At 40.8% G+C, this 288358-nt stretch overlaps 2 protein-coding genes and 1 pseudogene across 3 annotated transcripts; 2 read left to right on the top strand and 1 right to left on the bottom strand.

Moving 5' to 3' along the window:
- Positions 1–46366: 46366 nt before the first annotated feature.
- On the bottom strand, positions 46367–47452 carry HTR1E (5-hydroxytryptamine receptor 1E; the record flags this gene model as incomplete). Its single annotated transcript, XM_081250866.1, has 1 exon — positions 46367–47452. One exon carries the CDS (start codon positions 47450–47452, stop codon positions 46367–46369), a length of 1086 nt encoding a protein of 361 aa, XP_081106992.1.
- Positions 47453–96827: 49375 nt separating this feature from the next.
- On the top strand, positions 96828–100691 carry LOC308625875 (cell division cycle-associated protein 7-like; annotated as a pseudogene). The gene is made up of 2 exons: positions 96828–96922; positions 99248–100691. The product of its transcript is annotated as a cell division cycle-associated protein 7-like (transcript).
- Positions 100692–118019: 17328 nt separating this feature from the next.
- Positions 118020–270848, top strand: LOC308625874 (uncharacterized protein; the record flags this gene model as incomplete). The annotated part of the gene is made up of 6 exons (XM_081250483.1): positions 118020–118044; positions 124258–124715; positions 145372–145491; positions 229633–229709; positions 267331–267411; positions 270168–270848. 3 exons carry the CDS (start codon positions 118020–118022, stop codon positions 145444–145446), a joined length of 558 nt encoding a protein of 185 aa, XP_081106609.1. The 3' UTR covers positions 145447–145491; positions 229633–229709; positions 267331–267411; positions 270168–270848.
- Between the last annotated feature and the right edge of the window lie 17510 nt (positions 270849–288358).

Raw genomic sequence — 288358 nt, 5'->3', positions numbered from 1 at the left:
ATCAAGATGATGCTGACCACACCACCACATGACCAATTTCAAGAGACTGTCAGAGCTGACTGTGCTATTCTGCATGTAGCCCCCTCCTTTTACCTATGCACCCCTGAAACTCCCGTTTAAAAGCTCCTGTCCACTGATCAACAGGAGAGAGTTTGCTTTCGGACATGAGTCCACCTTCTCCTCTGGTTGCCAATCTTCTGAATAAAGCAAACTTTCCTTTCTGCCAACACTTGCCTCTCCAGTGTTGGCCTCTAGTGGCAAGCAGCCGGACCTGAGTTCAGGAACATTCCCTGAGGCTGTTATGGAAATAGAGATTTTAGTAGCTTAAAAATTGCATTGAGATCAATTAAATCCACATCTGCACATTCCCACCACCACTTCCTGAGGGTCTTTGAGATGGTAATGAGACTCTAATGAGGAGAGAACTAGCTGCCTTTCCTGCCTACTGCAGCTGGGGCCTGCCATGTCATTCTTCTCTGCTGCTTTTTGTCAAGTCACCTGAATTCCCATTGGTGATAGGGCTCTCACACACTGTTAGCTCATATCAAACTCAAAGCCACCTGGGTCATTTAGACATGGCTCACTGCTCATGTAGTATCAACTCCAAATGTCAGGAAGATCAAGCCTGGACCTTTCTTTAAGTCACATCAAATTTCCTCTTGTTGGTTTTGGTCCCAGTGTTGTTGGGGTCCACTGAAGTGTTTTAGCCATCTGGTCTAGTTTTGTGCCATGTAGTCATTTCATCTATGTCTCAAGCTATTGATAAACATGGTGAATAGCACAGGGCCAACAAAGGCCATGGCAGCACTCCAGGATCCTTCATCAACATTTTGGGGGTTGGTTTCAGGAATTTAGCTGGCTATCATGAAATTAAGAAAATAATCATAACTACACCATTTTGGACCATCTTTTATATCTAGGCCTTGAGCTAGGCCATTGACATGTGTTGTTTTGAAGTTTCATGACATTTCTGCAAAGTAGGCATTATTATCCTCATTTTTTAAGATATCAAACAGAAGAATGAAGGGATTAAGCAATATGCCTGAGGTCATACCCAACTTGGAAGCGACTGACTTGGATTTGAACATACACCTGAATGACTTCAAGTTCTACACTCTTTTCACTATACAGCTGGCCTCAATGTCTCATCTTCTGAAGGCATGGATCTCTAAAAGGTGACCCGTGATCAAAAGAAGCAGAGAAATAGAATTGCAAGTCCATGAAATTTAGTTCAGAACAATTGGTAGTGGTGGCACAGTTAATTCATTATTATGAGAAGTTGGGACTGCATATTCGTAATTGTTCCTGGGAATATGACAAAGTCACACTGTAATGAGAATGTGAGTCTAGCTCTTGTCAATAGGATACATGGAGTAAGTACCAACTACTCATTAGTGAGTTAAGTAATTTCAAATTCACAAAACAAGTATGCCTCTCATACAGGATGAAGACTAGCAATGACAGTGCATCCTTGACCCCTCCTGACACTAATGGGGATGCTTTTAATGCTCTGCTTTTGTTTATTTTAATTTTTAAATTTTTATTTATTTTTTTATTCTTTGGCCAAAACTGCACGGCATGTGGGATTGAACCCACACCCCCTGCATTGGAAGGGCGGAGTCTTAACCACTGGACTGCCAGGGAAGTCCCTCTACTCTTACTTGTGATGCTTCATGCAGGTTTCTGTTTGATAGCTTTCACTGAGATGAAGAAGTTTCTTTCTACATCTAGCTTGCTGAAAAGATTTTTTAAGAAACAAATATTTTTTACATATCCAATGAAAGAGTCACATTAAACATTAAATTGTAAAATATATCATACATTTGGGAAAAGTCTATAAGACATATATGTGCTGTCCAAAGAACAATATTAAAATAAATACCCTTGCATGAACCCATTTGTCAGGTAAAGAAATACAGTGTTGTCAGTCCCTTAGAAGCCCACTGAGATTCCTCTTCCTTCTCCCCAGAGGTAAATATTATCCTTACACTTGTGTTAATGGTTGCTTTTCTTTACGGTTTTACCATCCATGTACATATCATTAAGAATATTTCATTTAATTTTACTTGAACCTGATAAATGGAAATACTGTATTCCATTTTTCCTCTGACTTCCTTTTTTTGGTCCAACGTTGTTTGTGAGATGCATCCTTGTGGATGTCCTGTAGCTGTAGTCCACTCATGGCTGAATAGCTTCCACTGTATGCCTGTGACACTGTGTATTCATCCACCCTCCTGTGGATGGACATCTGAGTTGTTTCCATTTGGGGGTTATTATAAATACTGTGCTACAAATATTCTTGTACTTATCTCTGAGAACACATACACCGTCTCTTCTCCACGGAGGCCATGGAAGTGCTCTGTTCAGAAGTCCTTCAAGAGAATTTGCCTGGACAAGTGTGGCTGATTGACAGTCCCTACGATTACACCTTTGGGTCAACCACACCAGGCCATGCCAGTGGCCCCAGTCAATGACTGAGTGCAGTGTAGGAATCATAACTGTCCCACAAAGAAATGCTCTGAGGAAGAATTTCAGCTCAGGGCCTTACCATCAGCCTGGCTGAGATTTCTCAAAATTGCATTGCAGTCCAAGGCTCTTCCTATCCAATCTTCCCCACATCCACCACCCTGCACGCAATTAGAACCTCGGCGAGTAAGTTAAGAGATATCACGGGAAAGGCAGAGGGAAACATCTGGAACTGCTCCCCTGCCTCACTCCAGCCACTAGTCAAGATAGTAAGACAAAAATCATATTGAATCCCAGGAGCTGGAACCATCGGTATAGAAAGGATCCAGGGATGGTGGTCCCTATGTCCATTTGATTTGCGGGTGTTTTTACATGTGTGCAAGCCAAAAACAGACAACAGCTGCGTTAGGGATGGCCTTGAAAAATCTTCCCAATGGGCACTTCTTTCCTTTTGCATCTTAGATCTTTCATCTGAGGTAGTTTTCCTTCTCAGTAAAGTACAAACTCTAGAATTTTCTTTAATGAGCATCTGTTGGTGGCAGTTTCTCAGCTTTTGTTTGTCTGAAATGTCTTATTTTGCCCTAATTCTTAGAAGTTTTTCCTTTCTTCTCCCTCTCCCCTCCCTCCCTCCCTCCCTTCCTTTCCACCTTCCTTTTATTCTTGGATTGGATATTCTAGGTTACTTCTCAGTTTTGATCTACATATTTCAAGAAATTATTTCACTGATTCTTGGCTTCCACGGTTGTGTCGAGAAGTTAGTTTTTAAAATTCTAGCTCCTTAGGCTGCTTTTAAGATCTGTAATTTCAGTGTGGTATATCCGTGAGTAGTTTTTATCTATTTTTTAAATTCTTGGGATTTGCTGGTTTCTTAAATTTGTGGATTGCTGTATTCCATCAGTTCTGAAATCTTCTTGGCAATTAATCTCTTCAAATATTACTTGTGCTCCATATGTCTTTCCTTTTGACAACTTGGGGGAATAAATCAGCATAGACAACCAGTGTTCAGATTTGAGAGAAATGACTTCTCTAAGAAATATTTTTATTTTGATAGAAATATGAATAAATTGTTAAATATATCTCTCAGTTTTTAATTACAAGGCGTGGACAACCATGTAACCATTACTTGCAGTGGGGAGTGGGAGCTGGCTTTTAAAAACATAGGAGAGCTGAAGTCTGTTAAATATTCAGAAATTCTGCAAGCCAATTGTTAAACTATTAGTAGCTTGAAATCAGCCATTTACACTAGGATTCAGCAAATGCTAAAAATGAAAGTTTATTGTTTTGGGTTGGTTTGGGTTTAAAAAAATTTTTTTTAAAATTTATCCCAGAAAAACAAATATTTTTTATTTCCAGCTTATTTATTTATTTAAAAAATTAATTAGTTAATTAATTTTTGGCTGAGTTGGGTATTTGTTGCTGTGCACGGGCTTTCTCTAGTTGTGGTGAGAGGGTTCTACTCTTCATTGTGGTGCGCGAACTTCTCACTGCGGTGGCTTCTCTTGTTGTGGAGCACGGGCTCTAGGTGTGTGGGCTTCAGGAGTTGAGGCATGCAGGCTCAGTAGTTGTGGCTCGCGGGCTCTAGAGCACAGGCTCAGTAGTCACGGTGCACAGGCTTAGTTGCTCTGCAGCATGTGGTATCTTCCCAGACCAGGGCTCGAACCCGCATCCCCTGCATTGGCAGGTGGATTCTTAACCACTGCGCCACCAGGGAAGCCCTCTAGCTTCTTTAAATTCCACAAAAATGTATTCTTTTGCCAAAGAGGATGATTTTCCACATAGAAGGCTAAGGCTCTGTGTGTGTGTCTGTATACATAGTATGTATCCCTTATCTTGTGACTGGATGCTTCTTTGTTTTTTGAGAACCAGCTTACCAGCACCCCACTGGCTGTCATGCTTTTAGTACATCCTCCACACTGAACGATCTTTCTTTAATGATCCATCTGTTGGGTTGTTTCTCTTCCATGACTCTCCTTTACCCCTAGCTGGGGCTCTACGTTTTTTAGCCTGACGTGGCAGCACCAGGAGTGGCTTTTGGCAGGGCCTTACCTCCTCTAGAATCTCTGCCAGTCTCTCTCCATTATTTGAGTCTGAAAATCGATATTTCCTCATTGATACACAAAGCCACTCTACTCACTTACAACCAGATGGCCAGATGGTTTTTCCTGACTCAAGTCCCTCCCTCCTCCCTTCGCACCTTCCACAGATATGATACATTGTATTCCTCCAATTCTGAACTTTTTACGTCACACAAACTTTTTATGCTGTCATACAGCATGCTACATAATTTGCTGGACGCAGTATAAAATGAAAATATGGGATCCTTATTTTCAAAAAGCAGGAAAAAAAATAAAGCATTTCTCTTTCTCCCAGTCTCTCTCTCCAGTTGTTATAGTAGCTGTTTTTTTTTAATTTGCTACTTAATGTCATTCTAAGTAAAGAAACATTAAAAATTTAAATCATCATGGATGTTATTGTTCATCTTTATATTGCGCGATGCCAGTCTTTAAATATGAGAGCACTTATTTTGTATGCTGAATCACTGAAATTACACAATTTGTATTTCAGAGCTTGTACATCCATATGTATTTGTTTCTCTTCAGTACAGTGGAAAACATTTCACAAAACTAACTCAACTGTTTCTCTTTCACTTTTTGATACACTCACATTCTACCAACAATTACTCATCAGTAAGGAACGACTGAAACGAAAAAGAACTAAGAGTTATTCTTTTTGCCCCCCCTTCCTTTCTAAGTTATCATTTCCAGTGTAAGTGGTTGACTAACACAGAGGAGCAACACTAAGAATATATACATCGTAGGGGTCTCTGGTCATGATGTTTCTTAGAACGCTATCTCCTCCTGTCTGCGTTTGAAGTAAGTTCTGGTGGGAATAGAAAACGAAGTGTCTTGGGGCTGTCAGAGCACGCTGATCTCACCCCATCAAAGATGCAACATGCTTATTTTGTACTTCTTCTGCATCTCCCTGAACTTTCACATATGGTGGATCGGCTGGAATTCCGTGTCAGATGAATGCTATAGGCAAAGACAGCAGCTAGGGGTGGTGGTGGTATGGGCTGTGAGTATCTCCTCTGCTCACACACATGCTCCACTGTCCTATTGGACTTCACTTACAAAAACACAGGTTCAAAGATTAAAATCATTTGGAATTTCAAGACAATGAGAGCAGAATATTATACAAGTCTGGTGTGTGGGGGATGGCTTCTGAGCATAGGGACCTGTGGACAGGTCTCATGCCCACAAAGCTGGCCCGGGGTTATTATTTAACTCTGGACCTTTGCACATACATTCTCGATTCTCGATGCTTGAAATATTCTCCCTCAAGCCTTCACTTTCCCTGCTAACTCCTACTTATCCCTCAGGCGCTGGTGTAGACCTCAGTTTCTCTGGAAAGCTTCTCGTGAGCTTCCTCTACTAGGTTCTGTGCCCTTCCTCTGTGACGCTATAGCATTCTTTGCCTTTATCATTCTATTGCAATCAACTGTATTGTATTAAAATGCTATGTGTCCTCATTTAGATGAAACCTTCCTGATGAAGGAACTTTGTCTCATTCATGGCTGTGTCTCAAACAACTAGCCCACCTCCTAACACATACTAGATGCTGAATGACTATTCTTGAGTATATAAATGAATAGATTAAGGAATTCTTCTTTGTCCTAATTTAATGATGTCATAGGGGCTATTGAGATGTGCAAGTTTTCTGCCTTTAGAGTGAATGTTTTCAGACAACTGTGCTTCTGGTTTTTATGCTTCTTCTCATGATATCAATCTGCTGACTGCTATTCCTGTGGAATTTAGTGTGTCAGCCTTTCTCCTGCTTCTAACCTGTTGAGGGCTTAAGAATGTAGATCTTACACTTGCTAGAGTTTTGCATAAGAGTAAGTGGATCCAGAAAAGAGAAGGAGCCTCTTCTCTGAGAGGGTGTATAAGCTATAGCAGACGATCAATGATATATGGATGTTGGCTGCTCAGTCACTTTTTTGTTTATTTCCTAGTTCTTAGCTATGTGTGGAGTATGTGATGCATTACTCTGTCCTGAATTGCTGTTTTCAATTCTGCTGTTCATGTTTAGCCCAGCCTGGAAAAGTGTCACTACAGGTTGAACCTGTCATTCCCTCTGCTGTATGACACTAACTTCCACAAGGAACAGCAGACAACAGTTTGACATCATGGGGAGAAACATAAAAATCGGAAGCCCGCTCGTCGGAAAACAGTAAGGTGCTCTGTTAAAAGCCAGGGCATTCAACTCAGCCTGCCGCGTTCTGACACTTACAGTCACCTAGTCACGTGCCTGCTGTAATCCCAGAGAGGCCTGGCAAATATGAGCCTGCTGGCCTGTGAACCACAGACAAGTTACGTTTTACTGAGATAAACCCAAAAGATACACTTCACGCAAACGACACCAGTGGACTTCAGGGACAGTCAGTGAGTCTTTCTAGTCAGGGTTAATATCAAAAACATCTCATGATAGAAAAGGCACAGGCACCAGCCCATTGGGGCGCCTTCTAGATATGCTGTGCCAATTGTGAATTCTTCAGTTTTTAGGTTTTGAGGTGATGGGAGGGGGACCAGAGGAAAGGGCTAGGGCAACGGCTACTTACGAAAAGACGTTATCAGCTCTGCTTTTAGTTACCTCAGTGAGAAGACTACCAGATTCACAGCAGCAAGGATTGTACAGGGTATGCACAAGGGGTGGGAGAGAAGGGCAGGGCCGGGGGTCCTGCTGGCCACCCCAGAATTGTGCCTACCCCACCGTTAGACTTGTTTTGAGGATGTGCTGAGTCAAGAGTATAAAGTACTTGGCACAGTGCCTGAAACAAATGTTATCTATTGTTATTTTATTAAGTTACTAATTTCTTTGAGCCTTAATTGTCTCATCTGTGAAATGGAGATAAAAATAACAGAGATATTATAAGAATTAAATGTAATAATGTAGGTGAATGTACTTTTTAAAGAGTAAAGAGTCTGGAAATTTTGTAAAGAGTTTGCATAACTGTAAAGAGTTATGCAAATTTAATTATATTAATCTTCATGCAGGGAGGAGGATGAGTGGAGGGGGAGACACAAGGCCTTCGAGGACTTTTAGGGGACCTGATATTTCTAGACAATATGAGTTTAACTTGCACTGAGTGGGTCCAGGTTAGGCAGAAGGGATGGGGGGAAGGGTTAGAAATGCCTCAGCTCACCTTTGAACCGACTGGGTGCCATGTACTAAATTTCAAAAGAGGGATTCTTGTACCTGGAGTCAAAGGGATGAGAATTAAAATTTATTCAGGGATGACTCAGTGCCAGGTATTATGTTAATAATAATCATAACAATTATTATAGTAATAATAATAGTATCAAAAATAAAGATAACTTAATATTTGAGTGCTTTGTAGCAGATATTTCATATATATCATGTATTATAATTTTCTCAAAATCCCTCTGGAGAAACAGAACACCTCACTTTGTTGTAGAGGAAACTAAGACTAAGATGGTTGTAGAATCTAGGTCTGTTTTCCTTTTCATTTGTTTCTATATTTAGTGCCTCTTATCCTCAGCACTCAGCCAGACAGCAAACCCAACCTCAAAAGTTCACAAAGCTTTTGTTTTTTGTGTTTGTTTAGTAAAATCTAGAAGTTGCAAACAAGCCAATTCACCCTGAATTCAGTCAGGTTGCTAGTAAGTATCTCTTTCTCTACAAAATGTTTCCATTTAACATCAATAGGACAGGAGCTTCCTGCAAGTGCTTCCTCACCACTAAAAACTTGATACGTTTATTTATTTACCAGCATTAATAGGAGTCAAAAATTAAAAAAAAAAAACTAATAGGAATCACCAAAGATAGTCATACATTGAGACACAAGCAATAAGCAATACAAATTTCAACTCTCCTCAGTCAAAGAGGATCAGCTTATAAGTACTGGCAACGTGAATTTCATTTAGACAGACTGCTAGCTATGATAGCAAGAAAAGAATAGCGCTGGCATGAGCAATCATGCCCAGCAAGACCTGAATGCTGCCTGCTACTTTCTTGTGCTCCCTGAAAATTTTAGATAAGATAGATTTGGACAATTATTATTTTTTTCAATGGTGGGTCTTTGGTAAACAGTTTGGAATTATGAACAGGCTGTATTCATTAATTTCCACTCAGTCTCATTTTAGGGAAATGCTTTTTGTTTATTTTTATTTATAAAATAGTTCTTTTTAGGATAATACATTTTGAATGAAGTAGATGAATTAGATGCCATCCAGCACGTATGCATGTTCTCTTTTCTAAAAGTGACCTGAGTGTCTCAGCCTCAATTTCTTTGTGATAGTATCTCAGTGGTGATGACAGATTGATGTTTTTCAGCCTCATTCCCTTTTTAGCTTATGGTCACCATCAGCATGCTTGTGCAACATACTCGGCTGGCAATGCGGTCCATGTGATGATAAAAGGCAGAGACGTAGAAAAGTATAGCTGGAAAACATTTTAGATATTATCTGTTCAGGGTTTCTCAAACTGTATTAAAGCACAGGCCTCCTTTAGAGGCAAAATTATTTGGGCTTTCAGTGTTGACTTAAACTGTATTATGGTAATAGTTAAATACATACATTTATAAAACCAAGGCAAGGACTAATTATCAATTTAGTGTGACATGCTATTTTGCTAAAACAAAATTTATAACATTGAATTTAATAAAAAATATAAAAATGTTTGGGTTTTATATGTCAGCTGTGGATTGGATTCTTTTGATCTTCAACACAGTGGATCATCATTGGGGTCCTTGTTATTATTGATATTGATTTTGCCTTTTAGAAAATGAATTCAGGAAATTCCCTGGTATCCAGTGGTTAGGACTTGCGCTTTCACTGCTGGGGGCCTGGGTTCAATCCCTGGTTAGGGAACTAAGATCCTGCAAGCCACAAGCCATGGCCAAAAAAAAAAAAAAAAAAAAAAAAATTCATATGAAAGCACCAATCTATTGAATAGACCTGTAAATTTATAGTATATTTCAATATCGGAGATTTAGAAAGTTTCTTTCAACCAAAAAAATTCTCTGAATTTTGGTTGCTGCATTTATCCTAATGGTTGATACATGTAAGCAATATGTTTGTTGGCAAAGTGCATTTGACTCTGACTGCCACGATATTATTTCTTTTTTTTTTTTTTTTTTTGCGGTATGCAGGCCTCTCACCACTGTGGCCTCTCCCGTTGCAGAGCACAGGCTCCGGATGTGCAGGCTCAGCAGCCATGGCTCACGGGCCCAGCCGCTCTGCGGCATGTGGGATCTTCCCAGACTGGGGCACGAACCCGTGTCCCCTGCATCGGCAGGCGGACTCTCAACCACTGTGCCACCAGGGAAGCCCGATATTATTTCTTTTTTTTTTGTTGTTTGTTTGTTTTATTTTTAGTTCAGTGTGTTCAATCTGCTTTGTGATACTTGAACTCTAGCACCTCTATTCTCTATTCAGACCACTCTAAACACTTCATTTTCCAGTGCCACTGGGGTACCATGTAACTTACCTTGGTATAAATAGAATCATTTATCTATTACTTTTATATCTATTTTATTCTCATTAGCCTGTGGCAAGGAACACATCATTCTGCTTTACTACATTGTTTTTATAATATTAAATCAATTTCAATTTAGTAAGTAAGTTAAGGAAATAAAGTCTTATTTTATAAAAATGTCTTGAAATTGTAAAGGAGAAAAATATTTTTATCTACCACTGGTAAACAAAAGCAAATGTAGTCATTTTCATGTTAGAATACGCCAACAGAATGGTGGTCACACTTGTTATCCAACATATGCGTAAGATAAATACCATGATTACAGGTGATCCTTGGGCATCGCAGGATGGTAAGGGCAAACACAAATGCAAGTATTAAATTATAGGGCAGTCTTGGTAATGAGACAGTTATCCAGATAACTCAAAATATACTTTTTAAAAAACATCATCACTAAAAGTGAAAGACCATGTTAACTTTCTCATAGCAAAATGGAGCAGGACTCTATGGCCCTTCCCCCCACCCCACCATGTCCTCTGCCTGCTTTTTGTCTGTAGAAAAATTTTAGCCAAAGAATATGTTTAATCAAAGAAGTGAGAAAATGCAGAAGCAAAGGAAAGCAGTCAAACAGGACAAAATAATAATACTTCAGTCATTAAGCAAAGTCAAGGATCTTTGGTTCCTCCTCAAGGCCTAGAGAGAATATTCTGAGCCGTATCCTTTGAGCTGTCTTGTAGATACTGAAACCCCACCAGGTGGAAGAACTATTGATACATGATGACCAGCCTGTAGCTGTGACAGAAGCTGCCACAATTCTGAGAACTGGCCTCAAAGGAATGGGAACGGACCCTGGAATTGAAGATTAACTGTACTTAAAACAAGATGATGTGATCAGACCACCACATGATCAATTTCAAGATGACTGTCAGAGCCGACTTGTGCTGTTTCTGCATGTAGCCCCTCCTTCCGCTGATAAAGGCTCTTGCCCACTGATTGTCAGTGGGAGGAAGTCAGCCTTTGGACAGGAGTCAAAGGAATTCAGCCTTGGACAGCCCTCCCCACTCCCCGCACAGCCCCGGTTGCCAGCATCCAAAATAAAGGAAACTTTCCTTTCTACCAACTTGCCGCTTCACTGGCTTTAGAGCAGCGAGCAGGCGGACCTCCACCTTCAGTAACAAGAGAACTTGTATATTCCCTTGAGAATACATCTGTAAATTCCAGTTTGAGAAACATTGACTCAATCCAGCCTATTTGCTGTAATTCTGGGAAAATGTCTGTTTCCATATGGAATGAGGAATATTAACCTTGGCTTGGTGTGTTAAACTTATCATTATTATCATTAGTTGTTTGAGAGACATTTTTAACAACACCTATCTGATACATTAGAGGCAAGAATGTACGACAGAGAAAAGACAGCCTCTTCAATAAGTAGTGCCGGGAAAACTGGACAGCTACATGTAAAAGAATGAAATTAGGGCTTCCCTGGTGGTGCAGTGGTTGAGAGTCCGCCTGCCGATGCAGGGGACATGGGTTCGTGCCCCAGTCTGGGAGGATTCAACATGCTGTGGAGCGGCTGGGCCCGTGAGCCATGGCCGCTGGGTCTGCGCGTCTGGAGCCTGTGCTCCGCAACGAGAGGGGCCACAGCAGTGAGAGGCCCGCGTACCCCGCAAAAAAAAAAAAAAAAAAAAAAAAGAATGAAATTAGAACACTCCCTAACACCATACACAAAAATAAACTCAAAATGGATTAAAGACCTAAATGTAAGGCCAGACACTATCAAACTCTTAGAGGAAAACATAGGCAGAACACTTTATGACATAAATCACAGTAAGATCCTTTTTGACCCACCTCCTAGAGAAATGGAAATAAAAACAAAAATAAACAAATGGGACCTAATGAAACTTAAAAGCTTTTGCACAGCAAAGGAAACCATAAACAAGACAAAAAGACAATCCTCAGAATGGGAGAAAATATTTGCAAATGAAGCAACTGACAAAGGATTAATCTCCAAAACATATAAGCAACTCATGTATCTCAATATCAAAAAAACAAACAACCCAATCCAAAAATGGGCAGAAGACCTAAATAGACATTTCTCCAAAGAAGATATACAGATTGCCAACAAACACATGAAATGCTCAACATCATTAATCATTAGAGAAATGCAGATCAAAACTACAATGAGATATCACCTCACACCAGTCAGAATGGCCATCATCAAAAAATCTAGGAACAATAAATGCTGGAGAGGGGGTGGAGAAAAGGGAACACTCTTGCACTGCTGGTGGGAATGTGAATTGGTACAGCCACCATGGAGAACAGTGTGGAGGTTCCTTAAAAAACTACAAACAGAACTACCATATGACCCAGCAATCCCTCTACTGGGCATATACCCTGAGAAAACCATAATTCAAAAAGAGATATGAACCAAAATGTTCATTGCAGCTCTATTTACAATAGCCCGGAGATGGAAACAACCTAAATGTCCATCATCGGATGAATGGATAAAGAAGATGTAGCACATATATACAATGGAATATTACTCAGCCATAAAAAGGAACGAAACTGAGTTATTTGTAGTGAGGTGGATGGACCTAGAATCTGTCATACAGAGTGAAGTAAGTCAGAAAGAGAAAAATAAATATCGTATGCTAACACATATATATGGAATCAAAAAACAAACAAAAAAGAAAATGGTCAGAAGAACCTAGGGACAAGGCAGGAATAAAGATGCAGACCTACTAGAGAATGGGCTTGAGGATACGGGGAGGGGGAAGGGTAAGCTGGGACAAAGTGAGAGAATGGCATGGACATATATACATTACCAAACATAAAATAGATAGCTAGTGGGAAGCAGCCGCATAGCACAAGGAGATCAGCTCCGTGCTTTGTGACCACCTAGAGGGGTGGTATAGGGAGGGTGGGAGGGAGGGAGATGTGGGAGGGAGGAGATGTGGGAGGGAGGAGATGTGGGGACATGTGTCTGTGTGTGGCTAATTCACTTTGTTATAGAGCAGAGGCTGAAACAACATTGTCGAGCAATTATACTCTAATAAAGATGTTAAAATAAATAAATAAATAAATAAATAATTTTAAAAAGTGTTAACATGGTGTAAATTGCACCTAGAATTACATTAAATAATTTATGCCAAGCAAACATGAGAGAAAAAAAAAAGAACACTACTTAACACCATACACAAAAATAAATTCCAAATGGATTAAAGACTTAAATGTAATACCAAACACTGTAAAACTTTTAGAGGAAAACATAGGAAAAACACTCTTTGACATAAATCTCAGGAAGATCTTTTTTGACCCACCTCCTAGAGCAACATAAATAAAAACAAAAATAAACAAATGGGACTTAATTAAACTTAAAAGCTTTTGCACAGCAAAGGAAACCATAAACAAGACAAAAAGACAACCCTCAGAATGGGAGAAAGTATTTGCAAATGAAACAACAAAGGATTAATCTCCAAAATATACAAACTGCTCATGGAACTCAATATCAAAAATACAAACGATCCAGTTAAAAAATGGGTGGAAAACCTACACAGACATTTTACCAAGGAAGACATACAGATGGCCAAGAGGCACGTGAAAAGATGCTCAACATCACTAATTATTAGAGAAATGCAAATTAGAATTACAATGAGACATCACCTCACGCCAGTCAGAATGGCCATCATCAAAAAATCTAGAAACTAGAAATGCTGGAGAGGGTGTGGAGAAAAGGGAACCCTCTTGCATTGTTGGTGGGAATGTAAATTGATACAGCCACTATGGAGAACAGTATGGAGGTTCCTTAAAAAACTAAAAATAGAACTACCATATGACCCAGCAATCCCACTACTGGGCATATACCCTGAAAAAACCATAATTCAAAAAGAGTCAGGTATACCCTGAGAAAACCATAATTCCAAAAGAGACATGTACCAAAATGTTCATTGCAGCTCTATTCACAATAGCCCGGAGCTGGAAACAACCTAAGTGTCCATCATCGGATGAATGGATAAAGAAGATGTGGCACATATATACAATGGAATATTACTCAGCCATAAAAAGAAACGAAACTGAGCTATTTGTAATGAGGTGGATAGACCTAGAGTCTGTCATACAGAGTGAAGTTAGTCAGAAAGAGAAAGACAAATACCGTATGCTAACACATATATACGGAATTTAAAAAAAAAATGTCATGAAGAACCTAGGGGCAAAACGAGAATAAAGACACAGACCTACTTGAGAATGGACTTGAGGATATGGGGAGGGGGAAGGGTAAGCTGTGACAAAGCGAAAGAGAGGCATGGACATATATACACTACCAAACGTAAGGTAGATAGATAGTGGGAAGCAGCCGCAGAGCACAGGGAGATCAGCTCGGTGCTTTGTGACCGCCTGGAGGGGTGGGATGGGAAGGGTGGGAGGGAGGGAGATGCATGAGGGAAGGGATGTGGGAACAGATGTATATGTATGACTGATTCACTTTGTTATAAAGCAGAAACTAATTAAAAAAAAAAAAAAAGAGAAATCTAGAAACAATAAATGCTGGAGAGGGTGTGGAGAAAAGGGAACACTCTTGCACTGCTGGTGGGAATGTGAATTGGTACAGCCACTATGGAGAACGGTATGGAGGTTCCTTAAAAAACTACAAATAGAACTACCATATGACCCAGCAATCCCACTACTGGGCATATACCCTGAGAAAACCATAATTCAAAAAGAGACATGTACCAAAATGTTCATTGCAGCTCTATTCACAATAGCCCGGAGCTGGAAACAACCTAAGTGTCCATCATCGGATGAATGGATAAAGAAGATGTGGCACATATATACAATGGAATATTACTCAGCCATAAAAAGAAACGAAACTGAGCTATTTGTAATGAGGTGGATAGACCTAGAGTCTGTCATACAGAGTGAAGTAAGTCAGAAAGAGAAAGACAAATACCGTATGCTAACACATATATACGGAATTTAAAAAAAAAATGTCATGAAGAACCTAGGGGCAAAACGGGAATGAAGACGCAGACCTACTTGAGAATGGACTTGAGGATATGGGGAGGGGGAAGGGTGGGCTGTGACAAGGCGAAAGAGAGGCATGGACGTGTATACACTACCAAACGTAAGGTAGATAGATAGTGGGAAGCAGCCGCAGAGCACAGGGAGATCAGCTCGGTGCTTTGTGACCGCCTGGAGGGGTGGGATGGGGAGGGTGGGAGGGAGGGAGATGCATGAGGGAAGGGATGTGGGAACAGATGTATATGTATGACTGATTCACTTTGTTATAAAGCAGAAACTAATTAAAAAAATAAATAAATAAACTTAAAAAAAAAAAAAAAAATTAATATTTTAACATCCCCCAAAGAAACAAACAAAAAAGCCTGGTACAAAAGGCCTGCTATGTTTCTCAAAACCAAGACACTGGGGAAATGGAGAAAGATTGATAGTTGAGAACTGAATGGGCTCAAAATCAACAACAGGGTGACCTGCAGGTCTCAGGCAGCCCCTCCCCCGACAGCAGCCCTTGGAGGCAGCTGGACCAGCAGGGCCAGCACAAAGCGTCCATCTATCAGCGGGCTCGCTGCCAGGTATCCAGGGAGCAGAAAGAGAGAACGTACACTGAACTCACCTTATGTGGGATTTTCGCTGGGGTCCCTTTCGGACACCTTTAGTGGGAGGCATCAGAAATCCATGATCTGTAAAAAAAAAAAAAGTTTACTTTAATAAACTTGTTTTGGTTTTTAAAGGAAAAAAACAAGAAATCCATGATCTAATACAGTAAATATTTATCATCCTGTGTCCTTTGAGAGACGGCAGGGATCAGAGGAAAATCTTTCCCACAATATGCTTCTGTCGCCCCGTGATTCTTGGAATGAGCCCTCCCATCCCCTCCCAGCCATTAAAATTCTCCCCCTTGCGTAAAATCCCCAGGGAGCCAGCAGGGTAGGGGCAAAGCTGGGCTTATTCCCGTGTAAAGCTGCAAGGCCACGTCCACTGCTGGCTGGTCAAGAGCAACGCACAGCGCAGGGCTGGGCCGGGGGAAGGAGGCCGTGTGTACAGGACCCTCCCCGCCCTGCACAGGTGGGAACGGGCGGGGTGTGGAGGAGGCGAGGCGGGGGGTGGTGGGGGGAGAAGCAGGAACAGCTCCCGGGAAATCTGCCAGCACGGGCGGCTCGAGTCAGGGCAGAGGGTGGGACGTGAGCAGACAGCGGTCAGAAGGACGGACAGGCCTCCTCGCGAGCAACCTCACGAAGGCAGAACCTTTGGGACACTCCCTAAAGCAGAGCTCAAGGTTGTCCAAGGGAAGGCGTTAGGTGCTTCTTCCTGGATAAGGATTTGGTCATTTTCTTCCCTGGAAGGGGAACAAGGGAAGAGATCGCCCTAGAGATCAGGGCGAGTTTAAACTCTCTCTATCCCACGAGAGGAGAGGAAGACCTTCTCCTGGCTCCCACCTGCTGCCACAGGTGATACCGGAGAGAAAAGCAGCTGTTTGGCCACTGAGAGGCGTTCCCGCTGCAGCCTGCGCTGCTGGCCACGGCAGTGGCACTGGTGGCTCTGTGTGGCAGCGAGGGGCCAGGCTGGGGAGTGCGGGCAGAGGGGCCCGCTGCTGGCTGGGGGCTCTCTAAGCAGGCGGGGGGATGGGCGGGGCGGTGGGGAGGAATACCCACCTTCAGAGAGCTATCAGCGCCAAGACAGGAGAGGAAACGGCACTAAATACGCCAGGAAAGAGGGGCCATTTTGGGGGAAGACGAGGGGCTCCCTGATGTTATTCTCCCCTTGAGAGTAAGAACTTGGGTATCTGGGGTGGCGTGAGAGGCAGAAGCAGAAAGAGTGGTGAGAGGTGACGGAGACGAGAAGGCAGAGCCTCCGGCTGTTTTCTATGAAAGAAAAACTCGAGTCACTGCCATGAGATCAAGAGATTAAGGTCAGGATGTAGCCAAGTCCAAAAGCCCGGAGAAGCCATAGTCCCCGTGGTAGGCCCCATTCACACCTGTTCCTGGTCCTCTCAGCCCCTCACTGGCAGCAATGGAGTGAGGGGGACAGTCTTCCTCCCAGAGTCGTCTGGTCCCCTGTCACAGCTCTGCTCTAACTGTGGATCCATAAAAGCACAGCCATAAGGAGCTCTCTCGCTTCTTTGTGTCGCGGCACCAAAGACCTTCCCAAGGTCTCCATCCGAGCATCCCATCCATGAAACGGGAGGCTTTCCGAAGCCTGTCTCCTACGCCCAAAAGCCCAAATCTACACCGAGTCCATTCCTCTTTGGGAAGCAGCCAGACCCTGACCCAGGGGTCCAGAACTTTCAGAAAGGTGGGTATAAACACTCCATTGTCCAACTGTGAGCGTGTGCTGGTGATGGCGGTACCGCTGGTCTTCTCAGGCATTCCGCTGGAGGAAAGTCGAGAAACGCTACGCGGAAGGGTTCTCACTCTCGCGAGAGCCGAGAGCTGAGTGAGCGGGCGGCCACTATGAGAGCATGCGCCTTGTACCCAGGCATCCGCCGGCTCTTCCCGCAGCATCCTGGTCCCTCTGCTCCGTCCTGGCCTCCTGCTCTTCCAGGAGAGAGCGGGAGGGGCAGCGTGGCCCTCTCCTCCCCAAGGTTCTGTGCTCTCAGGGTGCAGCCTAGCACGGGGAGGGCTGAGGAGGCCACAGCTCTGATGGCACCTGGTAAGCGGCGTGAGGCCAGGGAGAGGACAGGCGTGAGAGAAGCGTTCTGGCTTGGGAGTGCAGGGACAGCAGCCACCAGAGTGCCCGCCCGCGTGGGAGTGCTGGCTGTCCCCAAACTTCGTCCTCCGGCTCAGGACCCCATTGGAGCAGCATCTGGACACGCTTGGGGGAGAGTCGTCGATTTCACATAGCAGCGCTTCTCTGAAGAACCTGTAGGCGCCACGATGGCGCTTACATACAGCTAACATAACTCTCTTCCTCTGTGTGCTGCTGGCCGTGATCTGCTGGATTGTATGAGGAGCTTGCCCAGGCCTTTCCACCGCACCTTGCTCTCCACCTGGACTTCGTAGTGGTACAGGACTTCGTCCCTGCACTCCACGTCAAACCGGAAGAGAGGAAAGGCGACATGGACCGAACTGTTCTTCCCAAGCGATGAGAGGTAATCCATCATTTCCTTGTGTTTCTCTCGGTCCTTCCAGCCCCAGTCACGTCGCTCATACATGGTTTACATGTTGGTCAGGTTGAAGGCCCAAACAGTGACTGGCTCCAGGGCAGACACTCGCTTACATTCAATGAAGACATTTAACCCATTCCCATCATATTTCTTGAACACTGGGAAAGCCTCTAAAGGGTCTCCAAGCCTAGCCTCTTAAAGCTCTTTTGTCTTTTAATTCCCCCAAATGCAACAAGCATAAAAACGGCAGGAAAGAAAACTTAGAAATAACACCATCTGAAGATTTTACTCTGAAAATGTTAAAAGGATCCTCCCCCAGCCTGTTTGTTTGCAATGAGTCTCCACTTTAGTTGTCAGTGTTTTTAACATCCAAGAATCTTTTTTTGTTTAATTTTAACCTTTTTTTTTTTGGTTTTAACCAGTTTTTAAATTGAAGTATAATTTGTCAGTTGTCAGTTTTTGCCTCCTCACTGATTGATGAGAAAAATAATTCAGTACGAGTTTTGGTATGAAGGTGGATTTCAGTCTGGAAATTTATGGGGAAGTCTATCCAAATGTCCTAAAGTTAAGCAAGAATAGTCATTAAATATGCAAAAATAAAAATATCATGTGATAGGAATCAGAAAAAAATAGATGCCATAATAATTGTAGCTATAATAGCATTAAAACAATGATTTTTATCAGTGACATAAACCAACCGTTTATTTTGGATGGGCTACAACTTAGTTTTATGGTTCTCCCTTGTTCAATTTTGGAATCTCTAGTACAAAAACTACAGATATCTGGGGGCTTTGATCCATGGTGAAGCCAAATAACTGTCCAATTTCTGTTGAGATGGATTGAAATTTGAATACTATTTTTGTGGCTATAGCATGCTACCTGCTTGGTGTATTAAAAAAAAAAAAGAGGAAAACTCTTGTTCTGCTTGAAAGCTTTCATTGTTTCACTACATTTCAAGTAACTTTGCGAGTAAAAGATGCTGGACTTTGGTGCTTGTATTTCAGCCATCAGTGTATTTCAGCCATTTGGAATACACTGCAGAGATAGGACAGCTGAATATTAGTAAAACCCAGCTGGTGAAAATTATTGCACTCCCATTCTCCCATTTATGAGACAATCTCTTAAATCTCTGAATTGGTTTCCAGACTGCAATCCCATAATCCCATTGTGTTTAGGAAAAAATGAAAGATCTAGCAATGGCCAATTTAAAAAAGGGATCATTGGAGTTGAAGGCAAGGGGTGAGGAAAATGGTAGGCTATTATTTGAAATCTCACGGTGTGTCAGTTAGCTCTTACTGAATAAAAAATCACCCCAAAACTTAGTGGTTTAAGACAATAGCCATTTATTTGATTCTTGCTTCTTTGCATAGGGAGTTGGAAGGCACAGGGTGATTCTTCTGGTTTAGGCTGGCTCTCATTTACTGGAATATAAAAGACTGCAGTTAGCTGTTGGTCAGCTCTGCTTCCGGGGGTGAGGGTAGCTCTTGGCTTGGGTGGCAAGGCTGAGTGGACCACATGCCTTTTGTCATCGATAGGCTTGTTTGGGCTTCTTCATATGGTGGTGGTGGTGGTGGTGGTGGTGGTAGTGGTGGTCTGAGGGGAAGCTCCAAAGCACAAGTGTTTTTCATCCTTGCATCATGTTTGCTAGCATCCCATTGGTTAAACATGTCCCATGGCCAAGTTCAGAGTCAAGTTTGAGGGCGCTCAAACTTCCATGACAAAGGGGGTATGAATACAAAGAGATGAAGCATGTGTGGCCATTTTTCCAACCTACCGCATATGGTTTATTGAGTAAGATAAACCACTGAATTACGTGGGGAATCCTGACTGTATAATTTTGGCACAACTCAAAATCTGTCATGTAAAAAAATATTTTGGAGATTTGGTCAAAGACAGGATACGTTCAGCTAAAATTAACACTTTGTCTAAAAACTTTTGGGAACGTCGTTTGGCTGGTCAGACATCATGAAATTCAGTCCAAAGGGGTTATGAGCTCTCTCTGCTCAGTCACTGTAGTCTGTATTAGAAAATGCTGAGAATTGTTGCTTGGGCTCTAGAATGGCTATCTTAGATAATTCAGTGCAACCCATCCTATCCTTCTGTGTGTAGAATTTTAGTAAAAGTATGTATTTTTAGCTTATATGCTTAACGTGTGTATAATTATAGCACAGATGACTTTTTGTGAAGCGGTAGTCGTAAAGGCAAGTTAGAATACAATACTGCAGTCCTCAAGGGTTGAGAATTATTGATTCAGAGAGCTGAAAGAGGCATTTTTCCGTCACTGCCTAATATTAGGGTGAGGCCAGAGTGTGACCCCTATCACTCACTTTTGGAAAGGGGCAGAAACTGCTCCTAGGTGATAGGATTCATCTAAAAAATAAAATACAATTATATTCCCCACCCCATCTGTTCTAGCCCACTCTACCCAAAACTTTGCTGTAGTATTTCAGGAAGTTCAAGAGGTTTGAATTTATTTGGTTTTAAGAAAAGAAACTGAGAAAAGAAAAGAAACTGATTTAGTTCTTATCATCTAAATAATTAGCACCAATGTACATAAACTAAAGTTAAACTGTTTTCCCACTTAGTATGTCAAATAAGAGCTTTCTTTTCTGCATTAACACTTCCCTAAGTGACTCTCTGACTACAGCCCAGTGACTCTTTCCATCTCTTTTAAGGAATTTGTCCATTTTCAAGCCTCTTTTTATGTTTCTTTCTTGCTGTCACATACCTGTTGCTCCAGAACTGGTTTGTGATGTCAAGCATGACTAGAATGCTAGATGCAGCCCAGCCTCAGTAATTAGCATTACTTCGGAGGATTGGTTTGACGCAGTGAAAGGCTTGAACTCAAGCTACTCTGAAGAAAAAAAAAATTATCGAATGATGTTTCCACACTCTGTTGAACTCTTTGGATGTTTTAAAAAACAGTGAAAGTCAGCGGTACCTGACTTGAAGGAATTGGCGCTCCATTTCAAAACCTGCTTATGAAAAAAAAAGAGAGACTAGGAAGAAAAGCTGTACTGCATAGCTAGAGTGGGTGGAATGGATCTTGAAAGTCAGAGATGAGCAACTCCATAAAAATTACTAGGACAATGAGTCTTTCTTCAAGGAAGCGGGACTTGAGTGAAACTTATAGGAAGTGGAAATTCTCAAAATGAAAGTGACTGAGGAATTGAGACCCTAACTCATAGCTGTTGGAGCCCTAAGGTTGAGAAGCATCTCTGTTTCCTAGATTCTGCTTTTAGAATTCATTCCAAGGTCCTGAAGCACCAAGGACAGAAGGGGCAAGCCAGCCCTGCAAGCCAGGGTCAAGCTAGCATGAGATGTCCCAGGGCCAGAAGAAGAGTAGCCTGACTGAAGAAGAGGTTATACTAGGGAATAATTGGAGCCAGTGCTGGGTACATAAATAGAGCTGGATTAAGGAGGGCCTTGATTATCCAAATGAGGATCTTGAGTGTGATTTGTATACATCAGAGACTCACAAATGTTTGAAAAGAAATATATATATATATTTAATGTTAAATATATATTTAGTATTAAAGCACTGAACTTATAGTTATTTGACTGAAGATTGGCAAAGAGCACCTGCAGGGGGAGCCCACAAACTGCTTTTACTACCAGATAATGGTAATTAGTAACCAGCTCATTATTTATATAACAATGGCAGCAGCTGAAATTTTTTCTCTATTGGTTCCCCACTTCTGCAATCTTGTTAATACTTGCAATTGCCTCAGTAATACTTTTTGCATATATGGTACCACTGGAAGCTTCAGATTCCCCAGTTCAAACAACGCCAACTTCAAATTAGCGGTATCTAACTCAATAAAGCGTTACTTATGTTGAATGGTTATCTTAGAACTCTGAAGAGCTAGACAATAGAAATTATGCATTTTGATCTCAGGCTGTCTTAACATTAATCAATGTGCCGTTATTACCAAAAAGGTAGTGTTATAGACAGAATTGTGTTTTTCTCTCCCCCAAATTCATATGTTGAAGCCCTAACCCTTAAAGTGACTATTTTGGAGGGTTTTTTGGGAGATAATTAAAGTTAAAAGAGGTCATAGGGGTGGGGCCATGATCCGATAGGATCGATGTCTTTATAAGAAGAGAAAGAGACACCTAAGAACTCTCTCTGTGTGAGCAGAGAGGAAAGCCATTGAGGACATGGTGAGAAGGGGGCCGTCTACAGGTTGGGGAGGGAGAACTCACCAGAAACTGAATTTTCCAATGCCTGGTCTTGGACCTCTAGCCTCCAGAACTGTGGGAAAATAAATTTCTGTTGTTTAAGCCACCCAGTCTGTGGTTCTTTGTTATGGCACCCTGAGCAGACTAATACAGACAGTAACCCTCAAAATGAAGGACATTAGGCATGTGTGCTGGGGCTTACAGCTGCTTAATATGCCTTGTTGTCCATAACCAATTTCTAGGCATAGTAAGCATCTAGGGTTGCAGGTTTCCATTAGAATTACTTTAAAGAATGTGAGGTTCCAGATCTTGACTTTGTCATCCTCGTGTACATACAGCTCTCAAGTGTCAGGGGATCATTTCTTGACAAAACCTTAGCAAGGGCTATTTTAAATTTTGATCATGGGTGAGAAATTCATGAGAAAATTTCTCTGAGGAAGCCTGCACTTTTGTGCAGATGAGAGTAGTTATGTTTCCTAAAACAGAGTATTGATTCAAGGGTTCTAATTTAAGTTGGTGAGTGACTGATCTCTTGACATTACAGGACTGACACATCTATTTGTGTAGTGAGTAGATTGCCATTTGGCTGATGGGCGTTATTTGATACTATGCCAACAAGCCCTTTCTCCTAAACAGACCTGCGTTGCAATTTGCATTTTGTATAATAGTTGGTTTCTAGGGAGAATCAATATGATTTTGAAAGGTGATTCTCACCTACGTGTCCTAGCAGTCTTTCAGGTTTTCCATTCCCTTAAAAATCAATTTGTGCGATTCTAAGGTTAAAGCTTTTCTGCCAGAAACTATTTGTGCCACAGAAGGCATAATAATAATATCGCCTCCCCCCCTCCCTTTCAAAATGCTACCTGTTTTAGTCTCTTGGTAACAGAAAAAAATATTAATTCAAGCAGAACCTATTAAGATGTCTTGTTTTCAGTTTTTTAAAAAATGTTGTTTTAGGGGCTTCCCTGGTGGTGCAGTGGTTAAGAATCTGCCTGCCAGTGCAGGGGACACGGGTTCGAGCGCTGGTCTGGGAAGATTCTCACATGCTACGGAGCAACTAAGCCCATGTGCCACAACTACTGAGCCTTCGTGCCACAACTACTGAAGCCCGTGCGCCTAGAGCCCGTGCTCTGCAACAAGAGAAGCCAGTGCAATGAGAAGCCCGCGCACCACAATGAAGAGTAGCCCCCGCTCACCGCGACTAGAGAAAGCTTGCGCGCAGCAACGAAGACCCAACGCAGCCAAAAATAAATAAATAAAAAATGTTGTTTTAGTAGGATACTTACTGTAGTTTCAAGATCAGTTCTGGTCATTTAGAACCGAAGCAATTCTGCCTCACCCGGTGTGATTGCAGCCTGGAATTGGTGTTCTCTGTCATAACCAGATTATGCCTAAATGCTGGTTCTTTATCTCATGGCGCATTTTATGGATTTTTCAGACAGCCTTCCTGCTCCCTGGCCGAGAGGCTTCAACATTTCCTGAAGTTGGCTATGTGTGCCCTGGCTGACCCCTTTCAGCCTCTTTCTGCATGGCTCACCCCATCTCTCCAGCCATCGCCTGGGACAGGGTCCCTCAGAGGTCACTCAAGCCTATCTTCTGCTCTGCCCACTCTAGCCCTTAGGAAACATGTCCCCTCCACCCACTGTGGGTGCAAGCGCAGCTTTCTTCATCCCAGCCTTCTCTTCTTGCCCTGCAGTCCAAAGGCATTCCAGCCAGCTTCTCTTTGTAAGATCTTCCAGATAAGAGCAGGCCCCAGTGTCTGCACTCTCCATCCCCAGAGGACATGGGTTAAACTCTTTCCCAGGCGCCAGGCAGACTAACACACACCTGCCTCTCAGCAAACATCCCCCTGGGGCGCCCTCCTCTGAGGTCCACCCTTCATCCTCCATTCTGTCTGAGTAGTTCTCTGGAAGCCCTGTCCTTTGGCTGAGGGTGTGAGTGGGGACTCCTCTAACAGGTTGGGGTGGGAATATAACACTGACAGTTCTGTTCAAAGACCTCACCAATAACCTCAAGTAATTTCTTAGTTTCCTTTCCACTATCCTGGTGATTGGTGAGGTGTAAAGGATTATAGTTTTCAGTTTTTTGGATGCTTCTTAGCCAGTCCTGAATGTGTATTTGGCACTTCTCTTTAGAATGTAGGGACATATGACACCTATTCATTTCAGCTGAGATTAGGAAAAGTCCCATTTAACATTCTATTATAAGAAGAATGATTGGAATTGAGAAGGGGAGGGAATTGACATAAGACTAATCACGATGAAATCTAAATATAAGCCATCAGCAACTTATAATCAAGGTAGAAAAGCAGGACAGAAAAATATGTTTTATAATTGTGAGCATTGCAGTGCATGATACTAGGGACGGCTAAGCCCAGATAATAAATACACCGTATGCTACCTAGGCCCCTATTTTGAGAGCTTTTTATAGGACATGTACATGAAGTGCCAAACTACAGGGAACATATTAAAGAGTACAGCTTAGCAAAGCATTCACATCCATCAAGCAGCATTTGATTCTTAGGTTTATTGTGTCACATCTAAGATAATGAGATTGTTAATTGCGTTTGCCTTTAAATATGTATATATATAAGTGAGTGAAGGAAATGCACCAGAATTTTGTAAATAACAGTGAAAATTTGATAGAACTGTTAGCAGTTATTCTTTTTATTCTCTTAAAATAAACTTTTATTTTAGAGTAGCTTTAGATTCACAAAACAGTTGCAAAGATAATACAGTTAGTTCCCATGTATTCTGTACCAAATTTACAGGATTATCGTGAGAATTAAGCATGAGAAGTGCCTGGAACATGGCTAGAACTCAATAAATGTTTTAACTACTATTATTGTAAGTGGTGGCAGTAATATTCTGGCAACATGATATAGGTGAGGAGGTAGATGAACCTGTGATTCGTCTGAGACCCACACAGTAGTTTAGAGTAACTGAGGTAATGGTCAACATGAACTGTGGAGATGTTCCCGAGGTTGATTAGACTCCTTGGGTAGAGTGAAACAACAGTCCGAACCTTGGCTTCTGTGGGCAGATAGGAAGGGCTCAGTCTATGGGCAAAGCATCAGAGCTGGGGATCCTCAATCACACATGGGCATGAGATCTTGCTCCCTGTGGCTTATTAAGCATCCATCCGTGTTATGGGCTAAATAGTGTCCACCTCCAAGATTCATATATATATATATATATATATATATATATATATATATATATATTTTTTTTTTTTTTTTTTTTTTTTTTTTTGCGGTACGCGGGCCTCTCAATGTTGTGGCCTCTCCCGTTGCGGAGCACAGGCTTTGGACGTGCAGGCTCAGCGGCCATGGCTCACGGGCCCAGCTGCTCCGCGGCATGTGGGATCTTCCCAGACCGGGGCACGAACCCGTGTCCTCTGCATCGTCAGGCGGACTCTCAACCACTGCGCCACCAGGGAAGCCCAAGATTCATATTTAAAAAAAAAATTTTTATTGGAGTATAGTTGATTTACAATGTTGTGTTAGTTTCAGGTGTACAGCAAGGTGAATCAGTTATACATATACATATATTCACTCTTTTTTTAGACTCTCTTCCCATGTAGGCATTACAGAGTATTGAGTAGAGTTCCCTGTGCTATACAGTACATTGTTAATATCATATGATGAAGCCCTAACTCCCGGTACCCCAGAATGTGACTGTATTTGGTGATAGGGCCTTTGAAGAGAAGATTAACTTAAAATGAGGCAATTGGGATGGGCCCTAGTTCAACTTGACTTTGTCCTTACAAGAAGAGGAAATTTGAACACACACAGGGACACCAGGGGAAAGACCATGTGAGGACACAGCAATAAGGTGTCCATCTGCAAGCCAAGGTGTGGGGCTGCAGGAGAAACCAAGTCTGCTGACACCTTCATCTTGGACTTCCAGCCTCCAGAATTGTGAGAAGATAAGTTTCTGTAGTTTAAGCCACCCAGTCTTTGGCACTTTGCTATGGCAGCCCTGGAAACAAATACATTGAGCTGGGATAGGGGGACAGTAGAATAAGGTTGACAGGTAAGAACCAGAGAGGAGGCTGGGCTAGGAGTTGAGGTGCACAGGGGCAGGAAGAGCTGGGAGCATAGGCAGCAAAGATGACCCAGTGAGCAACACAGCCCCCCTTAGGATATGCAACAGGACTGGGGAGGGGTCAAAAATAGTTATTTAGGAGGTAGAAGTAGAGCCCAGTATGCCTCTATGTGGGAAATGTATTGATAGATTCACCTCTGAGGGACTGGAGAAGGAAGGCAGAGACCCTATAGATGATGAGGTGGTGAAGGTAGGAGTGGATCATCAGTGATTTAACTGCTTATGGCATAATTTGGTTTATTATTAGGGGTTGTGATTTTTCTTTGGGTCAAAGTATGATTTTATGCTGTGTGGAGTGTGCATGTTTGTGTGTAAAACTGTATATTTAAGGAATATATTTTAGTTAAGTTTATTGTAGTCTTAAGGCTATCTGAGTAGATAGGGCATTCACTCATGTTTTTCCTTTGCCTGCACTTCTTTTTTTTTAAACATCTTTATTGGAGTATAATTGCTTTACAATGGTGTGTTAGTTTCTGCTTTATAACAAAGTGAATCAGCTATACATATACATATATCCCCATATCTCTTTCCTCTTGCATCTCCCTCCCTCCACCCTCCCTATCCCACCCCTCTAGGTGGTCACAAAGCACCGAGCTGATCTCCCTGTGCTATGCGGCTGCTTCCCACTAGCTATCTATTTTACATTTGGTAGTGTATATATGTCCATGCCACTCTCTCACTTTGTTTTTCCCAGCTTACCCTTCCCCTCTCTATGTCCTCAAGTCCATTCTCTAGTAGGTCTGCGTCTTTATTCCCGTCTTGCCCCTAGGTTCTTCATGAGCTTTTTTTTTTTTTTCTTAGATTCCATATATATGTGTTAGCATAAGGTATTTGTTTTTCTCTTTCTGACTTACTTAACTCTGTATGACAGACTCTAGGTCCATCCACCTCACTACAAATAACTCAGTTTTGTTTCTTTTTATGGCTGAGTAATGTTCCATTGTATATATGTGCCACAGCTTCTTTATCCATTCACCTGTTGATGGACACTTAGGTTGCTTCCATGTCCTGGCTATTGTAAATAGAGCTGCAATGAACATTGTGGTACATGACTCTTTTTGAATTATGGTTTTCTCAGGGTATATGTTCAGTAGTGGGATTGCTGGGTCGTATGGTAGTTCTATTTTTAGTTTTTTAAGGAACCTCCATACTGTTCTCCATAGTGGCTGTATCAATTTACATTCCCACCAACAGTGCAGGAGGGTTCCCTTTTCTCCACACTCTCTCCAGCATTTATTGTTTCTAGATTTTTTGATGGTGGCCATTCTGACTGGTGTGAGATGATATCTCATTGTAGTTTTGATTTGCATTTCTCTAATGATTAATGATGTTGAGCATTCTTTCATGTGTTCGGTGGCAATCTGTATATCTTCTTTGGAGAAATGTCTATTTAGGTCTTCTGCCCATTATTGGATTGGGTTGTTTGTTTTTTTGATATTGAGCTGCATGAGCTGCTTGTATATTTTGGAGATTAATCCTTTGTCAGTTGCTTCATTTGCAAATATTTTCTCCCATTCTGAGGGTTGTCTTTTTGTCTTGTTTATGGTTTCCTTTGCTGTACAAAAGCTTTTAAGTTTCATTAGGTCCCATTTGTTTATTTTTGTTTTTATTTCCATTTCTCTAGGAGGTGGGTCAAAAAGGATCTTGCTGTGATTTATGTCATAGAGTGTTCTGCATGTGTTTTCCTTTAAGAGTTTGATAGTGTCTGGCCTTACATTTAGGTGTTTAATCCATTTTGAGTTTATTTTTGTGTATGGTGTTAGGGAGTGTTCTAATTTCATTCTTTTACATGTAGCTGTCCAGTTTTCCCAGCACTACTTATTGAAGAGGCTGTCCTTTCTCCATTGTATATTCTTGCCTCCTTTATCAAAGATAAGGTGACAATATGTGCGTGGGTTTATCTCTGGGCTTTCTATCCTGTTCCATTGATCTATGTTTCTGTTTTTGTGCCAGTACCATACTGTCTTTTTTTTTTTTTTTTCCATTTTTTTTTAAGTTTATTTATTTATTTTTTTAATTAGTTTCTGCTTTATAACAAAGTGAATCAGTCATACATATACATCTGTTCCCACATCCCTTCCCTCATGCATCTCCCTCCCTCCCACCCTCCCCATCCCACCCCTCCAGGCGGTCACAAAGCACCGAGCTGATCTCCCTGTGCTCTGCGGCTGCTTCCCACTATCTATCTACCTTACGTTTGGTAGTGTATACACGTCCATGCCTCTCTTTCGCCTTGTCACAGCCCACCCTTCCCCCTCCCCATATCCTCAAGTCCATTCTCAAGTAGGTCTGCGTCTTCATTCCCGTTTTGCCCCTAGGTTCTTCATGACATTTTTTTTTTAAATTCCGTATATATGTGTTAGCATACGGTATTTGTCTTTCTCTTTCTGACTAACTTCACTCTGTATGACAGACTCTAGGTCTATCCACCTCATTACAAATAGCTCAGTTTCGTTTCTTTTTATGGCTGAGTAATATTCCATTGTATATATGTGCCACATCTTCTTTATCCATTCATCCGATGATGGACACTTAGGTTGTTTCCATCTCCGGGCTATTGTGAATAGAGCTGCAATGAACATTTTGGTACATGTCTCTTTTTGAATTATGGTTTTCTCAGGGTATATGCCCAGTAGTGGGATTGCTGGGTCATATGGTAGTTCTATTTGTAGTTTTTTAAGGAACCTCCATACCGTTCTCCATAGTGGCTGTACCAATTCACATTCCCACCAGCAGTGCAAGAGTGTTCCCTTTTCTCCACACCCTCTCCAGCATTTATTGTTTCTAGATTTCTTTTTTTTTTTTTTTAATTAGTTTCTGCTTTATAACAAAGTGAATCAGTCATACATATACATCTGTTCCCACATCCCTTCCCTCATGCATCTCCCTCCCTCCCACCCTCCCCATCCCACCCCTCCAGGCGGTCACAAAGCACCGAGCTGATCTCCCTGTGCTCTGCGGCTGCTTCCCACTATCTATCTACCTTACGTTTGGTAGTGTATATATGTCCATGCCTCTCTTTCGCTTTGTCACAGCTTACCCTTCCCCCTCCCCATATCCTCAAGTCCATTCTCAAGTAGGTCTGTGTCTTTATTCTCGTTTTGCCCCTAGGTTCTTCCTGACATTTTTTTTTAAATTCCGTATATATGTGTTAGCATACGGTATTTGTCTTTCTCTTTCTGACTAACTTCACTCTGTATGACAGACTCTAGGTCTATCCACCTCATTACAAATAGCTCAGTTTTGTTTCTTTTTATGGCTGAGTAATGTTCCATTGTATATATGTGCCACAGCTTCTTTATCCATTCACCTGTTGATGGACACTTAGGTTGCTTCCATGTCCTGGCTATTGTAAATAGAGCTGCAATGAACATTGTGGTACATGACTCTTTTTGAATTATGGTTTTCTCAGGGTATATGTTCAGTAGTGGGATTGCTGGGTCGTATGGTAGTTCTATTTTTAGTTTTTTAAGGAACCTCCATACTGTTCTCCATAGTGGCTGTATCAATTTACATTCCCACCAACAGTGCAGGAGGGTTCCCTTTTCTCCACACTCTCTCCAGCATTTATTGTTTCTAGATTTTTTGATGGTGGCCATTCTGACTGGTGTGAGATGATATCTCATTGTAGTTTTGATTTGCATTTCTCTAATGATTAATGATGTTGAGCATTCTTTCATGTGTTCGGTGGCAATCTGTATATCTTCTTTGGAGAAATGTCTATTTAGGTCTTCTGCCCATTATTGGATTGGGTTGTTTGTTTTTTTGATATTGAGCTGCATGAGCTGCTTGTATATTTTGGAGATTAATCCTTTGTCAGTTGCTTCATTTGCAAATATTTTCTCCCATTCTGAGGGTTGTCTTTTTGTCTTGTTTATGGTTTCCTTTGCTGTACAAAAGCTTTTAAGTTTCATTAGGTCCCATTTGTTTATTTTTGTTTTTATTTCCATTTCTCTAGGAGGTGGGTCAAAAAGGATCTTGCTGTGATTTATGTCATAGAGTGTTCTGCATGTGTTTTCCTTTAAGAGTTTGATAGTGTCTGGCCTTACATTTAGGTGTTTAATCCATTTTGAGTTTATTTTTGTGTATGGTGTTAGGGAGTGTTCTAATTTCATTCTTTTACATGTAGCTGTCCAGTTTTCCCAGCACTACTTATTGAAGAGGCTGTCCTTTCTCCATTGTATATTCTTGCCTCCTTTATCAAAGATAAGGTGACAATATGTGCGTGGGTTTATCTCTGGGCTTTCTATCCTGTTCCATTGATCTATGTTTCTGTTTTTGTGCCAGTACCATACTGTCTTGATTACTGTAGCTTTGTAGTATAGTCTGAAGTCAGGGAGCCTGATTCCTCCAGCTCCATTTTTCTTTCTCCAGATTGCTTTAGCTATTCGGGGTCTTTTGTGTTTCCATACAAATTGTGAATTTTTTGGTTCTAGTTCTGTGAAAAATGCCAGTGGTAGTTTGATAGGGATTGCATTGAATCTGTAGATTGCTTTGGGTAGTATAGTCATTTTCACAATATTGATTCTTCCAATCCAAGAACATGGTATATCTATCTCTCCATCTATTTGTATCATCTTTAATTTCTTTCATCAGTGTCTTATAATTTTCTAAATACAGGTCTTTTTTCTCCTAAAGATGCTACCAGAAAACTACTAGAGCTAATCAATGAATTTGGTAAAGTAGCAGGATACAAAATTAATGCACAGAAATCTCTTGCTTTCCTATACACTAATGATGAAAATTCTGAAAGTGAAATTAAGAAAACACTCCCATTTATCATTGCAAGAAAAAGAATAAAATACCTAGGAATAAACCTACCTTAGGAGACAAAAGACCTGCCTGCACTTCTAAACATGGCATATCTCAACAGTTAACAACTGAATTTTAACAATTCTGTTGTTCTGTGTCAAATTCAGTAATAAATCGTTCAATAGAACATCCTTATAGAAAATGGCAGAATAGAAAAATTTTATACTGAGAACAAAATTGACAGCCCAGTTATATTTTGAGGCTTAAATATTAGGTGAAACTAGTTGATGTCATAATTGTTTAACATTCCAAAAATTTACTCCAGTAATGATTTGTTTTGGGTTTATTTCATTACCTATTTTTTTGATATATTCTTGTAATTTGTATATTCCCTTGTTCCTTTATTGTTTATCCCCAAAGTTAACTTTTCTAATGTTCTGGCATATTATGAAGTAGATTAGTAGAGCACACAGAAATAATTCGTATTGAACATTGGATAATAACATTATGGCCAGTAGAGGGCATCAAGTAATGGTCACAAGTACAGGTTTTGAAGACATAGAAATACTGGTGTTCTAATTGCAGGACAATTTCAGCCAAAGCATCTGTACGGAAATAATTCCATGATGTAAATGTGTTTAAAGTGCCATGGTTACATTACCCAGTGATCATTTTGTGTCTTGGTCACTATAGACATGCCTTAGGTATACATTTTGAAAATAAGAGTAGCTCTTATGCTGAAATGGAAATTGTTGAATTTTGACATTCCTTGGAAAAATATAAAGGGTTAAATATTTTTTAAAATGGTATGATTTCTAACTTTCGAAATATGTATATACAGCCTCCTAGCATCTCTGTCTCGTCATCTCAAATGTGGAAGACTGAGGAAATGCTCTCCAAGGTCTTTTCTAGTTACACAGTACCCTAATGTGACAATGAGTCTCTTCATCTGGGAACACCACCGCAAAGAGAATTTAGAGGCGTCCTATCTGTCAGCCACTGGAGGGCTCCCTCGATCAAACCGGAACTTGGATTGAATGTGCCATGCAGTTTCTGGACCTTGCATGACTGATTTCTTAGCGTTATTTATCAAAATAGAACCCTTATTTGCATTGCATTATCTTACACAGTTTTAGAGATTTTTCTAATTTCACTTCCTACCCACTCCAATCTCTTTCTCTCCCTGCCTTTGTAGTTTACCAAGGCAACTTTTTGAGTTTTATGTCATTTAAGTCTGACAACAACCTGGGGAGTAAATATATACATATTTTTTTAATGGATGAAGAAACTGAGGCTCTGAGAGACTAAGCAACTTTTCCCGATGTTGTACAATAATTTTGGAGTGGGAATTTAAATCTAGGTTGTTACTCCACATTCTCTTTTCAGTCCACCAGAGTAAGTCTTGACTCAGTTCCCGGTATGTTACTTGAGAGGAGTAATTTATTAAGCTGTAACTATTCATGGATATATTTTCAAGAATCATAAGCCTTTAGAGGTGGGAGGAATTAGCTGTTCTAATTCCCCATTAACGAAAACACTTAGGGCTTTTTCCATCTCTCCAGCTTTTATTTCATCTCATCTCCTGTGTTGGTCTCATTGGCTCAGGCTCCTTCAAATAGCAGAGCGTATGGTCACCAGGTTCCTCTTTTTACAGTCCCCAGGGACCCTGCATGAATCCCAGGGAAGGACTTTGGCCAGGCCTTGGTCACGTGCCTGCTCCTCTCTGGGGGTGGCATTACAGTGCTTGCTGTAGTTGAAAGCCTCCCTGGAGCCACAGGAGGTGGGTTCCAGGGGAAATTCTCCAGGCTATTGAGGGAACTGTTTCCAGAAGAAAAAAGAAGTAAAATGGTTTCTGAGCACGGGCTGCCGGCCGAGGGTGGGTGCCTCAGGGAAGGTCTGTGGGCAGCCCGGGAACAACAGGAGGACCTGGGTGTCTGATGGTTATCAAAGAAGTGTGGAACACAGAAAACAAACTTCACTTATCTGACTCCTTTCGTGGGGCCAGCCAATGAACGTAACCAAGAGCAAGTATAGGAAAGACCCAAAGAGTCTAGGAGTGTGAAGGGTAGAACTGTAGAAATATCCCATCAGATACTTTTTGGCTACCAATGTAACACAGCCAAGCAAAACTAAGATTCTTGGCTTTTCTTGACAGTGTAGGGCCAGTCCTCTCAGTGAGGAGGGATGATGTGCCTCCGCATCTGGGGCTTACTCCCTGTATTGAGGCTTTTACAGGACACACAGGGCTGGGAATCACAGCTTCCCAGAGGGTACCAAACTCACAGAACATGGTCTGGTGGTGCGCAGGGAGCCCCGTGAGCCGTTTCTCAGAATGATGACTTAGGCGCACATTTAAATCTCTTCTGTTAATGGTGGTGTCAGTTTTGGAACTTAAGCACATTTTGTAGATTAAAATGCAAAATAAAAAGCATTTCCTTGGGAAATCATCTTTTCTTAATGTCTCCTTATGGCCTGCTTTATGTTTCTGTGTCTTGCTGTTGGACTCTGGGTTTGCAATGTCCGATGCAGGCAGGTGGGAGAGAAGCTGACTAAATGAACAGGAGCAACTTTCTGCCTTTTCCCATTTCCTTTCCATTTCTCTTGTCCTTTTCATTTCCTTTAAAAAGACAAAGTGCCTGGACTTCCCCGGCCATCCAGTGGTTAACACTCTGCGATTCCAATGCGGGGGGCATGGGTTCGATCCCTGGTCAGGGAACTAAGATCCCACATGTCACACGGCCAAAAACAAAACAAAAAGAACAAACAAACAAGAAAAGACAAAGGGCCCAATCAATGGTTTACGTGGTCTCAGGATCCAGGTTAGTTAAATTCTTCATGCTCAGGTACTCTTTTTAATGTTGCCTGAGGAAGATCTCTAAGATCTACAGATTTTATTAGGACAACAAAAGGATTAGTTGAAAAGATATGAACCCATGGGATAAAGTGCATCTATTGATAGAACAGTTAACTCAAGCATAACTACACACAGAAAAATTATTTTGAAAATACTATTGTAACAATTTGGGGCCATCTAATCCCTCTACACTGTGCTGTGGGCAAAAAACAAAAACCAAACAAACAAAAAAGACAGAGAGAGCCTGAGAGATGAGGTGAGTGCTGTGTCCTGGCCCTTGTTCTCTAAACTTTCATGGCACTGGTTCCACATCTGCTTGAGGTCCCAAGTGTGGACACTCATCTCCACTGTCTTTCTATTCCAACTTGCTGGAGGATGAGCTCAGATATTCTGCTTCAGTGTCATCAGAGTTCTGCAAGTATGCTTGTACTGTGCTTGTTATTTCTTTTTTATGTTATCACTTGCTGTTGCTCAAAGTATGAAATGCAGGAGATTTCATCCTCCTGCCAGTATTTCTCTTCAAATGGTTTTGGTTGAGAATGTTCTGGACTGAGTTACATGATTCTGTATCATGCAAAGGGTGGTCCCTAGACCAGCGACATCAGTATCACCTGGGAATTTGTTAGCAATGCACAATCTCAGGACTCACTCCAGACCTACCAAATCAGAAATATGAGAAAAATGGCCTTTTACTGCATTTTAACACACGGTATTGAAAATGCTACTTAAAGTCTCTCTCTTCCATTATACTTAAATTTCAGTTAGGGAAGGAATCTGTGTCTAGCTCACTGCTAAATATCTAGGACCTAGCATAGTTCTTGGCAGATGATAGGTTCTCAGTAAATGTTTGCTGAATGATAAATGAATGGACATCTGCAGAGTAATGGTTGTTTGCTTAACCTAGTTGTTAAGTAACCAGTGTGTTTAGAAGGGCTCAATTGAGGAGTAATGCTAACAGTGCAGACAAATGAGGTGTGTAATTAGCACCTCTGATCCTATTGTTATTTCCCAGAAGAGATTTTCTGCCCAGTTGACTGTGATTAAGCGAAGGTAGACAACCTCCAAAGTGTGAAAAGGATTGGCCCATTTGGCAAAGAAGGTGACCCTTGTTCTCTCCTACTACTGTATCCTCAAATTGTGAGATTGATGATCTGCCCTTTGGCAGTCTGAAACTTTGCTCTCTTTTGATTGAAAAAGGTCATATTCCAGTTAAATCTACTGATTCGTCTGTCCTCCAATTTTATCTCTGAAATTGAAAATCTCCCCACCCTCTCTTCCCCCTCACTTTCTTTTCTTCTTTGGTACAGACTCCCCCTTACCACTCTCTGGCTATTCCAACACCTGTCTACCTAGTCTTCATTCTTCCAATCCCTTTCATTCAAAGATGCTTTGCAAACTGCAGGTCTGGTCATGTTCTCCTTTGGTTAAAGTCCTCAGGCATTTTTCTGCTGCTTGCAGGATGAGATCCAGGGTCCTCAGAGAGGGATTTGAGGCCCTTCATGGACCTGGCTGCCCGGCCAGCCTCCTCTCCTGTCACTCTCCTTCCTAACTCACACTCGGGCCACCACACACCACGTCTCATTCCCCAAACACCATCTGCATCTCTGCATCTCCATGCTTTTGTTCATGCTGCGTCTCTGAATAAATTGTCAGCCTAGTGAGCTCATATCATGTTCTGGTTCAAATCTGGAGGGAAGGCTCCCCTCCCCTATCTCCCACAGAACTGTTTATTTCTTTTTTTTTTTTTGCGGTACGCGGGCCTCGCACTGTCGTGGCCTCTCCCGTTGCGGAGCACAGGCTCCGGATGCGCAGGCCCAGCGGCCATGGCTCATGGGCCCAGCTGCTCCGCGGCATGCGGGATCCTCCCGGACCGGGGCACGAACCCGTGTCCCCTGCATCGGCAGGCAGACTCCCAACCACTGCGCCACCAGGGAAGCCCTGTTTATTTCTTTTCTCTGCTCACATACCACACTGTACATGTATCTATTATGCAACGCATCACACTCTGTTGTAATCACTTACTTGTTTACTTCACTTCCTCTTCCAATATATCATATTTTCCTTAATGGCTGGACTGTGTCTTGTTCACAACACAATGTGGTGCAAAGCTTGACACAGAGATGTTAATAAAAGTTAGTTGATTGCATAAACTTAATCTTCAAATTATTTTCTTTAGTAGACTAAATCCCTACCCACCCTTGCTGGACTTTAGTAATTTCTCCTGGTTATTTTTATTAAGAAAGGGCTCATCTCACTGGAAATATGCCCATTTGCTGGAGTATATTCAGACTTTCAACACTTTTTAAGTTGAAAGAAGCTGATTCTGTTCCCCTAGGATGGTTGTGACTGTTAGGCCTGGCTGAGTACATGGTGGTTGTTCATGTCATACCTCTGCTCCCCAAAGCCCTCAAAACACTTGGAGAAGATACAAGTGGAAGATACAGTGGAAGCCTGGTCCACAAACCCTTTAAAGATGCCTGTGAGTACTTGTCATGGACTGAATAGTGCATCTCCCCCGAATTCATATATCAAACCCCTCTCCCCCACAATGCAATGGTATTGGGAGGTGGGGCTTTGGGGAGGTAATTTGGATTAGATGAAGATCGGAGGGTGGATGGATCACACACCAATGGGATTAGCGCCATGATGAGAGTCATGAGAGAGCTTGCTTCCTGTCTCTCTCTCTGCTCTCTGCCATATGAAGATTCAAGGAAAAGTCTGCAGTCTGTAACTCAGAAGAGGGCTCTCATCAGAACTGACCATGCTGGCCGTCAGCTGATCCCAGACTTCCATCCTCCAGAACTGTACATTGCTGTGGTTTATAAGCCAACCATTTCTGTTGTTTCTATGGCATTTCTGTTGTAGCAGCCCCGATGAACTAAGACATTACTTTGATCACTCTGCCCACTGGCCCTCCCCCGCTGCCCTTCCTTACTACTCTCCATTCCCAAGACTAAGACTTAAGGAAATCAACATCACTTGCTCCTTGGGCAAAGAGTAGGTCACTTTATCCTAGGAACCAAAACAAAAGACAAGTAACAGCAACCATTGAAAGAAACCTATAATGGATAGAATTGAAATCCATGGAGTAAAAACTAATTTAGTTTCATGAGGGTAACTGAAGGGTATCAGGGAGTCATGGAAACGGTGTACATTTTCACCCTAGAAAGGTCACTGGAAAGAAAAGACTTGAACCTGGTCCAATGGCACTTACTGTCCAAATGGAGCCAGCGTGCCTGTTCCAAAAACTCTCGGCTCAGAGGCCTTGGAGCTCTGTGTGTCAGGGCTCCTGTGGTTGGAAGAGAGAACAGTGCAGGTTATGGCAGGTGGTGGTGATTGACTGTGATGGTAACTGCTGTTAAAAGAGAGACAGGAGTCTCTGGAACATTCTTACAGCTAAACCTCAAGGATCTGGAGCATAGTTTGGGGACCGGAAGGCTGTCAGGAATTGTAAGAGGCAGCTCTTGATGACAGGTGACACTGTTAGTTCCTTGGCAGCTTCATTCTACCCCTTTGCCATGGATGTGAGGTGGCTACTCTTTTTGTTTCAACTTCCCTTTGCTTATCTTTCTACTCCTGCTTCCCTTGACAGCGGAATGTCTCTTCATATATTTTTCATTCAAATTTTTGAGAGGTAAGAATGTCATCGTTGCAACTGATCACTTTCTGTCTGGGGGGAGCTTTTGTACCAGGCTACCCCATAGTACACAGCCAGCCTGTAGACAGAGTTGTTCTTGGGGCTGGTGCCTGCTGCCCTGACCAGTCAGCTGACGGATGATAGGGGAGAGGGTGTCACATGGTACCACATGGTGGACTGTGGTTCAAAAACCACCTAGAGCTGCTTTACTCAGCTGTGCCTGTGTCTCCTAACCCAGTTAGAAAGAGTTCGTGGGCAAGTCAGGTGTTCTAAGGCAAGATGTCTTGGGTATAGACATATTTTGGAAACTCTGATCATGATTTCTCCTAGGTATTACCAGTGAGGCTGAGATCCTTATAGGCTCCTGTTCCAGTTTGTACTGTATCCAACAATCATACATGAAATGACATGTGCATACATGGTACACCTGATGTTGCATTTCTAATTGGACTCATTCAATCAAGGACACTTGCCTGTATCAAACGTACCTTTGCTTTCCTTACTGTGCTTGAGGATACTGTTTTTGTTTCTACGGGTTTGTGTGTGTGTGATTAGAAAGGGAAGTCAGGCCTTAGTTCTTCATTAGTGAGAAACTGATAAGAAGTATTCAGATAAAGTTGTCAGGTAAGAAGACGCATGCTGCCTCAGAAGTTTTATAGTCTATGTCAACACCATTTACCTTATGGATGTTCTTTTTTAAAATAAATTTATTTATTTATTTATTTATTTTTTGGCTGCATTGGGTCTTTGTTGCTGCGCACGGGCTTTCTCTAGTTGCGGTGACCGGGGATTACTCTCTGTTGCAATGTGTGGGCTTCTCATTGCAGTGGCTTCTCTTGCTGTGGAGCACAGGCTCTAGGTGCACAGGCTTCAGTAGTTGTGGCATGCAGGCTCAGTAGTTGTGGCTTGTGGGCTCTAGAGTGCAGGCTCATTAGTTGTGGCACACGGGCTTAGTTGCTCCGTGGCATGTGGGATCTTCCCGGACCAGGGCTTGAACCCGTGTCCCCTGCATTGGCAGGTCGATTCTTAACCACTGTGCCACCAGGGAAGTCCCTGGATGTTCTTCTTGTTCTCTGTAAAACACCTCTTTTCCCCCCACCTGCAAAGTACAGCTAGAAAGGATGGCTGATGGTTCAGCTTGCAGCCTTAGCTTTTTTATATCACTGCTTCATGCCTCTGAATGTGTATTTTATCAGCATCCTTTTTTTTTTTTTACTGACCTGCATAAACACTTTTGTTATATTGCCCGACTTGTTCTCCTTTGTTATCCAAATTCCAACTCAGGCTTGATTGCTTAACTGAGTAATTGATTTATTCATTTGACAATTTCTTATTGAGTGCTTAACCATGAACCAGAAACACTTGGGGTCACTGGTCTGTTTATTATTAGACTGCTTACAAGTCTGAATTTTCCTCAGAGAACTGTTTCCATCACCATTCCTTTGGATGTCTTCATAAATTGGCATTTCCTAAATCATCCCTTGACATGTGACTATTTGATACCACATGAACTGGAAGAACATGTCCATATGACCTTGTTTCTTGTATCCATGTTGTTCATACATTTTCTTTGAAGAACCATTCATTCTCTTCCATTCTTCAGAGCTTCTGGTATCACCTTCACTTTCCCTAAGAATCAGATGAGCAAAATGCTCTCCTCTGCCTCATTTTCCCCTCATCCTCTTAGCAAAGGCAATGTTTTAAAATCCCTCTAAAATTCTATTTTATCCAAATAGAAAATAAATATAATCAGCTTTCTACAAATCTGCCCTGAAGACCAGGGTCTCATAGTCTTACACCTAGATTTTCTGCCCTCTTTTCCCTTTTATTTTCCCCTTACAGAGATCCCAGTGCTTAGGTAGATGTCAAACTCATGCCAGATTCTCACTTGGTGTTTGTGGACCCAAAACCATCACCAATATTATCTTCTGACCTCTACTCTTTCCAGTGCTGTATTCTTGCTTGCTTCATATCATTGCTGTTATACCTTTTTCTTTTTCAATTAAAAGTTTCCATAATCTACCCACACTCATGGCAGATGGTCAGTCAATATTCTTTGGGTACCTAAGACTTTGCTGATATTATTTTCCAGCTCCTCTTGTTGCTGTTTCTTTTGTATCATCACTGTCCTGATGCCTTCTTTTCTTTATAAATATTTGACAATTCTGCTTCTGCATGGAGAAGGGACCCTCCTTACCCAGGACATACTTCTGCTTCTGAATTTCTTAAAGTCTGTAATCAGTGTGTTCATTTCAATGAAATTCAACAGACATATAAATTATATAAATTGAAAGCTACTACGTACCACCCTCTGTGCTGGGTGCTGGGAGCTTCCAGGGAGCCAACAGATTACTTTCCTGAAGCAATTCTCCCCTCAGAGTGATTCCCTTCTATTAAGAAGGGAATAATTTCAACCCTTTTTTATGGCAAGGCTGAAGCCTGCTGTGAATTCCCCAGGGTTTATGGGGTGAAGGGAGGATAATTTAAGGATCCTGGATGATTTAAGGGTCCCAGGAACATCCAGTATCTTCCTTTCTACCATTTGAAATAGCTCTTCTTCCTACTGACAGGTATCTAAGATTGTCTTTAAATTCTATGCCTGAGGTGACTTAGGTGAGACTTCATTTTTCAAAAACATTTCCAGCAGGTAAGGATATGAGTTAGTTCTTTGAAGCATCAATATCTCCTCTTTGATGATAGACATTTTATTGGGTCCCTTTTCTTAATGATCTCTGCCAGTGTCACAGGAAACTCTTTAACCAATGTGGTGTCTGTATGTGTTGGCCTGACTCTCATTTTGATATTGGCAGATTCAAATTAGTCTCGAGCCTTTGAAACCCTCCATGGTTTACAATAAAAGTTCATAGGCAGCACTTTCACCATGCGTAGTCTTTAAGTTCTCAAATGTCCCCAAACCAACACCGGAATTAACATTAGACCCCTGAGCATCCCCACGCTGATGCTGATACACCTGGGGTTTTCAGCAGGTGGTGATAATGGTGGTAATGGTATTCTGGGTGGGGCAATTCTTTATTGAGTGGAACTGGCTTTTATTTTTTTATTTTTTATTTTTTTTTCTTTTTGCGGTATGCGGGCCTCTCACTGTTGTGGCCTCTCCCGTTGCGGAGCACAGGCTCCGGACGCGCAGGCCCAGAGGCCATGGCTCACGGGCCCAGCCGCTCCGCGGCATATGGGATCCTCCCAGACCGGGGCACGAACCCGTATCCCCTGCATCGGCAGGCGGACTCTCAACCACTGCGCCACCAGGGAGGCCCTATTTTTTTAAAAATATTTATTTATTTATTTGGCTGCGCCAGGTCTTAGTTGCAGCACACAGGATCTTTAGTTGCAGCATGCGGGATCTAGTTTCCTGACCAGGGATCGAACGGAGGCCCCCTGCACTGAGGGCGTGGAGACTTAACCGCTGGACCACCAGGGAAGTCCTGGCTTTTTCTTAAATTGCAGGATTTAGCCTCCTTGTCTCCTACTACAAAATGCCACTGGTGTTCTCTACTGAGATAACTAAATGTGCTCACAGACATTCCCAAATACCTCTTAGAACCACTGTGTGATGCTCAGACATGTTCCCATCTCATTAATCACTTTTCCTTATTTCCTGCTGATTATAGTTGATAATTTTAGGCACAGTGCCTTTTCACATGTTGCTCTTGGTAGCCCTTGTAAACTGAAAAGGATTTCACCCCATTCTCATATGCAATGGTTGTCACTGTCTCATCACTTTTAATTTAAAAATTACCTTTATTTGTATTTCTATTGTAGTCATATACTCCTTTTTGCTGTTTTTTCCTAATGTTCTCACTGTTTTTGTAAATACTGTACATAATGAAGTTATGTGTAGAAGGCCTTAAAAATTAAGCAAACACAGCAAATAAGCAAACACACATGAGTAGACTAAGACCAACGTGATGGTCAAAACTAAAATGACTTGTACAGGAAACCAGCAGAGTTAGTTGCTGGATGTTGCTCTGCATCTGACCTTGTACACAATTATCAGAGTTTGCAAACTGAAGTTCATAAGTGTGGAGGGCCTAATACAGTTATTCAAAGCAGATAGTAGTAGCAGTGCTACTAGGGGTACTTACTGACACCAGTTACAACCAAAGCTTCTACCAGGTCTCCAAGGGAGTGACATGTCCAAGAATTCTTTTACCAAGTACACAAACCAGGAAGTCCTAATTTATTAGTTAATGGAGGTGATTGAAATGTCACCCCTGGGTTTTACTTTTAATCTGCTAATGTTTAGCCTAGAAACACTGACCATATCAGAAGGTACTGTTACTTCACTCAAGCTTTAATTTAAAGGGGCAATAGTGGTCAATAGCAGTTAAATGAGTTAACTACCCTGTCAGTTAAATGAGTAAACCAAACAACAGAATTTTTTTCAACAGGTTTGATTTATACTAGGAAACATATACAGATTCTTTGCTAAGGGCAGAGGTGGGTAGGTATGAGAAAATATATTTAATTAGGATTTATCTAGTAAATTAGAAATGAAATTTATCTAGTTAGTGATAGTAAGTGAAAATAAGTTATGCTTCTGCTTCTTTGTTTTTTATTTCTTTAGACTCTTAAAATTTTTAAACTCTTATAATTGCCAAGAATTTTCAGTGATGACATATGGGGGGTGATAAGAAAGCAAGCGAGTTGCCTATATCGTTTTTAGGTATTATAGATATTACAGTCATGATAAATACTAGATTTTCAGCATAGGCACAATCTCAGTTAATTTAATTCTCAACATCCTGGTACATAGATCACCATTAGCTGGACAGCTATCTGACTTGCCTTGTAATATTTGAGCTGCACATACAGAAACCAATATCCCCTTGTGGAAAAGACTGCTCATTAGCCCCTTGTATCCATTCTCTCCTGCTTCCTTTTATTATAAAGTTCTCACTTTTAGCAAGACACATGGTTGCCCAACTAGAGATTCACCCTCTTATTCTCTTTAACAGCTTGGTGTGGCCACGTGACCAAGTTATTGTCAGTGAGCTATAAGGAGAGGTAAATGTGTACCGTTTCCACATGACTTCCTTAAAAGGAAATTGTTTGCTCTCCATTTCTCTCTCCTCCGTTCTATGGACTGGAACGTGGATGTGATGGTGAGTCAGCTTTGGCCATGCAGACGAGGACAAGCCTTGAGGGGACGGCAGAGCCACAAAATGGAAGGACCTGAGTCCCTGGAGGACATCGTGGAGCAGTCTCCTGCTCACTCTGGGCTGCCCTCCTACCTCTTGACTGTCATGTGAGAGAGAAAGAAACTATCTTGTTTGAACTACTATACTTGGGGCTCTCCTCTTTGAGAGCAGCTTAGCTTGAATCCTAACCAGTAAAGGACATTCATATATTCAGTGGAGAGAGAAATCCATTTTCTTTCCATGTGGAAGCATTCCTAGCAGTTTTTGAACAAAGATGGGAATGATAGGGTAAGTTTTAAAGAAAAAGGAACTGTGTTATTACATCATGGGATTTTAAAAGTTTGGTTTTCTCACTGAGAGAACATTGCACATTTACACTTCTTTTCTGGGGACATTTATTGAGTGCCTACTGTGTGTAAAACACTGTAGGAGGCCCTGGGGATACAGAGATGAAACAGACACAGTTCCTGCCCTCAAGGAGCTCACAATCTACTATAGCAGACAGAAGAAATATACAAACAAATGCACTATGAGATACGATGCATATGATAATAGAGATCCCAGTGAGGTTCTTCGGGAGCATAGAGCTGGGAGAGGACTTTCACATGACAGAGAAGGAAGGAGGACCTCAGGAAGGCTTCACAGAAGAGATTGCATTTGCACTCCATGATGAAGGACTGGGAGAAGAAAGATAGGAAGCTAGGGGGTCAGGTTTCTGGAGCAGTGGGGACAAATGTTAGGGGAGCTCAGAAAACACAGGAAATCTCCAGACGTTTCTGGAATATGAGGTGGGTGAGAAGAAGTGCTGAGACTTAATTCTGGAAATGTGGTTAGGAATTTTAATTTATTTTGTACTGGTGGGAAAATACTAAGGGATTTTGAGCACTGAAGTTAGAAATCAACAGGACATTCTAGGAGACTGAATCTCAGGCTTTAGCATGCACCAGAATCTCCTAGGGGGCTTGTTAAGATAGAGATGGATGGCCCCCGCCTTAGAATTTCTGACGTGGTGGGTCTTCAGTGGGGCCCTAGACTTTGCACTTCTAACAAGTTCCTAGGTGATACTGACGCTGCTGGTCTGGAGATGTTGCTTTGAGAACCACTGTTCTAGGAAAATGTATCTGGCAGGTGTGCAGGGGCGGAGTGGCAGGTGTGCAGGGGCGGAGTGGCAAGTGTGCAGGGGCACAGTTGCAGGTGAGGGGTCCAGAGGTAGGTGGATCAGATAAGAAGATTGGTCCAGGGGAGAGGACCAAGTTATTGGAGAAGAGGGGTGCATATACAGACATTGCTATAGAAGTAAATGGACAAGACTTTTATACTATCTGGATGTGAGATACAAGCCACAAAGAGAGAGAATCTCATTTACCTAATGTGAATGATAAAAAGCATGGTAATCCTATTATCTGAGATTGAGAAGGTGGAAAAGGAGAAGGTATGAGTGTGGGAAATGATCATGAGTTCAGTTTAGAAAGGCTGTGTTTGAGGCACCAATAGAGTGTCAGTAGGGAGATGTTCACCAGACATAATTCATGGGTCTAGGGTTTGAGAAAGAGAGAGATCAGAATTAAAGACACACATTTTAGAGCCTCAGGCATGGAACTATTTGTGGAAATGATGGAGGTTGGGATGGAATATGAATATACAGGAGGTGAGAGCTGAGGATAAACCCCTAGGATGAAGAAAAGGAGGCAAAGAATGAGAAGGTAGCTGGAGAACCAGGTTAGTAAAGGGATCCTGGAAGGCATGGGCTTAAACAAGAAAGGGGTGGTTAGCTGTTCTAATTGATGAGAGTGGGAAGTAGATAAGGACAGAGGAAAGCACACTGGATTTGCCCATTGGCAAGTCGCCGATATCCTTTGGGAGATCAGTTTTGGGGGAACTGGGTGGGGGGCATACCCAGATGGCAAAGGAGAGAAAAGTTAGTGGAAGGGGAGAAGTGGAGGTAGAACGAGCAGGTTGATGACTGGGGAGACTCAGATGGGAGTGTGGAGAGAGATGGAGCAGGGGCCGGAAGGGGAAGTAGGGCTGGAGGACATTGGTTCTAATGTCTAAGAGACTTGAGCAAACTGATGGGTGAAATTAAAGAAGAGTGGGGAGAGGAAGGGATGGTGGGAGGGAGGGAGGGGGAGGGAGAGAGAGAGAGAGAGAGAGAGAGAGAGGAAAGTAGCAAGATTACAGGAAATTTGAGAGGGGATAGAACTAAGGGGTAAAACATGGAGGTGGAGGTGGGCAGGGGGCAAAGCAATGTCTTCTCAACAAACAAACAAGAGACGTGATCTGGGGGGAGTGAAGAGGTGGGAGAGGCTGTGGATAAGAGGCGAGGAGCAGAGGTCTAGAACAGTCACCTACTGAGGAGTGTCCAAGAACTTACACCCTTTCAGTCCCTTCTGTCATCACTGTTGACTTAGTGATGAGCTCCACCATAGGACCAGAGCCATCAGTCCACGTTGGCCATGCACTGTGTGGCCTTGGGTCCCGCCTGCAGCCTCCTGGTCCCAGTCTGCAGTCCAGTATGGAAGCTATAGGGATTCCAGGAGACACAATTTCATACTCATTTGCTAGTGGGTGGCCTTTGCTGTAAACACAGATTTTCAATTTTTAATTTTTTTCCCAAGTGCACAGCTGGTAACTTAATGAGCAACAGTCTCCAGCAAAGTTCTTCAGGTAATATATTCTCTCATTTGATCCCTGCACCCCTTAATGGGTTCAGCAGCTTAATACTGCTTTAGAAGTTCTCCAAATTTGACTTGTACTCACACCTTAATCCTGCTAGAATGGGAGAGTGTACTCGAGGCTTAGCTGGGACACTTCTTAGAACTGGAGGAGGCCCAATATGTCTGTCAGGTTAAATAGCAACAAAATGACGAATTTCCATGATTGTCTTATAATATTATTTGCTTATGTTTCACATTCATAGTCAGAGACCTAGGAAAGTGCCAGTACATTCATTCCAAGTTCTTTTTAGAGAATGAGGATGCGTATTTAATCGTGAACTAAGAAGACATGCCAGCTGTACTATTTGTGTTGGAAAGGAGTGGGCCATGTAATCGTAAGTGGCTTTAGATCAGGTCTGCAAGCAGTAGATGGCAGCACACCACTGTTTTGTCTTTTACTGCTTTATGTGGTCCTGCAGTTTCCACTGGAATTGGGTAAGCATTCGGATCCATATGCTCAGAATTAATGCCACACACCAGGGCAAGTTATCAGATATTTGATTTATAAGTAATAAGAAATTCTCCAAATGAAGATTTATTTTGCTATTCTTTAATTGCAGGGTTAACTGAAATGGCTAAAAACGTAAAAAGTATTCACTATTTTACCTTATTTTTACTGCTGTGAAATTTCTGTTTTTGTGTGATAGTGTTTATTTGCAATTAGGTACCACAAATAAGACCAGAGGTAGAAAACAGCACACCCAATAACAAGCCTCAAACAAAACAGAAAACAAACAACCAAACAAAAACCAAGACCACACACACTTACAAACCTCCTGAACCAACTATGTTCAAGAATTAATAAGTTGCACCCCTTACCCCTCTGCACTCACGAGGCTGGTAAAAGTCATGCCTTCCAGCTTTTTACAATCTAAGTATGTTCTCAGCACCGAATAAGCTTTTTAAAAGCCAGCTTAAAGTCTTCATTAAAACTTGTGTAGAGCAGAGGGTTGATCAGAGAATTAACATAACCAAGCCATGTCAAAAAATCGGCCACTTCAGAGGACACGGTGTAGATGCTCAGACCTACAATCAGCTCTTTGATGAAGAATGGCAGCCAGGACAAGATGAATGCACCCAAAATCAGTCCGAGGATGCGTGCTGCCTTGCGCTCCCTGGTACTGGAGATTTGCTGGCGTTCTCCCGGGTTATCTAGGTCATGGGCAAAGGGAGGGATCCTGATGGAGGTGTGGATCTTTTCAAACCCTGTGGGAGGGTCTGAGGTGGAGAAGTCAGACACACAGAAAGTCTGTGTCAGTTTACAACTGGCAAACGAATTTTGGCTATCTGTGCTTCTGTTGCTTAAGTGCCGGCTTGATCCTCTTTTCTGGTAAAGGCTCTTGGCTGCATGGTAAATCCGGTAATAGAGAATCAGTATCAAAGTCAAGGGGATGTAAAATGCCCCAAGTGTGGAATAAATGGTGTAGATGATGTGGTCATGCTGGATGGTACACTGACTAGGGGGCAGGCTGAGTTGGCGGTGGCTCCTCCAGAACAGAGGGGGCATGGAGATGAAGACGGAGATGGTCCAGACCGTGAGGATCATCAGCCCGGCCCTCTTGGCGGTCCTCTTCCTGGCATACTCAATAGCGTTGGTGATGGCCCAGTACCTGTCCAGGGCAATCACACAGAGATGGAGGATGGAGCAGGTGCAGCAGGTCATGTCCACACTCAGCCACACCTCGCAGGTGAAGTACCCCAGCTTCCAGCTGTCCATGACGATGTACGTGATGCTCAAGGGCATGACGAGCACGGCCACCAGGAGGTCCGTCACAGCCAGAGAACAGATCAGGTAGTTGGCAGGCTGGTGGAGCTTCTTGGTGGTGCAGATGGCCATGATCACGGCCGAGTTTAGCAGCGTGGTCAGGGTGGTGATCATCACCAGAGTCATGGAAATGAGCATCTTCTCAGTGATGGTCTTGGGTCTCACAGCCACACTGGCTTCTGGGGTACAGTTAGTGATGTTCATTTTCCCCTGTTCTAATCTACACTGTGGAGAAGCTGATGGTTATTTTCCTGCAGTTGGAAACTATATAGACTTGAAAATCTCTCATTTGTAAGGAGGCGGCAATGTTTTCTTCAGCTGCGTAGTCTCTTGGGTTCCATTTCGTGTGGGTAAAGGGAAGCACCACAGCATTTCTTCTGAATGGAGGGTTCCTGGAAAATAGTGTGCTACTGGTTAATGAATGAAAAAGCCATATTCTTCATGGACATATATACACTACCAAATGTAAAATAGCTAGCTAGTGGGAAGCAGCCGCATAGCACAGGGAGATCAGCTCAGTGCTTTGTGACCACCTAGAGGGGTGGGATAGGGAGGGTGGGAGGGAGACACAAGAAGCAGGAGATATGGGGATATATGTATATGTATAGCTGATTCACTTTGTTATAAAGCAGAAACTAACACACCATTGTAAAGAAATTATACTCCAATACAGATATTGTAAAAAAAAGCCATATTCTTTTACCTGGAAGACAAAATGACAGTATTTTGGTATTCATAAAATCTTTACATATTTTTGATATAATTTTTTTCTTCTTTGAATGTAATCTTCATCTTTTTTAAAAATTGAAGTATAGTTATGTACAATATTATATAAGATAGAGGTGTACAATATAGTGATTCACAATTTTTTTTTTTTTTTGTCAGTGCGGCATGTGGGATCCTTTTTCCCTGACCAGGGATTGAACCCGTGCCCGTTGTAGTGGAAGCGTGGAGTCTTAACCACTGGACCTCCAGGGAAATCCAGTGAGTCACAATTTTTAAAGGTTATACTCTATTTATAGTTATTATAAAGTATTGGCTATAGTCCCTGTGCTGTATAATATATCTTTGTAGCTTATTTTATACATAATAGATTCTATACATGATACAATCTATTATGTATACTTCTTAATCCTCTACCCCTATACAGCCCCTCCTCCCTTCCCTCTCCCCACTGGTAACCACTAGTTTGTTCTCTATATCTGTGAGTCTGTTTCTTTTTTGTTATATTCACTAATAAACTTCATCTTTACATTATTATTCAAATGCTACTTTTTAAAAAAATTCCCAAACTCTTTATGAGGAAGACATTATCAAATTTTAATTCTATCTCGCCACCCAAATTACTGTATCATTTACATTTATAAGGCTTTTTACACTTGGAAACATATATTCACATAATATCATGCTTTAAAAATTCTGGGACCATTACATTAAAGGAAAAATTATATTGTTTACAATAAGAAGCCTTCAAACCAGATTTTAAAGTTTCACAGCAAATATTTAACTTCAGAGATATTTTAGTGTCACAATGGGATTGTGCAATTTCATCTAATTATTTCTGACATTTTACATATCCCACTGTGCATTCCTCTGGAGAAAAGAGAGAAAAAAGCATATAACGTCACTTTGATGTTTATGGCAAATCGTTCTCAGAGTAATACAGTAAATTGACTGTGAAACAGAATTATCACCAAGCTCAAAGATCTCTATATTTTTTAAAATGTGTTTAGTTTTGGTTAACATTTGTGTTTATCTATCCATCTATCTATCTATCATCTTTCTAACTACCTATCTGTCTTGTCACCTGTCTACTGGAACACTGTCATTAAGCTGGGCAGTCAATGAGATAGTCGGTGACATTTACTGAATGCATAGCTGTAAGGAATTTTTAAAAAGTAAAGTCAAATATAAATGTATATTCATGAGAATAGTCAATCAAAATCTGCATAGGAATATTCATGGCTAATGACTATTGGTTAGAACACAGATCAAATCCTCTGATTTGACTCTATGACATTAGGTCCAGGAAAACTTCAAAGAAATACTGGTGTTTCAGCAGTTTTAAGAAGGGACATAGATTGTCGTGGATTAGCCCCAACAGACATAATGACTTCAGCGGAGGATGAGGGCAAGAGCAGCTGAGACATGTGTGAAATGGGAGTGAAGGTTGTAGAGGTCTTTGGATGAAGTGGAAACTGGAAGGCAGTGGGCAGGAATCAAAATCTCCAGCCTGGATGAGATTTAGCTCTAAATTTAATTTCTCCTGTTTATAGGGCAAAAACCAAGAAGAGGGTAAATGAGGATCATTTATCTTTTAGACACAGAAAATGAAAGAAAATAATGATGATTTCCCTAAAGATCAGAAATGAGGCAATTATTTTTAAGATCGTCTGTATCTTTCTTCTGCCTCTCTGTTTCTATGATGTTTTACAGTGTTTCTGTGGATGTACCTACTTTTTTTCCTCCTTTTTTTGGCTGCATGGCACTGCATGTGGGATCTTAGTTTCCCCAACCAGGGATCGAATCCATGCCCCCTGCAGTGGGAGCACAGAGTCTTAACCACTGGACGGCCAGGGAAGTCCCTGGATGTACTTCAGAGGTCCACTTTTGAATGTCTTGTGTTTCTCTAGTTCTTTCAGGGGACTTGTGCCATCCACAATTCCTTCTTTCTTGTAAATGGAATATTTTTTTCTCTGCTGGTACCTTTCCCTCCTTTTATAATCAGTTTAAATGTGCACGTATATTTGAGACCAGGCTATAAAACTGAAAGAATATGGGCTCTGGAATCAGACAGACATGGGTTCAGATCCCAGCTAAGCCATCTACTAGCTGCTTGGGGCAACTTCTCTACATTTTTCCCAGTGTCTTATGTCTTTATCTCTCCATTTTGACCCCTTTCTGTTTAATAAAATGAAATAAAGTTGTTTTTTTCTCCAAATATTAATCCTTAGCTATGTGTTTCTCAGGTTCTTGAGGTTTGTGGGATAGAGTAGTTCTCAGTAAAAAGGCTTTTCCACTCCGATTGTAAGATTAAGAGCATACAGTAGCATGAATAAGGGACAGAAAACTTTAGAAATTTCAATTTGATTATAGAGGCAATTAGGAAATGCATTAATTTTGAAAGTGTGCAGTAAAAAAAAAATCAGAATAATTTCAGCTTCATAGAGCTTTTAAAAGCTGCTCTATTTAGCTGAGCTCCCATAACTCCTACTTGTCATTTCTCTGGTGACACCATTTTGCTCCTTATTTTGTAACTATTTATTTTTCATTCCCCTCAGCAGACTATACATTTCTGGAGGGTAGGATGTATGCCTGATTCATCTTTTTAGCTTTAAATTAAATTTAATTTCTAGTTAAATTAGTAAAAACATTACGGTTTGAGGGGCTGCATTAAAGAGCTGCATTGTCAGCTCTTTAATGTAACTTCCTGGTTTATTTGTGCCTGAGCCTTTCAGAGTAGAAGTTTTCTATCCTTGTATTGTCAGCCACCCTAAACTCCTGCACACATCCAACTTGCCATCTTTCATCTGTTTTCATTTAACAATATATCTTGAAGTTTGTTCCATAGCAACACATGTTACACATTCTTTCAGATGGCTGGGTAAGATCCCCTGTGGGGGTGATGATAAATTGAACAAGTGTGGAGAACTGGGCTTTGGAGCTCTTCACTGTTTAAAAAAATCAGGTAGGTAAGGAGGAACCTGCAGATTAGAGGACAAGAAAACCTCCTGAGGTGGAGGAGAACGAGGAGAGAGAATTCCACGCCACGACCATGTGAAGGAAGTGTATTAAGTAAGAGAGCGTGATCCACTGTGTAAACACTGCTGACAGACTGTGGATGGGATGGGCAATCCGGGTGACATCCATGACCTTGACAAGAGTCATCTGGTGCCGTGGTGGAGTTTACTGAAAAAGGGAGCAGAAAAATAAGGTGGTGGATGTGGAGGGAAATGTGGAGTCAGGGTTTTCTTTTTTAAGATGAGAGGTTGTCTTTTTAAACCAGGCTATTCATGGTTTTCTCTACTGCTACATTCAATATCCTTTGTATTGGGATGGGGAGCATTTGTGGAGTGAGTGAAATGTAAAAGAGGGAGCAGGAAAGCTGTAAGGAGGAGGCTCGAGTCAGTCAGTGGGGCCTCGGGACACCAGGTAAGTAGAATTCCCTGAGCAATTTAAGGGATCATGTTGGGGGCGGTGAAGGGGCCAGAGATACAGCCATACTCAGGAAATGACCCAACCTCAATTGTCTTGGCTTCCTTTTATAAGAAAATAACACAGTTGATAATCACTACCAACTCCTTAGGAGGTAGTATGATTTCTAATTAGAACAGAGCTTGTTACATAGCACCTGAAAATCTCTTAAGTATCTTTAGCTTCTCACGTAGTGCTGGGGGAGGGACTGTAATAACACTTCAGTCAAAACACATTCTGCAGAACCAAGGTAAATACTGATAGCAACACACCAAATTTCATTAGTCCCCTGGAATGGAACATTAACTGCAGTAATCGTAGCTAAAACCAGACATATCCTATCAGGAGTTGATGCAGGAACATCTTGGGGGGTTTGTAACTTTCAGTTTCTGCTCTAATTATGACATGGAAAATACCAGTGCAGTCCAAAGCCATATTTAAATAGTTTTTCATTAGAAATATGAATAGGAGAGAATCACTCTAAACCAAACAGCTCTGTATGCTGCTTCCATTTACCGAGATGCTTCAGAGCCTCTGATTTATATTATCCCAGTGATGGTCAGAGCACCAGTCACCAGAGTTATGAGCACACTCAACTCCTTTCTAATTTTACCTTCTTATCTAGTCTTCTATTGGTTTTAGATAACTTGCTATAAATATTCTTTCATCTCTTCTTTGTTTTCATTTTGCCCCAATTTCTTCAAATCATGAAAAAACCCTCAGTATGTGCCAATTTCTTTTTGTTATTTCAGGAGTGACAACGTGCCTTCATATTACTAATTTTATCTCCCTAATTGTTTGTTAAATCCACTTCCTCAGCCTTCGTAAAGACTTTTCTTTGCCTGTCCAGGGGAAAGGAAGGGTGGATAGTAGTACGTTTCTCCATTTGACCTTTTAGTGGGCGCAAAGGAAGAGGGAGAGGAGATTCCAGAGTGTGGTGTCCTTTATTCTCTTTTTCTTATTTATTTATTTTAATTACGACTGGGACATGACATGTGGTTATTATGAGGTTACTACACTCATAACAGGAAAACATTATCATTGTAAAAATTCAAGTGAAACAGAGTACATAGTTTCAGGAGATGTTTATATATTCTGGACACAATTTTGTCAGAACAATGTTTTGTGAAAATTTTCTTCCGCTCTGTGGTTTGCCTTTGTATTTTTCTATGTAGCCTTTTGATAAAGCAGAAAACTTTAATTTTGATGAAGTCTAAGTGGTCCATGTTTTCTTTATGATTAGAGCTTCCTGTGTCCAAAGAAGGTTTTTCTAACCTCAAAGTCACAAAGATCTTTTTTTTTTGTATTTTCTTTAGAAGCTTAATAGTTTTAGGTTTTATGTTCATCTTGGGAGAGGTCATCCAGAGGACATGACTGCCTGTGAGCTGGACCAGAGCAATGGGAGGCTCCTCACTCCATCCCCCATCCTTGGAATGCATGTTCTGCTCACAGTTCCCACAGTGGGAGCTGTTTTCAAGGATGCAGCCTTGAGCGATTAAGGTGTTATTGAGACCATCTGGACAGTATACGTGACTGCATCCAGTTAAGGCCTCCATATAAACTTTCAAGATTCTGGTAGACAGGTGTGGAGATCTATTCATCCCGTGAACACTTGAGACCAGCCTCATATGTAAGTTCCCTTGCTTAGTAAACCTCCCACCTACCCATCTGGAGTGGTCTGCCTCTATCTTTGGCCTCTCCTTGCCCTCTGTGTATGGGGGCCAGTTTCAGATTTCATTCCAGAAATTCCTGAATTTGCAAACCAACAATTGGTAAGCCAGTCAGGAGACTGGAGAAGTGGGTTTTGGGAAAGTGGCATCTGTGGGGGAAATCCCGAATTGGCCATTGACCTCTATGTGGGGAAGGGTGACCTGTATGTTAGATGCTTGTGGTCCTCCACGTGAATCCGGGGACACCCTGGAACCCTGGCTGGCTTAGTGAGCTTGTCTGAGGAACTCTGCATGGTGCACTGCAGCAAAGAGGGAAATGAAGGGCTGACAGTGGGCTAGTCTCTACTGTGGGCAGTTCACTGGCCACTATGCCCAGCTAGAGACGGAAGCTCAAGTAGAAGTTGGAAGAAGAGCTGAGGTTGGAGAAGCGTGTGCAGTGTCCACTAGTCTGCTAGCTTCCAGGCTGGCAGACAAAGTGGGAGAGCAGAGTAAGAAGTTAGAGACTTTAGTGTGCTGGTTTGCAAAGCTAGGAGGGCACAAGCTGCTTAGGATTAAGGTCTAAGCGTGGGACAAAGCCTGACTGGGATTCTAAGAGGTGGAATCCCTGGGAAAGGGATTTGAATGAAGAAGAGGATGTTACGGTGATTGACATTGAAATGGATGAAATGCCCCTGCTGTCTGATCCCACTGATGGTTACAGAGGGCAAACCATTATAGTCAGGAAGTTCCCTTTGACGTTGCAAATTGGGCGTTCTCCCCACATCAACAGAATGGGCCCATTACATTGATGATATAATGTTAACACATGAGGACTTGCCTTTGCTGCAGGACACTCTGCAGACTTTGCTGGAACCTCTGTGGAGGTGATGGACAATGAACCCACAGAAAATTCAAGATCCAGGCACTGCCACCAAGTTTTTGGGAGCCATTTGTTTGGGTAACATGTATATTGTCCCAGAAGCTTTGACCGATAATGTACAAACCTATCCAACCCCTAAGAACATGAAAGGAATTCAAGTTTTTATAGGGATTTGGGGGTTTTGGAGGTTTTTACTCCCCACCTGGACAGTGCCGCCATCCCTATACTGCCTGGTAAAGAAAGGGCGTGCATGGGACATGGATCAGAGCAGTAAGCCACCTTTGAGAAGGCAAAAATACTAGCAAAGCTGATTAAAGCCCTGGGCATCTCTCAAGCAGGGCTACCACTGGTGTTAGATCTGCCTGTAACCCTGGAAGGTATGGGTTGGGCACTGTGGCAAAGACAACAGAATACCCCTAAGATATTTGTCCTAGCTCTAAAAGGGGGCAGAAACCCGATATAGCCCCATAGAGCAAGAGCTTCTAGCAATGTACACATTCCTCCAGGTAGAACCTCTCAGCATACATGGTAAGAACTTCCCTTCTTTTCAAGGGGTAGGTTAGGATGTTGCTTTCCTTCTCCCACAATCCCTTGTGCCCTTCTTTTCCAACCCCAGACCAGCAGGATGGCTCCTGCAAAGAAGGGTGCCGAGAAGAAGGGTCGGTCCACCATCAACAAGGTGGTGACCAGAGAATACACTATTAACATTCACAAGGCATCCATGGGGTCGGTTTCAAGAAGTGTGCCCCTCGGGCACTCAAAGAAATCCTGAAATTTGCCATGAAGGAGGTGGGGACTCCAGGTATACACATTGACAGGAGCTATGCAACACACTATTTCTTTTTTCTTTTTTTTTATACATTTATTTTATTTATTTATTTTTGGCTGCATTGGGTCTTTGTTGCTGCACACGCGCTTTCTCTAGTTGCAGCGAGCGGGGGCAACTCTTCACTGCGTTGTGCGAGCTTCTTATTGCGGTGGCTTCTCTTGTTGTGGAGCACAGGCCCTAGGTGCACGGGCTTCAGTAGTTGTAGCACGTGGGCTCAGTAGTTGTGGCTCGCGGGCTTTAGAGTGCGGGCTCAGTATCTGTGGCTCGCAGGCTCTAGAGTGCGGGCTCAGTAGTTGTGGCGCACTGGCTTAGTTGCTCCACAGCATGTGGGATCTTCCTGGACCAGGGCTCGAACACGTGTCCCCTGCATTGGCAGGCCGATTCTTAACCACTGCACCATCAGGGAAGCCCCGCAACACACTATTTCTTGCTTCTCAACCTAAAGTAGGTTGAGTAAAAACCCCCCAAAATATATACCTGCAAACCTCCCTCTTATAAACATGCCCTTGGAGGCGGTTGGAGCGGAGCCAAGGGGTCTGAGACAGCAATACTTTCCAAGGTGGAAGCTCAGTAGGAAACCTTAGCTCTGCAGGCAGCTTAAATGCTCATTTCCTTGAGTCTGGTACAAAGGCACACTGCACTGCAGAAGATTTAAAAGAAAAATGTATGCACAGCACAGGAAGGAGCCCAGATCTTCTCTGATTAATTGAGTACTTCAGTTGTGTCATTAAGCTGGATCAAAAAAAGCCATTTCGGGGCTTCCCTGGTGGCTCAGTGGTTGAGAGTCCACCTGCCGATGCAGGGGACACGGGTTCGTGCCCCGGTTCGGGAAGATCCCACATGCCGCGGAGCGGCTGGGCCCGTGAGCCATGGCCGCTGGGCCTGCGCGTCCGGAGCCTGTGCTCCGCAACGGGAGAGGCCACAGCGGTGGGAGGCCTACGTACCACACACACACAAAAAAAGTCATTTCACTTAAAAAAAACTTGCTAATACAACTTCAAGCACCAGCTAGCTTAAATGACAGGCACTTTATAAAGTTCATTTTTATTATTCTCAGCTGAAAAGTAAATAACACTTCTGTGGGTGCCCTTCATATTAAAAGGCTTTATTTGCCCACAGTAGAGACTGTTTATTGACTAAAACCTTATCTATACTTCACAAGACAGATTGTATTTCCCCATCACCTTTCAAAGAGATGTATCCAGTCCATACAGGAGAAAGGAAAGCAGTCTGATAAAAGAGACGCTAACTGAAAGAGCTCCCAATGACAATGACTGCAAAAGCTGGGACAATCTGAGCAGTGAAACAAATAACATAGTATTGGATTCTAACCCAGAAAATAAAATAAATATCCATGAGTCCATACTGACATAAATAAATAATATAAATAAGCATCAGCAAAAATAAATACTGTATAATATCGCTTATATGTGGAATCTAGAAAAATGATACAGATGAACTTATTTGCAAAGCAGAAATACAGACACAGACATAGAGAACAAACTTATGGATACCAAGGGGGTAAGGGGGTGGGTGGGATGAATTGGGAGATTGGGATTGACATATATACACTACTATGTATAAAAGGGATAACTAATGAGAACCCCCTGCATAGCACAGGGAACTCTACTCAGTGCTCTGTGGTGACCTAAATGGGAAGGAAATCCAAAGAAGAGGGGGTATGTGTATATGTATAGTTGATTCATTTTGCTGTACAGCAGAAACTAACATAACATTGTAAAGCAACAATACTCCAATAAAAATTAATTTAAAAAAAAGCGTCAGCTGCACTTTTATAAAGGTAATTTCCCCAAAACAAGAGGCTACTATCCTCTCAGGACTGAGTCATAAGTGTATACACATATAAATTGTTGAATAAATAAGTGCTGAAGACACAAATCTTCCTTAAAGAAGAATTCCAAAAAATGTAAGTACATATTCCCCCCTCCAGGAATTGGAGCTTAATTCCCCACACTTGAGGGTAGGCTAGACTTAATGACTCACCATTGTAAAAAATAGAGTAGAGAAAGGAAAAAATAGTACCTTTGTAGACGAGAATCCTGGCAAGCACTACCTTAACCAAGTGATGAAGGTTTACATCCCCAGTGATGTCATGTGGATATGATATACTCTGATATGATGTAATGAGAAGGGCACTTCTCCATGGTATTCTTTCCAAAAACCCATAGCCCCAGTTTAAACATGAGAAAAGCACCAGACAAACCAAGATCAGGAGTCATTCTGCAGGATACCTGGCCAGCACTCCTCAAGACCATCAAGGTCATGAAAGAGAAGCAAAGAGTGAGAAATTGTCACAGGCCAGAGGAGATGGGAAATGCAACAACTAAATACAATGTATGTCCTGGATTGAAACAGAAAGAGGGCATTAATGGAAAAACTGGTCAGATCCAAATAAAGTCTGGAGTTTGGCAACAGAGATAAGACTGGGAATGACAACAAAGCCTCATCTCATGTACCAGTTGTATCACTGGCTGCATGGACTGCTGTGTTGGACTTTGTAAGGTTGCATCTGAGCTCAGAATGACAGTGCTGTGAATGGCAAGTGTTATTTGCTATGGGTGTGGGCAGGGGCTGGAGAGCATGCACCCTATATATTTGCCTTTCCTTGGTCCTATATTTGTTTGTTTACTTTGCATTTGACTGTCTTGCCTCAAAAAGTAAATGTGTTTTGATTTTCCCATAGTTATATTATCTGACTCCCAAACTCACAATATTTACTTTGTCAATTTTTGCCTCATTTCCTTTTTCCTTCATCAATATTATGCTTATTAAGGGGGCCAAGGGAACTCTGTATGTTTCTTATTACTCCTGATGAATCCTCTGAGTTGCTAAGCTATTAAGAGCCACAGCCCCTTCTAGAATACAGTTAATTAGATTTCACTGTTTTCCAGCAAAGTGTTGAAATTGTTTATAGGGATTAGTAGCACTGATCAGAACTTAAAAGGGCACTGATATCTCTGCAAATATTATAGGATAATATATTTTGCTTTTTAAACTGTTACAGGTGAGTTACTTCAGATATAACAGGAAAAGGAAATAGTTTCACCTCATATAAACCCCAACTCATGGGTCCTGGCTGCTGGAGTGCTGGACTGAGGATTCAGAGGTAGTAACCAGACTAAGCAAGAGTGTTATGACTGATTAGTGATCAATCACTAGTAACTAGTCTGGATTGGTATCTGAAAAGCTAAGATTTTTTTATTTCCCTAGAATTAAAAAAAAAAGTCAGTGTCCTTCCAAATGGCAGCAAATGTCTTAAGGACCGTCATTTTGATTCAATCTAATTTCAATCGAGTTCTACCTCGAGAAAAATAAATTCTTCTTCTTCTTTTTTTTTTTTCTTTTCTTTTGCGGTATGCGGGCCTCTCACTGTTGTGGCTTTTCCCGTTGCGGAGCACAGGCTCTGGACACACAGGCTCAGCGGCCATGGCTCACGGGCCTAGCCGCTCCGCGGCATATGGGATCTTCCCAGACCGGGGCACGAACCCGTGTCCCCTGAATCGGCAGGTGGACTCTCAACCACTGCGCCACCAGGGAAGCCCGAGAAAAATAAATTCTTCTAATCACCATGTTCATGAATTCCAGCTTTTATGAGAAAAGTGATAGAATTGTGACCCTCCATGCTACTTTTTTATTGTTTATAAGAAATACGGCAAGGTAGTAATATAGCTTTTTCCCCTTCTACAACTGCACAGATAGTAAATAACAGCCTTCTAGATGTTGGAAATAATAAACATTACCAGAATTTGTTCTACAACATGTGAAGGATGCCACCATGAATTTTTAATTAACATTTTTTCCAATACTTCAGATGTGTAGGACTATTAGAATAGATAATGGCAGTTTTCTGGGGTGAAGATTATGTGGAGAAACATATATTTACCACACAAAGTAAGAGGCAATGGCAGGAGGAGAAATGTACAGAGAAGAAAAGATTCCAGTAAATTTAATTTGTGATACAAGTGAGAAGCACTCCAATCCTAGACAGATAAGAGCATTCACCTTCTTCCCATCTCAGTCTGACAATACATGGTTTTCGAAGTCAAGATATGATTAAAAAGTTTTCCCTTGTTGTAATGTATACTGTAGATAGGTAAAGATATGTCACATATACTGTATACAAATGGATGCACACATTCAGTTTTATTCAATTCTCCAAACCTGGGTAGACACAATTGGACAGATACTATTGGAGCTAACGGTTGCCTATGGTTCTTGCCTTGAGGTGCTCACAGTTCACCAGGAAAGACAGACCTGGTTTCTCTAAAGGGGAAGGGGACCTCCCCTCCCCTCATGTTAATTGATCATTCTTAGTGATAATGGTACCTCACCGCTGTCTACTGACCAGCACTATTCAAGTTCCTTTGGCCTGGAACACCTTCCTTCATTTCCTCTGCTCATTTGAATCCTACTTTTTTCCAAGGACCCAGATCTCATTCCATTTATGAGGTCTTTTCTGACATTCCTAAAGTTATTTCTTTAAATATCCAAGACCAAGTTGAGATTTTAGAGGGCTCAGGCATAAAAATATTTTGATGTTCCTTCTACATCTAATTTTAAAATGCTAACCAATTTAAGTACAAGGGAAAACCACAAGTTCTTACTTTTGATGACCATTTTAATGCCTTTTAAGGAAATATCAAGGATGAAATTGTCTCAAAAGCTTTCTTTTAGAGAAAAAGGTAGCAGAGAAGTCTCTATTTTTGGTGCTCCTGCAATAGAACCTTAAAAATGTACTTGACTTCCTTTGGGGGTAATATAGCGCTATTCAGCCCTGGATTGAGAACACTGTTCTTGTTTCCTTAGTTCACAGCCTAGCAAGTGGCACAGAGTAGAAGTTCATTTTTCCCTTTTTTATGCTTTTATTTATTATATTTTTATTTTACTTTGGAGTATAGTTGATTTACAGTGTTGTGTTAGTTTCAGGTATACAGCAAATTGATACAGTTATACATATACATATATCTATTCTTTTTCAGATTCTTCTCCCATATAGGTTATTAGAGAGTATTGAGTAGACTTCCCTGTGCTATACAGTAGGTCCTTGTTGATTATCTGTTTTATATATAGTAGTGTATATATGTTAATCCCAACCTCCTAATTCATCCTCCTAAAAAAATGTAGAAGTTTAGTAAGTATCTGATGAATGACTGAGTGAATAAACTGTAGTTAATTATTGTCACTTCACATATGTTGATTATCAATGAGGTATCCAGAACAAAATAGGTGTTAGTAAATTGTTGTTTGATGATGTTTGTGGTGAGCTATACATCAGACTTGTGCTTCTTGTTCCTTACTTTAGGTCTATCACTGTCAAGTTGCCATCCAATCAAGAACTATATTTTCTACCCTCCTCTCCCCCTGCCCTTGCACCTGGGTTTGATTTTGTGATAATTTCTCATCAATGAAATGTGAGCAAAAGTGATGTGTATTATTTCTGGGCCATGCTCTAAAAAAGCAGGGGTGTTTCTCCATGCTTTCTTTTTTCATTGGGTGAATTCAGAAGATTATGAGGCCTTGAATGGCAGGACCAAAAGACAAAGGAGGCTGTCTGAAATCAGCCACGTAGAGGAGAGCTATCTTTCAATCAGGAGTTCCTGTGTTGGACCATTTTCTGAGCAAGAAAGCAATTTCTTCTGTGTCAAGGTACTGACATTTCAGGGATTATGTGCTATAATACTTGGGGTTACTCTAACCTATAGAGAATTGTAATTAAGTACTTAAAATTAGTGTCCCTGTCTTTTTTTCTTTTTTTTTTTGCTGTACGTGGGCCTCTCACTGTTGTGGCCTCTCCCATCGTGGAGCACAGGCTCCGGACGTGCAGGCTGAGCGGCCATGGCTCACAGGCCCAGCCGCTCCGCGACATGTGGGATCTTCCCGGACTGGGGCACGAACCCGTGTCCCCTGCATCGGCAGGTGGACTCTCAACCACTGCGCCACCACAGAAGCCCTCCCTGTCTTTTCCTTTTGGTGGTTTGCTCTTGCCATTGGTTAAGGGCACAGTATTCAAATCCAAGTCATGGATGGGCTCCTTGTAAAGGCCAGAGAGTTGCTCTAAACACTGAAGCTCAGAGGGCTGTGCTTTGGTTTTAAGGAAGGCTAATTGAGAGACTGTGGATTGATTAAATTCATTTATCCACTTTATGAAAAACATCTCAGAGTCCTGGACTTCCTAGTGAGAGCAGAATTATAGACCCTAGACCCCTAAATATAAATTTTATATTTAACACACATGTATATGAAACCACCACTGCTTTTGTTTCTTAAGTCTAAAGATGTGGCCTTTTGGGGCCTAAATACATGTGCCCAGACATAGAATGTATTAGGGAAGTGAGGCTTTACCTTAAATATCAAAGCCATTGCAGCAAAGGCCACAGCAACTAAGATCAAAATACCTCCAGGAAATGGATCATACTGGAATTTCTTGCAACAATAGGAAGGATGAACTATGTTAATCAGCCCATTTTGGAAAATTTTTTTTTTTTTTCATAAAGGCTTACGAGCGCTTTTTTTTTTTTTTTTTTTAAAGGTGTTGGGGGTAGGAGTTTTTACTAATTAATTTATTTATTTTTGCTGTGTTGCGTCTTCATTTCTGTGTGAGGGCTTTCTCTAGTTGCGGCAAGCGGGGGCCACTCTTCATCGCGGTGCGTGGGCCTCTCACTATCGCGGCCTCTTGTTGTGGAGCACAGGCTCCAGACGCGCAGGATCAGTAGTCGTGGCTCACGGGCCTAGTTGCTCCGCGGCATGTGGGATCCTCCCAGACCAGGGCTTGAACCCGTGTCCCCTGCATTAGCAGGCAGATTCTCAACCACTGCACCACCAGGGAAGCCCTGGAAAATTTTTTATAGTACTTCCAAAAAAATTTGAGTTATAGGCCAAAATAAAGTTGAATTTAATCAGGGGGATTGATCAGGAAAAACATTAGTTAAGTAAAAGTCAAATAACTCTAGAAGTATATACCTATTTAAATAACTATCGTATCATTGCAATTCAAGATATGATCTCTGAGTTTTTAAAAGTTTTATCTATTGGTTATTTTTGAAAGCTAATTTCCTAGTGAGATGAATAGCTTTATTCAATTAGAAATAGAGAAAAAATTTGATTTGAAACATTTTCAGACTACTGAAATGCATTTCTTTGATGATTTTTAAGCTTTTACTATACTCTGGTTATATTTTCATGGGCAATGAAATGATTCAGAACTATATGACTCCAATAATGGATACAACTCTAACACTAACCAAACTCACTGAAAAACAAAATTAAGATGGCTGAGCAGAAAGGATTCTTTGGCTCTAGAAGGGTTAGTGGCAACAACTTTTGTTGATTTTAAAACAAAATATTGAGAGGGCAGACAGCAGAAGCAAGAAGAACTACAACCCTGCAGCCTGTGGAATGAAAACCACATTCACAGAAAGACAGACAAAATGAAAAGGCAGAGGGCTATGTACCAGATGAAGGAACAAGATAAAACCCCAGAAAAACAACTAAACGAAGTGGAGATAGGCAACCTTCCAGAAAAAGAATTCAGAATAATGATAGTGAAGATGATCCAGGACCTCGGAAAAAGAATGCAGGCAAAGGTCGAGAAGATGCAAGAAATGTTTAACAAAGAGCTAGAAGAATTAAAGAACAAAGAGACAGAGATGAACAATACAATAACTGAAATGAAAAATACACTAGAAGGAATCAATAGCAGAATAACTGAGGGAGAAGACCAGATAAGTGACCTGGAGGACAGAAAGGTGGAATTCACTGCCACGGAACAGAATAAAGAAAAAAGAATGAAAAGAAATGAAGACAGCCTAACAGACCTCTGGGACAACATTAAATGCACCAACATTCGCATTATAGGGGTTCCAGAAGGAGAAGAGAGAGAGAGAAAGGACCTGAGAAAATATTTGAAGAGATTATAATTGAAAACTTCCCTAACATGGGAAAGGAAATAGCCAGCCAAGTCCAGGAAGCACAGAGAATCCCAGGTAGGATAAACCCAAGGAGAAACACGCTGTGACACATAGTAATCAAACTGACAAAAATTATTAAAAGCAACAAGGTAAAAATGACAAATAACATAAAAGGTAACTCCCATAAGGTTAACAGCTGATTTCTCAGCAGAAACTCTACAAGCTAGAAGGGAGTGGCACAGTATATTTAAAGTGATGAAAGGGAAGAACCTACAACCCAGATTACTCTATCCAGAAAGGATCTCATTAGATTCGATGGAGAAATCAAAAGCTTTACAGGCAAGCAAAAGCCAACAGAATTCAGTACCACCAAGTCAGCTCTACAACAAATGCTAAAGGAACTTCTCTAAGTGGGAAACAGAAGAGAAGAAAAGGACCTTCAAAAACAAACCCAAAACAATTAAGAAAATGGGAATAGGAACATACATATCGATAATTACCTTAAATGTGAATGGATTAAATGCTCCAACCAAAAAAACACAGGCTCGCTGAATGGATACAAAAACAAGACCCATATATATGCTGTCTACAAGAGACCCACTTCAGACCTAGGGACACATACACACTGAAAGTGAGGGGATGGAAAAATATACTCCATGCAAATGGAAATCAAAAGAAAGCTGGACTAGCAATACTCATATCAGAGAAAATAGACTTTAAAATAAAGAATGTTACAAGAGACAAGGAAGGACACTACATATTGATCAAGGGATCAATCCAAGCAGATATAACAATTATAAATATATATGCACCCAATGTAGGAGTACCTGAATACATAAAGCAAATGCTAATAGCTATAAAAGAGGAAATTGATAGTAACACAATAATAGTGGGGGACTTTAACACTTCACTTACACCAATGGACAGATTATCCAGACAGAAAATTAAGAAGGAAACACAAGCTTAAATGAAACACTAGACCAGATACATTTAATTGATATTTATAGGACATACCATCCGAAAACAGCAGATTACACTTTCTTCTCAAGTGCACATGGAACATTCTCCAGCATAGGTCACATCTTGGGTCACAGATCAAGCCTCGGTAAATTTAAGAAGATTGAAATCATATCAAGCATTTTTTCCAACCACAATGCTATGATATTAGAAATAAATTACAGGGGGAAAAAACAAACACATGGAGGTTAAACAATACGTAACTAAATAACTAAGAGATCACTGAAGAAATCAAAGAGGATATCAAAAAATACCTAGAGACAAATGACAATGAAACCACGATGATCCAAAACCTATGGGATGCCGCAAAAGCAGTTCTAAGAGGGAAGTTTATAGCAATACAATCCTACCTCAAGAAACAAGAAAAATCTCAAATAAACAATCTAACCTTACAACTAAAGGAACTAGAGAAAGGAGAACAAACAAAACCCAAAGTTAGTAGAAGGAAAGAAATCATAAAGATCAGAGCAGAAATAAATGAAATAGAAACAAAGAAAACAATAGCAAAGATCAATAAAACTAAAAGCTGGTTCTTTGAGAAGATAAACAAAATTGATAAACCTTTAGCCATACTCATCAAGAAAAAGAGGGAGAGGACTCAGATCAATAAAATTAAAAATGAAAAAGGAGAAGTTAAAACGGACACCGCAGAAATACAAAGCATCCTGAGACTACTACAAGCAACTCTATGCCAATAAAATGGACAACTTGGAAGAAATGGACAAATTCTTAAAAAGGTATAACCTTTCAAGACTAAACCAGGAAGAAATAGAAAATATGAACAGACCTATCACAAGTAATGAAATTGAAACTGTGATTAAAAATCTTCTAACAAACAAAAGCCCAGGACCAGATGGCTTCAGAGGTGAATTCTATCAAACATTTAGAGAAGAGCTAACACCTATCCTTCTCAAACTCTTCCAAAATATTGCAGAGGAAGGAACTCATTCTATGAGGCCACCATCACCTTGATACCAAAACCAGACAAAGATACTACAAAAAAAAATTATAGACTAATACCACTGATGAATATAGATGCAAAAATCCTCAACAAAATACTAGCAAACAGAATCCAACAGCACATTAAAAGGATCATACACTGTGATCAAGTGGGATTTATCCCAGGGATCCAAGGATTCTTCAATATGCACAAATCAATCAATGTGATTCACCATATTAACAAATTGAAGAATAAAAACCATATGATCATCTCAATAGATGCAGAAAACGTTTTTGACAAAATTCAACACCCACTTACGATAATAACTCTCCAGAAAGTGGGCACAGAGGGAACCTACCTCAACATGATAAAGGCCATATACGACAAACCCACAAGCAAGCATCATTCTCAATGGTGAAAAACTGAAAGCATTTCCTCTGAGATCAGGAACAAGACAAGGATCTCCACTCTTACCACTGTTATTCAACATAGTTTTGGAAGTCCTAGCCATGGCCATCAGAGAAGAAAAAGAAATAAAAGGAATACAAATCGGAAAAGAAGTAGAACTGTCACTGTTGGCAGATGACATGATACTATACATAGATAATCCTAAAGATGCCACCAGAAAACTACTACAGTTAATCAATGAATTTGGTAAAGTTGCAGGACACAAAATTAATGCACAGAAATCTCTTGCATTCCTATACACTATCAACAAAAGATCAGAAAGAGAAATTAAAGAAACAATCCCATTCACCATTGCAACCAAAAGAATAAAATACCTAGGAATAAACCTACTTAAGGAGGTAAAAGACCTGTACTCATAAAACTATAAGACACTGATGAAAGAAATCAAAGATGACACAAACAGATGGAGAGATATACCATGTTCCTGGATTGGAAGAAGCAATATTGTGAAAATGACTATACTACTCAAAGCAATCTACAGATTCAGTGCAATCCCTCTCAAATTACCAATGGCATTTTTTTTATAGAACTAGAACAAAAAAAATCTTAAAATTTGTGGGGAGACACAGAAGACCCCAAATAGCCAAAGCAATCTTGAGGGAAAAAAAACAAGCTGGAGGAGTTAGGCTCCCAGACTTCAGACTATACTACAAAGCTACAGTAATCAAGACAATATAGTACTGGCACAAAAACAGAAATATAGATCAATGGAACAGGATAGAAAGCCCAGAGACAAACACACGCACCTATGGTCAACTAATCTATGACAAAGGAGGCAAGGATATTTAATGCAGAAAAGACAGTCTCTTCAATAAGTGGTGCTGGGAAAACTGGACAGCTACATGTAAAAGAATGAAATTAGAACACTCCCTAACACCATACACAAAAATAAACTCAAAATGGATTCGAGACCTAAATGTAAGACTGGACACTATAAAACTCTTAGAGGAAAACATAGGAAGAACACTCTTTGACATAAATCACAGCAAGATCTTTTTTGACCCACCTCCTAGAGGAATGGAAATATAAACAAAAATAAACAAATGGGACCTAATGAAACTTAAAGGCTTTTGCACAGCAAAGGAAACTATAAACAAGATGAAAAGACAGTTCTCAGAATGGGAGAAAATATTTGCAAATGAATCAATGGACAAAGGATTAATTTCCAAAATATATAAACAACTCATGCAGCTCAATATTAAAAAATCAAACAACCCAATCGAAAAATGGGCAGAAGTCCTAAATAGACATTTCTCCAAAGAAGGCATACAGATGGCCAAGAGGCACATGTAAAGCTGCTCAACATCACTAATTATTAGAGAAATGCAAATCAGAACTACAGTGAGGTATCACCTCACACCGGTTAGAATGGGCATCATCAGAAAATCTACAAACAACAAATGCTGGAGAGGGTGTGGAGAAAAGGGAACCCTCTTGCACTGTTGGTGGGCATGTAAATTGATACAGCCACTATGGAGAACAGTATGGAGTTCCTTAAATAACTAAAAATAGAATTACTATATGACCCAGCAATCCCACTACTGGGCATGCACCCAGAGGAAGCTATAATTCAAAAAGACACATGCACCCCAATGTTCATTGCAGCACTATTTACAATAGCCAAGTCATGAAAACAACCTAAATTCCCACTGACAGACGAATGGATAAAGAAGATGTGGTACATATATACAATGGAATATTACTCAACCATAAAAGGAACGAAATTAGGTCATTTGTAGAGACGTGGATGGATCTAGAGACTGTCATACAGAGGAAGTAAGTCAGAAGGAGAAAAATATCATATATTAACACATATAGGCGGAATCTAGAAAAATGGTACAGATGAACCTGTTTGCAAGGCAGAAATAGAGACACAGATGTAGAGAACAAAGGTATGTACACCAAGGGGGAAAGCGGTGGGGGGGGATGGTGGAGGTGGGATGAATTGGGAGATTGGGATTGACACATATACACTAATATGAATAAAATAGATAACTAATAAGAACCTGCTGTATAAAAAATAAATAAAATTCAGTAAATAAATAGTAGAAAAAATAAAATAAAACCAAATATTACGTACTATATTGGGTGTCTGAACAATAACCTTAAAAACAAATGATCAAGCAAAAAAAATAGCATTTCAAATGGTGTCCAGGAAAATTTATCCATAGGAAGTACAAGACAGATGAGCTGGATGTCATTATCTGAAGTAATTACTGTTTTATTCAAAACTGAAATGATTTTTGTCATGATTTTATGAGGTCTTGAAGTTACTTAACCTTTTTAATTTTTTACTTGATCAGGAAGAATTACAGCAGAAACAAAAAGTACTCAGCTCCCATAGACACGCTAACAGGGTCCAAAATTGCCAGGACTTCTTGGGAAGAAGAATGGATCTTTATAATTCCCTTTCCACCCCACATCTCAAATTCTACTCTAATAAAGTTATAGAATCTGTTACTATAATTGCAATTGGAGAGCTTATCAGTGGAAGAATAGTTTAAGAGATCAGAGGCTAAATGAGAGATATTAAACTCTAAATTCCCATAGTGGAATTCTTAAAAAGAACTTTAGAAATACAATGAATCATTCAAACTGGTTATTAAAAAACCCCCCACAAAAAAAAATTAGAGGAAAGACCTTTGTTAATGACATTAGACTGTTAAGACTTTTTCTTGGTGGTAACATGTCAAATTTATTCATACTCTGCAGTTTAAGCATGTTAATAAACAGTAAGGTAAATACTACATGAACTAGCACATATTAATTATGTGTATGTATTCAGTGGAAAGTAAACTAACAAGCAGTTTCATATTGGGATACTTGTTGAATGAAGACTGACGAGTAAATACAAGTAACAGAATAGTGTAGCATCTGCTCCAGAATCTGATGTTCAACAAAGTGAACTATTATACTTTTGGCACAATTGATAACTCTCTAAACTGAAGATTTTTACTGTGTTATTCAATATAGTGAGTACTTATTGAGTAATGGAACTGTAGCAAGGTCAAAACTGAGTCAAGTTTTAAATATGCTGATGTGAGATAAAATTTACAGTGTCTTTCTCTTTTCTTTTTTGTTGTTCACTTCATCCCTTAACTTGGCTCAGATAAAATTTACAGTGTCTTTCTCTTTTCTTTTTTGTTGTTCACTTCATCCCTTAACTTGGCTCAGAAAGAAGTGGTTTGAATGGTATGTTTTCAGAGCATGTGGCAAAAAATTATGGGAAAAAGAGAATCTGGTAAAGGCATGAGAGCGTTTCTGGAAGAGTGTCCAGGAGTTTTGCCTTTCAGCTTTCATCAAACTTGTCTGAGTGGAAGGTCTCCAGTGTCGTGTAGAGTGAATATGACGTGGACAGCCCTCAGAGTGCTAGGACTCAAGACCTGGCTTTGCTACTTGCCAGTTCTTTGACTTGGAGGAAGCTCCTAAACCTGCCTGGTCCTCTGTTTTCCTCATTTGGCTGCTGGAGGTGCTGGGTATAGGATGGACTGGAACACTCCTTTTGTTCCCTGCAGTTTCCCGTGAAGGCCTGGGGGATATCTGCTTGACTTTGCAGGAGAGAGCAGAGAGAGCAGCAGCGTTTTCAGTAACCATTTTCCACCCACTGGAAAACCTTGTGAGAGACTGGTGAAACTGGGGAAAGCCTAAAGCTTACACATGCAGGCTCTGTCAGTAAAAAGACCCCCGGACACATGAACCTGTTGTATCCAGACCTCAGTTCTGTCTGTTTCAGCTGTACAGCAGGACACTGGGTGGAAAAGTCAGGGTGGTCATTCCCCGATTATCTTCAACTCAGGAGAGAGGGACAAACTGTAGTTTTTACATCAGGTGGAAACTGAATTTGCCAACTAACTTTAATATAGCAGATGCCATGGGCTTCTCTGATGGCGCAGTGGTTGAGAGTCCGCCTGCCGAGGCAGGGGACGCGGGTTCGTGCCCCGGTCCGGGAAGATCCCACATGCCGTGGAGCGGCTGGGCCCGTGAGCCATGGCCGCTGAGCCTGCGCGTCCGGAGCCTGTGCTCCACAACGGGAGAGGCCGCAACAGTGAGAGGCCCGCGTACTGCAAAAAAAAGAAAAAAAAAAAATAGAGAGAGAGAGCAGATGCCTTGATTCCTATTTGTAACATTATGCTTGCAGTGAGTTGACAGATGTAAAAGCACACGGATAGTACTTAGCACGTAAATAAACACTCTTTAGGTGTTAGCTATAATTATTATGATTGTTGTTACTATTATTATTTTCAATTGGTTAGATTGCAAAAAGTTGTAACTAGTACTCCCGAATTCCTGCATGATTCAGTACTATTACCTAATTCACAAAGTTGTCCTGAGCATCAATTTAGATCATAAATATCAAAGAGCTTTGGTAACTACAATGCACATTATATAATAGTGATGATAATGTAGCATTTAGGGTCTTTATGTGATTCCATGGGGTGCAATTCCTTGCCAAGTTCTCTTGCCTCTACTGAGTTTTTCAGGACCATTTCAATCTCTTGGTCAGATAACACAGTTAAGCATTACAACTGAATTAGTAATTTGTTCATCTCCCAGCATGAATAATTCATCTTAAAGATATTTCATCAATAGGCTTCCTCTTTTTTTTTTTTTTTTTTTTTTTTTTTTGTGGTACGCGGGCCTCTCACTGTTGTGGCCTCTCCCGTTGCGGAGCACAGGCTCCGGACGCTCAGGCTCAGCGGCCATGGCTCACGGACCCAGCCGCTCCACGGCATGTGGGATCTTCCTGGACCGGGGCACCAACCCATGTCCCCTGCATCAGCAGGCGGACTCTCAACCACTGCGCCACCAGGGAAGCCCAATAGGTCTCCTCTGAATTCTATATTGAAACAAAGCTGTCATGGTTCTGGGCTTATGCCTGTTGTGCTATTTTAAAAGATTTCAGAACATTTACGTAAAAATCCAAGATTGTGGAAAGAATTTGGACAGATGTCAATAGCGTGTTTTAGTGTTAATCCAAACTTGGATTGAACCCCTTTGCTTTAAATACCTGCTAGTTCTCTTTCTAAGACAAAGTATGGTCACTGAATGGCCAGGGCCGTTTCTTGTTCTTAGTATTGTCTTATAGTCCTCACTAAACTTGTCCTAATTTATTAATTCAACATGTATTTACTGAGCACCTACTCTATGTCAGTTACTCTTCCACTTGTTGGGGATATGGTGTAAATAAAACAGATAAAAAACTTTGCCTTCCACAAATTTAAATCCTATTCCTAGCCTAATTTATTTAAAATAAAATGTTAATTATGGCTCCTTTTGAAACAGACTTAAAAGTGCATTTAATATAATTCCTAGGACAATAAAAATTATGGAGAATGTTTTAACTGTATACACACATACATACATACCTCTATTCTTCATATGCAAACATTCCTCAAAACTTGAGAGTGGTTATTAAGTTATTAATGTATTTGATCAGATTAACCTAACAGCATTATTTGCATATTTACTATATTATCTCTTATTAGGACAAAAGTAAGTAATTGTCTTCAGCAAAGATAATACCACCAATGTGTTTGACTTGATACTTTTAAGTAAGAGCTTTACATTTTCCTCATCATCTTTCAGTCACTAAAAATTCCTGATCCCAGAACTTGAGGTATATATATATATTTTGAAAGCATATCTTTAAAGTTTGACCAGAAGAACCTAGCAATCATGAAATGTATGTTCCTAATACAGCAGCTCCTAAATCAACACTTTGTAGAAATTACTTATGTCTTAGGAAAGGATTTTCTTTCTGGGTTTTGCTAAATTCAGTTGAAACAACAGAGTTACATTTTAAGTTAGATCTAAAAAATGGTTCTCTGTTACAAACTGTAAATGACTCAAGTTCAGGAAAGATGAAAGGGAAGGATATTCTTACTAATAGTTTAAGATAAACCCTGCTTATTTATAGAAACCAAAACATGAATTTGCATCATTTCTTTTACATGTTAAAGATGTTTCTGAATTTGCAGTGCATTCTGCCATCCTTAACTAAGCTTTTTTACGTGCCCTGCCCTGCTCTCTCTCTCTCTCTCTCTCTCTTTAATCAGATAACGTGGACTTCACAGGGGAAGTTTCAGGGTGTGAAAATTGCATGGTAAATAGAATATAATTAAGCTATGTGGCCTGATAATGAATCAGTAATATGCTATGTTCCACAATGATTTGACTGGCTTTCATTCAAATTACCCAGTTTCATTCTATTATTTTTAGAACTTTCATATTTTATAATCTTTGTTCCATCTATTTTCCCAAGAGAGAACGCTCAGTATCTTTTAAATTCTGCACAGTTTCCAGACTGGTCTTTGGAACCTTAAAAACCCTTTGTTGGCAAGAAGAACAGGTAATTACACTGAAGACACAAATTCGATTCACCAGTCTGATGGGATGTAGCGTACACTGTGGAGCTCATCCCAGACCCCTCTCCAGGGCTGACCCACCCCTGGGTCCTCCGTGCATCAGTCCTTCTTTCTTCACTTCCTTGCATGTGAATCTCCTCAGAGGACTCCCCAACCAAACTTCTGCAAACAATTCTCCACCTCAGTCTGTTCTGAGGAGACCGAATCTAAGACAGAAGGGGAGTGGTCTAGGACAGTGTCTCCAATCTTTCTTTATTCCTCAAAGACCAGTAAAGGTGTAAAATTTTCTAAAGCAGTTCTCTAGAGAGAACTGAGGTAGGAAGTAGGTTATTTGGACACTTGGGTAACTATGGTAGAAGTACAGAGGAGGTAGATACTTATGGGAAAAAAGTGGTCTGTAATTAAGAAGAATGAAAAGAGATAGGGCTTTTTTTTTTTTTTTTTTCCTTGCGGTACGCGGGCCTCTCACTGTTGTGGCCTCTCCCGTTGCGGGGCACAGGCTCCGGACGTGCAGGCTCAGCGGCCATGGCTCACGGGCCCAGCCGCTCCGCGGCATGTGGGTTCTTCCCGGACTGGGGCACGAACCCGTGTCCCCTGCATCGGCAGGCGGACTCTCAACCACTGCGCCACCAGGGAAGCCCAAGAGATAGGGCTTTTAATGCCTAAAGACAAGCCTCCTGGATGTGTCAGTTGCCTCTGATACAGAGCTGGAGGGCACTGTAATTCGAGGCCAAGTTTGGGGCCTGGTTCTCATTCCTGAAGGAGTGATGGATATTGCTAGAGGGACATGTAGAGGGGCTCAGGGTGCAGAGGCATCCCTCAAGGGAGGAAGGAAAGCTTCATTGTCTATGAAAAACAAATGAAGTGTTGAGATATAGCGGATGTGTCTGACCAGCATTGCTGGAGACACTGGGGTAAAAGAATGAAGGCATCCGCTCTAGACTGTTAGGTTCAAATCCTGGCCCTATTGCTTACTAGGTTGTCTTTGGTTAAGTTACTTGACTTCTCTGAGACCAGCAAATTGGACTTAATATCAAAGGACAGTTGTGAGAATTAAATAATGTATGTAACACACATAATACACTGTGTAGTAGGTATTAAATATGAAGGTAATTACTTATTTACCTATATAAATAGTACCAGTTTGTAGGGAATACTTCAGCCTCAGCAGGGGCTGAATAGCTTTCTCCTCTGTTCTAGGACATTGAAGAAGATATAAAGGATAGTAAGGAGAGTTTCTTCGATGGAGCTGAATTACGAAGTATGGACCAACTCCAGGGCATAAATTATCCTGTCATTCCTCATAGCTTTGTGGAGTCATTACTCAGGCATGTAAATATTTACCTATGAAATGGTAAACATAATTTATGCAATTCAGGGAAATGCCAAGGTTCATAGGAGGCTAGAGCTGTTAGACTCTCAGAAACTCACTGAGGATTTTAATGTCGTCCACTGGTTTCTTTATCTAAATTTTAATTTAGAGTATTTAGCATTCTCTATATTAGTTTAAAAGCCTTTCAGAGCCCTCCTACACTGTTGGTAGGAATGTAAATTATGCAGCCATTATGGAAAACAGGATGGAGGTTCCTTGAAAAACTAAAAATAGAGTTACCATATGATCCAGCAATCCCTCTCCTGGGCATATATCTGGAAAAGATGAAAACTCTAATTTGAAAAGATATGTGCACCCCAGTGTTTATAGCAGCACTATTTACAATAGCCAAGACATGAAAGCAACCTAAATACCTGCTGACAGATGAATGGATAAAGAAGATGTGGTATACACAGACACATGCACACACACACACACACTCACACACTCAATGGAATATTACTCAGCCATAAAAAAGAATGAAATAATGACATTTGAAGCAACATGGATGGACCTAGAGATTATCATACTAAGCGAAGTATATGAGACAGAGAAAGACAAATATCATTTTATATCATTTATATGTGGAATCTAAAAAAGTGATACAGGGCTTCCCTGGTGGCGCAGTGGTTGAGAGTCCGCCTGCCGATGCAGGGGACACGGGTTCGTGCCCCGGTCCGGGAAGATCCCACATGCCGCGGAGTGGCTAGGCCCATGAGCCATGGCCGCTGAGCCTGCGCGTCCGGAGCCTGTGCTCCGCAACGGGAGAGGCCCACGTACCGCAAACAAAACAAAACAAATTTAAAAAAACATGGAAAAGTGATACAAATGAACTTATTTACAAAACAGAAATAGACTCACAGACATAGAGAATAAACTTATGGCTACCAAAGGGGAAAGCGGGGGGAGGGATAAATTAGGAGTTGGGGATTAACAAATACACACTACTATATATGAAATAGATAAACATCAGGGATCTACTGTATAGCACAGCAAAGTATATTCAATATCTTGTAATAACCTATAATGGAAAAGAATCTAAAAAAGAATATATATATGCATATATAACTGAATCACTCTGCTATACACCTGAAACTAACACATTGTAAATCAACTATACTTCAATTTAAAAAAAAGCCCGTTCAAACTAAAGCTACCAATAAGTAGCAAAACTGATGGTTCCTACTAGGTATGGTACTTAGAGTTAATGTTTGAAGTACAGAATTTTAAAGCTAGGCATGACATCAGAGCCTCTGCTGCCTTCCATATTTTTTTTATTAGTTTAACCCTTTTTAATTTTTTTAACATCTTTATTGGAGTATAATTTTATGGAAATAAAAGAGAAGCTGGAGGGGTAAAGGGACTTGCAGAGTCCTACAGCTTGTTAATGAAAAGACAGATCATAACCAGTGCCTCCAGACCCAAAGTCCAGAAGATTTTCCACTGCACCACACAACCTATACAATCAGTTCCTGAAAAGACAGACATGATGAGCTAGTGTGGGCGCTCAGGTCGTCTGGACACACGGCCTCTCCGTTGATGAGTTCAGTAAATTAACCGCATACACCTACCCACGCTCCCAGACACAATTTATACTCATAACGACTCTGAAGAGAAATATGAATTGAATGTGAATGAGTATAACTTGGAGGTGGAATCAAAGCAAATGATCTCAAGTTACATAAACACTTTGCTTTTGACAGTAATAAAGTACTGCCAAGATTATGGAACTAGGAGAGTGATGCTGCCTGACGGAAAAAGGATTGGATTTACTGTCAGAAAGTTAATGATTATGGAATACGTATTTGTTTATACTCAGAAAGTTGTCACCGTGAAGTGTGAAGACTAAAAACTAACATTAAGAAAATGGGAAGGATTCTAAAATATACACTTTCGCCCAAAATGTGTACCAATGCTGTTGTGGAACCAAGTATCTCCATTTCTTAATGAGTTCCTCCCATGCACTCATTCAGGCAGCATCTGTGTTGGGTGGTGTCTGCCCTGTCAGGTCCTTCTCCACCCTTGAACCTATTCGGGCTTTAGAAACTGACTTCTTCAGACAGGATGAGCCAGCTCCCCTACCCTCAGCTTTTGTGTGGATTTGGCCAGTCGGAGGATGGGGAGAGAGTGAGGTTGGTGCATGTATGATCCTGGCTCCTTCCTTGTTCGGCTGCAGTTTGGCAGTTTCTGCATCCCTCTTCCTAAGGTCAAAGTTCCTGCCAGGCATCTTGGTCGCCTAGCATTGACTCTCACAGGCTAGTTTCTGAGAAAATTCCCTCCTCACCCCTTTGGGCTTAGGAATGAGTGGTAATAGTTTTTCACTGCTGTCAGTCCTAGGCTCCCCCATCACCCCCGTGGCTTCCTTTAATCCTGTCCACTCTTTTGTAAATATTCCCTTCATTAAAATCTCTTCAAATACCCTTTTAGTTTGTGCCTTAAGTTTCCTGCTGGAACTTTCACTGATATAGGCATGCACCTAATTTATATATGCACTGCAGTGTACTGTCATTGAATATCTTAAAGGCTCCAGTGGCTTCTATGCACGTGCTGAGTTTCCCAACTACACCGTAACAAATTTGAATACATATGCAACCACTTTTCCATGTCCAGGAGGTAGTTTTCTTATATCTGCTCATGTCAAAACTCTTTAAATACATCTTATTTTATTCCTTCTGGTCCTTTCCCCTGTCATGGTAATTCTTCTGACCACCTACAATTATTATTCATTCTCCAGCAACAGTTTTAACTTTCTTGAGTCATGACTCATTTGCGAACCAGATGAAAACATAATTTTTCTCCCAAGAATAGTACATAAAACATATATATAACAAATTCACATATAATTTATTTTACTCAACTGGAAATTGATTTTGACCAGAATAATTTATTCATGGACAAAATCATGTAAAATCTAATAGTGCCTTTTTGGAAAAATTGAAATAAATCTAATTTGTGCAAAAAAACAAAACAAAAACAAAAACCACCCCTCCTAAAAAGTAAACACTAACTCTGTCCAAATTAAGACTTCTGATATTAAACTTGAAAAAGAGGTTGACATAGCAATGTGAAAGTTATCTTGGGCACTAAATTGATTTTGATATTTTTATTTTGATGGCAGCTGGTGCTAAAAACTGTGACTCAATGGTGGGTTGTTGTCAAAGAACATCAAAATTTCCCAAGATTCTTTTGGGTTGAATTTATATAGCGTTATTTCCTTTGTCCCCAAATCAGTGAGTTTAAACCTTGGCCAAGCTGGTATTATTGATTTTCTCTATGCCAGAAAAGAAAGAATTATGAATTCACATTGAAGTTTTAAAGTTGTCTAAACAGAAGGAATCTGCAAAAGGAGCCTCTTTCCAGCAACAGAATGTAATAAGCAGTGCTTTCCATGAAAAATATTAATAATTTGATTTTCCTTTGCCAACTTTCAATCCACAGAGGAATGAGTGAAAGTAAAGGAGACTCTCACGGTGAGTGAGTGAGTGTGTGTGACATTGAATAAGGAAAAGCTAATACATTTTCTCTTTTAAACCATCATTATGTTGATGAATGGTCTGTGGGGTAGAAAAGAAGGAATCACTTTTCCTTGAGTGTGTTTCAAGTATTCTAATAATAATTTCAGGGTTTGGTCAAGGGTGTCCCTAGAGTAAAAATTCTACCAGTATCTCTTTTCTCTTAACTTAAAGATTTTATTATTTATAAGCAGAGTGAAGAGGAGGTCCATGTATCAGGTGGCCTGGTGGAGTGAGGAGGGTACACATGTAGGATAGCCCGGAGTGGGGTATCAGAGCATAAGCAGGGTGACAAGGGCATCCACATGGGGGCCAGTGGCCTGGCATGGAAGTATAAGGACGAACTGGTTGAAGAGGGTATACATATGGAGTGGGGTTTCAGTGACTGAACACGGTACGGAGGACATCCATGTGTGGTCATATAAAGCCTTTGTGGATGAAGGAGGACATCTATGCAGGGGAGAAGTAGTAGATTCAAAGATGGGAAACTGGTTACATATAGGGGAAGTGTTTAAATAAGTAACTATAATAAGGTTAATGGAAGCCAGATTTCTCACTGTTGGAAAAAGGAATTGCAAATACGGAAAAGGAGAAAGCTTGAATAAGCTTTTAAATTAAAAGATTTAAGTGTGAACTCATGGTTTTCAGTATATACAGACAGACGTCTTAATAGCTGTAGATGTAAATGTGTGTGGATTTATATGCATTGCGCATTGCATATACATGTATTCCCAAGATTACTAATCTCTGTCCGCTGAGTGGCCCTGGGAGCAGTTACACTCTGAAAGCAATAAACACTCCTAAGATTCAGACTTTGGTTTCTAAATACCATTCTTAAGGGAACCAGGCATCTTTGTATTGGGTTGGGTCTCCGTAAGATCGCATGGAGAAACCAGAATGAACTTTTTGGCCAACCCAATAGAAATGGATGATTACAGGTCTGGAACAAGGAAGGTACAAATGAGCTTGGAACATACCACAAAGCAAGGAAATGCTCAAAGAATAATGAAAACATGTTAAAGGACAGAGAAGCCACTTTGAAGGGGCTCTCACTGGCCAAATCTGTGTCAATTTGAGCTTCAAAAGAAATTATGATAGTAATAGGTTATAGCCTATAGAATAAAATGAATGGTGAGTCCACACTGATAAGAAATAAATGAATGAATAAATTAAAAGTTTGAAAGTACATCCTTATAAAGTATTATTAATTACATAGGGGGATAGATTAACTTCAGAGTTGAGAAGACTGGCAGAAATCATCCTAATCAAGTGACCAAAGTGAACATAACCAATAATAGAACAAATTGCAATCATGTACCATTTAATAGGACTACAGTATAGCTTCTGTGTTATTTTTACTAAGATGTATAACCTGGATCTAGTCATAAGGAAATACCAGACAAACCCAAATTGATGGATATTCTACTGGTCTGTGATTTTCTACAGTGTAAAAGTCATGAAAGTTAAGACAGTGTTCCAGATTGAATGAAGTTAAAGAGACATCGATTCTGAACAGGATCCTTTTGCTATGAAAAAACATGACTGGAGTGAAAAATAGATGGCATTAGTGTTTCAATATTAATTTTCTGATTTTGATGGTTGTAATGTGGTTATGTAGAGAACGTCTTCTTTTTGGTAGGAAATACACACAGAAGTATTCAGGGGTAATGGAGCATTAGCTTGGCAACTTACTCTCAAATAGTTTAAGAAAAAGCTCTTTGTACTGTACCCGCAACTTTTCTGTAAGTGCGATTGTTTCAAAATATAAAATATGAAGGATTCTACGCAGGAGGCATTTGAATGGAAGCATGAAGAATGAGGATCTGGCTGAGCAAAGATGAAGATCATTCTAGGCTGAGGATACACGTGGGCTGGGTGGGCTAACTGAATCTCCCACTTAGCCCCCTCCCCCAGTTACCACTGCCTTGGCTTATATTTATCATTTCTGACCCAGACGATTGCAACAGCCTCCTAACAGGTCTTCCTGCCTCCAGACAAGGAGCACATAGATCTCATACTTATAAAAGCTGTATATGTTTATCACGGACATTTGTGATGAGGCAGCAAGTTGAAAATGAGAAGTAAAAATTATCCATCATCACACAACCCTAGTAGTACCTGGCAAATTCTCTACCACACTCCCCTACCACCCCTATACACTCATAGAGATATCCAGGATAATTTTCTCTGTGTGTGTATTTTGCTTAATAATTGTATTGCAATTATCTTGTCTGGCTATGAAATAATCTTTGAAAACATGATTTTTTAAATTACAGATATGTCATTATAGTTAGAAATTTAGACCTTTCACCCTATAATCAATAGGGCTGCAATGACATGGCTTTTGTGTCTTTAATTATTTTCTTAAGATAACTCCTCAAAGTGTAATTGAATCAAATGCTAAATATTTCAGGGACTTTTATACAAATTGGAAAACTGTACTACAGAAATAATATATCAATGTACACAGCTACCGGCCATAATGGGAAAGGTACCAGAGACTTCCTCGTAAAAGTGGGTCATTTCACTGAGTTTAGGTTATGTTGCTTTTTTTTTTTTTTAAAGAATGCCCAAAGCATATCTTCACATATCCTGCTTGCTCTTTAAACCCTGCATAACTAAGAATATGAAGGGTGCTTTCTTAATTTCTCTTTCTGCTTGTTCATTATTAGTGTATAGAAATGCAACAGATTTTCATGTATTTATTTTATATATTTATTTTGTACCCTGAAACTTTTCTGTGTTCATTTATTATTTCTAACAGGTTTTTTTTGGTGGAGTATATATTTATAATAGTTTTTTTTGGTGGAGTCTATATATAAAGTCATCCCATCTGCAAATAGTGACAGTTTACTTCTTCCTTTCCAGTTTGAATTCCTTTTATTTCTTTTTTGTGTTGTCCTTTTCTCATTTTGGTATCAGGGTAATATTAGTCTTGTAAAATGAGTTAGAAATCATTCTCATCTCTTTAATTTTTTTGAAGAGTTTGAGAAGGATCAGTATTAAGTTTTCTTTGAATGTTTGGTAAAATTCACCTGTGAAGCCATCTGTTCAGGACTTTTGCTTTTTGAGAGATTTTTATTACTGTTTCAAACCTCTTTACTAGTGATTGGTCTACTTAGATTTTCTATTTCTTCATGATTCAGTCTTGGAAAGTTGTATGATTGATCTGAATAATTAATCCATTTCTTCTAGACTGTCCAAATTGTTGCTGTATAGCTATTCAAAGTATTCCCTTACTAATAATCCTTTGTATTTATGTGGTAACTGTTGTAATTTCTCCTCTTTCTTTTTTTTTTTTTTGCAGTATGCGGGCCTCTCACTGTTGTGGCCTCTCCCATTGCGGAGCACAGGCTCCAGATGCGCAGGCTCAGTAGCCATGGCTCACGGGCCCAGCCGCTCCGCAGCATGTGGGACCCTCCCGGACCGGGGCACGAACCCGTGTCCCCCACATCGGCAGGTGGACTCTCAACCACTGCGCCACCAGGGAAGCCCTCCTCTTTCATTTTTGATTTTATTTATCTGAGCCTTCTCTCTTTTTTTTCTTAGTGAGTATAGCTAAAAATTTGTCAATTTTGTTTATTTTTTCAAAGAATCAGCTCCTAGTTTCATTGATCTTTTCTATTGTCTTTTTAGTTTGTATTTCATTTATTTCTGCTCTAATCCATATTATTTCCTCCTTCTACCACTTTGATCTTTGTTTAGTCTTTGTTTCCTACTTACTTTAGGTGTAAGTTTAGATTGTTTTTGAATTTTTTCTTGAAGTAGGCCTGTATTGCTGTAAAGTTTCCACTTAGTATTATTTTTGCTATATCCCATAGATTTTGGTTTGTTGTATTTTTATTTTCATTTGTCTTCAAGTATTTAAAAATTTCTCTTTTGATTTCTTCATTGGCCCAATAGTTCTTTGATAGCATGTTGTTTAGCCTCTACATATTTGTGATTTTCCCAGCTTGCTTCTTATAGTTGATTTCTAGCTTTATATTTTTGTGGTTGGAAAAGATGCTTGTTATTTTAATCTTTTAAAATTTATTGAGACTTGTTTTGTTTCCCATCATACGGTCTAACCCTGAGAATGTTCCATGAGCACTTGTATTCTGCTGCTTTTGAATAGAATGGTCTGTATATATCTGTTAAGTCTGTCTGTTCTAATGTTTCATTTAAGGCCAATGTTTCCTTGTTGGCTTCTGTCTGGATGATCTATCCATTGATGTAAGTGCAGTGTAAAATTTCCCTGCTATTGTTGTGTTGCTGTCAATTTCTCCCTTTAGGTGTGTTAGTAATTGTTTTATATATTTTGGTGCTCCTAAATTAGGTGCATATATGTTAATAAATTTGTTTCTTGGTGGATTGTCCCCTTTATTATTATATGCTGATAATTTTGATCTCTTGTTACTTTTTTAGCTTGAAGTCTGTTTTGTCTGATATCAGTGTGGCTACACCCACTTTCTTTTAGCTGTCATTTGCTTGGAGTATCATGTCCCAACCCTTCACTTTGAGCCTATGTTTGTCTTTAGAGCTGAGATGAGTGTCCTGGAGGCAGCATATAGTTGGGTCTTGTTTTTTATTCCAGCCAGCCACTCTGTGTCTTTTGATTGGTGAATTCAATCCATTTATATTTAGGGTGAATATTGATAAATGAGGACTTAGTACTGCTTTCTGGCTGCTCTATGTCTTCATTATTTCTTTTTCTTTGTGTTTCTGTCTTCTATTTTAGTTTGATGGTTTTCTATGATGTTTTTGTCAGTTTCATCTTTTTTATATTTTGTGTCTCTGCTCTAGATTTTTGTTTTGTGGTTACCATAAGGTTTGTATACATGCCTCATAGATAAAATGTCAGTTTTCTGCTGATAGCATCTTATCTTCATTTGCCTATATAAGTTCCATTCTTTTCCTCTTCCTTTTTTATGTTTTTATTGCCACAAGTTATCCCTTTTTATCTGTGGGTTCATTTCAAATTGAAGTAGCTATAGTTATTTTCAATGATTTTCCCCCCTTTAACCTTTATACTATAACTGTGTTTAACAACCTATTCAGATATAGAGTTGCAATTTTCTGATTGTCTGTTTATCACCTTACTCAAAGTTTTATTTACTTTTGCCTTGTGTTTCAGGTAGAAGAGTTCCTTTCAACATCTCTTGTACGGTAAGTTTAGTGGTGATGAACTCCCTTAGATTTTGTTTGTCTGGAAAGTCTTTATTTCTCCTTCATATTTGAATGGTAACTTTGCTGGATAGAGTATTCTTGGCAGACAGTTTTTATCTTTCAATATTTTGAGTACACCATTCCACTCTCTCCTGGCCTGTAGAGTTTCTGCTGAGAAATATACCGATAGCCTAATGGAAGTTCCTTTGTAGGTTACTGTCTTTGTATCCCCTGGCTGCCTTTAAAATTCTTTTTTTTTAATCATTGACTTTTGATAGTTTTAATATAATGTGTCTTGGAGAAGGTCTTTGTTTGCATTGAGATAATTAAGTGTTCTTTTAGCCTTGTGGACTGTATATCCAGTTCTTCCCCCAGGTTTGGGAAGTTCTCAGCTGTTATTTCTTTTAATAAGCTCTCTGCTTCCTCCTTCTGGGATATGCTTATCTTTTTAAAATTAATTAATTAATTTTAATTTTTGGCTGCATTGGGTCTTCATTGCTGCACGCAGGCTTTCTCTAGCTGCAGCGAGTGGGGGCCACTCTTCGCTGTGGTGTGCGGACTTCTCATTGCGGTGGCTTCTCTTGTCACAGAGCACGGGCTCCAGGCACGCCGGCTTCAGTAGTTGTGGCAGAGCTGTGGCGCATGGACTTAGTTGCTCCGTGGCATGTGGGATCTTCCCGGACCAGGGCTCAAACCGGTGTCCCCTGCACTGCCAGGTGGATTCTTAACCACTGCACCACCAGGGAAGCCCCTGGGATACGCTTATCTTTATGTTGCCTTTTCTAGTGGAGTCAGGTAGTTCTCATAGAGTTTCTTCACTAAAAAAACTTAGTTCTCTCTCCTCTTCTACCTGAATCATTTCTAGATTTCTATCTTTGAGTTCACTAGCCTCTCTTCCATATAGTCTGCTCTATTTCCAATGATTTCTAATGCATTCTTCATCTCATTTATTGAGTTCTTAAGCTGCAGAATTTCTGTCCTCTTTTTCAGAGTTTCAGTCTCTTTGGTAAAATATTATTTCTGTTTGTTAATGTTATTCCTGAGCCCACTGATCTGCCTCTCTGAGTTTTCTTGTAACTTGTTAAGTTTCTTCACGACAGCTGTTTTGAATTCTCTATCAGATCACAGTCTTTCATGACTTTAAGTTTGGTTTCTGGAGAATTGTCATTTTCTTCTTGTGGTTCTGTGTGACCAAGGTTTTTCATGGTGCTTGATGAGTTATTCCTTTGCCAGTGCATGTGAAGTAGCAAACACCTGTCTTCTTTAGGTAAAGCTTTTTTTGGCAAACTTGATTCTATCAACAGGTTGGTAATTAGAGGCCTTTCTTTCGTTTTTCAGTAGGTGGCGCTATAGTACAAGTTTTTGGTTTCTCTTACCTGCGCTTCCTCAGGCTGTATTTGAGAATTGGCACTTCCCATCCTCTACTGCCTCTGCCAGAGGTGTTGCGGTGTCCTTGTCATCATTGCTTGTGCCTCTGGGGCCGCCAGAGCCTTGTTGATTCCAGTGTCCCTGCTGTTGCTGGTGTTGTCATCGGGGGCACGGGGACGGTCGACGCCTCGGCCATGTCTGGGGTTGCCTGAGTCGCGGGCACCACTGCTGTGATGAGGGGAGGCGGGTGAGCCAGGGCTTCAGGTGCCTCTGCCATATCTGGGATTGTCAGGTTTACGACTGCCACCTCCACTGCACCTGGTTCCCTGTGGCTGCAGGTTCTACTGTGTTGGGCGGCCAGAGTCGTGTGTGTCACCTCTGCTGCTGCTTCTGCATTCTCTGGGGCTGCGGCTGGGATGGTGGGCACCACCTCCATTGTTCCCCTGGTTCTGTCTCCTCTGTATTTTCCAATCCACTCACCTTTAGATCTACAGCCGTGTGGATCTCTCTGGAGTCCTGGTGTCTTGGGCAGAGGAGCCTTTGTTGAATTATGGATGTTTCATTTTAATGGTAGATTGAAAGGGAGAGGCAACGGGAGCATCTCATGAAGCCATGATGCTGATGTCACTACAGGAATAAGTTTCTTTACAGACATTTAAGAAAGGAATCCTCTAGCAATGCCCTGCACCTGCAAATCTCACTAGGCATACCTAAGACGATAGTTCCCAGTGCAGCTGAGCCTGCTACATTTTCTCTGCAAACCAACTTATGCTCTTATACCTCCTATCCTGGCTCCCCAGTCACACATGCACAGAGGAATCATTTTGTTCTCCAAAGCCCAGCTGCTCATACTGTGATCTGTGGATCAGCAGCACTCCATAAAGAATTTTTAATCCATTTCACTCGCAGAATTAAAACAGCATTAAGGGCTTCCCTGGTGGCGCAGTGGTTGAGAGTCCTCCTGCTGATGCAGGGGACACAGCTTAGTGCCCCGGTCCAGGAAGATCCCACATGCCGCGGAGCGGCTGGGCCCGTGAGCCATGGCCACTGAGCCTATGCGTCCGGAGCCTGTGCTCTGCAACGGGAGAGGCCACAACAGTGAGAGGCCCGCGTACCACAAAAAAACAAACTAACAAACAAACAAACAAAACCCAGCATTAACTTATGAATAGAATGAATAATGCTTCAACCATTACTTGTGCTATTTTAAGAAGATGGTAATTGAAACATGAGATTATTCAAGTAGTGTAAAATTTTACAGTTAATAAAAGTTCCTCTAACTACAGTAGGTAAAATTTTTTTAAATTATTGCAAAACAAAAAAATTATAATGCTATGTTAAAAATCATAATGATGGCATCGAACAAAAAAATTTCTTATACTTCGTTGACATTATCGCTTTGCTTTGTAGATTATCTGCTTTGAGGATTCCATGAAGTAAAATTTAAAAACATTTAAAAATGTTTTCGGTTTCTGTTCCTGTCCGACACAATGATTAGCTTCTTTATCACCCGGTCAACATACGCTCACACAATCCAGATTCACTTTGGTGCCACTGTAGGCAACATGCAATTAGGAAGGAAAATGTACTGCTGAAGTCGTCAGACAACAAGGTCCCCAAACATGTATAAATGACTTTTGATTATCCACGACTTTGCATTCTCTCATCTGCAGAGACAACTGGAAGCTGAGTGAAAACAATTTTATTTGCAAAATCAGGGTAACCTCTCATAGATAGCCACGATACCTTCCTTTCTGAGTTTAGAGAGTTCCTATGTGGTTTTTATAATCTGTAAAGATTCTGAAGAGGATTAAGCCTACAGGAGAAAAAGGGTGAAATAATCAGTTTAAGAATAAGTATTAATGTGTGCTGTTATTATCATCATGTGTGTGCGTGTGTGTGTGCGTGTATTCCAATAAGACTTTACTAACAAAAGTAGGCAGCAGCCCAGATGTGACCCATGGCTTGTAATTTGCTAACTGCTCAGAGGTGACCTGGCTGCCTGAGGGGACTATGGCCCAGTCTGCTCCTCTGTGAGATGGAACCTGTCCCAGGGGCTGGTGCTGTGCTTAGAGCTGTGCACATGGGTGGCACAGGGCACTGTGTTGGAGAGTTTCTAACCAAGTAGTGGGTGCAGAGGCCAGAAGGTGAGGGCTGTGCTGGAAGCTTTCCTAATAAGAAGCACCAGATGCTTTATTCCAGGTCAGGCTCAACTCTCCTAATCCCCCCTGCCCCCCACACACATGGTTTCTGGGCCCTGGGTGGGCATTGTCCTTGCTGGGCCCCTAGGAGCCCTGTGCTAGGAATGGCCCAGTTGTAGCTCTTCCAGGAGTCCAATGCGTCTTGCACCTGCATCTCCAGGTTCTCTTGGGTGAGGAAGTTTTTCATCTTCTCCTGCAGCTGTAGCACTTCCAGCTCCTAGAGTCATGTCCAGGCCTACGCCTCTCCAGCCTGGGGGGCCCTGTCCTCGGCCTGCTGCTGCCCCTGCTCCGGGTTCTTGGCCTTCTCCCAGGCCGTCAGCTCCCGGCACTCACTGATGGCCTTCAGCACCTTGCACTCTGCCAGGACCCAGCCCAGGCTTGGTCCGCCTTCTTCTGCACTTAGGGCATTAATTTCAGCCTGAGGACCCACACAGTCTGGCAGTACTGAGAGTAATGCTGGGTCCACATGGAGAACTCCACAGGATCCACGGTGGCTGGGTTCCCACGCACCTGACCTTGGACTTGGCCTGCGTGGCGTGTGGCGGGTCTTGTGGCCGCTCACTGGAAGCAGCAGTGGGGCGCGCTCCCAGGTCCTATTTTATCATCATTTTTAGGTCAAGCCTCAAATTAGGTATTATTGTTGCCATGTTATAGACTAGAAAACTAAGGACTTTGACCCAGGGAGCCCTGCAAAGAATCCAGGCTCTGCCATACAACCCAGGCTCAGTGATCTTTTGCAAGTAGAATATCAATACATGGAAGCAACTGTCACTTTAGAATTTGAAAGAACTTTATCAGATTAGTTATTCTGTTTTTTCCCCTGTAGCTGTATTGAAGGCTGCTGTGCTCCGGGCATGGTGCTAGGAATACAATAGCATTAAGACAGTTTCTGCCCTTAAGAAGCTTAACCTTTAGGTTAAGAAGCTACAGTTGGGAGTGACAAAAAACCCAACTCAATGTGACTTGAGGACAAATAGGGAATGTATTAACTCACATATCATTAAACAGTCCAGGCACAAGACTGGTTTCAGATTGACCTAGGGCTTCAAGTGATGTTCTCTGTCTTCCCATTTCTTAGTGCCACTTTATTTTTGGTTCATTCTTCAGCCTCCTGTTTTGCGATGACTTCTGGTATGAGTCTGTATTCAGGCTCCCCAGTCTAAGTTTCACTGTGTCCTATTAGCTCTCTTTGGGCACACGCCCATCCCTGAACCAAGCACTGGGGCTTGGAGCATGATTGGCGCTAAAATGGCTTTGCTGTAAATCCCGTGTGGGATCTCTGCATTGGGCGGAGTCAACGCCCTCAGAAACACTGAGCTTATTGTAAGAGAAGGGGCAGTCTCCCGGAGAGAAATTTATCTGCCAGGAGAAAGATCTATAAAAGCTGGGGGGTGGGGGAAAAGCCTACAACAGAGGTGAAAGCATTAAGAGACTAGACAGACTCTACAAAGCACAGGATCCTGCAGAGACACATAAGAGGAATACCTGATTCAGTACTGGCCAGGTCAGGGAAGTAGACCTGGGGAAATACTGCTTAAGCTGAAACCTGAAAGACAAGTAGGGGTAACAACCTATCCTGGGCTAGAGAGGTAGGTAGAGGCCAGATCAGACAGGTCCTGGTTTAAATTCACGAGATGGAATTTAAACTTTATCATGAGGGCAATTGGAATAGATGATTGCCTATTTTATCAGTAGGGCACTTGGCATGCAGATCACCTTCTGCATCATGAGCATTTGTTTTGGAATCTTCCGTACTTTTTCTTCATATTTTTATCTTAACTTTTCTCCGTTCCTATTTGCTATCTTAATGCCAGCTGGCACTCTGTTTCCTACATATCACTTTTTCCTTGCCACACACATCTACTTGGATTCAGGAGGTCATTCTAGCATAAACTCTGGTGAATTGACCCAGGGGAATTTCTAGATTCCTAAACTGAATAATGGTCTTAACAAAACATTACTGTCTATGGAGGAATTTAATATTTGACAGAAGTGTCATTTAAATTTAAAGGTGATTTATTCATGAAAGAAGTTGGGACCACTTAGTAGCCATCGAGAAAAACAAAATATTAGATCCTTACCTCACACCAAATAAATACCAAATGGATTAATCACTTACATACAAAAATCATAATACCAGATGAAAACTAGGGAGTTTCTTTTAAAATCAATCTTGTATTAATAGTGACTTATAAATATGAAACAAAACCTAAGATTGATTAATTCACTAATTTATTAAAATGAGACAATTCTGTAAGGCAAAAATTATCCTTAACAAAGTCAAAAGAGAAATGCCATACTACAAAAAATATATGCTATTCAGATTATGTATTTCATTAGTATTAAAAGAGTTCCCCAAGCAGCCGCATAGCACAGGGAGATCAGCTCCATGCTTTGGGACCGCCTGGAGGGGTGGGATAGGGAGGTGGGAGGGAGGGAGACGCAAGAGGGAAGGGATATGGGAACAGATGTATATGTATAACTGATTCACTTTGTTATAAAGCAGAAACTAATAAAAAAAAAAAGTTCCCCAAAATCAGTCAGAAAAAAGAGAACCACCCCAAAAGGAAAATCTTACAGAGAATATAAACAGAGTTCACAGAAAGGAATGCTAATGTTTTTTAAACTGTGAAAAAAAAAAAGTCTTATAATTGGAAGGAAGGCAAATGAAACTACCATGAGATTCTATTTTTTACTTACCTGATTATCAAAAATCATCAATTTTGATAACACACTGTGCCTGTGACAGTGGGGGAAATAGGCACTCCCATACACTGCTGTTGAGAATTTCAGGATGTTCCAGAGAAGAATCTGGCAACAGCTATCAAAATTACTAATTCATGTACACTTTTGACCAGCAAATCCACTTATAGGAAAGTTGTTTCTACAAGGATATGTATTGAATCATTGTTAACAGCAGAAGTTTGCAGAAACAAACAAAAAACCCAACCCTCCTAAATATCCTTTATTACCACACTAATTAAATAAATTATGGCACATGTATACCTGAAATATGATGCAGCCATTACAAATAATAATGCAGCATGAAATAATCTCCAAAATATAGGAGAAAGAAGTGGGTTGTAGAACAGTGCATACAGTATGATACCACACATGTAAACTTTATCCTATGACATGCATTTGATAGCTCTGGTAGAATACACAAGAAATTGATTTTGTTGACTGCCTCTAGGGAGAGAAACTGGTGGCTAAAAGACAGAGGTGGGAGGGACAGTTGCTCTGTGCATATATTACCCATCCTAAAAATCTCTCTCCTTCCCCAAGTACAACTGCCCTGTGATGCTCTGAAGGTCAGCTGACCCCTCTTACTTTTTACGTCTTCTCCTGAAGTGAAACTATCTCTCCTTAATGCTCACATCTTCCAAAGACTATGTGCCCTGTTATCTAACGAGATCTTTATATAAGACCCTTTGTAAAGTATAAAACACTGAATATGGGTAAGGAATAACTATTATCAATACTAGTCTAATATCTTGAATTGTATTAATTTGACAAGCAAAGCAAGGAAAAGTTGGAGCAGAAAAATAAATTTCCCTGATCTTAAGTAGATTTAAGTGTTCCTCTCTTCTGTGTATTTAGCCTTTCCTTGTCAGAGAAAGAACCATAACTTCCCGAGGTTTAGTATGGTGCTTAGCTCACTGTGGGTGTTTAACAAATGTTAAATAATAATAACAGCTATTTATGGATCATTGCCCTACCTGATAATCCTTTCCCTCCACTGAGTCACACCTTCTAGCAAACCATTTTTAAAATGTACTCCTAACTAAACTAAGGTGCAATAACTCACAGTGAGAACTGATATTTATATAAAAAAGAGAACTGGCACAGAACCAATGATTTAAACTGCAACTTTCCAATTCTTTCTTGGTGGCATTAATAATGGTGGCCTTTGGAAATGTCTTTTCTTTTATCAAATACCATATTATAATTGTGATAGGCTGGCTCAAGGGTAATCTTCTCAGTTGCTTTTTTTTTTTTCCTCCCCTTTGCTTTTATATTTTGTGATATGCCCTGGGGGAAGGGCATCAAAGGGAATAATAATCTAATTTTAACCTTTAATTGTTCTTGCTGTTTAACTACTTCTCTGGTTTCACAGTCTTCCTGCTCATTAAGCTATATCCCTCCTCTGCTATGGCCCATGAGTCCTTGGAGGCTGAGATAAATGATCTCTGAAGGTCAGACACTACATGTTCCTTTAGAAAAGATGTATATTTTATGTGTCTTGTATTATTTTTGTTTGTGAAGAATCATGTCTGTTTAATAAACTTGAATAAAATACTAACCCTTTAAAAGGATAAAAATTCTCTAGGTCCTTTAAGAAGATGTCCATGGAGCTGAGTTCCTGAAACTCTGGTTTAATAAAAATGCATAGTCGTATCTCTAAGGCATCACAAAATTGGTTATTCTTACCTGGCATGCCTTTCCTCTGCCTGGCAAACTCCTACTCAACCTTCAAAACTCAGCTCAAATGTCATCTCCTTTCTGAATCTTTCCCCAGCAAAGATGGGCAGCCCCCTCTCTGCTCCCAGGCCACCTTTCAACCCTGCAGCTCTTCTCTTGAGCTCTGTACTTATCTGCTTTTGTGCCTGTACCTCCCATCAGACTGTGGACTCCTTGTCAGCAAGAGTGTTTCCTATTCATCTTGGAGTCCCCAGTGACTGGAGCATAGGAAGTGCTCAACAAATGTATCTTGAAGGAAAGAATGAATAAATTACTGGAAATAATAAGTCCTGGGTTCTAGTCTCAGGTCTGCTGCCAATAATGTGTGGTCCCGAGCAGCTTGATTAACTTTTCCAGACTTCGATTTCCTCAAGTATAAAATGAAGGGATATTTTAGAAGCTCTCTTAGGCCTATTTGATGATTTTGTTTCCTTAATTATTATTAAGACTATTAACTCCTTTGGGCAAGGATTCTATCTTCTGTGTCACTGTACATAGCACACTGTTTCATAAATATTTGTTAAATTGCTCAGAAAAACATGAATCGAAAAAGTAACTTATGATTAAATTGTTGGGCAAATGACTGGTGTCACCTCAAACCAAGGGGCTGGTTCTTTTGCATGGTTAGCTCTGAAAGAGCATTCGTTATATAGAACTTTTTGTTCACATTTTTATGCCTCTTCAAATGTGAAGGGCACCTGTGAAGCAGTGGCAGCAGCCAGGCCTCAAAGAAACAACAGTTAATGAAAATAAATGATAATCGCTATCATGAATGGATATCATTTATTGAGCACTTATTTTGTGCCAGGTAAATTATATACATTAATTTTAATTTTCCACACAACTTTTCAAAACCTTAGAAAACGATCAAAGCAAACCTTAGAAAAGTTTGCCTTAGAAAAACTTGCCGTTCCAATTATCTATTGCTATGTAACAAAACCTCCCAAACAGAATGGTATATAGCAACAACTGTTTTATCACGCTCCTGGATTCTGTGGGTCAGGAATTCAGACACAGCATGGTGGGTGTACTTTGTCTCTGCTCCTATTTGTAATCATTCCTTGAATTATTTACTTATACCTAGCCTGGTTTGTGTATGTGTGTGTTTGTACACACGCTAGGAACCCCTAGATGGACTGACCTGGCTGTTGGCATTGCCTGGGAAGGTGAGCCTGGGATGAAGCTTCATCCCAGGCTCACCTTCCCAGGCAATGCCAACAGCCAGGTCAGTGGTCCTTCTAGGCCAGTGGTCCTCAACTCTGGCTGTATGTACATTAGAACCATCTGGGAAACTTGTACAAAATGCTAATGACTATAACCCATCCCAGAACTCCTAAGTCAGAATCTATGGGGGTAGGGCCAGACACTGATATTAAAAAAAAAAAAATTCCCAGATGAATAAAATATGCAGTCAAGTTTGAGAACTACTGCACTAAGGAATGCAAATGCTTTCAGTTGCGTATCATTGAACTGAGACTCCCTGGAGTGGGACTCATAGAAGATGGAGTGGGATAGACTCCATGCCAGGAATGAGAGCCTCGTTATCAGACAGGGAGCTTTACGTAGAAGGTGAGGAGACTCAGAACTGCCTAGCATCAGAGGTCAGCCAGCTCTGGTCCCATGTTGGGCCAGAGCAGCAGTGAGCATGTCCCAGGATTGAAGGAGGAGCACCTCGGACAGCTCCCCTGACAGGGGTAAGGAAGCCCAGGATGCTGAGTCCCTCAAGGCAAGGTTGGTCTGGAGGGCTTCATATGGGGCACGGAGTGGGGCAGTGATGGGGAACTTGACTTACAGATGCAATGGAAATGAGGCAGAAGGTGATATTAATTGAGCAGATTTGGCTCCGAAGCAACAGCCGGGGCAACACAGTCCAGGAGTGGATGGAACACAGTAAATCTGGAGAATATGTTTCTGACGATGTTCCTTTTCATTTCTTTTAATGGTACTATATTGTTTCATTTGTTAATTTTAAATGATCAGTTATAATTTTACGAGAAAGTCATCATTCTTATAAATGAAATAATTCTTCCTAATCGCAGAGCATTAAAAAATATAAGGATACCAAAATTAATAAATATTTGTTATTTGTAAAGGTTTCTTTTGCTGAAGTTTTCATTTAGTTCTTCAGTACTGTGAATCACTATTTTAAGAGAATTTAAGACACTTTGAAGCCTTTTGTTCGAACTGTAATTTATCATTGTTGTAAAGAGAAGTCAAAGTAATACAGTGTAATCCCACCATGTCCTCATTTAACTTAGTCAGATCTGACTACCCATGCTTGGAAAAAAAATACAAAGGCAGAGGAAGGAAGAAACCATTTAAATACTGCAAACGATTCTGCTCTATCACTAAATGAGTGTATCACATTTTCTCGTGTCTCTCACATTGAGAGCATCTTGCTATGCTGATGGTGATCTTTGTGTTTATTGCTTAGACCACATATTTTGCATATTTATTACTGAATACAGTTATAACATAAAACTGCAAATATTTATGTACATTACACTTTAGGGGCAACATGCAGGAAGTTTGCGAATAATTGTAAAAATACTGTGACTGCTGGGATCCTTCATGGGGCAAATTTTCTCTGAATCTCTTGAAACAAGTGTCTGTAACAAAGAAGAGAGGGGTATTTTGGAAGCAGATACAGAACTTGGGAAAGCTGCTACTTTCCCTTGCAGCTCCTGCCCCTCGGGAGTTGTGCAGCTGAGAACACAGGGTAAATGGGCACCTGTCTCATTCATTCCAGTATTTATTCAAATATTCACTGACCGTCTACTCTATGCCCAGTTCTCTTCCAGGTTCTCACTGGAGAATCAAAGTTGAACAAGATTGATGAGACTTCCACCATCACAAAACCTGCATTCTTGTCGGGAGAGAGGCCAATAAACATCGATACAATTTAATTTTGGATTGTGGCAAGTGTTTTGAGGGCGATGAGGGAAGCAGGGACAGAGTGAAGGAAGAGAGGGTCCTTTAGATAGAATATGATCAAGGAAGGTGATTTCGAGGGGCTGACATTTAAACATAGGCTTGTCAATGACAAGTGCCTCTACTGATCGAGCGCTGCATGTGCTTTTTCAGTTGAAAACAATTTAAGAAATGAAACAATGAGTCAATAGGGCCTAAATGTAAAAAATTTAAATAATACAGAAATAGACATAACTAAAGGCAACAGGCCCCCTGACCCCTCCCCACTCCACTCCCTTTCCATGCGTGCCCAGTGTAACCATCACGCACCCTGCAGACTTTTGACCATGCTTTTCCATGCTTGTGGGATCTGGTTTTGCATATTAGTCTTCATTCCATGACATGCTTTTTTTCCATTTAACAATACATCTTCGAAATCTTTCCATGCAAATGCCTGTAAGTCTTTCTTTTTTTTTTCCCACTGGGAAAATAATTTATTTTATAAGAAATTGTAGGGCTTCTCTGGTGGCGCAGTGGTTGGGAGTCCGCCTGCTGGTGCAGGGGACACGGGTTCATGCCCCGGTCCGGGAGGATATGCCATGGAGCGGCTGGGCCCGTGAGCCATGGCCGCTGAGCCTGAGCGTCCGGAGACTGTGCTCCGCAACAGGAGAGGCCACAACAGTGAGAGGCCCGCGTACCGCAAAAAAAAAAAAAAAAGAAATTGTAAAACAAATGGAAAGAATTAAACCTTCAGATCAACTGATGTGAGACAGACCACACTGTGCTTTTCCTCCAGTGTCACAGGCCTGAGAAGCTGGGGCTGAGCTATCCATGGAGAGTCCTTGAAGAGTCAAGAGGTAGGAAGAAAAGTGACAGTAAGGGAAAGCTCATCTTGAATTTGGGAATTTAATTCTAACAATGTTTCACAAAACACAGATGGTCTTAGCCAGCATCTATCATAAAAAGAAACTTCCAAATACCCTAATCATTAGAGGTTGTTCTACACAACTATTAAGAGTAAAAGAGATATTTTTTCTTGCTTTTTTTCAAAGGTTCAAGTGAAAAATTCTTAGATCAGGATTATTTGAAAGACATTGCTCAAGTAATCGCCTCAGAAGGCAGGAAATAATCATCTTTGAACAATGGTGGACTGCTTATTGTTTTTGAAAAAATCCCACAATGCCAGTTCCACTTGAACAAAAATTCCCCCTGGACTGGTGCCTGAAGTTGTTTTAAAATGCCCCCAAACATCTGCTCCCAAGCCTTCTCAATTCTGTTGGATAGATTTTACTAAGCTGTCTCAGAGTCTCAGCCTTGTTGTTGGGTATCTGGAGACCAGCGGTTTCAACAATGGTTGTTTTATATGCTTAACAACAAGGCTGGCATGTGATGGAACTCAGCCATGGAACCCCGTGAATACCAATAAGGAGTCAAACAAACAGATAAGCGCAAATCTAACATTATAGTCTTCCAGCCTGGCAAATAAGCATATGCATATACCAGCCTGGCCAAATAAGAGTTGCATATGCAACTCTCATAAAACTCTAAGGTTGCTGGTGGTGTTCTTTTTTACACAGAAAAAGAAAATAAAGCTCAAAAAAAGTAAATAACGTAATAAGGCCCTAGGCTAAGCAAGTAGCACCCAAGCTCTCTCTGACTCAGAAACATGTTTTTATAGACTCTTCCACTCTGTCACAGGCATAGCTGGAAAACCATAGGCTTTTCCTGAATTGGCAGGTCCATTTTATGTTGGAAGGTTGTATTTTATATATCATTGGTCTTAAAACTGGGTAGGAAAATATCCCAATAGTAGGGTACTTTTAAAGGAATATTTAAAAAATCATATTTAAAAAAAATCACACACATTTTTAAAGGAAACAATATTCAGACTTTGTCATCCACATATACTTTTTTTTTTTTTTTTTTTTTTTGCAGTACGCGGGCCTCTCACTGTTGTGGCCTCTCCCGTTGCGGAGCACAGGCTCCGGACGCGCAGGCTCAGCAGCCATGGCTCACGGGCCCAGCCGCTCTGCGGCATGTGGGATCTTCCCGGACCGGGGCACAAACCCGTGTCCCCTGCATCGGCAGGCGGACTCTCAACCACTGCGCCACCAGGGGAGCCCCACATATACTCTTATAATGTCGATTTGTGTGTCAAATTGTGTCTCCCAGAAGAAAACAGCTATATTACTGTGGTGCTTTGCACCCAGATGTAAAAATATTCAGGGCACCAAAAAAATGGAACAATTCAAAAAATTGATGTCAGTAAAATTACTTTTCACAAAGGTACAAAGCTCTCACATCTATTTTATTAAGATTTGCTGTTATAATTATTGTTTCATGTTTAGTAACTACCAATAGTTATAATGAGTTCAAATTGTTTTGAGAATTATGTAATATCCATAACTGTAATGACAATCCAATGAAAAATAGACTTTAAACACTAAAAAACCCCATGTTTTAAAAAACGTATTTAATTTTTAAATGTGTTTCATTCTTCACACACACACTTTCTCTTACTCAAGCCTACACACACTCATACGCACTTAGGACTGTATTACTTAAAATGCTATTTTAGATTTAAGCCTGAACACTGTATTATTAGTTGTTCCTTCCCGTGTAATAAACTACCACACATTTAGCAGCCTAAAGCCACCCCTGTTTATTATCTCAGTTTCTGTGATCAGAAGTCTGAGCATGACTTAGCTGAGTCCTTGGCTTAAGGTCTTACAAGTCTGCAATCAGGGTGTCCACCAGGACTCGGTTCTCATCACAGACCCGAATGCAGAAAGATTCACGTTCAAGGTTCCTTGGATTATTGGCAAAATTAATTTCCTTATGGCTGTAGGATTCATGGCAGCTTGCCTCTTTAAAGCCCACAATGGAGAGAGAGAGAGAGAGAGGGAGAGAGAGAGAGAGAGAGATTCTAGAGCTTCAGGTTTGTTTTTGTTTTTTGCTGGTTGTTGGTCAGAGGCTGCCTTTGGTTCCCAGAGGCCACCCACAGTTCTTTGTCATGTGCTCCGCCCCACAGTTCACAACAGAGCTGTCTGCTTCTTCAAGGCCAGCAGAAGAGTAAGAGTACATCTGCTAGCAAGACAGTCTTAGGTAATGTAAGAGAATGACATCCCATCAACTTTGCTGTATTTCATTGGTTAGAAGCAAGTCACAGGTCTCACTCACATTCAAGGGGAGGAGAATCTATAAAAGTGTGAATACCAGAGGGCAGAATCACTGGGATCACCTTAGCGTCTGTCCACCACAGACACTTTTCCAAGTCTTTAGACTGTGAGATACTGGGCCTGATGGTACCCCCTCCCTGCACCCCTTCCAAGAACCAAGGGCAGAAGGAGTGGCTGTTGTGTGAACCCAGTTGAAAAGGTATCACATTTATATTAGTGCATGAATAGACAGAGAGATCAATGGGACAGAACAGAAACTCCCCAAGTAGATTCAAGTGCAAGTGGAAATTGTGATTATGATAAAAGCGGCCTGCCTCTAACATTACTGGAATAACGATGACTTGTAAATTAAATGGTGTTGGGGCAACTGGATAGCAATTTGAAAAAAGATAAAATTAGATCCATACCAAAGTTCCTAATTAATTACAGTTCTAAATGTAAAAATACTATACAAGAATAGAAGAAAATATAGGTCAATTTCTTTATAGGCCAGGGAAAAGCCTTTATAATGTTGATTCAAAATCCAGATATAGGTCTAAGGCCAGAGGAGGGAGATCAAGATGATGGAGTAAGAGGATGTGGAGTTCACCTTCCCCCATGAACACATCAGAAATACATCTACATGTGGAACAGTTTTCATGGGAAATTAACTGGAAACTGGGAGATGGACTCCTATATAATCAGGGCTCTAAGAAAGATACACATGTAATCAGGTAGGATGGGAAGGAAACCATCTGGTTGGGACCTGTGCCCCTGGGAGGGAACTAAGAGGAAAAGGGAGATCACACAGCCAGGCATTCGCCCTGGGGAGTGAGAGGGTTGAGCCACACACTGGGCATCCCAGTCCTGGGGTCCTACATGTAGAAGACCAGCCCCCTTGGCTGCTTGGAGAACTGCCGGGACAGGTAGAAAGGCTGAAGCTTAGCCTCCACTCATAAAGGAGTGCACTGCTGCTGGTTGCCTCTAGGCTGGGTGAAGAGAGGTCTGCCCTAGCAGCTGCCACCTCGCTGTGCTCCCTGGTCCAAGCTGAGTGAACAACCCATCCCTGCTACTCCATGCCGGTGGATCTAGGGCTGCCAGGACCTGGGAGAAGACTCAACCTACAACCTAGGGATGCAGAAGCAACCTGGGGTCCCTGGGTGTAGTGCAGGTGGGGCAGTGATGGCCATTGTTGGTGCTTACTCGAAAAGCACCCCAGAAACAGCCCAGACTTTTGATAGCAGCGTGGCTGCTGGAATCCCCACCATTGCCTCACTGTGTGCCCCAGCCCAGGCTGAGCAAAAGCTCCAGCCCCGCCCACTCCATGCCACTGCCTAGCACTAGATCTGGGGCGACCACAACAGTGCAAAAGATGCAACTGTGGGCTGCATCTGAGCAGAGCCACAGACATCTACACAGGCAGCACATCGGACCTCTGTAAGCACATGAGCCCCACTTTCTTTAGCACTCCCCTCCTTTTGGGCAAAGGTCTCAGTGCAGGGAGAAAGAAAAACACACCATTAAAGAGAACAGAGCCAGCTTGAGCCGGACCCTCAGGGCTTCTGCTCCAGTAACTTGGGAGTAGACCCCACCCAGGACAGGGCAGTGATGGCCACTGAACAGAGAGGAAGTCCTGCCTCACACCTAGAGCCAGCTCTAGCTCCTCCATCACCAGCTACAGCCCCTACCAAGGTGAGAGTGGTTACCATACCCTGAGGAAAAATGTGACTGGTGTCCATATCAAATCCAGCACTCCCACCAAAGGGACTGGGCAAATGCAGTCTACATAGTCCACATAAGAACACCGCTTCAAGACCACAATTCATATGTTTCATCTAAATTCATAGAGACAGAGAAAGTTAAGTAAAATGAAAAGGAAGAGAAACTACTGTTAATTGAAAGAGCAAGAGAAAACCCCTGAAAAAATAATGAAACAGAAATAAGCAATCTGTCAGACAAAGAATTCAAAACATTGGTAATAAAAATGCGAAGTGAATTAGGGAAGGGAATTGGTCTAAACACAGATCATTTTAACAAGAAACTAGGAAATATAAAGAAGACCCAATCAAAAATAGATAATTCGGGGCTTCCCTGGTGGCGCAGTGGTTGAGAGTCCGCCTGCCGATGCAGGGGACGCGGGTTCGTGCCCCGGTCCGGGAAGATCCCACATGCCGCAGAGTGGCTGGGCCCATGAGCCATGGCTGCTGAGCCTGCGCGTCCGGAGCCTGTGCTCCGCAGCGGGAGAGGCCACAGCAGTGAGAGACCCGCATACCGGAAAAAAAAAAAAAAAAAAAGATAATTCAATATGTGAGATAAAAAGCACTCTAGAAGCAATGAATAGTAGACTAAATGACACAGAAGAATTCATAAGTGATCTGAAAGATAAAATAATGGAAATCACCCAAACAGAACAGCAGACAGAGAGACAAATAAAAAAAAAATGAAAGCAGCATACGAGATCTATGGGATAACATTAAACGTGCCAAAATTCACATTATAGAGGTTCCAGAAGGAGAAGAGAGAGAGAAGAGGATTTAAAATGTATTTGAAGAAATTATGGCTGAAAACTTCCCCAACCTAAAGAAGGAAACAAATATCCAAGTACAGGAAATACGGAGGGTCCCAAACAAGATGAACCCAAACAGACCCACACCAAGACATATCATAATTAAAATGTCAAAAGTTAAAGATAAAGAGAGAATTCTAAAGGCAGCAAGAGAAAAACAAAGAGTCATATACAAAGGAATCCCCATAAGGCTATCAGCTTATTTCTCCACAGAAACTTCACAGGCCAGAAGGGAGTGACGTGATATATTTAAAGTCCTGAAAGGGAAAAATGTGCAACCTAGGGTACTCTACCCGGCAAGATTATCATTTAGAACACAAGGAGAGATAAACAAGTTTTCAGACAAGTAAAAACTAAAAGAATTCATCAACTCTAAACCTACTCTAAAAGAAATTTGAAGGGTCTTCTCTAAATGGAAAAGAAATAAAGATCTATAGGAGGGGGAAAATCCCAATAGGAAAGGCAATGTAAAAGACCGAAGATCAGGTAAGTAAGCACTTTATCACTTCAATAGATTAAAAGACAAAAAAATTGTAAAAGCAACTATAACTACAATTAACCGTAAAGGGATAAGTATGAAGATGTAAAATAAGACATCAAAAACATGAAATGTGGCAAGGGGGAGCAAAATATGTAAGTCTTTTAGAATGTGTTTGAACTTAAATGACTATCAGTTTAAATCAAGTAGATGTAATTATGTGTCAATATACGTGAACTCCATGGTAACCACAAATCAAAAACCTACAACAGATACATAAAAACCAAAAGGAACCCAAGCATACTACAAAAGAAAGTCATCAAACTGCAGAGGGAGAAACAAAAAGAAGGACTACAAAAAATAACTGGAAAACATGGAATAAAATGGCAATAAGTACATACCCATCAATAATTACTAGAAATGACTGATCTAAACCACAGACAGAAAAACAGTCTCGAACAAAAGAAGATAAGGAGGTAAAACTGAGAATAGATGAAACCGCAGAGATGTTTGTTGGTGGAAACTAGGCGAGAAGTTGCATCTTTTTTCTACCTGAAGTAGGAGGCGGAATCCTCAGCCAGAAAAGAAGCAAAAGGATCGCAGAGCAAAGAAGAACTTCAAGAAATTCAGATTTGTCAAGTTGATTTCCATGGAAACCTTGTCATTCTATGATGACAGTTGTGACAGCTTTGCTTCTGATAATTTTGCAAACACAAAACCTAAATTCAGGTCAGATATCAGTGAAGAACTGGCAAATGTTTTTTATGAGGACTCTGATAATGAATCTTTCTGCGGCTTTTCAGAAAGTGAGGTGCAAGATGTGTTAGACCATTGTGGATTTTTACAGAAACCAAGGCCAGATGTCACTAACGAACTGGCCAGTATTTTTCATGCCGACTCTGATGATGAATCGTTTTGCGGTTTCTCAAGATGGAAGGACTGCAACAATCAGCAAGTCATTAATGCCTCACTCGTTCTGATTGACTAGAGGCTGCAGGCAGACCACACGGGCTGTCGGACCCGCAGTCAGTGCAGAAGTTCCGGACCTCTCCGGGTGGCCATGAAGTTTCCAACTCAAAACACCAGGGGAGCAGCCAACGAGAGAGCAGTGCCCCCCGAACCCTCAGAGAATTCTGTGACCGATTGCAATTCTGATTCAGAAGATGAAAGTGGCATGAATTTTTTGGAGAAAAGGGCTTTAAATATAAAGCAAAACAAAGCCATGCTTGCAAAACTCATGTCAGAATTAGAAAGCTTTCCTGGCTCCTTCCCTGGAAGGCGTTCCCTGCCAGGCTCCAGTTCACATCCAAAGACACCCCGAAGGCGCACATTCCCAGGTGTCTCCTGCAGGAGAAACCCTGAGCGGAGAGCTCGTCCTCTCACCAGGTCAAGGTCTCGGGTCCTTGGGTCGCACAGTGCCCTGCCCACGGAGGAGGAGAAGGACGAGGAGGACGAGGAGGAGGAGGATAAATACATGTTGGTGAGAAAGAGGAAGCCCGTGGCCGGCTACATGAACGAAGATGACATGCCCCGAAGTCGTCGCCCCGGACCCATGCCCCTTCTCCATATAATTCGCCCAGTGGACGAAATCACGGAGGAAGAATTGGACAACATCTGCAACAACTCTCGAGAGAAGATCTATAACCGTTCATTGGGATCAACTTGTCATCAGTGCCGCCAGAAAACTATGGATACCAAGACAAACTGCAGAAACCCAGAGTGCTGGGGCGTTCGAGGCCAGTTCTGTGGGCCCTGCCTTTGAAACCGTTACGGTGAAGAAGTCAGGGATGCTCTGCTAGACCCAAGCTGGCACTGCCCACCTTGTCGCGGGATCTGCAACTGTAGCTTCTGTCGGCAGAGAGATGGGCGGTGTGCAACTGGGGTGCTCGTGTACTTGGCCAAGTACCACGGCTTCGGGAACGTGCATGCTTACTTGAAAAGTCTAAAACAGGAGTTTGAAATGCAAGCATAATAATTGGAAGATCCACTACCTGCCTTCCACCTCACAAATCTTCCTTGTTTTAATGTTTTCAATTTTGTCATGTGATTGAAACCCGAGTTTAAGAATTCTGATGATCAGTCTGTCTTATAGGCAAATCAGGTTAACCTCATTAGACATGCACGTGTGTCTGGGCGTCACGGGGGTGTAGTGCCCACTGTACTCTGCCCTCCTGCAGTTTCTCCTTTGCATTTCCCCCCACCCCTCATCCCATGCCATGCCCCTCTTATCTCCAGTGGTTCTCTTCCATCATTTAGTTTCAGAATCCTTTTTAAATGACAATTTTATGAAAGCATGTTTGATTTAATTGGTGTTGAAATAGCCCTGGAATCCACCCATAAAACCAAGCACTTAGAAACTCAGTAGTAGTGTTAACTAACTACATCTCTCGATTTCCAGAGACTAGCCCTCTAACTTGCTTATGTGAAAACACTGGGTCTGATTTTAGTGTTCGCTGACATTTTTAACAGAGTCAAGGCACAAAAGTCTTAAAACCACGTGGAAAAATTAGGTGATTGTTGGCAAGTGGAGTATATGACTGTGGAGGCCTCTCAGGAGAATATTCCATGTATCGTGCTTATTATTCGAGTTGTCACAGTTGAGGCTTAGTTGCTGCTGATTTCTTCCACCAAGTGCATCTGGCCCACACGGTCACGACCCAAAGGTTCTCGGGCAGTGCTATGCTTGAAATCATTGTAGAAAAGCCATCCTGGGGAATTGGGACGGGGAGCCTTCAGGAGTAGGCCGATTTGAATTCATGGAATAAAACTTCAGGATAACTGTAGTTTGCCAAGTTGACTTCAGTTCATAACGTAAGGTATTTCAAATAAATTCTTGCTTATGGTGCATGGAAAATTGATACTTATACTCAGCTACAATTCTTTGCAGTTTTTCCTTTCTTGAAGAAATTATAAGCCAGGCACAGGGTTCACATTCAGGTTTGAAGCACTTTTATAACACTGAGAAGTGCCTTTTTGGAGAAGGGTGACTTTCAACAGTTTGCTAACTTGACATCTCTGCCAGTTTAGTTTCTGGGCAGAGTCCACGTGTCGTCTCTCCCTCCACCTGTTTCGGCATGAATCAAATCGTTCAATAGAGGTAGAATCTAAGTGTGTGTGTGTTCATTTTGCTTTGCGTCTGCAGCCCGTAGCTGTGCCTGTGCAGTGTTTGGTGCATAATTGGACCTTGAATCAATAAATGTAAATAGAGCAAAAAAAATTACTAGAAATGTTAATTGACTAAAGGCTCTGATCAAAAGACAAAGAGTGTCTGATTGGATAAAAAAACCAAGACCCTTCAATATGTTGCCTATAAGAAACTCACTTTAGGGCAAAAGACACACAGAGTGAAAGTGAGGAGATGGACTTTTGAACTTTGTAAATATTTTATGTGTTCAAAAATAATTGAAGAGCAATGGAAGAAGAAAATTGTAGAATTGAATGTAAATATAAACACAGGTACATAATCAAACTGATAATATAGTGACACATACTCTATAATATTAAGGAACTTTTTTGCAGTTTTTTTTTTCCTAGGGAAAGAAAGAACGGCAAAGAAATCTTGACCTTTACTTAGAAGTTTTATTGCTAGCAGTAGTATGGATACAGTAATTCTGAAACTATTTTGTGTGTACAGCAGGATAGAACACATGATTAAATACACTGATGTAGGTGGAAACAAGCGTTCTCATTTGTAGAAGAAGGAAGATACAAATATGAAATAAGAGATGGTGAGAAAGAACTCAGGGGTGCTGGATTTGAGTTGGAAACATCAACGATAGGAACTCTTAAAACTGTTTTCTTAGTTTTGTTCACTAAAAAGGCCTAGAAGCAATGACACCTTAGTATCAAGTATACCTAGAGCCCAGACTGTGGTTTCTAAGTACAATTCTCCATTAAAAGAAACCAGTACTCCTTGGAGAAATGGATGATTCCAAATTGGTTGTAGAGAAAGCCCAAGATGAGCCCAGAACATCTTATGACTTCAAATAGTTCAACCTATACATATGTGTGTGTATATATGCACACATACAGACGTATACAAATATGCACACTCGAGCAGAGGGGGAGAGATATTTTGAGACAGAGACAGAAGGCAAATAAATGTGGGACAGTGTTAACAGTTGAAGAATCCAGAAGGATACACCCATGCTCATTGTACTAGTCTTTTAATTTTTATGTAGATTTGACATTTATCAAAACAAAATATTGAAGTAATGGAAAAGTTTCAAGTATAATAATTGAAAATTAGGGCAAAAGTTACTACATCCAGAACATAATTTGAAGATGGGCTGTTTTGGCATTTTGTAAGAGTCCTCTTGACATTTGGGAGTAATTTCAAGCATGGGAATGCATGATCTGTTAAAAAAAAATTCAAAGGAAATCAGAGAAGACCATAATGATAAACTTAGGAGAAAATTATGGAAGGGATATCAGAAAGCGGGTGAGCCAAAGGACTTCTAAACTAGACCAGTGTGACAAATCATCTTTGAACCCACTGGCAAGCTTTCTGGAGGCTTTTTCTGGGAGAATCAAACTGGGTTAAGTTCTCATACCTTCCACCTCCTTCTGATGGACTTATTCAAGTGTTTGTATGTAAAGAGGAAGGCTGAGAGGAAAAGCCTCCGGGATACTGCAAGGGGCAGCAGCGGGTTGGGGTAGCAGAGGAACGATTCTCCACAGGCTCATCTACGTTTACAGAGTGGGATTTTACTTCTGTACTACGACAATGGGCACAAAATAACCTGTGCCAATTGATCTCACTACCAAGCATCTGTGAGAGAAGTTCCATTTCTTTTCATGTACAGAACATTCTACTGTTTTCAAGGTGCTACCACATGTAGACCTGGACTCCTTTGATCTTGATAACCAACATATCGAGTACCAGCAAGAGCAGATATTTTACATCTAGATTTTGTAGGTGACAAGTTGACAGAGAGGAGGCTTTGCTTAAGGTTCCATGATGGGTAAGTGCAGGTGGGAAAATAATCTGCATGGGTGTATAGTCCCTCTCAATCGCTCTGCAGAAAATAAGCAGTGGTGCCAGCAAGAGATATTGTTTGCCCCAACAAGACTGTCAGGGAAAACTGACTCTTTGCTGGACCTCCAGAAAGTGTAGGAAAATGTGGTGAAGTCATAAGACACGGGCTCAGAGAAACTCCTGAAATCATGCTTGCTATCAGAAAGCAGATAGTCTATTTGCTCTGGTTTATGTTCTGCTCATTTCCCAGATGGATGGAAAGGATGCTGTGCTGGTGCTCTGGAATAGGGAATGTTCATTAGGGAACATTATCTTGTTCCCAAGATAATGGGGAAAAGTTGAATGAACAAAATATGCTGCAGACCAAATTTGACTTCCATTAAATATCATTTATAAACCTCCTAAAAGAACAGAAAGTATTTACAGGAGCTTCAGATTCAGAAGAAATCAAAGAAAACGACAAGCTTGTTTTCCATTTTTGTTGCACTTGCCTGCTACTGACTTGGCAACAGGGTACATATTTCATTTGGAGAGTTGTCTTTTTTACAGCACACAGGCTTTGTCACTACTTACGGTGACAGAAAGTGCCTCCTGGGTCTCTCTCATCCTCTGAGAAGGATCCCCAAACTTCCCCTTCCACAGGGTGGGCTCCCAGCTACCATGTGTCTATTCTGTGGCTCTCCCCCCAGACACGGTGGATGGGCTGGGTGAACAGCTGTCTATTGGTCACTTGAGCTGAAGACATGTGCACTGGTGAACTGTGGGGCCATTCTCTTGGTCTTGTACACACACACAAGAGAAGAAAGTCGCAGAATAAAGTCAGGTGTCTTACTGAGGGGAACAGAGCTAGCTATGATGAGAGGCAGACAATAGCCTGAATGAAAATGGAAAGCTCCCAGGCTCCGCGCAATCTTTACAATTCCCAGTTCTAGCCACTGTGGTGTCTGGCTATTCACATTATCTTGGACCTCCTTGAAATATCCCTTGCTGGAGATTGCAGAAATGCCCATAATATTTTGCAGCTCCTCCCATCGGGAGGTGGATCTTTTCCCCATTTCTTGAATCCGGCTGAACTTATGAATTAGTTTGACCAGTAGAACGTGGCAGAAATGGAATTGTATGAGTTTTGATTCTGGGTCTCAAGAGCTGCTCTTTTAGGAACCCTGTGGCCACCAAGTGAGGACACCTTGTCTAGTATCCTGAATGGCCCACTTAGGTGCACTAGACGGCAGCCTGCCAATCCCCGTAAGTGTGTGAACACACTAGATCAGGCTTATAACTGACATGCCAGCTGTGTGCAGATGCACAAGCTATCTCAGCAGAGACCAGCTGAGCTGGACCACACCAGAAAAATGACCCAGTCTCCAAAACTGAGTTAAATAAAGGGTGCTGTTTTATGTCATTAAGTTTTGAGGTTATTTGTTATCTGGTAGTAGCTGACTGGTATGCCCCTGTACCCTTCCAATAAACTCCTAACCTATTTTTCCCCCTAAGCTGTGTGTTTTTACATCTGTGTATGTTTTTACTGGCAAACCAAAGAATCTTGACCAAGAGAGAAATTGTATCAATAGAGAAGGCTACAGAACTACAGAGAGACTGTGGAACTGATTGGCTAAGTCACTCAGGGCAGCATGCAGAAAGAATTCCCTCATTTGCATTATGTTTTACTGAAGCAGTTAATTAAGCAAGGAACCCACCACAACACCAATGGATGCCCATAAAATATTTTTATCCTTCCCTTTAATCCTTGTAATCCTTGTCCTGTGAGATACAATATATTCTGTGGTCTGGTAACCAATGCATGGTGTTGCCTTGAAGACTTTTGCTTCTTGTATCTTTTTCTAAGTGGGGGTGGTTTGTGGTTCTGACAGCTTTTTAATTTTTCCATCTAACCATGGAATTGCAGGATGGAAAAGAGCATTGTCTGACAAAATGGAGTCTGGTCTAGAGGGAAAATGGGCTAATCTGGAAATCATTCATTTTGAGGATAGGGGCCCACTGATGACATTTATGGTTTCAGTTGCTAGATATGACTGATTGGATTATCTCCCTTTAGGAGGAGAGTGGGTGAGAGTGTGTAGTTCAATGTAAGCTGTTTTAATCATGTATGGCTGGGAGACCTCATATAAGGAGACAGGTAGAGGGGTGTGTGTGTGTGTGTGTGTGTGTGTGTGTGTGTGTGTGTTTATGCATGCCAACCAAAAGGAAGAACAGACAACTTTCGGGGGGAGTATCTCTACAACTCATATCCTCTTTTTTCCTGCTTACTGTTCCCCTCCTGGTAGGACTAGATTCCCAGCAACAATGTTTGCAATTCCAGAACCTCACCGCCTGGCCATTGTTCATTGGGCCAAGGGTACATACCTAACTACAGCTGGGCCAATCACTTTCTTCTAAAAATTTGGACCTGTGAGTGAGAGATGTTTACTGGTTTTCTGAGTTGTCTGCGCCTGGACATCTAAGCTAGGGAGCTGCAGAACACCTACATTTCCCTATGTGCATGCAGAACATTGAGAGCCAGTCTGGAGAGAGGAGAGGAGAGGAGGGAAAGGGATGAGGAGGGAGGGAAGGAGAGAAAAGAGAGACATATACATACTGGGTTCTGGGTTCTGGATAACTTCCTAGCAGCTAGTTCTGGCTCTGGGGTTCCACCATATATCCTAGCAACTTTTAATAAATTCCCTTCATGATTAAGCTAATTTGAAATGGGAATCTGTTATTTGTAATCAAGAAAGGCTCAAATAAGGAAAGTTCACACCACGAAGAGGCAGTTATTTTAATTTCTTAACAATAATATGGAGGAATATTTGCCAATGCCTGGCTGTATCTAGTTTCTATTTTATTTTCTGATAGTTATGCCAGTAGTCAATCTGGGGTCCAAAAATACAGTGTGCCACTTACTCAGGTGACATTTTTATGTGCATTATTCCATTTATATTATTAGAAGAAACATATTTTTCAATCTCACAGCACATATATCTATTGTTTTTTCTTCCAGTGAATTGAGTTTTGAATACATCCTTCATCAATCTATAATTCATTTTTGGAAAATGAGTATAAATATCAGTTAACACATAAACACATGTTGTAAATGCAAACACAGTTTAAAATGTTATATCTGCTTCACAACTAGTGCTCCTCTAGCCTGTCTTTTTCCCAAGTGGTAATTCTTTCTGGAGTTCATAAATCAATATAGCTATAGTTATTCACACAGGAAATATACCACTAGTTTTACAAGTTGCATCATTTAAAGAAAAAAATACTTATCGATTTAGATTTAATGCTGATGTGTGGAGGCTTTCAGAAGTCTACTTTGAAAGTAATGCTTTTTAAATTAATTTCTTACTTTGGAGCCTAGGCAAAAAAAAAAAATTAAAAGCTCTTCATGAGAAGAAAAACATAAATACTTCAAAGGCTGTGCTGGTGAACTACGAAGTTAAGGGCTGATAAAGAGATTTTCAGGTTAGCTTAATTAGTGAAGACGATTAGATAGTGCCCTCAGCACCCACCCCAGCCAGACGATCGGGAAGAAATAACCTGTATGAGTGATACTCAGTAACCAAGTTAATCCTTGAATTGGTTACTTTTGTCTGTGCTACCAACATCATGCAGCCCTTTAATTATGATAAAGATCCATTATGGAATCGGAAAGAAAGTTGATAATCCTATTAAAGTTGTCATGATGAGGAAAGTTCTGCAATGAGCCATTAACGCTTCTCCCCAAACAAGTGCTGAAAAATCTGAGCACTGGATGGAGAAAAAGTCATGGGTGGAGGAACCTTGCTGGGAATGGGTGCAGCTTGATTTCACTGTGGAAGAATAGGTTTGAGAAAAGCCCCCCAACATCAGCACTGTTATGGGGTTCACCTTACACCTGTGGGCACTGTCATACCATTTGAAACCTGAAAGGCATTTTATATCGAATCTGACCCGATGTACTTGTAAAGATGACAACACTGAGGCCCAGAAAGGTTTGACAATTGTCCCGTGGTTACAAAGATAATTCTGCAAACTTTGGAATCAATAACAAAGCAGCTCTCATTGTTTTTGAGGGCTTGCTATGCAGCAGGTACTGTGCTAAGAGCACTGTATACACTTTCTCATTTTGATTCTGACAATTTTATTATCCCAAATTTGATTCTGAGAATAGTTGAATTATCATTAGGGCATGATATTATTACTATATCATTTTACAGATGAGGAAACTAAGGCAGAGGGTAGTAAGTACACTGCTCAATGGCGGGCAGCCAAGACGTGTCAGGGCTGTGTTGGAACTGCGATCGGACCCTTCCAAAGCCCCAGGCCCAGCACCTCCAATCACACCATCATGCTTCCATGCTCTCCATCTCTATCAGAACTTTATGAGGCCTTTATGGAGCAGTTCTCCACTCACAGAAGAGCTCCTAGTTTAATAACAGGCAATGTAGCTGTCTGAAAAAATTTTTAATAATAAAATTTAAAAGGCAGCCTGGACTTGAATAGTATGACAATAAATAGTAAGTAATGTGGACTTTTTCAAACAGGAGAGTGGGATTTTGTTATAATTCAAGGGAATGACCTGGCTCTTAATATTTGACAGTGACAAGGAATGTGAACATAATATTCTTATTTAGAAAGTATTTTATTCACTGTATATTTAGGTATTAGACTAATCTCGGTGGAAAAATTCACGAGGCAGCTGTGTATTCATTGGCCATATGCCACGTTCTCTCCGAGCCAGACTTGATGAAATCTGATTCACATTTGGGAGAGACCAGCTGCCTGCCCAGCGCCCAGTAGTAACAGGAGCCCACTACCTGAGGGCATTCTGCAGGGGCAACTGGTTTAGCGGGAAGGTATATTTCATTTAAGAAAAAGAAAGCTGGGAAAGGGACCAAGTATTTCCTTTCCAATCACTTGTAATAATAGAAATTACAATAAAATGTTTTTTAATTTTAATTAAATAAATACATTTAACAATGCAGTTAATTAAATTTCTTATAATAAAAGATATTCAGTTACAAGTTATAATCTACAGTCCTAGCGGTAGGGGCTGGTCACTGCTAGCAACATAAAGCTATTTTGTGGGCCTCAGATTTCCCTCCAATGCTTTTGACAGAAATATTCAAATATGCGGACAGAAACCCTCTCAAAGCCTAACGCTTAAATCTCTGTCATAAAGTTGATGATATCATTAACTGAGCACAGAAAAGAGAAGACCTAAGTTTGAATGTTAGGTTGGCAAACAAAGCCCTGAGTGAAAATGGTCACCGACCTCTCCTGTGTTTCACTTTCTGCCTTCAAAATAACAACAGCGGCAGCAGAGGCACCATTAGATAGCACTTAGGAGGTGTCAGGCACTGTTCTAAGCACTTCTCACATATTAATGGATTTAACCCTTCATTTTCCTCATTGTAGAAGTAGGGAAGCTGAGGCGGAGGGAAGGAAGGTCATGGTAACTTCCCTGCAGTTACACAGTGAGTGATGGATACACGATTCAGCTCCACAACTCATAAAGTTATAAAGTATGAATTTATACTATCTTACCCACAACTCCTCTTCATCCGTTGAGGGTGTAAGATCTCTGGATTAGTGAGAATCCTTTCAAACACAAATGACAGAAATCCTCTTAAACTGGTTTATGCAAAAAAGGGAATTGCTCGTGAGAATTTAATGTCCAGGGTAGATCCAGGAACAGCTGGATCCAGGAAGTCAAAGAATTAAATCAAGACTCTTTCTCCATCTCTTCTTTTCACCATGTAAGGTGTTATCTTTAGGGGGCTTTCCCCTTAGGTCAGGTCCCAGCATTTCCAGGCATAGATCCTCAAATCTACACAGCCGATACAGATAAAAGGCTTTGGCGGCACCTGTAAACCTCTGAACTGAGTTTCACCAGTTCTGATTGGTTTGTTCTGGACCAAGGGACATCCCTGAACCAATCACACTGGCTAGAAGAGCAAGATGTTGTGATTGGCCTGGGTCACGTGTAACTCTTGGAGTCAAGGGTGCATTCAGTTTGACCTGAGTGGGTCATGCAGACTGAAGAAAAAGAGGTGTGGTTCTTCAAGAAAAATCAGGGCACTGTTACCAGAGAAAGGGGGTGGATGCTGGGTAGGGAAAAAAGGACAGATGCCACTCCAATTAGATTGTTGCTTTGACAATTTCCAGCACTAAAAGCCTATAAATTGCTGCCAAAAGAGGGAAGGAAGGGAAAGACGAGGCTGTGGTGTGTATGTAAGTCCTATCACAATTAAATTACCAAAACTCATTTCCCCTCTAGTGACGTCAAGAATTCCTTTGCTACAAACCGCTTACCAAAATAGCTAGAATAATAAACGACAAGATTTAAGTAAAAAATTTTATGCTATGTTATAGTATTAAATGTATATAATTTGGGCCTCCCTGGTGGCGCAGTGGTTGAGAGTCCGCCTGCCGATGCAGGGGATACGGGTTCGTGCCCCGGTCTGGGAGGATCCCATATGCCGCGGAGCGGCTGGGCCCGTGAGCCATGGCCGCTGGGCCTGCGCGTCCGGAGCCTGTGCTCCGCAACGGGAGAGGCCACAACAGTGAGAGGCCCGCATACCACAAAAAGAAAAAAAAAAAAAAAAAAAAAAAAAAAAAAAAAATGTATATAATTTCACACTCTAGTTTTATAGTATTAAAAAAGTGACAATCTAAAAATCCAGTGGTAATGATTGATTAAATGTTATGATATATCCATACAATATATACTTATGAGAAGTGATGTTTTTGTTTTATTGTTTGTTTTTTTTTTCAGTAGGCGGGCCTCTCACCGCTGTGGCCTCTCCCGTTGCGGAGCACAGGCTCCGGACGCGGATGCGCAGGCCCAGTGGCCATGGCTCACGGGCCTAGCCGCTCCGCGGCATGTGGGATCCTCCCGGACCGGGGCATGAACTTGTGTCCCCTGCATCGGCAGGCAGACTCTCAACCACTGCGCCACCAGGGAAACCCAGAAGTGATGTTTTAAAAGAATATTTAGTTATATGTGAAACTATTAAAGATATAACGTCAATTGGAAAAAGGTTAATGGATACAAAAAACACATAGTATGCTTCTAATATTATTAAAAAAGAAACATCTGTTTTCTGTTTATATAGAGTAAAAGTGCTGGGAGCAAAAATACATCAAAGTATCAACAGTGGCTATCTCTTGGTGGTGGGGTTTTGAATAATTTTAATTCCCTTCTGTACACTTTTCTGTATTTCCGTATTTTCTACAATGAACATGTAATACATTTATAAGCAGGGGGAAAAAACCACATAAAGTGGTTGAACAGGAGATTTTGAACTTGTGCCTGGTAAATCTGAGTCAGTGTACAGTGAGAGATGAAGTGTACACAGCACAAGAATTAAACATAAAACACTCTTGGAGATAACCAAAAGTTGGTTATATTTGCCTACTTCAAAAGGCTGTTTTGTAAGTTCTTTCTCTAATAACTTTAAGCCTTGATTATATACTAGAAGAATATTTATCCAGGTGTGCCCAATTCTAAAGCACTTGATATAATGTCAGAAACCTCAGGCTAATTAGATAAAGATAATTCTTTCTATTACAAAAATACTAATTATGTCACACATGCATTGTGAATTTCCACTAGATATATGGAAACCCTTTCTGTGCATTTGAATTGTGGGTCAGTTTCCAAAAGTTCTATTTGCATCCACTTTTCAGGGCAGCATATCTAATATGCAAAGCCAGATAAGATTAAGCCATATAAAATTGCAAAAATTGGGAGTAGCTGGATTTTATGCATAGATTTAAAATATAACTGATAAAAAAAATCACATCTGTTTAGTTGAACTGTCAACAAAGGACCAAGAAGCAGTAGCTGAAATATATAATCATTTTTATCACTGTCATCATCATCATCACCATGAGCATCACCATCAGCACCTCATTTCTTTAAGTTTCAGCATCATTTTATGTGTGCTATTACATTTTATCCTAGCAAGGCTGTTATTAGTATTGCTCTTATAAGAGAACTAAGGCATGAAACAAATAAATGGTTATTCCAAGGTCATTCTCAGAGCAAGGTGTAGAATTCAGGTCACTTACTCCTTGATTTGCTGTTTTTATATCACCACCTCTAATTTGGAAGTAGATTTTCAATGTTATAAAACTAATGAAATCTTTATTTTGCAAGGATCTTTACATTTTACAAATTCCTTTTACGTATATTCTGACAGATGACATAGCTTCTAATTTCAGTCTAAGAACAGTACTGTGAGGTAGTAATAGCAGCTGATACTGACTTGAGTCTTTATCAAACAACTTTTCATATATCATCATATTGTGGTCGGCAGCCTTAAAGGGGACCTCAGTGATCTGTTCCTCCTGGTACTCATGCCCCTGTGTAACTCCCTCCCCTGAGTATGGGCTGGAACTAGTGTCTTGTCTCTAACGAACAGAGTACAGCCCAAGGGATGGGATGTCGCTTCTGAGATGAGGTTATAAAAAGACTGTGGCATCCATCTTGGAATCTCTCACTCTCAGCCCTAGCTCTGGGGAAAGCAAGCTGCAACACCTGGGAGAAGCAAGCTGTGTTGATAATAGCTCTATAGAGAGGTCCATGTGACAGTGAACCTAAGTCTCTGGCCAGCCAGTATCTGAGGCTTGTCAATAGCTACATGAGTGAGTCTGAAAGCGTCTCTTCCCTCAGTTGCCCCTTGAGATGTCTGCACTCCTGGTTGACCCTTTGATTGCAGCCTTGTGAGAAATCTGAGCCAGAGGACCCAGCTAAACCATGCCCAGATTCCCGACCCACATAAACCCTGAAATAATGAAAATCTGTTGTTTTAAGCCATTAGACTTTGGGGTAATTTGTTATGCAGCAATGGATAACTAATACATATTTTAAATTCCCATAGTAGCCCTACGAGGTAGTACTATTATGCCAGCCCTGTCTAACAAATGAAGACATTAAGGTTTAGAGAGGTAAGTAATTTTCCCCAAAGCAAGCAGTTAGCAAGTGGCTGAGCTGGGATTTGAACCTGGCTCGCTGAACTCCAGAGCTTGAGTTCCATGCTGAATTGTCCCCTTGGAGGAAGACAAGATGCAGTTTGACTTAACACAGGTGATCATGTAAAGGATGAATTCCTACAGCACACACTGATTTGAGAAACTTCTATAGAGGTGGCAGGTGTCCAACGGTAATGATGACAAACCATGCAGCTCACAAGACAGGAGGCAGGGATGTTAATCCAGGCTCTCTGACCTTAAGTCTTTGCTCCATGCATCCTCACCCTTAGATTCATGCTCATTTTTGTTAAACCGGCAAACCATATGCTACTAATACCACATGTTTTAATATAATAACAGTAATGTGTAGCAATTGTATTAACAATAGTATGAACCATAAATTATTAATTAAATGCATGTCAGTGTTAAATATGCCTGAGAAAGAGGCACTCAGTACACTAAGGCACTCAGTACACTAAGGCACTCAGTACACTAAGGCAATACCACATGTTTTAATATAATAACAGTAATGTGTAGCAATTGTATTAACAATAGTATGAACCATAAATTATTAATTAAATGCATGTCAGTGTTAAATATGCCTGAGAAAGAGGCACTCAGTACACTAAGGCAATATGAGAGATTATCCAAAAATCAGTGGGACCTGGCTGCCACCTTTTTGGTAAAGGTATAAATCGCCACGGATGTGCTGGAGAAAACCACTCTATCCGCATCACAAGAGCACTGTCTCTGCTACCAAGCTGAAAACCAAGCAAGACTCGTGAGCTTGGAGATTTTTGTTTCCTCTAAAGTCATTTTCATGCCTTCTTGATAAGATGCTTCATTTATATGTAAGTTGCCAAATCCTGGGGTCAGCACATTTTGGCCCTCCAATACCCTGGACATCAGGTGAGGCCTCAGGTGGCCTTAGAAACAGGCTTATCATGTCACAGAAAGGCTGAGGAGATTACACTGCTTTACTAGTTTAGAATCTATGAAATATGCTTGCCAATATGAATGTATCCTGTAAATTTATTTGCTAATTGCCAACTACTAATAAAATGTCATATTTAATACTTGATTTTTTTTTAGACCATCTTTGTAAGGTACTGAATTAGGTTCAGAGGGACAGAATGATCAGAAAGTTAAAACAGTTCAAATGAAAACATAATGAAAGAGGAAACTCTGCTTCTTTCCTTGAATGTTTACTTAAATTATGCTGGACTATACGGTAGGGGAGTATTTATGGATTACTAAATGTCCACTTCTTCTGCCAGGTGACAAAAATTTCTTTGAGAAGGGCAGAGTTCAACATTAAAATCTGCACCATGAAATAAAGTTTTAAGAGGTAAGCTGCTTGTCATCAAAAAGAGCACAAATAACAAATGTTGGCAAGGATGTGAAGAAAAGGGAACCCTCATACATAATAAGTAGGAATGTAAATTGGTGCAGCCACTGTGGAAAACAGTATGACGGTTTCTCAAAATACTGAAAATAGAACTACCTTATGACCCAGCAGTTCCACTCCTGGGTATATATTTGAAAAATCAAAAACACTAATTTGAAAAGATACAGGCACCCCAATGTTCACAGCAGTATTATTTACAATTGCTAAGACATGGAAGCCACCTAAGTGTTCATCGGTAGATAAATGGATAAAGAAGACATGGTATAGGGACCTCCCTGGTGGTCCAGTGGTTAAGACTCTGCCTTCTAATGCAGAAGGAGCGGGTTTCATCCCTGGTCAGGGAACTAAGATCCCACATGTCGTGGGGTGTGGCCAAAAACTAAAAAAAAAAAAAAAGAAGATGTGGTGTGTGTGTGTGTGTGTGTGTATGTGTATATATATATACACATATACACACAATGGAATACTACTCAGCCATAAAAAAGAACAAAATTTTGCCATTTGCAGCAATATAGATGGACTTGGAGGGCGTTATGCTAAGTGAAGTAAGTCAGACAGAGAAAGACAAATACTGTATGATATCACTTACATGTGGAATCTAAAAAATACAACAGACTAGTAAATATAACAAAAAAGAAGCAGACTCACAGATATAGAGAACAAACTAGTGGTTGCCAGTGGGAGGGGGAGGGGCAATATAGGAGTGGGGGAGTAGGAGGTACAAACTATTGGGTGTAATATAGGCTCAAGGATGTATTGTACAGCATGGGGAATATAGCCAATATTTTGTAATAACTGTAAATGGAGTGTAACCTTTAAAAATTGTATAAAAATTTTTGGGGCTTTCCTGGTGGCGCAGTGGTTGAGAGTCCGCCTGCCGATGCAGGGGACGCGGGTTCGTGCCCCGGTCCAGGAGGATCCCACGTGCCGCGGAGCGGCTGGGCCCGTGGGCCATGGCCGCTGGGCCTGCACGTCCAGAGCCTGTGCTCCGCAACGGGAGAGGCCACAGCAGTGAGAGGCCCGCGTACCGCAAAAAAAATAAAAAATAAAAATTGTATAAAAATTTTAAAAGGGGGAAAACCAAAAAGATGTAAGCTACTTAAGTAAGGATACTGTTCTTGTTCATTTATGGTAATACAGGAGAGAATTAGAGTGCCACACGGTGTGGTCAGAAACCATGGAGTGATAAATATTACAGAATTCATGGAGATGAGTTTTGGAATGTGAAGTCCCTTCCTGTAGGGTCCTCTTCCTTCAGCTTCTTCAGATGAGGTGGGCTTTCATTTCCCATTCTTCTGGGACTCTGACAGAATCTTTTGACATTTCTCAGGCCTGTTTTCTCCCCAGTGATTTGCAAGCTTTGTAGATATCCCTACAATAATACTGTTGCCAAGCAGGCAAGCTATTGGCTTTTGTATATTTTTGTATACTCATCTTCGTGAGTTCCTCCATTCTTTTTAACGGCACTTTTCATTTATTCACTTGAGTTCTCCTAGTAGATAATCACATCATCTATAAATAATAATACAGCTACAGCCTGACCAGTATTTATAACACCTCTTTTCTAGTCTTTTGTTTTTCTTTTTCTCTTTTCTTTTCTTTTTTCTTTGCTCTCCTTCCTTCCTCCCTCACTCCCTTCCTTCCTTCCTTCCTTCCTTCCACATTGATTAAAACATTTAGATGAAAGTTAAATAATGGTAATATTAGCAGGCATCCTTGTCTTATTGTTATAGTGTTTTACCAGTAAGCATGATGTTGGCTATTGTTTGAGAAAGATGTTCTTACTGTGGAAAACTGTTCCTTACTGTTTCTTTTATTAATAAATTTATTTCTTCTACTTCCGGTTTACTAGTTTTTAAAAAAATTAGGAATATATATTGAATTTTGTAAACTTTGGGTAGCCTTTGAGATGAACATTGGCTCACTGATGTGATATTTTTGCTCATTTTAAAAGGAAGTTTGCTTTCCCCACAAAGAAGACTGTGATAATAAAGTATTTGCAACATGACAGCAAAATGTTTTCTTGCTTAAAGATGACACACCTCTAATCTGGGTTTTAGTTCTTTGAGTTCCCTTATACGTTTTCTGTTTCTTTTGCTGTGACAAAGACATTTTCTTTTGTATGGCATGCTGACCCCGTGGCCACCCCCCTCACCCCCACCACCCACCCAGATCCATGCTACCCAAAGTGTGGTGTGCAGACAAGCAGCATCAGCATCACTGGGAGATTGTGAGAAATGAAAATTCTTGCCCTCCCCACCCTACTGATTAGTAGCTTTGCAGGTGAGGCCCAGGCACCTGAGGTTTAAGATGCTTCCCAGGTGGTTCTTCTGCACACTGAGGTTTTAGAGGCATCACTACAGAGCACGCAGAAGCCATGTGACTTTCTAGGTGCAGAGCAATGACAAATGCAACTCCACAGTACCACCCTGGGACCAGCCTCTTCTCCTGCATGTACAGAGGGGGGATTTGTGAGTGGATCCAGAGTGTGGAGATGGAGTGGCTGGAGAAAGCAGCGCACAAGAGCATGCTCTGGGGCTGATCTGAGGCAAAGTTTAGTCATTAAAAGAGGAAAAATTCTTGCCGACAGGGTTCAGGGCAGTGGAACTCAGCCTGGATCCATCGCTGTTTATTTTGTACAAGACCAGCGCCACATCCTTCACCTAAACTTAGGTCAGGATTATTTCTACAACACCCCCACAAGAATAATAATGAAGACAGTGATTGTAATAATACCTCAGCTCCTTCACAGCCTATGTTACACTACCCTTACTTTACTCCTCACAGTAGGTCTAGAAGGCAGGAATTGTCATTCTCATGCTAGAGATGGGACACCCAAGGCCCAGAGCGATCAAAGAACTTACTTTAGGTAATAAGGGAGGGGGAGGCATCAGATTGCAATCAAGCAAAGAAAACTGGAGAACTGCAGTAAGAATGCTGGAGAAAATTAACACAGCGAAGACCAAAAACTAATGACATTTTCTTAACAGACCGTGTTTCTTTCGTAATGATGCTTTTGCAGACACTAAAACCGTTTTTGAAAGGAGACCAAACAGTGGGAGGAAAAGCAAATAGGACCCAGGAATGGAGCTCGGATGGATGCAGAGTATAGTTCTGCCCTTTCTGGGTCACAAAAGTGTTGGGGAGAGGCCCTTGGTAGGAATTCATGGGAAAGCTGGGAGCAGCAGCCCCAGCATTAAAGGCAAAATGGAATGAATCATGAGGTCAGAGGCAGAGTTTCCAGCTCAGGGGCTGCTGTGTGTGCTGTGTGAGCAGGGGTTTCCCCAGCAGAATCTGCTCCGAGAGGTTCTTCAAACTGATAAGTATCATCCAGTCCCTTGTCAAAGATGTACAGCAAAAACCCCTTTACAGAATAGCATGTTACTGAGTTGAATAGGCAGAGATAGTAAGGAGAGGTTTTCATGAGCAGTTTTTCTATTATATTTCAGTCTTCATGCAGGTCCAATTATAAAGGAGCAGTTACAGCAAAGTCTTTCTCAGGCGTTAAATACAGGCATCACCATTACAGGCATGCATATGCACACACACACACGCACACACACACACACACAGTCCATTTAGGATCATCTAAAAGGTTACTACTGAAGACAGTTGGCAGTATAGCCTCCCCACCTTCTTAAGAGAAGTTCTGCATCAAGGGGTCACGTGTGTTTATAGGGGGTCTTGGCACCCTTCTTCTCTGAGTGGTTTAAGTGATGTATTTACTTGCTGAAATGGTAGGGAGGAGAGATGAAAGGCAAATTGGCAAATTAGTTACAACACTTTGGAAGCTCTTCAGTGGCTTAGAAACCTGGGTATAATGAAAAAAGTCAATGCAGATCTCACAGTTAGAAGGAGCAGCCTGGAAAGTTATCTAGCTTAACCGTCTCTTGTTGGAGTCCATATAAAAAAATGTCCTGAGATGGACACAGAGACATGCTGCCCAGATCTCTCCTTCAAGACAGGGCTTGTACATTTGCAGCAACATGGATGGACGTAGAGATCGTCACAGTGAGTGAAGTAAGTCAGATAGAGAAAGACAAATATCATATGATATCGCTTATATGTGGAATCTAAAAAAAGGGTACAAATGAACTTATCTACAAAACAGAAATAGAGTTACAGATGTAGGAAACAAACTTATGGTTAGCAGGGGGGAAAAGGGGGTAGGGATAAATTGGGAGATTGGGATTGACATATACACACTACGATATACGAAACAGGTGACTCATAAGGACCTGCTGTATAGCACAGGGAACTCTTTTCAGTACTCTGTAATGGCCTATTATGGGAAAAGAATCTAAAAAAGAGGGGATATATGTACATGTATAACTGATTCACTTCGCTGTACACCTGAAACTAACACAACATTGTAAATCAACTATACTCCAATAAAAAAATTTTAAAAAATTTAAAAAAAAAAGAAAAGAAAGGGCTTGTAGCCAGGCCGCTGGGTTTGGGTCAGGACAGCCCTTTCAGGAATGTCCTCAGCTGCAGAGAGCTGGGTTGTGCCCTTCTCAGGGCAGCCACTTTCAGTTCCTGCCGGAGGAAAGGTTGGGAAGCCTGACCCTGTGGCCCAGCTTGGGATGACTCTGGTGGATCATTCTAGAATGCTCAGATGCCCCCCCAGAGGCCCACACTGCAGCTCAACTTCTCCCTCTGCCCAATCCTGCTTCCTCCCCTTCCTCTGGTGTGGTTCCCCTGGGCATTCCCTAAGACACATCCGGTACCATAAATCCCATCTCAGCGTGTGTTTCTTGGAGAGCCTGACCCGTGACAGGTCCCCAGCAAAGCCAAGTACACAGCCCATTGGCGGTCTAACTGCATTTTCAGATAGTGCTTGTCTTTCGTTAAGTGCTGGCATCTGCCGCTCTGCACATTTTAACTGGGTCAGTCCCCCTGAACCAACCAGAACAAGACTAGGCTCTCGGGGCTTCCCTGGTGGCGCAGTGGTTGAGAGTCCGCCTGCCGATGCAGGGGACATGGGTCCGTGCCCCAGTCTGGGAAGATCCCACATGCCACGGAGTGGCTGGGCCCGTGAGCCGTGGCCACTGAGCCTGTGCGTCCGGAGCCTGTGCTCCACAGCGGGAGAGGCCACAACAGTGAGAGGCCCGCGTACCAAAAAAAAAAAAAAAAAAAAAAAAAAAAAATCTATGATGTTGGAAGGCAGGTAGTGGTTACATTTAGGGAGGAGGGTAAAGGAGTGATGGGGTGGGGTCTGAAGAGATTTGTGTAGTGAAGAGGTTCTATTTCTTATCTTGGTGGTGGTTAGTTACCTGGATATGTTCACTTTGAGAAAGGTCACTGAGCTTAACACTTATGATGTGTACACTTTTTGTATGTATATTATTCTTAATAAATACATTTAAATACATTTACAAATTCTGTAATGATTCCCCCAGGCCTACAGGGTAAAGTCCAAAGTCATAGGATCCCCTCCATGACCAACATTCTTTTCAAACCTTCTCTCTAGCTATTCCCCTTGTGTGTGTTCACGTCACTCACTCTGGATTTTTTGCAGCTTCCTGAAAAGGACAGCAGGTCCAGCAGTTGGATGACAAATGTAGTTTCTAAATGAATGAATGAATTGTAGGGGTTGATAATATTTACCCTGCAGTGCGTTTTTTTTTTTTTTTAATTTTTTTTTTTTTTTTGTGGTACTTGGGCCTCTCACTGTTGTGGCCTCTCCCGTTGCGGAGCACAGGCTCCGGATGCGCAGGCCCAGCGGGCATGGCTCACGGGCCCAGCCGCTCCGTGGCATGTGGGATCTTCCCAGACCGGGGCACGAACCTGTGTTCCCTGCATCAGCAGGCGGACTCCCAACCACTGCGCCACCAGGGCAGCCCCCTGCAGTGCTTTTGTGAGCATCAAATAAAAGAATATATGTGCAGTTCTTAGCACAATTCCTGAAGCACTGAAGACACTCATCATACATTAGTTCCCTCCTCTTTTCCCCCTTCCACCATATACGAATGGGCTTATGAAAACTCTGCACATTATTATGATACTGTAGCTGAAGTCATTTTCTAGGAGGTATTGCCTATCAATCTCACTCTTAGGCAGAGTTTACTCCTGAAAGATACTCTGGCTTGTCTTTGATTCCCAAGAATACAGATCTTGACACAAATTTGACTTTCTTGGGCAAGCTGTCCCAACCAAACCCATACTTTCAAGTTTAAGTCAGATCCTTCCCAGATCCCTTGGAAACATCACCATATACCCATTATTTGATAAAGGGATAAAGAACGGCTGCAGATAAGGAAAGACATTTCTCAGGGTCTGGTTTTACTTTACCTGGGCATTTTCGGTAGATGGGATCATTAGAAGGATCTGAGAGCTTTAGAACTGCAAGCTGCTGCTGCTATTGGCTACTACCTTTCAAAATATTACCTTCTTACCCTAAAAATGCTTTCTTTCTCAAGCCAGATTTCACAAAGACCTTCCATCTGGTCTGTACTGATAACTAGAATCTTGAGATGCTCATTCCTCTTACAACTTAAAATGATCCGCATGTAGAAGGATTGGGTTTTACAGCTTCTTCCAAAGGATTTTGTCTTCCTAATCCTACAACGCACGTGTTGAGAACGGGTGACCAGAAGAGAGTCCTAACAACAAACCTGTTACAAGTGTTCTGGTTATGTGCATTTTTCAGAACTAAAAGCACTGGGTCTATTAGGACAAAGACCATAGTGACCAGGTAATCCACAGTGGATGAAACAAACAAACAAACAATAAACTAAAAGTGAAAAATAAAATCAGAATCAAACTGTATCAGAAACAGAATTCTCAAAGATTTTGCCAATTTGTTGTGATTCAGGAATATGCCAACTGACTGAACGATCTCTGTAAATTCTGGCTCTCAGTTTCTTAATCCACAAAATGTGGAAACAAATACCAAATTATAAAAAGGTGATGGGATACTGATGAAAGTCCTTTCATTCCTAGGAAGATAGACTTTGGAAAGATGACTGGCCCCAAGCTTTAGAGGCCCCAGTACTAGTTTTAGAAAATAACTCAGGGAGGAGAAAACAGAAGTCAGATGCTCTAAAGAGCCACTGCCCCATTTCCCCCCCTTTTCTCTTCCCTCTCCAGCCATCTGCCCCTCTTCCTCACCCATATAGCATACTCATCTTCAGTGTTTCCCTGCAATTAATGTTCATATAATTTCCCATGCATAAAAATGTGGTAGGTGGAGCAGAAAGGAGCATAAAGCATAAGATGCCCAGATTCACCTCTGCCATGAGATGGCCTTGATAAAATGTGGTATGAACAATAAATCCTTATTTGGTTGAAATTCACCACTTGAACAGCCTCAAGCTTATTTTCTCATGTAAATAAGCCTACGGAAATAGAGGGAAGCCCTCTCTCTATTAAAATATTAGACTTAAATCTTGTACTTTTAAAGGACAGTATAGAAATAAAGTTCCAAGAAAGACTACAGAAACATGAAAAAATGACACGTGTATACAGGTGAGGCGTGGAAATCAGATGCTTGATTAGTGCGAAGATAACCCAGCAGGTCAGGGCCTGAGGTTTTCTGCAAAGGGATCTACTTTCGATTTGAAGCCTTGAGATCCTGGTGGTGATTGGGGGGTGGTTTAATACGTCCATGGGGAAGTACTTGAGCCAGCCGGGGACAAGGTGCCACTAGAGACATATTTCACTTCACTCTCCAGTAAGAATCTCATCGAACAGCAGGGAATGGAAACATATTGCAGTGTCATCTGGGCTAAAGATGTGTCCTGCATTTTTATCTCTTCCTAGGTCCCATCTCTGAGAACCTTGGCTATTTTCCTCCAAAGAATAGAAATTTATTTACATGATTGATGCTGACCAGGCATCACTAAGAAGAAATGGGCAGCAGATGTTTCTGAACAGATACCAGAAAGGCTAACAAAAGTGATATCAGGGAGGGCTTCCCTGGTGGCTCAGTGGTTAAGAATCTGCCCGCCAATGCAGGGGACATGGGTTCAAGCCCTGGTCTGGGAAGATCCCACACGCCACGGAGCACCTAAGCCCATGTGCCACAACTACTGAGCCTGTGCTCTAGAGCCCGTGAGCCACAACTACTGAAGCCCATGCGCCACAACTACTGAAGCCCGCGCCCCTAGAGCCTGTGCTCCACAACAACAAAAGCCACCACAATGAGAAGCCCGCACACCACAATGAAGAGTAGCCCCTGCTCACCGCAACTAGAGAAAGCCCGTGTGCAGCAGCGAAGACCCAATGCAGCCAAAAATTAAATAAATGAATAAAATAAAATTTAAAAGCTCAACATGTGCCTAAGGGCACGGTGTGCCAGGAGCACTGGCCTGGGAATATGCCCTGTGTAAAGTCACCATGGGCAGTAGAAGAGAAGAGAAGGAAAACTTGAGTTTACTATGTTGATTTCCGTGGAATTTTAAATTTGTCAGCTGGTGGACATAAACGGCCAATTTGAATACTTTTTACTATGAAAACAATCTGTGAAGTCTTCATCCCTGGAAATCTTCCCAAAAGGAACAATGACCACCTAAAGGGATGTTTGGGCATGCATAAACCATGATTCTCAGAATCTGAGTCTCAGCTACATTATTTTTTTGAGCTCTTTTCCAGCTCTTTCCAGCTCATCATGAGATCTGCAGCAACCCTTGGGCTTCGACAGCCCATATCAGGTGATGATGACATGATAGTTAAGTTCTATCAACAACGATGAATCAGGATGTGAATGAGCTTCTCTGTATAGTTCTCTAGTGATGAAATACCGGGCAGAAGTACTTCTCCCACTTCTATGCAGCAAAATGGTTAGTAGTGGAGGTGCTATGCAATTTTAGAAATAAGCAACATACTTTGCTTTAAACATGATTACAGAAATTGAGCTGAGCCCCATTTAGGAGGCCTGCTTCATTTTCACAGTTCTGCGGTCTGGGGGCTAAATTTCTGAAGGGAGGAAAAAGGCAGGCAGGCAGGCAGGCATATTTTATGCATTTGCTAAGCTGCCCTCAGATGCTTCTACTCATTTATTTGTTGAAGACAGGGTCATCTCATTGAATTCAGCAGGTAAACAAGTACACCAGCAAGAGAAGAAAGGCTGGCTCATAATCTCCTCTGTATTTCAAATATGTATTTCTAATATGTTCCCCATGGAAGAGACTGCACAGGGAACCAGACCCAGGCCCCTGCTTCCTGCCCTTTGAACAGGGTTAATTCAGGGAAGTCCCGGATTCCCAAGTCCACCCTGGGTGTTTAAGGTCATGCACATTGCATCTGAGTGTGTAACTATGGCAAACATACATTGCGGAGCAATGTCAAGTTCAGATCTGAGCATATACTGCTTGGAGCTGGGAGTGAGAGAAAAATGGTAAGAGAACCCTGAATTATTTGGGGAAAAAACCCCTCCCCCAATCCATTTGACCATCTATTAGTCCCTCCCAGACTCTGAGAGGTTTGCTGCAGGAAGCGCGGAAGGACAATAAGGAAGGTTAGGAAGAAGCACCTGGGAGGCTGACACCCTCTGCTTCATCCTTCTAACTCAAGGACAAGCAGGGTTAGGCTGAATACAAGCTCTTACCCCAAACTGGACGCAGACGGAAACACATAAAAGTATATGATATTTTAATAACGCACAACCTTGTATGAGCCTGAGATAGGAGCAGGAACCACTTCCATTGAGCTTCAATTCCCTTTCATTTTCACTACGTAGGGGGCCAGTCTCTCACCTTGCAGTACTGGGTGGAAAGAGCTTTAGACTAAACTTCCCGTCTTCACTCGCATTTCCAAGCTTTATTTGGTAATTTAAGAAAATGAGTCAGCCCCATCACCTCCCCACCTGGGTATTTTCTTTCTCAGGAGCACATCACTGTTTCCTGACCGCTGGCGCAACCGTGCCTTCCTTTCTAATCAAAGGTTTTTCCATCAGCGTTTGCTCTGCATTCCCCCTCGTCCTCCCGCGGTCCCCGCAGCATACCCCTCTCCGCAGGACTGCCACCCGAGTTCCTTCCTCCAAGCACCCCTTTTCTACCTTTACTTAATTTTTACGCCGCCTCAAATCCCTCTGCAAGGAAACCGTATAAAATTCTCAAAGCACAGTTCTACACAATGTCGACACTCAGGTTCACACATTTGGGGGACTGTTTGATCGAGAACCGTGTCCCGTGCTAAGAAGTCCAGAGGCAGGCACGGTGCCTGGGCGACCCCCGTAGTCGCCCTCCCCGGGCCCTAACCCCCGCCGCCTTTGAGCCTCAGACCGGGCAGAAATCCGCCAGCCCGAGCCCGAGCCCGAGCCTCTGCCTCGGGACGGGGTCAAGGGGAGGCCGAGGCCGTACCGGAAGACGTGCCCTCCTCACCTTGTGGATGGTGCACGCAGCCGCCGCGCACTGGGCAAACTCAGGCGTCCGGTGGTTCCAGAAGTCTCACTCCGAACCTCTCCTTTTTCTCTCGAGCTTTACCAAAGCGCCGCTTCTCACGGCACCCGGCTTCGGGGCGCGTCGAGCCCGGGCGCTGACCCCTCGGGCGCCCTTTGCCCTCGCGGTGACCCCGGGCTGCGGCGGGAAGGAGCCGGGAGCGCGGCGCGCAGGGCGTCAGGCGCTGCGTTCCGCCACGTCTGGGCGCCCCGACTGGAAGAGGAGGCGAGAGCGAGAGCGGGGAGGAGGAGACGGACCAGGAGAGGAGCGGGAGCGGGGCGCTGTCTGTTAAATCGACCGGTAGGTTACAGCCGTCCAGGACACTCTTGAAAGGAGAAGGGGGTGGGTGGGATGAAGAGGTGGGCCGGGGTGCAGTGCGGGCGGCGGTGGTGGACGAGAACAGGGGGCCGGAGCTCCGAGGTGCTTCAGGTCTTGCTTAGGCTGTAAAAGAGAAATTCTGGAGCTGACGGCGCCCCAGGGCTCCCAGTTGCCAACGCTAGAGGGCAGCGCTGCCCGCACTATAAACTTGGCCTAAGGGGAGGGGGGAAGAGCGGGCGAGGGCCCTTCGCTGGCGGCGGGCCAGTGGCTGCCGGGAGAAGCAGACGCCGTTCCCCTCTCCTGTGGCCAACCTGGCTACGGGGGAGAGTGGGGCAGATTTGGACTTTGTCTCCTGCGGTTCCTCCAGGCAAACCCTCTGGAGGTGAATTATTCCTCAGCTTTCCTCAAGGGGAAAATTCCAGTCAACATCCACAGGATGTTTTACGGAGAGGGATGGGAAGAGGAGGGTAGGGAAGAAGCGGGGGGGGGGGCAAATTGGGGTGGGGAAAAGTTGGCAGGAGCCTTCGTGCTCTTCCGAGGGTTCTGAGTATCCACCTTCCGCGAGGCCAGAGAATTTAACTTGGGAGGGACTTTGTAGAATCCTGGCCCGGCTGAAGGAGGCTTCCCGAGGGCTAGTGGATTACTTCCTGTCTGGAACCTGGGTAGCTCTGAAACCTTGAGGCTTTATGTAGATTTATTCCATGATATTTCAGGAAAAAAATCAGATTATTTGAACCACGACCCTGGCAGATGGGAGAGGAGACATGGGAGCCATAAAATGAAAGAGAAAATTTTACATAGACAATGTGCTTTGCAGACAGCTTGATATCATCTTTGAGTTGAAAGGTCATTGGAACCTCTGCAGACAAACCAATGTGGTTCCCCAGATACCTGCCTCACGCTTGCCTTTGCTGTGTAACCTCATGGCTAAATTGACGTGATTTTTTTCTAGTAGCTTGGCAATTCTAAAGCAAACAAAATCCTTCTTCAATTCAGAAGGCAAGCATGTGTACTCTTCTTCCTGCCTTCTGGAGTGCCTCTCAGGACCAGCAGGGACTGGGTGATGGGTATGAAGGAGAATTTCACTGAACCAGAGAAAGTTGGAAAACCAAAGCCCTGAATTGTGCTTTGCTTCTGCTCATCTTATGAAACTAAGAGAAAAGGCTTAAGCTGACTGAAGCCTAACAGGAGGATGGGATGGAAGGATTTTTTTTCTACCAAAGAAAGATGGTGTTTCCAAGTCATTGGAATTTTTTAAATTTTTAAAATTTTTTCCTTTATTTAAAATTTTTTATTGAATGAAATACTCTTTTTTTAAAATCTGATTTCATTTTATTTATTTATTTGTATTAATTTTTTTATTTTTATACAATTTTAAAGGTTGACTTTGCATTTACAGTTATTATAAAATTATTGGCTATATTCCCTGTGTTGTACAATACATCCTTGAGCCTATCTTACACCCAATAGTTTGTACTTCCTATTTCCCTACCCCAATATTGCCCCTGCCATCACTGGTAACCACTAGTTTGTTCTCTATATTTGTGAGTCTGCTTTTTCTTTTGTTATATTCACACTAGTTTTTTTGTATTTTTGAGATTCCACATGTAAGTGATATCATATAGTATTTAGAAAGATTCTTTAAATCCTATAGTGCTTTACAATTTTCAGAAGTTTCACACATGTGATTTCATATAATCCCGTAATAACCCCCCTTTTCCATCTACCCTTATATTGCCCCTCCCCCTTCCCTCTCCCCACTGGTAACCACTAGTTTGTTCTCTTTATCTGTGATTCTGCTTCTTTTTTGTATTATTCACTAGTTTGTTGTATTTTTTAGATTCCACATATAAGTGATATCATACAGTATTTTCCTTTCTCTGTCTGACTTATTTCATTTAACATAATGTCCTCCAAATCCGTCCGTGTTGCTGCAAATTCTTGAATTCACAGGTGACTGGGCCAGCATGAGAATTCCATGTGTGTCATGTATCTATACAGAGAGAAGAGGCCACAGTCCTATCAGAAAGGGTTGGTGTTAAAATTTTTTTCTTTTAAATTTAGCTACAGCAGACTCTGGAAACTATTATCAACAAGTACTTCCCAAAGTGAGTCCTTGGAAGGAAAATAAATCGAGTTTCCCCTGAGAGCCCCTCTCAAAATTTCAGCTCTAGGAACTTCAAATATGTTAAATGTAGTGCCTTTCTCTCATTGAATGTTCAACTCATTCCTTTGTCCTCACATTGTGTGTGAGGGTCCCTGGTGTTATAGCTTTATCCTTCATTAGATCCTCTTCAGGAGTATATTCTTCTTGAGCTTTCCAGATGGTATTCCCATTTTCTTTCGTTGTGCTGTTTTGTTTTGTTTCATCTTCTCTACGTTACTCTCTTTGTTTTTGCTGCTGTTTTCTTTACTTAGCCTCCCTTGGGAGATAGTGTAAGCCTTCGCCTCAGGGCTGTGGTGCATGGTGGGGGAAAGTGTGCATGGTGGGGCACTGCCAGGGAGACAAAGTCTGCAGAGCTTCCTCTCAGGCACCAGATTCTCCCTTCATCATGGCTTATTAGGCTTTTTGCTTTCCAGGCTCTAGAGGCACAAATTCAAGGCGGGATTTTTACTTCCCCATACTCTTTTATCTTATCAAGGACAGGCCTATCCGGAGATTTGAGTTATTCACAACAACTAGGTTTGTTTTGGTTGTTTGTTTGTTTATTTTCTCTTAACCTTACAGGGAAGTTCAGGAGCATTGCACAGAGGAGGCAGAATTGAGGATGGCCTGGAAGGAGTGATGAGTCAGATTGTACAGGTATGGGGGAAGTCATATTCCAAGCAGAAGTTTAGTTTACAATAGCAAATGTGTGAATTCATTTGAGTCATAAGCTAAAGTGTTTAGAGAATAAAATAGCTCAGTGTGACTGGTCCTGGGTCTGTATTTATGGGTCAGGGCTGGGGTAATGCTGTGGAAGTTAAGCCTGAAAGGAGGAAGAGCCCCGTCCACCACTGTAAAGGGTTTGAAGGACCTTAATCTGGATTAGATCATAGAAGGTCAAGACTGCAAGCAGGGAAAACCAGAGCTATTACAATAATTATGTGTGAAATTATAGTAATCTGGAAGAAGGTAGAGGTTGTGGATAGATACAGAGGTAGGGAAGTATTTGTGAGAGACTTAAAAGGAAAAGTCAATAGGATTTGGTGACCAGCTGGAGAGGAGGGGCAGGAGGGAAGAGGAATGTTGGAATTTTCACTTGTTTCTAGGCTGGGAGATGAAAACTATGGTTTTAAAATGCAAAGGTGAAAAGAAAGTAAATAGACTAATCCCAAAGGTCATTTTTGGATACAGGTATCTAGAGATCAGTCGCAGACCTGCTGAGCAGACAGAATTGATTCAGTGGCTTCCTGAGGTTTGTGTCCTCCTCTTGTGCATAGTATCTTATTGTTGGACCAGAGAGTAGTAGGTTTCTTCTTCTTCATCAGAAAATTTCCACATACTGATTCCAATTCAACACTCTGATTAATTTAAAATTAATTTTACTAGTAAGAAAAGAAGTGGGCAGGGAATAGACAGGTTTGTGGGGAGGAGGAGAAAACATGAGAGGAGGGGATTACATTCATTATGATTCTTATTTCTGAGGTGCTTCCCTGGTGCAGTGGTTTCTAACCCTGACTTTGCATCAGAATCATCTGGGGACGTGTAAAAACTATATCAATAAAATCAAATTCTGCCCTACATCTACTGAATCAAAATCTCTGAGGCTGTGGCTGAGGAATCTGTGTTTTTTGAAACTTCTCCAAATGATTCCTTAATGTGTTAAAAAGAAAACCAAAATATCGTTGGAGACTCAGATACAATGTATTTTCTTGGAGGTAATTTTTGTCTTAGAACAGGTTTTCTCAAGCTGATCATATTGTGCAATGCTCCTTTTACCCTGACATATATTCAGTGGTTGTCTAAGTTGTCTCAGGCTACCATAACAAAATAACATAGATTGGGTGGCTTAAACAAAAGAAATTTATTTTCTCATAGTTCTGGAGGCTGGAAAGTCCAAGATCCATGTTCTAGCAGGGCTTGGTTTCTGGTGAGAGCTTTCTTCCTGGCTTGCAGACAGCCTTGCTTCTTTGTGTCCTCACGTGGTGGAGAGAGAGAGATCTCTGGTGTCACTTCCCTTTTACAAGGATACCAGTTCTATGGGATCAGAGCTTCATCCTTATGATTTCGTTTAACCTTAATTGCCTTCTTAGAGGCCCTTTTTGCAATACAGTCACATGAGGGGTTAGGGCTTCAACATATGAATTTTAGGGGGACACAGTTCAGTCCTTTGCAGTGGTCTACAAAGTCAGTCTCATTGTCAACAATAGTAACAGTAAGACACATACATATAGAATGTTTTCTAGCTTCTTTTCACTATAGTTTTTAACACTTTGCTTCCTTTCTTAATTTTTCAATTTGCAAAGCAAAAACTAAAAATCAGTGATAGCAAGAAATAAAGTTCTTTAGAAATGTCAAAGAGATACAGTCAGTTGTTTGATAGGACATATCAGAGTAGTCCTAGTGTCCAGAATATCAGAGTAGTCCAATTATTTTGATGCTTGAACCACTTGCACAGAATAATATACTTTTATAATTTGTTCAGGGATTAAAATAATTTTGTTATTCAAGTAAAATTTTTAAGTTAACATATAATTAAAGATTGTTTTATAAATTTAATTTTAATGATAACAACCATAATATACATGTGGCAGGGTTGTGTTCTCCCTCCTCTTGCCTACTCCCATTTCTGGGGCTTGAAATATACCCAAGTACAAATAACGAAGAAAGGCCTTTTGAACGTACCTCAAAAGGTGCCGAAAAAAAGACAGAGGTTTTCTTTCGTTTTGTAGCACAATAGTAAAACAGGGGATATGTCAAAAAAAAAGTCTGCTTTGGCAATGTGGAAGTTCAGCCTGTCTTGTAGATAACCCAACCTGTAGATAATCCCCATCTCACTCGACCTCCAGCCACATCTAGTGATCCAGAAGAGAAATCAGATGGGCAAAACCTGCTTTGAAAGTCGAGAAGAGAAAGGGACAGGCTTGGTTTGGGTGCAGTTGGGAAGCAAAAAGGTGTTAAAGGATCCTGAGGTTGAAGGAAGGGGAGAAGAGTAAGAATGTAAAAAAGAGATGGGTTGGAGAAAAGGATTGGCCATTTGAAGTGGATCAGAGGAGCTGAACTGAAGCCCTCCTCCTCCTGCTGTACCTGTGGAGAAGTTTTTCCATTAAGATCAGAAACAGCACAAGGATATCCCCTCTCTCCACTCCTTTTCAAAATTTTACTGGAAGTCCTTCCTAACACAATAAGACAAGAAAAGGAAATAAAAGATACATAGATTGGGAAGGAAGAACTAAAAATTGTCTTTGTTTATAAAAGACACAACTGTCTATATAGAAAATCCAACAGAATCAACCAAAAAAAAAAAAAAAAAGCCCTACTGGAATAAGTAAGCAATTATAGCAAGGTTGTAGGATACAGGGTAATATACACAAGTCAGTCATTTTTCTATATACCAGCAATGAACAATGGAATTTGAAATTAAGAACACAAAATAAATAAAGCAAAAATGCTATTTTGTTTAGCATTCCCCAAAATAAAATACTTAGTTATAAATCTAACAAAACATTTATAAGATTTATATGAGGAAATCTATAAAACTTTTTTTTTTTTCGCGGTACGCAGGCCTCTCGCTGTTGTGGCCTCTCCCGTTGCGGAGCACAGGCTCCGGACGTGCAGGCTCAGCGGCCATGGCTCATGGGCCCAGCCGCTCCGCAGCATGTGGGATCCTCCCGGACCAGGGCACGAACCCGTGTCCCCTGCATCAGCAGGCGGACTCTCAACCACTGCGCCACCAGGGAAGCCCCAGTTATCTATTTTATACGTATTAGTGTATGTATATATGTCAATCTCCCAATTCATCCCACCCCCCCCACCAATTTCCCCCCTTGGTGTCCATACGTTTGTTCTCTATATCTGTGTCTCTATTTCTGCCTTGCAAACCGGTTCATCTGTACCATTTTTCTAGATTCCACATATATGCGTTAATATACAATATTTGTTTTTCTCTTTCTGACTTACTTCACTGTGTATGACAATCTCTAGGTCCATCCGCGTCTCTACAAATGACCCAATTTCATTACTTTTTATGGCTGAGTAATATTCCACTGTATATATGTACCACATCTTCCTTATCCATTTGTCTGTAGGTGGGCATTTAGGTTGCTTCCATGACGTGGCTATTATAAATAGTGCTGCGATGAACATTGGGGTGCATGTGTCTTTTTGAATTATGGTTTTCTCTGGGTATATGCCCAGTAGTGGGATTGCTGGGTCGTATGTTAGTCCTATTTTTAGTTTTTTAAGGAAGCTCCATACTGTTCTGCATAGTGGCTGTATCAATTTACATTCCCACCAACAGTGCAAGAGGTGCTTTTCTCCACACCTTCTCCAGCATTTATTGTTTGTAGATTTTTTTGGTGATGGCCATTCTGACTGGTATTATGTCAGAATGTAGAAATCATAGACTGTGAAAATCATTGTAGTTTTGATTTTCATTTCTCTAATAATTAGTGATGTTGAGCAGCTTTTCATGTGCCTCTTGGCCATCTGTATGTCTTCTTTGGAGAAATGTCTATTTAGGTCTTCTGCCCATGTTCTGACTGGGTTGTTTGTTTTTTTAATATTGAGCTGCATGAACTGTTTATATATTTTGGAGATTAATCCTTTGTCCTTTGATTCCTTTGCAAATATTTTCTCCCCTTCTGAGGGTTGTCTTTTCATCTTGTTTACAGTTTCCTTTGCTGTGCAAAAGCTTTTAAGTTTCATTATGTCCCATTTTCTTATTTGTGTTTTTATTTCCATTACTCTAAGAGGTGGGTCAAAAAAGATCTTGTGATGATTTATGTCAAAAAGTGTTCTTCCGGGGGCTTCCCTGGTAGCGCAGTGGTTGAGAATCTGCCTGCCAATGCAGGGGACACGGGTTCGAGCCCTGGTCTGGGAGGATCCCACATGCTGCGGAGCAACTAAGCCCGTGAGCCACAACTACTGAGCCTGCGCGTCTGGAGCCTGTGCTCCGCAACGGGAGAGGCCGTGACAGTGAGAGGCCCACGCACTGCAATGAAGAGTGGCCCCCGCTCTCTGCAACTGGAGAAAGCCCTCGCACAGAAACGAAGACCCAACACAGCCAAAAATAAATAAATTAATTAAAACCAAAAAACCAAAAAAAAAAAAAAAGTGTTCTTCCTATGTTTTCCTCTAAGAGTTTTATAGTGTCCAGTCTTACATTTAGGTCTTTCATCCATTTTGAGTTTATTTTTGTATATGGTGTTAGGGTGTGTTCTAATTTCATTCTTTTATATGTAGCTGTCCAGTTTTCCCAGTACCATTTATTGAAGAGACTATTTTTTCGTAATTGTGTATCCTTGCCTCCTTTGTCATAGATTAGTTGACCATAGGTGCATGGGTTTATCTCTGGACTTTCTATCCTGTTCCATTGATCTATATTTCTGTTTTTGTGCCAGTACCATATTGTCTTGATTACTGTAGCTTTGTAGTATAGTCTGAAGTCAGGAAGCCTGATTCCTCCAGCTCTGTTTTTTTCCCTCAAGATTGCTTTGGCTATTCGGGGTCTTTTGTGTTTCCATACAAATTAAAAATTTTTTTGTTCTAGTTCTGTAAAAAATGCCATTGGTTATTTGATAGGGATTGCATTGACTCTGTAGATTGCTTTGGGTAGTATAGTCATTTTCACAATATTGATTCTTCCATGCAACAACATGGTATATCACTCCAGCTGTTTGTGTCATCTTTCTGAGTACAGGTCTTTTACCTCCTTAGGTAGGTTTATTCCTAGGTATTTTATTCTTTTTGTTGCAATGATGAATGGGATTGTTTCCTTAATTTCTCTTTCTGATCTTTTGTTGTTAGTGTATAGGAATGCAAGAGATTTCTGTGCATTAATTTTGCATCCTGCAACTTGACCAAATTCATTGATTAGTTCTAGTAGTTTTCTGGTGGCATTTTTAGGATTCGTTATGTATAGTATCATGTCATCTGCAAACAGTGACAATTTTACTTCTTCTTTTCCAGTTTGGATTCCTTTTATTTCTTTTTCTTCTCTGATGGCATAGCTAGGACATCCAAAACTATGTTGAATAATAGTGGTGAGAGTGGACATCTTTGACTTATTCCTGATCTTAGAGGAAATGCTTTCAGTTTTTCACCATTGAGAATGATGCTTGCTGTGGGTTTGTCGTATATGGCCTGTATTATGTTGAGGTAGGTTCCCTCTATGACCACTTTCTGGAGAGTTTTTACCATAAATAGGTGTTGAATTTTGTCAAAAGCTGTTTCTGCATCTATTGAGATGATCGTATGGTTTTTATCCTTCAATTTGTTAATATGGTGTATCACATTGATTGATTTGTGTATATTGAAGAATCCTGGCATTCCTGGGATAAATCCCACTTGATCATGGTGTATGACCCTTTTATTGTGTCGTTGGATTCTGTTTGCTAGCATTTTCTTGAGGATTTTTGCATGTATATTCATCAGTGATATTGGTCGCTAATTTTCTTTTTTTGTAGTATCCTGTCTGGTTTTAGTATCATGGTGATTGATAGTGGCCTCGTAGAATGAGTTTGGGAGTGTTCCTTCCTCTGCAATTTTTTGGAAGAGTTTGAGACGGATGGGTGTTAGCTCTTCTCTAAATGTTTGATAGAATTCACCTGTGAAGCCATCTGGTCCTGGACTTTTGTTTGTTGGAAGATTTGTAATCACAGTTTCAATTTCTTTACTGTGATTGGTCTGTTCATATTTTGTATTTTTTCCTGGTTCAGTCTTGGAAGGTTATACCTTTTTAAGAATTTGTCCATTTCTTCCAGGTTGTCCATTTTATTGGCATAGAGTTGCTTGTAGTAGTCTCTTAGGATGCTTTGTATTTCTGCGGTGTCCATTGTCACTTCTCCTTTTTCATTTCTAATTTTATTGATTTGAGGCCTCTCCCTCTTTTTCTTGATGAGCCTTGCTAAAGGTTTGTCAATTTTGTTTATCTTCTTAAAGAGCCAGCTTTTAGTTTTATTGATCTTTGCTATTGTTTTCTTCATTTCTATTTCATTTATTTCTGCTCTGATCTTTATGACTTCTTTCCTTCTACTAACTTTGGGTTTTGTTTTTTCTTCTTTCTCTAGTTCCTTTAGGTGTAAGGTTAGATTGTTTATTTGAGATTTTTCGTGTTTCTTGAGGTAGGCTTATATAGCTATAAACTTCCCTCTTAGAACTACTTTTGCTGCATCATATAGGTTTTGAATCATCGTGTTTTCATTGTCATTTGTCTCTAGGTTTTTTTTGATCTCCTCTTTGACTTTCGGTGATCTCTTAGTTACTTAGTAACATATTGTTTAGTCTCCATGGGTTTGTGTTTTTTACGTTTTTCCCTGTAATTTATTTCTAATGTCACACCATTGTGGTTGGAAAAGATGCTTGATATGATTTCAATTTTCTTAAATTTACCGAGGCTTGATTTGTGACCCAAGATGTGATCTATCCTGGAGAATGTTCCTTGTGCACTTGAGAAGAAAGTGTAATCTGCTGTTTTTGGATGGACTGTCCTATAAATATCAATTAAATCTATCTGGTCTATTGTGTCATTTAAAGCTTGTGTTTCCTTATTAATTTTTTGTCTGGATGATCTGTCTACTGGTGTAAGTGAGGTGTTAAAGTCCCCCACTATTATTGTGTTACTGTCAATTTCCTCTTTTATAGCTGTTAGCTGTTGCCTTATGAGTTGAGGTACTCGTATGTTGGGTGCATATATATTTATAAATGTTGTATCTTCTTCTTGGATTGATCCATTGATCATTATGTAGTGTCCTTCCTTGTCTCTTGTAACATTCTTTATTTTAAACTCTACTTTTTCTGATATGAGTATTGCTACTCCAGCTTTCTTTTGATTTTCTTTTGCATGGAATATCTTTTTCCATTACCTCACTTTCAGTCTGTATGTGTCCCTAGGTCTGAAATGGGTGTCTTATAGACAACATATAGTGGGTCTTGTTTTCGTATCCATTCAGCGAGCCTGTGTCTTTTGGTTGGAGCATTTAATCCATTCATGTTTAAGGTAATTATCGATATGTATGTTCCTGTTACCATTTTCTTAATTGTTTTGTATTCATTATCGTAGGTCCTTTTCTTCTCTTGTGTTTCCCACTTAGAGAAGTTCCTTTAGCATTTGTTGTAGAGCTGGTTTGCTGGTGCTGAATTCTTTTAGCTTTTGCTTCTATGTAAAGCTTTTGATTTCTCTGTTGAATCTGAATGAGATCCTTGCTGGGTAGAGTAATCTTGGTTGTAGCTTCTTCTCTTTCATCATTTTAAGTATATCATGCCACTCCCTTCTGGCTTGTAGAGTTTCTGCTGAGAAATCAGCTGTTAACCTTATGGGAGTTCCCTGTATGTTATTTGTCATTTTTCCCTTGTTGCTTTTAATAATTTTTCTTTGTCTTTAATTTTTGTCAGTTTGATTATTATGTGTCTCGGCATGTTTCTCCTTGGGTTTATCCCGCCTGGGGCTCTCTGCGCTTCCTGGACTTGGGTGGCTATTTCCTTTCCCATGTTAGGGAATTTTTCGACTAAAATCTCTTCAGATATTTTCTCAGGTCCTTTCTCTCTCTCTTCTCCTTCTGCACCCCTATAGTGTGAATATTGGTGCATTTAATGTGTCCCAGAGGTCTCTTAGGCTGTCTTCATTTCTTTTCATTCTTTTTTCTTTATTCTGTTCTGTGGCAGTGAATTCCACCATTCTGTCTTCCAGGTCACTTATCCATTCTTCTTCCTCAGTTATTCTGTTATTGATTCCTTCTAGTGTATTTTTCATTTCAGTTATTGTATTGTTCATCTCTGTTGGTTTGTTCTTGAGTTCTTCTAGGTGTTTGCTTTTTAATTCTTCCAGGTCTTTGTTAACTATTTCTTGTATCTTCTCAATCTTTGCCTGCATTCTTTTTCCAAGGTCTGGATCATCTTCACTATCATTATTCTGAATTCTTTTTATGGAAGGTTGCCTATCTCCACTTCATTTCGTTGTTTTTCTGGGGTTTTATCTTGTTCCTTCATCTGGTACCTAGTCCTCTGCCTTTTCACTTTGTCTATCTTTCTTTGAATGTGGTTTTCATTCCACAGGCTGCAGAATTGTAGTTCTTCTTGCTTCTGCTGTCTGCCCTCTGGTGGATGAGGCTATCTAAGTGGCTTGTGCAGGCTTCCTGATGGTAGGGACTGGTGGTGCATAGAGCTGGTTGTTGCTCTGGTTGGCAGAGCTCAGTAAAACTTTAATCCACTTGTCTGCTGATGGATGGGACTGGGCTGATTGGTTGTTTGGCCTGAGGCAACCCAGCACTGGAGCCTACCCAGCTCTTTGGTGGGGCTAATAGCAGACTCTGGGAGGTCTCACGCCTAGGAGTACTTCCTAGAACTTCTGCTACCAGTGTCCTCGTCCCCACAGCCACCCCCTGCCAATGCAGGTGACCCTCCAACACTAGCAGGTAAGTCTGGTTCAGTTTCCTAGGGGGTCACTTCTCCTTCCTCTGGGTCCCAATGCGCACACTACTTTGTGTGTGCCCTCCAGGAGTGGAGTCTCTGTTTCCCCCAGTCCTGTCGAAGTCCTGCAATCAAATCCCACTAGCCTTCAGTCTGATTCTCTGGGAATTCCTCCTGCCATTGCCAGACCCCCAGGTTGGGAAGCCTGACATAGGGCTCAGAACCTTCACTCCAGTGGGTGGACTTCTGTGGTATAATTGTTCTCCAGTTTGTGAGTCACCCACCCAGCAGTTATGGGATTTGATTTTATTGTGGTTGTGCCCCTCCTACCGTCTCATTGCAGCTTCTCCTTTGTCTTTGGATATGGGGTATCTTTTTTGTGAGTTCCAGTGTCTTCCTGTCGATGACTGTTCAGCAGTTAGTTGTGATTCCTGTGCTCTTGCAAGAGGGAGTGAGAGCATGTCCTTCTGCTCCACCATCTTGAATGAATCTCCTCGATATTTTATTTTTTAAACATTAGTTTTTGCTGTATTATAAACATTTTGATTGGAATTTGGTTAAAAGAATGCAAATTTTGTATATTACTGAAAGTAAAGACAATTTTAAACTGTCTTGGGATATGGTGGCTCATTGTTCTCAGTTGAGTGAGAAAGCAACTGAATGATTGGTGGTGACAATACTTACCTGATATTCGCCAGTCATCATTCATATGCATTTAAGGGAGCTCAGAGTCCTTCAGACTGTGCTGTTTTCAAGTACAAAAAGTTAAGTAAATATTTTGCTTATTGATTTTGGAAAAATAATGGAAACAGATAACATGGCTGTCCTTGAGGACATGAAGTCCTAGAACAACTGCATGCAAGGAAAAATGATGAGCCACTGAAATTTGTCAGTGTGATACTTGCAGGAAAACAGAGGCTTGGCACACTGGGAGGCTGGAGACGCATCATCAGTCACGAGAAATAAGTTCTCAGTTACTTAGTGCTCAGAGCAGGTAAAAGAATATCAATCAGTGCAATTAATGCTTGCGTCTAATTGTGTTCACCTCTTTACGTGGATTTTGTTTTCATTTACTCTTCTCGAGGACACCCAGAACAAATTCTTCTTATTTTTTATTATCTTCATTTTATAGATAAGGAAACTAAGGCCAAAGAGGTTAATACATTGCCCAAGGCTACATTGCTGGTAAAGAGGAGTCAATTCCAACGCCAAGCACCATGACTCCAGGATAAGGGCTTTGTACTTCCACACTGTCCATCTGTTACTCAGTGTGTAAATGGAACGTCAGATTTTTTTGAATTCATAATGTGTCCTGCAAAGGGCTTGGATCAATATCCAGTTGTGTCACTTGGTGCAGGCTGGCACTCATGAGTGGAAGGTCAGCAGCTTGCACACATCTCTTGTGTCCTCAGCATTCTGTGCTTGGCCTGGGCATAGTGGCACTCATTTTGAGACTGTGCTCGCACAGGACAACTCCTCCTCCCTTTGCTCGACCTTTTAATGGGGGGAGAGTAAGAGTACCTGGTAAAACAGGAGACAAACAGCTGTTTAAGGCATGTAATGTAGGGAAATGTCAGCTGCCCAGCACCTGGAGGCTGTGATGTCTCTGTTCCATGAGATGTCAAGTTCAGGTGCAGTCCCTCCAGCTGGGAAAAGGGGATGTAATTGGTCCCAACTAGCTCATTGCCTGTTGTATTTCCCAGAGTATTGTAACAAAGTACCACACACTAGATGGCTTAAAACAACAGAAATATATTCCCTCACAGTTCTTGAGACTAGAAGTTCAAAATCAAGGTGTTGGCATGGTGATGCTTCATATGAAACTCTGGGTAGAATCCTTCCTTGCCTCTTCCTAGCTCCTGATGGTGGCTGGCAATCCCTGGCATTCCTTGGCTTGTAGCTGCATCACTCCAATCTCTGCCTGTGTCATCACATGGCCTTCCCCCTGTGTGTCTGACTCTTCACATGGCATTTTCCTCTTCTTATAAGGACACTAGTCATGTTGGATTAGGGCCCACTCTAACGACCTTATCTTAACTGAATTACATCTGCAAAGATCCTATTTCTGAATAAAATCACATTACAGGAACAAGGGACTGGGACTTCAACATATCTTTTTGGGGGACACAAATCAATCCACAATATCTGGTAACCCAGTAAGAGCTCCTAAGTTTCTGTAATAGACGATCATCTTTATCTCCACATCATACAGTGTGTTAGCCCAAAGAGGAAAATTCCATAATTTAGAGAACATTATTAATTTTAAAATCTTTTAAACTAAAAAGAAAATATCTAGTTAACTTCTGATTGATGGCTATGCATTCCTTTTAGGAGTAAAAAGTATGATTTTGTGGAGGGGAAAAGATAATCGGAGCTTTCACCTTTTTTTACAAGCTTACATCAAACTAGTCAAATGCCTGAGTACAGAAGGATTCTTATGTGTTTATGGGAACACAAACTCTGGAATTATGGAGTTAAAATTTTTATTCTCATTATAACCATGGACATTGACCTTGTTGGTACCACTGAAAGTAGAAGTAGAATTCTTCCTTATTTTTAGAGCTGTTATCAAGTCTGCAGTGTGCAAGGTTTCCAACAGTACAAATAAGATGCTGTCTCCCTTCAAATGACACTCACCCTTGTTTCCCTCCAGAGGTAGGAAAGTGCCAGCAAAAACTATCTTTGCCCTTGGCAAAATGTAATTTAAAAGAATGTACTGTACCAAACAGGAGAAAGGTAAAAGATAAACAGGGTGAATGAGAGAGAGAAAGGCAAACTCTAGCAAAGAGCAATAGTCCTGTTGCACTCATGTTAGGATAATTTATTCTGTTGCTTAGAGAGGCATTGATAATATATATTTTGGTTTCATTATTTTTTAATACTCTTTTTGCACTTGAATCCATCTTTGCTGCTAATCCCCTTTCAAAGCAAGGCCTGACTTCTCTCTCTATGAGCTAGTTTTGTGAACAGGTAGATCAAATTTGTAATCTGGAGCCGACAGTGCAGAGGCTGAGATGACTACACTGATGTGGGGATAATGGTTGTTTACCAAGTCACCTGAGATTACACCACATTTCAGGATCACATTGTTTAAAATGCCGAGAAATCCTTGGACGTTGCCAGAGGGAGGTAACACAATCTGATGGATATAAATGAGACCAAAGAAAGACAACATTTTTTATCCTAGCTCGATTAAGGCTTGTAGAGAAAGTACTATACAAATTGATGCAAAAAAAAAAAAAATCAAGGTTGCTTAGTACACCTAGGAGAGCTTCTGTTTTTGTATTTATTTAGGCAATTCCAACATATTTATAAATGGTCATGCATTTGCACAGATTTTAATCTAGATTGGCGAGTCACAAATCTCACTCTTGATGCTCCTAGATGTATAACAGTGCTGACCTACTATCAAATAATGCTGACCTATTATAAAATAATGCTGACCTACTATGATGGAGAGAAAAAAGCAAGACTTTCAAAGTTCTCAATTGGCAAGGATAATGCATCATAGGCTACCTAAGTCCCCAAATTGGTTAGTTTTATTCTATAGACATAAAGATGGAAGAGTTTTTCCAAATAGGCAGAGTTGACCTCATTTTCACAATGCCATTGCTGCCTGTCCTGGGAGCACTAAAAGGACTTGCTGGTTTGACACAGATTCACTGCATTTTGCTTATTCACTGTCCTCAGTTGAACTTGTGCAGTTTTCTATGGCTCCTAGCTGACTCCATGAATTAGCTGTGGGAATTGCTATATAGCTGGTAGAAAAACAGTATTTGTGAACATCACTCATTGTTTTCTATGAACCCTTGTTACCTACGGGACAATGTCCAAGTGTCTTAACTTTGCACTCAAGGCCATGTCCAAATGCATCTCTTCACCTGTGCCTGAAGCTTCAGCCAAACCAGTCCATTCTTCTTTGGACAGGCCCTGAGTCTTCTTTCCTCCAGTCCTTTGTATATGCTGCTTATTCTACTTGAAATAAGTCATAGTTAATTTAATTCTACCCATCCTTCAGGTTTCACTTCTTCATGAAGTCTGTAAGAGATAACACTTCAATTTAGTCTTGTGATGATCTCACCGAGGGGAAAAAGGCAAAGCAGACTCTAATCTTGGCAGAGGGATCTTCTTTTGCAGATTTTTTCCCCTTACCTTGAAAAGAGTGAAAGACCATTCAAGACTTTTGGCTCAAAAGGAATCAGGGATTTTGAGGTAACATTGTGTGGTCAGCAGGGCCCAGGTGGAAGAATGTCCTGATTGAGTGAACTTGTCGTAAGTCCATCCAATGGCAGCTAGACCTCCTGATCTAAGGAGGAAGAAAGCCAATAACAGATTTCCTCCCTTGCAGCACTTCTGATATAACTGCTTTAGAGTAAACACTTGAGCATCAAGCAGCTGGTTTTCCTCTGGAAGACAGAAGTCAAAGAGGCAGGGACAGTTTTCATGGTCACAGTCCTGGGCTGATGCAGTGGCATCCATTTTCAAAGGAGGTAATATTCTGGCTCTCCTGTAGGGACATAATTCTAAAGCCTGAGAGTTTCATCTTTTGGTTGTGGCTTTAGTGTTCTCTCCAACACTCTCTTTCAACTTCAAGGCTGATGTCTGGAGGACATTTGAAATAATGGCTCCAGTGGGAGGCTGAACCCTCAATCTTGTCATTGACAGAGGATGCACCTTCCATCTTAAATCTTGTTAAGGCTGCAATTTTACAGACACCTCTTATTGCTGTTTTTGTTGAAAGTACAGAAGCATTGGTTGCTTTTGTACCTCGGAGGCTTGGAACCGTGGGTCTCTAATTAAACTTAGATTGAAGAACTCAGGCAGGGAACACTTCTTTCATTAAGGCAGTGTTTCCTTTTAATCTCAGTTTGCAGACTTGATAGCTCTGGTCTCAGTTTATTTTTCTCCGTTAGGTTTTTACTAAAAGTGACAAGAAAAAGCCAACACATGTATCATTATGAATATCCCAACCATGTCACCTAACACTGGAGTCCATCAGCATTTGACTGTTTGGCTGCCCCATTATAAGGGTCATCAGCTTTCCAGCTGGCTTGCCTCCACTAAGCCTTGACATATTTTGGTTTAAGTTCCTAGAGGCACTCCACTCTCAGGTACTGGTTTCTGTATCGCTAAAATTTTATTTGGCTGATTAAAAGAAAAATCCGAATAAATAGCTCAAGTAGTATAGAAGTTTATTTATCTTTCATGTAAAGAACTCTAGAGGCAGGCAGTCTGGGGCCAAAACTCAGTCTTCTATTTATCTGCTATGCCATCCTTTGCACTTAGATTCCAGCTTTTGAGGTTGCCTCATAGTCCAAAATGGCAGCTGGGGTTCCAGACATTTTGTTCAAATTTTACACAGAAATTGTACAGAGGAGAAAAGGGCAAAAAAAAACCCTCCCTGTTGAGTCTTCCTCCCTAGGAGTGGGTAGAGAATATAGTATTCTAGTTGACATACTGAGATCTATAATTAAATCAGGATTCTGTTAGTAGAGAGAAGAAGATGGAATTTGGATAGACAATGATCTCACTGTCCTAACGATTTCTCTAGCATTTAACCATCTCATACGGCAAATACTATAAATATTTTTAAGCCTTTGAAGGTACATCTGACAAATACAAAACAAAATGCCCAAAACTACTCCTGGCAAAATGATTTGTATTAGCAAAATGTTGAAAACGACCTAAATATCCACTCTTAGAGTAGTTGAATAGCCACAACATGTAATAATTTGCCACCAGGAAAATGACAAAAAATGATCTTTATGAAACTATATGGAATGATTTCCAGGATATATTGTTAAAGAAGGCAAGGTGCAAAAGAGGATATGTAGTGTACTACCTTTTGTGTAACAAAAAAGGAGAAATTAGAACGCACACAAACACACACACAGCTTCGTTTTTCAAAAAAGAAACACAGGAAAGACAAGCTAGAAATGAATGAAAGTGGTTATATAAGCAGGTAGGTGAGAATTGAGGAAGGGAGAGGGCTGGGAACTAGACTTCCCTGAATAAACTTTTAAATAGTTATGAATTTTGTGATGTAATATTCACGTAAATATTTTATGTATTCAAAAATAAGCAAAAAGGATGAAATAAAAAGCAAACAAACACTAAAACTGAATACAAACCCAAACAATCCTTACAGTGTATAAAGTTGATATCCTAACTACTACACAGAAAAAGGAATTAATTCAAGTAGGTGTACAATATAATGACTTGATATATATATATTATGAAATGATCACCATAATAAGTCTAGTTAACATCCATCACCTCACATAGTTAACAAAAATTTTTCCCTGTAATAAGAACTTTTAGGAAGTAATCATTTTTATTGTCTTTATTTACTTTATTTTCAGTTGTTTTTATTTACAATGATATGCTTATACTACTATATTCTTATTAATCAAGTTGAGAGATTACCTATTGACGTCCTATTTTGATTGGTGAGGGTTTATCTCTTTTGGGACTCCCACCTCCTCTTCTCTAGTCTTCCCAATATGGATATAGTACTACTCTAAGTGATCAAAAATCAATACTTATATGAATGTATTCATTTATTGTAGAGTGAAAAATTTTCAAAGTGCTCTTTTTTTCTTTTGCCCAATTTCCATTCACTTACATTTAATTTTTCTAAATGTTCTACCATGTTTTGTATCTCATTTGTTTTCCTCCCCTTTTTTCCTTGAAGGCTTTGGAGTCAACTTCTTTGCTCTTGATCACTGGCCTGATTGTCCTCTAGACCTGCCATTTGGGGACTCTCCTTCACCACGTTTTTAGGTTGAATCCACCATTTCGGGTTTCCTTCCCTTTCTTTTTCTTGGTTAGTTCTATTATTTTGTTGGAGCATCTTGCCAAGCAGAATCCTTAGAAAAGATGCACTTAAGGAGAATTTATTTGAATTTATGAATTTACACAAGTATCTTTCTTTTAACTCACACTTGACTGATAATTTTACAGAGCATTAATTTCTGAAAATCATTTTTCCTCATATTTGTGACAGTTTTGGTCTAATGTTCTCCAGATACAGGGTTATGAATGAGAAACTCCATGCCATTCTTATTTTTGGTAGATGACCTGTCTTTTCTCATTTGTATTATTCAAAATTAGTGGACAAAATTTCTAATGATGTGCCATAGGTCTATTTTTAAAAATTCAGTGTACTGGATACTCAGTGGGAATTTTCAGTCTGACAACTTGTACTTGTTATCTCCGGGAATTTCTCTAGTATTATTTCTCTGATAAGTTACATCTTCCAATTCTTCTTTCTTGCCTCTGAAACTCCTGTTAGCTGATTGAACCAACTTCTAATTCTTGCTTTATGGATGCCATTTCTTTTGACTATCTTGGCGAATTTAATCTACTGTCTCAGAGATCATCTTTTCTCTTGAACTTCTCAGTTTTCCTAGAGAAGGTGCCCTCTGGAGAATGGACATCTGGTTCCCGGGTTTTATATTTAGGGTGTGGAAGGCAAAGAAATAAATGAATGTTTCACATACGAAGTTTTAACCAAAGCCCCTGTTTCAGGCTAGTCCCTCAATTCTACCCCTCTGTTCTGTATCTTGCATCTCTAAGGACTGAGCATCCTCAGGACGTTATGAGGAAAATTGTCCCTCATCTACTCTCTATCCCTTCTGTAAGCAATTTGGTTGATGGTTTTCTCCATCTTGATAAACTGATTACCAGAACCTTCCAACTGCTTTACTTTTTTTTTTTTTTTTTTTTTCTTTGGTGGTACGCGGGCCTCTCACTGTTGTGGCCTCTCCCGTTGCGGAGCACAGGCTCCAGACACGCAGGCTCAGCGGCCATGGCTCACAGGCCCAGCCGCTCTGCGGCATGTGGGAACTTTCCGGACCGGGGCACGAACCCGTGTCCCCTGCATCAGCAGGCGGACTCTCAACCACTGTGCCACCAGGGAAGCCCTACTTTTTTTTTTTAAACTTCTTTACTGGAGTGTAATTGCTTTACATTGTTGTGTCAGTTTCTGCTGTATAACAAAGTGAATCAGCTATACGTATACATATATCTCCATATCCCCTCCCTCTTGCGTCTCTCTCCCACCCTCCCTATCCCACCCCTCTAGGTGGTCACAAAGCACCGAGCTGAGCTCCTGTGCTATGCGCCTGCTTCCCACTAGCTATCTATTTTACATTTGGTAGTGTATATATGTCAATGCCATTCTCTCACTTCGTCCCAGCCCACCCTTCCCCCTCCCCGTGTCCTCAAGTCCATTCTCTATGTCTGCGTCTTTATTTCTGTCCTGCCCCTAGGCTGTTCAGAAGCATTTTATTTTTTTAAGATTCCATATATATGTGTTACCATATGGTATTTGTTTTTCTCTTTCTTACTTACTTCACTCTGTATGACAGACTTTAGGTCCATCCACCTCACTACAAGTAACTCAATTTCATTTCTTTTTATGGCTGAGTAATATCCATTGTATATATGTGCCACATCTTCTTTATCCATTCATCTGTTGATGGACCCTTAGGTTGCTTCCATGTCCTGGCTATTGTAAATAGAGCTGCAATGAACATTGTGGAACATGACTCTTTTTGAATTATGGTTTTCTCAGTGTATATGCCCAGTAGTGGGATTGCTAGGTCATATGGTAGTTCTATTTTTAGTTTTTTAAGGAAGCTCCATACTGTTCTCCATAGTGGCTGTATCAATTTACATTCCTACCAACAGTGCAAGAGTGTTTCCTTTTCTCCACACCCTCTCCAGCATTTATTGTTTGTACATTTTTTGATGATGGCCATTCTGACTGGTGTGAGGTGATACCTCATTGTAGTTTTGATTTGCATTTCTCTAATGATTAGTGATGTTGAGCACCCTTTCATGTGTTTGTTGGCAATCTGTATATCTTCTTTGGAGAAATGTCTGTTTAGGTCTTCTGCCCATTTTTGGATTGGCCAACTGCTTTACTTTTTCAAAAAAATTTTTTGAAATATATTTTTACTTCAGTCCACTTTTGTGTTTAGCCATTTATTTTATTCCTTTACTAAAATTTTAATGGAATCTCATATTTATATTATATTCTAAGTTACAATCTCATACTATTTTATTTATTTTGTTGCTCAGGTTGTTCCAGCTCTGGCCATTGCAAACTTTTTCATGTTGGCTCCTGGGCCCAAGATCAGGAACTGGCTGTGCTAATGGCTCCTGGGATGTCATTACTTCTAGGCCATCTCTGCCGACAAAGTTAGGTAATATATGTATGTGTACTAACCCACGTATACACACATCTATAGTTGTTATTGTATCTGTCCATTTGTATTTATATTAAGCTAAACATGAATTGATACTTACATCTCTGATTCTAATCCAGGACCACAGGGTTCATTCTAATTAGGGCAGTGTTTGAGTCATTAAACCCTTCGACTCAAAGCCCCTCTACATTCTAAGAGAACACCAAAATTATTATTAATTAGCAGTTTGAAATGAATCATAAATCTATTTTATTACATGGTAGACTTATTAAGTATGTTTCCTTTTGTTGTGAGTACTTGGTGAGCACAAAAATGTATGCCCATATTCTAGGATTCAGGGCATGTGGACTTATTTGCAATTATCATGGAAGTTCATAGTTTACAGTTGCTTGCATTGTTAATTAAAGTGAGACACAGTTTCTTAATCCCTTTGTTTAAGCAAGGAATATTGCAGTCATAGGTTTTAAAATCTTTTTGCTTTGGGGAGAAGAGCTATATGCCAATCATTCTCTTCTGACCTTACAAAGAAAATTTACATGCATGTATACTTTACAGAACACAAGGATGTCAATTAGTGTGACCAACTGTCTGGGTTTACCTGAGACAGCATTTTCCTGGGAAGTGGGGCTTTTCAGTGCTAAAACCAGGAAATGCCTGGGCAAATAAGGAAGAGTTTGTTTAAATATTAACACCTGGAAAACAGGTTTTTTAAACAATCAATCACAATTATAGATTTTTTAGATGTTAGAGGTTACTTTTATAGGGCATAGCAATTATCTTTGAAGTTGAGATGTTTTACAAGATTTATATGTTAGAAATTACATTTGTAAGTTCAGTTTTAGGTCACAAAACTAAATCTACTTCTCTGTAACTGCAGAGGAAGAGTGAATAATGTTTTCTTATTATCATTTGAAATTTTTTTTTATTAGAAATTGAAATGGCCTACAGTTTCAAGGCAAAATGCTGGAATTCCATTAGGAAACAATAGGGGAGAAAAAGCTGGCCTGAGAGGCTCAATCATGTGATGTAGAAAGAAAATGGGGCAGGTACCACCTGGCATCAGTAACATCCCTTAATTCCATACAGTTGGTTATGTATGTGATTGACTTCATTCTAATTCTGTGATGGACACCGAACACCTAATTATGATCTTTCTTCTGCGATTACAACTTACATTTTGTGCCTGTTTAATAACATCTTTTTCAGGGTCAAATCTCAGTAATAGTGACAAATATTGACATATTGTATGTTAAAATATCTCTTCAAATGGTATTTTAATTTAAAAATCATTCCTTGTATCCATCTTGGACACAATAGTGAGGAAACTGTTGTGAATCACGGTGAAACAGTTTTATCTCTTAAAAGTGTGGAAGAGGGACTAACCACTTCCCAGTGGTTAAGACTCTGGTCTTCCACTTCAGGGGGCACAGGGTTTGATCCCTGGTCAGGGAACTAAAGATCCCGCATGCCGCATGATGGAGCCAAAAAACAAAAACAAAACTCTGTGTGTGTGTGTGTGTGAGAGAGAGAGAGAGAGAGAGAGAGAGAGAGAGAGAGAGAGAGAGAGAGAGAGAACAGGTGTGGGAAGACGCTGAAGGAGTTAAATGAGGGAATGGTGGCCCCGTCTTCTCTCTAGAAGTACAGGAGGATGGTACCGAGCCTCAGAGTCCTGAAGAGCTGTTATGTATTCAGTTTCATGTGATATTCTGTTTTTAATGCCTTCTTATCCCAGAGTCTTTACTAAAGCCTTGCGAAATGCTTCAGGTTGGTTTTTTTTTTCCAACTGTGCTGTTGTTTATTAAGGGTGGTCAATGCTTGATGCCAGCAAGGTGGTAGCAAGAATGCTCAAAGGAGAATCTTGAAGTAAGAACTGGGGCTCCCTTCCCAGGAGGAGATTGCCCCTCAATTGCAAAGGTTGCAGGAGCTGGCTGTTTATGCTTTATGGTTTGATAGGAAACCATCAGTCCAGATTGATGTGGGTGAACTGCGTTGTTTTACTCATGTATATGGGGCTCAGAAGAGATGTTCATATCTATTTCTAATACTGAATTTAAAAACTGAACCATTGAAAATAAAATTTGGTTTTCTGTTCCTACATAACTACAGTGTTCTTTTTTATAGCTTTTTTTTTTTGGCTGTATGTGGGCCTCTTACTGTTGTGGCCTCTCCCCCTGTGGAGCACAGGCTCCGGACGCGCAGGCTCAGCGGCCACGGCTCACGGGCCCAGCCGCTCCACAGCATGTGGGATCTTCCCGAACCGGGGCACGAACCCGCGTGCCCCGCATCGGCAGGCGGACTCTCAACCACTGCGCCACCAGGGAAGCCCACTACAGTGTTCTTTAAAAAATATTCTTTTAAAAAATTCTTTTATACCAGCAATAATGAATGACATGTTTTGTGAAATTAGATTCATGCCAAACAGCCAGAGGTACCTTGTGATTAGAGAACAGCTGTAATTTCTCGGACCTAACCATTCCATCTTCCCTGCCATACAGTATTTCCTATGTGCTTCCTACCCAAATCAAAGTATGGTAGATAACATTATGTGACTTCATTGCTAATTTCCTTAGACAAAATTTTCAAGGTTCTTGACAATAAGAATTAAATAAGACAAAGTTAAATACAATGGTAACAAATAGCTTTTACAAGTATGGTAAACACTTACACAAGGGGTGGGGGGAGGACGGGGACAAGTAAACACAATGAGGAAACGGTGGTAGAAGGCTTAAAATATGCTTAGTCTGCATTACATCTCCCATTACATGGGAGGTGAAAGAGCCCATGTACTTGACTTTCTTGACCATTGATTGTGATTATTTTGCCAGCATAAACTATGTCCCCTAACTCTCGTGACACCACCTAGCACGCCATCTAACACAGGGTAGGCATCTAACACAGGGTAGGTGCTCAGCAGAAGGCTGGGAAAGATATTCCTCTGTTCCTGATCATGGGGAATCTAGACATCTGATCTTCTAATTCTATCATGTTTTCACATCTTTCTAGTTGTCATTTGAAATGTGAATGCCAATGGATCCATACTTCTTACATATATATCTTCTTGTGGGGCTTGTCAGAAAAGATTACTAAGTCTATGTGAATGAGAAGAAATAGAAAAAGAATTATATTTCAAGCAAGGCACTGATTTATATTTATTCTTTCATTAATTTTTTATTTCTTAACTATTGTCTTACTTCTTAAGTGACTGGTTTGTTTAGAACCACTTACAATCATTACTTGGAATGAATTTAGGGTACTTTAAATTTATTTAAGCAGTTTCTCTCCTATTAGTAAAGATTACTTCAATTAGATTTTAACTATGTGTCAAATAAAGATGGTAACATAACAACCAGGTTTGGATATTTCCCAGATGTTGATAAACAGTGTCATGAGAACCAGTCTCCAACTTTCTTGAAATAATAACAAATTAAGAACAAAAACCCTTTTAACTAATACTCAGTCATTTTATTAATTCATATGAGAGAGGCCATATATGCTTGTGATCTGATTTTCTACAACAAGTGCTAATTACCTTATTCATTTGACATCTGTTTAATGCTGGATAAGGACTAGATAAGGCAGAGACTGGGAAGGGTCCCCTGTCTCTCGTCTCCCCTTCTTTTTTCTTTAATAAAAGAACCCTGAGTTTGGCACATGACTGCCCAGCTAGAGACTATGTTTCACAGACTCTCTTGCAGACAGATGTGGCTGGGCAACTAAATTCTGGACTGTAAGATGAGAGGAGCAATGATGTAGGCAGCTTCTGGGTCCTGTCCCTTAAAAGGAAATTGCTTGCTTTCCATTTCTTTATTTTTTTTTCTACTTTTTAAAGTTAGAATGTAGACATGATGCATGGTGACTAGGCTGCCAAAAGGAACACCCTAAGGAATGATGGGCCAACAAGATGGAAGGAATCTGGATGACTTTGTGGCACTATTATGGGAGAGAGAAACCAACTTTCATCTCCTTGAGGCACTTTTTAACCAGGGATTTTCCTATATCATAATTTATAAACCTAGGTACCAAATTGTATATGCCTTTGAAAAAAATTATTTAAAAAAATTTAAATTGAAGTATAATTGATTTACAATATTGTGTTAGTTTCCAGTGTACAGCACAGTGATTTGGTTATACACACACACACACACACACACATTCCTTTTCAGATTCTTTTCCCTTATGGGTTATTATAAAATACTGAGTATATTTCCCTGTGCTATACAGTAAATCCTTATTGTTTATCTGTTTTATATATAGTAGTGTGTGTATTTTAATCCCAATTTCCTAATTTATCCCTTTCTCCCTTTCTTTCCCCTTTGGTAACCATAAGTTTGTTTTCTATATCCGTGAGTCTATTTATGTCTTGTAAATAAGCTAATTTGTATTTTTTTAGATTCCACATATGAGTGATATCATATATTTGTCTTTGTCTGACTTACTTCACTTAGGATGATAATCTCTAGGTCCATCCATATTGCTGCAAATGGCAATATTTCATTCTTTCATTCTTTCTCTCTGCCTTATCTAGTCCTTATCTAGAGTAATATTCCATTGTATATATGTACCACATCTTCTTTACCCAGTCATCTGTCGATGGACACTTAGTTTGCTTCCATGTCTTGGCTATTGCGAATAGTACTGCAGTGAACATTAGGGTGCATGTATCTTAATGTCATTTTTTAAATCTTGCCATTCCTATTTACATTTATATTACTTGATTACTATCTATCTCCACCACTAGGAGGCTTTAATCTCTATGAGGATAGGGGGACCATGTCAGTGGTATTTACTTCTGGATGCACTTTGCTTATAGAAGGAATTCAATGTATTTTTTTTTGAATGAATGCCTATGATGGGAGAAATGAATTGGTTACACATGTGAATGGAGTTGAGGCAGAAAATTTTGAGAACCATTTGCTAACAGTTTTTGAGGTTTTTGTTTTAGAAGCACTATGACCCACAGACTAAAACTTGTAATAATATTTCCTGTATGAAAAAAAATTCTAAGTTAATTGTTATCGGACTTTGAGGCAATTTCTGATCTTATTACAATTATATTACGATGCTTCCTATTTATAGTTTTTATGTTAATCACCTTTGGTAGAAGCTTTAGTATTTATTTGCTCAATGAGGGAACTATTATATTAAACTGTATATTAAAAACACCATAGATTTTTGAGACCCTGGTGACCTACAAGGGAGTGTAACTTATAATTTTGGAGTAGTTCAGAGATGGGAAGAATGAGGCTTATTGTCTGATAATACTAGCGATTACATTTTTAAGCTCTGACTTTCGAGAAGGAAAAGAGAGTTATCTGAGGGAAGAGAATGTTGCTCTTTTGATCAAGTAAATTAATCTTGTTGAGGACTTTGAAAAATCATTAGCTTTGCAAAAATCTACTTAGCCTATAAACTTCCTGTAACATTTTATAAGAACCTTGGGGATTTGTTTGCTTGTTTGTTTGTCTTTTGCAGAAGAAGAGAAAAACGAAGTTTCACGCTGTGTGGCAAGCACTTTTATATGCTATTGATCATGTGGTCCTTCACATGCTGGCATAATTCATTTCCAATGCAGAACAATATTTCAAATGCCTGGACTATCAGAATCAAGCACTCACATTTGACTTTCATTAAGAGTGAAGCAGGCACAGAATAGTAGATACTGAGTTCCAAAGGAATTGATGTCTTTCTTTTTAAAAAAAATATATATATTTATTTATTTATTTATTTAATTTTGGCTGCGTTCGGTCTTTGTTGTTGCGTGTGGGCTTTCTCTAGTTGTGGTGAGCAGGGGCTGCTGCTCATTGCAGTGCACGGGCTTCTCATAGCGGTGGCTTGTCTTTGTTGTGGAGCACAGGCTCTAGGTCCTCAACAGTTGTGGCACGCGGGGCTCAGTAGTTGTGGCTTGCAGACTTAGTTCCTCTGCGGCATGTGGGATCTTCCCGGACCAGGGCTCGAACCCATGTCCCCTGCATTGGCAGGCGGATTCTTTACCATTGTGCCACCAGGGAAGTCTTAGGAATTGATGTCTTTCTTAAAGAACTTACGTTTGCTTCCTTTCATACATGAGATGGATGAATGATGAGGCTGAATTTAAGGACATTTGAGAATTCATGGCTATTAGCATTAAATGCCTTTAGTAGCAAGCCTGTTGTGTGTGTGTGTGTGTGTGTGTGTGTGTGTTTTGTGAATGATCTTTGTCCCTCCAGCCTCCTGCACACGGGAGCTGTCCTTCTCTGTCCCCAGAAAGGCTAGGTCCATAATGTCAGATGCAGCATGTTTCTCCTGGAAGGGGCTGTCCCTTGTCTCACCCCTCCTTCGAGAAGTGTGGACACTGAGTTCCACTTCCGTGGCAGAGGATGGACTGGCTTCAACTCCACACAGGTTCTTCCTGGGAATCACGCTCCACTTCTCTCTCCCTAACCTCTGTCACATCTTACTTCAGTCTTCTAACCAGACACCAAGATTGGTCCATTTTATACCCTACTTCTGCATAAATTCCACTTTTTCCTTTGTCACTGCTATTTGATCAAATTCTTTCATTTCTTGCCTGGATTAAGCAAAGAGCTCCTGACCAGCCTCCTTGACGAAAACCTTTTAGAAGCTCCTATTACCTACAGAATTAAATTCAAGTCTCTTAGCATGGCCTGTGAGGTCGTGTATGGTCTGGCCTCCATTCACTTCTTCCAGTTAATGTCCTTCACACTTTCGGAAATAGGAGTACTAGGAGACTCATGTTTTTCTTTTTTTTGTTATTACTAGTGACAATGTTCTCTTCACATGCCTAGTATTTATTTTAATTGAAGTATAGCCGATTTACAATGTCTTGTTAATTTCAGGTGTACAGCACAGTGAATCTTTTTTTTTTATTAGTTTCTGCTTTATAACAAAGTGAATCAGTCATACATATACGTCTGTTCCCACATCCCTTCCCTCTTGTGTCTCCCTCCCTCCCACCCTCCCCATCCCACCCCTCCAGGCGGCCACAAAGCACCGAGCTGATCTCCCTGTGCTCTGCGGCTGCTTCCCACTATCTATCTACCTTACGTTTGGTAGTGTATATATGTCCATGTCTCTCTCACTTTGTCACAGCTCACCCTTCCCCCTCCCCATATCCTCAGGTCCATTCTCAAGTAGGTCTGTGTCTTTGTTCCTGTTTTACCCCTAGATTCTTCATGACACTTTTTTAACTTAAATTCCATATATATGTGTTAGCATACGGTATTTGTCTTTCTCTTTCTGACTAACTTCACTCTGTATGACAGACTCTAGGTCTATCCACCTCATTACAAATAGCTCAGTTTCGTTTCTTTTTATGGCTGAGTAATATTCCATTGTATATATGTGCCACATCTTCTTTATCCATTCATCCGATGATGGACACTTAGGTTGTTTCCAGCTCCGGGCTATTGTGAATAGAGCTGCAATGAACATTTTGGTACATGTCTCTTTTTGAATTATGGTTTTCTCAGGGTATATGCCTAGTAGTGGGATTGCTGGGTCATATGTTAGTTCTATTTGTAGTTTTTTAAGGAACCTCCATACTGTTCTCCATAGCGGCTGTACCAATTCACATTCCCACCAGCAGTGCAAGAGTGTGTCCTTTTCTCCACACCCTCTCCAGCATTTATTGTTTCTAGATTTCTTGATGATGGCCATTCTGACTGGTGTGAGATGATATCTCATTGTAGTTTTGATTTGCATTTCTCTAATGATTAATGACGTTGAGCATTCTTTCATGTGTTTGTTGGCAGTCTGTATATCTTCTTTGGAGAAATGCCTATTTAAGTCTTCTGCCCATTTTTGGATTGGGTTGTTTGTTTTTTTGCTATTGAGCTGCATGAGCTGCTTATAAATTTTGGAGATTAATCCTTTGTCAGTTGCTTCATTTGCAAATATTTTCTCCCATTCTGAGGGTTATCTTTTGGTCTTGTTTATGGTTTCCTTTGTTGTGCAAAAGTTTTTCTGTTTCATTAGGTCCCATTTGTTTATCTTTGTTTTTATTTCCATTTCTCTAGGAGGTGGGTCCAAAAGGATCTTGCTGTGATTTATGTCATAGAGTGTTCTGCCTATGTTTTCCTCTAAGAGTTTGATAGTGTCTGGCCTTACATTTAGGTCTTTAATCCATTTTGAGCTTATTTTTGTGTATGGTGTTAGGGAATGATCTAATCTCATACTTTTACATGTACCTATCCAGTTTTCCCAGCACCACTTATTGAAGAGGCTGTCCTTTCTCCACTGTACATTCCTGCCTCCTTTATCAAAGATAAGGTGACCATATGTGCGTGGGTTTATCTCTGGGCTTTCTATCCTGTTCCATTGATCTATCTTTCTGTTTTTGTGCCAGTACCACACTGTCTTGATTACTGTACCTTTGTAGTATAGTCTGAAGTCAGGGAGCCTGATTCCTCCAGCTCCGTGTTTCGTTCTCAAGATTGCTTTGGCTATTCGGGGTCTTTTGTTTTTCCAAACAAATTTTGAAATTTTTTGTTCTAGTTCTGTGAAAAATGCCAGTGGTAGTTTGATAGGGATTGCATTGAATCTGTAGATTGCTTTGGGTAGTAGAGTCATTTTCACAATATTGATTCTTCCAATCCAGGAGCATGGTATATCTCTCCATCTGTTTGTATCATCTTTAATTTCTTTCATCAGTGTCTTATAATTTTCTGCATACAGGTCTTTTGTCTCCTTAGGTAGATTTATTCCTAGATATTTTATTCTTTTTGTTGCAATGGTAAATGGGAGTGTTTTCTTGATTTCACTTTCAGATTTTTCATCATTAGTGTACAGGAATGCCAGAGATTTCTGTGCATTAATTTTGTATCCTGCTACTTTACCAAATTCATTGATTAGCTCTAGTAGTTTTCTGGTAGCATCTTTAGGATTCTCTATGTATAGTTTCATGTCACCTGCAAACAGTGACAGCTTTACTTCTTCTTTTCTGATTTGGATTCCTTTTATTCCCTTTTCTTCTCTGATTGCTGTGGCTAAAACTTCCAAAACTAAGTGGAATAAGAGTGGTGAGAGTGGGCAGCCTTGTCTTGTTCCTGATCTTAGTGGAAATGGTTTCAGTTTTTCACCATTGAGGACGATGTTGGCTGTGGGTTTGTCATATATGGCTTTTATTATGTTGAGGAAAGTTCCCTCTATGCCTACTTTCTGCAGGGTTTTTATCATAAATGGGTGTTGAATTTTGTCGAAAGCTTTCTCTGCATCTATTGAGATGATCATATGGTTTTTCTCCTTCAATTTGTTAATATGGTGGATCACATTGATTGATTTGCGTATATTGAAGAATCCTTGCATTCCTGGAATAAATCCCACTTGATCATGGTGTATGATCCTTTTAATGTGCTGTTGGATTCTGTTTGCTAGTATTTTGTTGAGGATTTTTGCATCTATGTTCATCAGTGATATTGGCCTGTAGTTTTCTTTCTTTGTGACATCCTTGTCTGGTTTTGGTATCAAGGTGATGGTGGCCTCGTAGAATGAGTTTGGGATTGTTCCTCCCTCTGCTGTGTTTTGGAAGAGTTTGAGAAGGATGGGTGTTAGCTCTTCTCTAAATGTTTGATAGAATTCGCCTGTGAAGCCATCTGGTCCTGGGCTTTTGTTTGTTGGAAGATTTTTAATCACAGTTTCAATTTCAGTGCTTGTGATTGGTCTATTCATATTTTCTATTTCTTCCTGATTCAGTCTTGGCAGGTTGTGCATTTCTAAGAATTTGTCCATTTCTTCCAGGTTGTCCATTTTATTAGCATAGAGTTTCTTGTAGTAATCTCATGATCTTTTGTATTTCTGCAGTGTCAGTTGTTCCTTCTCCTTTTTCATTTCTAATTCTATTGATTTGAGTCTTCTCCCTTTTTTTCTTGATGAGTCTGGCTACACAGTGAATCTTTTTCAGATTCTTTTCCCTTATAGGTTTCAGGTGTACAGATTCAAATTCTTTTCCATTATAGGTTACTACAAAACACTGAGTATAGTTCCCTGTGCTATGTCCTTGTTGATTGTCTATTTTATATATATTAGCGTGTGTATGTTAACCCCAGCCTCCTAATTTATCACCCCCTTCCCTTTGGTAACCGTAGTTTGTTTTCTATGTCTGTGAGACTCAGGTTTTTCTGAAGCCGTCATGATGTTTCTGGCCTCTGAGCCTTATGCATCCTGTAAAACTCTGGGCAAAGCATGAGAAGGGTTACTTCTCTGGGAAAGCATGAGAATTGCAGGATCAGCAGCTTTCCTCCTCCTTTGTAAAGTCCTGCACCTGCCACATGTCTGTTATAGCAATCATGATATCACATTGGGATGATTTGCTTCCTTTAGGTCTATGTGTTACCTAGTATACAACGCTGCTTTCCTCATGGTGTAATGACTCTTGAGTGGTCCCTAGGAAAATGGAATGGCAGATAAGCAGAGCTTTTTAAAGTTCTTTTCTTAAAACTATATGCCTCAGATAGTGGATATATATCTTTTATGTCCTTATAGGCAGATTAGGTAACATGAAAATCATGATATGGTCCATAGTGAGGAATTATTCCATCTAAAGGCAGAGCTGGTAACAAATATCTGACCACAATAAACTATCGTGATGGCCCAAGAATGTAGTATCTTTTATTTTGTAAGAGAACTGATGATCAGAGATTAAAATTAGGGTAATTTCAAATTAGACATTTATTTATGGAAATAAGGTAAAGAATAAAGAAACAAAGAGAATAAAGAAAATTGGCCATTAAAATCTCTTTAGAAAATATAATACTTCTTTTAACTTTGGAATTACAGTTACAAATATGGATGTTATTTAATATGAATGATATAGATATTTTTGTTGAATAACTTTGCCAGGAATATATTTAATTATTATAAGTCATGGTAGTTTGAGCAAACTAGCAATCAATTAAGTTGGATAGAGATAAAATAATAGACTTTAAATGCAAACAATAAAAGAATCACCAGAATCATCACTAGACAGTTTTATAGGCTTATAAGTATGAACGTGACAAATTCTCTTTTCAGAATTTGGACTAAATTATGCTAGACTTGGGAGAGGTTTTTAATATATAAAATAGCCCATTAGCTGTTAAAAATATGTTAAATTTTCCAATAGAATAGTATCATGGAATATCTTTGAAATTTGAAGATAATATATTTCAATTGCTTAAGAGTATCTAAATACATCAAAATTCTTTAATGTATCATTTATACTTATAGGTAATAACACATGCAAAATAAATGACATATACTTGAAAAAATTTAAATACTTTAGAAGAACAAAGCTGAATGGGCTAACTGAATGGCTGAATTAGAATCATGATAAAAATACAATGTAACATTGTAAAGTTTAAAAGAAATGTCTTCCTCAAAAAGTTCAGCCTTAAATTATCGTTTGACCTGGCAATTTCACTCCCGGGTATACACTCAAAAGAACTAAAAACAGGTACTCAAACAAAGAGGTGTAGCTGCATGTTCATAGCATCACTATTCATAAAAGTCAAATGGTAGTAGTAGCCTGAATGTCCATGAATGGATGAATGGGTAAACAAATTGTGGGATATACATACAATGGCATACTATTCAGCTTTAAAAAGGAAAGCAGTACTGATACATGCTAAACTGTGTGTGAATCTTGAAAACATTAGGCTAAGTGAAAGAAGGCAGATGTAAAAGGCAACATGTTGTGTGATTCCATTCATACGACATGTCCAAAATAAGTAAAGCCATAGAGACGGTATGCAGATGGCTGTTGCCAGGGCCTGGGGAGCGGGGGTGGGAGGAGAAACACCTGCATTACCTTTCGAGGTAATGAAAATGTTTTGGAACTAGAAAGATAGAGGTTGCATAACATTGTGAATGCACTAAATGCCGCTGAATTGTTCACTTTAACATTGTTAATTTAATTTTATGTGAATTTCACCTACAAGGAAGGCATTTCCTAAGCAGTTCAAAACTTTTAAGTAGGAGCATACTTAAAGGACATAAGAAACATACTTTGTGAAGAAATCTAAGTGACATTTTAAAGTTGCTGTGCTATTTTATTAGCTCAACCACTGTTTTTTTTACTTGTCCTAAGACTGTATTAGTCGACTTTTGACTAATGAAAGCACACAGTTTTCTTCAGGACACTAGTATAGTAATAACCTTACTAGTGCTTTATGATGAGTAATGAAGGGTGGGAAGTTAAATGCTTGTTCTTTTGATTGCTGCAGCCAGAGCTTGATGTCCTTTAACAACCTATGTTTGTAAATCGCAGTCCTGCACAGCAGGCCATCTCACACCTGCTCTGTCGATGCAGGTTCCTTTCACCACTAGGCAGCATATACACTTTGGGCATGTAGGAAGATGCTCATAAAGAGAGACGGGAGCCAAGCTTTTCTTTAATTGTATCAGTTACTTCCTCTCAGAGTGAAGCATAAATGTTGGGGAGAGAGTCCAGGAAACACGAGTGAGAAAAGAGTGGTTTTGCCATGAGGAGTTGTTTTCAAGAATTTTTTTTGTCTTTGATATTTCCAAGATTTCACTACAACTTGTCTAGGTATGGATTTTTTTTCCCTCTTACTTGGGATTCATAATATTTCTTCAATCTAATGATTCATATACATTTCATAATTTCTGAAAACTTTCAGCCATTGTTTCTTGGAATGGTGACTTGTCTCCATCCTTATACTTTATTCTTTAAGAGCTCCTGTATGTCCTCCATGTCTCTTAACCCCTATTTTATAGTTTTCATCTCTCTCTCTGAGCCATCTTCTTGATATTCTTTGGCATACCAATCAGGTTCCTGTTTTAGGGCCTTTTCACTGGTGTTTCCTCCATCTAGAATGATCTTCCTCCAGATATTCTTATGGATCATTCTCATGGATCATCACTTGCTTTAGGTATTTGCTCAAAAGTCATCTCCTCAGAAATGATTTCTCTGAATCCTGTCTAAAATGGCATCTACTCTAGCTAACTTCTTTCTTTCACTTTTTGTCGAAGACTTACTATTACCTGACATGACCTTATACATTTATTTTTGTTTATTTGATTTGTATAGCTTCTCCTCTATAGTGTAAGCTCAAAAAGGTCAGAAAAGGGACTTTTCTCTTTAGCTCTGTGAGATATCACCATTGCAAAGGACAGTGCCTGGAACATTTTAGCATTCAAATGGTCATTGAGTGAATAAATCAATGTACTACATTCTTCAGTATTTTTTTAGCTCCATTTTCCAGTTCACTTATTTTCTCTTCATTTGTGTCCAGTATTCTATTTTAACTGCTTTAAAAATTTTATTTTATTTTTTTTATTTTTTATGTTTTATAAAATATTTATTTATTTATTTTTGGCTGCGTTGGGTCTTTGTTGCTGCACACAGGCTTTCTCTAGTTGTGGTGAGCAGGGGCTACTCTTCGTTGCGGCACGCGGGCTTCTCATTGTAGTGGCTTCTCTTGTTGTGGAGCACAGGCTCTAGGCGCATGGGCTTCAGTAGTTGTGGCACACAGGCTCAGTAGTTGTGGCTCGCAGGCTTAGTTGCTCCACTAAGCATGTGGGATCTTCCCGGACCAGGGCTCGAACCCATGTACCCTTCATTGGCAGGCAGATTCTTAACCACTGCGCAGCCAGGGAAGTCCCTGATTTTTTTCTTTTTTTTTTTTAACATCTTTATTGGAGTATAATTGCCTTACAGTGGTGTGTTAGTTTCTGCTTTATAACAAAGTGAATCAGCTATAGATATACTTATATCCCCATATCTCCTTTTAAGAGCTTGATGTCAAAGAAAACATAACATGGAAGAGTAATATAAAGGAGGAATGCAATGGGGATGAGTCTTTGTTTGCTTCCGGTTTATTTTTATTTTTTCCTTAGAGTTAAGGGAGACTTCATCCCATGGGAAGGGAATAGATGAAGATGAAGGGGAATGAATAAGACAAGGAATATGGGAAGGAATGGGACCCCAGGTGGAAGAGTCCACCTTGAAAAGAAGGGATTCTTACCCTCTGTGGAGGGTTCCCTCAGAAATATATTCATTGACACAACATCGTAAATCAACTATACTCCAGTAAAGAAAATTTAATTAAAAAAATATATTCGCTGAGAAAGGGTGGGATTTGGAGAGAAATTTCCATGGAAGGAACTGAAGGAGATCAGGTCATTGGCTAAGGTAGAAGCCAAACACGGGCCTGGAGATTTTCATAGAATGGAAATGATTCTGAAAAACTATGGGGAAAAGATGGGCTAAGATTGAGAATGGAAAAAAAAGAAAAGAGATATGCAAGAGCTTTGACGCTTATCTTATTTAATGAGAGGAGCACATATTCCAGTTTTGAATCAGATGTAAAATTAGATCCATATGCTGTACAAATGCTTTACTTTTATAAACCTAATACTAGTTGTTGAAGACATCTTTCATTGGCAACAGCAAAGGAAGATATAAATCTTCATTTAAGTAATGTGTTAACTAAGTTCTCCTTAAAATTCTTGCTGGGATGAGGGATGCAGAAAAAAGAATGTCTTCTATGTCTGTCTCAGCAAGTGATCACAAAGGGCCCTTCCATTTGTCCAGTGCTTTTCAGTTTAGAAAATATATTCACTCATATAACCTCACATGCTAAAAGGATAGGAAGGGATAACAAATCTTGAATATAAGTCACACTGGAAAAACATTTCCAAAGAAGGAGAAGAATCTCTTCATACTGAGACTAGAAGTGAACTGCCATTTCTAGGAAAGGAGTGTAGGAAAGAGCATTAATATTCAAGATCAGCTCAGAGTTCTTCTAAGACCTTTATAAAGAAGGCTTCTCTGGGTTAGGCACATATTCTTGGAGTTTGATACTTTGCCAGTAAATGTAATATTTCCTTCCCCTTAAATTTATGTAAGCTGCTCAGAAGCCTTTGGGCTTCTTGAAATTTCAGTTAGGGTTTTCAGATAGTATAGGAATAATTATTTCTTAATCAGCTTTGAGCTTTTTTCCAGGAATGGTGATGAATTTTTGTAGATTAGGCCAAACTTCTGTGTACACATTTTGAAACATCTGTTTAACATTTAGGGCAGGCGATTGGTCCTTAGGTCAAGGCAGAATCACTAATCCCTCATAGGGTTCTGAAGGATTGGCTTTGGCCTTGGCACTATTGTAAACACCTGAGTTAACATCACTGTGGCGGGCTCTTTAGGGCCTTCTACCCTAGCTTATCATGCTACTCTTTCACATTTGAAACTTGGGAATGTGGCTTCTTGGATTTTTCATATGTGGAAGTATTGTTTATAAGAATCACTTTATGTTTTATGTTTTATCCTTTACAGTTTTATACACTCCATTTGCTCTGCACAAATCCCTATGAACTGTGCAGGGCAGGGCAATGCTATTTTTTTCAACAAGAAAATAAAGCTACAGTGAAGATGATTTGCCCAAAGTCTCAGTGCCAGTCAGTGTGGCAGCGAGGATTTGAACATACATCCTCTGACATTTGCTTTTAACTCTTTAATCTGATACTTTGATGCCTGTTTATCACGGGACTTGATTCCAGAGATGACTAATCTTATTTATATCAGATGGGACCATATACAATTTCCATTCTTCTATGTCTAAAATGGCTATTGGCAATATCATGTGTTTCTACCCCATATAGGTAGCCAAGTCCTGTGTGGAGATAGTGTAGCCTTTGGAGTCAGGCTAACCTAGGCTAGAAGCCCCGTTCTGCTCCATGTCAGAATTGTTACCTCTACAACATTATTTAACCTCGCTAAGCCTTTGCTTCTTCATCTTAGAAACGCTTGACAGTGTTACCTACTTTAGAGGTCCTTATGAAGATTACGTAGCACAGTGTTTGCAAAAGCCCTGTCTCAGTACATGGTATATTCTAAATATGTCACCGCAAATATTATTTTCAATACGGGTTAACAAATAGTACTAAAAGCAAACAAAGGTTCAAGAGGAAAAATAAAATGGGCATTTTAAGCATTTACAGTATGTTTAACATTGTAGTTTGAGATAAGAAATAATTTGTCATTCTTTTTAAATACTGTGTGTGCTGTCTTTTAATTCATAGATTATTTGGGGCTGTGTGGGAGGAGCGTTATTGATCATTTTACTTTTCTTCCTTTTACATATATGTATTTTCTTATTTTCTATAATAAACAAATTGTGCTTTTATAATAGGTGTGAAGTTATAAAGTAAAAATTGGTTTAAGCATTAAATGATAAAATATCAAGAATGTGAAAAAGGAGCAACTTCCTAAAAAAGTCAATAGCTTTTAAAGGTGAGAAACATGATTTCGTGTTTCTCCATTCTTTTTTTTTTTTAATTAATTAATTAGGGGCTTCCCTGGTGGCGCAGTGGTTGAGAGTCCGCCTGCCGATGCAGGGGACACGGATTCGTGCCCCGGTCCGGGAAGATCCCACGTGCCGCAGAGCGGCTGGGCCCGTGAGCCATGGCCGCTGAGCCTGCGCGTCCGGAGCCTGTGCTCCGCAACGGGAAAGGCCACAACAGTGAGAGGCCCGCGTACCGCAGGAAAAAAAAAAATAATAATAATTAATTAATCTGTGGCTGCGTTGGGTCTTCGTTGCTGTGCGCGGGCTTTCTCTAGTTGCGGCGAGCGAGGGCTACTCTTCCTTGCGGTGCACGGGCTTCTCATTGCTTCTCTTGTTGCGGAGCATGGGCTCTAGGTGTGCGGGCTTCGGTAGTTGTGGCTCGCGGGCTTAGTTGCTCCGCAGCATGTGGGATCTCCCGGGACCAGAGATCAAACCTGTCCCCTGCATTGGCAGGTGGATTCTTAACCACTGCGCCACCAGGGAAGTCCCCATCAATAGCTTTTAGATGAACAGAAGTGTTTGATGTTTAAAGCAAAATACATGTACCTCTTCCTTCTACTCACTTGCGCTCGTTTGCTAATTTACACATTTACTCATTCATTCAACAAATTACATTTAACTGTTCACTGTGTTTCATGATCTGGGAGGGGATGAAAAGATGGAATTCTTAATTCATTACTGGTTATTGATGATTTATCTTTTTATCAGGGTGTGGAAACACCAAGGAAGACTTCCCCATCTTAGGCAGCCTGATGTTTATACTCTCTATTCATATGTGAGCTCACTGAAATGGATCAGGGCATAGAAACTCAGCTTCAGAAAAATAGTAGATTATGCCTATCATGCACTCAATGGCAACGAGTAGACTAATTTATAGAGATAAGTAGTCTGCTTGCCATCAAAAATCTTACAAAAGGCGCTAAGAATACGTAATAACTGTCATTAAAATTAGCCCTATACCAAAAAAAAAAAAGCCCTATCTAATAATCAAGAGAACTCACACAAGGAAGGATAAAATAGGGTTATAAGTTTTTATGAAAAGAATGTTTACCCTGGGATAGAGAAACCCATACTGAAATTTAAGGAGCCCTTTAACTGATCAGCGGATACTAACCTGCTATGAGTTGTGCACTGCACTTGGCACAGGGCCAAAGAAGTATTTCTCCTTCTTCCATCATGGAAATCAAAGGAAAGGCATTTCCTGGTCCAGTGTTTTAAGAGTTAGTTCAAGGGCATTGGCACTGATCAGTTTATTTTTAATATTGTGATCAGAAAAAAATGCATATTTTCAGATGGTCCCTGCAACGTAACAGGCAGCTGTTTCTGTCCTAATTAGTTGTATGATCTTCGGCAGATCACTGAGCAATTCTGAGCTTCAGTATTCTCATCTATTAATTAGACACCATGGTTCCTTAGACTTAGGATGTTTGTGAAGATTAAGTAAGGCAAGATAGGGAATGGGCCGAGGACAGTATCCAGGACGCAGAAGAGATTCAAAAATGTTATGCCTTCCATTCAAACAATATTTGATGAATGGAATGTGTAGTTTTCCAAGACTTGCCATGATTTTATTTCTACTTTTAACTATTTCTTAGAATCAAGATTTTTTCTTCTGTGGAAATATATAACTAAGTTCATATAAAAATCAAATGGGTAATATAATTTAATTTCTTAAATTTATTTTTTTTCATCTGGCATTTTAGAAAAATGTCTATTTTTTTTTTTTAAATAGAGGTAGTGTTGCATGTTTGGGAACGTTTCCACGTGACACAGGGAGATATCATTACCAACAGATCCTTCAGTCAACAAATATGTATTGAGTATCTGCTCTGCGCACCAGCCCAATTCTGGGACTGTGTACATAGCTGTGAAGGAGACAGACACGGTCCCTGCTCTTTTGACGCTCACAGTGTGGTAAAATACAAGGAGAGGATGCTGTGATAGGTAGTAGCAGGGAGTACAGCTCTATACTGGGTCGGGAGGGGAGTCCTCCCTGAGGAGGGGACATGTAGTTAAGGCTGAAGGAAGAGAGAGAGCAGCTATGAGTGAATAGTGGAGAACAGTAAGCCAAATGCCCTAAGGTTGAAAGGTATGTACTTGAAAATGATAAAGGTAAGTGTGGTTAGAGCTCAGGAATTTTGGGAAGAGTGGCTTGAAACATCAACGGGCTAGCTACGGACCCAGTCATGCAAGGCCTGGTAGATCATGGCAAGGGGTATGGATTTGACTCTTAGAGCATAGGGAAGCCATTGATGGAAAGTCAAAATTGTAAAAGATCTGGCCCCTGGGTTGTAATTTAGGTGAGATGGTCATGGACAAAGTTGGTGGGATGAGAGGTACAGAGAAGCAAATAGATTAGTCTTCTTTTTTGCAGACAGAAAGTTTAGGGTTTTTTTTTTTTTTTCTTTTTTCTTTTTCTTTGCATGGAATGGATGTGTGAGATAAAGAAGATAGATGAAGCTAGGATGACTTGCAAGATTCTGGCTTGAATAATTGGATAGTTAGTGGTACTGTTTACTAAAATGGGGAAAAAGATGGAGAAGACGTAGGATAATTTTGTTTTACTTTGGTGGTGGAAAGATGAAGAATTCTGTTTTGAACATCTTAAGTTTGAGATGCTTGTAAGACATTCAAGTAGAGACATTAAGCAGACAACTAGATCAGACCATATCTCTCACTTCTTGAAACCCTCCACTGGCTTCCCATCTCAGTTAGAATAAAATCTAAATTTCTTATAATGGCCGGCGAGGTCTTGTTTTGGCTTCTGCTTACTGCCCTGATCCCATCTTCCTCCTTTCTTCTCCTCACTCACTGCTTCAGGCACATTTGTCTTCTTACTCTTTGTGGAAACTCCCCAGGTCATTCCTGCCTCAGGGCCTTTGCACTCACCCTACTTTCTGCCTGAAAATCTCTTCCCACAGATCTTCACCTGTCTCCTACCCCTACTCCATTCAGCTCTGTGATCAAATTTCAACTCAGAGCTCCTTCTCTGGCCCCTCTACCTAGAATGGTTCCCACCTTCAACTTTAACACTCTCTCCCTGGATTCTGATTAATTTTTCTCCGTAGCAGTTATTGCTTCTAACACGTAAATATTTCAGTTGTTTATTGTCTTTATGGCCTGTTTCCTCACTAGAAGATAAGCTTCCTGGAAGTAGGGACTTTGTTCAGCTCGCCACCATATCCCCAGACCCAGGTTAATACCTTGTACATCACGGGTACTCAGTAACTCAATAAATATTGAGTGGATGAAGGGCTCTTCAAATCAGAGGGCAAAGGAGTGGTTGAGTCTAGAATATACCTTTGGGAGCCGTTAGCATGTAGATGGTGTGTAAAACTCCGGGAGTGACTGAGATGATCTGGGGGAGAGGATGAGGTATGCAGAGAAGATGGCCAAGACTTAGTGCTAAGTCTTTTAGAGGTTGAATCAAGGAGGCTGAAAGAGGATGAAAGCAAATGGAGACTGAAGGGTGATATTGGAGGAGACTGGAAGATCTTCAAGGAAACCAGAGGAGCTTAGAGACATGATTCCCAAAAGTGAGTGCTATTAGAAAGCAAAAGCACCTAGAGACTGTCATACAGAGTGAAGTAAGTCAGAAGGAGAAAAGCAAATATAGTATATTAACGCATATATATGGAATCTAGAAAAATGGTACAGATGAACTGGTTTGCAAGGCAGAAATTGAGACACAGATGTAGAGAGCAAACATATGGACACCAAGGGGGGAAATTGGGTATGGGGTGGTGGTGGTAGGATGAACTGGGAGATTGGGATTGACATATATACACTAATATGTATAAAATAGATAATTAATAAGAACCTGCTATATAAAAAACAAATAAATAAAATTCAAAAATAAAATAAGGGCTTCCCTGGTGGCGCAGTGGTTGAGAGTCCGCCTGCCAATGCAGGGGACATGGGTTCGTGCCCCAGTCCGGGAAGATCCCACATGCCTCGGAGCGGCTGGGCTCATGAGCCATGGCCGCTGAGCCTGCGCGTCCGGAGCCTGTGCTCCGCAACGGGAGAGACCACAACAGTGAGAGGCCCACATACGGCCAAAAAAAAAAATAATAATAAAATAAGATAAAATAAAATAAAACAAAACACATAAAAAAAAGAAAGCAGAAGCAATCTCTTGTTTTATCTTTTCTCCCACAAAGTAATTTTTCAGCTATCACATGATGGCTCAAAGTTAATTTCTTCACATAACTTAAAACTTAGCCATTATTGAGACTATTCATTATAAGCTGAAAGTACTAAGTAATCTGCTATTGTGTAGCATAACTACAATCCTTTCATCAATCTTTTTTGCCTATTACTGTTCATTGAAATTTATACTTAGAATAAATGTTATACTTAGAAATATTTTCATTCTTAAATTCCTTCATAAGGTTATTTTTGTTCCCAACTGCCTGTCCTTTCATCTTTGGATGGATATCACAATATACTTGTAATCAGAGCTGGGTAGAGTGGAGTGGGTGGATGAGTGAAATGAAGGAGCATCAGGATAGTGGGCTATTAAAGGAATTATAGTTGACCCTCTGTATCCGTGGTTATGCATCCATGGATTCAATCAACCATGGACTGAAAATATAAAAAAAAAATTTTGGAAATCTCCAAAAAGTAAAACTTGAATTTGCCATGTGCTGGCTACTATTTACATTGTATTTACAACTGTTACATAGCATTTACATTGTATTTGGTATTATAGTAAACTAGAGATGATTTAAAGTATACAGGAGGATGCCTGTAGGGATATGCAAATAATGTGCCATTTCATATGAGGGACTTGGACGTTGGTATCCTTGGAGGTCCTGGAACCAATCCCCCACTGAAGCTGAGGGCCGAGGGCTGCCTGTAGAATTATCCTTCCTCACTTATATACCAGTGTTCTTAAAGTTACAAATACACTACAAAGAGATCATAAAAGTTGCTTGAAAAATTGTGGGATGGGTATTAATATTTCGTCTGCTCAACTAATATAGATTTAATAAATAAACTTATCAGGTTGTGTGCTACTTAAACAAAGCTAAGTTTGATTTGATTTTCTATAACATTATCAGAAAATTAATTCTACTTCATTGTTGATGTTGCCAAATAATTTCCTTGGTTTTGAACTACTTCAGGGACGTCTTAAATAAATGGAGCCAAACATGCATTTTCATAGTTGATTTTATCTGTTCTCTAATATCCTGACTTATTTTATTATTTAGAAATGTACTGGAAGCCACACTCACCTTGACCACTGGTAAAATCCATGTTATTTTCTTCTCTCAGAGGAAATTTTTCTTTCAATTTAGGTACTGTTTAGTGTTTCAACACTGCTCTCTTGGGCCATGAAGAAAATACTGCACTCTCTAGTATTATGGCAAATCATATACAATTTAAAGAAGGCAGCCTTTGCTTGAAGTTATTTCTTACTGGCCCAGGCAATGTTTATCATTGCATATGGAATATTTTAATTTTAGATAAAATGCTAAAACCATTTTTTATTAGCTTTAAAATATCAGCAAAATGATTTCTCTTATAATTATTGTTTCTGATACAGGCAGGACAAAGTGTTCTGAATTTGTACCTTCATGTTCATTTCAGTTTGAAAATGTAAGAAGTGAAGGCTTAAAAATCTGTCTTGTCATCATTTATGGAAACTAATCTCTCTCTCTCTCTGTCTTCCTCCCTACTTTGCTCTCTCTCCTCTTTCTTCTGCTCTTTTGTTTCACAAAGATTTAAAGTGGCATGCAAAAATATAAAGAATAAGTTAAAATAAATATAAGAGCAGTAAGAAATAGGAGGCAATGGACAATATAAAGGATAGGAAAGTAGAAGGGAATTAGGAATGAGGTTAAGTGCCCAAATTCTCGCCACAAAATCACATGTACTTGTTAGAGGCAGGCTGTGAGTGGAAACTAAGACTTCTAACTGGCAATATGAGGAAGGAAAAATTCGCCAGTCACCTAGAATAATCACTGTTATTCCTACAGTGAGACCAGAAAGACTTTTTTCTAGCCTTGGCCCTCATAGAGGAAACACTATGTAGCGTAACAAACAAAGTCTTTACCAACATTCTTGATGACTAACAGTAGGGATCATTTTCATGGGGGCTTATGGTGTTAAGCCAAAGTGCAACTCAGTAAAAACAATTCAGGTTCATAGGGATGGGAGAGTGGAAGGGGTACTTACCATATAATGTGGTCAAAGTGAAATACTCCCTAATGATCTACTGTAATTTGGATTATATAATATTTAGATGAATGGTAAGTTTCATATCCTCGAGGACACTGATTTTTAAGCTACATGTCGCATCTGTTAGAGGATAATAAAGTTAATTCAGTGAGCGGCAACCAACATTTAAAAAGGGAAAAAAAAGTAGAAGAGTACAAAATAGAAAAATCAGTGTGCCTTGAGGAACGTTTCATGATTTCTCTCAAATGGGTGTACTGGGTCATGATGCAACATGAATTTCTTACTGTGAGTCTAGTTCAAAGGTTTGAAAAAACCTATACTGAGGCAATTCTCATAAACTGTCTTCCTTGCCTAATTCTGTGGAGGGTACTTGGCAGTAACTGTAAGATGATATCCCTGGGCAACACCTTGAGAACAGCAATTCTGAGTTCAGTCATCAGCTGCGGGATGGAGTGTGGGTGCAGCGGTAGGAGAGTAGGGGAGTAGCTCTGGCATACATTTGGAAAAGAGAAATCACTGACAAGCCCTCCACCCTGCGGCATGACAGTAAACCAAGACAGTTCACACCAGGGGAGCAAGAGGAAGGTCTGCAAAACTAAATTCACAGCTTAGTGTGCAGCCTCATCTATAACCTAGTTAAACACTGAGAGTCACCCATCCAAAATAATAATTTAGGTCCTTTTTACAGGTGATAAGTAGACTGCAGGTCTCATAATAAGTAATAAGTTGACTGCATAATTGTGATAAAATCACAGAATAACCTCTAGACAGGTACCCTTTGTTTCCACAAGGTAAGTCTCCCTGATGCTAAAGATTATTTCAACTCTTTATAATTTTTGATTAATTTCATCAACTATTATTTAAAAATTCAAGCTATGTCACTCTCACAAACTTCAAAAGTAATTTCCTGTGTGTTGAAGTGACACCATTAGAAATGTCTCAGAAAATATGACTTCATACGTGATAATTCCTACATTCCGTTTGCTCCATAATTAAACCCATGAGGAATCACATAAAGGGAGGTTATAACACTGCCTGTCTTATAAGTTATTCTAGTTTTTTAAAAAGATTTACTTGGAAATAAGTCAGATAGAGAAAGACAAATATGTATGATATCACTTATGGGAATATCTTGGGAATCTAAAAAGTACAACAAACTAATGAATATAACAAAAAAGAAGCAGACTCACAGATAGAGAGAACATACTAGTGGTTACCGGTGGGGAGAGGGAAGAGGGAGGGGCAATACAAGGGTAGGGGATTAAGAGATACAAACTATTAGATATAAAATAAGCTACAAGGATATATTGTACAACATGGGGAATATAGCAAATATTTTATAACTATAAATGGAGTATAACCTTTAAAAATTGTGAATCACTATATTGTACACCTGTAATTTATATAATGCTATGTATCAACTATACTTCAACAAAAAATGAGCTTAAAAATACTTGGGTATTGTGAATTATCTTTTCTTTTTTTCTTTCTTAAAAACTTTTATTGGAGTATAGTTGATTTACAATGTTGTGTTAGTTTCAGGTGTACAGCAAAGTGATTCAGTTATACATACCTATATATCTATTCTCTTTCAGATTCTTTTCCCATTTAGGTTATTACAGAATACTGAGTAGATTTCTCTGTGCTATATAGTAGGTCCTTGTTGGTTGTCGATTTTATATGTAGTAGTGTGTGTATATTAACCTCAAGCTCCTGATTTATCCCTCCCCTCCCCCCCACCTCTCCCCTTTGGTAACCATAAGTTTGTTTTCAAAGTCTGTGAGTCTGTTTCTGTGAATTGTTTTTTCACTGGCCTTGTCTTATCCACCATCTGTAGGCTTCCTGAGGTCGGTGACAATGTTATATAAATAAAGTGAGTTTACTAATATGTAATTTCTACACAACGAAATTCACCCTTTTCGTGTGTACAGTTCTAATGAATTTTGACAAATATATACAGTGTTGTGTAAGCACCATGGAAATCAAGGTATAGAACTTTTCCATCCCCACAGAAAGGTTTTTTATGTCCCTTTCTAGTCATTCCTCTTTGACCCTCAGCCCTTGAAACCACTGGTCTGCTTTGGTCCATATTATAGTTTTACCTCTTTCAAAATGTCATTTAAATGGAACCATATAATATGTAGTGCTTCGAGTCTCATTCATTCTGTTACATGTACTGGCAGTTCCTTCCTTCTTAATGCTGAGCTGTGTTCTATAAACGACTTATTTATCCATTCACCCATTGACGGACATTTATGTATTTTCCAGTTTTTAGTGATAGTCGCTAAAGCTACTATAAACATTTATCTACAGATGTTTGTGTGGACCTATGGCTTCATTTCTCTTAGGCAAATGCCTAGCTGGGTTGCTGGGTCACATAGTGAATGTATATTTAACTTCATAAGAGCCAAGCTTTTCTTGGCTACAGTCATTCATCACTCATTGTTGGCCATGGATCAATGCTGATATGGAAAAGAATTGGGTACATGTGAATGAAAAACCACCAGCCAGCCATTAATCCCAATGAAATGATTACCAGAAAACACAGGAAAATTGACTGAACTTGCCTTCTACCTCCTTAGTTCCCCTTGATTACTCTGAATTTGTTGCAAATAAACACCGAAATGGCTCAAAGGGAGCAGAAAACAAGCTAGAGAAACAACTGAAAGTGTGCTTAATCCATAAATTAGAAAATGAGGGACTTCCCTGGTGGCATAGTGTTTAAGAATCCACCTGCCAATGCAGGGGACAGGTTTGATCTCTGATCCAGGAAGATCCCACATTCCATGGAGCCCATGCGCCACAGCTACTAAGCCTGCACTCTACAGCCTGTGAGCCACAACTACGGAACCCGAGTGCCACAACTACTGAAGCCCGCACACCTAGAGCCCATGCTTCACAACAAGTGAAGCCACCGCAATGAGAAGCCTACACACCACAATGAAGAATGATAGCCCATGCTCACTGCGACTAGAGAAAGCGCATGTGCAGCAATGAACACCCAATGCTGCCAAAAATAAATAAATTTATTTATAAAAAATGAGTGTCTAGAGAAGTAAGGATTAGATATGCTTACCAATCATGCAGAGTGCTTGCTTTTATCATCTTCCTACTTTGAGCTAGAAAAATAATTATATTTCTAAAGATGCTGGCTTCAGGTTAAAAGAGTTGAATTTACGTGCGAGTAACATAAAAGTGACTTAGATTATTTCTTTTGAAAATGCAATCTAAAAAAAATCAATTTTGTATTTATTGCGGTAAGTTTTAGCCACTTCAACAGAGACAACAAATGCTGTCAGACTGAAATGCTCCCTGATCGTCAAGTGCTCCAAGGTATTGCCATAAATAAGAAACCAGCCACAATATGAAATTCACATTTTAATCAGTCTCTCTGTCTGTATTTCCAATGTGTCTTTCCTTGTGGTTTTGCATCTGTAAGATCTCAATTAATTATTTTGACTGAGGCTCAAAACACCATCCATTCAGTGAAGAACCATTTTATGTCTTTAGTATTTCTTTCTTTCTTTCTTTAACATTTTTATTGCAGTATAATTGCTATACAATGTTGTGTTAGTTTCTGCTGTATAACAAAGTGAATCAGCTATATGTATACATATATCCTCATATCCCCTCCCTCTTGCATATCCCTCCCACCCTCCCTATCCCACCCCTCTAGGTGGTCACAAAGCATGGAGCTGATCTCCCTGTGCTATGCAGCTGCTTCCCACTAGCTATCTATTTTACGTTTGGTAGTGTATATATGTCCATGCCACTCTCTCACTTCGTCCCAGCTTACAATTCCCCCTCCCTGTGTCCTCAAGTCCATTCTCTACGGCTGCATCTTTATTCCTGTCCCGCCACTAAGTTCTTCAGAACCATTTTTTCCTTAAGATTCCGTATATGTGTGTTAGCATATGGTATTTGTTTTTCTCTTTCTGACTTACTTCACTCTGTATGACAGATTCTAGGTCCATCCACCTCACTACAAATAACTCAATTTCGTTTCTTTTTATGGCTGAGTAATATTGCATTGTGTATATGTGCCACATCTTCTTTATCCATTCATCTGTTGATGGACACTTAGGTTGCTTCCATGTCCTGGCTATTGTAAATAGTGCTGCAATGAACATTGCAGCATATGACTCCTTTTGAATTATGGTTTTCTCAGGGTATATGCCCAGTAGTGGGATTGCTGGGTCACATGGTAGTTCTATTTTTAGTTTTTTAGGGAACCTCCATACTGTTCTCCAAAGTGGCTGTATCAACTTACATTCCCACCAACAGTGCAAGAGGGTTCCCTTTTCTCCACACCCTCGCCAGCATTTATTTTTTGTAGATTTTTTGATGATGGCCATTCTAACTGGTGTGAGATGATACCTCACTGTAGTTTTGATTTGCATTTCCCTAGTGATTAGTGATGTTCAGCATCCTTTCATGTGTTTGTTGGCAATCTGTATATCTTCTTTGGAGAAATGTCTGTTTAGATCTTCTGCCCATTTTTGGATTGGGTTGTTTGTTTTTTTGAAATTGAGCTGCATGTGCTGCTTGTATATTTTGAAGATTAATCCTTTGTCAGTTGCTTCATTTGCAAGTATTTTCTCCCATTCTGAGGGTTATCTTTTCATCGTGTTTATGGTTTCCTTTGCTGTGCAAAAGCTTTTAAGTTTCATTAGTCCCATTTGTTTATTTTTGTTTTTATTTCCATTTCTCTAGGAGATGGGTCAAAAAGGATCTTGCTGTGATTTATGTCATAGAGTGTTCTGTCTATGTTTCCCTCTAAGAGTTTTATAGTGTCTGGCCTTACATTTGGGTCTTTAATGCATTTTGAGTTTATTTTGGGGTATGGCATTAAGGAGTGTTCTAATTTCATTCTTTTACATGTAGCTGTCCAGTTTTCCCAGCACCACTTATTGAAGAGGCTGTCTTTTCTCCATTGTATTCTCTTGCCTCCTTTATCAAAGGTAAGGTGACCATATGTGCGTGGGTTTACCTCTGGGCTTGCTATCCTGTTCCATTGATCTATATTTCTGTTTTTGTGCCAGTACCATACTGTCTTGATTACTGTAGCTTTGTAGTATAGTCTGAAGTCTGGGAGCCTGATTGTTCCAGCTCTGTTTCTCTTTCTCAAGATTGCTTTGGCTATTCAGGGTCTTTTTTGTTTCCATACAAATTATGAAACTTTTTGTTCTAGTTCTGCGAAAAATGCCATTGGTAGTATGATAGGCATTGCACTGAATCTGTAGATTGCTTTGGGTAGTATAGTCATTTTCACAATGTTGATTCTTCCAAACCAAGAACATGGTATATATCTCCATCTGTTTGTATCGTCTTTAGTTTCTTTAATCAGTGTCTTATAGTTTTCTGCATACAGGTCTTTTGTCTCTTTCGGTAGGTTTATTCCTAGGTTATCTTATTCTTTTTGTTGCAGTGCTAAACGGGAGTGTTTCCTTAATTTCTCTTTCAGATTTTTCATCATTAGTGTACAGGAATGCAAGAGATTTCTGTGCATTAATTTTGTATCCTATTTTATCAAATTCATTGTTGAGCTCTAGTAGTTTTCTGGTATCATCTTTAGGATTCACTATGTATAGTATCATGTCATCTGCAAACAGTGACAGTTTTACTTGTTTTCCAATTTGGATTCCTTTTATTTCTTTTTCCTCTCTGATTGCTGTGGCTAAAACTTCCAAAACCGTGTTGAATAATGGTGGTGAGAGTGGGCAACCTTGTCTTTTTTCTGATCTTAGAGGAAATGTTTTCAGTTTTTCACCATTGAGAATGATGCTGGCTGTGGGTTTGTCATCTGTGGGTTTTATTATGTTGAGGTAGGTTCCCTCTATACCTACTTTCTGGAGAGTTTTTTTTTTATCATAAATGTGTGCTGAATTTTGTTGAAAGCTTTTTTCTGCATCTATTGAGATTGTCATATGGTTTTTCTCCTTCAGTTTGTTAATATGGTGTATCACATTGATTGATTTTCATATATTGAAGAATCCTTGCATTCCTGGGATAAACCTCACTTGATCATGGTGTATGATCCTTTTAATGTGCTGTTGGATTCTGCTGTGTTTTGTGCACAGAATTTGAAAGTATACATTTAATAATTGGTTTACTTTTTAATTATTTATGTTAGCTCCATGAAAAGAGAGAGTTGTACTTACAGTAACTGGTAGGCAGCTCAGCAGAGGAGTGCAACCTAGTGGACTAGGTGTGCAGGCTCTGGAGTTAGATGGCCTGAATTCAAACCCCAGCTCTACCAATACTATTTATGTCATCTTGGGAAGATTACTTCATCTCTCTGTGCCTTTATCATTTTCTACCCAATCTGTAAAATAGAGAAAATGATATTTGTCTCCTGGTGTCAGTGTGAGGGTTAGAAATAGTACATACAGTTGGAATACCTACCACAGAGTAAGTGCTCAATACTTTTTTGCTAAAGGATACTGTAAATTAACATTCATTGATTCAACTTTCTATTGTGATTTCCATTTGTTATAGAAAACTTCTTTTAATTGTTCAAACATATCCTCTCCAAGTAATCAAACCTTTCTAATGCTCCGTTTCTTCAACTATAAAATGAGGAAACTGGGCATTGTGATCTCTCTTTTTTTCCCAGTTATAAAATATTCAATTATATGACTATACAATAGGTTTTGTTTTTCTCCTTTGACTTGTCATAAAAGCAGTCATCCTCAGTTACTTAAAACAGTGAGGGTTTTTCTTTGTGTTCTTGTTTGTTTGTTCTAATAAGCGTTGGAGGACAGTGGAATCATCTAGGAAGTTTTTAAAGTTACAGATACCTTTCGCTCTGATTCTGGCTCAAGTGGGGAGAGAGTGTTGTAGTTTAAAAATCTCCCCAGCTACATCAAATCTCCACCTCCAGCTTCCCCCACTGATCACCTTCTGAGACCTGTCCTATTGAGAACCATTGCTTTAACACATATTATGAAAGAAGAGATGTTTAGCACTACTGCACGTATATGAGCCAAACATTACAGGTTTTCTGTTTTGGACAGTGTGATGACTACAACCATGTACCACTGATTTTCCCCAGTGAAAACTGTTATTTATGTCTCTGTTCCAAAAATGATTCTGTTCGTGGCTCTGTGTAACTACATCTCCCCAATCCTTAAAACTTCTGTATCAACTAGCATTTTATCATCACAAATCTCTCTAAAAATACACTATAATAATGATGTGAAACGATTGTAGTCACTTGAATTTTCTTGTAGCCTACTTCAGTGAAAATCTATTTAGATTTTAAAAGGCATTATATCTTTGAAATGTGTTGCAATCAAATCCCAATGAAAAAGATCACAACAAATCTAGTTTTCCAGTGTAACATTTTGGATAAATGTTTCATTCTACTTGTCTGGTTTGCTTCAACTCTTTTCACTTTACCTCCCAACCAAATAAAGGAAAGGTGAAGGCAGATTTACAAATAACAGGGGCATAGGAGTTGGGTCAGGTGTGGGATGTTTGACCTTAGTAACCACCAAACTTTGGTGCCTGGAAAGTCCAAGGTGGATTTTTGGCTTTCTTGATGGTGGAAACTGATTTATTGTCTTAGGTGGTAACACTGACCTAGCTCACCTCACGGCACTTCATATGCTTTGGATAGATATCCCCTGAGGCCCTTGCTCTCTGCACCTGCAGTGAGGGAATTTTCTTCAGCTTGAGGAATCCTACTCTACAAAAACCACATAAAGAGAAACATTCAATAGAAAACTCTGAAACCTAGTCTTACCTCTCTTTCATATTCTTCTTAGCGTCTTAAATTTTTCAGGTGTAATCAATTTTGCTGTGTGAAATTTCCATGTCAATCAGCACCTGCCCCCAAAAGCTTTCCAGATCATTTCTAATTTATACCTGCCAAAGCCCAGCTCCTGTTTTGCAAAGTGTTTGGGTAGGAAAACTTTTATCTGGGTTGAGGAATCTTTTTGCAAATTCTTGTCTACATTTGCTGTTGCAGATGTAACTGAAGCTCTAATCACCTCATTATGTCAACATTCTCTTAACAAAAAACCTCCCAGTGTTTCTGATATCACTGAACATCTGAAATAGAAAAACATAGTTTCTGTGAAACTTTGAATGGAAAAAAAGTTTGTCCATTCTTTAGTGCGGAAAAAACTCAGGCAATTTACTTTATGCAGGCTTAGTGAGAACATTGCAGAAGAGAACTTGGAAAATTCTGGCACCAAGAAAGGTTTGTTTCACTTTGTGTTTAGGAGAGTAAAGTCTAACTGCCTTTTAGCTCCAAAACACAGAAGCTTGAGAGAATTGTTTCTCCATTCCAGACATCTTCTCTGAACTTGAAAAAAATTCAATATTTTGTGAAGATAAGACCAGAGCATACAAGTGTGAAAGCATTAACCTCCCAGGAACCCTAGAGGGAGCTCCCACTTTTGAGTGTGGGCTACAAGCACACTTTAAAAAAAGTTTTTATTTTTATTTATCTATTGATTTTAATTTATTTTTTATTGAAGTATAGTTGAATTACAATGTTGTGTTAGTTTTTAGTGTACAGCAAAGTGCTTCAGATATACACATATATATGTATATTCTTTTTCATATTCTGTTCCATTGTGGTTTATTACAGGATATTGAATATAGTTCCTTGTGCTAGGATCTTGCTGTTTATCCATTGTATATATAATAGTTTGCATCTGCTAATTTCAAACTCCCAATCCATCCCTCCCCCACCCCCTCCCCCTTGGCACCCACAAGTCTGTTCTCTATGTCTGTGTGTCTCTTTCTGTTTGGTAAATAAGTTCCATACGGTATTTGTCTTTCTCTTTCTGACTTACTTCACTTAGTATGATAATCTCTGGGTCCATCCATGTGGCTGCAAATGGCATGATTTCATTCTTTTTTTAATGATTTCATTCTTTTTTATGGCTGAGTAGTATTCCAGTGTGTGTGTGTGTGTGTGTGTGTGTGTGTGTGTGTATCACACATCATCTTTACCTATTCACCTGTCGATGGGCATTTAAGTAGCTTCCATGTCTTGGCTATTGTAAATAGGGGTTATAAACACACTTTGACTCAATTCCACAATGTTTTATATGTGCCTACTAAGTGCAAGACAGTGTGGGAAATAAGTGTGAATGAGTCTTCTGGGAGTTCACAGTCTAATGGGGGAGGCTGAGATTTATGCACATGATTTAAGTTAGGGAGACCATGAATGATGTGTTAGGGATATACAGGAGAGGCTCTGGGCACATGGGAAGGGGCTAGGAAATCTTAGGAAGCTTCTTGAGCTGAGCCTGGAAAGATGTGGCTGGCATAGTGGTTTCTGAAATGCTTTCTGTTTCCTATTAAGTATCACATACCCTTGGAAATAAACTAACTCTAACATTTAATCATTCATTTACTCATTCAAAAATATTGAGGACTCACTGTGGGCCAGTTACTGGACCTTCCTGGATTTACTCAATATTTATTCATTCAATACATATTATTTGAGGACCTATGACAATCCAGTCACTGTTCTAGATTCCTCTGCCTAGGACTGTAATCTCTTCCTAGGACTATAATCTGAAGATGGTCAGCTGCTGGAACCATCTTATGAGCATGGAGTCCAATTCATTCTCCCAATACTTCACAACCAATCCAATGTTGTTTACCTTACTACCATGACTGGATTTTTTCCAAAGCAGGGACCATTTTAAATTTAATTGATGTCATAGTTTGGGAAAAAAATGATGGACGAGGAGACAAACTTGAGTTCTAGTCCTGGACTCACTATTTATTATCTTCTCCATCTTGAACAAGTCAGCTCCTCCCTGTCTGTTCTGCACCTTTAAGATGAGAATAATAATTTTGATGTTTTAATATTAGAGTGGGTAGTTATGAGGATTGAATAAGAAAAGGTACCTGAAGGCTCCTCATCAGCTATGAATCCATATAAAAATGGAATATTTTATTGATTAGCAACTGGCTTGGCACAGAAGGTACTAGACATTTGCAAAATACTTGATGACAATGAGGAAGATCATGGTAAATGCTTTTTACTGTTGAATACTATCAGTACACCGAACAAATTATATTGGAAATGGGTCCATAATGGACTGAGTTGTGTTCCCCCCAAAACTCATAAGTTGAAGCCCTAGCCCCGGTGATTGTATTAGGAGATATGGCCTTTAAAAGGTAATTAAGGTTAATTGAGGCCATAAGGATGGAGCCCTAATTCAGTTTGACTGGTGTCCTTCCAAGGAGAGGAACTATACCAGGGGTGCTAGTGCACAGAGGAAAGGCCATGTGAAGACACAGCAAGAAGGCAGCCATCTGCAAGCAAAGGAGAGAGACCTCGTGGGAAAGCAACTCAGCCAACACCCTGTTCTTCTACTTCCAGCCTCCAGAACTTTGAGAAAATTAATTTCTGTTGTTTAAGCCACCCAGTCTGTGGTATTTTATTATAGCAGCCCTTACAAACTAATACAGGATCCTTATATAAACTTGTCATTTTTTTCACTTTCTTAATGGTTTATGCACGCCACAACTAAAATCATCATTAGAAGACAGAAACTGTGGAATAAGGCTCACCTGGAGTTTCAGAACTGAGTCACTTAAAAACAGTAACAACATATTCAGCGGATTACCAGATATTTAACTGCTATAAATTTGAGAAAGAAGTTGTGATATTCCACCTGATATAATTGTTCTTTGTTGAAATGTCAACTGTAGGGTTTTGAATTATACTCAGCCAATTTTACACCAACTAATGCACATCTGTTAAGATGCACAGATGTGTTATTTGCAAAATTTTATATCTATCTATCTATCTATCTGTCTATCTATCTCCTAGTAGAAGGGTCAGATGTTAGAATAATGCCCATCAAAGAAATGAAATGCCAGAAGTCTGCATTTCTTTACTGGGCTCATTTCTTATCCAGTAGGGATTATATTTATATATGCTTTGATATCTTGTTTTCATTCAGTGTGGGAAGTTTTTCATGTGCAACATGTATGTCTCTGCCTTCTTCAAATCCCCAAATATATGAAGTGAGAAATACTACTTGTTTTATTTTTGTTTTTCATGTATCTACACTATAATTTTATTTTGGGTTCTTTATTTTTTAATTAAACAAGGATTATTAATTCATGGCTAAAATGTTAACTAGTCTTCAGAATGAATCACTTGGTACTAAAATGTAGGTTTTAGAGTACATATATTTCAGTTTTTATTCTCTGATAACCATAAAGCATTATTTTATGCATATACATATGTTAGCTAGTTTTCATTTGTTAAAACTAGCTAACATTTTGATCTGATAATGACTCAAGTGGAGGGTTATTCTGAAGATTTGGCAGAACAAACGTATCCTTAACGAAGAAGTGGAATGATTTGAAAGTTCAGAAACTGATGTAGTAATTAATGTGGGACTAACCACACCATCTTTTGGTTACCAAATTGGTGTAACCAAATTGTTGATAGCAAGAGATGCATAGATGCTTTGGACAAATTATGCAGTATAGTAATAATACAGTGAACAAAGAGGACCCATTCAGTAATGTACTTCGTGGTCAGAAGCTTTGTTACCAGAAGAAGAAATAAAGCAGGAAAGTTAGCCATGCATTCATGATAGAGAAGTGATGGGTGTGGGGATGGGGTAGGACTAAAGTTACCCCAAAGCATTAACACTGATGTGACTAATTTAGCATGTTTAACCTTGAGAGCGGTTCCTTGTTAATCTATGAACAGTCCAGTCATCATTTATTGTCTGCTTAATACTACTCATCCTCATGTTGATCCTTAGTCTAGTCTCTTGCCCCTCAAAGCATGGTCCACAGACTAGCAACCTGAGTCTTATTAGACTTATTAGAAATGCTGACAGGGAGATCAGCTCCGTGCTTTGTGACCACCTTTAGGGGTGGGAGGGAGGGAGACGCAAGAGGGAAGAGATATGGAAACATATGTATATGTATAACTGATTCACTTTGTTATAAAGCAGAAACTAACACACCATTGTAAAGCAATTGTACTCCAATAAAGATGTAAAAAAAAAAATGCTGAATTTGGCTGTACCTCAGAGTGCAGACGTACTGAATCAGGATCTGCATTTTACCAATATCCTAGGTGATTTACTCACACATTAAAGTTGGAGAACACAGTTCCTCTCTACTTTTAAGTATGTAAGAATCACCTGAATATCTTATTAACATGGAGATTGTAGATTCTGATTTAGTAGGTGTGGGGTAGAGCCTGAGATTCTGTATTTCTAACAAGCTCCTGGATGACACCAACGCTGAGGGGAACCACACTTGGGGTAATCAGGATTAGAGCAGTGGTTCCCAGACTTCTCTGATGATAAAATCACCCAGAGAACCTATTAAAAATACAAAATTCTAGGTATATTACCAGAACCATTGAATTAGAATGCTCTGGGGAGTGACCTGGGGAAAGGTTTTGACTTTTATTTTTTTATTTTTTTAATACTTTAGGTAATTCGTATCATAAGACGTTTGGGAAACTCTTGTAGGCCAGTCCTTATATTTTGTACACACCATCTAATGCCTCAAAATAGGACACACTCACCAATTACTCAATGACTAGGGTTGTATAAACACTTCTATTTGAATGTTCAGTGAATTCCTGGACATATTTGTTTTCCTCAAAATGATTTTACCTAGCAGGGGAAGGTAATTTTACAAAAACATTTACTTTACTGTAGCTTTCTTTGTTTTGTGGTGTCTCTCCAGGAATGGAAGAGAGGATGGAAAGAAAAGAAGAATCCACGTAGTTAAAACACTTCTTCACCTTGGAGGTGAATCATCAGCCTGCCATTCCCTCCATCATCTTTCCCAGCTTCTTAGGGTGGGGTTTTGCTCTGGCCTCTCTCACCATGTTTTCCTGAACGTAGAACCTTTCCCAGGGATCTCAAACCAGGCTGGCCAGCCAGAAGCAAGTCTTTCTGGAGGCCACTGGTCATTCTTTGGATGGTGCCTACCTCCCCCAGGGCAAGGCTCCAGGAGTATGGCAGACTCTCCTAAACTCTGAAGGCTTCTTCTTGTAGCCTCCAGTGCCTTGCAACATATTTTGACCTAATTATTATAAGAATTTAAAGAAAATCATTTTTAGATAATTTATTGATGCATTTCTTGACTGTTTCATTTCCCAAATCCCATTTTCTTGCATTGTTCTCTTTACTTGGAATGGCTTTTCTTCCTTTATTTATCTGAAAGCTACACATCTTTCACTGTTAGCTTTAGTCTCAATCACTCATGAGCTTCTCTTGGAAGTTCCATCTCTTATCAGTTTTCTGTTCCTTAATTACTACAGTACTAACATTCATACACAGGAAGGTACATGGGTAAGGTAATAAGAGAAAGAACATGTTTTAGAGTCAGAAGATTTGGATTTCAATTCCATCTCTTCCACTTACTGGTTTTATGGCTTTGGGCAAGGGATTTAACATCTCTGAGTTTCATATGAAAATGGGAATTATAATATCTACTAGTGTTTACAGGGGACTCATGAGATCACATTTGTAAGGAAGCTTGCACAGCGTATGAGACACTGCAGGGATCCAATAGTTCATAGGTCTTGTTATTATTACTATTACTACCATGTATTACAATTTAACTGCTCCATGTGTATAAGTTTTTACCTGCTTTAAAAATAACCAAAGACAGAAATAATTTTTTTTTTTTTTTTTTTTTTTTTTGCGGTACGCGGGCCTCTCACTGTTGTGGCCTCTCCCTTTGTGGAGCACAGGCTCCAGACGTGCAGGCTCAGCAGCCGTGGCTCACGAGCCCAACCGCTCTGCGGCATGTGGGATCCTCCCGGACCGGGGCATGAACCCATGTCCCCTGCATTGGCAGGCGGACTCTCAACCACTGCACCACCAGGGAAGCCCTGGCAGGAGGATTCTTAACCACTGTGCAGCCAGGGAAGCCCTGGATGACTATTCTTGATGTTTATTCCTGTGTGGATGCTTTCTGTGTTTTTGTAAAGATCATTCTGTGAAATTTAATGAACCATATCATCAGTCATGTCCTCTTGGTAAGACAACAGCAAATATTCTGGGATTTTTTCCTCTTGGCATCATCCCTCAATGGACACAGCTGACATGGTTATGAAGCACAGTCCATTCAGTCAGAGCAGTTCTTCAGGGACCAGACAATGTGGTCAATCTACACAGCCCTCAGAGTTTCAACTTGATTCAGGACAAACTGAAGTTTACAATTTATATGCTGCTTATGCAAAGTTTAGGGAATTGTAAAATAGTGCTTCTCTCAATGGATGCTCACTGGGAGGCAGTGGGCATGATTTATGTTTACTTTATAAGTTCCTGGAGTGCAGACAGTTCATATTCAAAATCTTATTCCTTAGATTCTTAGAAACATAAAATTTTTCAGGTGAGCTGGAAGGTAGGACTGACATTCTCTATTCAGATTTAGAGATCCTAATGAGGATCCCATTTCCTAATAGAAGAGGTAATTCACATGCACAGGATAGTAGTTTTGCTTCTCTCAAACACTGAAAAATTGTTGATACAAGCAAAATAGTTCTATTCCTTGGAGCCCGACTACAATAATTTTAGCCTTGACATTTTTTGAAGTTGGTGTTGGAGGAAAGTCAGCTCAACTATAAAAAATAATTCAGTGCTTCCCTGGTGGCGCAGGGGTTGAGAGTCTGCCTGCCGAAGCAGAGGACACGGGTTCATGCCCCAGTCCGGGAAGATCCCACATGCCGCGGAGTGGCTGGGCCCGTGAGCCATGGCCGCTGAGCCTGCGCGTCCGGAGCCTGTGCTCGGCAACGGGAGAGGCCACAGCAGTGAGAGGCCCGCGTACCGCAAAAAAAAAAAAAAAAAAGCGTATTGGGAAAGAAAAAGAATTGTTACATTTTTACTATTTGAAACACATGCCTTATTTTAGAAAGGCATCAGGTAGAATGTTTTCAGCAGCAAACAACCAATGCCTTATTGCTAAAGACTTAAAAATAAGGAGATTTATTTAACTCCCATAATAAGTACCTGGGTAGGGCAGACTGCAGGGGTCGCTTCAGGTTACCTGTGCCCTCCTCTGAGAAGCCCTTGGCTCCACCCTCTTCTGTGTATTGGTGCCATCTGCAGGCTGGTAGCAGAATTACAAAACAAGTTTCCACAATGCTAAGAGTTCTCAAAGTGAGGTTCCAGACTGGCTTCATGAGAATCATCTGGGAACTCATTAGGAATGAAATTCTCAGGCTTCCTAAATCAAAAATCTGGGAGTGGGGCCCAACACCCTATGATTTAGCAAACACTCCTGGTGATTCTTGGCTCACTCAGGTTTGAGAAACACTGGCTCAGACCAGAAATTCTAAACCCTAGCTGTGCATTGGAATCACCTGTGGACCTTTAAAGACACCAGATGCCAGAGCTCTACCCCAGAACTGTTGAAATTGGAGGGGGGTGGGTATAAAAAGGGGAGGAAGGAAGGGAGGGACCTAGGCATTGGTACTTCACAAGGTTCCCTGGGCTGAGAAACTCTGGCTTCACCTAATTGTGACCCATCCCCTGGGCTGGGAATAGCCTGGACCCAGACTTCCCTGAACACATGGTGCTGTGGGGAAGGTAGATGTCTGCACAGCATCACGGTCTTGTTGGGAAAATGATGGCTGGTGGGAAGGCTACCAAGTGCACCTTCTCACATGGTCCATAGTTATAATCTCAGCACAAATCCAGATTTACTCTCCTTCCTTCTCAATGTTGTAAAGTATTTTCATATTGTTATACAGTTTTATTTCATTATTATTGCCTTAATGTCTACACAATGAATTGAATCATTTTGAAGTTGAAGTGTATGTAATTTTCACAAACTTAAGAAACGTTCATGAAGGCAATGAGGAGCTGGTGTTATATAAGCTTAAAATTACCATAGAAACAGACTCTGCAAAGCTATGCTATCAGAGGCATAGTCGATGTGTGTGTGATGATGTGTCAAACATGAGGAAAACACAGCTTTGGGGAGCTGTGCTGAGTATTTTTCTACCTTCTCTGATGACAGGACCTGTATGAAAATAATTCCAAGCAAAAAAATGTGCAAAAGGTTTTCTCAGCTGTACTCTATAATTACTAGAATACTCAGTCTTTTAGGTATGAGATAGAAATACCATGATTCATGTTGGATAGTTAAATATTTGGGAAGTCATTGCCAGACATTTCCTGATTCTCTCTTGACAAAGATCACATGAAATGGGAAGAAGACCAGTTGACAAATCAAACAATATCTTGTAGGTATGTCAATTAGACACCTATAAGACTTACCTACAAGATAGTATGCTAAAGAATATGCAAGAGAAGGAGGGAGATCCCTGCTCTTGAGGCGCTTATATTATTGCTGAAAAATGAATCTATGCATATGAAATGGTAGCTAACTCAAGGAACCAGCCAAATAACTAGTAAGAGATTGTGCACTTATGAAATAGCTGCTAACAATGAGATTAATAGGTGTTTAGTGGAAGGCTTTGGATTAGGGTGATGTGGGACACACTTACAGAGGTATGATTGCAGCAGGATTCCAAAGGATGGACAGCATTTAGATCGACACAGGGAGGATCATGGGGTAACATAGTAAGGCAGGGGAAAGGCACAAGCAGGTGTAGAGGCTTTTGAAGGTGAAGGATTTGAAAAGTAAGATAAAGTCCATTCCTATTGTGCTTCTGCTTAAAGCATCTGGAATGTTTGCATGCCAAATATGAGTTGGAGACTTGTAGAAAATGAGGTGGGAGATATAGGTGTGGGCTAGATCATGGAGGTGTTTTTGAGCCATGTTATGGTCTTAAGCTTTCATTTATAAAATGGGACTAATGTCTCAAAAGATTTTCATTAGGGTTAAATGAATTAGTACAAGTTCACGGCACATAGTAATGGGTTTGGTAAATGTTTTCTATTATGAGTAGTATTAGTATTATTGTCTTATTAGCAATGAGAGACCCTTAAAGAGTATTAAACAGAAGGCACAAATTATCCAATTTGCATTTTAAAAATTTCCCTGGCTGTAGTGTGGAGAATGGACTGATGGCAGAGGAAAGGATAGATGGAATAGGGAAATTAGGAGGAAATTGCAGTAATCTGGTTGAGAGGTGGGGACCTGGATTAGCCAGTGGAAATGTGTTGGATTGGTATCTGTAGTACTTGACTGGATATTTCTTGCAACTATCAAGCTAATAATTATTGAGTTCTTAGACCATCTGCCAGACACTGTCTTAGTGAAAGAGTATAATGGTAAATAAGCAAGAGAGGCAAGATTCTTTTCATTTAGAGCTTAGATTGCAGTAGGGAGGGTAGATAAAACACATGCAAACTAATAGGTAAAAGACCTACCAATTGGGATAAGATTTATAATGGGAACAAACAAACAAGGGACTAAGAAAATAACAAGTCAGTGGTGGAGGTGAGGCTAGATTTCGATGCTTCTTTTAGGAGAGGCTACTCCAAGGTGGCTTTGAAGCTGGGAACTAAATAATGAGAAGAAGTTGTCCAGCGAAGAGGGGTCCAGACATTGGAAATGGCACCCACAGGATGGAGCCAGCATGGGAACAAGAAGAGAAGCCGTGTGACTGGCAGTGAGGGAGGTGTGGGAATGGTGGGGGGAAGGTGTGCAGGAGCCAAGTTATGCAGAGTCTCCCAAGTCTTGAAAAGGAGTTTGGATTTGACTTGAACTACAGTGTTTTAGGTATGAGTATGAGAAAGACTTACGGCTTCCGGTGATATTGTGGTGATGTTGGAGAAGAGACTGAGAGTTTGTGAAATGAAATAATAAACAAATGAGGACCTGCTGTGAAAAAGGTATAAACAAAATGTTCCGTTCCTCAAAGGAAGGCGTTGCAGTAACTGTGTCCATCTTAGATGGATAAGCCTGGGCACATAGAATTATACTCGCTAATGTAGTCAGACCACTACTGAAGAGATCTCTCTTCTAGTTGACTAACACTGTAAAGGACCTTTAATGTTAAAAGCATTCGTTTAATACCATTTTTGAAACCCATGATAGGTTTTTCTGTTCTTTTTGTATAGGAGAAAATGGCAGATATATCTGTACTAATTTTGAAAATGCCTTTCTGAAATTTCAGCTAATTTTAAGTTGTCTTTTTCTCTTAAAATATTTTTTTTTAGTATCATACATTTGAAAAACCATTCTCAACAGGCAAGTTCAGTAAAGTTAACAGATAATTGAATCTTAGAACCCTAAAGTCCTAGAAGCCTAAGGGCAGCTATGTCTCATCTTGTCCAAATTTCTACCTCAGGTCAGGATTCCTTCCTACAAAGCCCCCTATTCTGCAAAGAACAGCTCATCTCTGAGCTGGTTCACCACTTACACACCCAGACCGACCTACAGGCAGGCAATACTAATTCCTCTACTTAAATTGAAACTTACATTGATAGGATACCTGCTTTCTTTGAATTTCACACACTGGCTCTACTTTTACCTTCTGAATTAACAGAGAAGACATCAACATCCTCTTCCTTTAAAATATTTCATAATGATGGATTGAGTTCCTGTGTATCTTCACAAGTACTTTCCTTTTTTAAATCAAAATATCTTCTATTTCTTCAAACATCTTTAGAATAAAAAATATCTCTGTCAGATTACCTCATCAATCTGGCCAGCCTCTTCGATCTCATATTTTTTTTTTTTTTTTTTTTTTTTTTTTTTTTTTTTTTCAGTATGTGGGCCTCTCACTGTTGTGGCCTCTCCCATTGCGGAGCACAGGCTCCGGACGCGCAGGCCCAGCGGCCATGGCTCACGGGCCCAGCCGCTCCGCAGCATGTGGGATCCTTCCCAGACCGGGGCACGAACCCGTGTCCCCTGCACCGGCAGGCGGACTCTCAACCACTGCGCCACCAGGGAAGCCCAGATCTCATATTTAATGGTCTTCTGATCGCTAAAACTTAACAAAGTTGTTAAGAGTAACTAGTCTTGCACTGTGGTGCATGAATAGCTAAACCCCTAATCTTCATTTGAATTAAGGAAATTTTCTTCTAGCCTGGACTTGTGTCTTGATATTTTTCTGAACAAAAGTTTAGGATTTTACAATTATCTTTATTTAAATTTTTTCTTTTGCTTCTAGGTATCATTCAAGTATTTTGAAAAAACTTTGAATATTTATTCAGCCAGCCATTGAATTAAGTACATTCTAAACTGTGTTCAAAAGATATTAAGCAACCATTATCATGCCATCTTTGTCTTTATTCATTCACTGGAAAAATGATAGAAAGTCATAGAAAAGACATAGTTCTGGGACAAAACTCTTGTGTCTTTTTAGCAGTTTGACGTTAATCCATTAATTTACACTAATGATGATTAATTGCTTATCCAGTGCAAGGTACTTCAATAATTGCATTGCGTACACTATTTAATATAATACAACAACGCTGTAAAGATTGTATTACAGTATTATTTCATTCTTATCATTGGAAAAAAACCCAAAGCTTAGAAACAAAGTAACCTCTCAGGGTCACCTGAGCTATGGAGCTAAGATTATAACCCAGACAGTCAGAGACTGAGTTCATGCTCTTAGTCACTAGTCTTCTATTTGAGCCAGCTAATTATATTATCATCCAGTATTTCTCATCTTGATCTCAAGAATGCAACTGAGTATTTTGTCCAACAATGGCCTAAAATTCATTTTCAAAATATTTAACTTATTTCTCTCATTTACTAGTATTTTACCTCAATTTTTAAAAAAAGAAAAAAATTACTCTATGTGGAAACATTACAATTTCTTTATTTTAGGATTTTTCCTTTAATCAGGTGTAAATACATACAGAGTCCATTTGAGTCATTTATTCTTCAATATGAATGAGAGTGGCTTTGATTGAAGGAAGAAGGTAAAGCATCATCGTTCTTTACCTACGTTCCAATCAGAAACGATGTTGGGACATAAAGTAAACCTAAATCAAGATAGTCAGTATAAATAGAAGTTATTTGGAAGATTCATTAAAGACAAAACCTCACAATATTTGAGAAGCAAACAAAAATAGCACATAAAAAATGAACTTAAATTTGGGGGAATACTGTCAAATAACAAGAGGAAAGAAATTAAGGCATTCATAATTCCACCATTTAGAGATAATCCCTCTTAGCAGAAACATGTACATTCTAGACCTTTTTCCATATTTCTCTTTTTCTTTTCTAAATTTGTAAACTTTACTTTTTAGTGAAGTTTTAGGTTCACAGCAAAATGGAGTGGAAAGTACAGAGAGTTCTGGACACCCTGCCCCCACCCATGCACCACTTGCCCCGCTATTGATATTTCTCACCAGCGTGGTACATTTTTTATAATCGATAAACCTACATTGACTCATCATAGTCACCCAAGGCCCATAATTTACATTAGGTTCACTCTTGGTGTTGTCCATTCTGTGAGGTTGGACACATATCTAGTCCCCTGAGGTCACCATCATAGCATCACACAGAATAGTTTCACTGCCCTAAAGATCCCCTGTGCTCTGCGTAGTCATCCTTTCCTTCTCCGAACACTGGCAACCACTGATTCTTTTACTGTGTCCATATTTTTGCCTTTTCCAGAAGGTCATACAGTTGGAATCATATAGTATGTAGCCTTTTCAGATTGGCTTCTTTCACCCAGTGATATGCATTTGTTTCCTCTGTGTCTTTTCGTGGCTTGATAGCTCATTTCTTTTTAACCCCATAATATTCCATTGTCTGGAGGAACCACAGTTTATTTATCCGTTCACCTACTGAAGGACACCTTGGTTTCTTCCAAGTTTTGGCAGCTATGAATAAAAATGCTATAAACATCGTGTGCAGGCTACTGTGTGGAAAAGTTCTCAGTTCATTTGGAAAAATACCAAGGCACAATTTCTGGATCACATGGTAAGAATATATTTAGTTTTGTAATTGAGGAATACATTTTAAGTTCAACTGAGCCATATCGAGGTTTGAATTGCAAAGTTAGGTTTCTTGAGGGTTCGTGATGCCTCATCTGTCTTATTTTTGGCTTTCCTCTCCAGCCTGACTTCCTGTTCTGTTGCTCTGTTGTAATTTTGGCTGGTATGTGGTGCAGATCCAGCACGAATCGACACATAACTTTCCTATTCAGTGTACATCATTCTCTGGTGGTCTCTATTCAAATTTAGGAAGGGAGCAGTCTGATTGGCTCAATCTAGGCTGTTTGATTGGATTGATTGGTTTCCTCCAGCGTGAGTGTTCAGTCATCTGGGGCCAAAGGGCAAGGCCAAAGCTTTTAGACCTGCTGTTCAGGAGAGGCTTAGAACATAGTGAGGGTGGAGCAACTTTCAAATCAGGGAGTTTCAGCTGGGAGGTTGTGTTAGATCTATACCATTAGGTACTGCTGATCTCAGGTACCTGTTTCTCTGATCTAGTTATTAACAATAGTACTCCCTTGTAATTTCAAAACTGTGCTCATTTGTGGGCTTCCCTGGTGGCGCAGTGGTTGAGAGTCCGCCTGCCGATGCAGGGGACACGGGTTTGTGCCCCGGTCTGGGAAGATCCCACGTGCCGCGGAGCGGCTGGGCCCGTGAGCCATGGCCGCTGAGCCTGCGCATCCAGAGCCTGTGCTCCGCAACGGGAGAGGCCACGACAGTGAGAGGCCCGCGTACCGCAAAAAAAAAAAAAAAAAACCTATGCTCATTTGAATGGCAAATTATATGTGGACCCTAAGTACAGCCTACTTAGAAGTTTTGACTGGGATTATATAGTTATCAGGTACATGGTAGGGAGGTATTCTAAAAATCTCCTCTCCTGGAGGCTTCTCTGTGTGTTTCCTGTAAAGTAAACTGCATGGTATAAGTAAAACAAGAAAAAGAAAAACCAAATAAGCCCCAAGTTATAGTCTACAGGAGTTTCATTACATTTGTTTCAGACTAAGTAAATATTAACTCTTAAAAAAAGAAAACATGAAACATTTCAGAAATTTTCTGAAGTTGACCATCTTCTATGATTAACCTACTTTAGTTAAATGCAAATGAACATAAATGCCTTGCTGGTCCAATTTACCTATTAATTAAAGAGCTCTTATTTTTTGCATCCCTCCAATATTTGAGTAAACCAGACATTTAATGACAATAGTTCTATCACATAAATTCAGTAGTTCTTCCTGAAAGGTAATTAACATGTAAATAGTTGGCTTTTGTACCCATTTAACTAAAGAGTGGTTTTTTTTTTTCTTTTTTCTTTTTTTTTAGATGTTGGGGTAGGAATTTATTTATTTATTTATTTATTTATTTTTGCTGTGTTGCATCTTCGTTTCCGTGCGAGGGCTTTCTCTAGCTGCGGCAAGTGGGGCCCACTCTTCATCGCGGTGCGCAGGCCTCTCACTATGGCGGCCTCTCTTGTTGCGGAGCACAGGCTCCAGACACGCAGACTCAGTAGTTGTGGCTCACGGGCCCAGTTGCTCCGCGCCATGTGGGATCCTCCCAGACCAGGGCTTGAACCCGTGTCCCCTCCATTAGCAGGCAGACTCTCAACCACTGTGCCACCAGGGAAGCCCTTTTTTTTCTTTTTTTAAAATTTTCTTCTCTAGCATGCTTCTCTTTTAACATCATTTAATGAATCTCAAGCAGTTCTAGCATTAAAATATATTTTTAGCTCTTTAGGATTACTTTAAATTTACTTTTGCTTTAGTTTTGTAATGCTAAGTAAAGAGAGAAAAAAAAAGGAGTGGATTCTGTAAACTATATTGGTCCTTGTCACAGGCAACAAACATTTGTCAAGATATGATTATAAGGGGCTTCCCTGGTGGTGCAGTGGTTGAGAGTCCGCCTGCCGATGCAGGGGACACGGATTCGTGCCCCGGGCCAGGAAGATCCCACATGCCACGGAGCAGCTGGGCCTGTGAGCCATGGCCGCTGAGCCTGGGTGTCCGGAGCCTGTGCTCGGCAACGGGAGAGGCCACAACAGTGAGAGGCCCGCGTGCCGAAAAAAAAAAAAAAAAGAAAAAAGATATGATTATATACCCAAGATGATGATAATCTGCTGTTTTCAAGGATAAATATTCTAATGGTAAACATGAATCCTTTCACATTATTCCCTTATGTTTCTTTTATTACATTCTTTAAATAAGTCATAGAGGATTGTATGTAGAGAATGAAATGAAGATCAAATTAGAACTTGATTATCAGAAGTTTGGGAGATGGTTGTTCAAGTTTAACTCTCTGCACTGGTATTATTTCAAAAGCCTCTTAGGAAAAAATCTATAGACTGCTCCGAGGATATGAGTATTGTAAACAATAATTTTGACAATCTGCTTGACATCAGCCAAGTGATGAAAGGGATGAAAATGTTCTGAAGTGGAAGGATTAAAAAAAGTTATGAAAAAGTGCTAGTTTCCAAGTGTGATGAGCCCTACAGTTAGAATCACCAATTTATCAAATACCATTATAATATCCAATTCAACATAACGGGGCTTTTTCCATAGTCTGGTCTACAGTCCATGCAAGCATTGCTTTTCTTATGTCAATACAAAGGAATTTATTACACTAAAAACTTATATAATAGAAATGAATGTTGACTGCAAATCTCTGCTGCCCAGTCAGCAGACTACTATTAAATGGAGACATTGTCCTTCTGAAAAGGAGTTGGGTACAGTAACTCCTGGAATACAATGGGTGATATTTTTAATGCATTTGGACATGTTTGATAGATTCCCCACCCCCTTCTTCTTCCAGGGCCGCAGATGCTGATATCTAAGACAGAGCTCTGTCCTCAGACCCAGCCCCACTGTGGTTGATGGCATTTGTGTTTCAGGATAGGCTCAAATTGTATCTCCTGACCAATACCATCATCTCATGATTACAGCTAACTTTAGGACACCCTACTCTTTTATCACTACTAGGTCTCAATATGACCAGTAAGCAGTCATTCATCAGGAATTACTCTCTAGCTGCTTCACATGTGTATATGTATTGGCCACCTTGTCAAGGACCATGTGTTCTAGTAATATGTATTCTTTAAATGTCAGGTATTACAGTGAACAAATGAAATCACTCTTTGATTGTTGAATAAAGAAAGCTAGAGGCCACACAAATTTTAAAATTGTTTCCCCATTTTACTACTTAAATGCAGATACTCAGAGATGGATTTAATATAAAACTAATTAGGCTTAAGCTTTAGGGCCCCTTCCTTGCAGGGCCCCCTTTAAGGCACAGAAGTGGCCTTAGTATGTGTTCACATGGTCATGTGATTTTGTAGAATTTGCAGTAGTTGTCATTTTAACCTTAATTAGTTAACACTGTTACCTCCTTCCACATATACTTACCCCTGTCACACTTCCTCTCATAGTGAGTGGTATTAGAGTGGCTGTAGGCATTTTGGGATCTAGCTAAGGGGAATTTGATTTACTTTGGTGTTAGTGGGATGTTTTTACATGGCTTGCGGTCATGTCTGACTCTAGGTTAGTTATTGTCTTGGGGTAGAAACAGCTTCCAGGAATATGCCCCCTGCTCTTTGTAGTGAATTACAAAGGGGCAGCAGGGTGAGAGGTTGTATCATGATGTCCTATAGTGCCCAGCTCTGGATGTATGTTGAGAGTAGAAGAGAAATAAGGCTCAAAATGTATAGAATCAGAAGCAAGTATATGAGAGACTCTTCCAAGTATTAGAAATTAATTTTTTTTAATCCCTCACCTATTTCTTTCCTTCCCCCACCCCTTCTCCTCAGGCAACCACCTGTTTGTTCTCTACATCTATAACTCTGTTTCTGTTTTGTTATGTCTTTTGCTTTGGTTTTTAGATTCTTCCATATATGAGTGAAAATCATATGGTATTTGTCTTTCTCTTGTCTGACTTATTTCACTTAGGGATATACTTTCTATATCCATCCATGTCATTCCAAATGGCAAGATTTCATTCTTTTTTATGGTTGAGTAATAATATATTCCATTTTGTGTATGTGTATATCATATCTTCTTTATTTTTTCCATTCCTCTATTGATGGGCACTTGGGTTGCTTCTGTATCTTTGCTATTGTGAATAAAGTTGCTATGAACATAGGAGGGCATATACTTTTCTACTTAATGTTTTCATTTTCTTTGGATAAATAGCCAGAAATGGAATTGCTGGATCATATAGTGGTCTATTTTTAATTTGGGGGGAATCTCCATACTGTTGTCAATAGTGGATGCACCAATTTACATTCCCACCAACAGGGCACAAGAGTTCCCCTTTCTCCACATCTTCGACAACACTTATTTGTTGTCTTTTTGATAATAGCCATTCTGACAGGTGTGAGATGATAGTTCATCGTGATTTTGATTTACATTTCCCTAACGCTTAGTGATGTCGAACATCTTTGCCTGTGCCTGTTGGCTATTTGTATGTCTTCTTTGGAAAAATGTCTGTTTAGATCCTCTGCCAATTTTTAATCAGGTTTTTTGGTTTTTTGATGTTGAGTTGTGTGAGTTCTTTGTGTATTTTGGATATTAGTCCCTTATCCTATATATTGTTTGCAAATATCTTCTTCCATTCACTAGGTGCCCTTTCCATTTTGTTGGCAGTTTTCTTCCCTGTCAAAAGTTTTTTAGTTTGATATAGTCCCATTTGCTTACTTTTGCTTTCCTTTGCCTCATCTGAGGAGACAGAGCAAACAATATATTACTAAGCCTGTTGTCAAAGACCTCACTGCTTACATTGTCTCTGATAAGTTCTATGGTTCCAGGTCTTACCGTTAAATCTTTAATCCATTTTGAGTTTCTTTTTCTTCAAGGTGTGAGAGAGTAGTCCAGTTTGATTCTTTTGCATGTAGCTGTCCAGTTTTCCCAACACCATTTATGAAGAGGCTTTTTCCCATTGTATATTCTTGCCCTCTTTGTTGTAGATTAACTGCCTATATAAGTGTGGCTTCATTTCTGGGCTCTCTATTCTGTTCCATTGATCTATGTGTGTGTTGTGTGCCAGTACCATATTATTTTGATTATTGTAGCTTTGTAGTATAGTCTGAAGTCAGGGAGCATGATTCCTCCAGCTCTTTTCTTCTTTCTCAAGACTCTTTTACCCATTCAGAGTCTTTTGTGTTTCCATACAAATTTTAGAGTTATTTGTTCTAGTTCTGTGAAAAATGCCATTGGTATTTTAATAGGGATTGCATTTACTCTGTGTATTGCCTTGGGTGGTATGGTCATCTTAACAATATTAATTCTTGCAGTCCATGAACATGCTATATCTTTCCATCTGTTTGTGTTATATATGAAAAACACATGCACATACACACGCAGAACACTAACACCACTACTGCCAACAATAAAAACGTTAATGGAAGTTTGACAGCATTCTCAGTAAGTCTGTGTTACTTTACTGATAGTGAGGTATGAAACAGATGAAATATTTTTCAAACTACTAATCATCAAAAAATATGAGGCCACAAACTGTAGGAGCCATCTCAAGTAAGGGGAAACTGAAGCTTAGGCAGTCAGTTAGCCAACTTCCTAAGAAAACAAAAATAAACTATTTAGTGATGCACCCTTCAAATGTATTAAATGTGCAGGATTTGTGTCAAATTTAAACACTCAGAACAAGTAAAAATCTTTTCTACCTTGTTGGCTTATTTTTCATTCCCCAACATGGTGTACATCTATCTCCTTGTAATGTGCTAGTTCTAGTTAGTTTCTTTACCCAATATGCTGTCTTTAAATTGTTTCCACTTGGTCAAATTCTACTGTCCCTCAATATGCAGATCAAATCCCACTGCCACTTCTAAGAAGGCTTTTCTGACTTTTTGGCAAACAGAGCGATCCCCCTCCAAATGCTTTTGCACCAGTTTCTCAAAACCATCTTGTGACATCCCTTGCATTCTTGTCTCTATTAGCATTTAATTTTTTGTGTCTCAGTTTTATTCCCCTTATTAAATTCAGATGTTGTTAGGGGCTCTTATTAGTCGTATATAATTATTTGAGGGCCTAGAAGCATAGGAGTTAATACTATTTTTGAATTAGTGCCTCATGAATGACTAGTTTTAAATCTGAGAATAAGATTTTAAGTGAGGGAGATCAGTTTGTCAGTGTAAGTGCGGGGCGGGGGGGTTCCACTTGCTGAGATTAGACTACAAATATTTGTTTTATTTTGTTTTGATGGAATTGGAAACAACTTAATATTTAAGAGTTTCTAAAGTGTTTTTTTTGTGTGTGTGTGGTACGCGGGCCTCTCACTGTTGTGGCCTCTCCCGCTGTGGAGCACAGGCTCTGGACGTGCAGGCCCAGCGGCCATGGCTCATGGGCCCAGCCACTCAGTGGCATGTGGGATCCTCCCGGACCGGGGCACGAACCTGTGTTCCCTGCATCGGCAGGCGGACTCTCAACCACTGCACCACCAGGGAAGCCCTAAAGTGGTTTTTTTTTTCCCCGTTTCTATAGAGGCAGAGACTTGAATTCACATTTAAGGGAAATTGGCACATTTTTTTTGGATCTTTCCCCTCCTCTTCCCCTCTTCTTTCTTTTTCATATGAAAAATGATAAGTAAATATTTGTATAAAAGATACAAATATACTCCAGGATATCTCATCTTTAAAAATTTCTCCCCTATGTCCCTTCCAACTATGGTCTCATCTTTTTGCTCCTCATTCACAGCATAATTTCTCATAGTCAATATTTGCTATTTCCATTTCCTACCTTTTCCTTTATCTACATAACTGAGTTTCTGTTCCCCTCTTTACTCCATTACAACTACTCTTGTCAAAGTCACAAATTATTTCCATGTTGCCAAAGTCAATGGTTATGTCTCTGCCTGGCAACACTTCCATCCACATTTATAGAATTCCATCCCGTGAGAACCTGTTACCAACCTCTGTGAACATAGTCAAAATGACAGTAAAGGCAGGTTGACAACAACCCTGGAATATGCAAAAAGAAATAGATGAGTGAACCAAGACTTACTAGTAAACAGTAAATAACCCAATGACCACCGTGGACCATCTTCTTTGGACACTTTAGGCAGTGGTGTGGCCAGAGCACCTCATGTGTCTGGGACACTTTGCAATACTACAGATAGATATAGTCTAAAAGTTTCATTCCTATAAGGATATATTTTTATAAATCTGGGTTTCATATATAATGCATTGAAGAAGGTATAAAAAATCATGACCTTCTAGTTATGAATAGGGTGAAATGTTCACTTCCTCAGTTTTACGTGATGACTAGCATCCCCATGCAGAGCCAGACAAGGCCATCAAGAACTCATTCCTAGGGTTCCCTGGTGGCGCAGTGGTTGAGAGTCTGCCTGCCGATGCAGGGGACACGGGTTCATGCCCTGGTCCGGGAAGATCCCACATGCCGCGGAGCAGCTGGGCCCATGAGCCATGGCCGCTGAGCCTGCGCGTCCGGAGCCTGTGCTCCGCAATGGGAGAGGCCACAACAGCGAGAGGCCCGTGTAACTCATTGCTAAAACACCAGGACTAAGATGAACTCCAATGATTGGCTCTTTCAGCTAATGGAGACTTTCAAATTTAGTAAAAACAGAACACTTTAATTTCAGTAAGACAAGTTCTTATTTTAAAGAAAAGACTCTAAAGCTGTTATTTACAGACACACAGTTCCCTGTGTTGCAAGTCCATGGTTGGCAGTCTATGTTTTGTCATTAATGGTTACATTAATGGAAGCTGTGAGTTGCTTACTCTGATTATGCCATTTACATTCGTAATCACTCAGGATATTTTATACTTACTTAAAGCAGACAACATTTTTGAATTTCAACAAAATACTGGCTAATTATGTAGCGTGGTAAGAGAAGTCTAAGCAAAATCCAGAGTTCCAGCAAAATCCAGAGTTCCAGCAAAATCTAAGCAAATCCCAGCTCTGCTCAGAGCCATTTTCCCATCCACATCACATGTCTGTGGTGGGCCTCAGTACCAACTGAGTAATACAGAGCATACACTTCAAGGGAGCCAAAAGGAAGGGGAAGGAGAGGGTTTAAAAGAGGAGAAAAGAACTGGGGCTTAAAAGAAGGGAGAGCCTGAGTCTGGAATAGGATGAAGGTAGGGTAGTGATGTCAGCTGGGGCCTTCCAGCAGGGTGTCAGAAAGTTGAGAGCTTGGTGAGGACCGGCAGGAGCGTGGAGGATGGTGCAGGAGTCATCCTTACCCATAATCCACTCGTCTGTGCTTTAGTAATGGAGAAGCTTTAAAGAATTCCTGGAAGAAATTATAGCTTTGAGTTATTGGGACTAGGAGGAAATTGTAAACATTTTTGAGATTTTGGTACCTATGATCACTTCATATCAGCAAAGACTAACTGCTAAAGGAAAGCCGAATCTAATATTTTCTAAGGTTTAAAATAGATAGGGAAACCAAAAAGAAACAATAATATATTGTTTATATTGTATAATAAAACTTTCCCTCCAAATAAATTGTTTTCTTTTTTCTTTTTTTTTTTTTTTTTTTTGCGGTACGCGGGCCTCTCACTGTCGTGGCCTCTCCTGTTGTGGAGCACAGGCTCCACACGCGCAGGCTCAGTAGCCATGGCTCACGGGCCCAGCCACTCTGCGGCATGTGGGATCTTCCCGGACTGGGGCACGAACCCGTGTCCCCTGCATCGGCAGGCGGACTCTCAACCACTGCGCCACCAGGGAAGCCCTAAATTGCTTTCTTTATATATGCAAACAAACAAAAAAATAATTCCTAGCTCAAAGGCTGCTAGAAATGTCATTATCTGTAGTTATGAAAAATAATACAGCACTGAGAAAAAGGAGGCTAATTAACTTTTCATGGTACACGCTAAGTGAATTTTGAATACATGGCAAATGCATGCAGAAACAATGCAGGATTACTCTGAAGTTCATCAGGGATGTCTAAGGAACAGATAAATGTTTAGCTAAAGCAGAAATAAAAGAAGACTGTTGAACCATTCCTGGGGGTTAATTACAGGCAAAGGGACTGTTGTGTTTGACACTAAAGAAGCGGCAGTGGGGGCACCTCCCTTGTGCAGTTTATCAACTGTTGCTTCATGGTCCTTCTTTGTATGCTGATATTGGTTTCATGCGGAATCTGAGAACAATTTTCAAATATGCATTAAGTGATTCCATTTTGTGTCAATTTAAGGAATGTAGCAGATGAGTGGGTGATATGAATATAACAGAACCCAAATTTCCTTTTTTGTCTCAGTCTTGGCACAGATTTGAAGTACATCTATTCATCTTCCATCTATGTATAGCATCCTCTTAAAGACAAATATGGAAAGATATGTTTTGCTAGAGAATAGAGAAATAAGAACAAAAGAATATGACAAGCACGGCTTTATTCTGAACGAAGTAATGGTGCATTTTAAGTTATTCAGCTTTTAAAATGTTACATGGGTCACAGATATGGGGCTTAAAACCAAAATCAGTAAAAGAGTTTTGGTTTGACTTCTTAGCTTCTGGCTCAGTGGACTTCTAACCCTATTTATCTTTTGTGGAGCTCATCAATTTTTTCTTTTCTTTTTTTTTTTTTCTCACTTGTCTGTTTGCATGACTGCATTTGTTAGATATAATTTTGGGGAAAAAAAAAAAAAGCTTTCAGGGGCAATTGCTTCCCCAACTGAACTTTTAAGACCTTCAAATGGAGTCTTCATCCTGAGTCTGCATTCAATTGCTGCCCAAAATCAACTGTATGGTTTTTCCTTTCAGTGCCTCTGTGATGTGCTAAATGGTGACTTCTTTTCTCTCCAGGGTTCTGATTTCTAAAAAAGGCAACCCAGGGAAAATATCATATGGATAGCCTACATTGTAGCTAGTGGTTCTCAGACACTCCATTTGCTTTCATTGGTGGAGGGACAAATAAGAGGCATAGAGTCTTTAATCTGTTGCCTTCTTCACTCAGACGAGCAGAAAGCTTTGGTGAAAGTTTGGGTTCCATGAAGGGGAACAAGATGAACCTTTGGGACCAGGTCATATGGATAATGCCCTGCCTTGGCATGATCATCCCTTTAATGTCTCCTGCTGGAATTCATTTAGAACCACATCGAGAGGGAAAGCTCTATTCCATTTTGGGATTGGCCCTGCTAATCAAGAATTAACCTGACTTGTACCCATCAGATTTTAGGAATCATTTTCCCTACAAAGCCTTCTCTCTGGGTTAAGGAGTGCTGCCACTCCCGTCCCACTGCATGTCTTCTCCTTGATGGTGGTGTTTGAGAACCTTCCCTCAGCTGTCCCAGAGTGACCGTCATTCTGTTGCATGAATACTATAGACCCATCTGCCACCAACAGCCCAGTGTCAGGCTGTCTAGCTCAATGGCAGGAGATCTTTTTCTTTGGTTATTTTCTAGATTGAGAGCAAGCTGTTTGTTCTCCTTTCAGAAATGTACGGTGGCTTTTAATGCAGGGATTTGCTTTTAAAGATTAAAAAAAATTATTCTCCATACTCTTTGGTAGAATTAATCATTCTAGGATGTCTGATAGGGACCCATCTGGAGCTATACTGAGCCATAGAAGGATTATATCCCCATAGGACATTCATTGAAAGATGATGGTATTAATTTAAGTGGGAAAATTCTCAGCTAATTTATAAACAGAACTTGGTGGGATTGAGTGGTAGTTTTTTTTTTTTTTTTTTTTTTTTTTTTGCAGTACGCGGGCCTCTCACTGTTGTGGCCTCTCCCGTTGTGGAGCACAGGCTCCAGACGCGCAGGCTCAGTGGCCGTGGCTCACGAGCCCAGCTGCTCCATGGCACGTGGGACTCTTCTGGACCGGGGCACGAACCCGTGTCCCCTGCATTGGCAGGTGGACTCCCAACCACTGCACCACCAGGGAAGCCCTGAGTGGTAGTTTTTAATTATGAAGATGGAACATTTCAGTGAATAATTCCTATTGAATTCATTACAGATGTTCATATTTGGGTTTCCTCCAGTCTCTTTCTAACATGCTATATATACATCATCAATGTGAAATGCCATGATGATTGAAATTTGTTACAGCAAATTTCTTTGTATAGCAAAACAGCTGTGTATTCTGCGCCATCTTGCGGATAGCAGAACTTCATGATAAGGAGCACAAAAGAAGCATTTCCCACATGCTGTTATAAAATTTAAGTTGTCTTTTGTATTTGAAGCTGTCATTACTGGTGAGAAGACAGACTGTTCCAGGATGAGGCTGAATGCCTTACCATTACCCCAAGACACAATCAGGTGGTAAATGGGTCAATAAGTGAAATATCAGTGGAGATACTTCCCGAGGGACAATGAGAAATCCCCATGGGGGTGCTTCAGGGGGAGACGCAGCTCAGCCTATGGTGTTTTTCTTCGGTGACTGGTCATACTGCACAGTAGTCTAAAATAACTTGTTTTTAGAGCTGGTATGTCAGTCTTTTTAAGGGCAGTATCAACCCAAATGTTCCCAAAGACTGAAGGTTCTGGGATCTCCAGAATGCTATATGTTGTATTTCTCTGATTCATCTGTGCTTAAAAATTTTTTTTTAATTCAGCTGTGTTTGTAATGAATAATCACACAGAAACAACACTCTACCATCCCAGGATGGATTAAGAAGTACAAATAATAATAATAAATGGTTACCAAATTACCAGTATACATTTTGTTTACTGAGTGACTCATTTCCATCTCAAGATTGTTAACATTGTCTTATGAGCTATAGATTTCTCTTATAGAAAGTATCATTTTGTAATTATAAGGCTGAATGCATGAGTAGCTGTCAGTCAAGGAAACAACTTGCTTGATACTTGGCCAAGGGCTGCATGGTTTTAATGGCCACCTACATGAAATACTGAGAGAAAATGAATATTTAAAACATTTCTGATGAGTGAACAGAAGTATCTGCTCTTTATGTGTGAGCAATGCCATGACTTTATTTCTTAGGGTCTGCACTCTTAGGCTCTCTAGTTGCGTCTACTTTCCTGGTCACTGCCTTGCAGGTGGTTGGGGGAATAATTTAAGAGGAGAAGGGGATCATGGGAAGAGATGGAACAGCTGCTTCTCATAGCTCACTTCATCTCTTTAGCAGCAATGTGGTACAAAGGCACGCATGTAGACTTCGAGTTTGCACAAGCCTTGTCTCCAGCTATTTCCCTGACAATCACTGGCAGTATGACCTTGGAAATGTTATTTAATATCCTGAGCCACAGTTCTATCTTCTGTAAAATGGGAGTACTACTACTGCTCCTAACAGCTGCCTTAAGGCATAGCTGTGAGAATTAAATGAACTAATGTATGTCAAGCACCCAGCACAACTTCTAGTTTATGGCAAGCCCTCAATAAATGCTAGTTTTACTTTACCACTGTCCTGTATATTTTCCTTGATCCTGCTTTCTCCTTTTGACTTCCTGAGCTCTGAGAAAATTGTAAGCATGACTAGGTTAGTGCAGAACTGTAGTATTTTAATCCCTCATTGACCCCATTGAAAGGCTCCTGAGGTTAAATTGCTAAAACTGATGAATATTTGTCAGTCCCTATCTTACTTGATCTTCGTAGCATTTCACTTTGAGAATAAAAAAGTCCCCCTCACCTAGGAAAAGTCTGATCCTTCTATAGCATGGCCATAACCACCAGAAAAGGTTTTAAACTTTTAAATTCATCAGTGACAGTTCTATGACTATGTTAGCAAGCAAACTCCAGAACTGGTTTTAAACATCTCTAATAGGTCAGTGACAACTCAGTTCATTGAATATGCCTTTGAAAGCCAACCAGTCAGGGACAGACTGACATTTAGAAAGTCAGACAATGGGAGGTGGACTGGTTCCAGGGAACACTCTTCAAAGGCTGAGAAGTCAACCCACTCTTACCTCTGTGACCAACTCAAACCCAAACAAACTCATCCTCACAAAAATCTATATAAGATTAGCAATATACTTTCCTGAATATGACTGAGCTTGACCAGAATAGCTCTCCTTTACTCAAGAAAGCAATACATTCAGCTTTGATTTTTGTTTCAGATTTTCTCTGATAGTTTTATCTTTTGATAATTTTACACAGACAACTAAGGCTCAGCAAGGATTCAGACATTCTAGCAGCTTAGACCCGGTGCTCCTACTCAGGCTTTGCTTGTGCGTTCTTCCCCTCTGCCCTTCGTCAATCCTGGTGTTCCCTAGGGTTTTATTCTTGGCCCCTCCAGTTTTCCACACTCTCTGGGTGACCTCTCCCACTCTAGTGGTTTTAGCTGTGACCTTAATGAATCCCAAATCTATATCACTAGATAGAAATGTTTTTACTTATAAGTTCATCTGTCCACTGGATATTTCCACATGATGAGGTGCCTCGGATTGGATGCTTCTCAAGCAAAATTCATCTTCACAGTCAGTCTGCCACTTCTATATCCTGTGGCCCAGCCACATAAGCCAAGACCTAAATCACCTGTCCTACGCTCCTAACTATAGTGAAGTTAAAGAAATTTTACTTTCTGAATATCTATGTGCCTGCCCTCTCTTTTCAGGTCCCATTCTCATCTTTTGATTGTATTGTTAGAATAACTCCCTAAATGGTCTCTTTGACTTTAGTTTTGCTGCGTTTCAAATCCTCACTCAGGTCAGGGTGCTCTGTGTCACACTGTACCAATTTTGAATGCTTTGCTCAGCTGCAAATAAGAGAAAACACAAGTAGTGGTGATTTAAATAATACAACGTAAGTTTTCTGCAACCTGAGGGTTTGTCTCGAGGTACCAGTTCAGAGCTGACTGAGTGGTTCCATGATAGCATCAAGGACCCTGGTTTTCTTACTTCTGCTTTGCTATTATTCACTGTTGGGTTTCTGTCCTCATGCTTGATGCCTCATGATTGCAAGATGGTAGCTACAACTCTATGCAGTAGGTCTTACTTCAAAGCCTTTATGTTTCAAAGCCTTGTGAACGTCTATTCTTTTGTTTTAGGAAGACAAAATTTTCACAGAATGTCCCTGATGGGTTTACTCTCACAGTTCATGGGTTAGAATTGGGTCCTGTAGCCCTCTTAGTTATAACGTGGGTTAGCAAGTAAATGTTTCATTTTATTCCCCCAACCTCCACCATGGGAGGTGGGCAAGGAGAAAAAAGGGGAATAGATGCATTGGCTAACTAGCAGTGCCTACCTCAAACTCATCAACTAATCTCCTGCCTAAAACTTCTCAAATGAATCCCTGTTGCCCATAGATCAATGCCCAAGTTTCTTAGGATGGCGTATAGACCCCGTCCTCAACTGGCCCCCTAACGTTGTATTTCCTGATATGTTTCTTTCACCCACCCTCCACTTTTGTGGAGCCGGGGAAGGGAGGAGAATCTGAGAGATTAACTATATTATTTCAAGGGAGAAAGCATTTAGCTAAAGGAAAGGAACTGTTTAAAATATTACACTGAATAGCGTTTAAATTAGTATTTCTTTATATTATCCTATACGTAGACATGTATACAAAGATTAATACCATTGTATACAGAAAAAGAAGTTACATTTTCTTTGCACATCTGAGTGTGGTGTGGTAAATTTGCTACCTATTAGAGATGACACTGGAAGAGATTGGGGAAGTTTGGATAACTTGGGAAATTGCCTAATATAACAGCTGATATCTTTGCAATTTAAGATCTCAGGGGACAAAGTTTAAGAATTTCCCCAAAGACAAAGAATTATGTTTTTAACAGATATATATATATATATATATATATATATATATATATATATATATATATATATATATATATATTTTTGGCGTGGGGGTACGCGGGCCTCTCACTGTTGTGGCCTCTCCCGTTGCAGAGCACAGGCTCCGGACACGCAGGCTCAGTGGCCATGGCTCACGGGCCCAGCCACTCTGTGGCATGTGGGATCTTCCTGGACCGGGGCATGAACCCATGTCCCCTGCATCGGCAGGCAGACTCTCAACCACTGCGCCACCAGGGAAGCCCACAGATATATTATTTAAAATTTTTTATTTACTGTGGTAAGAGTACTTAGCATGAGATCTACCCTCTTAATAAAATTCTACGTGTACAATACATTATTGTCGACCGTAGGTACAATGCTGTACAGCAGGTCTCTAGAGACTATTCATTCATCCTCTTAACTGAACCTTTGTGTTGATTAGTAACTCCCCACTTCCCCCTCCCCTAGCCACTTTAACAGCTTTATTAATTACAAGTTTTACCCCTAGACAAATAGACCCACTCATAGTGGCCTCAACACCAGAATGTTTTGTCTCATAGTTCTGGAGGCTAGAAGTCTGAGGACAAAGTATCAGCAGCGTGGGATTCTTCTGAGACCTCCCTCCTTGGTTTGTAGATGGATGGCCATCTTCCTGTGTCTCCAGGTAGTCTTCTCACTCTGCTTGTCTGTGTCCTAATCTCTTCTTCTTATGAAGACATCAGTTATATTGGATTAGGGCCCATCCTAATGACCACATTTTTATCTCTAAATACAGTCACATTCTGAGATACTGAGGTTTACAACTTCAACCTATGAATTCTGGGGTGATATGGTTCATCCCATAACAAAAACAACTCAAACCTAGATAGCCTTTCCAACTCAGATTTTATGAACTTTTCCTTCCTACTGCTTTTGCCACACTGACAGAGTGTATGATAACCCTGGGAGACTAATGAGAACATTAGCTGGTGGTGATTAGCAGAGCTAAGGTCCATACCATTCTCATCACCTAGAGGAATGAAACACAAATGGGTAATTGTTATTGTCAGTTGTTCAAAAGGGGCTGTAATGAGCAAGGGGATGGTTTTAGTCATTGCTTTCTGCTTTGTGAGCAGCCATCTCATCCAGTTTATGACATTAATAAAGTCATTGACTTGGGCCTCATCTATTATGGTAAATCACTGCAAAAGCGCAAAGACCAACATTCCATATGTCTCAAAATAAAAGACAGAGGTATGTCAATGATGGAGACTTTTTCTTCTCCAGGAAATACCTCTGATGAATAGGACTGCATCAGCATGCTGTGCTTTTTGGGAATGGCTAATGAGGAATTGTGATGCAATGTCTGGGTCTGCTTTCACAGTATGAGCAAGATTCTTTGGTTGAAAACAGCAGACAATGTATAAGAGGGAAAATGGATTAGCTTCTTGTTTTCTCCTGGATTACTTCTTTATTCAAACCCCACCAAACACTGAGGATATTTTAGATCCTGAAACCAGCATGTTTAATAGCAATAAAAAGGATAATAAAAAATTGAACCAATAATTGTTTATTTAGTGTCTATGTATATGTGCCAAATACCATGCTGAGAATGTAAAGGATACAGGGAAATTTAAGTCTCTGGTTCCCTATTATTCCTCAGATTCAGTATTTACATTCCAGTTGGAGAAGCAAGATGCATATGAGGAAATTTAAATACAGTAACCACCTGAACCACAGCAGATAAGATAATAAATAATTATTGCTGAATGAGTGGAATAAACACTAAAGCAAAGAACTTTTGTGGAAGAAGAGGTCCTTTCCAGCTGTGTGGGTAAAAGAAGGCTTAAGGAGGGAGAAGAAATTCGAGCTTAAAGGAAAAAAAGAAATGTCTGGAAGAAAAAAATTGATTTTTGAAGGCAGTTATTAGGAAAAAAATTGAATCTTATGCCAAGTTCTAGTAGAACTGAAGTAGAAGTACATACATTAGGCTACATTAGATTTTATCCTGGTGTGGAAAAGTCACTGAAGTTTTGGAACAAGAACACAAGGTGATGAGATTGCCATTTTAGGAATAGTTCAGACACTGTTATATCACACTTATGTGTGGAGTGACTAAGAATCTGAAATATGCAAGGTGGTATAGAAAAAGGAGGGTAAAATGGAGAGAAACCAAAAATAAAGAATGGGATGAACTTGTTGAGCACTACGATGATATGAGAGCGAGGAAAGAACAGAAGGTGATGCCTGGGGTGTCAAGCCTGGGTGAGCCTGGGGACCTGGAGGAGAGTGATGACATTAGTGATTAGTGATGAGTGGTGACGTTAGTGACTTGGGGAGTAAGGAGAGGACGCTATTTCTCTCTGAGAAGATGAAGAGCTTCCTAGATGGGGCTGCCTGGAAGTTCAAGAGGGAGTGTGCTGTGGGTAGTTGAAGATGTAGCTGTGAGAGGCAGGAGAGCAGCTAAGGCTAGAAGGACACAGTGAAGGGTCATCTTTATAGAAGAAGAAAGCAAAACAGGGAATTTAACAGAAACAGGCTAGTAAAAGTAAAATTTGAAAATAGAAACAAATAACACTTTAGTTATTAGCAGCTGGAATTTTCCTTTTTCGTCCATCTGAGTATGTAAGTAAAAGTATATATATATATATATATATATATATATATATATATATATATATAGTCTCCACTTTAAAGCAAATAAAGGCAATCTGGACTCTGATATATGTGACATTTAGAGGAAATTATGTATGCTGATTTGTATCTGTGAATAAGCACAAAAATGGCGATAATTTTTATGACTCAAGTAATCATGTTTTGGGAGGGTGAAAGGAGTATGATAAACAGATACGAGATGCCTCTATGAATCAGATAAGACAGAGTGATACTGCTCTCACCATTGTCAGTGTGATGGCCATTACTACAATGGGTCAAGTACTCAATTACACATAACATTTTTAGGTCCCATTAAAAAAATAACTTATCAAAAAGTCAAGCCCGTGTTCATAAATCTAAGACATTATGTTCTGACTTTTAGTACATTTAGAGAATTTGATGATTTGGAGTTAAACACAAGCCACTTTAACAAGTGCTTCCTGAACATATGCATGACACTGATGGGGTCATGGAAGTCTACAAAGATAAATTAGACACTGCCTCCCTCTGGGTGTAAGGAAACAGTACACATTCATTAAGTACTTGCTTAACATGGGCCAGGCGCTCTGCTCAGCCCATGCTAGCCTTCATCATATGCGTTATCTCATAATCCAGTGGAAGATGAGACACATATCCAATGACCGAAAATCAGCTAAGCCTCGACAAGTAAAATGATAGAGGTTGGCATATGAAACAAGGAGAATAATTGCAGCTGGGAATATCCGGGAAAACTCTTTGTACAAGGTAATAGCTGAGTCGGACTTTGACACATGAACAGGAAAATGAATATTTTTTAATAGGACCATCCAAGTGACATGAGGGCAAAATCAGTTGCTAGAATGAGTTTTCAGCCTGTTAGTATCAGACATAGGCAAAATCACTGAAAAGTTATTTTATTTAGTCCCTCAGTTCTAAGTAAATGGCCAGATTCACTGACATCTTAGATAAAATGCTCTGAAAAAATTTGTGTGCATATATGAAATAAAATTGAATTTTTCAGTATTGAAAGTATTTAGGGGCTTCCCTGGTGGCGCAGTGGTTGAGAGTCCGCCTGCCGATGCAGGGGAAACAGGTTCGTGCCCCGGTCTGGGAAGATCCCACATGCCACGGAGCGGCTGGGCCCGTGAGCCGTGGCCGCTGGGCCTGTGCGTCCGGAGCCTTTGCTCCGCAACGGACGAGGCCACAACAGTGAGAGACCCACATACCACAAAAAAAAAAAAAAAAAAGAAAGTATTTAGAAGAGATTCTTTGATCTGTGGTTGGCTGTTTGTGGTTGGTAAATGTGATGGTTAAATCAGTGGTTGACAGGTTAGTGGGGAGGGAGGATGAACAGGCAGAGCACAGAGGATTCTTTAGGGCATTAAAACTGTACTGTATTAATACAACATTGTACAGCAGTTGCACTCCAGTAAAGATGTAAAAAAAAAAAAACTATACTGTACGATACTGTAATGGTGGATCCATGTCATTATACATTTATCCAAACCCACAGAATGTTCAATACCAAGAGTGAAACCTGAAGTAAACTATGGACTTTGAATGATTATAAGTCAATGTAGGTTCATCAATTGTAGCAAATGTACCACTCTGGTGGAGGATGTTGATTAACGGGGGCAGAAGGTATATGGGAAATCTCTGTACCTTCTGCTCACCTTTGCTGTGAACCTAAAACTGTTCTAACAAAGAAAGTCTATTAAAACAACATAAAACAAAACAAAAAACTAGGAGAAGTTCCAGGGAAGTCAAAGTGCCGAGAGCCAGTTGCAATGCAACCTGGCTGTGATTTGTGAGCTCGGCAGTGGCATGGTCACAGAGCAGCAGGTAAATGCACAAATGTGACTCTAGCATTCACACTTTCCTATTTTTGTTTTCTATTTTTTAGTTGGCTCTTCCTTCCACATTCTCCTGAATAGGGTTTAAGATAGGAACAGTTTATCTCCACACCATACAAATACAGTTGGGGATAAAAAACTTAAGTGAGGAAACAATGAGAATAATTTAGATAAACATTTTTAAGACCAGATATTTTCTTTTTTTCAAATGCTAAGGTAACATTTATTTAGCAAGACCAGCACATTCTTTAGGGATACAGGGCAGAGGAATTTAGACAAACATTGCAAATACTAAAATGCATCATACAAGACTGTCAGGGAACCTTGATGGAAGCCCCATGAAAGCATTGAACAATACAGAGTAGTAGTTGTGTGATCCTCCTAAGCTCCTTTAGAAATCAATCTTTGTTGATAAAAAGAAACACACTCTCCAATATTTCTAGCCCAATTTAATTTTGGAGGAGAAAGAATCCGCTTGTCACTTTGCAGCCCTCACTTGGAGGCACAAATGAGAGTGTCCACATCTGGAACCCTGTTCCATGGTCATTGTAATCGTTGTGTGATTGCTCATATCAAATGGCGTAGGTGAATAGCCACTGTATCTTTTTAAAGTACTTTGATGATGTGAAATACCAATTATTAAACATTAAAAGTGCAGGATACAAAACTGTATATAGTATGTGATATCTATTTTGTAATACGTTTGTGGGCTGAGTTTTTCTAGGCTTCATTAGTCTAGCCTATGTGTGCAAATGAAGTCTCATGAATGCCTGTGTCACAAATTTTGCTGTCTATTGCCTCAATTTGTATAATTTAGCCTCACTGGCTGCGCCTAGGAGTTCCTGAAGCTGTCTCCTATGAACTTACAAAGAGTTCGATCAGTTTTCTTTACTTTAGGTTGCTTTGTTGGTATTGAGCAGCTATAGAGTTCAGGGTACTCAGCTTAGACTCAGGCTTGGATTATACACATACAAATCCAGATGTACACAGAAAAATAACGAGACGAAAATATACTGTTTTCTCCATGTCATGAGATTATGGATGGATTTTTTTGTACTTTTTTTGTATTTTCCTAATTATTTTCAATAAACCTGTTGTGCTCTTAAAGAAGAAAACTAGATAAAGTAAGAGGAGAAAGGGAGAGGAGGAGGAAGGGTGTGGTGGAGAGAGAAAGAGAGAGGGAGAGGGAGATTGAGAAGAAAAGGCAGAAAGTAAACCTCACCTTTTGGATCAAGGAAATGATTTTATGAATTATGTTGAAAATGCAGCAAAGTCATAGACTCTTTCCTCATTGGAGGTTACCAGTTGTAGAACTACACACTGAACTGCTTGCAAACTCAGTGATTGGTTGGGCTGCTTGGAAACTCAGTGACTTGCTGAGAAGCCGGAGAACTAACAGTTTTTGCCTACCACTCTGCAACTCTGAGGGAAAAGCAAGTCCTTTTGCTCCTGTGGGTCTATCTTTCCTATCCGTAAAACAGGAGACTTGAGCCACGTCTAATAGATTTCTTGCAGCTCCATCATGTGGGACCATAATTCTTTGAGCAGCCGCATTCACTGAAGCCCCATAGAGATGGTGTGTGGATTGAGGGTGCCTGAGAATCCTACCTGGACTAGGTAGAATGGGAGTCTGGCTTGAGCAAACACAGGTGACAGTGGATGTGAAACGAATGATGTGGGTTTCCTGGAAAATGGCTGGAGATTTGTGGGAATAATACAAGCAAGTGAAGCTTAGCAGTGTGTGTAGGAAAAGATGTGGGTGAGCAGACTCCTGAAGCAGTGGGAGATTGGAGTGCCTGCGTGCTTCTGGCCAGTCTCCTATCTTTCCTGTTCAGCTCAGGAAAGATCTGGAAAAATGAGTATAGGTGGAGGATCTCCAGGCTGCCCCTTGCAAAGGAACATGTATTATATATTAGCATTTCCTAATTCTAATGATCCCAGTAATCTTTATTTTTCTAAGAAGCCTGACAACTCACCAAATAAATAAATAATAAATAAATAAAAGGATTTGAAGTCCACTATCTCTTGTAGTATTAAATACTGCCCTTCTAAACTTGAGTTTAGGTGCCAATGTGACCTACAGAAGGATCGTTCTGTTATGTGGCTCGACATACCTAAACAGTCAGCTCCTGAAGTATTGATGTCTCAGTATTTTTCCATTTCTGAGTCTACAAACTTTATTTCTGTTGTGGGTTGGTGTTCTTTTCCCCTGAGAGTAACTATGCACAATCTTTAACTCTAGTTTTTTAAAAATTTAATGGATCAAAGTAAATATTTCATTTGAAATATTAGACAATTTTTTGAAAGCTGATCCGACTCTTCTCTGAAAATTCAACTTCCTTAAGAAATGTGCATCTTGCATAGCTTAATATTGGCTGCAGCAACTCTTAAGGCTGCTGGAATTTGAGGACATTTTGCAGCTCTATAAACAGGATGAGTGTCTGTGCGTGTCTTCCTTTCCATGTGCTCGCCCATCATCATCTAGCTCAGCTCTCTCCAACTCAGGGGACAGCTTACAACAAAAAGCAAGAGGTTGAACAGAAAGACCCTGAGGAGTTAATTTCAACATTAAGAGGCATGTAAATAAAATAAAACAGTGCTCTGTTATTTTCAGTTTATTTACATACGGTATTTCATTTAAGTAGTTTATATGTGCTGTAATGGATTGGAGAATTTTGCTGATTTGTGTTTAGCAGTTTTATTTGAGCCACCCTCTTTATGTCCCGCATACCCCTTCATTTCCACAATCACCATTCAATGTTATTCCTTCATTTAGTAAATAGATATTTAGTGATACAACATGAGAGTGTACTAGGTGCTGGAGATACAATAGTGAAAAGACAGATATAGACTCTGTGGGGCTTATAATCAAGTGTACAAGGTAAACTTTCAACAAGTTCTTCCATACATGGTTGGAGAGTGTTATCTAAGAGAAAATAAAGAGGGTTTGGGGAGCATAAAACCATGAGTCAGGGATAGTGTAACAGTCAGAGTCCCAACAGAATTCCACTCAAACGATAAGGCAATTTACAGAGGTGTCAACAGGCTTATGTGACCAGTAGTGGATGTTGAGTTATTTAGAGACTAGTATCATGGGGGAGCCTTAATATATTTCACCTGGTGAGAACTAGCATTGAAAAGAGGGCATGGCCACTCCTGGAATCCCAGAGTCAAGGCAGGGGAGGAGCAAGGGCTTCTCTTGTTACAGAACCAAACTTGAGTCCACTCACCCAACACGCAGCAAAACCAATTTACTGACACTGGGCTGTGGTGAAGGAAAGTACAGTGTTTACTGCAAGGCACCCGACATGGGACCAAGCAAGGAGAATTGGCAGCTCACGCTCGAAAGACCTGAACTCCCTGATGGAGTTCAGGGAAGGGTTTTTTTTTAAATTGAAGTATAGTTGATTTACAGTATTGTCTTAATTTCAGGTGTACAGCGAAGTGATTCAGTTATACATACATATATATCTATTTTTTTCAGATTCTTTTCCCTTATAGGTTATTACAAAATATTGAGCATAGTTACTGTGCTATATAGTAGGTCCTTGTTAGTTGTCTATTTTATATATAGTAATGTGTATCTGTTAATCCCAGACTCCTCAGGGAAGGGTTTTTAAAGGCAAGGTGAGGGAGAGGGTCCCAACGTGCCTGATCAGTTTGTGGACATGCTTCTGATTGGTTGGTAGTGAGGTAACTGGGTGGTATTTTGGGAGTCAACATCATCAACCTTCTGGTTGCAACCTGTCTGGGGTCTACGTGCTGGTGGTCAGCAGTTAACTTCTTCTACTTGGTGGGGGTCTTAGTGTCTGCAAAACCACTCAAGGATATGGCTCAGGATGTTATCTATAGTCCTTGAGGAGGAACTAAAGGTGTTCTGTCTTGCTTGACTATTTTCCTTTGTTTCTGCATTTTCTCACTTTTCTGATTAAATTTGCTCTTTGTAATTTGGAGAAGACCTAGGGGGCTAAAGCTTTTCTACAGACAAGAGGTTGGGCACACTGGGGTCTGTCTTCAGGAAGGTCCCACAGGGTCCTGCTCAGTCTCACTCTCTTCCCCTGAGGTCTCTCTCTTCTTGCCCTCTGCTTTCCTACAAGTGCTTCCATTACCATCCCAGCCAGAACCATAGGGCAAGGGAGCCCCAGTGAGGCAGGTGGTATGTCTGAACCTTCTGGTACACAGAGCAGGGTAGGAAAAAAGAGAAAGGACTGAGGGTGAAGGAGAAGAAATGAGGAATCACCATTACAAAGAGCCTCCTTAAGAAACAGATGGTTTCAGTTGAAATCTGAAGGACAAATAGGAATTCGCTAAGCTAGGAATGGGGAAACAGGAGGTCACAAACCTGGGAAATGTCATGTTTGAATGTCCCGATGTGAGAAAGCAAGATATATCCAAGGAACTAAAAACACAGGATAAGCCTGGCAATAAAGAGAACCAGGAAAACTGTAGCATGAAATGAAATATATTAATGATTCAGGATTTTATCTTGAGGGTAATGGGAAACCACAGAAGGCTTTGAGTAGAAAATACCCTGAATCAATTTCACACTTTAAATGATTATTCTGACTCCTACGTGGAGAATAATTTGGAGCAACCAAAAACAGATGGAGGGAGGTCAGCTAGGAAAGTGTGAGAAATGGTGGTGATTAAGGAATAAAAAGAAGTGGACATATTTAAGAGATATTAAGTGGGTAGATCATCAGGACTTGGGGATTAAGTGGGAATGGGTGGTGTGTGATGAGGAGTGTCAAAGATGACTCCCAGCTGTTTGGTTAAGAAGTTGTATGCATGATAATGACATTTACTGAACTAGAAAACACCGAGAAGCAGCTTTGGGAATTGGACATGAGTTTGTGTCACTCATGGGTGGAGATATCCAGTAGAGAATTGGATATGTGACTCAGGACCTTGGAGAGTGCCATCTGTGCTAGAGATTCTGGTTTGGGAGTCATTGGCACATTAATGAAAATCACAGGAGCATGAATGAGATTATCCAGGGACAGAATGTCAACTTAAGGCATAAAACATAGAGCCCTAAGGAATGGAAAGTTTTAAAGATTCTGTTGAGAAGGAGTGAGTTAAAGAGATTGAGAAGCAGCAAAGAAGAAACAAAACCAAGAGCAGCTAAGGGAGCAGAATGCTTGGAAGAAAGGAAGCCATCAGCTGTGTTGCATTCAGGCTCTGATTATCTTGTGATGAACAACTGCAATGAATTCTTCCTGATCTCATTTCTGGAGTCCTCTTTTTTGGTCTTGACAGACATAGAGATGCAGGAATTATTTTTTGCACATTTTGTTTTTGTTCTATACTTTCCCTTCTCAGGAACTTTTAGGAACTTCAAAACACAAAAAGAAATTCTTACTTCAAGATCTTAAAGATTTCTACTAATTAATTTTCTTCACTTTGCTGCCTTAGAATGAGTATAATAATAATAAGAATAGAATAAATACAATAAGAACAGAATAAAATAAGTATAGAGTAGTATTTTTATTACCTATATATTATTATCTTTACTACAGGAATAAATGAGGGTGAGCAGCATACAACTAAAAGCCAGATGTGAAATCCAGTGGCACTCTCTGGTTTTATAAAAAGATACTTTCATCTTCTGAATGAGAGGGTGAAGAAAGCTGAGGACCAACACTGGAACTTAATAGTCAGAGTAGGTGAACTTCAAAAATGCCTTGACTGGGGACTTCCCTGGTGGTGCAGTGGTTAAAACTCTGCGCTCCCAGTGCAGGGGGCCTGAGTTCGATCCCTGGTCAGGGAACTAGATCCCACATGCATGCCGCAACTAAGAGTTCACATGCCACAACTAAGGAGCCAGCAAACCACAACTAAGGAGCCTGCCTGCCACAACTAAGACCCAGTGCAACCAAATAAATAAATATTTAAAAAAACCCAAAAGACTCCTTGTTTCCACTGCAGGGGGTGCGGGTTCAATCCCTGGTTGGGGAACTAAGATCCCGCATGCCATGCAGCCAAAAAAAAAAAAAAAGAAAGAAAATTTCTTGAACTGAATAAAAATGAAAATACAACATAACCTAAAAAAATTATGTCCAAAAATGCCTTGACTGGAATGCTTCATAAATGGTGTTGTATCCTTGTCAGGACATTGCATCTTGAGACTCTGATGCCCATCTGTCCTTATGTTGATGTTAATTTTTGAATCCAGTCAACAGATTCAATTCTCCACCATATAATTACTATCTTTTTTCCTTGTAATTAATAAGCAATTCAAGAGAGATGCTGTAAGACAACTCAAATTTAATAAAAATTTCCCCCTAGATTTAGCATCATTGACAGTACTCATCTGAACCAGCCTTTAATATGAGGGTTGCAAAATGGTTATTTGCCCGCTCTAGCTCTTCTACATTTTTCTTTTTTTTTTTTTTTTTTTTGCGGTACGCGGGCCTCTCACCGCTGTGGCCTCTCCCGTTGCGGAGCACAGGCTCCGGATGTGCAGGCTCAGCGGCCATGGCCCACGGGCCCAGCCGCTCCGCGGCATGCGGGATCCTCCCGGACCGGGGCACGAACCCGTGTCCCCTGCATTGGCAGGCGGACTCTCAACCACTGCGCCACCAGGGAAGCCCTCTTCTACATTTTTCTGTCTGCACTTGGCATTTTTACTGTAAGCAAGATCCTGCCATTCTCCCCCATTTATTGATTTATCCTTGATTTATTAGATAAATGAATCATGGATTCCAGTTTTTTTCAATGGTTGATAATTCATTACTGTCCTTAATTATTTTAGTGCCCAAATGATCACAGATATGACCAGTGCGAGCCAGAGGGTTTGCTTCATGTGCCTTGTGACATACCCTATCACTTGCTGAGTACTTCCTTACTTTTTGGCATAAGATTTTCCAGTTTCTTCTTGCACATTTCCAGTTTCTACTTAAAATTCCCAAGTTCTGGAATCAGCCATGTCTCTGAGGAGTCCTGGTGTTTTCTAGTGAGGAATGGTATTAGAGATCAATGCCTGGGTACTTGGTGTGTTCACTGCTACTGGGATGTCTTTGCTTCTAGTCCCTAGTGGGCAGATCTAGGAAACATATGCTTGTGTATACACATATAAACACACATACTTAAATACACACACACACACATAAATATACATGTATACATATACAGGCATATACACATACATATACATATCTTAGAAATTATAAATCACATCAGTACCACCAATTCTAAGTTCTCCACACAAAGTTCTTTTTTACTTTTCCCCATTCCATATTTGCATACTCCTTCTTCCACAATGAAAATCCAGGTTCTCAAAAACAATATATTTACTCATTTGTTCATTCCTACAATGCATCTAAAATAGTTTCAGAATTGCTTTGTTCAAACCATTACAAAAAACAAACCTACAAAAATAGTTCAGGATTTGTTTTTGGTTATTTGTCTTTGGGTACCTTTTTGGCACTCTGTCACTCCTAGGGCTGAGGGTATGTGGTTAAATACTGCGATCATATATTGCTCGGATTAGCGTTTTCTCTCCCACCCTCTTAGGTGTGGTTATGTTATTTATTTGAAATACTGGTAATTTCTTTCAGTTTGCTTTCAGCTTTAGGTTTTATGCCCTTTCTCCTTCTTGTTGTCTAATTTTAGTTTTAAATAAAAAGAACATTAATGGACTTCCCTGATAGCGCAGTTGTTAAGAATCTACCTGCCAACACAGGGGACACGGGTTCGATCCCTGATCCAGGAAGATCCCAAATGCCGCAGAACAACTAAGCCCCTGCACCACAACTACTGAAGCCCACGCACCCTAGAGCCTGTGCGCCACAACTACTGAGCCTGCGTGCTGCAACTACTGAAGCCTGTGTGCCTAGAGCCCGTGCTCCGCAACAAGAGAAGCCACCGCACTGAGCAGCCTGCACACTGCAATGAAGAGTAGCCCTTGCTTGTCACAACTAGAGAAAGCCTGTGCACAGCAACAAAGACCCAATGCAGCCAAAAATAAATAAAATTTTAAAAAGAACATTAACATATTCCCCAAAGTCAGAACTATACAAGGTATTCTCAGAGAAGTGTCTCTCCCTCTTGTATTCCTTCCACTTCCTTCTTTTCTGCCTTAACATGTAACCAAGTTCATTGTTGTAGTAGATTGAATAATGGCCTCCCAAAAGATATCCATGTCCTCATCCTTGGAAACTATGAATGTTACCTTCTATGGCAAAAAAGGATCTTCTCAGATGTAATTAAATGAAGGATCTGCAGATGAGGAGATTATTCTGCATTATCTGGGTAAGCCCTAAATTCAATCACAGATTTTTTATAAGAGAGGCAGGAGGAGATTTCACGAATGTACAGAATAGGAGAAGGCAATGTGGCCACAAATGCAGTGATTGGAGTGATGCAGCCACCAGAAGCTGGAAGAGGCAAGGAAGAGATTCTCCCCTAGAACCTCTGAAGGGAGGGTTGTCCCTCCTGGAACACTGACTTTGGCTTAATGAAACTGATTTTGGATTCTGGCCTCGAGAACTCTAAGAGAATAAATGTATATTGTTTTAAGCCACTAAGTTTGTGGCAGTTTGCTACAGCAGCCACAGGAAACCAGTATAATGGTCTTATGGCTTCTCTGCATTGAGACTCTAAGTACTGTCCTGACTTCCTTCCTGCACCACCCCCCTTCAGCTCACTTCCCCAAGTATTCATTGAACTTCCACTGTATGTGAGAGGTTAGGCACATAAACATACATACAGCGTGGGTACTTCCATTGGGTGTACAGAGTAGGGGGTTTTACCGAGGGGGACATCAGTTCTGCTTGGGGCTGAGAAGCTTTGGGAGCGGGAATTCAGGAAGAAAGCCCAGGGGAGCTGGTTTTACTGTCAAGCACGATTCCCGCCTTCCTTCTGTACTTACTGTCTACAGGCTCAGCCCAGGTTTCTGTCCTTGACCTGCCCTTGCTCCCCGGCCCCATCCTGCTTTCCCTCCTACCACCACACCTGGGATTTGATTCATGCTTTCCCCTAGGCTATCCACGCAGAGTCTGGCTCCTTGGGAGCCTCTTGCTGACCTGCCTCAGTGGTCATCCCCCTCCTTTCTGTTTGACTGGTTTCTGCTTCTACCCAGAACACAGGTGGTACCTTTCCAGACTCATCTGGACCTCAAGAAGGGACTTTGACTTTGGCTTCCCGTGTTCTCTTACAGATACAGCTGTAGGCAATTTGCAGCCTCTTCGCTCCCATAGATCTTACCTTCTATGTTCTAGAAACACTAAATATTTTCAGACATAAAGTGATCAGTATGTCTTCAGAAAAGATTGTAAGGTTTGTCATGCCTTCAAGAGAGTAAGTCTTTTTTTATATTTTATCCTGTACGGTATCTAGCACAATGCATTGCACACAGTGACCCATTGAAGACTGTTTTGTACTCACTCAAAAAACAATTCTTTGTTGGAGGATCAAAGTTCACGATCCAGTGAACTGACTGCTCACTCGGTATCCTGGCAGGGAACGGGTCTCTCAGAGGCCCAGCCAGGATGAAGCAGAGCCTTTGAAGAGGAATGTAGGAAAACAGGCAGGATTAAACTCATGCTGGGAATAAAGGTTGAAAAACATTACCTTAGAAGCAAAATCACTGAGTGTATTTATTTCAAAGAAAAAAGAGCAATGTGGTGATGACTGATGGTGAGATGGTTTATGATATCTGTCTGAAAAGAATTTACCTCCCTTCCTGTCAGTTGAGGGCAGGGAGTCAACGTGATGATGCTACGGTCTGAAATTCTGAATTTCTGACATCCAGGTTATGGGCAACTACTTCGAGAATCTATGCCTACAAAACAAAAGGAGTGCAAACTCAGCAAAGGTGCTGGAACCCATACAGCCACGTGGAACAAACCTGTACCTTGAATGTGACACTTCTTTCTTTGAACCTTTATTTTTCTCAAAAGGGCACACCTAGATTTCTGAAAGAGCAATAAGCATAGCAAACAAAAAAGGAGAGGGGCAGAGGAAAGGGTTTGTATTTACGTGACATGGAAGAAAGAGACCCTGAATATTTTTTAACAAGATGAGAATTTTGTGTCCACAACTTTATAGACGCGGTATGCCAAATTCTCAAACTCGTGGTCTCTATTTCTGTGTTCTGGGAGAGAAGGATGGGATGTAGAGAGTGACAAGAAAGTGCTCTTGGAAGCTCACTCTTGTGTTTGTTGAGAGTGTGGTGGTAACCCTGGTCATGCCATCTCCTGGCTCTCCTATTGCACCGTGAATTTTATGCAACTGTTGCCATTTGGGAAAAAAGGAGCAAAAAACTCAGTCAGAAAATGGTCTGCGCGCTGCTTTGCTTTGCTCTCTTATGGTCTTTCCTTTCTCAGCAAATGGCAATGCTTTTCTACCAGTCATTCTCGACATTTCTTACATTCTATCAGCAAATCCTGTTGGCTCTGTCCAAAAAATACGTCTGGAGTTTAATCACCACTCACAAATTCCACCATTACCCAGGGCCAGGCAGCCTTGATTATGACTTTAGTCTCCTTACTGGTCTCCTTGTTTTAACCTTGCCTCTTTTCTGTCCTTCAGACAGTAGCCAGAGGGATCCTTGAAAAATATAAATCATATCCTATCACTCCTCTGCTTGAAGCCCTTTGACAGCTTCCATTTGGCTCAGGATAAAAAATGATTTTCTTCTACAAGGAGGCCTGCAGTGTCCTCCATGATCTGGCTGCACCCTATTACCTAGTCCTACTTACTTCCCGGCTGTTCCTTGAACTCACTAAGTATGTTGATGCTGTAAAGCCTTTGCTGTTCCTTTTTGTCTGTAACATTCTTTCTTCAGAAATTGTTTTGTTGCTTACTTTGCCTATCAAAGCCCTGTGGATATCAACTTACCAATGAAGTATTTCTTGGCAAGAAACATTAATTCTCCCTCCCTAGCATCCCTGTCCCTCTTTCACTGCTTTGTTTATTTCCAGAGCACTTGTCAACATCTAGTATAGTACTTATTTATTTTTTATTGTCTGTTTCCCTGTTAAATATAAGCTCCTTTAGAACTACATGTTTGTTTTGTTTATTGTTATATCCTCAGCACTTGAGAATGCCTGGCATGTTTTCAGTACTCAACTAAATAATGGAATAAATAATTCCCCATGGAAATGATTGAGTTAGGGACCTATACAACAAAATTCTGGTATGAGAAATTTACATAAGGAATAAAGGAGACAATTTTCTGTTAATGAAATGTATTTAATAATAGAAACATCCTAAGAAATATCAGAGTCTCTGTAAGTCTTTAAAAGGATGAACGATTGCCTTTAAAGTTTTATGATTTACTGTTCAGAAAAGACTCCAACAGAAAACTTTAATTCTAGAAATTTTAGCAGGTTTTCCTCATAAATCTGGAATTCTTAGGTGATGATGAGTCCAGATAAGGATCAGGATCTCCATCATTAAATAGGGTGGCATTCAAGTCTCCTTAAGTAGCAGTTACATTTTTTATAATGAGCCTGGGAAGTTCTAGGTTGATGGCAAAGCAGTCCGCTCTGGAAGTACTGATGTGCATGTCAACTCTGCAGCAGCTTAATGTCAAAAGAAGGGCAAGTGGCGCAGACATAGGATGATGACTGCTCAGTTCTCATCAGTTAGTATGGTTGGAAAGGGAGTTTGGTTCTGCTAATTCTTTTTAAAAAAATTTTATTGGAATATAGCTGATTTACAATATTGTGTTAGTTTCAGGTGTACAGCAAAGTGAACCAATTATACATACACACAGATCCAATTTTTTTTTTTTTTTGTGGTACGCGGGCCTCTCACTGTTGTGGCCTCTCCCGTTGTGGAGCACAGGCTCCGGACACACAGGCTCAGCGGCCATGGCTCACGGGCCCAGCTGCTCCGCGGCATGTGGGATCTTCCTGGACCGGGGCATGAACCCGTGTCCCCTGCATCGGCAGGCAGACTCTCAACCACTGCACCACCAGGGAAGCCCTGTATCTTCTTTGATGAATGTATCTTCATGTCTTTTGCCCATGTCTAATTAGACTGTTTCCTTTCTCTCCACTTTTTGAGTTTTTCAAGTTTATTAATTTTAAATTCCAATTGTTTTTTGATGGTATATTGGAAATGAATTGATTTTTGTGTAGTAACCATGTATCCTGTGACCTTGCAATAATTATCTATTAAATCCAGGAGTTTGTTTTTCCTTTTTTTTAACATCTTTATTGGAGTATAATTGCTTTACAATGGTGTGTTAGTTTCTGCTTTATAACAAAGTGAATCAGCTATACATATACATATATCTCCATATCCCCTCCCTCTTGCGTCTCCCTCCCACCCTCCCTATCCCACCCCTCTAGGTGGACACAAAACACCGAGCTGATCTCCCTGTGCTATGCAGCTGCTTCCCACTAGCTATCTATTTTACATTTGGTAGTGTATATATGTCCATGCCACTCTCTCACTTCGTCCCAGCTTACCCTTCCAACTCCCTGTGTCCTCAACTCCAATCTCTACCTCTGCATCTTTATTCCTGTCCTGCCCCTAGGTTCTTCAGAACCTTTTTTTTTTTTTTTGATTCCACATGTATGTGTTAGCATACGATATTTGTTTTTCTCTTTCTGACTTACTTCACTCTGTATGAAAGACTCTAGGTCCATCAACCTCACTACAAATAACTCAATTTCATTTCTTTTTATGGCTGATTAATATTCCATTGTATATGTGTGCCACGTCTTCTTTATCCATTCATCTGTCAGTGGACACTTAGGTTGCTTCCATGACCTGGCTATTGTAAACAGAGCTCTAGTGATCGTTGTGGTACATGTCTCTTTTTGAATTATGGTTTTCTCAGGGTATATGCCCAGTAGGGAGATTGCTGTGTCGTATGGTAGTTCTATTTTTAATTTTTTAAGGAATCTCCATACTGTTTTCGATAGTGGTTGTATCAATTTACATTCCCACCAACAGTGCAGGAGGGTTCCCTTTTCACCACACCCTTTCCAGCATTTATTGTTTGTAGATTTTTTGATGATGGCCATTCTGACTGGTGTGAGGTGACACCTCACTGTAGTTTTGATTTGCATTTCTCTAATGATTAATGATGTTGAGCATTCTTTCATGTGTTTGTTGGCAGTCTGTATATCTTCTTTGGAGAAATGTCTATTTAGGTCTTCCACCCATTTTTGGATTGGGTTGTTTGTTTTTTTGCTATTGAGCTGCATGAGCTGCTTATAAATTTTGGAGATTAATCCTTTGTCAGTTGCTTCATTTGCAAATATTTTCTCCCATTCTGAGGGTTGTCTTTTCATCTTGTTTATGGTTTCCTTTGCTGTGCAAAAGCTTTGAAGTTTCATTAGGTCCCATTTGTTTATTTGTTTTTATTTCCATTTCTCTAGGAGGTGGGTCAAAAAGGATCTTGCTGTGGTTTATGTCATAGAGTGTTCTGCCTATGTTTTCCTCTAAGAGTTTGATAGTTTCTGGCCTTACATTTAGGTCTTTAATCCATTTTGAGTTTATTTTTGTGTATGGTGATAGGGAGTGTTCTAATCTCATTCTTTTACATGTACCTCTCCAGTTTTCCTAGCACCACTTATTGAAGAAGCTGTCCTTTCTCCACTGTACATTCCTGCCTCCTTTATCAAAGATAAGGTGACCATATGTGCGTGGGTTTATCTCTGGGCTTTCTATCCTGTTCCATTGATCTATCTTTCTGTTTTTGTGCCAGTACCATACTGTCTTGATTACTGTAGCTTTGTAATATAGTCTGAAGTCAGGGATCCTGATTCCTCCAGTTCCGTTTTCCGTTCTCAAGATTGCTTTGGCTATTCGGGGTCTTTTGTGTTTCCATACAAATTGTGAAATTTTTTGTTCTAGTTCTGTGAAAAATGCCAGTGGTAGTTTGATAGGGATTTCATTGAATCTGTAGATTGCTTTGGGTAGTAGAGTCATTTTCACAATGTTGATTCTTCCAATCCAAGAGCATGGTATATCTCTCCATCTGTTTGTATCATCTTTAATTTCTTTCCTCAGTGTCTTGTAGTTTTCTGTATATGGACGGGTCTTTTGTCTCCTTAGGTGTTATGGTAGGGGGGCTGGATCTTGCCTTTCTGGTGGGCAGGGCTGTGTCCGATGGTGTGTTTTTGGATGTCTGTGAACTTAGTATGATTTTAGGCAACCTTTCTGCTAAATGGATGGGTTTGTGTTCCTGTCTTGCTAGTTGTTTGGCATGGGGTGTCCAGCACTGGAGCTTGCTGGCCGTTAAGTGGATCTGGGTCTTAGCGTTGAGACAGAGATCTCTGGGAAAGCTCTCGCTGCTTGATATTATGTGGGACTGGGAGGTCTCTGGTGGTCCAATGTCTTGAACTCGGCTTTCTCACCGCAGAGGCTCAGGCTGGACACCCCGCCAGAGCATCAAGAGCCTGTCAGCCACACGGCTTAGAAGAAAAGTGAGAAAAAAATGAAAGAAAAATAATAATAAATAACAAAATAAAGAATAAAATAAAATTATTAAAATTTAAAAATTAAAATAAAAAAGTAATAATAATTAAAAAAAGAAGAGAGCAACCGAACCAATAAACAAATCCACCAATGATAACAAGCACTAAAAACTATACTAAGATAAGCATAAAAATTAGAAACAAATCAGTCACAGACAGCAGACCCCAAGTCTACAGTTGTTCCGAAAGTCCACCGCCTCAATTTTGGGATGATTCGTTGTATATTCAGGTATTCCACAGATGCAGGGTACATCAGGTTTATTGTGGAGACTTAATCTGCTGCTCCTGAGGCTTCTGGGAGAGATTTCCCTTTCTCTTCTTTGTTCGCACAGCTCCCGGGGCTCAGCTTTGGATGTGGCCCCGCCTCCGCGTGTAGGTCGCCTGAGGGCGTCTGTTCTTAGCTCAGACAGGACGGGGTTAAAGGAGCCGCTGATTCGGGGGCTCTGGCTCACTGAGGCCGGGGGGAGGGAGGGGTATGGATGCGGGGCGAGCCTGCAGCGGCAAAGGCCGGCATGACATTGCACCAGCCTGAGGCGCACCGTGCGTTCTCCCGGGGAAGTTGTCCCTGGATCACAGGACCCTGGCAGTGGTGGGTTGCACAGGCTCCTGGGAGGGGCGGTGTGGAGAGTGACCTGTGCTTGCACACAGGCTTGTTGGTGGCGGCAGCAGCAGCCTTAGCGTCTCATGCCCGTCTCTGGGGTCCGCACTGTTAGCTGCGGCTCGCGCCCGTCTCTGGAGCTCCTTTAAGCAGCGCTCTTAATCCCCTCTCCTCGCGCACCAGCAAACAAAGAGGGAAGAAAAAGTCTCTTGCCTCTTCGGCAGGTCCAGACCTTTTCCCGGACTCCCTCCCAGCTAGCTGTGGCACACTAACCCCCTGCAGGCTGTGGTCACACAGCTAACCCCAGTCCTCTCCCTGTGCTCCGACCGAAGCCCGAGCCTCAGCTCCCAGCCCCCGCCCGCCCCGGTGGGCGAGCAGACAAGCCTCTCGGGCTGGTGAGTGCCGGTCAGCACCGACCTTCTGTGCGGGAATCTCTCCGCTTTGCCTTCCGCACCCCTGTTGCTGCGCTCTCCTCCACGTCTTCGAAGCTTCCCCCCTCCGCCACCCACAGTCTCCGCCAGTGAAGGGCCTTCCTAGTGTGTGGAAACTTTTCCTCCTTCACAGCTCCCTTCCAGAGGGGCAGATCCCATCCCTATTCTTTTGTCTCTGTTTTTTTCTGTTTTCTTTTGCCCTACCCAGGTATGTGGGTATTTTCTTGCCTTTTGGGAGGTCTGAGTTCTTCTGCCAGCATTCAGTAGGTGTTCTGTAGGAGTTGTTCCACATGTAGATGTATTTCTGATGTATTTGTGGGGAGGAAGGTGATCTCCATGTCTTACTCCTCCGCCCTCTTCGGTGGGGACTCTGTTTATTTTTTCCTTTTCAACTTCTTTCCTATCACATAACACTTTTCCCCTGGAAAATAACAATGGTTAAACAGGTGAGCTTTGCTGATTTTAATTCCAGCTGTGTAGGCAGTGGTCAGGAAATCTCAAATTACACTTCTCCAATGCATAATACTATATTTCACACTAGGAGGTATTCAATAAATATTTATTGAATAATGTCAAATATACTTGAAAAAATATTATCCTAGTAGCAACAAGCACAGCTATCACCCAGATCTTGGTCTCTAATACCATCCTCCAATTAAAGCAACCAGAGCTCCTGGGAGGAATGGTTGATTCTAGGATTGGGGCAGGTAATATATATATGAGCCTGGAGAATCTATAGTACAGGGAAGTGAGAAAGTTCTCGAAAATAAAAAGCCCACAATGATGGGGGTGTTTCGAAGGAACATATGAGCCAACTGAAAGAGTTCTTAATGGTCAAAGCTGGAACAGTTTACAACAAAATAAACAATATAGTATTGGATTGTAACCCAAAGTATAAAATCAATATCCATGAGTTCATATCAATATAAATAAATGATTGGCTTAATAAAAATAAATGAGGAGAGTGGAAAAACTCCCAGTGCAGAGTTTACTATTACACTCAAGGAGGTGGAGCATAACGCCCCACTCTTTTAGGTGTGGGCTGTACATAGTGACTTTCTTCCAAAGAATACAGTATAGGCAGAGGGTGGGGAAAGACTAAACTGAAGTGGAGAAACCTGAAAAACAGTACCTCAGCCAGGTGATCAAAGTTCACATCAACGTGATAAGTCATATTGACAATATAGATCATTGTTATATGATGAGAATGACACTATATCTCTGTGGTCTTCCTCCCAGAAACTTGTCACACCAATCTAATCATAAGAAAAATATCAGAAAAATCCCAGTAGAGGGACATTCCACAAACTACTGACCAGTATTCCTCAAAAGTGTCAAGGTAATCAAAAACAAGGAAAATCTGTGAAACTCTCAAAGCTAAGAGTATCCTAAGCAGACATGACTATGAAATGTAATGTGATATCCTGGGTGGGATCATGGAACACAAAAAGAATATTAGATAAAAACTAAAGATTTTGTTAAAATATTAAAAATATGGGCTTTAGCTAATAATAATGTGTTCATTAATTGTGGTTCATTAATAATGTTAATTGTGACCAATATACCCCACTAATATAAAATGTTAATAATAGATAAAACTGAGTGTGGGGTATAAAGGAACTCCCTGTGCTATTTAGCAACTTTTCTATAAATTCAAATCTATTCTAAAAATTTTTAAAGAATTAAATTAATTTTTTATTTCTTTATAGAATTCAACTGGTAGTAAATAACTGTATCTCTCTCATTCTTAACCTAAAAACTCAAAAGCTTTTTATTAAAATTCTTTTATGCTTTCCCTTTGCTGAAAATAACTAAAGAGATGTTTTAATCACAGTATGCTTTTACATACTGATCTAGCTACCTGAAGTTGGTAAAGACATTTTAATTTCAATCCCTTACCTCAAAAGTCATCAAAAAGAAGACAGAATAAAAAAGAGGAAAAAAATCCATCTTCAAGAAAGCAAATGTAATCTTAACATTTGACAAGTAGAGCTCAAGTGTTTCATCCAAAACCAACTCTGCTGGTGTCTTTGCTGTTCACTCCTGAAGCCAAGTTCTTCCCTGTCCCTTTGGATGAAAATGCAGACAGATTCCAGGTGTCTTCTGGTCATTCTCAGATAATTAGAAGTCCTCTGATATCTTTAGTAAAACTTAAAAAAAAAAAACTGTCTCATTTCAATAATTAACTTCTCCAGCTCAGTGTAGTGAAAAGTTGGTCTTCATCCAAAGTTAAATTTTCTCCTCTCTGGCAAACTTAAACCGGCTACAGGGAGCATCTACAATGGTAAAGGGTAGGAACGGCTTCTTCATCTTTCTATCTCTGCCTTAGTTTTTCCCCTCTTTCCTCTTCTCACCCTCCATGCTTCCTGAGCCTATGGGTTGGAGCAAAGGATAATTGGTCAACAAAAATATGACTATACTGGCCCTGTCTGGGACAGGTGCTCTCTGGACCTGGCAAGTATTTAAAACTGACTCATTAATCTCAGAGGGCACTTTTAGGGATCCAGTTTGGGGACACAGTATTTCTGAAGATCTCTTGTCTACCACCCCCTTGATTAAACACTGCCTCTCTACTCTGGTTGCTCATGTCCTTCCTCAGCACTGGGCATCTTGTGGTACCCTTCCAGCTCCTACCTGCCAAGGCCTCCTCACCCTATCAGCAGCTGTCTTGAACTTGATCTAATAAAAGTCACCCCCTATCTCTCACTTATGCCCACATCTGGCCCATGGAAACAGTCATACATCTTGCCTCCAATAACCTCTGGTAGCTTAGGTTGTAACGATGCAATTCTCTCATTCATTCACGCTGCTCTCAGAGCAGCCTGCCAGAGTCACACGCCCTTTAGGTTTCTTAAGCTCTGAGCCAGACACCAGTCCCCTGGGCTACTCAAGGTCCAGAGAATCTGAGTAGACCTGGAAACTCTCCTTGCCCTAGGCTTAGTAGCATGAAGGATAGGTCCTCCTTCTTCATGCTTATTGCGGGGAGTAGGGACAAAACTGGGGATCCCAGCACATTTGGGATTGTTGTCCTAATTTTTTAAAGGCTAAAGATAGATGTTCAGCTAAGAGTTGAAAAATACTGGTTTTTGACCACTTCCTCCTTTGTGGGTCCTGCAGTTGAGGACCATGCACCTCACTTTGTAGTGTGCTATCATTTGCCTTGGGCTCTTAGCCAAAACTGAGACTTAAGTAGGTCCTTTAGTGCACTCTGTTATATAAGGAGATAAACATAAGCAAGGAAATAAACAGAGTACCAAGCACGCTGGGCAAACACTATGAAATCTGGACCATAGTAAAATAGGAAATTAAGAGCTAACACTTAAGTAGGGGATAGAATTTCCTAATCATAGTGGCACAATTCTAAAGAAGACCAATCAGTTGTCTTTGTATCAGAACACGTTGTAGAGGTGTAGGTTATCCAAGGAAGAAATGGAGAAAGCCTATGGAGAGATCCAGATTCCCACAAAAGAAGAGCGGAAGAGGCGAAACTAAAGAGGAATTATACTCTCAAACCAATTCAACTGTTCACAACGCAACCTCAAAAAGTCCTTTGTATTTTAACTAGCAACATAGAAAAAGCAACCCAAATGTTAATAATAGTCATGACTAACACTTAGAGAGTTTTGATTTTGTGCCAGGCATTTCTCTAAGTGAATTTGCATGTTCTAATTTCTTTAACCCTCATAGCAGCCCTGTGAGGTGGGCATCATTACTATCCCACCTCCCACTTGACAGATGAGAAAACTGAGTCACAGAGACAGAAAGTAAGTTGCACCAGGTTATACAGCAAGCAAATGTCAGAGCTAAGATTTTAAACCAGGCAGTCAGGCCTCAAAGACTACTATTAATAATGACTCTAATGCTGTGGCTCTTTGAGGTTGAAGTAACTCGATTATCATTTCATTTGTTTTTAAATCTTTCCGGGAATTGTCTACAGCTATGAAAAGTTAAGTAAACAAAAATCTCCAAGTTTCAGCCAGTAGTTCCAGAGCTTATGACACTCTGATCAGTTTTCTGGAGGAATACAAAGATGGGTAACATATAGTCTCAGTCCTCCAAGAACTTAGAATTGAATTGAGGGTCAGATATGGATAAGAAAGGGAAGATGTACCTTGATTCCCACTGTAGTATAAGATTTTATCAGTACAATGAAGAGAATCAGCAGAGCATTATAACAGGGTGAGAGGAATACATATATATTTCCTTTAATCTTCATAACGCAGGGAAGCTATTATGATCCTCATTTTCTATGAGGATTTTGAAACAAGATTGCTTAATAACTTGCCCAAGTTGACAGGAGTTTTGAGGAAGCAGAACTGAGATTCTCCCTGCATCCATGCAATGTCCAATCTCTTTCTCTACTTGCTGCACTGTGGGTAGGAGGGAGGCCATCTTAGTGGAGGAGAACAGCAAGAGCAAAGTAAGGGCAACAGTAAGGGATGAGCGGGTTTTCAGGACAGTTGGGGATGAGAATGCATTGAGTTTGGGAACAGGAAGAAGAAGAGGAAGTCCAACAGGTAGGTGGGTCTGGACAGAGGCATTCTGTGGCCACCAGACTGAGGACTTGACGTGGCGAGCTACAGGGAATCACTGAAGTTGTATGGGCAGGGAGGCAGTGTGCATCCAGAAGAAGTAAATGGGATAAGGTGGAGACTTGATTGGAAAAAGGGGAAGAAAGAGGCGCAGAGGAGGCTACTCCCACAGCCCAGTTCTTATAATGAACACTGGTTAAAAAAATTAAAAAGCTGCAGCATCTCAGTAATAGTTAAGCTGTGCAAAGACTAAAGGCAAAGGATAAATACATTATAAAGATGTAGCATTTGACAGAGGCAATAGGCATCCCTAGGGCTAAATCAGAAGCTGCAGAATAATAAATACTCGCTGTGTATCTAAGGTGGGACTGGGACATACATATATGTCTTTGAGAATGGTAGCCCTACCTTGGTATAGACAAATGGAGGTCAGGGGAGCCCAAGAGCTAGAATTTTCTATAATTTTTATTTAGAAACTGAAACATAGCAATAACAGTTGGCTCCTTATTCTATTTTTGTACATGGGTCAGCATTTGAGTTTCATCAGTTTAACAGAGCAAAGGAAAAGATTGCATCCTGATGACAGGGACCAAGGGAGAGGCCCACAAGCTTGATTATATGTAGCACATTTGACACACATGCTTGTTTGTGTCTTCTCCCCACCCAGAGCGTCTGGGGTCCTTGTGGACAGAGCCAGAGCCCTGTATTTCCTTCATATCCTCCACAGGGCTGGAGGCACAGCACGGGCTTCATAAATGCTTCTTTAAAGGGGAAAGTAAACCACACAGACAAAAAAGAAGGGAACAGCTAGAAGGACAGTATGACATTTTAGAGCATGAGTAACATTTACATAAAAGGGCCTTACTCTCTTCTTGCCAGAAAAACGTCCAAAAATTCTCATTACATACAATGAGGATATTCAGAGGTAAGACCATTTAATGGATTGGACCTGTGAGAAAACTGCAAATTCCCTGCCCCCCTTTCCAACAGAGGTGTACTTGAGGAGTAGGAAGGGGGCGGGGGAGAGAATGAGAAAAAGAGTAGAAGAGACTAAGACTTCTTTTTCTTCTTTACATGGTACCCAAGTTGATCAAGGCAGGGAGAAGCAGACATTCCCAGCCTCATTGCAGATGCACAGTTGTCTCTCCCCAGTGCTCAGAAACTTCCTCTGCAAGGGTAGATATACTATGATCCAGTTTCTTGTAGAGACAATCATCACACAGATCTGGAGCTTTTCCAATGTCACATAACTTTTAGATTCCTTCCCCAAAATGCCCACTTATCAACTGTCTTTCAGTTGGACATTATTTTTTGTAAGTCATGTTGTTGCCAATAAATGCTTTCTCATATAGGTTTACAGAAAGATTTCTAAAAGTGACTGATGCCTTTGAATAATTATTCAATTCAGGAATATTCATGGAGTGCCTACTTTATGCCGAGTCCTGTGCCAGGTGTTGAGAAACAGAAATATTTTAAGACTCAGTCCTTCCCTACAAGTAATTCCCAGTTCAGTGGGGGAGACAGGCACACATCAGGTTAACTATTCCATAATGTAGCAAGCAGAGCATTTTCGATTTTCACAGATAATCATAAGCGTAATCATGAGAAAAGCCTCATGTGATCTAGGTGGATTGGGGAAGACAGGAGGCCATGCAAGATTGCTAGAACTCTTGATTCCTGAACAGATCTTTAAAATGGTGGAATTTTTTTTTTTTTAGGAGGAAATGAAAGGAAGAGATGAGAGTGGAGTTGTATTACATGAAAGAGAAGATCATAAACAAAGAACAGCAGAGAGGTAAGAAACAACATGGCTTCTGTGCCAAAGTACAAGTATTTCAGGGTTCCTGGAACAATAATTATTGGACAGGGAGCAGGAGACGAGTCAAGTCAAGCCACACACAGAGGATCCTGTGAGCTGTGCTAAGAAGCCGGGACTTTCTCCCATTAGGAGTAGACAAGGAGTCAATGAAGACTTGCAAACAGGTGAATCATATGATCCAGTCTGGTTTTGAATGAGTCCTTCTAGCAATTATCAGTGTGTGGGAAGTCCGAAGGGGACAAGAACAAAAGCAGCGAGGTTAGCCTCTAGGTCGTGGTTGAGGCTCCACATGAGTAAAGGGACGAGTAAAGGGATGGACAAGAGACTGGAGCAAAGTTTAAGGGAAAGCAGTGGAAATTGGTAATTAACCCTGTTATTAAGCTAAGGAAGTGGGACAGATCAAGACTTCAAGGTGGATGCTACAACCAAGGCTACGAGAGAAGAGCATGGGAGGGGGAGAGAGCTGTTGAGTTAAATATTTGACATGTGTCTGAGGTGCCCCTGGAACATCTGAGTGGAAATATCCAGCAGACAGTTGAATAAATGGATGTGAAGTTTGAGACAGATTCTAGAGCTATAATTTGGGAGTCAGTTAACCACTTCTGCTTGTGACACACTTAAAATATCCTGCTTGCAAATGCTGTGCAAACTCACTCTCCTTAGTTGAAAAATGACATATGACTGGCTCACGTTGACATTATACTTAGTTCTCTCAGGGTTTGTGAGACTGTGATAATTTTAAAGAACATAAACTCTAAAAGAAACACCTATTTTAAAAAAAAGGCAATTACTTTCTCATGTACTCATGAGAAGAAGAGACCCTAAGGATGCAATTTCCATGGAACTACCTTTGTTTCTCTAAAACTCAATGTCAAGTGGGGCTAATAATGCCTATACGTACTGACTACTTAGCTGGTTATTGATAGAATCAAGGTGAATAATCTGTTTTGAATAATCTCAAACAGTAAAAGGGCTTTTGCTGTTGATAGACTTAAAAAATACTATGAAGTTTCTTTTTTTTCTTTTTTAAAAAATTTTTAAGTCTTTAATTTGTTACAATATTGCTTCTGTATTTTTATGTTTTGGTTTTTTGGCTGTGAGGCATGTGGGGTCTTAGCTCTCTGACCAGGGATCAAACCCACACCCCCTGCATTGGAAGCCTACGTCTTAACCACTGGACCACCAGGAAAGTCCCAAAAGTTTCTTATTTTTGACTTGGGCATCTGGATACTTATACATCCTTAATTTCTTTCAGAGACAACATGAGAATATTATATGAAAGAAACCGAAACTAGAGAAAGAAAGAAATCCATAGCAGTTTTATTTTTATGTATACAGAGGCCTATGCTTCATTAGGCAGTGAATGTATCGAATCTCCATTAAGTCACTGGTGACACTGGCTCTACAACTCCAAATAAAGTCTGGTTGCTGTAACATCAGAGCACTGAACTAATTCAATTTTAAGGGCAAAATGCCAGGAGCTAGGAGGATTTGAAGGATAGGGAAAAGCATAATTAGATAAGCTGCCAGACTTAAATATGAACAATCATTATGGCTGAGAATACGAGGGATGCAAACCTAGAAAAAACACCCTTCGCCATTGGGAAATCTGATGACATTGTTGTCCAAAGTCAAAGCCACATGGAATGAAGTCAGTATCCCTTGGTTTCACTCAATCTCATCATGCACATCATCACTCAACTTGCCACTCTACAAAATGACCTCACTAATCTAGTTTTAATCGGCGTCTATAGAGTTTTTATTTACCTATTTCATTTTTGCACTTGTTTAATACATTCAGTTCCTAGTGTGCCTTCTATGTCTTTCTACATCTGTGTCGTGTTAGCATGACATGACACTTTTAAGCTGCCCTTGGAGTGTTTCACAAAGGGTGTCCTGCAGAAGGCTCTCTCCTTGTGGAGCAAGAATGGCCGAGACAGGATTTTGTGGTCAAATAAAAATGGGAGGGCTTCCCTGGTGGCGCAGTGGTTAGGAATTGGCCCGCCAACGCAGGGGACACGGGTTTGATCCCTGGTCTGGGATGATCCCACATGCCGCGGAGCAACTAAGCCCGTGCACCACAACTACTGAGCCCGCGCACCACAACTACTGAAGCCTGCGCACCTAGAGCTCATGCTCTGCAACAAGAGAAGCCACTGCGATAAGAAGCCCACAAACCACAACAAAGAGTAGCCCCCGCCCGCCGCAACTAGAGAAAGCTTGCACGCAGCAGCGAAGACCCAACACAGCCAAAAATAAATAAAATTAATTAATTAATTTTAAAAAATGGGGAATAGTCTCTTCTGCATTTCCCTCTTGGAGATTCAGGATGAACATTAGCATAGTAAAGGCTCTGCAAGAAAAGAAAACTGCTCAGCCTTTTAAATCTACCATTAAACTTGTTTGGTCATAGACCCTTTCTTCTGGAGCAACTATTAACAGTCTCAGAAGCCAGAGTCCAGTGAATCTACTCTGGGAAATAGCCCTAGAGGGTGGGTGGAGGACGGAAGCCTCACATCACACATTTATAAAAAGAACTGGATAAAGGTTTTAATACAGTTCTGTCTGTTCTACCATTTGGATTCATAGAACAGAGGAATGATAAGAAGCCTGAGTTTCAGCCCTGAATGTGTAGCATTGAGCGTATTTCGTATTTCATATCTCTTTTCCTCCTCATGGATAAGACGGGGTAATGTTGAGACTACGAGTCACTACATATTCAAGTACTCTGGGAAATAACAAATGTCATTTATTAAGTGCTTGCTGTGTGCCAGTGTTATGCTAAACACTTTAAAACATCGCTTTTTAAATTCTCATAATGCCCCATTATTGACATGTTTATAAATTTTAAAACTGAGGCTTAGAGAAGGAAGTAACAAACCCAAAATCAAGCAGCTAAAAAATACACCAGGAATTTAAAACCAGTCTGTTGGACTCCAGGACACAAGCTCCTAGCCACTATTGATACCCAGGCTTAGTGGCTTAGTCAAGAGGCAACATAATTATTTAGGTATTCCATATATTTCACTTTGAAATGCATCATGAAATCACTTATCCGAAAAGCTGTTCTGCATCACTGGGGGAAAGAAGAGCGAGGCTTTGTCTGCCCAGCCTGACAGTGTCTGCTTTCCACACCGTCTCAGGAGAGACCAATGCCAAGCGAGCAGGAAAGGAGCAGGGTGAGGGTGGTAGAACTGGCCGTGGCAGTGATGCTGCAGGCCCCAGGTGCCACCATATCTCCGACATGAAATGAGCAGCATGTCAATACTGATGCTGAAATTTGTGAGAAAAGCACATTGTTTAAGGAGTCCCCATAAAACACAGGCATTTCATTTCAAAGCTGAAAGTGCCTTTCATTATCCCATAATCACTGGCCCACAAGGACTATAAAAGATTATTCCATCCATCTAATCTCTCTTTGCCACACCAAGGCCATGGTGATGAGGGTAAAGCCAAGTGGGGGTTTGTTGAGAGTGAAGCTAGGAAGGATGAAAGGATTGTGGTGTTTTTTTTTTGTTTTTTGTTTTTGCGGTACGCGGGCCTCTCACTGCTGTGGCCTCTCCCACCGCGGAGCACAGGCTCTGGACGCGCAGCCTCAGCGGCCATGGCTCACGGGTCCAGCCGCTCCGCGGCATGTGGGATCTTCCCGGACCGGGGCACGAACCCGTGTCCCCTGCATCGGCAGGCGGACTCTCAACCACTGTGCCACCAGGGAAGCCCCGAAAGGATTGTGGTTTTATCCATCAAATAATATTTGTTGAATGCCTACTCTTCTAGGCCTTAGGGATACTACAGAAAAAGAACCAAGTTGTGAAATTTATATTTTTTGATAGATTGGATTATTGTCCTTAACAATAGGATTATTGCATCTAATTAGATCCCCATTGATTGTCAGGTGATTTGGCCTTGATCCTGTGAGAGGAGCATATATTCTACTTGCCTTTTTGACTTTGTGCTTGGTTACATGACATGCTTTGACTTTATGCTTGGTTACATGACATGCTTTGACTTTGTGCTTGGTTACATGACATGCTTTGACTTTGTGCTTGGTTACATGACATGCTTTGACTTTGTGCTTGGTTACATGACATGCTTTGACTTTATGCTTGGTTACATGACATGCTTTGACTTTATGCTTGGTTACATGACATGCTTTGACTTTGTGCTTGGTTACATGACATGCTTTGACTTTGTGCTTGGTTACATGACATGCTTTGGCTTTATGCTTGGTTACATGACATGCTTTGACTTTGTGCTTGGTTACATGACATGCTTTGACTTTGTGCTTGGTTACATGACATGCTTTGGCTTTGTGCTTGGTTACATGACATGCTTTGGCTTTGTGCTTGGTTACATGACATGCTTTGGCTAATGGAATATGAGCAGATGTGACTGTCACATCTGAGCAGAATTTTTAAATGAGATTCCCTGCTTTGGCTCTGCTTCCATTTATATTCCTGCCTTTCACCATAAGGACAGTATATCCTAGAGAAAGAATGTTTTTTCAACTCAAGTCTTGAAGTGGAAGCCAGCCTAGCTGAGCCTGAGTGAGCTCAGAAGAACCAAGAAATGCTACAGCCTATCCACAGCCATCGTGTGACATAAACAAGCGATGAATGTTTGTTGCTGCAAACCACTGGGGTGCTGGGGCCATTTGTTGCTGCAGCAAAACCTGACTGATACACATACTATTTTGGGGATACAACAATATGTACATATGTAATATGTCAGGTAGTAAAAGTTCTATACAATTGGTGATTCACTTTGTTATACAGCAGAAACTAACACACCATTGTAAAGCAATTATACTCTAATAAAGATTTTAAAAAAAAAAGTTCTATACAAAAAACTTCAGCAGAGTAAAGTGAAAAGAACAGATTTGGGAGTGGAGCTTGATATGGCATTAAGGTAGTAAGCAAAGGCCTCTCTGCCGGAGCTGCATTTGGGATTTTGTCTTTTTTTTTTTTTTTTTTGGCTGTGCCTCACGGCTTGCGGGATCTCAGTTCCCCAACCAGGGATTGAACCCCGGGCCACAAGAGTGAAAGCCCGAAATCCTAACCACTAGGCCACCAGGGAACTCAGAGTTGCACTTGATCACAGACCTGAAGGAAGAGAGGCCAAGAAATATGCAGGTAATTGTAAGAAAAACATTCCAGGCAGAGGGAGCATCAAAAGTAAAAGCTCTTTTGGGGATGAGGAATATAGGGGATGAAGACAGTTTGCATAATTTTCAGATTCCAACAGGCTATCTAACTGTGGATTATTTATAATATCTGTAGATGTGAAGTGGAAACTGGAAGACATTATAGGATGGTACGATTTTATTTCTGGAAAGCTCTTGGACATCCTCATCTCATATCCTCGTTTTGTAAAAAAAGAAATTGCAACTCTGAGAAGTAATTTGCTTAAAGTCGTGCAAACTGGCAGATTTTGGATTAAAACCCAGGTTTCCCGACTTTAATTAAAGTTCAAGAGCATGTGTGTATGCAGCTTGGCAATTGATCCGTCAAGAAACAGAACAGTCAGAGGCTGGGAGGAAGCAAGTGATGCTGCCTATACCAATATCTGAATTGACTAACACCAAACTTGAATTCCCCAAGACAAAGCTATGCTAGATACACCACTCAGTTGTCACCACTGACCAAATCATGTCTATTTTTAAGGTAACTGCACTTTTAAATGATTGAACAGTCCCAAAACATTTGGTTAGCTAGATCTCTACCTCTGCCATCAAAATATATTTATGGAGAATCAATATATAAACTTAAATTATAAGCACACTAGAAAAATACTGTTGATTCTAAAAGTAATCTTGCAAGGGGAAGGTCTTTTAAAATATGATATAAAACCCTGAATCAGGTCTTCCCTGGTGGCGCAGTGGTTGAGGGTCCGCCTGCCGACGCAGGGGACACGGGTTCGTGCCCCGGTCCGGGGAGATCCCACATGCCGCGGAGCGGCTGGGCCCGTGAGCCGTGGCCGCTGAACCTGCGCTTCCGGAGCCTGTGCTCTGCAACGGGAGAGGCCACAACAGTGAGAGGCCCGCGTACCGCAAAAAAAAAAAAGATAGATAGATAAATAAATAAATAAAATAAAGGTCTCTGTAGGGCTAAAGTCAGGCCATCCCCATCAATTCCTGTTTCCTCCCTCAGTGGGGGGAGGAAAGGAGCCTTTATCTTGCTGCCTGAATCCCCCGGGCCATGGTCTTGCTTTTCCCCTTCTCCCTCTCGCTATGCTTCTGATACACAGATAAGCCACCTAAGACTCAGAAAGGAGAACCACAAAAGAAATGCTCTAGAAAAAAAACAAGCGATTAAGAGTCAAGTACATTTCCCCTATTTCCTTATTTAAAAAAAAATTATATATATCCATATCTATGTATGGCAATGTAAGGTGTTCCATTTCTCCAGTTAGTATATAACTTTACAAAAGGAAGAATTCAAAGTCAGGAAATGTAATAACAAGAGGGTTGTCATTTGATAAGGGGAAAGGGACAGTCGTACCTGCCACCTGACTAAACACCAGTAATCTTGCTTTTGCCCTCTCCCCGTTACAGGCATGAAAAAGCTTCCCAGACCATACAGCCTGCTCTCATTACTGCACATCCTATTTCTGTCTGCCTATCTAATTACCTTCTTAGAAACAGTTCTCTAAAGGGAGACATTTCACAGAATAGAAACAATATACCTAAAGTAGTAGACCTGAAAGGGAAGGGCTGCAAATCAACACTAACAGAGGAAAAATGCTGGTTCATAATGGCACCCCCCCCCCCATTTTCAGGCCTCTGTTCAGGCTTGGGGCAAGGCGGGGGTAAGGTTGAGGTGCTTTACTTGCACCCCAAAGGTTGGTGGATGGCTGTTTGCATACAAACAGATTGGCAAAGAAAGGTCTTTATGGGGATGAAAAGAAATAAAGATGTAGAAGTGGCAGCCCTCTGCCCAGGAGGCCACAGTAGAGTTAAGTTCTGCTCTCCTTATGCCCCTGTGTGTGACTTGTCTAAAATCAGGGTCTATTTCCCTTTCCTTTTCTGGACAGAGGTACCTCTTCTCCAGAGGTTCCTTCACACCAGGCTTTTAGGCAGCGCTACTGCTAAACAACAGGGAGAAACTGTTAGCAGCAATGTGCTTCTAGAAGGAGGCCATCTGCTCTCTCTGAGAAGGGGAATCCACTGCTGAAGGTAAACTTTAGGCAGGCAAAGAGGCAGCTGGCTACCTCTTGTTAATGTCAGAGTTCTAAAAGCAGCGGCGCACACCAAACACACAAACACATACTCGTGCTTGTCATAAACCTAAAATGTCCCCACCACCATACCACCTTACTGTCACTATCTCGCTTTAAGACAGTGAATTTTGGGGGGCCTGAAGGTGGAGTAGAGAGGTTCATGAAGCGGAGGGCATGAGAAGGAGAGTGAGGGACAAACCTGGGGACAGCATCCCTGCTACGTACCTTCCGAGCTTTAAGAACCTAGGCAAAGCCTCCCAGGCCTCAGATGCCTCAAGTGTGCGATAAGAGAGGAGTACAGGTTATCCCTAAAGCTCTTTCCAATCGAGTTTTCACTATTCCACTCCATCTCACCAGATACTCCTCGGGCCGACTGAGAAGCAGAGGGGGGTACGTTGGAGAACGCAGGTGCCTAGGAGTTGGGAGCTACCCAGGTCCTGTTCCTGGCTCTGCCACTTAAAAGTTAAGCACCTTAGTCCTGTTCTCACTGTAGGGCAATCATGGGGATCAAATGAGATAACATGCACCCATCCGTCAGCTTTGGTGCATAATAAACCATGCCAAAATGGCAAGAAATAACAAGCATTGGCGAGGGTGTGGAGAAAAGGGAATCGTCAGGCACTGTTGGTGGGGATGTAAATTGGTGCAGCCGCTATGGAAAACAGTATGTGGGTTCCTCAAAACACTGAAAATAGAACAACCATATGTTCCTGCAATTCCACTTCTGGGTATTTATCCAAAGAAAATCCAAAAGAATATTTATCGAAAAGATACATGCACCCCTATGTTCATTGCAGCATTATTCACAATAGCCAAGATATGGAAACAACCCAAGTGTCCATCGATAAATGAATGAAGATGTGAGATGTATGTTTATATATATTATATATATAAAATGCACTACTACTCAGCCAAAAAAAGAATGAAGTCTTGCCATTTGCAACAACATGGTTGGACTTAGTGGGTATTATGCTGAGTGAAATAAGTCAGAGAGAGAAATACCACATGATTTCACTGATATGTGGAATCTAAAAAACAAAACAAACATAACAAAACAGAGACAGAGTCATAGATACAGAAAGCAAAGAGGTGGTTGCCAGAGGAGAGGCGGTGAGGGGATGAGGGAAACAGGTGAGGGAGATGAAGAGGCACAAACTTCCAGGTGCAAAATAAGTACGTCATGGATATGAAACGTACAGTGTGGGGAATAGAGTCAATAATAATAGTCAGTAATACCTTTGTATGGTGATGAAAGTGGTCAAGACATACAAACAAAGAAGGTATATTATAAATTTAAAGGAATACTGCTAATGTTCGTTTCCTTGCAAACATTTGGTTTGATTTTTTTTTCTAACTTTAAAAATGCTTTTGTTGCTGCATTATCCCCTGAGTCCTTCATAATCCTCTGCATTGTCTCTGAGCGGTTTACCTGAATAATTCATTGTGACTAATGTTACCAGCTGGGCCCTAACATATGAGAAAGAAGAGGTAAGGAAAGGGTGAGAGAGTGAGGGTATCTGGGTAATGTGAGGGCACCAGGTGACATAAAAGATCTCTGGCTTCACAGTCTTCCAGGCTGGTCCTGGTTGTGGAACTTGAGTAGCTGCACAGAACTGACAGTGACTGTGCCCCGGGGCTCTGTCTGAAGGGAATCGTCCTAATTCAAGCAGGTCAGAGCATGAGGCAAGCTGTGACAAAAGCTGAAAAATCTAACCTCAGCTATAGGAGGGCCTCCTATACTAGCATTCATCTGTAAGACATTGTCAGAGCAAGTTAACTGATCCATCAGTAGGGCCAGATGGCTATGGTAGGTTGTGAGCAGCTAGGATAATTAATGGCTAACTGTGGTTCCAAGCTATTCATAGCAGAATCCCAGTCAGTGGCTGAGGACATTGAGAGAAAGATCTGATTTTTCTCACCTTCCATCCTGAGAAGACTTGCAAAAGCTAGGCCAAACCCAGAGCTGCAGAGAAGCTGGTTGGAATTCAGAGCGGTCCCAGTCTCAGGGATGTAAAATTCGGGTTGGAGAATTGAGCTGAAGCGTCATCCAGCTGCCAAGGCCAATAGAGCAAAGATCAGGGAAAGGTCAAATTGTGACTGATGGCAGGGGACAGTCAGGATTCACTCCAGGGACACTGGGTCTGTGCCAGCACAAATAATTCTGTATTCACCTACTGCAGCTGAGTTGCTAATGGGCTTCTCGCTTTCCTCAGGATTGACTCAGTTGCCACGTGGGTCTGAGTCTGCAAAGGAGTCTTCAGTTACCCAAGCTAACGGGGGTGGAGAGCCCCTCTAACTGCCTGGATCGCAGATCTACTCACCTATTACAAAGGAGACACAGCAGTGGTTCTGAGCACCAGCTATAGAGACAGGCCCTGGGTGGAAAGTCTAGCTTTGCCAGTTACTGTCTATGTGATGTGGGCATGCTCCTTCACTTCTCCATTAATCAGCTTTCATAAAATACAGATCATAAGTGTCCCTACCTTGAAGGATGTTGAGAGAATTACTGAATTGAGTTCATGAACATAGAGGGTGTAAGAGTACGAGCACCTTGCAAATGGGGAGTGCTAGTTATACCATTTTGAGTCTTTCTTCCCTCTGCGAAAACTGTCCGTCTACCACAGTGTTTAAGAAAAGAGTAAGGTCAGATGTCTTATGCTCAGAGCTCTTAAAAACTTCATCTTTCAAAATTGTGTGACCATCCACTTGTAATTAATGTTTAGCAGGTTTGGTCAGAGACTCAGATTACTTCATTCCTGCTGACGTTTTTTCTTTGTACTTGGCAGTTCTAGCTGAGTCTGTCTATCACAGCAAAAGGAAGAGAAGAAGCTTATAAGTATGAAGTTATAAACACATTTAGAGGTACCTTCTGGTGCCTCCTTCTGGAAGATGGTTAGCCAAGGGCAAAGCACCTTTGAACCAGGGGAATATAATAGCCATTAAAATACAGTATATAGGTGACCCTTGAACAACACAGGTTTGAACAGCGCAGGTACACTAATACATAGATTTTTTTTTCAATAAATATGTACTACAGTACTACATGATCTGAGGTTGGTTGAATCTGTATGCAAAACCACAGATAGGAAGTCCAATTGTAAAGTCACAGGTGGATTTTTAACAGGGTGGGAAATGGGGTTAGCACTCCCAACCCCCATGTTGTTCAAGGGTCAACTATACAACTGCTGGTGAGCATGCAAAATGGTGTAGCTGTATGAAAAAGAGTATGGACGTTCCTCAAGGCATTAAAAATAGAACTACTGTATGATAGAGCAATCCCACTTCTGCATATTTATCAAAAAATTGAAATCAGGATCTTGAAGAGATATTAGCATTTCTATGTTCATTGCAGCTCTATTCACAATAACCAAGATACGGTAACAACCTAAATATCCATCAGTGGATAAATGCATAAAGAAAATGTGGTGTACACATACAATGGAATATTACCCTGCCTTTCAAAAGAAGGAAATTCTGCAATATGTGACAATGGGGGTGAAGCTGGAGGACGTTTTGCCAAGTGAAATAAACCAGTCATGAAAAGGACGAATACTGCATGATTCCACTTATATGAGGTTTCAAGAAGAGTTAAATGTCTGGAATCAAAGAGTAGAATGGTGGTTGCCAGGGCTGAAGGAAAGGGGAAATGAGAAGTTACTAATCAATTGGTGTTAAGTTTCAGTTAAGTGAGAAAAATAAGCTCTTGACATCAGCTACACAACATTGTACCTATAGTCAACAATGTACACTTAAAAACCTGTTACAGAGGGGCTTCCCTGGTGGCGCAGTGGTTGGGAGTCCGCCTGCCGATGCAGGGGACACGGGTTCATGCCCCGGTCTGGGAGGATCCCGCGTGCCGTGGAGCGGCTGGACCCGTGAGCCATGGCCGCTGAGCCTGTGCTCCACAACGGGAGAGGCCACAACAGTGAGAGGCCCACGTACCACAAAAAAACAAAAACAAAAACAAAAACAAAAAACCTGTTACATGGGTTAAAAACTAGTGTACAAACATGTCAAATTATATACAGCTAGCCCTCCTTATATACAAATTATATATCCTTATATACAAATGATGAATCCGTGGATGTGGAGGGATGACTGTACTATTCCACTTTACATGAGGGACTTAGGCATCAGCGGACTTGGTGTTCCTGGAGGTCCTGGAACAAACGCCCCTTGTATAACAGGGGATGACCATAATGTTGCTCAATTATTAAGAGGCAAAGGGTGACATGATCTCATAAGGTTTTGTCTCCCAGCTGTCTTCTGAAGACTGTACATCCTTCAGCTGTGTTTGCCCCTAAAGAGAACTGTGTCCTGAGCAGCTGTATACACGGGGCCAAATAAAGCAAAATATCTAAGGCTCCCAAGGAAAGAGAGTATATGCTGTGTGTCTGGCTCTAAGTCCCACATCAGAAAGTCTCTGTCTTTTCTAAGTTTCCCTACAGCCTAATAGTCCTACTTTCAAAGCATTTCCGTTTAGCCATGTATTCTCAAAATAAGATTTTTCAGTGGTCAGCTGTGGCAAATGGCTGCAGCAAACCCTGTGAGGAGTTAAGAGGGGACACCAAATTTAGGTTTTAGCACCTATCTGGATGCGTATGACAGTTTAGTTGTATAATTTCTGCTGTCTGTCACACAGCATCTCTAGAACGAAAGATGCATCAGGGAAGACAAAATGAGAAGCTACGGCCTCTTCCTTGGAGAAATACATGAAATCAGAGAACAGTACAAGATGGGATAACCGCTCAGAGCCATGTCCCACTTTAAAATGTGTAAAGAACTTGCCTGTACATTATATCATGTAACCCTCAAGATCTGGGGCTTTCTGAACTAATGTCCACATTTGACAAGTGAGGGCCTTGAGACTTATGAGGGATAACTGACCTGCGCAAGATGACAATGCTGGCTTAGAGCTGATGTTTGGCCTCTTAGCAGGTCTGTGAGGTTTCTTTCTGATTCCCCATCCCGTGGTTCTATCACTGAATCACCTTGATGTTCAGTCTGCCATCTAAGTTTAGGGAAACAGAGGGTCCAGTTAGAAGTCCACTGGGTCTGGGATAGACACTTCATGTGGACAATTCCAGGGGAAAAAATTCATAGAAATGTGGTGCTGCTGGGTAGAGGCCAGACACGTTTGGTCCCTGAACCCCAGCTCCCCAGATGGAATTAGTTCTAGGGGACTAAAGATGAACCAAACAAAAATGAGGACCACTATAATATAGAAACTTAAAGAGTGGCCACTCATTTCCCATCTTTAGTGGGTAATATTTCAGGATGAACCACAAAATGTCCTTTTGATTCTAAATTCCTCTGTGCTCTCTTTCCTTCACTGGAAACTATGTGGCATGGCATTAGGAAAGCTCTATCAGATTTACTTCAAATATAAATCACAGAAAACTTACATAAGATAAATAACCTACAAGGACCCACTGTATAGCACAGGGAACTATACTCAATAGTCTGTGATAACCTATATGAGAAAAGAATCTAAAAAAGAATGAATACATGTATATGTTTAACTGAATCACTTTGCTGTACATCTAAAACTAACACAACATTGTAAATTAACTACACTCCAATAAAATAAAAAACAATAAATAAAATAAATATCACAGAAAACTTTACCTATTTCGTATTCTTGTGTATCCTTTTCTGTAACTTAACAAAAATTATTAGCCAATACCATAGGGATGAGTGAAGACTACTTACTCCCTACTTATAAAATGCAAACTATAACTATTTGAAATTACAATGCAACACTCAAGTTGTGTGCCTTGTTAATTAAATAGTGGCTAGCTGCATCCTTATTAGCTTTCTCAGCCATAGGCTAAAGCAGACTGGTTTTCCTCAGATGCTCGTGGACATCCACGCCTATTAGTGCCATCTGCCGCCTCCATAGGGCCTCCACCTTCCCTGGGGAGCTTCCTGTGTCCTTCTAGTAGGGACAACTGGGTCAAAACCACAGATGCTTCTGTATCTGTTCTCCTATTCCCCAATGACCCACGCCTTTTCAAAGAGAAGTGCATCAGACCATATGTCCCAATTCTCTCACTCAAGATGATCAACCAGACACTTTTCAAGGGTCCCAAACCTCTTCCTTCTGAAAAAAATCATAAAGAGAAGTAGAACTATGTGGGTGCTAACGCAAGATTGGATTTTTGTAGATGATCTCGTTTAATTCCCCCATTAAATGGGGGAAGTAAGCCCAATTAAGAGGTTGGATCAGTTTAGATGGTAAGAGGTACGTGAAAAAGAGTCATTCTGTGTGCAGGAAAGTATTATGATTTAAATAGTGCTTAGGGGGCTTCCCTGGTGGTGCAGTGGTTAAGAATCCACCTGCCAATGCAGGGGACATGGGTTGAAGCCCTGGTCTGGGAGGATCCCACATGCGGCAGAGCAACTAAGCCCATGCGTCACAACTACGGAGCCTGCGCTCTGGAGCCCGCATGCCGCAACTACTGAGCCCGAGTACCACAACTACTGACGCCCGGGCGCCTAGAGCCCGTGCTCCACAATGAGAGAAGCCACCGCAATAAGAAGCCTGCGCACCGCAACGAAGAGTAGCCCCCGCTCGTCGCAACTAGAGAAAACCCACGTGCAGCAACGAAGACCAAACACAGCCAAAAATAAATAAATAAAATAAGTAAAAAAATATATATATATAGTGCTTAGGAAAAATTATTAAGGCAATAAAACATCAATTTGCTAGAAAAGACCGGAAGGGGGAGGAATAGCTAAAAAGCAATGGCAATAATCCAAGGGTGAGGTAATGAAGTATTGGAAACCAGGGTAGGGGAGTGGGAAGGAAGCAGGAAAATACAGCAAGGTGTGAATCAATGACACACATCAGAGACCACCCCCGAGCTTTGTGTGGGTAACTGGAAGGGAGGTTTGTGATACCATGAAGTTATTCAGCGGATATTAGTAAAGTGTCTCATATGTGTCACTCTGCCAGATGCCAGCAATGTTACTGAGAACAAGAGAGACAAAGCCCTGGCCTCATGGCGTTTATGAAAAACATTAGGGAGAACTGGTTAAGTGATAGAGAAAGGAAAACAACGTTGTTATGAATGTTGGAGTGGGACCCAGGGTTCAGCTGGAAAACAAGGGTCGATCTGGCAAAGCAAAGGGACCTGGAGAGAGAAGGAACTAAAAGGTCCACACTCACCAACACTAGTCAGTTTCCTCTGCTCACCGCCTCTTCCAACCTTTTTTATCCAGTATGAGGCAAAACTAGGAAGCTGTGTTTTTCTCTCTCTGAAATCCCTGCTCTCCCCTCTACAGGTGTCCTTTCCTTGTAATTGTCCCTCAGGTGCATCTCTCAAAGGTCATGTTACATCTTCCAGCGCAAATAGAGTGATACCTGGAAGACAAACCATTCTCTGCCTGGCCACATCCCCCTTGGTTTCACTGCACCCATGACCCATCTGGTTGGCTTCTTCAGGTTTTCTTTAGTTCTGCCATTTCTACCAAAGGTAGAAAAGCTTTTTGTTCTATAAAAAACCTGGATGATAGAATTGTTTGATCACCAGGAGAGAGAGTCCCATGTCTTAAGAATTAACTTGTCTTTCCCTCAACCTTGACCCCGATTTTCTATTTATTTTAATGGTGCGAGCCCCCAACACACCCAGACTGTGATGCCCTAGCTTGCTTTCTTCCTTTCCTTAAGAAGAATATGTTTTTGTCCAGAACAGAAGCAAAAGTGTGGAAAAGTTAGGTTGCTTCTCCAGAGAGTAAAATGGCTCCTTAGGTAGCTAGTGAAGTGTCTGGCTTGACATCCACATACTGACAAGGAGTGTGCAAACATATTTTACTGCCTTTAATGAGACCTTTGTACCCTTGACACTTGGGGCCAGATGTATCTACCAAACTAGGGGAACAACAAAGATGGATATTCTGTCCCTGAAAAGTTGGATCCAGAACAAAATCCCCAATCAAGTTTTCAGGAGCATTAGAATAAGAGAACCCGACTCTGAAAATATAGCCCCAAAGGGTGCAGCATAAATAGAGTATTTCTCTTTCTTGATTTCTCTTGCTCAACACTAAATGTATCAGTTCCCCAAATCCGTCCCCAAAATAAAAATAAATAAATGGCAATAACTCTTTAATTATGAAATAAGGACAAAGTTTAGTTTTGACAATACAGTGCTTCCAACCCAAAAAGAAACTCTATGATTTTACCAGGTATAAAATGAAGATTCTACTGAAAACCACAGATATATTTTTCAGACTGATGAAGAGAAAACTAATATTTATAAAATACTGTTTTAGGCACTGTGCTAGAAATTTTCCACAAAGCAGAGTTCTAGTAGGACGAATTAGACATATGACAAGCCAAAATGCTAATTTGTAAAAACTTGAAAAAGAGTATCATTTAATGGGCTGCTTTTTTCATGAGTTATTGATTATAAAGCTAAAAAGAAATAAAACCTGACTTGAACTTGTTGCAGTAAGTGAGATTACTGGAGATGAGACTGCAGTTGATTTTCAGCCCTTTGAAGACTTATCATCATCAGAATCAGAAATCTTGACTGGAAGCCAAGATTAAATATAAGATTGCACTTACAAAGCTGTAGCTTGTCATTTCATCCAAACTGTTATATTACTAGCTATTAATTTTCAGTCTTTGTAGGAAGTAGTGGGGAAAAAACTAGTCCCATTTTTTTTTTTTTGAGGGTCACAGTCATTTATTTTCACATTTTTTTCCCTCATTACATTGGGCTAGGAAAAAAGAAGTCATGAGTGTATAGAATTGTGCTAGTCCATTGTCTGTCCTTTGAATCAAACTGGGATTCAGGTTCCAGCTGTAAGTTCTCAATCTGACTCAGTGTCAGAGAGTTGACCACTGTTGCTGGGGGCCAGGGTGTAGGGAGAAAAATGCAGGAAACAGGCATGGACTTGACTGTGGAAGGTTCATGTTCCAGGGCTCCCATCTGGGTACCTGAGGATCCTCTATGTAGATTATGTGGGGGAGCCCACAGCAGCTCCTCAAAGCAATCAGGGATGGCACACGCAGGGGGCTGGTACTCAGGTGGTGGGACATCAGCCACTTCTGAGAAGTCCTTGTTCTCCCCTCTGTGTTCTAGGATCCTGTGAAGGGCCTCTCCATAAGGACATGGCAAGGGTTCACTCCTTGGTCTCTGGTTGGCTTCATGAATGGTCCAATATAAGTCCTGCATGTTTATTAGCATCTGGAGACATTTTCTCCTGCTCTTATTTATGCCCCTTTGCTTGAGATGCCTGGCAATTATTCTTGATGCTAAGTGATAATTCTTCTTTAACTCTTCACCTTCAAGGAGTTCCCATTCTTGTAGGAAACTCCTAATCTCATGGTTGCTCCAAGGTTTAACACACTGGTCTGAGGGCAGTTCTTCTCCCTGGGTTTCTTTTACCTTCTCTACTTCCTGGAGGTGTCTAGTACTTTCAGCCTGAAATGTCACTTTCTCCATTTTTATTCTGAGTTTTCTCTGCAGCCTCAGGGCCTAATCCAGGAGCTGAAGAGAGCTGGCACTTACTCTGCTTTGCTGGAATTCAGGAGATTATGTGGTCTCCTGAAATGTGTCTGCTCCTTTCTGCTTCTGGCAGTCTCTCAGTCCCATTTTATATAAAAGGAAGTGGAGCTAAAGAGAAGTTAAATGATTCTTTATTTAACCTTCCACAGAACATCAGTAACTGATACCAAATTAAACCTAACTTGCAGCTACAAGAATTTATGCCCTGGATGTTACCATTTTTCAACAATGAATATGAATTCTTATTAGACCATCTGTACAGCTTTAGCTCTCAATTACTGAGGATTAACTTGTTAAATACACCCACTACTCTCAACCCCTCCTTTCTTGCTTCTACCCACAATGTAATCTTTAGAGAAGTTGGAGACTTTGACCTTTGGAAGTAATAGCACACTGTTATCCGGTTACAATGAAATGAGTCAGCCCTGGGGAGACCAAGTCCCAGCATTCCATCCCGAAAGCAGTCCACTCAGGTATTACAAATCATTCCTGAACTAGGTCTCCCTGCAGTTATCAGAGAAGAAAATCTGAGAGAGGAGAAAAAGAGAATTGAGGAAAGCAAAATCAATTGTTTTAAAATTTAAATCAGTTCTTTCAACGTTTTGTTAGTGTTCCTCTCATAAAGGACAATTCATTATCTAGTCCTCCTGGATTTACTGGAGCAAAGGGTGGTGATTTCAATATGAATTTCATCTGTGGGAGATCAGAAAAAAAATCAGACATCAAATCTACATACATACGACTGGGGAGCAATATACACTTGGCATGGCGGCAGTCTACAGGCAGCGGGAGCGCTGGAAGAGCACAGGGTCGGGAATCAGGAGATGTGTGCTCTGACCTCGGCTCCACCCTTCTCTCATTACGTAGGCCTTGGCAGTGCATGACTTTTCAGTCTCGATGCCCTTCCTCATCAGTAAAATGGGTATATTTTTCTTCACTTCTTCCCAGGGTCGCTGTCAGTGTCTCATTACTAAGGAATGGACATGCACATGTAGCTGCACTGCATCAACTTAGCTAGAATGCAACTACATTTCCCAGAATTCCCTTCCCTGCCTAGTTCTGGGTTAGTCCGGGCTGCAGGAGGCATTAGGAAGGATGTGGAAGGTGGAAGTGAAGCAGCAGCCATCTTTTCGGAGGCTCGGTGCAGAATATGATGCAGTGCTGCATCTCACACTCAGTGCTGCTTTTCTGCAGAGCCCCCTGGGGGGCTTGGGGCAGCAGCCGGGCCTCGGCGCCCGCAGCACTCACGGTCGTGCTGGCTGCTTCTTCAGCTTCTCGGAGTCCTAGGCCAGGAGCTTGTTAAACGCCATGATGTAGAGCCCCAGCTTCACCCAAACACACTCCACCATCAAGGATTAAAGGCAGGGAGACACTGACAAGAAGTCCAGTCCATCCTTGTGGGTTACAGCGCATCCATTCCCGGCTGCCCCCCTTCACACCCATCTGCCCCTCTCAAGTGCCCGCACTGCTGCCTCCAGAATGAAGCTTCGGATACAGAAGAAATAATCGCCCACAGACTGTTTAGCTTCCACGATTGCATGAGGTCAAATCTCTAGAATATACCTACTACCATATAGAGAGAAATATGGATATAGATATAGAAGTAGATAGATATAGATACTGATAGATAAAAATGTGTCCTATTGATTCCGCTTCTCTAATGGAACCCTGACTGACACAGCAGCCTCTTCTTAAAACACGAACTGTTTATCTCAACATTCTCAGCATCAAGCACATCAATCAACGTAGCAAGTTCTCAACAAGTTATTAAACTCAAAATATTTTTTTGGCAAATTTTCAAGCATTCAACAAAAGTAAGGTAGTATTTTAAATGCAATGATCACCAAAACAAAATGGCAATTAGCTAATGAATGCAGTTTCTTGATAACGTATAAGATGAATTGTTGCCTAGAAATATTTTCTGCCATAATCAGATAAATTTATATATAAGAATTTGCTATGTCTGATCCCTTCGCAGAAAATTAAAATTAAACCTTGCAAAATTTAAATTTGAAAACATTTTCATTCACTGTTTTTTTTTAATGACACAAAGAGGAAGCTGTTTGCACCCGACTAGTGGTGATTATTCCAGACTGTAAATAGAGAATATTTATGATGAAAAATATACTAGTGAACACATTTGAAATGGGTAATATTATTATGTGTAAATGGGATGTTTTCATCCTTTCATTCTCTAAGATAGTAAAAAACACATATTTACTGGTTTTAAGGATGATCACAAGGTTAAAATTATCTAAACAAGGTTTAAAAAAATTTTTTTATTGGAGTATAGTTGCTTTACAATGTTTTGTTAGTTTCTGCTATACAGCAAAGTGAATCAGCTGTACACATACATATACCCCCTCTTTTTTGGATTTCCTTCCCATTTAGGTCACCACAGAGCACTGAGTAGAGTTCCCTGTGCTATACAGCAGGTTCTCATTAGTTATCTATTTTATACATAGTATCAATAGTGTATATATGTCAATCCCAATAAGGCTTTATTTACCAAATGTTTACCAAAAAGAAGATATGTGCATATTTTGGGGACTTCCTTGGCGGTTCAGTGGTTAAGACTTAGCCTTCCAACGCAGGGGGTGGTTAGATCCCTGGTCAGGAAGCTAAGATTCCATAAGGCTTGTGGCCAAAAAACCAAAACATAAAGCAGAAGCAATATTATAACAAATTCAATAAAGACTTTCAAAATGGTCCACATCAAAATAAAAAACTCTTAAAGAAAAGAAGATATATGCATATTTTTTAAAAATTGTAGAGAACTCTATAGGCATCAAAAATCTCTCAGCTGTAATAATCATGTTCCAAAATATGACTCAGCAAAGGAAGTAATGGCAGCAAAATACCAAAGACTTAGAAAGCCAGGGAATTGAAACAGATGCAATCGTGGCCAGTGGGGCAGCCACTGGGACTTTGAGGTGCAGAAAGTCAAAACACCGACAGCCAGGCAGGTAAGACATTGTACCAAGAATGTCTGTTCATAGGAAGTGGGGTCCCAGTCCTCGGAGGGATGGTAGAAGAGGAAGAAGTGTAAACAATGCAATTCCTGTACCAAGGTTATGAGCCATGAATTCAAGGACTGGATTATTCATTCATCTATTCCCCTAGATTTCTCTTCTTCTTGTTTCTCAGTCTACGCAGCCCTCCTGAGCCATGTTTATGTCTACACCTTTGGCTTAAGCCACCAGTCATATTGTCATGTTTCCTAAGTTTACATTCCAGCCCCAAGTTCTCTCTGTAGTTAGAGCCATAGAGCCCTATGAATCCATTACACAGCATCTCATGGGTGTATCACAGCATCTCAAATTCAACAGAACCTGGTCCTCTTTCCTATATTCCTTAATTTATCTATGAATTCTGTTAAACATATACCGAATGCCAAACATTTGCCAGGTTCTCAGGATTCAACGACAAATCAGATGTTCCCACAAGAAATTTAAAGTCTAGTGCAACAGTTCTCAACCCTAGCCACAAATGAAATCACCTGGTTTCTCGAAAATGTACCAAAGCATGGTCCCTCCCCTTAGATATTCCAATTTAATTGATCTTTATTGAAGGGGAAAGAACACTATTATTTTTTTTAAAGTCCTCTAAGTGATTCTAATGTGTAGCCAGGGTTGGAAAACCCTGGTATATTGGAATACCAGCCTATGGTCCATGTAAAAAGAAACTTGGAAGTTACATTAGACCTCGTACTTTCTGCTACTTCCAATATCCAATTAGTCACCAGATCTTATGGGAATGCCACAAGATCAGTTTGTAAATTTCAGGCCCTATTGTCACGGTTATTTCCACTGCCTTTGATCGGGCCACCCTAATTTCTCCAAAATTTTGGCAATCATCTCCTGACTTGTCTCCCTGCCACTGGTTTTTCCTCCTCAAATCCATTCTCTACACAACAAGAATGATTTTTCTAACACACAGTTATGATCGTACTAAACTCTAGTTGCATGTATCAACATATGAAATAAATATATGAACATATAAATGCAAAAAAGCAAATCATATAAGAATATGTTCACTCTGGTTCCATTTTAAGATAAAAAAAGGCAAAACCAAATATGTATACATATTTTTAAAATAAATTTCTTATTAAAGAAAAACTTACATGGAGAAAAGTGTTCAAATCACAATCATACAAGCTGGGGGCTTCCCTGGTGGCGCAGTGGTTGAGAGTCTGCCTGCCGATGCAGGGGACACGGGTTCATGCCCCGGTCCGGGAGGATCCCACATGCCGCGGATCGGCTGGGTCCATGGGCCACGGCCACTGGGCCTGCACGTCTGGAGCCTGTGCTCTGCAGCGGGAGAGGCTGCAGTGGTGAGATGCCCGCGTACCGCAAAAAAAAAAAACAAAAAAAAAACCGGATACTTTTAATTTCAATTTCTAATTATTTATTCATAGTGTATGAAAATATGATTGATTTTTGCATAGTGACCTTGAATCCTGCCACCTTGTTAGATTCACTTATTCTATTGGTGGGAGTTTTTTATATACAGGAAGTCACATTGTCTGTAAATGGGGACAGTTTTAGTTGTTCCTTTAGTATGACTTTCATTTATTTTTCTTGCCCACTGCAAAGGCCTATAATACAATATTGCATAAGAGTGAGGAGAGGGGACATCCTTACCTTGTTACACATCCAACATTCATAAAAGTTTTCAGGAAGACATCCTGTGGATGATTTTGAACAACTAATTGAATGTGGATGGTACTCCACATCATAGAGTGAAAAGAGACTGGGCCCTGGAGTCAGCTACATTGGGTTTAAAAGCTGTCTCTCGCATTAACCAGATTCCAAGTCTTAGTTTACTCACCTATAAAATAGAGGAACTAATATTTATGTCATGAGTCAAGTTGTACGAGAATTAAGAGATGATATATGGAAAGGACCTGAGACAGTACCTAGCACCTAAGGGGTGTTCATGTAGTCCCACCTCTACCACTTACTTTGTGACTTTGGACTTTGTAACCTTTCTGGGTCTCAAGTTTCTCATCTCTTAAAATGAACATAAGTTATCATACCTGCCTCACAGGGCCCTTTAAATTAAATTAGTGGGCTTCCCTGGTGGCGCAGTGGTTGAGAATCTGCCTGCTAATGCAGGGGACACGGGTTTGAGCCCTGATCTGGGAGGATCCCACATGCCGCAGAGCAACTAGGCCCTTGAGCCACAGCTTCTGAGCCTGCGTGTCTGGAGCCTGTGTTCCGCCACAAGAGAGGCCGCGATAGTCAGAGGCCCGCGCACCGTGATGAAGAGTGGCCCCTGCTTGCCACAACTAGAGAAAGCCCTCGCACAGAAACGAAGACCCAACACAGAAAAAATAAAATAAATTAAATTAGTAATTTAAGCAGAGTATTTAGAAGAGTGCTGGCACATATGAGGTATTATATAAATGTTAACTGCTATCATCACCATCATTGATACTTATTACTATGACATTGCTAGTTTACTTAGGTATTGGTTATTTATTGCTACATGAGAAATTGCTCCCCAAAAATGTGGCTGAAAATAATAAAAAGCATTTATTTGCTGATGATCCTGCAGTGGGAGCAAGGCTGCACCTCACATGATGTCAGCTGGAGGAGCTTAGATGGGCTGGAGAACCCACCATGGTGGATTCACATCCATTTCTCCCAGTGGGATTGCCACCGGGGTGGCTGGAATGGCCAGGGAAAGGCTGAGTTTCTCTTTCTTTGTAATCCCGCATCATTCAAGGCCTTTTTCCGACATGGCCACCCACTTGGAAGGAAGGTAGTCAGACTTGTTTAAATTGTTGCTCTGGGCTCTGAGAAGGCAAAAGCAAAAGCTGCAGGGTCTCTTAAGGCTTAGACCTGGAAATTCTAGAATGTCATTTCTACCACATTCTGTTATTCAAAGTGAGCCTTTGAAGCCAGGCAGATTTAAGGGAAAGGAAATAAACTCCATCTCTTGATGGGAAAGGGCAAAGTCACATTATAAAATTGCATGCTGGATGGGAGGAATTGTGAGGCTGCCTTTGGAAACAATCTACCACAGTTTCTGTACACTTTCTCAGAAATAGCCTCAGGTAACTACACCCAGACCCATCTTCACATTGTACAAGAAAATCTAGAAAATACCTTCTAAATCAGCTATTGACTCAACTGGTTATGTATTCAGTAGCAGTGTCTGGGCAGGAGCCTCTCTTTGTGCTATAGCAGGGTCCTGCTGGGTGGTCTGGCTGCATCTTGTCAGGAGTAGCTCTGGTTGTGGATTTGAGAATCTTTTCATAATGAGCACAATTTCAGCCTCATTTAGTTAATGGCAATCAAAGCTAACGTACAGCATCTGCTTATTGGTTCGCTTTGCCGGCCAGGAGTATAGGACTCACACCTAGAGAGAAGCAGACCTAGTGTGTGCAGGCAGGTACTTCTTGTGAAAGGAGAATGCCCATTAAAGGAAGATGCGTGGAAAAGGAGGCACAGGCTTGTTAAAATATATCTAGTTGCCGCTGTGGTCTCTCAGTACCATTATAAGTTTGTTGTTTATATTTAAAGTACATTGTATTTAGAGATTATCTGTACTTGCATAGGCCTCTTTGACTACTAAGGTAATCATTTAAGGTCTGTTCATAGTTTCCATTTTCATAAGCAAAATTTAGCATGTGTATCTACTCCCAGGCTCAAAATATAATTCCCACTGGGAAGCAAAAATAAAGTTTCCACCTGCCCACTTTAAAAATTAAATGATTTTTTGATGTGTTGTTTATCTGCAGTGTCCAGGCAGATCTTGACAAAACTCAGAATTGCAGCTGTTCTTTTCACCATGGCAATGGTACTTAATCCATGAAGGTTAGACTTCCTGTGGTTGCCACTGACCCTACCCAGCACCCTCTGTGAGGCCAGAGTCAGCATTTGCAGTATTACCCTCTTCTCTCCCCTCCTAATAAATCCAACTTCTAAAATGTTGGCAACGTCAGGGGATGCAGAGTTACTTAACACACCTCAGCAAAACTTTCAAATTTTCCTCCTTAGATCTCTAATATCTTCTCTGCTAAAGTTCTTCTCCCACTACAGAACCCTCATGTCTCCCCTGCAGCCCCCCTTTAATCCCTGTCTATTCTCACAAGCATCTTCAACTTCAATACTCCACTCAACAAAACAAAGCCTTCTGTGGCCGACCCTCCTTATCCCCTTGCTCCAAAGAAAGCATTTCTCGAATTATCGATGTTGATGAGGGTGGGTCCAGTGAGAAGGCTCCTGCTCTTCTGTCTGCAAACAATGTATCGAAGATTTCACCAGACAAAGCATATCTTTTGGGGGTAGAGGGAGAGAAGTGAGGTAGGGAGTGCTTAGAGCAGGGAGAGACTCTGCTTATAAGAAAATAAAGAGCAACATTGGCATAGAAAAAGTAACTGCCTTATCTGTCCTCTCTTTTTCTATTTTGCCTATCAGATAGACTCCTTGCCCCTATTACATGAGAAAAAATCTATTATAATACATGAGAAAAATATGCCATCTTCTAGTCAAAAGCAACCAACGAAGAAGCTTGATTTAAATGTGTCACCTTCCTACCATGAGCCCAGCACTGAGCTAGGGACAGGAAAGTGCAGCAGAATTTTCTCTCCTTCTGAAAACTATCAACTTTCTGGAGACTTCCAGACATGTGACTCCTGAAGAACAGACACTACAGGAAAGAATCAAAGGCCTAACATGTGATTCGAAGATCAGAGCTATAGAAATTCAGAGAAGGGTGTGGTCAGAATTGACTGGAGCAGTCAGGAAAGATTTCAAAATCTGTCTATGCAGGCATGGTGACATCATGACCAATGCTGAAGACAATTTTGCTGGGTAGAGATTTGGGGTTGACAGGTTTTTGGTTGTTGTTGTTGGGTTTTTTTCCTCCAGTAGTTTAAAGATGTTGATTCATTGTCTTCTGGCTTGCAGAGTTTCTGAAGGAAGTCTGCTGTAATTATGATATTTCCTTTGTTCCTCTGAATATAAGGTGTCTCTCTGTGTTTTTAAATTTTCTGGATGTTTTCAAGATTGTCTCTTTATCTTTGGTTACTAGATGTTTGAATATGATGTGTCTGAGTGCTTTTTTCAATATTCCTCCTCAGTGTGGTTCTCTCATAGTCTTAGATCTGTGGTTTGATATCTTTCATAATTCTTAGAAAATTATCAACATTATATCTTCATATATTATCACACAACATTCTCTCAATTTTCCCCTTTGGAGAACCCAGTTATACCTATGTTAGACTGTTTGATATTACCCCAAGCTCTTGGGTGCTCTGTGTTTACAGGCATACCTTGTTTTATTGCAGTTTGTGGCAATCCTGCATTGTCAGATGATGGTTAGCAATTTTAGCAATAAAATATTTTTAATTAAGGTATGTATGTTGTTTTTCAGACATAATGCTATTGCACACATAATAGACTATAGCATAGCATAAACGTAACTTTTATATGCACTGAGAAATCAAAAAATTTGTGTGGCACACTTATTGCAATATTTGCTGTATTGCAGTGGTCTGGAACCAAACTGCAATATCTCTGAGGTATGCTTATATTCATTTCACTTTTTTCTTTGAATTTCAGTTTGAGCAATTTCTTCAAGTTTACTACTTCTTGTCTCAGCTGTATGGAAACTACTCATAAGCCTGCTGAAGGCATTATTCATCTCTGTATTTTTTATTTCTAGCATTTTCATTTGACTCTTTCTTATACTTTCCATCTCTTTGTTAAAATTCTCAACCTGCTATAGCATGTTTTCACTTTTTCCATATTGGAGCATCTAACATATTAATCAGACTTATTTTAAAATCCCTGTCTGATTTCAATATCTGAATTATCTCTGAGTCTAGATTTGTTCACTGTTTTGTCTCTTCACAGTGGGCTTTTTTCTCTATTTTTATGTGTTTCATAATTTCATGATTTTCTGACATAGAGTATCTAAAATATATACTGAGGTAAATAATATTTATGTCTGGAAATTTAAGTCAATTTAGCCAGGGGCTAGATTTGTTTTTTGTTGTTGCTATGGTTACTGCCAGTGTCCCATCAGCTTCAAATCCCTCTGGCATTAGCTTTCCTTTTTTTAAATAGAATTGGGTCACGTGCCATTTTGAAACCACTGATTGGCAAGGGGGATGGAATTGCCGTAACTGATTTAGACTAGCAAGCAGGAATCATTCCTTGAGTCTGGATGTGATCAGTTTCCCAGAATAATCTATCTGTCCAATTTATGAAGAAAATCGGAGTCTGTTAGTAGGGGAAAAGTAGGAAGTGACGGTTAGATATACATCAACTTTTAGATAAATGCACCAAGACTAAATTTTGGTGAGTTTTGTAACTTACCTTAACCCTATGTCTACAGTTCCACCCCGGGCTTTGAGAACTTGCTACTCTGATGATAAAATGTACAGAGAGCTAAACTTAAGCTAACAAGAATTTCTCCAGAATCCAGGCCCATTTATATTTCTTGCTTTTTTACTGTATGCCACCCTCCAATACTGTGGTCCAGCGGTGTCCCTGAGTCTGTGTGGATGTCAGAGGTTCTCCTACTCTGTATTGGACTGGGTGATACTCTTTGTCCTTTCACTGGAATACTAGCTCTCAAATTCTAGTGAGTCATCTGTGCAATCATTTTCTTCCTAGCATCTTCTCAAAAATAAAAATACCTAACATTTATATTAATTCTTTACCAATTATGAAACTCTCTTGCATGTAACATTCCCCCAAACATTACAACAGTAATTGAGATAGCTCTGACTCAACCACCCACATTATTCATACTACAACTTCTTGCCTCTAATTTGCTGCACGTTTACCATCTAGGTGATGCCAACATCTTGTCTTTTGGTCTTGCTCTCCAAGATTTCCCTGGGATGTACCCAGTACCTACTTGATGTCCGTGGTTATCCACTCAGAAAGTCTTCCTTAAAGTCACCCAAATTGTTGCTTCCCTAATTCTAATTAAAGTTCCTATCCTCTAAGTGCCCTGACTTCAAGCTAATTGTAGTGGGGGAAATTCTTCTTACCAACTCACCCTAGGGTGTAAAGTATTGACAGAAACTTACTGAGAGGATCAAATATGAATTAGGCATCAAAAAGTGTCTTCAGGGCCTCCCTGGTGGCGCAGTGGTTGAGAATCCGCCTGCCGATGCAGGGGATACGGGTTCGTGCCCCGGTCCGGGAGGATCCCATATGCCGCGGAGCGGCTGGGCCCGTGAGCCATGGCCGCTGGGCCTGCGCGTCCGGAGCCTGTGCTCCGCAACGGGAGAGGCCACAGCGGTGAGAGGCCCGCGTACCGCAAAAAAAAAAAAAAAAAAAAAAAAAAAGTGTCTTCATAAAAATCATGTAAGTCTGAATTAGGTATTATTTCACTACAAAAGTTTGTGAGATGACATCAAATCCTACTGTACACAAGTAAAATGAAGTTACTATCTTCTTCAGGTTTTAAAGTCAAACATTATTTTTAACTGATGGTGATTAAGGAAAATGTACGTTGTTATTATAATAGCTGTCTTGATTTATATCAAGCTTACATTAGCTTAAAATAAAAGATTTCAAAGAAAAGAAAATACAACGAGGCTTAGATTTCCATTGAGGTACTTCCTTGCTGAATGTGTCTTGCAGTCATCCAAATGCTCTGTGGCTTTGGGAGAGCAGCAGAGGAAAACTGAAGTCATGCCTTTGTCAAGTGACATTATGCAGTCCATAATACTCATAGTTGCTTACATTTCTTCTAATATTTTGTGGCACATCACGGAGAAATGGCTGTTACACAATGTCCCTTCAGCATGGATCTACATGAAACTCTGCTCTATCTATGAAGGCAGTGCCTGGTTTTCAATCATTATTTGCACACTGATAACATCAAAGAAAATTTTCAATTTTATAGCAAGTTTTTTCAGAAACTTCAAAGGCTATCAGTGTCTTTTAAAAGTTGGGGAGTAAAAAGAAGCACTTTGCATCCGGAAGCATTGCTGCACAAATGCTTGTGTTCCAAGTGGTTGGCAGCTCGTCACTCTTTATACCATCATATCTCATAGACTTTTGCATAAGTCTTCATTGGCATGAATGATTCAGTTCTGAGCCCATCCTCTTCTCATAACCTCTTAGGCAACCATATACGTCCAAGACAATACTATCTCTCATATGATGCAGTGATCTCCAGCTGGTCTTGATTTCATTCTTGAGCCTCTAGGTTCACTCTCTACACAGCAGTCAGTGAGGTTTTAAAAATCTTTTAAAACGTTATATGAGATCATTTCTAATTTAAATCTCTTCAATGGTTTCCCATTACCCATAAAATAAAATACAAACTTCTCACAATGCCATAAATGATCTGACCCCTGCCTACTCACCTGGCCTCAGTTCATATCATTCTCCCTTTTTCCACTATGCTTCAACTACCCTAGCTTCTCTAAGTCCCTCGAGCTTATAGTAGGATTCTAAGTTCAGGAACACTGCACTCAGAATTCTATTTTTCCTGACTTCCATATAGCTAGATGTTTCTTGTTGTTTGTGTGGTTTTGGTTGGCATTTTGTTTTGATTTTGCCATTCAAACTTCAGCCTATGTACGTTATCTTCCTTGATCATCCAACCATCCGATCCAATCTAAAGTAGCCATCTAGCTATACTGGTTAGTTTTTTATATTTCTCTGTACAGCACTTGTCACCACTATCTAATATAATTCTTTTCTTATTCATTGGCTTTTTATTTGTGTGCAACTACCCACAAGAATGTAAATTGTATGAGAAGAAGGATCTGGTCTATCTGGTTACTGTTATATCCTGAGTCCACAGGGCAGTGTGTCTTACACATTGCAAGAGCTCAATAAATATTTGTGCAATGAATGAATTGATAAATGGATGAATGAGTGTCAATTGCACATTGATACGGCCTTAGCTATCTGACCTCATCATGCCTCTCCAATCCCTTTGTCTCTTCCAACTGGCTTCCTTGGCCCCAGCATTCCTTCCCTGTCTCTTTGCCTAGGGGAAGCCACTTTACCCTTTAATTCTCAACTAAAATGAACAAATGAAGTTTATTTATCCTTACTTGGTGGATTTTTTGTGGGGAACAGCATAAACATAATCTTTTGAAACACAGACCTGACGCCTATAAAACCAATCATTATGAGCGTTAAATACAAGTATGTCAGTAGGTATCTAGATCTGATGGGAAGATGTTCCAGAAGTATTACTTCACTTCTCTCTTTCCTTTACCACTGGACCAGGGTTGGTCCTAGAGAGCATTACATATGGCTTAATACCTCCTCCAAATTTTTGTTGGGACAGCTCACACATTATTTCCTTAGAAATTTGATGGGAAGGTAGTATATGCATTGGAAGAAGTGATTTCCACTTCCATTTCCTTAGCTTCCTCATGTGTGTTTGATGAGGATATTTAATCTCTCTGGTGCTGTCTGTAATGAGGCAGTTATGTTAACATCATGAGAATAAACAAAGTGCAATCTCTAGAACCATTCCTGGCTTTAGCTCCCTGTTCTCTCCATTGAAAAGCCTTTTTCCTCCAACTTCATCTGGTGAAACATCATCCATCCTTCAGAAGAACTGAAGTCCTTCCCTTGCATATCACCTTCAACAGCCCTACCCCCAGGACAAGAGTACATATATGTGTATACGTATGCATGTGCACACACACGAACACACACAATTCATGGAGTTTTTTCCCCAGCAGTTTATCTTCTTTGACACTTCTAATGTTATCTACATAACTATTTCCCAACAGATTATGAGTTTTTAAGGACGGTATATACTTATTCTTTCACAACCCCATGGCATGTGTGCATTCAACACAGTAACAACAGAAAATGAACTGACTCTGGCATCCAACTCTGTGGAGAACTGGGAATTTACAAATAGTTTATCTTTCATGTCCTCAAAATAGTACAGAGAATTTTATACCAAAGTGATGTAAAGTAAATAACCTGAAGAAAAATGAGAAAATGGGAAATAATCAAGAATTTGCTCACCACTTCACTGAAGCAACTTTAACATATGAGAGAGGAAGCAGCACCCTGGGAACCACTCAAGGACTAGCATTAGAAGAAAATACTCCCTGCCTTTTCTGCGGGGATCCTTCAAACTCGCCAAAACTGCCAACACTTCAAGTCCACCTAAATATCCCGTCTGAGGAAATAATATTCTAAGATACAGTGGAAGTACAGTCTTTGGGCTCCACATTTTAGGCACTGTCAAAAAAAATGTATTTGGATCAATACTATCTTCTCAGCAAAACCTGACTCTGGTGTTGTGGAATCTGTTAACTGAGAACAGTTCCAAATGGCAGCAATATGTGTTTCTGCAAAAAAGGCTGGATACCTTAACATATTGAAGAGCAAGTAGCAAATTAGAGCTGGGTACTGCATTGTACCAGAGGATTGGATGAGCCCCAGAGATCTGGACAAGCCATGATGCGAAAAGGGAAACAACCACCAAAGAGCATGTATATAAAGAATGAAGCCACATGCTGGATGAGCAGAAATTAATGAAATAGAAAATAAAGATCAACAAAGTAAAAAGTTTATTCTAGTAAAATTACTAAATGAGGCAAAAGACACATAGAGTACACAGAACTGATTAATATTTTCTAATTTAATTTTATCTCCAATATCTCAAAGAAAATACTGGCTCAGTGACTAGAAGAAGAATCTCGAATAGCTCAACATGAACACATATAGGGGTTTCAGGATGATGCAAAATATTCTCTTGCCATTTCCATCAGGATGAATTCAATTCACAGAGTCAGCCTCTGATGGGCACCTGGAATTCTCTCCCCATTGACCTTGCGGCCCCTCTGCTATTTCACAACTCAAACTTCCTTTCAGGGTTTCTACTCCATATTTCCCTTAATTTTTATAACCCAGGGGACCTATTTCCTGGTATGACCCTGGCTGGGGAGATATATTCCTGGCTTTATCCTAGAAGAGAATGTGGATCCCCACGTTCTTCAAAGCAGAGTACCAACAAGACAAGGCAATGTCTGTCTTGCTAATGTTTATTACCTTTTGTAGAGAAACTCAGATGTGTGGGTAATCAGCATATTGGCCACCGTCAGGCGTAGGATTGCACTGATGACAGACACACAACCTCGGCTAAATCATATAAGGTTTACTTATTGAAAATACAAAGAAGGAAGACAGTACACAGTTCTGGAAGCTAACACCTAAAGGACTGAGCACCAAGTCAGACTTGTGGAAGCTCAGCTGGCCCCCTTCAAGGCCAAAGTTATATACAACAGAACTTATGTACACATAAGACTGGAACAGTTCTGTATGGAGTCTAGCTTGGACATGTGCAAAAGACCACCCCAGCTGAGCCAGCTACACACCATCAGTCTCAGGGTTGTACAATGGCCCACATGACCACAGAGCTTCAGGCGTGTGCATGTTATGCTTTCCTCATCAATACCTCACAGCCTCTCCACACCTACATAGCCTGGTCCACCTATATGCCTGAAGTGAGAACCTCAGACTTAGAACAAGGGTTTCTTGCCCAACTGTGGATGTCAAGGTCACAATCATTTAAGGTATTACCAGGCAAATCCTGCAGTGTATTGTTATGCTAAAAAATCCTTCCCCCGGTAAGGATGGGAAGAATGAAGCAGAGGAAGAAAAAGAGCCCCTCTCCCCCACTGGTTGGAGAGTATTTCATGGTATTTTCCTATCGGTTTTTTGTAATTTTTAACCCATGTATAAAAGCCTAAATTTTAAAACTAGTTTTAAAAAATGAAATAAATTGTAGTGCCATAGGAGTCCTTTAAGGACAAACGCCATGGTCCTACCCATCTTTTTTTTCTCTCTTTAGGCATGGTGTAATAGAACTAAATTAGGAGGATTAGCCCGGCCTAACTGGTTACTTGCTCTTCTAAAAAAAACAAAAAAGGAATTCTTAGTCTCTGAATGCTAACAATTTTTATCAGCAGCCTTGGTGAGAGGCATGTCTGCAATGCTGAGGCCATGGCTTCCCAGTTGGGAGGGTCTGTTGTCTCAGTCTAGAACGACGGCCAATTGTCATGGAGTATATGACAGGAGCAGGACCTCTTTCTATCTTTTCTCAATCTCCTATCTTCCACCTACTTAATACACTTAAATATTCCAGTCCTCACTCATTTAATCTCTCCTTTTTTTCTTTTTAAAATTTATTTTAAAAATAAGGTTAATGCAACCATAGAACCTTGGGTCATCACTCTTATTTCTCAATGTTCTCATATTTCTCCACCCTGTTCTCAGCATACTTCTTAAAAAACAAAAATATTTCCCTTAAAAACAACGTTTCATTCTGATAAAGAACCTGGATATGTGTGAAAGGAGTTCTCATTCACTTGGATCTCAGGATTATAGGACTTATTTTGTGATTTGCTTTTATACAATACCTTAAGTCACCCACTAATTTAAGTTTTACATGATCCACTGAAGGCTTAGAAGAAATTGTTGTATTTTAATAATCTTCCTCTCTGAACCCTTGTCTACATGTCCTAGATGTATCCACATGTAAATACATGTTCCCATTTTTGGAGATCCGTACCCTCTGATCTACACAGAGCAATGTCACGAATTCTAGTTTAGAAATTCTTGCTCCTTCAAGTTTTGGTTTAACTGAACAACAAAGTTTGGAGCTCTGACCTTTCAAGGGGCTTAAGAATAGAATTTTGGGGGCCTCCCTGGTGGCGCAGTGGTTGAGAGTCCGCCTGCCGATGCAGGGGATACGGGTTCGTGCCCCGGTCTGGGAGGATCCCATATGCCGCGGAGCGGCTGGGCCCGTGAGCCATGGCCGCTGGGCCTGCGCATCCGGAGCCTGTGCTCCGCAACGGGAGAGGCCACAACAGTGAGAGGCCCACATACCGCAAAAAAAAAAAAAAAGAATAGAATTTTGGAACACTTTCTGGCACCGTCTACAGCTATTTTTCCCATTTTTGGAATCTGCTCTTTTCTTCATACAGAAGAAGGCTGCACATGTCTCTGCCATCAGTCAACCTGAGAAATTCCCCCTATTATTTATAATCTAGAAACTAGAATTTCTCATAATATAAGAATTTTGCTCTGTTTAAAAAAGAAAAAGACCAACAATTTTGCAAAAGTTTCCCACCTTTGGAACATTTTCATGGGGGGGAAAAGACCACCTTCTTCGCTTTGTCCCCCTTTACTACACCTGAAAGCCCAACCTTGCTGGACTGAACAGGAAGACAGACTGCTATCAGTGAGGATAGGATGGAAGACAGAGATTATTCATTCATGCCAGAAGCAAAAGCAAGGCCCAGCAGAATTCCGAGATCTCAGTCTTGGATTACCTGTAAGGTTGATAGAAAGCTGAAATGGCACTTGGAGAGAGACAAAGTTCTCCCATTGCAGTCCTTGTAGGCTAACATTCTTCAGAAACTCTCATCCTTTAATTAAAGCAGGAAATTGCAGACAATGCTCAGAGAAGAGCTACACATCCATGATTACAGAGACATCTTCTGGCCTAGGGCTTATTACAATGAACTGTATTCTTCACTCTGCTGAGAAACATGCAGAGGTTAGTGGGCAGTTGCCGAAGTACTTAGGACAGGCCCAAGGATTGTACGGCAGCCCACCCATTCATGGTCACAGGCAATTTCTCCTCCTGAGGAAGGGACTTGTTCCTGGGATTCTATCACGAGTATGGACCTCTTTTTCCACAGGCATTAATTGAACAGCAGTGAGTTCGCAGACTGACACGCAGTTCGGGTATCATTGATCTTAGGTATAGTGTTAGAAAAATCCAATGCACCGCTTTAAAGTGCCACAAAAGCATCCTGCTTAGGATACTATAGTTAGAAACAAGGAGAAAATTCATTGAACCCAAAGTGATGGGAATGGAATTATTTACTGAATCGAGATTCTTATGAGAAAAATTAATGGTTCAGATCAGCCCTGCAAAAACTTTTTTAAACGTTTCTCTGAAAAAATATTATTTTACCTTAATTTATTCTTTGAGATCCAAACACCTTTACGAAATAGCTATCTTCTTCCACTGTTTCGGATACCATGTCATAAAAAAGACTATTACTGCATTATGAAGGGAAAAACTCTGATTTTATTACAGTTCTGGCATTTACCATCTATTGGATCTTTTTTAAATTATTTATTTATTTTTGTTTCTTTTTTTAAAAAGGCTCTTAAATCTCTGTAACTTGATTTCCTCATTTCTAAACTGAACAATATATTCATGAAATAATATGTTCATGACCTCACTGTGAAGATTTAAAAGTTCGTAAAATATTTTAAAAGTTAAAATCACTACATATGTATAAAATATTAATATTATATACATGGTACATACATCAGAAAAACATGAGATCAGACTATAAGTGATATAAGATGAAGATAAAGTAACTCATCTGCTTTTTTGAATAAATATGCCAGAATTTATACATCCAAATATGTGCTGCCTTTTTCAAAGTGGATTCCCTGAGAGGCACACTAATTTAATAGGAAGCTACTACTCAAATATGTTTGATTTTTTTTTCCTGGAACTGCTATCAGAAGCCAATTTATAAGCAATAAGGAAATCAATCCTAATTAGTTTGTCATTAAATCTTTTTTAGCATCAAAACCAGCAGTCCTAGTTTGACCCCCATGCCACATTCATCAGACTTAGGTCTGTTCAGCTCATAGCACTTAAAAAATTAGTCACACGAAAAAAAAAAAAAAAAACTGGCCAGGATTTTCAAAGTGAGTGTTACAGACTCTGAAAGCAATTCCAAAGTAATAGTTCCATAAATTCTATTTTAATAAGGCAGTATTATTGGAATAATTGCGAAGCTTCCAAGATAATGTTTTAGATATGAACAGCACTATTTGCGTGACTAAGTTCTGACTGTGTTTTTCAAAAATCAGTTCCAATACCTACTGGCCCTGCTTCAAACATTACAAGGTCCCTCAAGGACTCTAGTACCCCTAAAGGGACTAGAGGATTGACTGATGAGAAGTCCATACCTGATACCACCTAAGCTGTAATTGTGAAGTTGTGATTTTTCCAAAATTCACCTTAGACAATAATATGTTTTGAAATATTAATTCTATTCATGAAATTCTATTGATCAATTAAATCTGTATGTTTAAATATCAGACTTTGTCGGCTAAGACAAAATGAAGTGATTGATACCAAATATCAGGTCAGATGCAAGGACCGAAAACAGACCTCAGTTATTAAAGCAACAGTCGCCCTACGTCATTTTTCTTGTTTGAATTAGTCAATGCTTACAGTAGATTAAAGGCAACCACAAATTCTTTGCCCCTCCTGTCGATATCCCCTTCCTTTGAATCTTGGCTGGCCCTGAGACAGCTATCACCAGTGGAATGCAGTGGAAGTAATGCTGTCTAATTTCAAAGGCTGAACCTTAAGAAATCTGCAAGTTCTGCATTCATGCTTGAAACATTTCCTTTGGCCACCATACTGTTCGGATCTCAAGTCCCATGAAGCGTATGGAGGAAAATCGAGACACTGTGGTTGACAGTCCCAGCTGAGCTCCTAGCAAAGCCAGCACAGACTGGGAGACGTGTAAGTGAGCCCTCTTGGTAGTTTCAGCCTCATACAGTCTCCAGATAATCACAGCCCCAGCTGACACCACTTATCGTATAATCTAACACTACCACTTACTATTTATATTTCTGGGGTAAATTATTTAATCCCCTGTGCCTCAATTTCCTCATTTTAAAACTGCAACAATAATAACACCTTCCTTATTGGTTTTTATTGATAAGAGGGAAATAAAATATCGAAAACATCTTTGTAACAGAGTAGGTTTCATCAAACCAATATATAAATTTGCCATTGACACATTGTTTTTACTTAAAAAACCTTGCCAGCGATCCAATGTAGGCTAAGGAGCACCCTCATACCTGATATCTCATTGAGAATCTCTTTCCACTTCTTATTCTTTAGCTTTATTTCTAGGAAATGTCAAGAACATTGATTAAGGGTTTCCCTGGTGGCTCAGTGGTTAAGAATCCACCTGCCAATGCAGGAGACACGGGTTCGAGCCCTGGTCCAGGAAGATCCCACGTGCCGCGGAGCAACTAAGCCCGTGCACCACAACTACTGAGCCTGCGCTCTAAAGCCTGCAAGCCACAACTACTGAGCCCAGGCGCCTAGAGCCCATGCTCCGCAACAAGAGATGCCACCGCAATGAGAAGCCCGCGCACTGCAACAAAGAGAGTAGCCCCCACTCGCCACAACTAGAGAAAGCCCACGTGCAGCAACGGAGACCTAATGCAGCCAAAAATAAATAAATGAAAAAAATAAAAATTTTTAAAAATCTAAAAAAAAAAAAAAGAACATTGATTAAAGGGACTCACATGGCAACTGGACTCCTACTTGTTTCTTGATGAGGACATTGGCAACAACTCAGCAGGAGTCTGTAACAGATTTTTCTTCAATTGAACATATTCTGATTGTCACTTTCATCATCATCATCTTTTGCTTATTTATGATGACTTCTATGAGTTTTTGATGAAAATTATCCAGTCAGATTACATTTATCATGTGCAACTACAGCTTCTCTCCTCCACTGGACAAATACCCTAGAACAGCGGTCCCCAACCTTTTTGGCACCAGGAACTGGTTTCGTGGAAAACACTCTTTCCACGAATTGGGGTGGGGGGGGATGGTTTATGTGGTAATGTGAGTGATGGAGAAATGGGGAGTGGCAGATGAAGCTTCGCTCGCTCGCCGGTACCAGTCCACGGCCCGGGATTGGGGACCCCTGCCCTAGAACCAGAGGTCATGTCATGTCGTGGAACACTACTGCACAATAAAAAGTAACCATCATTGATACATGCAATAAATTGGATGGATCTTGAGGACATTATCCTGAGTGAAAAAAGGCAGTCTCAAAAGGTCACTACTGTATAATTCCATTCATCTTATATTCTTGAAATGACAAAATTTTAGAGATGGATGACAGGCTAGTGGGTGTCAAGAATTAGGGATGGTGGAGGAAAAAGGGTTGGCCGTGGCTGTAAAGGGATAGCAGGAGGGCGATCTTTGTGGCGATGGAATGGTTCTGAATCTTAACTGGGGTGCTGGTTACACAAATATACATAGGTAGTAAGATGGTATAGAACTATACACACACATCGTATCAACGTCAGTCTCCTGGTTGTGATATTGTACTATGGTTATGTAACATGTAAATACTAAGGGAAACCAGTTAAAGGGTAGGCAGGACTCCTCTGTACAATTTTTGTAACTTCCTGTAAGTCTATAATAATTTTTAAATTAAAAATCAAAAAAGGAAAATGCTAAACATTAGTGAGAACTAGGATCAATTAAAAGTTTCAAACACTTTGGAAACAGTAACTAGTCAACTAAACATATACCTTCCTATACCCTAGCAATGCTAGTCTTGGCCATATACCCAAGAGAAGTGAATGCTTATGTCCATCCACCAAAAGATGAGTGTTCTCATATACTCTGAATACTCATATACATGAGTGTTCAGAGTAGGTTTACTCATAAAAGTCATAGACTGGAAACAATCCATCAACTGGAGAATAAATAAATAAAATGTGGTGGATTCATCCAGGGGAATATGGCATGGCAATAAAAAAAAATCAAATTGCTCATGGATGAAACACTTGGATAAATCTCACAGACCTGGTGTTGAGCAAAAACAAGCCAGATGCAAAGGAAAGCATTCTGTATGTAGAGAAGTCAGAAAAATGGTTACTTCTAGGATGGTGGCATTAACCAGCAAGGGGCGTGAGGAAACCTCCTGGAAATATTTTATATCTTAATCTGTGTAGTGGTTACACAAGTGTATACATATGTAAAAACTCCTTAAAATATATGTTTCAATTAATATACCTCATTTTATGCATTTTATGCCTCAGTTAACAAAAGAGGGGGAAATGCAGCATGCTGAACTTATTGGCATATCATGATACATCAGACAAGACAAGCCTCCTGAACCGGTAAGCATCAGGATCGCCTCTCTTGCCCTGTTAGTTATGAGGGTGGCACTGATGATAGGAAGTAGGTGAAAGAGAGAAGCGAAAAAGAAGATATTCTAATATTGAAACTAATAAAAACCTGTGAAATTTGTCAGTCGGGCTTGAACCAGGGTCCTGATCAGAGTCCACAGAATGGTAGACACTCTATAGGACACTCTGTAGGTAATGTGATACACACGGGGGTCTCTGTGTCCCTTTCAACTGCCCCAAGCCCCTGGCATTGGATGAATGACCTGGTGCCTGTAACATAATGTAGTTATGTCAGATTAAAAAAAAAATCTTCAGGGAAAAAGCAAATCAAAGTAGCATAATTCTCATTACTTCAAAGTTGTGCTAATTCCACAAAAATGGTCTGCCTTTAATTTAAAACATTAAAATGAGATTTCTTCAAAAAGCAAAACTTCTGACACGCTTCTGTCAGGAGGTCTCGGGACGAAGGATAGAACAAGCTGAGGTTTGAACTTCTTAACTTTTATGTTATATTTAATTATGCTGCTATTTTTATTTGTGGTTCTTAATATGTTTCTGTCGCCATCACAGAACACTGGGGAATCCCCTTTGCATCTAACATAATACGAAATAATTCCCTTACTCAGTAACCCAGAACTGCAGAGCCTTGGGTCACAAGCTGAGGATTACCACACGTCTTCAGGGGGAATCATTTCTATTGGTTTCATTAAAACTATTTTATTACTTTGCTGAAAAAAGCAACAGGATTCTGTCATCAAGGAGAAAACAATTCATAAACTTGCATAAAGTTTATCTGCTCTTTGCTTATGTAAACACAGCAGTTTAGGGTAAAAATCTGGTTGTGTTTAATGTAACCCAAAAAGCATTTCTATGACTCCAGCCCTTTCAGATTCCTCTAAGAATCCTTAGAGCGTGTCTTTCCTGGAATTATGAAGCAGTTCTTTAGGCCTCCATGCGACGGATACCACTTTCTTCCTTTCCAGTCTGGATTCCCAAAGGCCTCTTGCTGAAGCCAGTGAGACTGGCCCATGAAGCCCACACAGAGGCACCAATTGTACATCCTCCCCTACTTCTTTGTTATTCCACTTGCATATCAGTCTAGTTAACACAGTTCAATTACACCCTTTTTATCTTTACGCCACTTTACATAGGATCTGAAGCAATTAGACCTGCCACCTTAAAAACATTTGACCTTTAGGACAGTGAAAACACTCTGATACCATAAAGATGGATACATGTCATTAAACTTTGTCCAAACTCATAGAAGGTACAACACCAAGAGCGAAACATAAATAAATTATGGACTTTGGGTGATTATGATGTGTCAGTGTAGAATCATCAATCGTAACAGATGTGCCACTGTAGACTATGGGAGAGTCAAGATGGTGGACGAGGAAGACATGGAATTCACATCTCCTCACAACTAGGGCACCTACCAGGCACCGGTGGGGGACCACTGACACCTAAGGGGATAGGAGGAACCCCCAGTGACCGGGTAGGACGTGGGGCATGAGGGGAGTGAGGGGGGAGGAGAAGTGGAGGTGGGACGGGACTGGCACCCCTCAGGGACGGCTGGGGGAGGGGAAGGTATCCCACGCCTGAAGAGGGAAACTGGGGGACCATTGGGAGGGCAGAGGATCAAAAGGGAGCATGGCCAGGTTTCTCCTGCCCACTTGGACCCCAAGGAACCTGCTGAGATCCCAGGCCTGACCCTCTGCCCACCAAGGCCCCCTCCAGCCACACGGGTCCTGGGGCAGTGGGAGGGAGGGAAGGGGGAGCAAAAGTAAAGGCCGGACCTCCAGGACCGGCACCCCTGAGGGGCGGCTGGGGGAGGGGAGGAGTTCCTACACCCAGCGGGACCCACCCACGGTTAGGGGTCCAGCAGTGACTGGGGAGACCCTGGGGGAGGTGGTGGGGGAGGGGCGTGAAGGAAGGGAAGGGAACGCAGCCAGTGCTTTCCCTGTCTTAGGTGCCCGGGAGCCTGTTGGGTTCCCAGGCCTAATCCTCTGTCCTCCGAGCCTCCCTCCTGCTGCACAGAGCCCCAGCCCCGCCCCTGCACTCCCACTCAGGGCCCTAACTCTGCACTCGGAGACCCCCTCCAACTGGGCTGGGCTTAAACCCCACACACACCCCCTCATCCAGGGCCCTACCTCCAAACTCTGGAACTCCACACTCTGGAGACCCCCCACTTTTGACGTGCTGCCTCTCCCCTTCCACGCAGGTCCTAAGCAGAAGCCCCGCCCCACGCATGAACATCGGCCCGCCTAGGCCCTGCCCCCCAAACCTTTTCCAGCCGTGTGGGTCCTGAGCCTAGGCCCCGCCCCATGCTCAAACGTCACCCCCTAGGCCCCACCCCACCCTAAACCCCACCCTTGCCTAAGTTCCACAACCCTAAACTCTGCCTCCCATACCAAGGTCTTTTTTGTTTTTTCTTCTTTTAGGTTGGGGTTCTGTTTTACCTTGTTGTTATTGATTCATTTATATTTCTATTTTTTCTAATAAATCATTTATTTTTCTAATTTTATTGTATTCTTTATACTTTGTTATTGTTCTGCTCATTTTGGCTTGTTCCCTCCCCCTCCTTTTGTTTTTCTCTTGTGGTTTTGTTACCTTGTTGCAGTTCCTTCAATTATATTTTTAGTTTTCCTAATATATTTTTTACCTTTCTAATTTTATTTTATTTTTTATTCTTTATTATTATATTGCTCCTTTTTTTCTTTTTTCTTTTTTTTTGCCCCACCACGCAGCTTGCAGGATCTTGCTTCCCAGGCTGGAGGTTGGCCTGAGCTCCTGTGGTGGGAGTGCTGTGTCCAAACTGCTGGGCTAACAGAGAACCTCAGACCCCAGGGAATATTAATCAGAGTGAGGCCTCTCAGAGGTCCTCATCTCGGCACCAGGACCCAGCTCTACCCAATTGCCTGCAAACTCCAGTGAGGGACACCTCAGGCCAAACAACCAGTAAGACAGGAATACAGCCCCACCCATAAAAAAAAAAAAATGAAATGACCAAAAAAATGTGTTACAGAAAAAGGAGCAAGGTAAAAACCTACAAGACCAAATAAATGAAGACAAAATAGGCAACGTACCTGAAAAAGAATTCAGAGTAATGATAGTAAAGATGATCCAAAACTTCGGAAACAGAATAGAGAAAGTACAAGAAACATTTAACAAGTATCTAGAAGCACTAAAGAGCAAATACACAGTGATGAACAGCACAGTAACTGAAATTAAAAAGACTCTAGAAGGAATCAATAGCAGAATAACTGAGGCAGAAGAACGGATAAGTGACCTGGAAGATAAAATGGTGGAAATAACTGTCAGGGAGTAGAATAAAGAAAAAAGAATGAAAAGAATTGAGGACAGGGCTTCCCTGGTGGCGCAGTGGTTGAGAGTCTGCCTGCCAATGCAGGGGACGCGGGTTCGTGCCCCGGTCCGGGAGGATCCCGCGTGCTGCGGAGTGGCTGGGCCCGTGACCCATGGCCGCTGAGCCTGTGCGTCCGGAGCCTGTGCTCCGCAATGGGAGAATCCACAACAGTGAGAGGCCCGCGTACCACAAAAAAAAAAAAAAAGAATTGAGGACAGTCTCAGAGACCTCTGGGACAACATTAAATGCACCAACATGTGAATTATAGGGGTCCCAGAAGAAGAAGAGAAAAAGAAAGAGTCTGAGAAAATATTTGAAGAGATTATAGACGAAAACTTCCCTAACATGGGAAAGGAAATAATCAAGTCCGGGAAGCACAGAGGGTACCATACAGGATAAACCCAAAGAGAAACATGCCAAGACACATATTAATCAAACTATCAAAAATTAAATACAAAGAAAAAATATTAAAAGCAGCAAGGGAAAAGCAACAAATAACATACAAGGGAATCCCCATACAGTTAACAGCTGATCTTTCAGCAGAAACTCTGCAAGCCAGAAGGGAGTGGCAGGACATATTGAAAGTGATGAAAGGGAAAAAGCTAAAACCAAGATTACTCTACCCAGCAAGGATCTCATTCAGATTTGACGGAGAAATTAAAACCTTTACAGACAAGCAAAAGCTAAGACAATTCACCACCACCAAACCAGCTTTACAACAAATGCTAAGGAAACTTCTCTAAGCAGAAAACACAAAAGAAGAAAAAGACCCACAAAAGCAAACCTAAAACAATTAAGAAAATGGTAATAGGAACATACATATTGATAATAAACTTGAATGTAAATGGATTAAATACCTCAGCCAAAAGACACAGACTGGCTGAATGGATATGAAAACAAGACCCATATATATGCTATCTACAAGGGACCCACTTCAGACCTAGGGACACATACAGACTGAAAGTGAGGGGATGGAAAAAGATATTCCATGCAAATGGAAATTGAAAGAAAGCTGGAATAGCAATATTCATATCAGATAAAATAGACTTTAAAATGAAGACTGTTACAAGAGATAAGGAAGGACACTACATAATGATCAAGGGATCAATCCAGGAAGAAAACATAACAATTATAAATATTTATGCACCCAACACAGGAACATCTCAATACAGAAGGCAAATGCTAACAGCCATAAAAGGAGAAATCAACAGTAACACAATAATAGTGGGGAACTTTAACACCCCACTTGCACCAATACACAGATCATCCAGACAGAAAATAAATAAGGAAACACAAGTTTTAAATGACACAATAGACCAGATAGACTTAAGTGATATTTTTAGGACATTCCACCCAAAAGCAAAGGAATACACTTTCTTCTCAAGTACACACAGAACATTCTCCAGAATAGATCACAACTTGGGTCACAAATCAAGCCTTGGAAAATTTAAGAAAATTGAAATCATATCAAGCATCTTTTCCAACCACAATGCTATGAAATTAGAAGTCAATTACAGAGGGCTTCCCTGGTGGCCCAGTGGTTGAGAGTCCGCCTGCCGATGCAGGGGACGCGGGTTTGTGCCCCGGTCCGGGAGGATCCCACATGCCACGGAGTGGCTGGGCCCGTGAGCCATGGCCGCTGAGCCTGCGCGTCCGGAGCCTGTGCTCTGCAACGGGAGAGGCCACAGCAGTGAGAGGCCCGCGTACCGCAAAAAGAAAACTTTCCACTTAGAACAGAACTTGCCCAGGCAATAACAAAACGGAATGCTTTGTTTCACCGCAGCTGAAGCTGTTGAACAACCACAAACTTTGAGTCACCCACTGGCCTAGGCTGATAAATGATTAGGAACTTGGAATGCTCAATATGCCAGAATCTTCCTGGATCCAAGTGAAGAGTCTTACCATTGCACAGTAGACTTTGTTGAATCAGCCACGCACAGACTCTAGGACTCATCCTGCCCTGTCCAAAGTGTAAACTTTCAATCATTTTCTAACATGTAAATCGTCTTGTTTGTTCCCTCTCGGTGAACAACTCAGAGAATTTCTTTAATAGACTCTGTTTCCTCACCTGGCAAGTAAATAAACTCTGCAACAGCACATGCTTTGTTATCCGGGAAGTGGTCATTCCTTTCCTGTGTCACCTCCCTCCTAACTCTGGCGTGCTGGGACACACTTGGACACACTGTGGAAGCAACCACTGGGTCCTGTGCTGGTCTCTCCTAAGCCATGTGTGCAGGAGGGGGCCACCTCAACCAGCGAGCTCTCCCTGGGCAAGGAACACTCACATACATAGTAATGTTACACATGATAAGACAGATATGGCAAATATTACTATCACAAACTATCCCTGTAATTTATCGGCAGGATTATGTTACAGTGAGACTTTTTCACTTCTTTTTTTTTTTGAAATTTCATACAAACCTTCAATAATAGCAATGATAGCTTGTATTTCCAAAGACAACCTTCTTTTTTTTGAAACTTTTTACTTTATATTGGAGTAGAGATAATTAACAACGTTGTTAGCTTCAGGTGTATAGCAAAGCAATTCAGTTATACATATACATGTATCTATTATTTTTCAAATTCTTTTCCCATTTAGGCTGTTACATAATATCGAGCAGCGTTCCCTGTGCTGTACAGAAGGTCCTTGTTGGTTATCCATTTTAAATGAGAATTTTTCACCTCGGAATTGACTTACTAATACCAAAACCCACTAAGGAATAGCAGTAGTCCTTTATTTAAGATATCCGGCTAGTCTGAATCCTATTTTTCATCCAATTTTTAAACTTTTTTCTCTGAAAGTAAGTTTTTATTAAGGTTTAACTTGAGAAGATAAACGGGTTTAATAGAAAAAGCAAAACACGTTTTGAAGCCCAGAAAAACCTTGCTACTTCACATGTCATCTTTTCCCCTGTTAAGAGTAGACAGGTCTCCTGCCCTCCATAAAAGTCTGGCTGGTTCCTTTCTGGGCATTCAGATAGCTCTATATATTCTTTTTAAGCTTGGACTCTATTAGCGTGACTCGGTGAGGTATCCTCCCTCCCACTCTGGGTGTATTCAGATTCCCCGCATGTAATATACACCCTCAGGCGCCTGGTGAGAAGAGAAACCTCTGCTGAAAGAAAAAGAGAACTAGTTGGCTGGCTAGTAGGTTCCAGGTTCCGACAGCCAGGAGTACCTCTCTTCTAAGTTAATGAGTTAATGTGTTAATGGTGAAATCCAGGAGATAGGTATAGTGATATTCACGGTAAAATTTTTTCAACTTTGCTATACGTTTAAAAGTTTGTATAATAATATTTTAGAAAAGGAATAAATGCTTGATCTATTGCTTAACTGGTGGAAACTCTAAGCTCTAAATCCACCTCAGAAATAAGAATTAGTGAAGAAAACACCTACAAAACTGGACCTTCAGGGTTCTTACTTAGGTCCAGCTGTAGTCAGGCCCATTCTTAGGTGTACTGAATCATGAGACCAATCCATCCCATCTTCCGGCCACACAGCCCATTTAGCACAAAGGAGAATAAACAGGCAGCTGCCGGCAGAACTGTGTGGTCCACGCCTTCCTCGTTTCTTTTCCAGGGGTGTCCCTTTGCGCTTCTTACTTCATCAGAGACTAAGTGGCCTCCAGTTTCTAAACTTTCCCCACCAGCAAAAAGGAAAAAGCTTCATAGCCCATGTTCTGAGTCTCAGGTCTTTGCATCTTATGTCCTTCGTTTTTTACTTATTTAACAGAAAGTGTCTTAGCAATCAAACAAGCTGGAGTTCAAGCTATGTGCATGAGTGTGCCTGAGCATGGGAAGATTTCGCCTACACCTGACACTGGAAAAAGCTTAAGCTGTCATAGAGCAGAGAAGAAGGTTCAAGGTCAGAGCTGGAAGGCTCTTAGAGATTATACAGTCTAACTGCCTATCATCTGGTCTGTGCAACTCTCCAGGACAAGCCTGAGCTATAGGAACCATGGTAATATCCAGGCTCCTTTGTGAATTGTACCTGGAGGCCACAGAGTAAGAACCTGATGAATTGTCTTTTGCCTCCATTTGTGTTAAGTCGATGCAAGATGTTGATTAGAACAAAGTGTTCTCATGAGCCGTAGAACTCCGTTGGGTCGTGCAGGCTCTATCTAGAACATTTCTAAATAAATTACTGTGGAACACAACATGAAATAGCAAAACGATCCTACGAAAGACACTGCTCCTATAAAATGAAAAACACTCAAAAAACAGGAATAACATTCAACGTCTCCAACGAATAGGATTTTTGAAGAGTGCTTACTTTAGACAGGGGTTACTCTGCTGCAGAATACCTTTAGCTTCTCAGAAGCCTCTTGCATAATTTGCTTACAAAGCTGGTTGAAACCCAGCTCAGAAAATGTTACATCCAGGGTTTGATTCTTCTTTCCTGAAGAGAAAGTCTTAGCTCTTTTTGACTTACACAAGATCTACTGTAAGATTTACTGGAGACCCAGTGGAGTGGTAAGAAGGGGTTAATAGAAGGAGACACGCGGAGACCAGACATTGAGAAGCTCAAAAGAACAGAGAAACCTGCTATACTGGTGGCTGGCATTCAGAAGCCACAGCCGCAGGGGCTACGCCGCTTCACTCTGGTAGAGATGGGTGGGCTCTGAAGCGCGCAGCAACTGTGACTACTGTCTGATGGCTTTTGCTTTTCAACAGACCATAACACTCCTGGCTTCAGCCCAGTTGTTGGAAGAGCTTCTTCACTCATCCATTTTCTCATTTTTTAGACAAGAGACGTGAGGCCAAAAAGGCTGAGTTCCTCACCACTAGACCTACTTTACAGGAAATGCTAATTACACTAGCAATGATACACTCGCATGCATACTTCTACATATAAACTGAAGAGAAATATTTTTAAGTAATGATAAAGCCACAGCACTTTGTTTTCTGTCACAGCAAGCTCCCTCCTTCCTCTTAGGGAGGAACCCCTGAGGGATAGTATAGACCTGAGGGCATATCCTCTTCATCATTTAAAGACTATTCCTAGCCCTTCAGATACCCTATCTCTCAATGATGTTACGTGCCCAAAGAAAGAATGTCTTCTATGTCATCGACGACATTCATTGATTCATTCATGCGTTCAACTATTTGACAGACATGTCAATGTTTACCATATGCTAGATGGATTGAGTGGCAGATAGAATGACTATTTTTGCACCATGAAATATTGGAAACAACAGACAACCCACAATGAAGTCAAAGAATTTTACAGATTACAAAAACGGAGGAAAAGTTTAGTTAGCACACTCGTTGATAAGAGTCATAACTAGCACTCAGATTTCCTGCTTTTCTCTGGTAGAAAGACATCTGGATATAAATTAGAAAGCTGACCCAAACCCCAGCTCAGTCATTTGCTAACAGTTTGATCTGGAGGAAGTGACTCACTTGTAAAATGGGAATATTATCTTTTTTCCTAGGATTACTATAAGAATGAGACAAGATGAAATACATGAAATATCCCAACACAGTGTGTGGCCCATGCAACATTATTTAGTAATGTATTCCCTGCGTGGTCCAGCAGAGTCTTCGTGACTGTCAATATGTTTCCCAAAAGGTTCCCATTTATCCTGCCACTGATTTCTTAAGGAATTATCGCTGTGTTCTCTGTCTTCCTGTAATTTCACCTCCAGAATGGCCAAGCTTCCAGCCTATGGCTGAATGATTCTTTCACCCTTCTCCTGGTATCAGGGTTGCTGCTGGCCTATACCGTGTCTTTATGGGCATACCCCCCTTCTCCCCACCCATGCCTAGGCAATCCCGCATCGAGCCACCAGGCTCTCAGCCAGGAGTCCTCGTGCAGGGCCCAACCACCTAACGTGGCCCTTCCTAGTATGGTCTGAAGCCCCAGGAAACTATTCTTATTTATTTATTCACTCTGTCAACGTTTAGGAACTAGCATCATCAACTAGCCTGGCCTGGTTGTTGGGACATAAAGATGGATGGCATAGGGTCCCTGCTTGCACGGAGCTCACATTCTAACGGTATGTGTTATGTGATGATGTGGTTACCTATCCAACACTCACGTGAAGTCATTACATAGGTTATATCAGAGCACAGAGGAGGGAGGGCCTAACTAGCTGAGGGAGAGGAAGGTTATCTATAAAGGCTTCTCACGGACTCACAGATATAGAGGACAAACTAGGGGTTACCCGTGGGGAGGGGATTAGAGGGTACAAACTATTAGGTATAAACTGAACTACAAGGATATATTGTGCAACATGAGGAATATAGCCAGTATTTTATAATAACTATAAATGGAGTATAACCTTTAAAAGTTGTGAATCACTATATCGTCCTATAATTTATGTAATAGTATACATCAACTGTACATCAGTAAAAAATAAAAGTAAGGTTTCTCAAGGGCAGTCATATTTACACTGGGACACAAGGAAAGAGTTGGAGCTCTTCAAGTAGGAAAGAGGGAAAAAGCTTGGAGATTTCCAACCAGGCAACAGCTCAACTGGTTCAGTGTGGCCAGAGCCTAGGCTCCTGAAAAAGAGCGACGGAAGAGGATGCTACAGAAAGTAGGCAGGGACCAGGTAGGGAACGCTGATGTTCCTATCATGTAAGTGATGAGGGGGCTGTGAGTCTTGGCAAGAGGTGTAGCCTAATCATATTTGGGTTTGATAAAGATTACTCCACAGACAGGAAATCGAAGGGAGGTGGGGCATGACTTGAGGCACAGAGAGTGGTGAAAGCACTGATGAGACTATTACAATGGTCTTAGTGATGAACGATGAGAGTCCGAATCAAGGCAGTGACAGTGGGGATGAAGAGGAAGGAAGAGATGTGTGACGAGCTCTTTAGGAGGTGGAATGCCTCTTGGCCACTCACCAGATGTGGGAGTAGAGGTTTCCGAAACCATCTGGTCAGGATGATTGAATGGGATGATTGATGGGAAGCTTGGAGGATCTCTTAAAAACTGTTTATGCTTTAGCATAGAGGGAAAGAAACATGAATTCATTTCTGAATGCCTTGGTCTTGAGGGTCTGTGTAGAGCATCCAGGGAGAGGCCTGTGCAAGATGCTACAGTCATGAAGTCATCAGGAGCACGGAGCCTCTGCTTGGGTGTACATGAGTAGAAAAAAGTCTGAAAACAGAACCCCATGAAAGGCCAACCATTACGGTGGGCCCTAGGAAGAAGATGCTAAAGGCAGATTGCAAACGAGTGAGCTGAGAGGTCAGGAAAGATGACTAGCCACAAAAATGTCTTGGTGAAGTTACTTTAAAGGTTTTGGTAATATACAGCATCCTCTGAATATTCAGTGACAATAAGAAAGCTGAGCCATTGACCCTACATTTAAATGAATAATCCTTGTCACTTCCTTCCTACACAACATGACCTGTCAAAGATGTTCATAATTAGCTTGCATGTGGAGAAAAGTTTTGCACTCATTTGCTCTCATCATTGTTGATGATCTCTGATGAGGGGCGCTAGCCCACAACAAGTCATTTTACCATCTAGAGTGGGCTACAATAATTCTTCTGCCCATCGATGCTGCTCTGAATACGAATGACAAGAAAACTAACCATAGAGCCAGAGGGCTGGAAGGGACCGTTAAGATCATTCCAGGTCAATGTCCTCCATTTACGGATGAGGCCCAGAGATCATATGAACTGCCAAAGCTGGCCCAGCAAGACATGGTACGAAGACCAGAAGTCAGCCTTTCTGAGGCTGAGCCCAGTGTTCATTCCAGCACACTACCCTGCAAGCTAAAGAACAGACTGCATCCACCAAATTCGCCCATATATCATGTCTAGAACTTCTCTTTTCTAAGTACAAACTAGAGCCTAGCAGCATGAGAGGTTGTGAGTACTGCAGAACCTCAGGCTCTTCTCCAGAACTTCTGAATCAAGGTCTACATTTAACAAAATCCCCTAATCAATATGTATATGTTAAATTTTGAGAAGCATTGCTCTAGAACTCCAATTGTATTTCCCACAGAAATAATGACTTATATTCAGTGGCCAGTCTAAACTGTATACAGATGCTCTGCAAATATTAAAAGTTGTTTTTCTAGAACCACATGTTCCAAATGTGAACTGCGTGTGCAAAGATGCATTTTCCCCAGCCGAGCTGTAAAACCAAAATCATTTCCCCCAACCCACCTTCCTGATTCTGCAATGACTTTATTCCCAAGTTACCTCTAGTAAGAGACAGAGATGAAAGATAGCAGAAGCATCGCTAAAGAAAGGAGGAGTCTCAATAAAAAGAAAAAGCTAGAACCTCTAGCAATTTCTAAGGGACAGTGCTTTATGATAAGGGGCTAAGGCTCTACCATAGTGACTGTTCCTACAGTTTACAAAGGACAGAAGCAGGATCAGATGAGAAGGGCTCTGCAAGCATCTGCAGCATCTGTGCAGGAGCCGGGACAAGGGATCTTACAGAGGCAGGGGGCAGAGCTGTCAGCCAACAATAGTTCTGGTTTCTGAGCATCAGCAGCTCAAGAGGGTCTCTTCAAAGGCTGATAAAGACATGGCTTGTGATGTGTAAGGGTGAGTCATTGATACAAAGGAGCATGTCTAGCTCACATGGTGATAAGGAGCTGCCTGTGATACGAAGCTAACGTTATGAATTAACAGGTTCCAAAATGGGTCAACAGAAGTACCCTGAGACCACTGGAAACGGCGGGCTTTTTATTTGTTGACCTGCCTTCTCTTACTTTTTTGGCTCCTTTTTAACTTCTCTCCCAGCTACCTCCAATGATTTTGTTTCCATTCTGAACCTATATAATGATGTGGGTGATCAAAACTCCTCTATAAATGTTTGTGACATTTTCTTAAAATGACAATACACTTATCACAGACCTTGCTTACAGTCATATGGAGAAATTCAACCAGCCAGGTAAGAAACAGGCATATAGTGGTCCTACTTGCAAAGTAAGACACCTTTAAAGCAAGGGTTTTCTAATTTGGGTGTGCATAAAAATCACTAGGGATATTCTGGAACAAAAATAAGACAACATTCCCCAGATGCTACCATCAAAGATTTTTATTTCGTAGGCATGGTAGTAGAGGCTTGGAATCTGAATATTTAGTGACAACTCCTCCACATAAAGTGATTCTGATGTAGGTGGTCCATGCGCTACATGTTAAGAAACCCCTGTGTAAGGAATGTTGGAAGAAGGATGTCCAAAGAGCGGTTATAAAAGGGAATGTGTGCCCAAGGCAGAGCCTACTCATGCCCTAGGGTTGCCCCTGGCCAGGTCTTTGAGGCAGGATTGCTCTTTCTTGGGGATATGATTCCAGCTGGCAGCTGAGGGTGGTGGTGGCTATGAGTGGGGGGAAAGGGTCTGTCTGTACCAGACGTTCTGTATTTTATTCCTGCGGTTAAACTCAGAAGAAGCAAATTAGCCTGGACCTATCCCTGAGCTAATCATGTCTGGGACACATTTGATACAGCACCTGGAACCTGTGGCATATTTAATAATGTTATGACTCCCGCTTAGTGCTTTACAATAATACCCATTGTGTGCGTGTCTGTCATCTAAATGAAACAAGTCAGACGATCCCATTTATATCTGGGCAAAACGTATTTCATGTGGATGTATTTAAAATTTATTGATAAGTTGAATCTATCCTTGAAAATATACCCTCTGGTAATAAAGTTGACGTATACATTATATTCAAGAAATATTTTCCATGTGCAAAGCACCGTGTGCTGGTTCCTCTCTTCCTCTGGGGTCTTATAACACGGCAAGGGAATGACAACAATACATGCAAGAGCCATGGAGGGAAGTCAGAAGACAAGGGGCAAAGGAGGGAGAACTCAGGAGAGCTTCATGGAGGAGTTGCCCTTGGAGTTAAACTGTGAAAACAGTTACAGTTTCAACCAACAGATGGTGGGAGGTGGGATATGGGGCAGGTATTTCAAAAACAGGGGACAAAGTCACACAGACAGGGAAATACAGGGCAAGTTCAGGCAACAGGTAGTGGTAGGGAATGCACATAACTTTGAAGAAATCAGTAGAAAAACAAAGCTGTAAATATAGATAGAGCCCATATTTGAAAGAATCTGAAATGCTAGGCTGAGCAGTAATTTCATACTTGCAGAAGATTTTTTTCTTTCTGGAAGGAGAGCAGGGGGAATACAAGTGTGAGCTCTGCATTCAGAGCATTACTCTGGCGACAGTACGTAAGAGGAGGCGGAGCATGGAGAGAGCAGGAACAGGGAGACTAATTAGGAGGCTAGCGCTGTGGTCCAGGAAGAGGTGATAAGGTTGAACTGAGAAGGGAAGGGGCAAGGGGAGTGGTGCCTGAGACATTGCAAAGGTGACATATGGGTATTAAGCCTTCAGTTCCCAGGTGCACGGATATTTGTGCTTAAATGGATTGGTGGTTGCAACAAAAGTATGTGAAGTGTAAGGGAGGGGGGCGATTAGAGGCAAGAAGAAAGGCCAGATGACCAAAGCTTAGTGCAGCAGGTGCTGCCAGTGTCCTTAGGACTCACCTCTCCGTGCACTGCTCATGGGTAGCTTCTTTGTGCTGGCAGCTGCCCCTTGCTGCCTGAGGGCTCCTTTGGTGGCCACAGGTCACGGCGAGTTAAGACTCTGTGGGTGGCCCCAAGCGATGACAGGCTGGAGTTGGTACAGGAAGACCCCCGTTTCCTCACTCCTCAGGAGACACTCTGGGACCTGTTCTACCCTGTCTCCAGAGGTCCCAGCAGGGTCAAGCCCTAGTTACCCACAGTGACAACTGCTCCATTCTGCTTCCTTTACTGGCTTCCTTTCCTCCCCTGTATCACTTGCTCACTCCACTCAGGGCTTCCAGGATCACCTCCCAAACAAACTTTTTAGATGATTGGATTCATCTCAGAATCAAACTTGGGGATAGAAAGATTTCAAGTGACAACTTAAAGGAAATACGAACAAATGGCTGCAAAGCGAGAGGCAAGTCACTGGAGATGAGCAGGTATTAATGCTGAAGGGCTTGGGATTGGACCAGAGTTTCCTCTGGGGATGAGATGGGAGACACTAAACCAGAAACAGGGATGCAGCCGAGGGGACAGAACATCCAGGGGCTGGACAGAGGACCTGGGAAGAGAGAGGAGAGGATGCTACAAAAATCATGTCAACCTCCAAAGAGGGGAGGGCACTGAATGAAGACAGTGGAACCAGACCCTGGTCTGGTGGGATGAGGTCTTTTCTCATTCAAGTTATTCTCTCCACCCCCCTCACTCTCAGGACACAGCAGAGCTGGATTGTTGCTTGATTGATTTGGGTTACATTCATGTTTTCAAAGTAGAAGAGGCACACTTGGGGTGAGTTCTATTCCCTGTAAAAGTGATGTAAGCCACCTAATGTCTCCTCTGCCCCGAATGTCCTTCTCTATCTCCTTCACCTAAAACACTCTGTTCATCCTTCAGGAGGAAGCTGAAGCTTCATGGAACCCAAGGAGCCTCCCACCTTGAGGATCATGGGTCTCCCGTTATCATTGCCTCTCCCTGCACCTTCTACTCATTTGTCCACATTTTCCTCTAGATAGTGATTTTCATTCGTCTGTGGACCCAGTGCTTAGAACACAGTTGGTGCCTTATACATGCGTGCTGAGCTCTTAAAATCCAGCTCTTAAAAGAGCTCTGCTCTTCCATGGATGATCTTGCTCAGCCCTCACTGCAGCACTGTCAAACGGATGCTGTTATTATCCCTAGTTTACTGATGAGGACATTGAGTTTAGAGAACTTGACAACGTGGCCAGAGTCATTCAGCCAATAATTGGCAGAGCACCAATTTAAACCCAGACAAAGGTCTCTGACCTCAAAATCTAGTTTCTTAGCCATTAAGCTTTCTCCCATCTCTTACTTTCTCTAGACTGAGTGATGTATTTAAACATAATGCAATTTTTATATGGTTTTCCCTTTTCAAAAAAGGACCAACGCACAGACGTATAGAACAAATCCATGGATACCAAGGAGGGAGGTAGGGTGGGATGAATTGGGAGATGGGGATTGAAATATATACACTATTGATTCTATGTATAAAATAGATAACCAATGAGAACCTTTCTAGAGCACAGGGAACTCTACTCAGTGCCCTGTGGTGACCTAAATGGGAAGGAAATACAAAAAAAGAGGGAATATATGTATACGTATAGCTGATTCACTTTGCTGTACAGTAGAAACTAACACAACATTGTAAAGCAACTATACGCCAATAAAAATTAACTGAAAAATAAATAAATAAATAATAGAGAAAACAATGTTAAATTAAAGAAGGACCAATGACCTTAAGGGGTTTTCTCAGGGTATATGCCCAGTAGTGGGATTGCTAGGTCACATGGTAGTTCTATGTTTAGTTTTTAAGGAACCTCCATACTGTTCTCCATAGTGGCTGTATCAATTTACATTCCCACCAGCAGTCCATTTTCTCCACACCCTCCCCAGAATTTACTGTTTGTAGATTTTTTGATGATGGCCATTCTGACTGTTGTGAGGTGATACCTCATTGTGGTTTTGATTTGCATTTCTCTAAAGATTAGTGATGTTGAGCATCCTTTCATGTGTTTGTTGGCAATCTGTACATCTTCTTTGGAGAAATGTCTGTTTAGATCTTCTGCCCATTTTTGGATTGGGTTGCTTGTTTTTTTGATATTGAGCTGCATGAGCTGCTTGTATATTTTGGAGATTAACCCTTTGTCACTTGCTTCATTTGCAAATATTTTCTCCCATTTTTGTGTGTATTTCTATTATAGAGTTTTGGTTTGTTGTTGCCATGAGGTTTTTATAGATATAGATATAGATATAGAAGATATGATATATATGATATATGATTTATATATGAAGATATGATATATGATTGTTTTAAGTTGCTGATCTCTAAATTTCTAATGCATTTTTATTTTTTATTTATTATTTATTTATTTTTGCGGTACGCGGGACTCTCACTGCTGTGGCCTCTCCCGTTGCGGAGCGCTCCGGACGCACAGGCTCAGCGGCCATGGCTAATGGGCCCAGCCACTCCGTGGCATGTGGGATCTTCCCGGACCGGGGCATGAACCCGCGTCCCCTGCATCGGCAGGCGGACTCTCAACCACTGCGCCACTAGGGAAGCCCTCTAATGCATTTTTAAAACCCTGCATTTGTACTCTCTTCCCTTCATGATTACTGTTTGGTTTTTTAAAATTTATTTATTTATTTATTTATCTTTGTCTGGGTTGGATCCTTATTGCTGCACACAGGCTTTCTCTAGTTGCAGCAAGTGGGGGCTACTCTTCGTTGTGGTGCGCGGGCTTCTCATTGTGGTGGTTTCTCTTATTGCAGAGCATGGGCTCTAAGTGCACGGGTTTCAATATTGTGGCATGCGGGCTCAGTAGTTGTGGCTCGTGGGCTCTAGAGCGCAGGCTCAGTAGTTGTGGTGCACAGGCCTTGTTGCTCCGTGGCATGTGGGATCTTCCCGGACCAGGGCTCGAACCCGTGTCCCCTGCATTGGCAGGCGGATTCTTAACCACTGTGCCACCAGGCAAGTCCCATGATTACTGTTTTTGATGTCGTATTTTACATCTGTTTCAGGTATCTATGAACGGCTTACTGTGGATATGATTTTACTTCTTTTGCCTTTTAACCTCCCTACTAGCTTTGTGTGTAGATGATTTACTGCCTTTACGGTAGGTTTGCCTTTACCAGTGAAATTTTGCATTTCATAATTTTTTTAATTGAAGTATAGTTGATTTACAATGTTGTGTTAGTTTTATTTCGCAATTTTCTTGTTTCTAGTTATGGCCTTTTCTTTTTGCCTAGAGAAGTTCCTTTCACCTTTGTTGTAAAGCTGGTTTGGTGGTGCTGAATTCTTTTAGCTTTTGCTTGTCTGTAAAGCTTTTGATCTCTTTTTCAAATGTGAATGAGAGCCTTGCTGGGTAGAGTATCTTTGGTTGTAGTATTTTCTCTTTCATCACTTTAAATATATCATGCCACTCCCTTCTGGCCTGCAGGGTTTCTGCTGAAAAATCAGCTGAAGCCTTATGGGAGTTTCCTTGTATGTTATTTGTTGCTTTTCCTTTGCTGCTTTTAATTTTGTCATTTTAATTACAGTGTTCCACTTTGGGTTCACCCTGTATGGTACTCTCTGTGTTTCCTGGATTAGGCTGACTGTTTCCTTTCCCAGCTTAGGGAATTTTTCAACTTACTTACAAGTTAGTTACATTTCCCACTTACCTTGGAGAAGTGGCCTTCTGTAGGAGACATCCTATGCATCCTAGCAGCTCACTCCCCTCTCATCACCCAAGCTATATGCTCTAGGGGCTCCTGTTATGAGGGCTGCATGCATCCTCTGTTGTGGCAGGCTGAGTATGTGGGTGATGTGGTAGGCTTGGTTGGCCCCTAGTCCACTTGGTTGCAAGGCCCTGCCTTGTGCTGAAGCTGCTGGTTGCTAGTTTTGGGGGCTGGGTCATGAGGCAGGTGACTGCAGAACCCCCGGGGGCCTTGGGGATAGTGCTGGCTTACTGGTGAGCAGAGTCAGGTCCAAAAGACTCCAGGGCTGTTGCCCACCCACTAGTGGGTGAAGCCAGGTCTTGGGGTTAGTATCAGACTACTGGCAGGCAGAGCTGGGTCCTGGAGTCTGGCTGTAGGGCTCAGGGATCCCAGAGCTGGTTTCAGATTGCTGGGGGCGGGGGGTGGTTCCTGACACAGTTGGGTACAGGGTCCGGGGTGTCCCAAAGGTTGTGTTGGCCTGCTAATGGGCAGGGCCAGGTCTGCTGTAGGCAGGCTAGGTCCACAGGCTGCAGGATCGTAGGTTTCTTGCATTTTGTGTCTGCCCCCTGGTGGGTGAGGCTGCTCTAGATGCTAGTGCAGCCTTCCTGGAGGACAGGATCAGTGCCTGCTCACTGGTGGGTGGAGCAGCATCCTGGCCCTCTGATGGGCAGGGCCACATCCAGAGGTGTGTCTAGAGGCAGCTATAAGCTCAGGAAGTCTTTAAGCAGGCTGTTTGCTGATGGGTGGAGCTGTCTACCCAGACAGTTGGTTGTTTGGCCTAAGGCATCCCAGCACTGGAGGTCTTGGTGCTAATGAGCTGGAGGGAGGATCCCACAATCATGTCCACCCAAACCAGCAGCATGTGGTAAAAGGAGTTCCCAAGTATGATTGACACCAGTGTCCCCAGGGCGAGCCACAGCCACCCCCACCCTCCACCTCTCCAGGAGGCTCTCCAAGACCAAAAGGTAGGTCTGGCCCAGGCTCCTATCAAATTACTGCTTTTGCCCTGGGTCCCAGTATGTGTGAGATTTCGCATGCTCCATTTAAGTGGGAAGTCTCTACTTCCCCCAGTCCTTTGGGACTCCCAAAATTAAGCCCCGCTGGCCTTCAAAGACACATGCCCTGGGGGCTTGTCTTCCCAGTTCAGGACCCCCAGGCTGGGGACCCTGAGGAGGGGCTAAGAGCTTTCACTCCTGTGAGAGAACCTCTGCAATATAACTATTTTCCATTGTGTGGATTGCCCACCCAGGAATATGGGGCTTGATTACATCACAAGTCTGCCCCTCCTACTCGTCATACTGTGATTCCTTCTTTATGTCTTTAGTTGTAGAAGATCTTCTCTGGTAGGTTCCAGTCTTTGTCATTGATGGTTGTTCTGCAAATAGTTGGGATTTTGGTGTGCTCATGAGAGGAGGTGAGCGCAAGTCTTTCTACTGTGTCATCTTAGCCAAACTCCCTCAATACATTCTTTTTTTTTTTTTTTTTTTTGCGATACGCAGGCCTCTCACTGTTGTGGCCTCTCCTGTTGCGGAGCACAGGCTCCGGACACGCAGGCTCAGCGGTCATGGCTCACAGGCCCAGCCTCTCCGTGGCATGTGGGATCCTCCCAGACCAGGGCACGAACCCGCGTCCCCTGCATCGGCAGGCGGACTCTCAACCACTGCGCCACCAGGGAAGCCCCCTCAATACATTCTTTAAAATACAGTAAACCTGTTGCCCAAAAAACAAAAACACAACAAAAAGTAGATGTTTGATGATGTTGATTTCTTGTGTGATGACTGGAAACCTCATTTCAATAATTTAATAATCAATAAAATGATAACTACATTTCAAAATAATGAAGATCTTGGAAAGACTCATTACAAAAATGAAATTGTTTAGCATAGCAAGTATGCCTATTTTTATAGTCTATGTGTGAACATCATTTTATGATATTAACATATCAAGAATCTCTGTATTTGCATAAACAGAATCACCAATCCCAGTTCTGCCAGATAATAAACAGTTTACTGAATGTAAGATTCCAATTTGTAGGACTAAATTTTATTTCAGTGATAATTGCTCTCAAATCAATGACTGCAAGATCACTGCTTTAAAGAGTGGGGCATGAGTGCCCTCTTGTGATAGAATAATTGTTTAAATGAATTTGTAAATATCTTTCAGTTGCATATGAAGTAATTTGAACTGAGTCATTTCACAAACACAAAATGCCCTCTATTGCTAGGCCAATTTGTACTAGTGCTTTTAAGTGTGGAAATAACAAATACCTGAAGAACTTGATTAATGTTAATAGACAATATGAATAAGTCACATAAAAATGCTATTCCTTCAAGTATTCTGGTAGCTCCAATAAAAGTCAAATATGACAGAGGCTCTTTCAACCGATCATCACTTAACTGTCTCCCAAATACTCTCCATTCCTGCTTAGTAGCTAGACATGCTCCCAGAACATGAGGAAGTCTCAGGACCATACAGGTAGGCTCCTGTATGCTTCAACTCTCTAGCTCCCAATGGGTGGAGTGTCTACTTTCCAAGCATCAGTTGTTTGAGCCTAAACCTACTTATATCAATTGTATTTCTACTCAAATTATGTAAATAAATTAAATAATATGGAAAATAATGATTTATTAAAAGAAAAGAACGTGTTTTTAGGTAAAACAAAACTAAGTTGGATGCTTTGAAATGATGTCAGAAAATGTAATCAGGGAAAAACTTTCTGAGATTGTACATGGGTAAGAATACTAAAAACATCGAGAAGTCATAAAAATCTATAAGAATTATAAATCCAGTAGCATCAAAACATCAGCAGGCTACTTAAAAAATAATTTTTAATAAAAGCCTTAGCCTAAAATCAAAAGGCTGGTAAAAATACTCCTTTTCATATTTTTACACTAAAATATTTTAGGTACATATGATCTTTTTGAATGATTCTCTACTTTAATTGACTCTTCTGATTCAATGAGTCTGAAGGGTACTTTTGCCCCCATCTGCTCACACTTTATATATATTTAGTTAAAAACTTGTATGGAATGTGGATCTGGCCAGATTCTAAAATGAATTTGGGCCTGTGTGACCTGAAATACAGGAAATCTGTCTCTGGTAAAAATTAAACCATAATTTGGGACTTCTCTGGTGGTGCATTGGTGAAGAATCCAACTGCCAATGCAGGGGACACAGGTTCGAGCCCTGATCCAGGAAGATCCCACATGCCGCAAAGCAACTAAGCCTGTGCACGCCAACTACTGAGCCTGCACTCTAAAGCCCGTGAGCCATCTTTTTTGACCCACCGCCTAGAGAAATGGCAATAAAAATGAAAATAAACAAATGGGACCTAATGAAACTTCAAAGCTTTTGCACAGCAAAGGAAACCAT

The sequence above is a fragment of the Mesoplodon bidens genome (assembly GCF_964165515.1).
Source record: "Mesoplodon bidens genome assembly, chromosome: 12".
Lineage (NCBI taxonomy): Eukaryota > Metazoa > Chordata > Mammalia > Artiodactyla > Ziphiidae > Mesoplodon > Mesoplodon bidens.
Note: the sequence above shows the minus strand (reverse complement) of the source record. Positions and strands in the feature narration are given on the sequence as shown.